Genomic DNA, 288,358 nt, shown 5'->3' on the forward strand with positions numbered 1-288,358 from the left:
AGATTACCAGTTCTCAGTACAGTAGACCGAATAGGACTCAGGATCAATCAGAGACCCAGAGTTCCGCACATAGCAAGGGGTACTATGTTCATCTTAATTGAGTAGAGCTGATAAGCTGAACGCCCCTGTCCCCCCCCCTCCCCCACGCTATCCCCCCCCCCCCTCCCCCCCCCCTCACCCCATTACGCCCGGAGGGCTTCAAGATACGGAGCATGGCTCCACGACCTCATGGCAGCATTAGAGGCCTCAGGTAGAGGCACAGTGGACTGGAGACATCCCACCCCCCCCTGCGCAGGAGAAAATTTGGACCTGCGAAGGTGGGGGGCACCCCCAACCAACACTGGCAAGTTATAAGACCAGTGCGCACAGATTGTTATGTTACTATGTACCAAAGGTTAACAGTTATTTTATGTTTATGTTTTTTTTTTTTAAATTCTTTATTTTATTTGTGCTTGAGATGACAGTAGACGTGCAAGGCCACAACAGCCGTTGCGAGCTTAACATTAGCAGTACAATTTGTGGCAGAATAGCCAGCACATTTTTATACGTATAATGTGAGACTATTAAACTTTATAACATCCATAACGGGTGGTAAAATGCTGGAACATACGGTTAACAAACAAAGATACTTCAGAAGCTTATAAGTAGTAATACATGAGCCAATATATGTAATGAGCGAGTTATGATACCTTAATGGGCTATTGTTAATAATGGTTATACCATGCTGGAAATGCATATATTCTAATATAGTACGCTCGTGGTTGCGCACCTAAAAGTAAGCGTATAAGTGTAAGGTCGACAGGCCCTCGAGCTAGTTGCCATGGAGGTGGCCAGTAGCTAGCTGTCTATAAGCACAGCATGGTAAAAGGTTAGGACATCTCGCCATCTCACTGATAAGGGGGCTAAGTACTAGTTTTGAGTTCTCTTGCTTTAGCACTATGGCGGTATCGTGTTAATGTGAAACCCTACACTCTATAGTGATGGCACGGATATGCACAGGTTTAGCGTACAATATTCCAACAGTTCTAACGTAACCATAGAGGCTGCTCAATTAAAATGATATCACAAACTTTAACAACAGAGAATAAAGGAATGATTGCATGAGATCGTTAGGTTATCTATACTAGCAGAGGCGCGGTGTGTGAGCTCTTCATGTCAATTAACAGAAGGTGCCTGTATAGCGGGGCAGCTGTACCCTATCGTTGGGGTAGGGTAGTGTGTAGTCATCGGAGCATTAGTATGATAAACAGTCTCATAAGGAAGAATCCCTAGAAGTAGTGGTCGGAATGAGCTGACCTGGTATTACTCGTTCAGGTGTGTATATAAGCTGAGCTGAGGCGGTTGTCAATTATAGGAGGCTGTCGTCCCATATACATGTAAACAAATCATTCAGCCATGTTGTTTGGTATTCTAGGCACAACCTGGGCCTACTTATAAGAATAGAGTGAAAGGTTGCTGTGTAAGGAAAGGGTGCATTCAGATAGCTTAACCGATCTCTTCTCGGTACGTTGGGCCGTAGTATCTCTACTAGTTATGGTTGTGCCATAGTGAAGGCTGCCCTATCACTTACGAGACTCCTGTATGGCCTGTGGTGATAGGTAAAATGAGAGGCTATCCGTGGGGGAAAGACGAAGACAAACATTGTTAGGTGAGGCCTAGATTAATGTTCTAAGGTAAAACATACCTCTATAGGTATGGCTGGGCATGCGGTTGAGCCTGTTGGTGGGGTGCGTGTAGGTTGGCGCTGTCAGAATTTCGCAGGGTGCCGGGTTCCCAGTTACTTCAATGTAAGCTTGTCTTATGTTTGATAGGGGGGAGGGAGTCGTGTGTGTGTGGACGTCTGGTTTATGAAGCGGGCCGGTGCATTCCGTGTGGTGCCTCTAAGTAATAAAGTGTATGTATGTTTGCCCGCCGTGGGCGTGTTGTGTTCCTGACGGCTATTGATTTTTCCCTGATGTCTTGCCCTGCTCCTGTACCTAATGTGGACTCTGTGTGAGCTAGCAGTTATATGAGGTTATAACATAGCAATAAACAAATAACATTAAAACTTGAAAATAAAAATAAAATTATAACACAGGCATCTGGACACCTTTTAGCCCGTTGTTGGGCAGCACAAGTTCTTTGGTAAGTCTGTGGGTGTCGTGCTCGGAGGTGAGTGGCTCTGACCGTCAATGCTCCGTCTAGGCATGTCCGTAAGGTAACCGGGAATCTCTCGCCTGATGGTGTGGGGTTCTGGTACGTGGGCAGTCCTTACCCCGCCTAAGCCAGATAGCCGCCAGCGAGGCCTAGGTTGTGTCGTCGTGTAAATTCAGCGTTGAGGCCGGCTTCCGGGCCGATCAGGTCTTTACTGCAGGTATAGTAGGCCGCCGTGTAGTTCACCCCGTATTTTATGTTTATGTTCATGTTTTTATTTATGATTTCGGGTATGACCAACACAACGGGAGGAAGGAACCAGCTCTTGTTAGAGGGCCAAGAAATGCAGCTTGTCGAAGAGTGGGTGACCCATAGACAACGGACAGGTAGGGGAGTACCACACCCAGCAAACACACGCCACACGAGAGTAATAGACACATGACGCTGAAAATTCTATCCATTAACGCCAAAGGCCTAAACATACCTACCAAACGCAGACTGCTCCTACGTGATCTAAAGGCAAAAAAAGCAGACATAGCGATAGTACAGGAGACCCACATACCGAGGACCTCGCCAACCAAACTAGGGGATAACATTTACAATATTATTCACGAGGCCAGGGCATCACGTAAACACGCAGGAGTGGCTGTACTCATACACAAGCGCTGCCCTTTTACGGTCACACACACACAGAAGGACCCTGAAGGCAAATTCTTGGCCGTCTCAGGCAACTATTACAATACCAAAATGCATATAGTAAACTTGTGCGCACCCAACAAACCAGATAGTGATTACTGGAACACCATAACATCCCTACTCGCCACCTTACAAGGAGGCATATTGGTGGTGGGGGGGGACCTGAATGCCGTACCCAGCCCGGCGACCGACCGTAGCTCTAAAACAGGGACTCAGCGTTCACAGGGGAGAGGGGGTCAGGACAAACTCCTTCATACTTTTCTACAACGCACTGGACTAATGGACGCGTGGAGACTCCAACACCCAGACACCTTAGACTATACATACTATTCGGCACCCCACACTACATACTCCAGAATAGACAATCTTCTTCTCAATGGAGCTGGCATGGCTAAACTAATACACTCAGAAATAAACAATATCACATGGTCGGACCATGCAGATGTGACTATAACATTAGGCATAGGCCAACACCGCAACGCCTGGACATGGAGACTCAACACGGACCTACTCACTGACAAAGACATATCCGCCACGACCCGACAGAAAATCTTAGACTATTTTACCACTAACGACATGGAAGATATCAACCCGACCTCACTGTGGGCAGCACACAAAGCAGTGCTACGGGGACATCTCATACAGGCAGCCACACATAAAAAACAAACCAAAACGAAACAGCTCCTAGAATTGCAAACTACAATGCGGAAACTAGAACAACAACACAAGCAGACCCCCACCACCACCATATACACAAAACTACAAGCCGTACGTCACGCTATAAAAGAACACACCATAGCAGACATAGCACACTCCTTAGTCTGGTCAAAGCGCTTTTTCTTCGAAAAAGCCAACAAGATGGACACATTACTAGCACGAACCCTCCGACCCAGACCAGGACGTAAACCCATAACCACACTACGAACCGCAGCCAATGACTTGGTACACACCCCTAAAGACATCAATAGCACGTTCACTGAATACTTTCAGAAGCTATACAACCACACCCCAAGAGAAGGGGAAGCGCAGACACAATATACCACACGCATAACGGAATTCCTATCCCAATTAAACCTCCCCCAGGTGTCCACAGTGGAGGCCAATACCCTGGAGAGCCCCATCACACAGGAGGAGGTAGAATCGGTGATATCAGCCCTTAAAGGTCGCAAAGCACCGGGCCCAGACGGGTACGATATGGGCTATTACAAAAGATATAAAGTGGAATTAGCCCCCTACCTCACCAAATTATACAACCACTTCCTCCAAGGCGGTACTCCGGACCGCGACATGGCCACTGCCAACATAATATTAATCCCCAAACCCGACAAAGACGGTACACTAGCTACCAATTACAGACCAATATCACTTATAAACGCGGACTTAAAAATATACGCAAAGATATTAGCGGGGAGACTAACCTCGTTACTTCCAACATTAATACACCCAGACCAAGTAGGCTTCATGCCGGGGCGCCAATTATACGAGAATACACGCAGAGGTGCCGATTTGATGTGGCTCATGTCTAACTCTAAGTCACCAGCCCTGGCGCTCTCCCTTGACGCGGAGAAGGCCTTTGACAGGGTCCAATGGTCTTTTCTGTTCCACTTATTACAAAAACAAGGCTTCCCAGACACATACATCACTGCCATAAAAGCCCTATACACTGACCTGCAGGCACAAACCATAATAACAGGCGCCCCGAGGACACCATTTCGGGTGAGCAATGGAACGAGGCAGGGGTGCCCCTTGTCGCCGCTGTTGTTCGCGATAGTTCTAGAGCCACTCTTGCATCTAATCAGAACGGATCCAAATATTAAAGGGGTGCAAATTGGGGGGGAGCAATTTAAAACAGCAGCATATGCGGACGATATCCTCCTCACACTGACAGATCCGATTCCCTCAATGGCGAATCTGGAAAAACTACTTCAAATTTACGGGGAGTTATCCGGGTACAAAGTCAATCTCACCAAATCAACGGCACTGCCATTTCACATTCCTGATCACGAGATACAATACATCAGACGAACGTACCACATTAAAACAAATACAACCACGCTCACATATCTAGGCGTCAGACTAACCGCGGACCACAAATCACTTTACCAACACAACTACACACCACTGCTCAACAGACTTAAGACAGACCTAGACAACTGGACAGACAAGCCGATTACATGGCTTGGACGGCTACACTCTGTAAAAACGAATGTACTACCAAGACTACTATTCCTCTTCCAAGCACTCCCAGTTCGGGTCACCAAGAATGACCTAGCAGACATACAAAAGGCAATAGATGCCTTTATATGGCAAAGAAGGAGACCCAGGATAGCCAAGGCAACATTGTATAACCCTAAATGGAGGGGAGGATTGGGTATGCCCCATCTGCACCATTACTACACTGCCGCACAATTAGCACAAATAGCTCACTGGCACTGCCCGACTAACCAACGTAGATGGGTGGACATAGAATCCCTCATGACTGGGGCAGACCTACCGCAATTCCTTATCTGGGTGCCCAGAGAACACAGAGTACTCTTACGGACAGAATGCCCGGCAATCCTTAACTCCCTTAGCTTATGGGACAGAGTAGCAAAGAAACTTAAACTAACAGATTTACCGTCCTTAATGACTCCGGTCTTGCGCAACAGGGCATTCCCACCCGGACTGAGGGCACAAAAGTTTCACGGCATGGAAGCCACAGGTCTACAACGTTACACACATCTGTTTACAAACAACCAATTAGTTTCCTACCAACATCTACAAACTCTGGCCCCACTAAAAACAAGTGACTTCTTCAGATATCTCCAGATACGGGACTTCGCACAGACCAGAGGAGTCAGAACAGCAATAGCCAAACCGCTCACTTTCTTTGAGAAAATATGCTTGCAAGAGCATATGCCAACCAAATTAATCTCACTACTATACAATCATATATGCCTAGAATCAGGGACTTGGGGCACTCAGACATACACTGAAAAATGGGAGGCGGACTTGGGGGAGTCATTAGAGGGGACAGATTGGCAGGATATCTGGGAGGCTAATGCAAAAGTATCCATATGCACGGCCCTCCAGGAACAATCATACAAAATACTACTTCGGTGGTACACGACCCCTGTCAAACAGTGCCACATGCAATTAAGTCCCACAGACACCTGCTGGAGGCTCTGCGGGGAAAAGGGCACATACATTCATATGTGGTGGCACTGTGCCAAGGTTAAAGTGTACTGGGGGCATATTGCAGACCTAACCTCGAATATCCTACAACGCAGGATAACACTAGACCCATGGGCGTGCCTACTATCACGGCCAACAGAGGGACTAAATAAACACGACCAAAAATTGCTAAACATGCTTAACTTGGCAGCCCGTAGAGCATTAGCACAATATTGGATTAAACACGAAGTACCCAGGGCCGGATTAAGAGCCCAGTGGGCCTGGTGCTGATAATTATGATGGGCCTAATTACAAAATCTTATTGACCAAAAACACTAAAACAGTCCTACCTCCTAAGCGTCATGTATCTGATGGAGATGGTGCTGGAGGAAAACTCATAGGATGCAACTATGAGAAAACACAAACCCTTTGCTAATCTCACGCTTTCATCTTTCAAGTAAACCCATACCCCCTAACAGCAGTGTCCAGTAAAGCAGGAAGTCTATGGATGCGGTAAAAGGGTGGGCCACTGACACAAATCACATAACCAGAACGGCCGAAAGGGCAAACATACACAAAAAGGGCGCATGTCTGTGTCCCCGTGTCTCCCAGTCCCTTAGTGTCTGTGTCCCCATGTCTCCCAGTGTCCCCTTGTCACTAGGACACTAGGGGACATTGAGAGACATTGGGACACTGGGAGACATGGGGACACTGATACTAGGGAACACTGGGAGACCCGGGGACACTGAGACTCTTGGGGACACAGGGTGACAGACACGAGGGGACACTGGGAGACATGGGGCACTGAGACACTGTGATATATGTAGGGGGCACTGGAGAATTGATAAAGACCTGGGTACAGGTCAAAATGTTGCAGTGTCCAATAAACCTGCCTAAAGCTATCACAGTGAGTGCCTGAGATTTTTTTATTTTATACTAGGGGACACTGAGACACTAGGAGACATGGGGACATTGGGAGACATGGGGACATTGGGAGACATGGGGACTTTGGGAGACTAGGAAACACTAGGGACACTGGCACACTACAGACACTGAGAGACACCAGGGACACATGGGGATACTGAGATACTAGGGACACTGGCTGGGAGACGTGGGGACACTGGGAGTGCCCCATGTCTCCTAGGTCTCAAAGTCGCCCAGTGTCCCCATGTCTCCCTGTGACCCCCAGTGTTTCCATGTCTCTCATTGTCCCCTAGTGTCTCAGTGTCCCCATGTCACCCAGTGTCCCCTAATGTTTGTATCCCCATGTCTTCCAGTGTCCCTTAGAGTCTGTGTCCCCATGTCTCCCAATGTCCCAATGTCACTAGGACACTAGGGGACACTTAGAGACATGGGGACACATGGGAACACTGGGAGACATGGGGCCACTGAGACACTAGGGACAGTGGCTGGGAGACATGGGGACACAGACTAGTGGCCACTGCGAGACATGGGGCCACTGTGTCCCTAGTGTCTCAGGGTCCCCATGTTGCCCAGTGTCCCAATGTCTCAGCATCCCCATGTCTCGGAGCTGCTGTCTGGACTCTCTGTGCAGAGCTGTTCCCCCGCGGATCAGAGAGTAGAGAGAGGCAGGGAGGGAGATGCCGTAACTTCTTATCACTGCCTCTATCCACACAAACAGCGACCCCTACTGTCCGGCGCTGGTACTGCAGAATAATCTCTGTTTATACTGAGACAGACATTTGTATTGCCGGTATTACTGTAATACCGGCACCGGCTAGGCAGCCTCAAATACCTGAGAAATACTTCTTAGAAATACCTGGCAACCCTAAGAAATACATGAGAAATACCTGGCAACCCTAAGCGTAGTGTGTAAAAAAAAAAAATGTAAAAAAAAAAAAAATTTTTTTTTTTTTTTTTTTAAATCAATGGGCCTATTCCATGGGCCTGGGCCTGGAGCTGCAGCTCCATCAGCCCCTATGTTAATCCGGCCCTGGAAGTACCCCCGATCTCCCTAGTTCTCTCCAAAATCAGGGATAATTACCTTATGGACAAGTTAACTGCACAGGTTCGCGATTCTAGTGCCACCTTCCAAAAAACTTGGGCACTCTGGGAACAATATGACGTATAACATACTAAGCATAATCCCAACTCCGACAGTTTTGAAGTCAAAATTAACAGCATGACATACCCAATGTTACAGGTTTTAATGATTATGTTTTATACTGTACATATATTATATTTTATTTTATTTTACTATATTCTGTATGTTATTTCTACTGGTCTATGTCTCAATGCACAATAGTCACTGATGCATGCACGGACCAGCGTATTGTGACAAAACTTAAATACACGTGGACTTGGCACAACACAAAGGTATACTTGAAAGGCTTCTGCGCAAGCCATATGCAATGTATTATTATATGCACTAACATACCCTTCCTTTCTGTAATACAACTATTAAGATGCTTCTTGTGATTGGGCCTCTGCGCAGGCCAAAAGTACTGTGATGCAATGTGCCGGTCGACGTTTAAATAAAGAATTGAAAAAAAAAAAAAAAAAAACGTGTTAAAAATAAATATAAAAAAAATGTGTTAAAAATAAATTTAAAAAAAAAATGTGTTAAAAATAAATTTAAAAAAAACGTGTTAAAAATAAATAAAAAAAAAAGTGTTAAAAATAAATTTAAAAAAAATGTGTTAATGTGGGTGGGTGAGTGTGTGTCTGTGTCTGTTAGTGTGTGTGTCTGTGTCTGTTAGTGTGTGTGTCTGTTAGTGTGTGTGTGTGTGTCTGACTGTGTGTGTATGTTAGTGAGTGTGTGTGTCTGTTAGTGTGTGTGTCTGTTAGTGTTTCTGTGTGTGTCTGTTAGTGTGTGTGTCTGTTAGTGTTTGTGTCTGTTAGTGTTTGTGTCTGTTAGTGTGTGTGTCTGTGTCTGACTGTGTGTGTATGTTAGTGAGTGTGTATGTTAGTGAGTGTGTGTGTCTGCTAGTGAGTGAGTGTGTGTCTGTTAGTGTGTGTCTGTTAGTGAGTGTGTTTGTCTGTTACTGAGTGTGAGTGTGTCTGTTAGTGTGTGTGTGTGTTTCTGTTAGCTAGTGTATGCGTATCTGTCAGTGAATGTGTGTGTGTGTATTTAGTATGCGGGGCGGGGGGAAAGGTTGGGTGGGGGTGGCGCGGGAGGAGGGGGGCCGCGGGGGGAGGGGGGGCGCCTGAGTTTTGACCTGCCTAGGGCAGCACAAAACCAGGATACACCACTGGCCATACGGTCTCAAAGGCAGCCTGGACACTGCAAACTAATCTGACAAATTTCAAGGTGAAAAAGCATAAATGGATAAGCCGTATATATGACCCTGAAACTTTCCAAAACCCCATAAAACCTATACATGGGGGGTACCATGGCGCTCGTGAGACCTCACTGAGCAGAACTAGGAGTGTTTCAGGGCAGTAAACTATATACTAACAATAATATTATCAGTGAAAGTACAGATTTTATGTGAAAAATGCAAAAAAAAAAAACAAACACTAAATTTGGCTAGGGTTTGTGCCCAAGTGGCTACTAGAAAAGACTGGGCATACCCCATTTTGAATACCCTGGGATGTCTACTTTTTCAAATGGTATGCCATGATGGGGGTAATTTTCATTTCTTGGCTGCCATACGGTCTCAAAGGCAGCCTGGACACTGCAAACTAATCTGACAAATTTCAAGGTGAAAAAGCATAAATGGATAAGCAGTATATATGACCCTGAAACTTTCCAAAACCCCATAAAACCTATACATGGGGGGTACCATGGCGCTCGTGAGACATCACTGAGCAGAACTAGGAGTGTTTCAGGGCAGTAAACTATATACTAACAATAATATTATCAGTGAAAGTACAGATTTTATGTAAAAAAAAGAAAACACAAAAAAAAACGCTAACTTTGGCTAGGGTTTGTGCCCAAGTGGCTACTACAAAAGACTGGCCATACCCCATTTTGAATACCCTGGGATGTCTACTTTTTCAAATGGTATGCCATGATGGGGGTAATTTTCATTTCTGGGCTGCCATACGGTCTTAAAGGCAACCTAGGTCACTCAAACCAATCTGTCAAATTTCTATGCAGAAAATAAAATAATGAACAAGTCGTATATTTGACCCTGTAACTTTCCAAAACCCCATAAAACCTATACATGGGGGGGTACTGTTTTACTCGTGAGACATTTCTGAATACAAATATGTATGTTTTATTGCAGGAAAACCGAATAGTATTCTGACATTAACAGTTAAATTGCCATGCTGAAATTGAAAAATAACAAGATTTCATATTTTTTTCACGTTTTTTCGATTTTATTCATATAAAATGGAGTTCCATACATGAATGTTTGATATTAAATGAAAGCCCTGTTTCCCCTGAACAAAATGATATATAATAAGTGTGGGTGCACTTAGTAGGAAAGAGGTAAATTATTGTTGAACAGACATATAGTAAAATTCTGTGGTTTGTTTACATTTTTTTTGGATCACAACTTGTACATTTGGCTGCGGTCTTAAGGGGTTAAAATGGAATGAGGCAAAAAAGTGATTCTTTGTTAACCTAATTGGCATATGCCCACCCAGAATCCTTTGCGGTAGTAACATCACTGCAGATTTGGGATTTCTGTGGGAAAAGCAAGTCTTATGGCTTGACAGGTGTGCAGATTTTCATTTAACATTGTATTAACTACCCACAGACTTCAGATGGAAGGGGTTTTCAATCAAAATTTTCCCCACCATAACCTATTTATATATATACTTATTACACTTAGTGTGCTGGCGTCTGACAGATACAGAGTGCGCTTTCCTACCACAGATACGGGATTAAACATCACAGCTTTATAAAAAATAAGCAATTGCAACATGTTTAATTTGTACACAGACTGACATCTAGTGGGCAGTTCTTATAATAGATAGTTTCTTTGTATCCATCTAGTACTGTTAATTTTCAGAATTCTTGATTGATTTAGTGTCAGTTTGGAGCACTTTTTTTTTTATTTTAGCCTTATTTGCAACAACAGTGAAAAATAGCACAGTGGGACCAGGTCCTGTGGATTTATTCTAAAGATGGGAGCTTTTGGTGGGTTAGGTGCGTCTTTAGCCCCTCTTTGTCACCAATGTTTGCCCATAGTGGCTCATCTTGCAGGAGTCTGGCAAAGGGCATGTGATGTGAGCCATCCCTGCACAGAAGAAGTGCACACTAAATCCCCCTGAACATTATTCATACTAATAAAGTTTTATTAAATGGACCTGGTCCCATCTCTGCCTATGTACACTTGAACTCATTGCATGATTGTTATCATAGTAATAAAGTTTTGTTATTTGAAGAAGAAAAAAAAAGGCGTGATTTCTTGTCCACCCAGTCCACGTGTTCCTTCCAAGAAGCTGTTCCAGTGGGAGCATGGCGGGGGCGCTGCGGGCTGAGCTGGACACTTACCTGCAGGAGCTGGGAATCCAGCCAGTGTGTGTGGAGCACCCTGAGGTGGGTGAGAGAGAGCTCCATGCATGGGGGTCTGGACCATATTGGTATTCATTGGCAGATATACTATATATATATATATTACATTATTATTATTTTACTCACTGGCAGATATACTATATATATATATATATCAAATTATTATTACTTTACTCATTGGCAGATATGCTATATATATATATTAAATTATTATTATTTTACTCACTGGCAGATATACTATATATATATATATATATATATAAAATTATTATTATTTTACTCACTGGCAGATATACTATATATATATATATTAAATTATTATTTTACTCATTGGCAGATATGCTATATATACATTAAATTATTATTTTACATTACAGTATATTCCAGCATCCAGAGCTAATGGGTTAGTAATTACAGGAGTTCTGGGGGCTTTGTCTATGACTGCCACGTGTCATTCTGGTAGAGGAGGCTCTTGCATTGCAACTCAGGTTCTGCTCAGCCAGACAGAGGCAGTATTGGCTGCACAGCACTGATTCTCCTGTATTACAAGCTCAGTGTGCACAGGCAGAAAGATGCAAGTCATGTCAATGTAGGTGAATTGGGCTTTCAGCTCTCATCATGCTGAACCAGCCAGAGGTTGGTCAACCAAATAAAACATTTTAGAATTAGAGGTATATTTACCTTCTTTTAATTGGCATAATTTTTTATATATATATATATATATATATATATATATATATATGAATGACATCACAGGACAACTTCAACTAATGTTACATTACTTCTGAAAGAGTGACTTAAAATAAAACTGAAATGGAAAAATTCCATAAATTACTAATAAACTTCTTCCAATTTGTGTACTATGAAAGCGCACTGTATGCTGTGGTAGTGCCCCTGTATGCTGTGGTAGTGACACACATCTTAGAGATGCCCTCCCTTCTTATGCCTCTTTGACAGCCAGAAGGGGCAATAATTTGAAAGATATTTTGGTGCATAGCCACTTTCAAATGAATAAACCTCCCACTCACTGGCTGTCGCCAAAAATTAAAGGCACCTACAAATGCGGTAGGTGTAAAGCCTGCAGGTACATCAATACCAACTCAAAAAATTTCAGCAATAGCTCTAACACCGAAAACTTCACCTCACCCTCCTTCTTTAATTGCAATTCGAAGGGTGTGATATATCTCATCACATGCCAATGCCATGTGATGTACGTGGGAAAAACTTTCAGACCATTTAAGAAACGCATTTTGGAACACATAAACTCAGTCAAAACAACCAGAAATATAGAAACATCTGTCTCCAGGCATGTGAAAACAGTCCATAACGGAGACATCAATACCCTCAAATTTCAAGGCATCGAATTAATTAAACAGGACCAGAGGAAAGGCAACTGGGACCAGCGTCTAAGAAGACGCGAATGCTATTGGATCTATCGCCTGAAAACTCTGTCTCCTAAAGGTCTTAATGAGGGCTTTTCATACTCTCCTTTCATCTAGAAGTCTCTTCCGACAATACATACATCTATTTTGTATATTTGTAAATAGCCTACTTCATCTATCTTTAATTATAATATTTTTTATTCATTCTTTGATCAATTCACGGGATTTTTTGTTCAATATTATTATTATTATTTTCTTCACATATTACTGTGTTATGATTTGAACTATAGGACATTATTTTGTCCTATAATTACCGCCCATTTCCCCCCCCCCCCTTTCGCCTCTCTCCCTATCTTATCAAAACCATTCTACATTATGGTTCCCTTTTGTGGGTAATGGACTCTTCACTGACGAACTAGGGGAGATTTCCCCCCATAAATAAATATAAATTTATATTTTTATGCTCCAGTGATTTCTCCATATATACCAGATATAAGATTATGAGAGGACCCTCCGTTATTTATGATATACATAATTAATCGTATCCTATGCCATGTTTCCACCTTCCATAGAACACTCTTAGGAAGTAGTGACTGTATTACATGATATAAAATATATACATATACAAAATTTCAGGAGGGTATTTGCTGACCGCCATATGTTTGGAAGGCTTACCAGCATTAAACTTACACAGGATCAATCATTTAACCGGTAATGCACTGGTACACCGGGATTACGAAATTACTTTCACTGAGCGAGGTACATGTGTCAATCATTTGACGTGGAAGCTATTAGTCTCCACCCACATGACGCTCACGTGAAGACACCACGTCACTGATGACGATCAAGTCACCTCCTTCATGATTGGCCACTCAGCATTTAAATGCCGGGGGGTTCTGGCGGTAACTTTCACCCCTGACGAAGGAGTTTTCAGACTCCGAAACGCGCGTCGGGTTAGGACGAGGGGTATTCCCACTCACGGCAATTTGACACTGCACTTAGCACCACTGAATATGCACCAAGGGATACCCCTCTCTGCACTTTTCTCATTATGTTTAATTTTTTCTAACCACTCTTATTGATCATTTATATCTTGGTCTGGAGTCCGATATCATGGATAGGATCAGTATCTAGTTTAACCTTTTAGCGTTAGAACACCCACGAAGGTGTTTATTAGCAGAAGTAAAGGGACTTTAAGCAGTTTAACGAATAATTGGTGTTACTTGGGACTGATTTTCTCATGTTTCACTTTACTATTATCGCTGCCTGTGTCTGACAGCAGACATCCTCCCTTTCTACTGTATTTCTATACATCAGTACTGGTTATATGTTTTTCTCTGTCTTCTTTTCCCTATTGAATACTGTGCCCCTCATTCGTTATATGTGTAGACGGCACGATTAACAGATTTAAGGGACTACATTGGAAGTTAAGAGAACCACAGCAGTCTAGCGATCGAATTGTGTTATCAAAGAGATTTTCCTCTTATCATTAAGTACTATTATCGCTAACTGTATTTGTCATCAGACATCCTTTCCTCTACTGTACCACTGTGCATTTGCATTGGTTAAACGTTGTCTCTTTTCCTTTCCCCATGGAAGTCTGTGCCTCTCACTGTTATACTTATAGACGGCACGACCTATATTTTTAAGAGACCACACGGCCTAGGGGTTGATTGTCGTTTACTTCCCTGGTAATAGCACTCTGAACAAAGTATTCATTTTGCATACCAGGGACAGACTTTCCATTCATTTATAGGTTACAGAAGTATGTATGGACACACAGTGGCAAGTGTATCTCTCCCTATAAGCAGTCAATAAAGTTTCATTGTAACACTGTTGATGAAGAGATACTTTCTCTTACACTGTATCCATTACTTCCAGCACCATCTATTGCTGCTTTCTCCTATATATATTTTTATTCCCCTAGCTTACCCCTATCCACTGGACTCCTAATCTAAAGATAGATTAGGCTCATACCAATAATTATCTGTCATTTTACCAGCTTGCTGGGTAGTCTCCCTCTTTCTTAAGGGGCACTACCACAGCATACAGTGCGCTTTCATTATATCTACAATTAAGGGTTCATGCCCATTAGGTGGAGCTGGTACCACCCACTCTGACCCATTTCCCTAACCACAGATTGAACCTTGTCGATCTAGGGCTAAGGGGAATTTTTTCGTTTTCTAAATTTGTGTACTATGTCTCATTGCATGTGCAGCAGTGTCATTGTCTGTGTGTGTGCATACCGTGACTGTGTCTGCTATGAATGTGCATGTCACTGTGTCTGGGTATGTGTCATTGTGTGTGTGTGTATAACAATGTGAGTGCTTGCTTTGTAGAATTGAGGTGTATATTCTGGCTCCATTTCTCTCACCAAACTCTGAATCTAGTCAGAGAAAAACACCGGCCATTTTTGGTAGTGTGGTGATTTTGTATCGTCCGTCCTGGTAAAATTTCCTGGTGGCAGATTTCCTAGAAGGTTTTACTTTAGAGCATCTGTCACGTTTTGTCACCTTAGATTGAGGGCTGTTTCTTCCTGCTTGAAGTGACAGGCGTGCTCTACTTGAGTGCGCCTGCCTCCCCGCGCATACCTCAGACCAGCATCTATACCTCATAGCACAAGGCTGCACGCGCGTGCAGAGGGAGCCCTTCAGAAGCCTCTGATTGGCTATTTCCCCATGAAGAGACTGAAAGAGATGCTGTAGTGTTAGGAATGCAAATCTGTGTTCCACACACTATAGATGCCTCCTCCCTTCCGGCAGCTAAAGGGTTAAAAAAAACAAACAACCCCTTTAGATTCTTACCTGATTCCAGTGCCGATGTCCCTCTGCGCTGGGTCGGGCCTTTTCCGACTTGGGGGGCTGATGCGTGGTGAGCCCTGCGAGCGCATTGGGCCCTCCCCATAGGAAAGCATTACTTCAATGCTGGATGTGCTCATGCTGCATAGTGTGAGGACATCCAGTGTCAGTTGCGGTCTGATTGACAACCACTAGAGGTAGTTTTAGTCCTGCAATGTAATTATTACCGTTTTTTAATAACTGCTGTGATTTAGATTGCAGGGCTGAGTGAATCTTAGACACTGCACCCAGACCACTTCAATGAGATGAAGTGATCTGGGTGACTATAGTGTCCCTTGAAATCATCTAATTATTTGTTTACACCAGGGGTACCCAAAACGTAGATCCCCAGATGTTATAAAACTACAGCTTCTATGATGCTTTGTCATTCTTAAGGCATACAGAGTATCATGGAAGTTGTAGTTGTACAATATCTGGGGATCTACCTTTCGGGTACCCCTGGTTTACATAATCATTTTAAAACTATACTCCAAAATTATTATTATAACATGTTTAGATGAAAATAATTAGATTTTTTGTGTGTAAATTGAAGTAGTGATATTTGAATGGTATCACACTTTTAAAACCATCTGCAACAGTTTCCGATGGGAATAAAAATAACAAAACCAGCAATGATGCCAGTAGCCATTTGGAACTTGGGATTAATACACTGCATTAATAAAATATCACAATGCAGGGACCGGGGTTAACAAAATGCATTGTTTGAACGGATTAATGATTTAGATTACCAAAGATTCTCAAGTCAGTTACAAACCCCATAGACCCACCTTTCTACAAACTTACAGGTTTTTCTGTTTTGCTCTAGAACAGGCATAGGCAACCTTCGGCACTTCAGATGTTTTGGACTACACCTTCCGTGATGCTTTGCCAGCATTATGAGGGATGTAGTCCACAACATCTGGAGTGCCGAAGGTTGCCTATCCCTGCTCTAGAAGTTCAACTACATCTAATGGTCCACGTTCTCCATTCAAGTGGAGAATAAACATACTCACAAAAAAGGTGCTTATGTATAGGCACTTTAGAAAAAGCATGTAGCGAGCCATGCTGACAGTACAACTGTTTAAAGTATCAACACCTCTAGCTGTATGTGTATCACTGACTGATGCTTGTGTAATTTCCACCAAGGACATCAGGACATTTACCATCTTATTCTACAGCTTTCTTATGGTGAACTCTTCACTATATCAAATGCAATGATTTAGGTTTCTGGGAGGTGTACTCCAGTAATTTTGAACTGCCACATATAGCACCCATTGCTGTGCCCATAAAGCAGTGTTTCTCAACCCAGGACCTCAAAGCATACCAGCAGTTCAGGATAGTTGCAACAAGTCATTTCCTGCTTTGGTGAAAACGTATTGCGAATTCTTTACAGTCTGGAATTTTGCAGGATATTCAAATGTAGGTTTCATTTATTTTACATACATATTTTTTTGAACCATTTGTATCATGCATTAAAAAAAAAACATGGACTAAATGTAGGCTGGAGTGTTTGAATTGTCCATGTTACATTTGTGTTTTGCAGGTGTTTACAGTGGAAGAGATGATGCCTCATGTAGAGCACTTGCAAGGGGCACACAGTAAAAATCTCTTTCTCAAAGACAAGAAAAAGAAAGGGTTCTGGTTGGTGACAGTTTTACATGACCGACAAGTAAATCTCAACGACCTTGCCAAGAAGTTGAATGTTGGCAGTGGAAATCTTCGCTTTGCCGATGAAACAGCTATGCTGGAGAAGCTTAAAGTAGGCCAGGGATGTGCCACACCGCTAGCCCTGTTTTGTGACAAAGGAGATGTGAAGTTCGTACTAGATGCTTCATTTCTTGAAGGTGGTCATGAGAGGCTTTACTTCCACCCAATGACCAATTCTGCCACCATGGGTCTGACTCCGGAGGAATTCATGAGTTTTCTGAAAAAAACTGGACATGAACCTATACTGATACAGTTTGATACATAAAAAAATTAACACTAGGAAAAGAAAATACATTTATTCTGTTCCAACTGTTGTGTGAAACATGACTTTTTTATAGTAATATTTACATTTTATAACATATTCCAGCGATGGTATTGGATGATAAAACTCTTCTGTGCCTCCCTCCAATGTACTCTGGTTCATATTGTTTCTCCTCAAATACTCTACGTGTTATGACTTGGGTTACTGTGAGCTCTAGTCAAACTGTTATTTTCTTACACAAGTAAGCTGACAGAAACCCTGATTTCTTACACAGTTAAACGGCTGACAGAAACCCTGATTGTGCCCATAAAGTATTTGCTGATGTAAAAAGCTCAGTAGTGTTATAGAAAGTTAATTAAATCTAGATTTCCTTTAAGTTGAAAGCAGTTTTTCATGAAGGTTTTATCTTTATGAAATGCTCAAAGACTGTAATGGAATTTTAATAAAATACCAAGTCAGGCTAAATAAGTCTTATGATAAATTCCCAAAAAAGAGAAGACCACAGGCACTCCAAATTAAAGCCGTATGCAGATTTATTGGAAAAAATGCAATGCCAAGCAACGTTTTGACCAACAGAGGTCTTTTTCAAGCTTGAAAAAGACCTCTGTTGGTCGAAACGTTGCTTGGCGTTGCATTTTTTCCAATAAATCTGCATACGTCTTTAATTTGGAGTGCCTGTGGTCTTCTCTTTTTTTGTACATTATCCTGGGATTGCTGGTCCTGATCCGGAGCACCCTTAGCCGTTGGGATTGAGTGTGGTTCCCACTAGCCCCTCTGCGTTATGATAAATTCCCGACCAAATTTTACAGTACCATCGCTGTTAGCGATAGTTTTGTTGGGGAAAAAAAGGCATTGTCTCACTCGTGTGGTAATATCTATGGAGGGTCTTGCTGGATCCTCCATATACATAAGTGTTGTGCTCTTGCGCAAGTGTGAGAATATGGCACTGATGTGGGTTCATGAAGCATGTTACAAACGTCTTCCATTTATTTAAAGGAACTCTTCACTGCCAAAATGCAAAATAAAAACACTGTTTAGTAGATATGTCTCCAATGAAACAATGTTTACATTTTATAATGCATTGTTTTTCAGTGAGATATCTAAAAACAGCTTGCAAAATCTGAAGCTCTGTCTGCAGCCTTTGCAAGCCCTCCCCTTCTAACCCCGCCCAGACTCTCTGTGGCTGTCCAATCACAGACTTCACAATGCAGCTCAATGAGAAGTATTTGAAAGACAGGTGCTCTGGGCAATTGCTGCCTCGAGTTTACCTTCACTGAGCGAACCAAACCAGGAAGAAACAGGTTATTTTGTCTGACAGCCAGGGAGGAGGAGGAGGTGGTTGTAACAAGGTTAATTTTAAAAAAGTATCAATTTCTATTAAAATCTTTTTTTAAAAATGAAACAAAGGGGTTTTCTATTCACACTTTAAGCACTCACCAAGTGCTTTATGGTTCTGGATTGTCCTTTTACCTCTATATCCTTGATGTCCTTTCCTCAAAATGGTGGTCATGTGATGGTGCTTATAGATTGTCAGGAGAATACTCAAATCATAATCGCAAATATGACTGAATGCTACATATGTATGTGTTTCTGATGCTCCCATATAATATCCATCTAGAGACTTTAAGTTCACCTACTGTATTCTTGTATTCGTTAATCACAGCATAGTCTACGTCCACTCTGTTAAAGGACCACTCTAGTGCCAGGAAAACACTCTCGTTTTCCTGGCACTAGAGTGCCCTGAGGGTGCCCCCACCCTCAGGGACCCACTCCCGCCGGGCTCTGAGGGGAGGAAGGGGTTAAACTTACCTCTTTCTCAAGCGCCGGGCGGGGAGCTTTCCTCCTCCTCCTCTTCTTCTTCCTCGCGACGTCATCGGCTGAATGCGCATGCGCGGCAGGAGCCGCACTCGCATTCAGCCGATCACATAGGAAAGCATTCATAATGCTTTCCTATGGACGCTTGCATGCTCTCACTGTGATTTTTACTAGAGGCTCTGGAGGCTGGCTTAACCCTCAGTATAAACATAGCAGTTTCTCTGAAACTGCTATGTTTATAAAAAAAAAAAAGGGTAAAAGCTAGCTGGACCTGGCACCCAGACCACTTCATTAAGCTGAAGTGGTCTGGGTGCCTAGAGTGGTCCTTTAATGTATCTAGAACTCTGGCACAGCTCCTAAGAAATACATTTAATTCTAATACTATAATATACATTGTTACAGTTAGTACATGTTATCTACCACCATTGAAATGTTTCTGATAATTTAGTTGAAAAACTAGGTTTACAATGTTTTTAACTTGTAGGTTCATCAAGAAGAAAACGTGTATGTAAGGACCATGAACAGCAGTAGTGTGGACATTATAACAAAACGTGTACAATGTTAGAAACTACTATAACAAACTATTATAATGACATACCGTATAAGCCGCCCCGAATATAAGCCGAGGCCCCTAATTTTGTGATGTCCTCGACCAGAGTCTGTGATTTGTAACTTCTCCTCACATCCAGTCTGTCTCCAAATCCTGTAACGTCCACCTTAAAAATATTCTGCCCGTTCGTCCTTTTATTTAAGGCACTTGTTTATGCACTCATCATTTCCCAACATAACTATTGTAACTCACTGCTCAGCATTCTTCCAGATACCCGCATTGCCGCTCTTTAGTTTGTTAAGAATGCTGCCACCAGGCTCATCCTCCTGACAAACTGCAACTCCCACAACTCACCCCTTTGCCCTTTTATTTTGTTTTTCATCATTCTGTATTTGGACTGATCATAGTATGGGCCTTATTGTGTAATTTTAATAGGAGATAGAAGTAGATACCATAATTTAAATATTGAGTCTCTGATTATCGAGAGACCTAATTGAACTAAGCAATATAAATCTCTCTCTCGTGGTCTGGGTGCCTATAGTGTCCCTTTAATCACATTAAATCGTTGTTATAAATACATGTGTATCTAGGAGTCTTCTTACCTTTAGGGTTTAAAGCAACCCCAAGCTGTGGTTCTGGGTCAGCTGATTCCCTTGGCCCTTTACCAGCTGCTCAGCTAACCCTTCCTCATACTGCAGTGAGAGGAATGGAAGGTGGGAGGCAGAAGTACCTTAGCCCCAACTTTGGGATTAAACCATTGCCAAACAGTTCAACCCCTGAATGTTATAAGGCACCCAGACAATCCCACCACCTTAACAACTAAAGTGATATTAACGTTATGTTACGAATTTCACAGTTTTCTATTGAAGTCACAGTGCTTACAGTTTTTGTATTAGTTTAATTGATTAACAAGAAATTGTTAATTAATACTGCTTGTACTTGTCATTAATTCAGGGGAGGAATTAGTGACGGTCATTTTGCTATTGTGCAAACACAATAGTTGAGGTATTGGTTAAATTTTGCAAAAGTGTTTTTCAATTTCTTAGAGGTTTTAATTTAATACGCAAACCGATGGTTCAGTTCCAGTGTTAATAACTATTCACTGGAAGAATTGATTGCTGAAACTTGTGTCCAACGTAATTTATTGGACCATATTTTTAATGAACCAATAATGTTAAAATTGTTGTCGAAATGTGTGAAAACTGTGAGATTTCAATCTCTTCAACATTGGCAGCCGTTAACGTATCAATAAAGATCAAACAGATTGCAATTTACCCCAATATATGCCTATATATATTGCAATAGATAATCTGAAATCACTTATTATACAAATAATTTAGCTATTGACATGTATACCATAAGATATTGCATTTGCTGCAATAGAATTGCTCAGGTTTATTAACATTTTAAAGTGGAAATTAGGATCTCACAGTAAGACTGACGGGGGGTGGGAGGGGGAAGTACTTTTATCCTTACATATATTTTTCATAAAATATATACATTTGCTAGGAATTCTGTTACAATATGCAGAGTATTGATAGAATTATCTCCTCAGGTTTAATATAATATGTGTACAATAACAGCAACACAACGAAACAGAAACGAACTTCTGAACTGTGTTACCATATTGCAGACTCTTTGCAGTTGATCAAAGTGAACGGTACGTAATGTAATGGATACGAATGATCGTGTGTTTTTTTTCATGGAGGATCTAAAACATAAACAATTAAATAGAACTCGTGGCTATAATATCAATGTATATTGTAAATGAAGAAGAAGAAATAGTTTTTGTTGTTTTTTTTAATAACAAACATAATAGTGAAACGTCTTTTGTTGTCTTAAATGCAGTTATGTACATTGTCCTGCAAGAACCAATAAGCAAACACATGGGAAATAATTAAAAGACATAACGGTTTAAATTAAGATCCATTTTTGCCACTGAAACAATATCGTACAGTAAAGTTCAACACACCCAAATTATGAAAACACACTCACCTTTTAACCAAAACTGGTTAACCAATTTAAAACATGGATTCCCATTAGATAAAAACACACTGACATCCGTCGTTGTGACAAGATAAAGACTGCTTATTACGTGCCCAGGAGGAGGACACGTACGCCATACATCGATTCTCTGTTTCTTTCCCCCATTCACTAACATTTTCAGTGCAGGAACATCATTGTCATTTGTAAAGTTCTGTAAAATGTTCTTGGATTAAAAGTCTAATGGAATAAACACGGTAAGATCTTGTTATACGGTATATATGAAGAGCCTAATATTAATGCTAGAGGCAAAATGTGCCAAAACAACAGTGGCACTTGGCATGGTGCCTCTCAGGAGGAGTGGAACCCAAAATCCATAATACTGTTACCTACTTACACGTAGGTACAAAACGTTAAAAGGTGCCAAATATCACAAAGCATGAGTGTGTCTGTGGCTGGAACCAAGCACGTAGACTTGTGATTTCAACGTTCGTAAGCGCAGCATACGTTTTTATTTTAATGCATCTACATGCAATATATATGTGAATCACATGAGGCAGTGATTATGCCAGGAAGCTTTGATTTTGCAAAAAAAAATAAAAAAAATTTAAAAAAGCAAGACATTTTTTTTTTCTTCTTGTTCTTAGAATAAAAAAAGAAATTGGTGCAACTACTTTAAGCCAATGATCAGAAGCCAGAAAGGATTAGTTCATAAGGGAATGCAGGTCCTCAAACACACAGTCCGTCCTGAGCAGGACTGCCGAACATTTTCCCAGTGCAAAATGCAGGAAACACTTTAAGACGTCTCTGGTTTATGTATTTATTTTGATTTTCACTCCAGCAGAACTCCTTGATTCAAGGAAAGAAAGTTTGAAAGACTTCCAAGCTCTACTGTGGAGCTCTGCAATTAAGTTCTCTGATTGGCATTCAGAGGCTTGGACGCGTTGCTACTTCAGAAACAAAAACTTCTCAATGACAAATTGAAGGACACTTTTCTCTCTGTGTCGAGTTGAGAGCAGGAAAGGAAGAGAAGAAAAAAAATATATAAGAAAGATGTACAGTGACACAGAGAATAGTTACAAAGAGAAGAGGTTAATGCATGCAGAAAGGAGAAAGTTAAAAGGTGCCAATCTATAGTGTCTGCTAAGCATACTTTAACCCCTTAAGGACCAAACTTCTGGAATAAAAAGGAATTATGACATGTCAGACATGTCATGTGTCCTTAAGGGGTTAAAAGACTCCCTTCTATTTATTCCTTTAGATATTGGTTAAGTAAAGCATTCCTTTCAAACTGTTGGTTTAAGGTTTAACACGAATGTTCAGAGCTATGTGAAGTCCAGCATTCCACCTTCCGTTTCCTAATCAGATCAGAATCTCCATAAATGGATTAAGGACACCAAGCACCAAAGCTCTGGGTTGGCTAAATGTGGCAATCTATGAGAAGCAATGGATTGGACCACAGATCATCCGGTTGGCTAATGTATACATTTTAAAAAGAGGTTGGGCATTTGGGTTAGCAGTTCTAATATGGGTTAGCATTAGAGATTATATTGAGGTATTTAGTCTAAAGGTGCATGTTTTTTTCCAATAGGTAGGGCAGGAGTAGGCAACCTTCAGTACTCTAGATGTTGTAGACTACATTTCCCATAATGCTGTTACAGCCATAGGGCTGACAAAGTATCAAGGGAGATATAGTCCACATCCTGAGTGCCGAAGGTTGCCTACCCCTGAGTTAGGCTTTAAGGTAAGGAAAATGCTCCCACGGATTCATACCTGTCCTTTGTACTTCACCTCAAACTAGAATTATTAGTAGAGACAGACGTGTATATTATGATATTTGTATTCAGACTGTAATGCAATATCACGGTTAGCTACTTTGAGTAGAATGGTGTGGTTTCTGTAAAGGTTACCGTAGATAATTTACCTACGAGAAAGTGTGGGACCTAAAATCAATGACACATCCTGTCGCCCAGATAAATGGGGGAGTACAGAGAATGTTCTCTAAAGTTACATGACTAGTTAAATATTCCATAATCTCATCTTCATTTCTATGGTAGTCATACCATTGAATAAAACATTGAAAATCAATATAATTAATATATATAAAGCCAGGGAAGCCTAAGGGTGACAGAGAAAGTGGGCTTTTCTGACAGAGCACTGCACATACCCAAAATCTTCTTTAAAGTGCTCAGCCCCTCTACAGCGGAGACCTGAGACACTCATGCTGTGGCTTAGTTGAAACAGTCTGGCGCCCCACCATTTAAAACTTTACCAGCCGCCACTGGAGGGGAGTACATTTCATTTTATATTTTAGACCTTACAAACACATCTCTGTATGAATAAATGAAAAATCCCGGGGAGTTACAGCTCAATTTTAATGAAAATCTATGACACTTCGCTCTTACTTGTAGAAACAACTTGATTATTTGTTTCTTCGTTGATTTTTTGAAATTTAAAATATTTAATAATATTGTAAACCCAAGGTAGGAATTAATTTCCTATGAGCATCACCTCTTGTACGGCTCCAGTTTGAAGAAGATTTAATTAGAAATAATTACTCCTAGTAAATAGTCTATTCCATGCATTTAAGGAAATGATCTTGTGCAGTTGCATTACATCCAAATTCATGCATTTTCTTCATTGCAGCAACATGCCCAGGATTTAACAGCAGATAACAAATCAAACGCAAGCAAGGTACAGAGCAAAGGACGCAGTGTTAATGCTTTAGCCATGAATCATGGAAAGTTATTAGCCTCTTGTAAATGAGAACTGGCTCAACTCATTAACAACACGGGCAAGAAACTCACCACTTGGTATATCACTTGAACTGGCTGACTAAATTAAGGGGTTTGCTGTTCTCTAGACCTGCTTTTTGATAGCCTGATTTCTTGTGTTGCCTCCACATCTGCAGGAGAAAAGCAGGTTTAGTCATTGATAAGGTTGAAATTGTACATATGCTTTCAGGTAACGTATAGCCCAGCAAATTCCAAGAAGCTTAATACACTGGCCTCATCTGCTTGCACTCAACAACTACACAGGTGACCAGGCCCAAAATAGACCGGTCTTCGTTATAAGTGTCTTTCTGTTTGACACAAGTGGATCATAGAGGTTATAACAGGAACATTCCATTTGGGATTCCCAAAAAGAATATACTCTGCTACGAAATAATTTTACATGGGTCACACATTAACTCAAGCTATGGAGGTTGGGTTGGGTTATGTGCATATAAGTGAAGGTAAGTAATTGGATTGGCACTCTCTGCAGCCACATAAGAAACATCCAGTTTTTCTCATTTAGTCATTGATTGGCTGCACAATGAGTTCTATTTTAGATTGTTGGCCTACTGTGGAGATTGATGCAATTCTTAGCTCAGTATCAAATATTTCACAGCCAGGAACAACAGATAGCTTCGCTATAGTGGCCTTGCACTTTTTCATCAACTAAGGAGATCATTTTCTGACCCAATTAAAACAAAAGTTATACGAAATAAATCAGAAGCAGGGATGTAAGATCATTATTAAAAAAAAATTAACATTGTGAGTAATTATAACCAGTAACCATACTGATACATACAAATACATCCTTGTTTCATAGCTTACAACAAACTATTCCTGGCGTTTTAGAACGTGGTGAATTTCATGCGTAGCACTGTTTAGCAGGTTTAGCTGAGTGGATTCCCATGCGTGAAGAAAACAAATTATTTATATGTACAAACACATTCTAAATATACAGAAAGCCAGACTAATTTTATATGGAGCATAGCATGCATATAGGTAGACTATATGGCAAAAGGTATGTGGACACGTGCTGGTCAATCACCACATGCCATGTCATAGATGTTAGAATGCAGTTGGTTACTTTGCTGTTGTAAACAATTCCTCTATTTCTCTATTTTCCGAAGTGCTTGCGCTAGATGTTGAAACATTTTCAAATTCACTGCCATTCACCCATTACAGCATTAGTACGGACAGTCATGTTGGGTGATTTCCTGAGTTTGCGGCCCATTCCTCCCAAACGTGTTCAGTGTGGTTGTGATCAGGGGTCTAGGTAGGCAGTTAACTTCTACCACATTTTCAATGGATTTACTCATTCTCCATAAAGCTTTGTAGTTGTGACTTTCCAGTCAGGCAGGTAGTTTTCTAAATTCAAAAGATTTAGGTAGGCTACCAAATGGCTAACTGTGATTCCAGAAAAACCCAACTGCGCCAAGCTATACATAATCTAAGATCTTTCTTGGCATTACAGGCAATGATTTTTATTTTAAATGTAGATGTGCAAGATCAGAAACAAAATTCAGGCAGTTCTCAATAAACATTTCACATGCAGAGACTTCTAAAGAGACAAACGATTTAGAGCAACTACACTCTTCAACCAAAAACAGCCTATCCGTCTCCTTTCGTGAGCCTATGTGTCCTACTAATTTGTGGTTCAGTCGTTGTTGCTCCCAGAAGTTTCCCCTTTATAATTAGACCACTTCAAGTTGAATGAAGCATGGTAAAAATCTGATAATGTAAGTGAAAGGAAAGGTGACATTTGACTATTGTACCACTCCTATTGTATCCATCCTTGAATGGGCTAAAATGCAATCCTACTGCCGGTGTTTGTATATTGCACATATGCGTGTCTCGATTTTATACACCTATTAGCAATGATTGTGGCTAAAGAAATTAGTTAAATCAACTAATTAAAGGTGTCCAGATACTTTCAGCCATGAAGTGTAGTTATCAAGACATTAACAGATACAGATTAAAGGAGAAAAACATAATACAAGCAATTAACTTGACTGTATTGTATCACAGAATAAAACTTCATTTAAAAGAATTGAGAAAATCTCATTAGTTGGGCTCTACAGTCTTTTTCTGCTTCTGTGCAGGGAGGGAAGCAGGAAACATCATAGAGACTAATTGATGGCTTTTAAACACTGTCTGACCAATCGTGTATGTATATGGCTGAAGGATCCAGTCATATACTAAGGGCAAAATACTATAATCAAATATGTTTTTGACATATTTTACCATCTCCTTATCTTGAATTTGTACAGCACATAAACCCAAGCTTCGCAAGGGTAGTTTCATGCGAATATAACAAATTAATGAATGCTTGTAAAACCGGCAGAGTACTCGGTTTTAAAAAATGCAAAAAAATATAAACTCTTCAGTTTCCTTATTTAGACCTACAAAGGAAAATAACATAATATTCTACCGAATTACAGAAAGGCTTCAAAGCAGAATGATTCCATTTAAAACCCAATAATTATTAGTTAAGATTTATTTTTGGAAAACTTCCTACCCTAGACTGATATTAATATCAGAATGCAATACGCAAACTTCCTGTTTAAAGTATGGATTAACACTTTTCACCTTTAATCAAGATTTGCAAAACTTAAAATACAGACCAACATATAATAAGTGAGAGATCCGATGTCATGCTCGCACCCCAACATGCACTTAAAAACAAAGGAGAAGACATTTGCTGTTGGGAGACCTGTGATACTCAACATTGTACAATCATCAAACCATTCCAGGCATACTGTAAGTAATTAAACTTGCCGTGGTCAAATAAGATACCCTTATTCATTAACTTTACGACTATTTTAATTTTTTTAAATTATGACTACAAATAGTAACCCATTAAGCGGCAATATTCTGTCACTGCGGCTTGCGACTAGATCACATTTTTCATTAAGGAAGCCACAATGTTATTGCAGCTAGGATAATTTTAGGTAGTAGACAGTTAATACATGTTTGTTTAGAATAATTATATTACTGCAGGGACGTGAGTCTTTATAGTTGCTATATTTTTAGATACATTTAAATAAGTATAAAAATTCTATAATACATTATTTAGTTTACTTTTTTAAACAATTATGAAAGTAATTCAGTATATGCTTTATAAAAAAAAAAAAAAAAAAAAAGAGCATTAGAAGATATGATTCAAAATAGTGCTAGGTCTCTGAAAATTGTGCTCTGAATGGACCAGAAGGTCAATACACATTTGACGACTCAACAAAATTGTTCAGGATGATAAAATAGGCCTCAGGTCAAAGAGTCATGTTGAGTATTACTAAGTCTGTCACATACACAAGCATGTGGAGGGTCAGCGAGGCTTTCAACATGCGTAACAAACAACATGAATTGATGCTTCATGCAGCGACCCCTATATTCTTTTCAGGCTAATTTATCAACCATGACAGTTTCCAAGTTTGGTTGTATTGCAACAGTGTCGTCGATCATACTATTTTCACACACAACCATATTCATACCAAATGCCTTGATGATCTTCAGATACTATTATCGAAGAATCTACTTCATCAGTGGGCAGACAAGGAGGAGTCGGACAATTAAGACCACTCATGTCACAATTCGCAATGTTGCTCTTTGACATGAGATACTCGGAGGTTGGCTGTTGAGAAGAAACCACAGAGAAGACACACTGTCTATCTCCAGGTGGCCCACTGATGCTACTCACCAAATCCGTGTTCAGTGAAAGATATGGGTAGGACATGCATGGTGAAGTGTAGGATACTATATTAGTCCCTTCTGATACGTTAACAGGGTGTGTAAGTGTTGATGCAACACCAGAATGAGTCTGGCCAGCAGTACCTTCACAGAACGCAACTGATACACACCCTGGACAGTCCTGCGGGTCTCTGATATGTTTACAATTAAGAGAAATGCATTTGCTGGCAAAGGGAATGGTAATCTGAAAATTAGGAGACTGTTCAACAACACAGTACTCACTCAATAAGGATGGGGCATCCTCTGTTGTTGGTGATGGGTCAACTGATATTGGTGACCTATTGTCTTTGGATAAAAAATCATGAATGCTTGTTCTCCGAGTTGTCCCTTCAGCTGTAGAGATAACACTGCTTGCACGGGGTAAGGTTGCATAGGGATTGGAATCTTTTGTTTGCTTTTGAGTCGATCCAGCCCCATGTGTGAGTGCATAATGTTCATCCGAGGATTGTGTATTGACTGTGGGTGGGAATGTGAATCGAGTGTCCTCTGCCTTGCGAGGGTTAGGTCGCACGCATTGCTCTGGTTTACCAGTCTTTCTTTCACCTAGCGAAATGCCAGGAGACAGCTGTGTGGGAGATTGGAATCCTGCCGATTCCGCAGAGCCAGACAGACTCCTCATAACTTCATCCAGAAGGTTTTCCTGGCTCCCAGACCGGATCTAGAGTGTAACAAAATCAGCAGAATGGAACAGGTGTTTAACAAACACATTTTGGAAACTGGCTGAGACAATAAAATTGCAGTGTAGATCTGAGAACACTATTAAAAATATTCAGTACTAATCTCCAAAATATTATTTGCCACAAAATTGAAGCTATTTGAATAAAAACAAAAACAAACAGCAAAGATAAAAACAACATTTTTTCATATTTATTTGTTTTGTGCTATTACTGTATTCACCTTCAGCAGCCCATGCATTTTTGGGAGTTGACCACAGCATTTAACATTTCAGGCTAAAATAGCAAAACGTAATTTCCATCGCAGTTACTTTTGCCTACAGTTTGCAATTACCTAGAGACATTCTAGCTTCAAGTGGGATTTGTTTGCACGGTTTATGGTAAAATCTAGGACATGAAAGCGGAGTTGGATAAATTATCTCAGTTTTCTGATTTGATAATTCTGCTATTCTGAAGATAACACATTAAAATTATATTAAATCACGAGTCTGGACTTAGATTCTAATTCACAGCAATATTCCACCTGTAACAGATATTCACATTGGTCTAATCAGAATCTGTGGTCTGGAAATGGATTCAGGTGGTATCAACATCCTCGCATCGTATTGTCCTTCAGTTAATATTTCTGTATAAGCTTTTCAAATGATTTACCTATAGAAGTCACAATTAATATCTATGTGAATTTTTTTTATATAAATCATTTGAATAAACCCCAAAATTTAAATACTTAATGGAGGCACAGTAATTTAAATGGATAGTAATTTCATAATTGGCAGCTCTGTTGCATATAAACTGACCTTCTCCTAATTTTTGGACCCCCAACTTTATATATAACAATAAATATATTGTTTTACTCCCAAATCACCTCCCCTTACCTATAACTTTGCTCTTGGGTGGATACTATGTGGAAGCTAGTCCCCTCCCCATTTAGTTTAAAAGCCCCCACTCATGGGCTACTATGTCTCCCCCAGTTATTTTATTAGGTGCCCTGCCACTTCTATTTTAAAATATTACATGGAGGGAGTCATTAGCCAGTAACTCCCCCCTCCTTGTAACTAAAATTAATTACCAAAAGAACAAATTCCACGGATTAAATTTGATCAAACAAGCAATTTGTTTTTCATTTTATTTATTGTAATTTGTATTCGTTCATTCGTCTTTTGGACGAATGGCCAAAATTTGTCCGAAAACGAATGTGCAAGTCTACATCAGTAGAAATGACGTATGAAGATTGTGGCAAAAGTAACCTAGCCACTGGGTTTTGGAGAGGCCTGCTTGCCAGCCTCTTGCCCTGTGACTATGGCCCCTGGGGTGTATTGCCTTTTAAAAACACTATTTGTGCATATTGGACTTAGCGCAATGCCCCTTATTGTGGCGGCGGCCATCTTAAATTGTCCAGCAGTGTTTTGTCGTCGAGTGTATGGAACTGTTTTGGGCATGGGACATTGTGCACGGTGGGGCAAAAATAAGACTTCTAGGAAATTCCTGAACCCCTGAACCGATCTGGGTGATTTTTGGATATGTTGTTCACCCAGATCGGGGCTATCGGGGGATGTGACTGTTGTATTTTGGGATACTTTTTGGGGTTTGTAAAAATGTATTTTTTTTTCTGCTTAGAGTTAATTGAGTTAGTCCATTGTCTTCGTTAATTCTATCACAGGCAGAGGGGAGGGATTGTGTACACTGTATGGGAGTGACTCAATGTAAAACTGTTTTTATTGGCTTGTTGTTCCTGTGTCCTGTGCTCCACAAGGTCCACCTGGGTGGTTACCTTGTGGGGAAAACTGTTTAAAAGACAATAAACCCTCAAATCTGCTGAGTTCCTGTTTTACCTTCAACATAGAGCCTCGTCTCATGTGTGGGGGAAAAGGCTGCATCTACACTGGGGGATTGCTATACTCTGTATACTCCCCTGGCTATAATCACTAAGCTCTTTTAAGAGCCTGTTCCTGCTACTCTCTCTTGGAGGAGAGGTTCACCCACTGGAACCTGGAGCCTTGTCGTAGGTCCAGGGTGGGTAGAGGACGGCGAGTTTCCAGCCAACCTGCAGCGCTTCGTGGGATCTGCAGTGCTTATGGTGTCTGGTGCGGTGCTGATGGTCCTTGGTAAGCACTAGGAACATCGATTGACGGAGGTTCCGTCACAAAGATCTCGCAAGGCAATGCAGGTAGGACAGGCAGAGAGGTAAGCATTATGGGAGAGGTTTTTGTGACAAAGGAAGTGACGTTTACTTAAGCTCCACCCTTTTTGTCACATTTGTCAAGCGTAGGAGCGTCAGAGCCACTTTGGTATAACTGTATGTGCATCCAGGTATGTATACATTCCTATATCAGGGATCAACAATCAACTTATTTTCTACAAGCCTGCCTTTAAAGTTAATTTCTATGGCAAACATCAGCGCATACATCCTACCTCCACAAATTACGAACACAGTATTAGACAATCGCTACGTGTGATGATATGGTGCAAATTGCAGGATGCTTGCTACCTGCACACTCCATATTTGTAGAGTTTACTTCAATGACAAAGACACAGCATCACAAGCAGTTGGGGTTTTAAGGAACACATACTAGGGCTAAAGTTCCACTTGCCAACGGCAAGTGGGTAAGTGGAAAAATCTGTGCCTGGTCTATATTCTTGACCACTGTCGTTTGAAGGCTGATCATCTGAACCATTAATCTCTTAAGTTAACATTGTCTGCAGACAGATTTAAACATCTATTCTTCTGCTTCGTAACAGTTAATAGATTTTTGTTTTAAATCTGTTAGTACACTACGCGTTCCACCATGTTTAGTTTTCTATAGAAACTGCATTGTTGTTACTGACCCCATCTCTGCTCTAGCCTAGCGGGCTTATAGTTGAATATTCATACAGCTCCAACATACTGCACTGGCTAAATGTAAATGTTTTTTCAGAATGCTAACATCTGTTAAGCCTGTTTAATCACACTATTTGCAATTTTATGTTTAGAACGGAAGAAAACCGTGCACAATGCTGACACATACACTTTTCTAACAGTGACGTTCAGCATTCTTACCTGACTTACAGTGAGTTTGTTGCTTTCCTCTAAAAACTGCTTAAGAGAGACCATCTCACTTCCTGGAGAACTGAGCCTGTGTTTGGACAGGGTGAGGCTCTCGGGGTTGTCATAGGACTTTAGTTTCAGCATAGGACTAGACACGGCACTCTTTTTTAAGCGATGGCCAAAGTACTGGACTGGACTGTTGCTGTTGGAAAAGACTTCTTGATCGTGATGCAGGTTGAAGTCTCCGCTGTTATGGCTTTGAGACCTAGTCTGGTTTAGTATTGCGCCTGCTGTGAAGAAAATTGCATTATTTTAACATTAAACCGCACACGGAAAACATGCATTTCAAATAATACACAGACAATGTATGTTCAAAGAACATTCTGACACTTTGTTCTAGAATATATTGATGCTCATTCTTCTGGTTATGTAAAACCGTTCACTGATAATTTCTACAACAAAGTAATGTACCCATTATAACACAAACACTTGTTTGGTGGTCAGCCGGTTCCATGATTGTATTGTTGGATAATACGTTATATTAGCACCCTTGTGTTTTATATATTACAGAAAGGATAGCTGCTCACTGACAAACTACCCTTATATCTTTACATTCCCCTTAATCAGTGACATTTTCACCATCATTTAATATTAAGAATCAGTGTGTAAAGGGCACACAACAACAGCATGGGAAGTTATATTCAAAATTCTGAATTTATTTTGTGTAAGAATCATGGATTGAGCCTGGAATTGCGAGTGTACCATTTTAATTTCTTTAAAAAAAAATACATTATTATTATATTATTTATAGAGCGCCGTCAAATTCTGCAGCGCTTTACAATGGGTGGACGAACAGACATGTAGTTGTAACCAGACAAGTTGGACACACAGGAACAGAGGGGTTGAGGGCCCTGCTCAATGAGCTTACATGCTAGAGGGAGTGGGGTAAAATGACACAAAAGGTAAGGATAGTATTAGACTAGTGACAGTTGCAGAAGAGGAATCAGTTGGGAGCTATTAACAGTTTAATTGATACGCTTTTATGAAGAAGTGGGTTTTTAATGATTTTTTGAAGGAGTGGAGACTGGGTGAGTATCTAACGGAGGAGGGAAGCGAGTACATCAAAGTTGTGTTGGGAATTAACAGAATGAAGAATTAACAGTGCAGTCTACCATTTCCCAACACAGCCCTGGAATGTGTATATAAGTATATATGCATTAAAGCAGACATCTGTCAGATCTGGTCTTAAAGAAAAGGTACAGACAGGAGATCCCATAAACGAGGGTTTTTCCTCTATTTGGTAAATCATACCTTCACAAATAAAGAAAAGATCGCAAAATAATAAATGATCAAGAATGATAAACACTGCAATGTGGTTCTGTCTTTAGATTGCTCGGACATTTGTTATCTGCTGCATGATTGGCTGTATTATAAACACATGAGTTTATCTATATATTTATCTTTATATTTAGAATTAGTCTATTTGTTTTGCTTTCTCAGTGGACGTTTATAAAACATATACTAATTTTACTAGTTTTTAATCTATGAAATGTGATAAAAAAGAAACATTAAATTCTGAGCCAGGTATCGGTCTTATTGATCTATATAGATAAAGGTAAACTTGTATTTTGAACAAAACCGTCTAGAAACAAAAGGGAACAGACTGTGTAAGGCTGATTTGCAATGCTTTAAAAGCAAAAAAAAAAAAGCACAAAAAAATACACATTCTTTCTATAAACACATATCTTCTTATTGCTGCAAGTAATTCTATAGGTTGTAGGTTTTAAAGAGACAGCCAGTAAACATCCACCCTTTGTTTGCACTGCAGGTTTGCACAGGGGAGCTAGTCAGAGGTTACCCAGTAGCAGATCATTTTTAGATCCAGATTTATAAATAACGTGTATGTATGTAACCTCAGACGCATTTTACGCCACCTGCTTTTTCCAATCTGTTTACTCTGATCCCAAAAGGATTCGGACAGACATTCAATTTGCACTTGCACTTTTTCCCCATATTTGTGGGGGTGGGGGGTGTGACGAAGTGCCCTTCGCCACTTTGTCCTGGAGAGGCCTGCTTGCCTGCCTCCTCCCCTGCGACTATGGTCCTGGACTATATTGCACTGTAAACCCTGTATTCGGGCATATGGATTTGTATTAGACTGTCTTTTACCCTTTATCTATGCTGTAGGTTTGGACTGCTAATATAACCTAACAGCCAGGGGATTTAGGCGAATATATTGCATGAGAATACCATTACTGGAGAATACAGCCGTTCGTATGATTTCATGCGAATTCTTTGTGCTCTGAATAGGTGGCCGCCATTTCGGGACTTTTACACGTGTTCGCGGCCATCTTGCGTGCGACCAGCGGTGTTTGCCTGTGAACGCATGGAACTGAAATCGGAAGCGCAAACAGGCGAATACCGCTAAGACCTCCAGACATCCAGAACTACGTACGGAAACTACCTAGTTATACTTAACTTAGTATGGGGATTCTAGCGACCACAAAGATGCGAATGGATGGCAAGAATTTCGTCTATTTTACCGTGCGAACGGAGACCGGCCGCAAGGCCAAAACTCATGGAACTATTTTCGGCTAGTTGGTCTGTGCGGTCGGTCAAAACTTTGGAGCTCTGTATCTCCCGAACCATTCATCCGAATGGGCTGATTTTTGGACAGACTGTTCCCCTGAACAAGGGCTATTTGGGGATACCAGATTTAAAGCTGTACCCCCTGTTTTTGGGGTACATCCAGAACTTGAGTAAAATAATGTACGTTTTAATTGGGTTATGTGTTTATCTGAGGGGAGGAGACGTGGGGGTGTTACCATGCATGTGATTGGTCAATTCCATCCTCCCCCTGGGAGTGTCCTGTATGTACCTGATCCTAATAAAAAGCAGGCTGGGTGTTCCAGTCCTGAGACCTCTTCTGACCCTCAATACGTAGCCGTGTCTCGTTATTGGAGGGAACTGCTATATCACACTGGGGATTGCTATGCGATGCATATTCCCCTGAGCTCTTAATCACTTAGCTCTTTTAAGAGCTTGTTCCAGATACGCTCTCCTGGAGGAGAGGTCTTCCCCACACGGTCCTGGAGGACAGAAGCCGATCCAGGGTGGAAGGAAGACGGCGCGGCTCCAGTTAAGCTACGGCGGTTGTGGAGTCTGCGGTGGTTGTGGTGTCGTCTGCAGTGCTTGGAGTCCTCTGAGAGCGCTAGGAGCATCCATCAACGGAGGGTACTCGGTCGGGGTACACGGAGCTCCGTTACATTGGTGGCAGCGGTGGGATGGCGTCCTAGTGCGAGGAGAAGCAGCTCAGAGACACTGGTAACGTTTGGAGTTACAATTGAGGGCAACGCTAGCCATTGGGCAGCGCCCCTGGCTACAACAGGATGGCTTCCCTAGGGCGAGGAACAGCATCCTGGGAACACCCAGCAAAACTGGACTATTGGTATAGTCACGTACAGTTTGACGCTATGCTGAAGCGGCGGTTGGCTGTCTACGGGCCCCTCCTAACAGAGGAAATTGTACCAAGAGTGAGGAGAGAACTGGCGGAGTATCTGCAGATGGAAGCAGAATATCGGGCAGTGAGGGCAAAGTATTCCGTCCCTGCGCCCCAACAACAGCGTGAGTTACAGGGGGCCGAAGGTGCCGTCCTCCCCCCCCAGCAGCAGTGTGTCCTACAGAGAGCAGAGACAGTTGGTCCCTCTCTACAGCAACAGGACCATGGTAAGGGAGTGGAGACAGGCGGTCTCCCTCTCCAGCGGCAGTGTGTACCCCAGGGGGCCGAAGGTGCCATCCTTTCCCCCCAGCAGCAGTGTGTCCTACAGAGAGCAGAGACAGTTGGTCCCTCTCTACAGCAACAGGACAATGGTAAGGGAGTGGAGACAGGCGGTCTCCCTCTCCAGCGGCAGTGTGTACCCCAGGGGGCCGAAGGTGCCGTCCTTCCCCCCCAGCAGCAGTGTGTCCTACAGAGAGCAGAGACAGTTGGTCCCTCTCTACAGCAACAGGACAATGGTAAGGGAATGGAGACAGGCGGTCTCCCTCTCCAGCGGCAGCCTGTGTTTCCGGGAAAGGAGCACAGCACCCCCTCTCCCCAGCGGCAGCTTCCCCTAACAAGGGGAGACACCAATCCCCCAGACGGCACAGATGGGACCGTGGTCTCTGTGCCTGACCTACAGGGATGCTGGACAGCCTTTCCAGATCCCCAACTACCCTCACCGGGACACCCAGAGGAGGGGGTAAGTACAAATTCCCCTCCCCAGCTAACTCCTAGCGTGGCACCAGGGTTAACGGAGGCGATGCTAACCCCTACTGACGTCCATGTTCCCTTGACTACTGAGCCGGACTATGGTCTCAGTACCCCAGCAGAAGAGCTGGCAGCTGGGCAGAGTGCAGTCGGCCTCTGCCCTACCTTTGTCCCTGGTCCAGAGCCTGATGTCTTACAGGCTACCCCAGCAGAAGAGCTGGCATCTGGGCAGAGTGCAGTTGGCCTCTGCCCTTCAAGTACCCTCGGCATGTGGCCTCATTACCACAGCCAAATACCCAGGTGCAGTAACTGTGTGTTGTGGGTGGGCTGTTCCTGTACTTTGATGTTGTGGGGGGGCTACTCGGACATCTGTTTATTGTGGGTTGGTGGATCGACTAACGGAGGCACTGACCGACAGAAGGTCAGGTGCCTGGTTAGTCTTCCCCCCAAAGGGGAGATGTGTGACGAAGTGCCCTTCGCCACTTTGTCCTGGAGAGGCCTGCTTGCCTGCCTCCTCCCCTGCGACTATGGTCCTGGACTATATTGCACTGTAAACCCTGTATTCGGGCATATGGATTTGTATTAGACTGTCTTTTACCCTTTATCTATGCTGTAGGTTTGGACTGCTAATATAACCTAACAGCCAGGGGATTTAGGCGAATATATTGCATGAGAATACCATTACTGGAGAATACAGCCGTTCGTATGATTTCATGCGAATTCTTTGTGCTCTGAATAGGTGGCCGCCATTTCGGGACTTTTACACGTGTTCGCGGCCATCTTGCGTGCGACCAGCGGTGTTTGCCTGTGAACGCATGGAACTGAAATCGGAAGCGCAAACAGGCGAATACCGCTAAGACCTCCAGACATCCAGAACTACGTACGGAAACTACCGAACGACCGGCCGTTCGGTAGTTATACTTAACTTAGTATGGGGATTCTAGCAACCACAAAGATGCGAATGGATGGCAAGAATTTCGTCTATTTTACCGTGCGAACGGAGACCGACCGCAAGGCCAAAACTCATGGAACTATTTTCGGCTAGTTGGTCTGTGCGGTCGGTCAAAACTTTGGAGCTCTGTATCTCCCGAACCATTCATCCGAATGGGCTGATTTTTGGACAGACTGTTCCCCTGAACAAGGGCTATTTGGGGATACCAGATTTAAAGCTGTACCCCCTGTTTTTGGGGTACATCCAGAACTTGAGTAAAATAATGTACGTTTTAATTGGGTTATGTGTTTATCTGAGGGGAGGAGACGTGGGGGTGTTACCATGCATGTGATTGGTCAATTCCATCCTCCCCCTGGGAGTGTCCTGTATGTACCTGATCCTAATAAAAAGCAGGCTGGGTGTTCCAGTCCTGAGACCTCTTCTGACCCTCAATACGTAGCCGTGTCTCGTTATTGGAGGGAACTGCTATATCACACTGGGGATTGCTATGCGATGCATATTCCCCTGAGCTCTTAATCACTTAGCTCTTTTAAGAGCTTGTTCCAGATACGCTCTCCTGGAGGAGAGGTCTTCCCCACACGGTCCTGGAGGACAGAAGCCGATCCAGGGTGGAAGGAAGACGGCGCGGCTCCAGTTAAGCTACGGCGGTTGTGGAGTCTGCGGTGGTTGTGGTGTCGTCTGCAGTGCTTGGAGTCCTCTGAGAGCGCTAGGAGCATCCATCAACGGAGGGTACTCGGTCGGGGTACACGGAGCTCCGTTACAGGGGGCTACGTCGGATCAGTATGTGTGCAAGTTGAAGCATGTATGTTGCTACATTTGATGGTAAGATTTAAGAAACACAAAACAGTTAAAGCAAGAGAGGACAGACATACAAACATATACACCGATCATTCCTGTGCTAAACAAGTTAGCATGTGTCTAATAGTGTGTGACACTTTGTGTATTGTTACAATGCATTTTGGAAGTGTGCGTGTGAATGTTGAAGTCTGCATATCAACGTACAAACTGTTACTGTAAGTATTAAGGAATTTGAAGGGGATGGGGTGAGGGGGGGGGAATACATTTTTAATGTTAGTGTAGTATAGAGATTAGAACTATGTTTAGTGTGTTAGGGTAATGTAGCGGTTTATGTATTTCTGAATTTGTCCCAGTGCTGTCTGAGAGTAGTGGGAGATACAGTCACAGGCAGCAGTTATTGCAGCTGCCATCAGTAAAATGTCAGCAGGTATGTTTGTCCCCCGAGATTAGGGCACCCCCAGCCTATAGAGGGAAAAAGCCAGATATACATAAACCTCTGCTTCTTCAAACAGGCTGTGCAATTAGAAAGAAGATTTTAAAAAAATAATAATAATAATGTTAATTCAATCATTGTACATAGAAGAAAAAAAAAAATGAATGCATTGTCGCATGAAATCAGTTCAAATTTTTTTTTCTTTCTTTGTTAGGTGTTACAGATTAGGATCTATGAAAAGCGCCACCCTGTGGTCAAAGTGGTTACTGTTCTGGAGCGAGCTGCAAAATGTTATCTATTAGGAAGGGATGATTACTTTACGACAAGCTGTAAATGTGCACATAATACTAAACTCATTGTGGTGAACTGGGGGAGACTTTTAATTGTGTTATTAAAAGAAGTTGCTGCAAAGTTTGAAACAAAAGCACTTTCCATGTAAACCACTGAATGGTTATATTTGGTTTCCGTGGCGTTCTTACGACACTTAGAACCTTGTCCAACTTTTCTGTTTGTGGCCTTTTTATGAACCCCCCCCCCCATACTGCAAGCTACTTTAATTTTTGTTTAAACTGCAGCTTCCGTGGACAATCCAGCCTTGGCATTCCACGTGTCAGTGTCCGTGTTGTAAATGATGTCAGAAATCTAGGGTGGTCTGCTTGGTTTAGGCTACAATTAGTTTAATGACAAATTGTTTAACCAGATCCATCATGGGTATAAGTCACGCATCTATCAAAATCTAACAAAGTCAATATAAGATGAAGGGAACAAGAAGGATCTGATAGGGAAAGACCAACATCATTGATATAGGCTGAAATTTTATGTTTCTGTAGCCACTGAAAAATCTATTATATTCAGGAAATCACAAATGGTCTGCAGCAGTGCATCCAATGAAAGGACAAACAAAAGGGAGGCATAATGGACAACCTTGCCTAATTCCACAAAAAAAATATATTATTAGTTATTGGGTATCATACTTGTAGTCACAACTCGTTCAAAGCCAACTTTATAAAGCTTATCCAGCCAATAAAAAAGTGGTATAAACACCTAAAATACCAAGAGAAGGTAGAGGCACAACTACTCCAGAATGCCAATCACCTTCTCTTTGAAAAAATGTACTGCTTCTCATTATGTAAACAAACAAACAATCTGCTGCCAAGGGCATCCTATAACTCCGAGAAAGCCATTTCAAATCAGTATTATGTCTTGCATTCTCAAATGCCTGTCTAGTTAGAATTAAACCGATCTGATCCGGATGGGCTAAAACACAGAGATCTATTAAAAATCTTCAAGTCGGGGGCGGGGCCGGCCCGCCATGCTGACCGGTCGCATGCAGGACAGGCTCCGGAGGAATCCGGCCTGTTAAGCCAAAATTTGCAACCCTGACACTCAACATGAGCCCACAGAAAACTCACACGGTGGTGGAAGAGGCGGTGGACCCCGAGATCGGGATCTTTGAGTCCCCTGAGGGAAGCACGAAGCTTCGAGAGCTGCGGCCTACTCGGGGGGAGAGCAGGGTGGACGGCCGCCGCCCTGCCTCCCTCCCTAACTGACACACACCGGCTTTTTGAGGAGCTTGCCGGTCCCCCCACGTGGGCCGGGGGAGATCATCCCGGCCCCCACCACGGAAAGCTCCAGATGAGTGGAGAATAGGTGGCTCTAGACCCCCAAGGCCTACCTTACAAGATGGCGGCAACGGCAAGCTACGCACCATCATGCCATCCACCGCGAATAACGACCGCAAAGCAAGCTAGGCGGGACATGTCGGATACAGAATGTGAACGCCGCTTGCAGTCCTCGCAGCGACATCGCGGCCCATGCTCACAACAAGCGTGGAGGGCTGGTCCGGGCAGATGTAGAGGGGCTTCAGCTGCAATACCCATGGAACCCAGGTATCCTGCCAGCCTAACAAAGAGTCCACCAACCAGGGAACCTTACTCTGCCCATGCATGGCGTCAAAGGAAAGGAAAATGGGACCTTGCCTCTGGCACGGTGCCTGCCTAACACGTCCAACTCCAACACCTGCCGAGTACCTATTTTGACACATGTGACTTTCATCTAACGTCTAGAACAACTTACTACTAAATACATCAGCAGAGGGGACTATGCCACGTAAATATCAAACTGCCCTGTATTACCTAGTTAGCCTGTTACTTAAGGACGATCACACTGTTTAAATAACGCTCACTATGATATAACTGACCTAGCCTGTTAATAAAAAAAGAAAAAAAAAATGTGCATGTTTCTTATATGCCCCGCATGTTAAGCAGGAAGAAATGCCTGAGGATTGCTATTGGGGCACCTCAAGCCTGCTTGTACTATTATTATGCACCGCAAAAAAAAAAAAAAAAAAAAATCTTCAAGTCAGAATTGAATATAGAGATTGGTTTATAACTTTGCCAAATAAAGGATCTTTTGCCTCTTTAGGAAGAAAAACAATATCAACACTAATTCTGCTTCCAACGTGTCTCCTTCTATTACACAATTAGAAAAGGTATTAATTTGTAGATTTAAGATAAACCTTGAAAAGTTTTAAAATGTATAAATGGGTAAACTTCCTTGGTCACTGGGGCTGCCAAAAAGCTCAGTCTGAGCAGAATCTAACTTTGGGAGGTTCAAACGGTTAAAACACTTTTTATAATTGAATCCACATGAACTGCAGAGGGTACAACACACAAGAGCGAATAATCCGACTGTAAAGAAACCTAAACCCATCATTAATCACGTTAGAATCCGCAGAAAAGAAGCCATCCGGCGCCTAACTTACAACATTTGGCAAGCTTAAGATCTAGACAATAATTTAAAAGGGTATCTCCCAGGCGTATCGGACCCCTTTACTTGTTCCCAGTTTTTTCGCCTTTGTAAAATGGGAAGAGTCAGATAAAAGTAAATCTCTTTACTGTCAAACTTTAAGATCGAGCTTCTGTCTTTCTGTATAGTTTTTCTTTTTTTTTTTTAGAATTGTTGTACTGCAACTAGATAATACACTTCCCTCAAAGTTGTAAAGATCTGTGCAACGGATTAATGAACGGTTGATTCTCATAAAGCCCTGGTACTAAAGATTTGGACAGGCTCATAACAGTGTCACCTAATGTGCCAGGACCAACCTTTTCAAACAGAATTTTAATCCTCACATTGTTAGAACGTGTTCGATTAGACTCACTGTTAACTCTAAAGCCACAACTCGTTGCAGCATTAAATCAGAGCAGTAAAGTCCGCCTTAAATGCCTTAGCTACTTTAGAATAACTATTTAGATATCTTCCTTAGGTGCCAGATTATCAACAAAGGACTGATGATCTGGAGATCAGGAAGGTCTAGGGCAGGCATAGACAACCTTCGGCACTCCAGTTGTTTTGGACTACACCTCCCATTATCCTTTGCAAGCATTATGAGTGTAAGAGCATTATGGGGGATGTAGTCCACAACACCTCAGAGGTTGCCTATCCCTGGTCTAGGGAATATTTCCACAATCACCATTTTAATCCGCGTTTAGATCCTTCCGACCGTGTGGAAGAGCGAAGCCACAGACGAGTCATTATATTTGTTTTTCTTTGTAGATTTTATCGTGCACAGCTGGTAGGGTAGATCCAAGGTAAGTACCCATTCATATTGAGAAATATAGAACAGAGCAAGTTACATCCATCCCAATTGGCATCAAAACGCTCTTCCGCAAATACATATTCAACTATGAGAACCAAAAAGTAAAATAAAAAAAAAGGGAAAAAACTCAAAAAACCTACACCAAAGATGAAAAGGGTATATATACCCTTCAATATAAACATGTACCAGCTGCTGCAAATCTAGCATTATAGGACATTACATTATTTATATAAAAAACAAGGAATATATAAAGGTTGAAGGTCTATTGTGGAAATGACTTTACTAGACAGATCAATCATGGTTAATTTCAACAAATATTCTTTTCAACTAACTTTGGCTTCTTCCTTTTATTTTGTTTGATTGGATTGAGAATCTTCTACGTATATATCAGTGCTAACTGAGAATTCGAACGCCAACTAATAATTTCAAAACATTTTATGTCCATGAATATCCTCAGCATATTTTAAGGTTGTAGCCCAAAAAATATCAATCAATTTATTGATTTTTGCCCTTTTTTCTTAATGATTGGACACAGAGAAGTACAGTTAAAACATTACTGTAAACAAAATGATAAACACATAAAAAAAAAAAACAACAAAAAAAACAACAACATGTAAACATTTAACACCACCATGGACCTAAATACATTGGTAACATCAAAAACCAAACAAAAATAGTGAAATGAAGAAAATGTAAAAATAAATAATAATATGTCTACAGCGTACCTGTAACTTCATGGATTGAGGCATTATTATTGCTATTACTATATGATGTCCTGCCACTATCAAGGCTGGATGGCCTGGGAGCTGGATGGGAGACAATATAATGAGAGAATGTATGAAGTAAATTGTATCTCTGGTAACAGAATGTTGAGTGAGAAGAGCCATGCAAGATTACACAGGCCCAGCATGCTCTCAGCCAAGATCGGGTGATTCTAGAAATTCTAGGAGGGCAATATGGAAATCAAGCAATAAAGGAGGTGTAGTATAAAAGGAAAGAAAAATCTATAATTGCCATTCTAGTAAATATATTAACGTTTAATGTAAATGTTAATAAAAAAAGTCCAGGGTTTGACAAACAAAACTTTACCACATGCAGAAACAGACTAGGTTAGTGACATATCTGAATTTCACATAGACAGTAAAAAGTTAAACACGCTAAAGCAGTCGTTTAGTTTTTCTTCTTATGGTTTGCAGTTCCTTCTAACCCCCCTCCCCCCCTTGCCACTATTTAGATTTATATTTATTTTGTTCATTGTGCAGTATCTCAATACTTGGGGGCAGACATTTTGCTCTCCTCTGAATATGACATATGCAGTTTCCTGCTTGGTGGGATGCATACGAAGGATTATGCTATTAACTCTGCCAATTGTGATGTTTTATCAACTTGACTGCTATACGTGAGGAGATGTATTCCTATTTTTCATTATGTATTTTATAAAAACGTGAGTTCTTGGGAAAAAAAATAAAGAGAGATTCAGACATCGAAAGCTGTACAGAAGCAAATTAGATAAAGTTTATTTTTGGTAGTAGATCCGGTTTAAGATCCCTCACTCAGAGCCTATAAACCTGTCACTAGATCTGTACAAGGAGATTGGCACCTTTTTTGGTTATGTAGTTAAAGAGTTCAGTACTAATAGACCTATTAAAGGCTATATGCATAACTTTCTTAACAGATCATTTCCATAGATCATCACCTTTATATCGGTGTTGTCCTAATACATCATAAATATCCCATTCATATCTCTGTGGGCTTTTTTTTTATACTACCTATTTATATTTGTCCACAGGCAGACAAATTACTGTGTAACAAGTTATTATTATTAACTGACCGTCATACTGCTCGATGTTAATCGGAATTTACAAAATTCAATGCACATTTCGTTATTATTGTCTTTTAGCAACTGTTTATAGTAACAAAATGTAACCAAGTACGTTAGACAATTTATTTTTAAAGGTAGTATTCGGTTCCCCGAACGGACAATGATGACTATCTTGGCATGTTATAAATCTGATTACAGATCCACAGTATGTGGGCAGCTAGGAGTAAACTGAATCATGTACCGGAATACTTTTCTTGCAGAAAATAATGACATGAAATAAATGAAAATGTAATTAAATATTCCAGAAAACAGTATTCCACATTTTTTTTTCGCGTTATAGTCGCCATTTACTGTTGATGATCCGTATGAGATCACCGTTACCAAAATACAATTTACTCCAACAAGAATTTGAGGATGTCAGTTTGTATGCTGGATTGTAGTAGGAATTTAATCCTTGAAAACTTTATACAAATGTAAGAAAATTAGCATTTATATGCAGCCGGTAATTCAGCAGGGAATAGCAACAAAGTAAAAGATAAATGAAAATATTAAATCATACATCCAATAAAGTTTCATTCCGCATGTCCCACTCCCGATATCTCAAAATCGGGAGAAAAATCAAGCACAAAGCAAAGCATAGCCGTTTATTACGGGGCAATGTGGGTCGTTTTTATTGGCACTTATCCTTCAGAGCGCAGAGCTGATCACATGCAAACAGCACATTCACAGTGTTTTGCAGAACAATTCTTTTATTGGATCATACAAGGTTAAAAAATAAATTCATAAAAAGACAAGCATGCTTATTTTCAAATACTCAGGACTCCTTTTATATGGATTTGAATGGAAGCACTGCACATTTAGACAATTTAATATAGGAGTGTTCAAAACATAGATTCCCTAGTCGTTCTAGAACTTTCATGGTGCATTAAAAGAACATTCTAAACTCCTAAAGCACTTTCTGGAGTGCTTTAGAAGGCGTGTCCCCTCTGTCTTATTTGATAAATGTGCGGATTTCAAGAGAAATTTAAACTTTTTATTATTTATATAGGGCCATCAAATTCTGTAGCGCTGTACAATGGGTATTTATAAATGACTTAAGTTGCACCCTGGTAACGGTCAGGCAGCCAAGAAAGTTTTCATTCCTCACTTGCTTTAAAGGCTTGCTCAGAGCAGAAGTGATGGTTGCTCAGAGACAAACATAGGTTCCAGTGCTTCTCTAGGAGAAACATGTCCAGTGTGTTCTTTAAGAGAAGATCCAGATTGGTTGGGAGATCATGAACAGTAATGGTCTTCCAGAGTGGAGCGTTGATGCAGTGAGAAGACTGCCCTACACAAAGGCAACTAGAACCTATTTTAATGCAGGTTATCAGCATTCCATTAGTTATCATTCAGGGGTGTGCTCTGTACACAGGGGATCTTACCTGGCAGTGTAGTAACAGTATAGGAATCATCGTTCACGCCATGGACACTGACATCTTCGTAGGAAGTCCCATCTATGAAACATTAACCGAACAGATAAATTATTTAACATGACGCATTGCTAAGAGTTATCTGACATAGGGTCTTAATACACCAAGCTACTGTCTGCACCGGGGAATTACAACACTCAGAAATGTTTCTAGCTAATAACACAGAAAGTGGTGTGTGGAGGTTTATGGAAGTTGTAGTACAATAAGCTGGGGGGAGTCCTTATTTTTTTTCCACCTAAACTTATGTAGATGGATCCACTGGGATCTTACATAATCCATAAATGTGCAGTAATATTAAGTTCCTTGACAACTACAGATAATCGCTCGTAGCCTACAACTGCCCTGTGAAACTTTCAATATAAAAAAAGCACTGTACTCTCAAAACCGCAAAAGTAACAAATCTAAACAAAAGTCCTTAAATGCCTTACACGGGACTTACTTTAAAGACATTTCATACAAGCACGTTAACAATCAAACTTGACCTGACATAATAAAAAAAAAAATATATATATATATATATATATATACACTTCTACTAATTGTGTTTTATTTATTGAGATTCTATTTTTTCCTTATGTCCCATTTCCCATTTCATTATTGTTCAATATATTAGAGACTTTAAATTTACTGTATGGTCTTTTCTTCCTCTAATGCAATATTAGAATCATATAAATTAATGTAGAGTACTGAAGTCCTCTTGCTTTTTTTCCATACAATTTATCATTGCTTTGCCATCAATCAAGTTACACATTAGGGAAAGCCAATTAGCTTTTTTTTCTAATCACGACCAGGTTGAGAAGCACTTAAGGTAAAATAGCCCATGTAGTTACACAAAATCATGAAAACTAAAACACAAGTATAGAGAGAATATGACAAACTAAGAAATGAATCCTCTTTAATACACATTCCCTCTGATTTTACGGAATATCCTTTAAATCTGACCCGTGTGTGAACAAATCCCCATAAACAGACATTCTTCAATTAGTATATGACTATATCCTGTTAATTCAATGAAAAATAAAGTTTCTCGTCTAATCTGATGACACTTTTATTAAACAGTCATGCAATGTAATACCCCAAAGTACAGACCCTGTACTAGTTCGCATTCTAAAACCTGATCAGTTCTTATCGCAAGAAACCAGCGTTTGGGATTTACGTAAAATCTGAATCTAATCCTCAGGTAATTCATTTTTTGTTCTATGTCGCATATTCCTTGGATTTACTATATACACTCACAGATCGGCAGACATGCTGATAGGTACAGTTTGTAAGTAATGGTGATTAGATTTTTTTAAAGGGTTTATTTACTAAACAGTGCATTATAGAAAATGTGATTGCAAAGTGCAGGGCAAATTGTTTTGGGGAAAAAAAATCAGTGTATCGGTTATCACATTTTGGCTAATTAAGCAATAATTCTGTCTTTCAGTTTTTATTTTGCTATAATGTGAAAAGTACATTAAGACTCTATGCATTTTATGATTTCTCTGGCTCTGCCCAACTAGCATTCCTTTTCTATACATTTCTACATGTCAACTTCATTTCTAAAGGTGTGACTTTATTATGTTAAGACATTGATGACCTGCACACTTTATAAATGATGTATTGCTTACTGTTACATATATTTGATGTCATCTAAACTTGTTATCCTCTGTTTACAATTCAAACATCTGTCAGAAAAGCAACATTTTCACCTTCCAAAGTTATAGTTTATATATCAAATTACTGTAGCTACAGATATCTTAATGTATGATGCCAAAGATCATACATTTCGTGAGGGTAAGTAAACCCAAATTATGTTTTGTATCATCGCTAGGTTTAATAAGGACAGTTGGCTCCAATGTTGAGATGTGACATTGAACCCAAGTTAGAGGATGGTCTGTTGACTGCAACACATTTTAGTTTCCATAAAAATCAATATAGGATTTAATTCCAATACTGCAATATTGATTCCTCCTAACAGAGGTTTGGCTCTTGGGTTTAAAAGACTATGCATGATGATGAGATATTTGTTCTTTTTAAACATTATACTATTGAGATAACCAAGTCTTAGATACAGAACGATATTTCATCTGGCCCTACACAAAACAACAAAAAACCAAACACAACAACAAAAACAAACACATAAAAAAAAAACACCACCACCACCACCACCACACTGAGTTGTTAAAACTAATCATCCACACAGATGATCTGAGAAGAAAATAAATTCAATTACACATAAAATAATTTTACATTAGATGGTTATTAACATGAAAGATGCTAAATTTTAAAATGCGGTTAATAAGATAAAATAAAAAAATAAAAATATGCAAATCAATAACAAAAAATAATTAAACATCCTGTCCTCCCCAAAAACAAAAAAAAAAAAAACCTAAACAAAAAATTAAAAAAAAGGTGATTATGTACATACGGATCATATCTGAGTTGAAATGAAAGGCACGGCCTATACCTTTACTTTTAGGTATCAGCTTGGGTCTGAATCCCATGGACGGGTTGAGAGTTGAAAAGTTGATAGCGGTTGTGGAGAAGGCCATAGATCCCAAATCATTTCTCCTTTTCCCGGTAGCAACATCATCAGGACCCTCCAGATTCTCAGCACTACCTGTCCACTGTCCACCTGCCAGGACCATGGACTGCACCAGGTCATTCATGGCTGGGATGCAAATGAAAGCAAATGAATCAGCATGACATTCAGCGTCTCTTGTGGCCAGCTTTAGTATTACAGCCATTCAAGCATTAGAAGCCAATTGCAGCACAAATAGCTAGCAGTCACACAAATCCACTTAATTATACAACATGCATTCTTTTGAGAATGATAAGCATGGGTGATCTAGGCCACGCATAAAGTTGCACAGAACATGTGGCTTTTTGCACTCTCTTTTTAAGCTTGCTGTGGAGGAAGGCCATGTTATTCCAGCAGTGATGAGCAGCATAGCTTGCAAACAAGTTATGTTGCTTAAAGATGATGAAATGGTAGGGCATGGTAAAGCTAGCAGACGCATGTTAAACCGTCTGCTACCAAAGAGGAAAGTAACACACTGCTCAGCTATGGGACACAGTCGTCTTTGGTAGCAGGCCAGTTATCTTTTAATTAGCAATGAGAAAGGGGGTCCATGGCCAGTGCAGGTTACTGCAAGAATACAGTGTATTGCACAACACTGAATAAAAAGCTTACACAAAGTCGTAGTGTTAGAAACGGTGCTTCATATATATTATAGCTTCACCATAACAATTCAAAAGCAAAAAAACAAACAAAAAAAAATATTACCCCAACATGAATTAGGCATTGCTGTTTGAAAAAAAAAATCATAAAATTGAAAATAATAAATAACTAAAAAAAATTTAAATAAAAAATTCATAGAAAGCATTAAAGTGAACAAAATAAGTAATTCAAATTTATAAAATCAAAGGTGGGTTTAAAAAAAAAAAAATTAATAAAAAAAAAAATCAAAAACAAATCTGTGTTAATATGTTAATTTACCACATACTGTTGCTTATATTATACCGTTAACAATCATTTTAAATAATGAAAGCAGGACCTAATAACCTCAGGATTTTTCAGCAATAACGGAACTGCAACCACCGCCAATTTCTGGCTCGTCTGGCTGACGTTTATGATAGTTGCAGGTAGGTACAGAAAACCTGCAGCACGACATGGCTGTTCTAGATTACATTTCCCATCAGTCTCAGCCAACCACTGCTTGGGAGTTGTAATCTCATACAGCCTGTCCCTGGTTATTGGCAATTTAATGGCTTACATGTGGTACTTTAGTCTGACTAAGCATCACAGGAAACTTTGTTTGCAGCAGGTGGTCCACGGAGGCCAACCAATCCCCCCACCCTTGCCATGAAGCAGACAAGAGATTCAGAGTCCTTGGAGCAGAGTTTGCACAGAAGGATAAAGAGCGCAGTCAGGGAAAGCTTGTGAAATATTAGTAATGGAAGCTGGTGCGGCTAGTTGAGAAGAACTGAACTGTTTTAAATTCTTACACACGGAGCGGCGGTAGAGAGCCTTCATTTTGTCTTTTTCCTTCGGTCTGTTCCTCATAAAAGGCAGCTTTTTCAGAGCAACCACTTATGTCACAGCATGGGAAGAAAGAAAAAAAATCAAAAACGAGAAGAAACAGGAAAAAAAACAAAAAAACAGGGGAATGGGAAAGAGAAGGGAGAAAAAACACATGGAAGAAGTTAAATGCTGAAACAAAAGACAGAAATGATCATGTCTGATTTTCAGCTAAGCATGCAATCCTAAACAAAGACAGACTGGTACCAGGGTGGATGGACATGGCATGAGATGGACGTCTCACAATGAACAGAGAACACTCGGAATTAAGAGGAGCATCATCAAAAATAAATTAAAAACATGGAAAAAAAATGGAAGATTAAAAAAAATCAAATGACTCTAAATTAGGTGAAATTATTGTTAGAATTGTACAGTTTTAGTGGCACTTGTGATAAAGTGCGTAGTAAAATTAAAGGATTACTAGTAAAACTCCCACAATGAAGCCACTAGTTTGAATGAATATTTCTCTCTATTTATTTTACATTTATTTTTATCTCCAATGGATTTATTTATTTACGCTACATCCCACACTTTTTTTAATTAATTTTTTTAATTTGCAAAATACAAAATTATGGAGAAAAACATTATTTATTCAAGCAGATATACCAAGGTTTACTCACTAGCCCAGAAGACATTGAGAAATGACCAGTACTTGGAAACTTTAACCCAAAAATGCTGAGTTGGAGAATATTTTTTTTATTACAGGTCTTTTGTCTCAGAGCTTGCAAAGTCATTGTTAATTTTCCACAGTCCCTTGTTTGGTGAATAAACATAAATGAACGTTCTATGCATTAAATAACGTTACCATTAGCTCAGATCCTAATTAAGCCCTCTAGTTCCCTATATACATTTCTTAAGAGTTCTTCATCATCTACATTTTTACATCTGCATTTACCTTTTTGGGTAAAAGGTAAAAAATAACTACTTTGTGTCGTACCAACCTTTATGGCCTCCCAGAGTAACTTCTAGTTCACAAACCGGACTCTTGCCCTCTCTTCTGCTACTTTTACAACATGTTGCTTTGTTGGTGTCCCCCCACTCGGCCCTTCCTAAGGTGTTTTTATACCCTACCACCTCTAGACTGTAAGCTCACTTAAACAGGGTCCTCATCGACCTATTGTTCTTGGAACATTTTGTAATTATCTCATTTATTGTTAAATTCCCCCTTTTAAAATATTGTAAAGCGCTACGGAGATGGCGCTGTATAAATGCCAATAATAATAATAACAACAATAATTATCTCCATATTTGCTTGTAGCTCTGAAAATGAAATCAATTCACTGAAAATCATTGCCCCAGCTGCTTCGAGAACTAAATTAAAAGAATAGGCTTTATTTAGTGAACTGTAAACTATCGAAAAGGGATTGGAAAAATGTGCCGTAATGCTTCAACTAATATTGTTGCATAAGCTTTCCAAATAATTTATTATTTTTGGATATACTTTTAAAATTGTTTAACATTATAAAAAATATTTTAACATTGTAATATTTTTATATAGATTATTTGATATTTTAATATGTTGAAAAAAAACAAGTACAGCATTGGTGAAAAATTGTATTTTACTAGGCAGATAAATAAAACACCAGTTATTTGGTAAGCAATGCCTAAAAAATAATGTTGATGGACCCTTATCTAAAACCCCAAAATTCTAATATCTCTATCCTAAACCATATCATAACCTCCTCTCTAACTTTAAATGATAATTGCTCTTTTTGTACCCAGCACCATAATCACTAAAGTATAGTTAAAGCACCCTTCAGATACCCGTACAAGGTATGTGCAACCAGTGGTGTGAAAATAATTAAAATAAATTAATGTAAGCACTGTTTGTGTGTGTGTTTTAAAAAAACCCAAAACAAAACACACATAAAAAAAATGATGCTTACATTAACAGGCTCAGCCTAAAAGCACTGGAACAGTCCAGTTTAGTCAGTTTTTCCACTGGAACAGGTTTGAAAAATGCCTAAATCCTGGACCATTGATGTGTCTAGAGGTCTAATTCCTGATGGATAGGGCAAGTACGATAAGGGTTTATTAAACTTGACACTGCCGTGTAAGCAGACTTTTATTTCAGAGAAAATATCTATCGGTATATGCCCTCTTTAGTGGAATCGGTTTAAATCCAGCTGCATTATTTTGGTTATATATAAAGTCAAAATGTGCCCTTTGACTGTTTTCCTTTTATTTCGGTCTTTATGTACAGGGTCAGCGAAGTCATGTACACCTGTGAGCACACTACGTAACCCAGGAAGCAAACCCTCCCCCAAATGTATGTTGTATCCAGTTTCTCTACATCCTGCAACAGGATATCCACTTTTGGAAACTCCAGACCCTCCAGGTGAAGGCAGAGATTTCATTTCCTATCTACAGGAATAAAGGAATCCATTTCCTACCTATATTTGTGTGTAATTGTGTTTATAAAAGCACTGGATATTTTGGGGGCATTTGTTATACAAAGAAATGTATATGTAAATTCACATGTATGTGTGTATGCAGAGTTCTCCTAGATTAACTTGACAGATATGCTATCCATCTCCCACTCTGGTAAACAACTGTAGCTGTCACCCCTATGAGCAGGCCTCTTAACAGTCACAATTTTTAAAGTCTAGTTCTGGAGCCCTGGTTTTGTCCCTGGTGTCCCACATCCATGGCGGGTGGGGTGAGCCACCAGTGACGCCATTAAAGGCATCACCTGTGACGCCACCTGTCCCAGTTTCATATCAAAGTTGGAAGGTATGCCTATGAGAACTCACCCCTAGCCTGCAATAATGTGTCCTCTTTTGGATAAAAAAAAAGTTATATAGGACAAAACAAAAAGTAAAGTATCACCTTACTGTATGGCTTTGAACTGAATTTTGCCAATTTTGGAGGGTAATGCCAGCCAACTAATTTCCTGGTGAGTGGTACCGTGCTGCCTGAGATTGGTGGGAGTTACAATTCTGGGTAGCAGCTACTTAGGATGCCATCATTAAAACGGCAGCAGGTATCACTTGGGAGTGTAACTCCCACTAATCTAAGGCAGACTAGAACATTATGCCCTGGCGTGCCTGATATTAGGGTCCCCAAACTGTTTAGATGTGGGCAGTGCTTTATGAACTATTCTTAAGGGACAGACCACATAAAATATAAATATATATATGTTCTGTATGAAACTGAGTCTACGGTGAATATTAAAACCATCTGCAAGGTTCTGCTAGGCAGCACATTTCCGGTGATGTAATTTTTGCATGAATCATAACCAGAAATGTAATGATCTGTTTAGTGGAAACTACAGCTGGCTATATTGTATAATGTGAGAACAAGACATTAGAAATAAAGGTATACAACGTTTTGTGTAGTATAGATATACTAAACAGGGGGGTGTAGGTGTACACTGGGTGGCAGGCTGCAAGGGGGTGCACAGAGCACCCTGCTTTGAGGCTGGGAGCGGGGATGTGATGCCACCCCAGTGCCTAGTCTCAGTACAGAGTGCTGGGAGCTGTGCAATCAGAGACCACAGTTATCATGTTCCACTCCAGCTCTCCACCCAGCAAAGGTAGGAAAAGGGTGGCTGGGTGGACCTTATTATAATACAAAATAATTCAAATTTAAATTAATTATGTGTGAATGATTGTGTATAATATGTGTGTGTGCAATGATATCCAAATTGGAATGGAACAAGGAGACTTAACTGGAGCTATTTTCCTTGATTTTGCCAAGGCCTTTGACGCAGTAGACCACGACATTCTTTTGCAAAACCTTAAAAACTCAGGCATTGGTGATCGTCCGCTAACCTGGTTTCGATCACATGTTTCAGACCGATTGCAATGTGAGGCCATTTCTGATAGCTCCTCCCTCTCCCAGTCCCGTGTGGTGCTCCCCAAGGCTCCATATTCGGCCCCCTGCTATTCACATTATTTATAAATGATCTGTCTAACGTCTCCAAATCCTCAACTGTACACATGTACGCAGACGACACTGTAATCTACGCTAGTAAACCCAATCTACAGCAGCATTAGGCTGTGCTCCAAAATCAACTCACATAGGTAGAAAAGTGGATAGCGGTTAACAAACTCTTCCTAAACACTGACAAAACTGTTACAATGATCTTTGGAACTGTACCTACATTATGTAAACTACAAAATCAACAACTGTGTATCAGAACAAATTCAAATAGCACACTGACAGCAGTCTGTTCTTTCAAATATCTAAGTATGTTGCTACACTCCAATTTATCATTAGGCCTTCATATTAAAAAAAAAAATCTCTTTAAAGCTTTACCCAAAACTAGGTGCCCTGTACAGAAACAAATCCTGCCTAAGCCCTACAGTAAGGAAACAGATGCTAATGCCGGTCATTGATTATGGGGATGTAGTGTATGCACCCGCACCGCAAACCCACCTTAATAAACTTAATACGTTATATAATTCGTTCTGCCACTTTGTACTAGAATGTAATTACTTTACCCACCACTGTGACATGTTAAAAGAGCTAAACTGGCTGTCGCTGGAATCCCAATGCACTCTTCAACTTTTCAGCCTTGTGCATAAGAGCATTTCTGGGAAGCTCTCACCAGCTGTTCCCACCACCTATATCCTCTGATCCAGTACTAGCACGATATTTAGCATACCACAATACAAAAATAAAGTGGCTCGATCCTCATTTTCCTACAGAGCAGCGCAATTATGGAATAACCTCAGGGACACAGTCAAATCTTCATTCAATCTAAAATCTTTTAAGAGATCTATGGCACAGAATGCACCTGTCATGGTTAAATATATTTTTTACCGGTTATGTATTAAATTTATATATGTGTGTGTATATATATATATATATATATATATATATATGTATATGTATATAGTTTGTATATTGTATTTTTGTAATATTGTATCCTATTGTAACAATGCAATGTTTTGTGGACCCAGGACATACTTGAAAATGAGAGAAATCTCAATGTATCCATCCTGGAAAAATATTCTATAAATAAATAAATTGCAACTTGCAGAGGATTCTGGTGAGTAGATTCACATTTGCCAATTACCCGCCAGGAACAACGCAACAACTTCATGTTTGAAAAGTTTGCCAATATATACACATTTCCATAATTATTTGGACAGCAGAATGTAGAGACAAAATACGCCATTAAAACAGGACTCTCCTGTTATGTATAACAGAATCCCTTTAGCTGTGAGTGTAGAAGGCAGGATCTATCAAGGAGATCTGTCACACACATCTGTGAGAAGGTTACAGCAAGCAACAAAATCACTGACATGCACACTCTTTGCCTCTCCCAATTGTGCCCAGATTTCACACCTCCGTGTTCTGGAGATGCATATGTGCATTTGGATTTCGCTCCCTGAACAAACACAAGTTTGAGAAATCACAGCAAAGGTATGTAATTGAACTGGGTGTGTGCTACAATGTTAAATAGTTTTCATTTTACTGCTCAATATGCAGTCTGCAGAGGTAATTTAAATGGACACTATAGTCATCAAAACAACTTTAGCTTAACAAAGCAGTTTTGGTGTATATGATGCCCCTGCAGTCTCACTGCTCAATATTCTGTCATTAAGGAGCTAAATCACTTTGTTTATGCAGCCCTAGTCACACTGTCCTCCATGTGACTTGCACAGCCTCATTAAACCCTTCCTGTAAAGAGTCATCTCATGCTTACACTTTCTTTATTGCAAACTCTGTTTAATTTAGAATTGCTTATCTCTTGCTCTGCTAATAGCTTGCTAGAAACTGCAGGAGCCTCCTGTATGTGATCCAAGTTCCATTTAGAGAGCAGGAGATAAAAACTTTTAAAGTAAGCTACCATCTGATTAAAGATGAAATCATGTTGTTTTCATGCAGGTTGTGTCAGTCACAGCCAGGGGAGGTGTGACCAGGGCTGCATAAACAGAAACAAAAGCCCAAATGGCAGATACTTGAGCAGTGAGATTTCAGATGCATGATTTATACACCAAAACTGCTTCATTAAGCAAAAGTTGCTTTAGTTGCTATAGTGTCCCTTTAATTTTATAAATACATCTGTTTACGGTCTCCTAACACTAGAAGTCTAACTTTTTACTAACAAACACGCTATCAAATATTAGAACCTAAATTGTGATAATTCCACTTTAGATACTTTGCTTTAAATTGAAAGCAGGTGATTCAAGCAGCCTGCTTTGTGCTAGTATCAAACAATGCTGGTTGATTAACATTCTCCGGACTTTGTCTATACGTGACCTTTTTCTTCCTTAACAAAATATATCTGATGCAAACATAACGCACAAAGACTTAAAAAGAATTCCCTCAAAAAGCAGAAAAAATAAATCTGAAGTAGATTACACATGAGGAACAAGTTAACATACTGATTACACAGCAAAACCACATTATAAAACATGTGTATGACATACATTGCTCTGGAACAATTAATCTGTATGCCAAAGACAGAAAATGAGTACTTATGAGGACATTAACAATATGTAAAAATAGACAAAATCCAATACCTCACTAACACAAGCAATAAATATAGACAGTATATCAGTAGCCTTGTGTCCAATAAAATATAAAGGAAAACACAAACATCATTGTTAAAAAATACATACATACATTTATAAAAGAGTATAATAACATTTGTTGCTAGTTTCAATCAGCGTATAATTGTTCTTACCCAACTAAATGTTACTTATTTGATCAGGTTTGGAGGGATGAAGGGCTAGATGGGAACGGAACCTTTGAACCTCGCATAATACAGATAGAGCACTACACACAGAGATGTGTCACCGTTTTAATTTATAAGTAGAGTTAAAAGAACCAACCAAATAACGGACACCATTATCTATATGCTCACAATAACCGCAGAAATGTTGGTTTGATCCCATAATTGCATCATTTAATTAACCAAATGGATGTACCTATGATCTATGTTAAATACCCCTCTGTCACTTGAGTTATGAATTCTGTGTATGACTTAGCGTCCCATGAGGACTTTTTAGTCAGGGTCTCACAAATCATCATGGGAATAGAAGTTCAAGTAAGTGCCTTACAGATGTCCAATGGCTGTGATGGGGAACTGTTAGTTGTCTGGGTTTTAAGAACTATGTTTCCCATGCTGATATAACAGCTGGACGCCCAATGGTTCATTCATCTATAGCTTGGAGCAATCAATGCAGGGAAACTGATGTATGATCGATAATAGGACAAAACCATAATACTCACTGCTGCTCTTCTTGGCACCGAGTGGATGTCCATCCTCGAGAGAATTTGAACCAATAGATGAACTATCTTGGCTGTCTTGCAGAGGAAGCTGTAGGAACCCTTCGCTGGACTCCGAACGAGAAGGTGCATGTGTGAGCGACCTCAGACGTTCTCGATTGCCATCTTTCTTAGACTTGATTAGCTTTCTCATTTTTAGCGTTATCCAGTTTCCTCTTCTTAAAAAGACATTTTCATTAAAAATAAAACGTAAACATTTCTAAACATAAGTGAGCTGCTCACTGTCCCCGAATCCCATATAAGCAAGCAACTGCAACATCTTCAACTCCATTTAAACACGGACCCTTGTAATAACTTAGTGTACTTAAAGAAACCCACCAAATGCAGTGTGATGATGGATGTTAGAGAGGTGAAATTAATTGATTAATGTTGGTAAATTTACATTAAAACATTTAAAAGGGTATGCGAAAAAATACCAGGCAGTAAAAAATTCGCACATATGTAAACGTATTGTCAAATTAGATAATTTAAAGACAAGTTTATAATTTATTTTTTTAATGCACTATTGATTTACAATAAAACTAAAAAGTACCTGATGAATACAAACTAGTTTAAAAACAGGTTTACTATTGGGAGCTGTGTGATACATTCAAACATCCACCCAGCACATTCCAGAGAGCATTTTTGCCGGGGAGCTCTGGGATACATTCACGCACACTGCACGTTGAGTCTAATTGCTGGGGAGCTCTGAGATGCATGCATGCACATCACACTTTATTGCTAGGGAGTTCGGTGATCAGATCACACACATCAGACATGTGGAGCTCTGTGACTTTATACATTTATAGAGTTTTCAATAACAGGAGCTATTGTCAAAGAGCTATGTAAGATTGTAACCATTTTGGGGCTTTGCACCTTATTAAACAGACCGTTAGCTTTGTAAATAGTGCTTAATAAATGGTTAATTTCTAATGAACTGATCCTGAAACATTGTGATAGATCGTGCAAAATTAGGAATTTATTAACCATTTAGGCTTTGTTTATTCAGGTCACTTCTCACATCTAGTTTTTATTAAGTTACCTTCTTGGAGGAGATGGCTCATAGAATTTGTACTGGTCCATGATCTTCTCTTCTAGTTTTTCTTTCTGACGGCGAAGCTCGTTCAATTTATCTCTACAAAAATAATAACTTACAATGTTTTTACCCCAGCATTCATCTCCATCTAACAGCTATCAGAGCTGGTCCATCTGAAAATAGTTTTTGCTCCACAAATGATAAACCTCACACTCCCTTGTATCCTGAAGCACATTTAAGACAATATATGCAACATGACTGAGGATTAGGCAGGGAAAAGGCTCTGAGAAGAGATATATCCAATTACAATTACAGCGCCAACATACTCCCCCACCGCTATACTATAGGTAAACAAAACCAACTATAAATTTCAACAAAACATGTTTGCTATACAGGAACAGTAGGTGAAGAGTGCCCAGCCCAAACAAACTTAAAATATAAAGTGATAAACTATATAAAAGTGGGCTCTATATAAAAGTGGACACCGGAGACATTTATGCATCTTGTCAACCAAATTTGTACTGGCTAACCTAAGGCTAACGAAAAGACTTCCATCATGTCCCAACTATGACGTACCATTTCCTAATGTTCTCTGAAGAAGAAGCCTAGTCTAAGTTTGGAGAACAGGTGCACTAGATCTGAATCAGTACATTTCTACAGGTCACAATTGTCCAAACACAATGGTAATGCCCATTGTCGGTACTTACATGTACTGTCTTTGCTCAACATGGAAAAGATCTTTGCTCTCCATGTTTTGCTCCAGCAAGGTCCTATTCTGCAACATTAATGTCTGTATCTGATCTAAGAGATGCCGGTTTTCTTCTTCCAAATTTCCCTTCAGCTGGCTCAAAAGCTATGCAAAAATAGAAGTAGTAAATATATATTATGAATTAACAGTTGCATTCCAAATTCAGATTCCACTGGAAGTTAATCCACATAACTAAATAATACATCACTTTATAGAACTATATTATATACTTACACACACAACAAAAATAAAACCAAAGTCCAATCAAACGTGGGACATGTGGGGACACTCTTTGTGCAGGTTTTCAGATTCAACATATTAAGCAAATAGAATGGGGATATTTGAAAACGGGTAATTGAAAAACAGAATATAGCAGAGACAAGAGATGATACATGAATTTGGAGAATAGCTTGTTTATGGATGTTTGACAACCCTTACTCTAGTCTAGAACATCAAAAGACCTGGGAGTGTCCCTTTTATCGAAAATAGAGATTTTCCCATTTGATTCCTTAGAATATGACGTGTTACATATTCACTTTAACTCATGAGTATGCCTTGTCATATGGAGAAGACCAAGCACCTTCAGAGATGTAATATCCGCCAAATCTCACCTCACATTGGTTATTGAGTTTAGTGGACGTTATATCCAGTTGTTGATATTGTTCCTTTAGTTTGGAAAATTCAGCCTCCAACCTGGTCTGTTCCAGTTTACCGTTGTTTAGCAAACTTTTCATGTTTTTATGGTCACTTTGGAGACTTTCATTCTCTCGCAAGAGCTGTCTGTAGGTATGGTTTAGCCTGGACGTATTTGGAAACAGAAAAATAAAAAGATGTTGGATCACATATGACGCATTTAGGAGAGAACCAAACAAGACTGATAATGATACAAAACATCAATATGAGGGATGCCAAACTTTTTATTCATCTAAACTCCTCTCACCTTTTGTCTTCTAGACCAGAGTTGCTAATTTTATATAGGGTGGGCCTTAAAACCCACCATAATAATCTCGACCTGGACTTTCTGTTACCCTGCCGTGTTTTACATTAACGTAGCAATCATATAAAGTTGGTCAGAAGTCTGGTTTAAAGATACTGGTTAAGGAGTTGCTTCAATGGAAACACTAGTATTTTACACACACTCTAGATAGATCCTTATCACCAGACTGTGAATTCTCTATGGCACTGGTTCTAAAACCAGTCCTTATGGCCCACCAACAGTCCAGGATTTATGTATTTCCCGGTTTTATTCCAGTGGCGATACTAACAAAACCTGGACCCTTGGTGGGTCTTGAGGACTGGTTTGAGAACCACTGCTCTATGGACTATCCACTCCACAGAGAGTGTAAATGTAAAATATACAGTAACTTTAGTAAACTTGACTTTCAGCATCTACTACAGCTATGAATTAGAAAAAAAATAAAATCATGTAATTGGTTAATAAGGAATTTAAAATCAAATTGTGCAACCCTGGGAAATATACCGACTGTTAAAAAATAATGTACGAACAGTGTTTTTCTTCTTTTTAAATGTTCAGAGAATGCACATTATAACTTAGAACTAGAACTGCATTATTTTCTTTACACTTGGAATGTAATGCCTCTTGAACAAGGATCATGCATTCCAGCTCAATTGGGAATTACTAATCTCACACCCATGCTGAGAAAGATAAAAGACCTCAGATCTTTTGCACAAGGCTAAATTAGGAGGCACACATTTCCCTTTATAAGGTTCAGCCTGTTCTACAAATGTGGCATGAAATCTCAGCAAGCCAAACACACAGTTTAATTAAAATGATCTGTAGCTCTGCTTACTGGTGGTACAGCCATGAATTTAAAGGCACAGACTCCCCAAGGAGAACTCATTTATCACACAGAGGTTTAAAATAAAACATAGAATTAGTACATTTATCGATTCAGTATGTATTCGGGAAAAGAAACAACAACAAATAAAAAATAAATGGAGAGTTGATTACAAATATACAGAGGTGGGGATGTTAGGGCGAGATCAACAGAGATGAAGGAAGGTCAAGAGGGTTCTGATTGTACTTATAGTAATGCGCTCAGAAGAAATGAGAGTGGCACCAAACAAAATTTGTTCGGTCATTTGTTAATTTATTGACAGATATTCGTCTACATTCATTTTTCGATTTGTCCGAAAATGATGCACGTCTAAATTATAAACTATCCTTCAGTTTTATGAATTATACAAAACAAGCATTTTGATAGAAATATTTTTAATACCCAAAGATCATATCGGAAAACATTAAAAGAAAGTGTAAGTGGGTTTAAAGAGCGTAAATCATTTTTTTTTTCTTTTTTTTGCTAGCTTAAGTATAATTTTACTTCATTAGCCTAATCGCACGAAATTGTTTACATTTAATCAAACTGATTTTGTTTAACAACTAAAAGTGGTTTCTTGGTAGTTTTGATTAAACAATTCCCTTTTTGGCGTTCTGATAATCACCGTTCAAGCTGCTTGCTTCTTTAAGTCTAGAGACTGGCTACTGTTTATCTCCTCTCCACCTGTCCCAGGTAAAGTCAGTTACAGCAGCTACATCATGTAAATACAACCTAATTCTCGGCAGGACCCATTCATTGTGGGACAGAAAGTTCACCAAATTCTGTAAGTCACAAGTTGTCTAGCCCGCTAATGTGGAATATAAGGCAATGCCAGTCATGTAAAACATGCAAGCAAAGATGTAACAAAAATACTAGGGTCTACTGACAGTCTATGCCAGAGGCACATTTGGCATTCCAGGTGCTGTGGACTACATCTTCATTGATGCTTTAACAGCCATAAGGCTGTCAAGGCATCGGGGGAGATGTAGTTCACAACTTCTGGAGTACCATAGGTTGCCCATCCCTGGTTCTATGCCATCAGAACAACCTGTTCTCCCAGGATGGTTTTCAAAAATTGAAAAATCCACTTAATTAACAGTGGTTAATTAACTGCTAAATCGAGGACCTTTGGTCCTTCAAGGGTTAAAGAAGACATGATTCGGAGAAAACAAAACATGGCAAAAAAAAATAAAAAATTAATAAAATAAAAAAAAACACACAAAAAAACCCAGACACCAAAAGCGATATATTATTTTAAATCAGAAATGAAACCAAAACAATGACAGTGTTTTTACAAAGCAAGCCATGAAACATTAGAAGAGACACAGACAGAACATTTAATTCTCTCTTCCTGTAAATAAATGTGGCCTGTCGTTCCTCCTCTCCCTTTATGTGAAATATTCAATATGACTCAGGCCGTGGTTTAAAAGCCAAAGGAAACAGCAGCTGTATGATATAAGCTCCTAAATAAATCACACGCGTGTAAGACACTGCGTCCCGCTGGCCTTCTTGCTCTCCGCTGGAGATGCTACATTTATTTATTGTGATAAGCAAGAAAACAACCAGCATGAGATGCGTTATTAGCAAAGTGTTACACTACGAGTACCAAGTCCTGGTGGAAACAGCACCTATGGCAGCAAACGGCTCATTACCGTGATAGGTTCGGGAAATAGGAGGATTTTGCAGTGTATAGATTCATTTATTTCGACATTCTCACATGCATTGCATCTTTTATGATTGGCACCACATCCACTTGCACACCTATCTTTACATCTCTGTATATCTCACTCCATCAAGATTTACATCGAGCTGATTATTCAGTCTTAATGTCGTCTCATTGGCTGGCCCCTCACAATATATCACTGCAGCTCTACCCCTCACTCAAATGCATCACAGAGACACTCCATATGTTATGGACTACATCTCCCATAATGCTTTTTCAACCATTATATGCTGGCAAAGCATCATGAAAGTTGTAGTCCACCACATCTGGAGTGCTGAAGGTTGTCTATCGCTGCTCTAGATACAAATGCATACCTCCCAAGTGTTTATATTTAGGATGGACAGTCCCTATTTTGGGCCTGAATCCATCTGTCCCTCTTTTCTAGGAGCTCCATATTGTTGGTGTCTGAGTGTATAACAGAGCTCCACAGCAATAATACTCTGTCTTTAAAGTACAATAAATGTGCTTAAAGGAGCACTATAGGGCCAGGAAAACAAGCTTCTATAGGGCACTATAGGGTTATTAGGTCCCCGCCTCCCGCTGGGCTGAAGGGGTTAAAACCTTCAGCCACTTACCTTAATCCAGTGCCGGGCTCCCTCGGCGCTGGTGACCTCTCCTCCCGCTGCCCCCGCCAGAGCCACGTGCACATTCAAACCGCCCATAGGAAAGCATTACTCAATGTACTTCCAGCATGTCTAGAATTGCGGAGCGGCCTCTAATGGGTGTCAGGGAGACAGCTTCTAGAGGCTGGATTAACCATCAATGTTTACAGCTGCAGGGTTAAAACTAGGGGGACCTGGCACCCAGACCACTTCATTGAGCTGAAGTGGTCTGGGTGCCTATAGTGGTCCTTTAAAGACCAGTCTGTGTAAAGAACGATGCACTGTTCGTTGTTCTAAATTACATTTTAGCTGCATAAACGGTTAGTAAGTCACCAAGAAATTCTCAGGACAACCCTGACCCTGACTACACCCCTCCACTTACATCCCCAAAATTAAACTGTCCTTCTTTGTCCATTGGAAAAGTTGGGAAGTACGGAAACACTTGTATGGCACATGTCCAAACAGAAGTAGAAACACAATAAAAAAAACAAGTTGTATTTAGATAGGACACAAGTAGATTCACTGAGAAGCATGTATTTCATATTTTATCACATTTTAATTTATGATAACATAAAAACTATTTGTACTAGTTGAATTTGCTGTCTAGGTACCAATACATACTGGGTCATTAACAACTCTTTAGTATATATAAAAACAAAACAAAAAAACACAGCAATAACAAAATATTTTTTTCCATAAGAATAAATAAATATTTTTTTTAAAATACAGACGCTCCTCAGTTACCGACCGGGTTCTGTTCTTACAAATCGGTCGTAAAACAAATTGGTCAGTACGTGAGAATGCGATATAGAGCATGCACACCAGTGCAGCTCTATGTTCGGGGACATTTCACCGAACATAGTCAAGTGCACCAGAGCAGGAAATCCCTCAAATCTTTGTTCGGGGACATTTCCCTGAACATAGACAAATGCACCAGAGTAGGGAATCCCTCTACTCATGTTCGAGGAATGTTCCCTGAAAATAGATTTGAGGGATTTCCTGCTCTGGTGCACTTGTCTATGTTCTTTTCTATGTATAGATCAGCTCTCTAATATGGGGAATCCTTCGAATCCCTGCACTAGAGGACTGGTCGTAAGTCCGAGTAGTCGTTAAAGAGGTCAGTCGTAGAGTGAGGACCACCTCTACTCTAAGCAAAACTACTTACCTCTCATGTTCCTCTGTAAGTCTCTGGTAGTCCGAGGATAACATTTCGTGTTGTTTATTTTCCTGTAGCATCTTTCCCTGCTCCAGTTTAAGGGCTTTTTCCAGCTCCTCTAATTGGCCTTTTTGTTTGAGCAACTGGTTGTACCTGATAAAAAAAAATTGTGAGAAAGTTATCAGGAGACAAAGAGAGACTGTAACAGCGGCAGAGAGAAAGAGACGTAGCCAGATAGAGCAATGTAATGAGAGCGAGAGAGATAAAAACAGGAAAAACGACAAATAAATAGGCAGAGACCCGATTAATTACAGTTCGCCATGTACCCTTGTCCTTTAATGAAATTTTAGATGTTTCGCGAACATAAGGCTGGATTTAGTAATAACCCAAGTTGTAAATAAATAAATAAATGTCCAGACAAGTTTGACTTCATTACATTTAGATCGCTGCAACCTTTATAGAGAAAATGGAATAATAGGGTTTTTGTTCTAAACACTGTTCCCACTTCCAACAAACTTGTAATAATGCTGTTTTTGGCTCAAATACAGTGTTCAATCCAAGAAATGAAATTACACCAACTCAAAGCATTCATTTTCTTTCGTTACTGTGATTTATAAGAGAGTCTTTAAACTGATTACAAGTGCTGAGGTAATGCACTCTGAAAGACGGCAGACGCGGAGGGGATGAACGCCAATAACCAGCCTAGTCTGTGCTTCTGTTACTCTGTCTATAATTCAGCAAGATAATGGAAAAATTAAATGCGGGTTAGGACCTACAGAGGAGCACGACATTAAAGGGACATTATAGTCACCAGAACAACTACAGCTTAATGTAGTTGTTCTGGTGAGTATAATAGCTCCCTTCAGAGATTTTCATGTAAACATGGCCATTTCGATAAGGTCACAAAGGGGGCGGAGCCAACGCTGGTGGACCTGCGGGGCGCTGGAAATAAGGCAAGCCACCTAAATGTACATGCTTGTGTTCCTGACCCTATAGTGATCCTTTAAAAATATAGGTTACATGTTATTTATATAGGGAAAAACGACACAAACTCAAACTGGAAAACAAACAACAAAACATACATCATAACAGTCACAACTCCATTCACTGCGCGCATTTACATTAAAACAGCCCCAACAGCACCTAGACAAGGGGCAGGCAACCTTCGCCACTCCAGATGTTGTGGACTAGAGCATTATGGTAAATGTATTTCACAGCATCTGGGGTGCCGAATGTTGCCTACCCATGACCTAGATGGGGGAAAATAGGTTCTACCCTACTTATTGTAGCACTGGACAATATGTTAGTAGGATGTAATGTTTTTCTTTTTTACCATATAAAGTAATGATAATTAATGCTGTGTGATGATTGGTTGCGCTATACAGCAGACTTGCAATAGAATTGTTTGGAACACAGATTCACATGTACCTGTCCTCGAGGTCTTTGTGTTCCACTTCCAGATTTTTATGTGCAGATTTAAGGCTGCCGTGCTTGGAGATAAGAGATTCGTACTCTGACGCTTGACTTTCGTGCACGTGTGCCAGTTTCTCGTGGTCTTTAACCAACAGATCGTACATTGACTTCAGCTCCTCTCGTTCTTTCACAAGAGATTCATATTCATTTTCTAAGCTAGACTGCTGGATAAGGAGCTGGGAATTTTGGTTCATAAGTGATGTGCTCTGCGAATTAAGAGTTGAGTTTTCAACCTGCAAATACAAGATACGCACACATTATGCCAGATATACATATATTATTTTGCTTAAGGCGAAGAGCTTTTCATGATCTTTTTCTCAAACTCTGCTGTACAAAGTGACAACAGCAACTCAAACCAAGGAAAAGGAAATGAGAAAAATGTAAAATAACATTTGCTTTTTTTTGTAGCCTCAAAGCCCCATGCAAACCATCCTGATAAATCTAGGCTATTTAAAAAAGTTTAAACATTTGGGCAAACTTAAACTAACCATATTTAGATAATATCTTTTATGGAAATTTAGGATATCTAATTTTTTCCCATTCTATACACTGATGAGATGTGTGGAGGGTCAGTGGTAGGGTACTCCCCACCATGTACACAATCTCATTGATGTGGTCTGGGTGCACGGTCTCTGTCCCCTTAGTCCTGTAATATAACACATTGCAGGTTTTTTTTAATATATTTTTTTATTTGCAATTTTCAATACCGGTGTACAGTAATACATGAATATGACATAGTCTGAAACAGCATTAGGCATCATAAGGTACTCAAGGTAACATAACATATGGTTCTCTATAGCCCATGCTGTACGAACAATAAACCAGCGTTTTCTATATGCAGATAAGTGGTATCATAACAATAGCAACATGAACAGGGGTTGGGGTGAGGGATAGGTGTAAACATGGGGTAGGTGGGGGGGAGATGGAAAGATAAGTCACTCCTTGCAGACTATTGTAATATAACTCGCTCATAAGGTGTATGTAACATGGTCAGTGCCATGATCACAGTAGTCGGAGTTGTGTGATCATCTCAGGAGAATGCATCAATTTACTACCATGGTGAGTACTATATTTACCCCGATAGGAAGCTGAAAGGTATGGGTGGTGCATCTCCGTTACAGACATTCGAGAGAAATTTTTATTTTTGTGTACATATGCTAGTGGTGTTGTTGCTTTGTGGATTTTAGAGAGGTAGGACTCCCACAACGCCCAAGCTGGCAATAGAAATGTCTTCGGGGGTAGGTGTTTCCATGCGATCATCTCATATTGTCTAGTTAATTCTATGGTTTAGACACATTGGGTGGCCGTTGGTATGTCTGGGTTTCGCCATAGTCTGCTAATAGCTGTAAAGGCGGCAACGTGTATATGGTAAATAAGATATTTGCGGTCTTTGGCAAGACCCTTTGGAAAGAGGTGTAGTAGGTATATCTCAGGGAGTCTTGGTAAATGCATTCCTGAGCACTCATGGATGATCTCTTCTATGTCTGACCAGAATTTGGTTATTTTTGAGCATGACCACCAGATATGGGTCATCGTCCCTGGTTCTGATAGGCAGCACCAGCATGTATCACACAGGCCCGGGTTGCTGTGTTTTAATTGTGTGGGTACCAGGTACCATCGGTAAGGAATCTTTCTTGCGAGCTCCGTATGGGAGGTGCACATTGATAAGCTTTTGAGTGCCATAAATATTTTTTGCCAATGACTCTCTGGAAGGGAAATGTCTAGTTCCCGTTCCCATGCTCTAACAAAGGTAAATGTCCGGGGTCCTGTTGTGGAGCAGTTTTTGGCATATAAGAGAGATCAATTTTTTTTCCATGTCCGTCAGCTGTAGACCATTTACAGTGTTGTAGGATAGCACACGTTGTGTTTTTGATTGAGACCGGCAGGGGAGATCGCAGGATCCCCCCGTCGGCTCTGCTCTAAGCCTCCATGGGCCGGTGGGGAGATCAAAGATCTACCTCACCGGCTCACAGCAGCATGGAGGGAGGCAGGAGAGGACGTGAAACGTGGCTTTGTGCTGTAAATACTGCCATGTATCCTCTTTAGCTGCCTCTGTGCAATCTTTTTGAATGGCCTTGGTAATACACACATTCTTCAATAACAGCGTAATTAATGAGAAACTGCCAGGAGCATCATGATAGTCTGAGACAGCTCTGCTAAATTATAATATAATAATCGTACTACATCCCCACAAATATTACCTGCAGTTTAGCATTCTGTGTCTGAAGAGTTGTATTCTGCTCCTGTAAGGAAATTGCTTGCTTCTGAAGGGTCAAAATTTGTGCTTGTAAATTGTCATTTTGGTTTTCCAGTTGTTTCAGCTGTGTTTTCAGTGCTTGCTTCTCTGCCTGCAAAGTAGCATTCTTTAGGAGGTGGAGAGGGAAGAAACGGAGAGAAATTAGAAGTTAGAATTTCTAGGAAATGTCAGACTAGGCATCAGTTATAGTCACATGGCAGGAGATGGTTGTATGTTGATGTGAGAAGTAACATCAATGGGTTAAAAAAAGAAGAAGAAGATACCATGACAGGCAGTGATCGCATGGACAAAATTGTCTGTATACACACCTGGAAGGTACATGAAAGCCCATCTTTTTATTACCGTTAATTAGCTTTCACTATATATTAGCGTTCTATATATCATCATTTAGCATCTACAGCTACCAAAGCACTAATCCCCTTGAAGACATGTCTCTTCTGTGTTTAACCATGTACCTTCCCCATCACATTGATAAAGTAGCTGGTTGGAGAAAATCTATATAAACTCTACGTACAAAGGTTGAACTTAACAGACTTACGTTTATTCACCCTAAATTACTATGTTACCATTGTCTTTTTCATGGTTTTAATTCAAAGCTTTACTGAAATTCATAACTATTAAAAATGACAAAATCAATTCAATTTGTCAAGGCCAATAATTAAAAATAAAGTCTGACACTCATTGATAATGTGAATAAAGTTCTAGACTGGCTTGTGCTTGATACATACAGGCGTATTTTGTTCAGGTTTCAGTTATATTTTGATTATTCCATGTTCCGATGTTAAGATTAAGTTAAACAGAATGTTTAGTTGTGAACTAAACATAACCTCTAAGGAGTCAGTAGATTAATAACCATGTGTCACTTATAGCAAGATTTAACAAAAACATCTGTAGAAGGCAACCTAAAATCTGCTTACATTTCTCTCAATTTCTATTAAGCGATCCTTGATTTTCAGAAGCTCCCTCGTGGTCTCCTGACTCTCCCTCTCCCATTTCGTCACAGGCATATGCTCGTCTTCAGGCCTGTGAGAACTCTGAACTAGTCGTTCCTCCTCTTGTCTTTGCTTAAGTGCTTCGTAGTTCTTTTTCACCTATGAGAAAATTTAAGATGAGATAATAATAAAATACTGAGGACTGTTGTTAAAGGATCACTATAGTGTCAGGAAAACAAACTCGTTTTCCTGACACTATGTCATCCTTGGGGGACCCTCACCCTCTAGGTCCCCCTCCCGCTGGGCTGAAGGTGTTAAAACCCCTTCAGCCACTTACCTTTATCCAACGCCGGGCTCCCTCGGCGCTGGTGACCTCTCTTCCCCTGCAAACGTCAGCTCCCGAGTGGAGCGGAATGCGCATGCGCGGCAAGAGCCGTGTGCACATTCTAACAGTCCATAGGAAAGTATTCCTTAATGCTTTCCTATGGACGTTCTGCACGCTGGATGCAAATTTTGGATTCACCCGGCTATGTAAACATAGCCTGAAACGGATATGTTTACATCTGAAGGGTTAAAACCTGAGGGACCTTGCACCCAGACCACTTCATTGAGCTGAAGTGGTCTGGGTGACTATAGTGTCCCTTTTATTATAAAGCTCAGCAACCAAACCTCACACATTATGAGCCTCTGTTTGTAAAGTGGATAACAATTTATTTCTAAAAGGATTTAGCACTTCGATTTTGCTCTACTACAATTAATGACAACTTTAGAAATTAACAGTTTTACCATTTAAAAAGCATTTGTATATTCTGTACCTCATCATTGACTTATATAGTGTATTTATCTTATTTTAGCTGTTCAATGGTTTTTAAAAAGCTCGATAAAGATTTGTCATTAAGCTTTCCAGTGGATTGTTGAGACATTCTAATTGGCTGCTGACATCACATGTCCTTTATCTACTAGAAACTGCTATCGACTTAAATCGTAAAAAGTGATTCAAGATGGCTCCCTCCTCTATAACACACAGTCAAACCTTCAACTGGGAGTTAGAGGAAAATTAACTTAAGTTTTATTAGTTAAATAATATTAATCTGCTTAAATAACTGCTTTAACTGATTAATGTAATTTGAGTAAATGAGTAGAGCGTAATAAATTATGAAAATACCCATCACTTACAGTTTTAAGTTCTTGACGAAGTTGCTGGTTGAAATTTGTCGACTCTTCCAATCTAGCTTCAAGAGATGCAATTTTTTCCTCTTTGATTTCAAGAGTTTTCTTCAAGGTTGATTCTAATTTTGACTCCAAAAGCTTATATCTGCTGTTTAACAAGATGGAAGGCATATGTGTTTTTAATAGCCGCAAGCATGCATGCAGAACATCAAAATTACTCCTTCAAATAATTATAGATTGGCATCATTTTTTTTTTTAATAAGATTGAATAAATCTAAATGACTTATCCAATGTGTGTTACAAACCGCCGTGAGGAGTCTAAGACTATCTATATCTAACCTTGCTTTAAAGCCACTAAACTATTTACACCTTCTAATAGGTCGCGCTAGGTACAAATAGATGAGTGGTAACAATGTAAAATAAATAAATAAAAATATAAAAATATAAAATAGAACAGGATCAGAAAGAATCGGAATAAAATTGTTAATATTGATATATATATCCACTTACATACACTTTAACAGTAAGTCATGGAACAGTTATAATGAATAGTCCCAATATTTAATAGTCTGCTTGTATATTCCAATGAATAAGTCGAAGGCTTGATATACAAGAATTTCCAATGAAGAGAATGGATCTTCTAATTCATCGGGTGTCTTGACTCCGTGGTGTACATGGAAAGATAAAGCAAAGAAACTCCAATAGTGCAAACTGAGGGCCAATAAGAGCAGGATGAATATAGGAGAGGTATATTACTCACCTATTATTGAGCATAAACCAGCTCAAGTATAATAAGCATTCAGTGGCGTCTGCCCCCCACTGGCGGGATAAGGTGAAGATAATTCCTCGGTATAAAAAAAGGGGAAGAAAAACAACCAAATATAGTGCTCACTGTGGATATGATAAAAATAAATATAAACAGTAGAAATGCAGGTACTCACATTTGGATGAGCAGGATATACTGCTCAATCTATTCGTTTGGGTGGTATAGTCCCCACCTAGGATTCTTTAGCAGGTATCAGCTTCACAGTAGTATATGACCAGATAAAATAAATAAATAAATAAATAAAGGATATATGGCAAAAATAATTCTAGGTAAAACCAATATTCCTTTAATAAGATAATAAATATATAAAATTAGCCAATATATTTATTATCTTATTAAAGGAATATTGGTTTTACCTAGAATTATTTTTGCCATATATCCTTTATTTATTTATTTATTTATTTATTTTATCTGGTCATATACTACTGTGAAGCTGATACCTGCTAAAGAATCCTAGGTGGGGACTATACCACCCAAACGAATAGATTGAGCAGTATATCCTGCTCATCCAAATGTGAGTACCTGCATTTCTACTGTTTATATTTATTTTTATCATATCCACAGTGAGCACTATATTTGGTTGTTTTTCTTCCCCTTTTTTTATACCGAGGAATTATCTTCACCTTATCCCGCCAGTGGGGGGCAGACGCCACTGAATGCTTATTATACTTGAGCTGGTTTATGCTCAATAATAGGTGAGTAATATACCTCTCCTATATTCATCCTGCTCTTATTGGTCCTCAGTTTGCACTATTGGAGTTTCTTTGCTTTATCTTTCCATGTACACCACGGAGTCAAGACACCCGATGAATTAGAAGATCCATTCTCTTCATTGGAAATTCTTGTATATCAAGCCTTCGACTTATTCATTGGAATATACAAGCAGACTATTAAATATTGGGACTATTCATTATAACTGTTCCATGACTTACTGTTAAAGTGTATGTAAGTGGATATATATATCAATATTAACAATTTTATTCCGATTCTTTCTGATCCTGTTCTATTTTATATTTTTATATTTTTATTTATTTATTTTACATTGTTACCACTCATCTATTTGTACCTAGCGCGACCTATTATTTTGTTTTTGCCATTTTTCCTTTGAGGTTATTAGAGGGAACCTCATACCCATAGGTTGCAGCTTTCCATTTGTTCACCTTCCTATCAGATCACTCAGCGCTGATCCAATTCCTATTTTCTATTTACACCTTCTAGCTAGCTCAATAAAAGCATTGTTTAAAGTTATTGATTTAAAAAAAAAAAAAAGTGTTCCCTTTGGCCTTTATTTAGGCTGTTGGCAGTTAGTCACACTCCAGTGAGAATGTAGGGAATTATCAAACATATATTAAAACAATATAAATTAATTTATTGTTCATTTCCGCTATGTTTTTGACTAAGATATATGAACATACAAGGTATAACTGGGTTCTAGTTCTTAAGGGATGGAAATGTGCTTATGTCATCAAAATGCACTAATCACAGGGTATACACTCGCGATAGTTCCACAATATTGACCAGCACACGCAACCATAAATGACCAATAAAATCCTGTACGACGAGTATTATTCATGCAGGTCTCTGCTAAAGTGAATCTTTAAGTGGTCACTCTAATCAATCTATTCTAGATTTTTAATTATGCTCCTGCTCAGTACTGTGACTCTAGTCTTACTTCCATTATGTAGTGATTCAGGTTTCCAGAACAAAAGGTCCCCACTGTCTGCCATTCATCAAACATGCATATAAAAACCAGGAAGTTAGTCACGTTATTGCTTCCTTTTATGGAGTCCATTACAGCTATCTTACTACTTCAGGAGAACATGCAGATGGACCCTTTTGGCTCTTTGTCAAGGACTCTGCTGTCTAATAGCTGTGCCCAGATTACCCTTTACCTGTCATCAGTAGACTGTTCGTCATGAAGGAGGCGCTCTTTGTTTAACCCAATCTTCTCCAGTTCGTGTGCTAGTTTTTCAAGGTCGTTATTTGTCTGTTGTGTTTTCAGCTTTTCATTCACCAGATCCTGTAGGTTTAAAGACAGCAGATGTTCACAGTACTGAAATATTAGAGTACAACAAAAATAAAAAAATAAATAAAAAAAGTATTGAAAACTAACATCTTTGACAGCAGTTGAGCTGCTGGAATAGTAGTACAGAGCAGGTATGTGTAGATGGTATGTGGACATAGAAATTTGAGATACGTTGGAGGTTGAAATTTATTAGTTATGCTTTATTTGTCATTGTGTTGTTTAACTCTAAAGTCACAAGCCAGGTTTAAAAGCCCACCAACTAATTCCACATATCAATGAGTGAATTTTAGTGTCCACAACAAAAGCACCTTGGCAGGGATTAAATTATTTATTGTTTATATGTACATTATGGAACTTTATGCAGAAGAATATTTTTATCTGTGATTTGTTCTATTTAGGCATTTGGTTTTCTTTCGTTGCAGTGTGCCAAATATTTTATATTGGAGAACTGCACCAATGTCAACCCACGGTAAGCTTACTAGAATGACAACTCAAAGCCGGACAGCTGCTTCAAACAGTTGTGATGAATTAAAATGGCCAACAGTTGTGCTCTTAGCTTCCTTCCTTAAACATAATATTTTTCTTTTAAGCGGATACATTTTCCTTGTTACTACTACAAACCATCATTTCCTTTTTTTTTTACATTCAGGATTTCCCTTAAATTCAGGGATTTTAGGGGGGGAAAAAAAAAGAAGAAAATAATGAAAACGAAGGAGAAAGCTGCAATTCTTTCTTCAGTCCAGAGGGGAGATTTTTTTTTTTTCACGTAGTTCGTTTGTTTATATGGAATTTCACTGAATGATTGTTACATATAACTGTAACGTGAATGAGAAATCTAAGCATTAAAGGGACACTGTAGTCACCAGAACAACTACAGCTCATTATATTTGTTCTGGTGAGTATAATTATTCCCTTCAGACTATTCGCAGTAAACACTGTGTTTCTTAGAGAAAAGGCAGTGTTTACATTACAGCCTAGGGATACCTCCACTGGTAACTCCCCAGATAACTACTAGAGGAGCTTCCTGGGGCAGTGCTGCACAGTGTGAATGACATTCAGTGTCTCCACCCTCTGCATGGAGGCACTGAATTTTCCTCATAGAGATGCGTTGATTCAATGCAGGAGTTGCGGATTGGCCATGATAGCATTTGCCTCCACCCTCCAGCCAGTCTCCTTGGCTGAGATAATCAGAATTGATCATTTCAGCCAATCAAGTGCTTTCCTATGGTAAAGTATTGTGATTGACAGAGATCATCACTTCTGACGAGGTCAGCCAACGTGGCAAATCGGGTGCAGAGCCAGCAGCAGATTTTACTATTTTTAAGGAGGCAAGGAGGGCTAGAAAGTGTTTTTAACACTATAGGGTTTAGGAATACATGTTTGTATTTCTTACCCCATAGTGTTTTCTTAAATCAGTTCATCAGGAATCTGTGTTTCAACATGAATACTGGATGCACACACTGATCTCTTTTTAAGGAACAATATTACACTAAAATATATCATGTATGGATAGAAGTAAAAAATTGCATTAATCTGTGTGATACATTAAATTATATTACATTAGGCTGCTGTTAATGCTCATGAATATTTGCAAGATGTATAGGGAGATCAAGCAGATTTCTGTATGTGACCTGATCGGTACAACCCCATGCTGAGCCAGTTATCTTCTGCAGACATATTACCGGTCACAATCGTAAACAATGTCCACATAGATTAGTGGTTTCTAAACCAGAATTAAGACAGACTGAAATCTCCAGAGGACTCCAGAGAAACCAAGGAAAGGTCATTATTTTTAGCAATCACTGGATTAGTCCTTCACTGAAAGCCAAGCCTAACCATACTTTTACCATTACCGTTAATGTTAAAAATAATGCAATAAAATTAATGCCATATAAAATATTCATAATCCTGAAGGCATGCATTTGGGGACAAAATGCCATCTCTAAGATCTGGAGACTTTTATAAACCAAATAATCGTCAATATAATTGGTTATGAAGATATCTCCAATATCCATCAATGACTTGGCGTTTTAAGTCATTTATATTAAAAATCATTATTTATTTATTAATTTATTAATTGAGGGGGAAGGCTGCCCAGAATTGGTGGGAATTTGGCTATAGCGGCTCTCTAACTAAGCTATCCTTAATTCAAACTCTCTTACTAATATGACTAGGCAGCAGGTGGAAAGAGATATAACATTATACTAGCACTCACAGAGTGTGTGGGTTCTAAATAAATTCAAACTGTAGAATATCATAAAAAACACCCAACTTTGAAATGTGTTACACTAATAGTTTGCAAGAATTATAAATGTTACCAGTTATGAATTGTAAGTCAAAACTGTTAGAAAACAGTAGGATTCCTGGCACAATAACAACTACAGCAATTGCGCCTTTGCACCTCATTTTACACATTTGAAGCTCTAAATTAGGGATTTTTTTTTTGATTTTGGCACAAAAAAGGACAAATTAAAGCAAACAATAAGAGAGAACTGGGAATACGTATGTAGTGTCCCCCAGATTTAGGACATTTATTTTGAGAAAGTCTTTATGTCTTTATATTTCCTCTCAGAAAATATAATGTCACAGCTTTAAGGAAGACTTTACTTTAACCTCTTAAGGAGGAAATCTATGAAAACACAAAAATGTGTTACTTAAAAAAGCCCACCCAGCAAGGAATGTCAGGCTCTTAACAGAAAATAACTTATGTTAATGGAACACTCAAAAGTACCATAACCACTACGGTGCCTTGACTACCCAGGTCGGCGACCCCCTCCCTCCCCCCAATTGAATGGTTTGACTTCTTACAAGCGGTTAGTGAGAGCTCAGCATCAGCTAAGCCCTGTACAGCCAAGCTTAGTTCAATGAGCAGAGCTTACGACTTTCACTGAGCTGAGCTGAGGTGGAGACAGGAAGCAGTGCCCGGTGGACCCCAGAGAAGAAGTTAAGCCCTTCTAAAATGATTTGACGTGGTGTAGTGGTTATGGTGCTGCTGTGATCCCATACTGCAGTAGAACATTACAAGTCACAGAAAGATCTTTGGAGACCAGATTGTAATAATGGGAAGACATCTTGAGTAGATGTTAAACAAGGCTTGTATGAAGGAAACCATTTACCACACATTTTGACTGTATATAAAAAAAATAAAAAATAGAAAGCATCAAACCTCCATTTTATTTTAGCTTACCTCTCTTAAGGTGACTAGGGTTTTCTTATCGATCGTAGCTCTTTTTACAAGTTCCTTGTTTTCCTTCTCTAGCTCCTTCAGCCTTGCACACGAATCTTTGAAGGTGACCGCTTCCTTAGAAAGCAACTTGTTTTCTCTCTCCAAGTTCGATATTTGGGCATTGTTGTCTTCCAGGGTTGTGTCTTTAACTTCTGCTTGTTGACGCAGTCTCTTGTTCTCTTTTTCCAACTGCTTTTTATCGCGTTCTAATTGGCAAGTCTCCTGCTCCAGAAGTTTGGTCTCTTTCTCCAGCTGCTCCAGCCGCTTACTCGAGATCTTTAACTGCTCCAGATTCTTTTGCAAGGTCTGATTTTCCGATTCTAGTTCTTGCAGTTCATTTTCCAGCTGTTGAATCTTTTTATTGCTGTTTTCCAGTGCCTTCTGCAGCCTTTGGTTTTCGGTGTCCAGCCCTTGGTAACTAACTTCTAAACGCTCGGTTTTCTTGCAAGATGCTTTCATGAGGTCCATCGATTTCCTTAACTGCTCCTTCTCATTTTCCAGCTCTTTGTTTTCCAGTTGTAATTGAGCTACTTTGATATTTGTGCTCTTCAGAGATTCTACAGCTCTCCGTAAATCTAAATTTTCTTCTTCAAGTTGACCGTTTTCTTTCTCCAGTGACTCCATCTGATACTTAAGATTCTTTAAACTATCCAAAGTCTTTTTTAGCTTTCGGTTTTCAACTTCTAAGGTTACGTTTTCGTGCTCCAAAGACTCTGTCTTTTCACAGATTATATTTAAGCTGGTTATCTTTTTTTGCAAATGTTCGTTTTCTTTTTGTACTCTGTGCAAGTCCTTTTCCAGTTCCTCCGCTTTCTCACCTCTCTCTTTGAAATGTTCCAGATCCTTCTTGATTTGCTTCTTTTCAAATTCTATCTTGTTTAATTTGCCACTTGTCTCTTTAATGGTTTCGTGCAGAATTTTATTTTCCTTTTCAATATCCTTGACCCTCGCCTCTGCCCCAATTTGGGAACGCTGTCTCAAGGAAGCGATGGTTTGATTCAAATGCTCGTTCTCTTGCTCTAGGCCTTTGATCTGCATGGCAGTACCAGAAAATAGATTAACATTTTTGTATATGAAATTGCTTCAAATTTAAGGACATACACATACCGATCAGCCCAAGATTAGTGGGAATTATGCTTCTAGAGGTGAAATATTGATTAAAAAAAATCCAAACATTAATTAAATCTATAAAAACAAACAAAAACCCATGTAGTAAAAATGATACAGAATTGTGAAGCTTGTATTAGGAAAAAAATAATGCTGTCAGGGTTCTAAAGACATTTAAAAAGCAAAGTAGAAATGATCCTAAAGCACACACGTTCGTCGCATCCAAATTATGTAGGATTGAGACAATTTACCATTCCGGAGGTCTCAAATTCCATGTAGCAGTGTACGAACTACAGAAACCAACAGAAGTAGGCACAAAATACGGAATCATAGGGGAGCACAAAAACTTTACAACACATTGTATTATGTGTCTACTTCATAAATACTAATAAAGCTTGAATTTTTATCATGTGAATCGTGGCGTTCTCTTGGTTCCCGTATGTTCATACATGACACTTAGAAAGCAGTCAATCTAGAGTCTTGAATAACTGCTAAATGGCATTATATTCCCAATTCACGGTTCACCTTTATGTAACACACACACGTTAATAAATGTAACTTATTGCTTGAATCAAGCCCAAGGTGGAGTTCTTTTTCTGCTTCACTGTGAATGATCGTCTAGTTTATTCACACTAGTAATAGTCCTAGACCAGTGGTTCCAAAATCAGTCCTCGTACCACCTCCCCCCTCACCAGTCCAGGATTTAGAGATTGCCCAGTTGTGTCTAAGGTGTTTTTAGAAGAAGAAGTTAAAAAAAAAAAAAAAAAAAGAACCTTAGAAACAAGTGGTCCCGGACTGGTGGGAGTGAGCACTGGATTGGCAACCACTACTCGTCTAGACAATTAGAACTTTTGGGCACAATAAAGGTACAAACATTGTGTGGAATAGGGACACTTGTCACCCTTATACCTAGAGGTTAATGGGATGCATATAGCCTACAGTTTAATGGGGCTTCAGCACTCATGTGAAGTTTATCATCCCTATAAAATCATACCCAAACCTAGGGAATAGGGATTAGAATTTTAATAGCAAGATAAAAACTTTGTAGAAGCTCTGCTGCCCATCCAGATTTACTTCATCACTGGTTTTGGAGGACATTAAATCTCATTAAATACTCCTCCATTGATGTGAATCTACATCTAATTACATGAATTAGCAGAGGTTGACTGACAGGGAGGGAAGAGAGTGAATTACTGCCAGTTTGATGCACGCCATTTTCCATCAAGAAAATGCGAACAGTATGCATCTGCTCTCATCTACATATGGCATATCAGAGGAACAGCTCTGTGAAATGTAAGAAAGCGACCGAAAAAGGATGAAAGATAGAGGACGTGCATAAACCACCGAGGTGAACGGACCATGAAATATCAGATCATCAGAGACCAGCAATTAAACTCTTAACCATTTACGTACATGAGATTAGAAAAGTAATGCTTTATGACATTAAGGACCCTAAAAAAAATAAAAAATAAAGCAATAAATAAAAAGCACAAACAGCTTTCAAATTATTGTGCGTTCTCTAGCATTATATAGTCAGAAACGTGTCTAACACTTGGTAAAATGTGCATGCGGTGGGGGTGATGGGGTCATACCTTTTATTAATAGGATTTTTATTTTTTTATTAGCATTATTAAAACAGCATTACATTCTGCAGAGCTTTACAATGATAAAAAGGGGACATTTGAGAGGTGAAGAAAGCCCTGCTTAGAAAACACAAGAGAATTTGAGGTAGGTGGATATGTATTGTTAGGGGTTTTGCCCAGGGACACTTACTGGTGAGCTGGTGTGATGGGGATTTGTGTTTCCCAGTTCTAAGGCCGTGACCATCTCTGCTTGCTTTTTTTTTTTTTTTATAAACTAGTTTGCCAATTCATGGCAATAAATTTGGTGTACGGTAAGTGTTTACGCTTAGGGAGCAAAAATCCCACAAAGAGGCATACTGCCAAACCTAGAGACCCTTTAAATATATATATATATATATATATATGAGACCCTTTAACTATATATATATATATATATATATATATATATATATATACACACATTTTTTTTTTTTAACTTAGACAGTTTTGGGTTGCAATTGGCAAATCATTACATAACATGAAGGCACTTGGTCACCTGTCTCTCAGAGTTCTCACGAAGCATCTCTATGGTTTTTTCTAGCTGTGATTTTTCTTTCATGAGGTCATCACTCAGATTGTGGCTGCTCTGAATGCTTTGCCTCTCGTGACATAATTCAGCCTCTAGTTTTTCAAGCTAAAAACAGAAAATCAAGAGCAAAACACACAACAAAAACCATCAGAAGTCTAAACAGTACCAGAACAGTTTGTCCTTGCAGAAAGTTAAGATATGTTACTTTCCTGGACCTTGCGACAGAAATGGAATCCAACGCATTTATTATATTTCAGAAAAAGTTTGCTATTCGTGATGTGTCGCCTTCCAATTCCCTATCACAACATGTGCTTGACTTCAATGTAAAGGAGAGGAAGGGGTGCAAATTGACAAGACAGCTAACAAAGTACTGATGGGGTTACGTTGTAACAAAACAATAAAAACATCCACGGAAACTTTGCCCTTTAAGAATAAACACTTGATTGGAATAATAATAATAATAATAATAATAATAATAAATTCTCCATCTCACCTATAGCTTGGCTGCTGGCTGTTTTAGCCAATATTATTTCTATTTGGATCTCAGTTCACTACTGTTAAGATTTTAGTGAAAAAACACCCCAGTACGCAATAAAACTAAACTGAGATTTATTTTCTTTGATTAGAGCACCAAAGATGCTGAAAAAGCTACGTAGACAGTGCTATATGATCATCATACATCATCAGTATTTGGTGTTGTGATGTAATTCCAGTAAAATACAAGTTTAGCAGGCTAAGATTGCCACAAGGCATATGTATGTATATGTGTTTGTAGTATCAGTTAGTTAATAACACGTAGCTAAGATACTGTCATCACTGTACTGACCAGGTGCAGGAATGTAAGAACTGGAATTACGCGTCCCTCTCCTTTGTATCAGATGAGCCACGTGGTTAGACCGGATGGATGAGTTTAGACTCTATTCATTAAATAGGTTAAGGGTATGTGTGGGTGTAGTTAATTGTGGGAGGAGCTACAGTGCTATATAAGGAATGTACTCTATGTATTCAGGACTCAGACTTTGCTGTATTTTGGTGACGCTAGTCCCTCTGAGTCCCGATCGGTGATCCAATAAAGAATCTCTTCCTTCCTGAAGAAACCTGTGTCCATCTCTCTGTGCTTGGCTTCCGTCAGTTTCTCCGGTATCATTTGGTGCATTGGCCGGGAAGCTCATCGTTCAACGGTAGCTGAGAGGCAGAGGCGTGAGACGGTCTATCTTTGCCCACGTTCTCTACGGCTGCACCCCTGAACTTCTGCGTGGACCTCCCTTCGTCTCGGCGCCACTGGTCTGTTGTCCAGGAGATCATCGGCCTCTACGTGAGAAGTGCTGGGGTGTCCCCGTCGATGAGTGTGAACTCAGGTTCAGGAACGAGGAGGTAAGATAACTGCTGTTTTAGACGGCAGGACCCGCTAGGGGTATACCGATTGTGCGGTAGGCCCAAAGGGGTTTTTGAATCTGTATCTGCCCCCTCTGTCGGAGGGAAGGAGCGAAGGCGCACCGCTCGATCGAACGCTCTTTAGTCAGACCGTTTGATTTGGTTAGTCAGGCGGGGTCCTGGTGTAAGATAGCCCTAGCCGGACACCGGTGTCTTGTCTAGACTAGCGTTCTAGGGTGTATATTACGTTCGCTAGGTCGGAGGGACCGGGAGACTAAGCGGCGCCTGTGTAAATTCGGTTCGCTAGTTCTCATCCTATCTGGGCTAAGTGGGAAGGCGTGTAAATTTGGAACCCACTAGACTTTTGATAGTACGACTAAGAGGCGCCTGTGTAAATTCGGATCTCTAGCTCGTTGTATAGTGCGACTAAGAGGCGCCTGTGTAAATTCGGTTCTCTAGCTCGCTATGTATATGTGGTGATTGGGCAGTGTGGCTAACCAAAACGGGTGTATATAGTTTTAGGTAGTCCATTCAAGGTACTGGCCAATAGTTTAGTTGGGAATTGTAAATGTGTTAACGATTGTTTTAGTAAAGTGTATATCTTGTTAGATAGCGCGAGCTCAGCCGTCTAGCGAGAGTGTTAATAGTGTGTTGCTGTATTATAGTGCACGGTACCATAACCCTGTATATTTACTGACATTATATAATAAGTACTAATCATTGTCGTCCATTGCATGTTTAACACCATAACCACTAATAATTGTATTGTGACCTTAACTTGTGCTTTGACCTATGCTAACCGTACTGTAACCGCTATTTGTAAAAGACGATGTTACTGGGGTGTGTTATAGACGGGTAATTCGTATATAGAGAATTATAGCGTGGGTGACTGTGTAGTTACGCCAAAGGGCATAATATTGATTATATAGTGACTGGTGTAGCAGCTGTGTGTGTACGGGAATTCCCTGAGTGTTTATTGTTATTGTGTACGTTTCACTTGGTAACCGTACCACGTGGTGCTGTTGCCAGAGGAAACGGGTGTGACTGTTGAATAGTACGCGTGTATAGTAATCGTTGTCGACGACGTTCCACTGTTAAATATGGGTGCGTCGCAGTCAACGATTCCGGATCCCTTAGGATGTATGGTTAAGAATTTTAAAAAGGGATTCAAAGTTTGTGATTTTGGGGTTAAGATGTCCCCTGTACGTTTGGTCACTTTGTGCACTAGGGAGTGGCCTACTTTGGTTGCGGCATGGCCGCCACGTGGCAGTTTGGATCCAACTCTGGTACAGCGCTTACACGTGGCTGTATCGGGTAGGCCTGAACTTTACGGCCAGTTTCCTTATATTGACTGTTGGAGACAGGCCGTAAATGACTCGCCAAAATGGCTCCAGACATGCCACGAGGAGCAGTGTCGCCTCATGGTAGCTAGGACTTGTTCGTCCACTAGGGCTGGTGTTAGGCCCATTTTGGACACGCCCCCTGAGTCCGAGATCCCTTTGCCGCCCCCTTACTTTCCGGTAAGAGGAAGTGACGCAAATACAGGAAGTCCTGTAACCCTTCCCTCATTACCCTCATCCACTTCCGCTTCCTCCTCCAGTACAGGATCCACCCCCCCTCGTACTAAATCTCCCCTTCCGGAACCAGAACCCACCTCCATTAGAAACGAATATCCTGATTTGGCGCCACTTCAGACTTCCGGTCAAGCTTCATCTAGCTCGGCCCGAAGTGTTCTATTTACCACCTTTTCCCAAAACCAACCTCCCACATCCCCATACCCTATCTCTCCCCGACCGGAACCCATGACTGACGCCCCTCCACGTAGCCCCATACAGACCCGACAGTTGACCGGTGCCCAACAATTGAGACACTATCAGATGCCTCTTCGTCTGAATCCCGGGTCAGCCTATATTAATGCCGCAGGTCAAATGGCACAAGCTGACCCTGTCTTCGTATATGTTCCCTTCACTACAACCGATCTTTTAAACTGGAAGACCCACAATTCCTCGTATACTGAGAAACCACAAGCCATGACTGATCTGTTCACCTCAATAGTACAGACGCATAATCCGACATGGGCTGATTGCCAGCAGTTACTAATGACTTTATTTAACAATGAGGAAAGGACAAGAATAAATCAAGCAGCCATTAAAGCATTAGAAGATAGAGCCCGTGCTTTGAACCAAGCTAATCCAGCAGCATGGGCCGCAACACATTATCCCAACACTGATCCCGATTGGAACGTAAATGGTGCTGATATGGTTCAACTCAGAGCCTATAGAGACGCTATAATTGCTGGCATGAAAGCCGGAGGAAAGAAAGCCATTAACATGTCGAAGACAGTTGAGGTGATCCAGAAAAGCGATGAAGCGCCCAGTGTCTTTTATGACCGATTATTGGAGGCGTACCGCTTGTACACCCCCTTTAATCCGGAAGACGCAGACAATTCCCGAATGGTGAACTCCGCCTTTGTCAGCCAAGCTTACGGAGATATTAAGCGCAAGCTACAAAAGTTAGAAGGGTTTGCAGGTATGTCAATCACCCAACTAATGGAGGTAGCTAATAAGGTGTATATGAATAGGGAAACAGAAAGCAAGAAAGAGGAAGAGCGCAAGATGCGTAAAAAGGCTGATATGCTAGCGGTAGCAATCGCAGGCGTAGATAAACGGGGCCCAGATAGAGGCAATAATAGATGGAGTAGGGAGCCTTTGAGTAGGGATCAGTGCGCGTATTGCAAGGAAGAAGGGCATTGGAGGAACGAATGTCCGCAAAGAGAGCAGTACGAGAGGGTCCTACCCAGGGCAGGCTACGGAAACTTTAGAGGCAGAGCGAGAGGTAGAGGAGGCCCCGGAGGGAGTAATGGTTATAGAGGGAGTAATGGGAACAGAGGAAGTGTTAGGGAAGATAGGTATATTCCAGCAGCGCAAAGGTCCCGCGATAGAGAAGGTAGGGACTTTGTAGGATTGGCTGACACTGTCATGGAGGACTATTGATACCGACCGGGCTCCATCCCCCTTGGTCGAGCGGAGCCTATGGTCGATGTATCAATAGGGGGGAAAAGGAGTGCGTTCATGATCGACACTGGTGCTGAACATTCAGTGGTGACTAATCTAGTTGCTCCTCCATCTGGAAGGACTATTACTGTGATAGGAGCAACTGGAAGAAGTGCTGAAAGACCGGTTCTTAAAAGTCGACTCTGTACATTGGGAGGCCACGTAGTAAAACACCAATTCCTTTATATGCCTGAATGTCCAGTCCAATTGCTGGGACGTGATATGCTATCCAAATTACAAGCGCAGATTACGTTCCTACCAGATGGAACAACATCTTTAAAGTTTAATGGACCTTCAGGTATTATGACTTTATCCGTACCAAAGGAAGAAGAGTGGCGACTTTATACAGTGTTGACTAGCCAAAACCCTAGGAGTGATGAGACATTGTTTAACATACCAGGAGTTTGGGCAGAGAACAACCCACCAGGACTGGCCCGCAATATTCCACCTATAAAAATTGAACTGAAACATGGGGTTTATCCAGTGAGCCTAAGACAATATCACATTCCACAGAAGGCTAAGAAGAACATCCAATCCTATCTGGATAAGTTCATACGGTATGGTATCCTAAAATTCTGTACTTCCCCCTGGAACACCCCATTGCTGCCTGTTCAAAAGCCCGGCACAGATGAGTATCGACCTGTGCAGGACTTAAGAGCAGTCAATGATGCGGTTGTTAGTATACATCCAGTTGTACCCAATCCATATAACCTGCTTGCTTTAATTCCGGGCGGGGCTACTTACTTCACAGTTTTAGACCTCAAAGATGCCTTCTTTTGCCTCCGAATTGCCGCAGAAAGTCAATGTATTTTTGCTTTCCAATGGGAGAACGCTGTAACGGGCTCAAAACGCCAAATGACTTGGACAAGACTGCCCCAAGGGTTTAAAAATTCACCTACCCTATTTGGTTCAGCCCTAAGTCAAGATCTATTGGATTTCGAGTCCATCCCAGGAGAGTGTGTATTGTTACAATATGTAGATGACTTGTTGATAGCAGCAGTTACAAAAGAAATCTGTCAGCAAGCAACGCACGATCTACTACATATTCTCTGGAAGGCAGGATACAAGGTGTCCAGGAAGAAGGCTCAGTTGTGTTTGCCAACTGTCAAGTATCTGGGATTCCATATCTCTGAAGGTCAAAGGATTATGGGGCCAGAGAGAAAAGAAGCTGTCTGCCAAATACCAATACCCAAGAATAGAAGACAAGTGCGAGAATTCTTGGGGGCAGCAGGCTTCTGTAGGATATGGATTCCCAGCTATGCGATACTAGCAAAACCTCTGTACGCAGCTATCAAAGGTACAGAGCACGACCCCTTCTTATGGACCCAAGAACAGCAAACGGCATTTGAAGATGTGAAGAAGGCTTTGATGAGTGCCCCAGCATTAGGTCTACCTGATCACACACGACCATTCTACTTATATGTACACGAGCAAAGAAGAATGGCTGTGGGAGTATTGACACAGTACTTGGGATCATGGCAAAGACCTGTTGCCTACATGTCTAAGCAACTGGATGCAGTGGCCAGCGGACTTCCACCTTGTCTAAGAGCCGTAGCTGCAGCCGCCCTGCTAGTAGCTGAAGCCGATAAACTCACTCTGGGTCAAGAACTTTATGTACGAGTCCCACATGCAGTACAGACGTTGTTGGATTACAAAGGAAATCATTGGTTTAGTAACAGCCGTATGACCAAGTATCAAGCAATGTTGTGTGAAAACCCAAGAGTGCATTTAGAGACTGTAAACACCTTAAATCCAGCTACCCTTTTGCCACAACCTACTGAAAGTCAACATGATTGTTTGGAAGTAATGGATGAAGTATTTTCAAGTAGACCAGATCTTCGTGATTTTCCCATCCAGAACCCCGATGTTCAATATTACACCGACGGCAGTAGTTATGTGAAAGAAGGGATCCGCTATGCAGGATATGCAGTGACAACAATAGACAAGGTGATAGAAGCTCGGCCACTGGCGAAAGGAACATCAGCACAAAAGGCAGAATTAATAGCACTAACACGAGCGTTACAATTGGCTGAAGGTTTAAGAGTAAATATCTATACGGACTCTAAGTATGCGTTTTTAACCACTCATGCCCACGGAGCTTTGTATAAAGAAAGAGGACTACTGAATTCAGAAGGCAAAGAAATCAAGTACGCAGCTGAAATCCTACAACTATTGGAAGCAGTGTGGGAGCCGAAAGAAGTCGGTATCATACATTGTCGAGCGCATCTGAGAGGAGATGGTGATGTAACCAAGGGAAATCGGATGGCAGATAGTGCAGCTAAGCGTGCTGCTGAATCAGGAAGACAGGAGTATGTGGGGCATATAGCTGCTCTTATACCAACTCCACTGTCCCAATGGACTCCAGTTTATACAGCTCAAGAAGAGGAGTGGTTAAAGACTGAACCGGGAAAGTATTTGGAGAACAAGTGGTATCAGCTAGAAGATGGAAGAATAGTCATACCAGCATCACTAGCGGTAGAAATTGTCCAAAATTATCACAACGGGACACATTCTGGGAGAGACAGTACTGAAGAATCTCTCAGGAAACATTTCTACATACCAAGATTGTCCAACTTGACTCAGGCCATTGTACGCAGATGTGTAACGTGTGCTAAGAATAATGCAAGACAAGGACCAGTAAAGCCACCAGGAGTTCAGTTTATGGGGGGACTCCCCATGTCCGATCTACAAATAGACTTTACAGTGATGCCTAAATCGGGTGGACATCGTTACCTGCTGGTAATTGTGTGCACCTATTCAGGCTGGGTAGAAGCATGTCCTACTCGTACAGAGAAAGCAGGAGAAGTTGTGAGATTCCTGCTACGAGAAATAATACCCCGATATGGACTACCCTGTTCTATAGGATCGGACAATGGTCCAGCTTTTGTTCATCAGTGCCTACAACAACTGACTCATATGCTTGGTATAAAGTGGAGGCTTCATACTGCATATAGACCCCAGAGTTCTGGTAAGGTAGAGAGAATGAATAGAACTATAAAGAACCAGTTGGCTAAAATGTGTCAGGAAACCCAACTTAAGTGGAACGTTCTCTTACCTATAGCCTTATTGCGAATCCGCAGTACCCCTACCAGAAGGATGGGCCTCTCTCCTTTTGAAATCATGTATGGGCGACCACCTCCCGTACTTGGTAACTTAAGGGGGGACTTGAGTCAGTTGGGAGAAGGAATTACTCGGCAGCAGGTTGTAGAGTTGGGTAAGACTATGGAGGAGGTACAGAAATGGGTACAAGATAGATTACCTGTGAATATTTATCCCCCTGTTCATAGTTATCATCCAGGAGATCAAGTGTGGATTAAAGAGTGGAATAATGTACCGTTAGGGCCCAAGTGGAGAGGTCCTTATGTTGTTCTTTTGTCTACCCCTACAGCGATAAAAGTAGCAGAAGTGACTCCGTGGATACATCACTCCAGGGTTAAACCAGCAGCAGTCGATTCTTGGCAAGTTACAGCAGATCCAGAGAATCCCTGCAAGATCCGGTTGAAACGCACTACTCAGTCGGAGTAACGAGGAATTATTGTGGATTACAAATTTTATTGTTACAGGTGTGAGTGAGAAGGCCATAATAAAGCCTGTCCGCTTACCATCACATAGTGTATAAGCCAGGAAAGTCTCGAAGGGACACCTGTGAAGACGAGCAGAACTCCATTCCCTGCAGCCCTCACATCCTGGAAGCTGAGGTTCCATCGCACGGACGAAGACTGAGGATGACGGCGAAAGATGTGCTTTTGATTGTGTTTATTTATATGTGTTTTTATATTCAGGAAGGTAGAGGTACCGACACTCCTAGCTGTGAGGTATGCATTAAGACTACGAGAACAGGTAACCATATTTCCCAAACCCTAATTTGGCATTCACAATACGAATGTAAAGGAGATGTATCGAGATGTAAATACTTAAATATAGATTATAGTGTGTGCCATTTAAGAGTAGGAGAACCTAAGTGCTTCAGTCCGGAGTATCAGCCTCGTACAATTTGGTTGACTCTCAGGAATGGAGATCCTCAGGGGACCCTAATTAATAAGACGGTGTTAGAATCCGTACATTCTTCGGGTGTTCTGCTATTTGATGCGTGTAAAGCGATATCGAGTGGTAGAAAGCCGTGGAATGTATGTGGGGATCTTAGATGGGAGAGGACGTATGGGTCTAACGATAAATATATTTGTCTCAGTAGCAAAAATAAATATGTAAGTCCTAGATGCCCAAATAGAGATTATAACTTTTGCCCATATTGGTCTTGTGTGGGGTGGGCAACTTGGGGACAGACAGTAGACAAAGACATGATAGTGACTAAGTTGCCTACCAATCCATACTGTAAGTCTATGGAATGCAACCCAGTCCATATACTTATTAATAACCCCGACAAGTTCCTAGATAAGTATGGAAATTTATTTGGGTTTCAAATATACGGGACGGGTTTAGACCCTGGGACAATATTATTTATAGGGATAGAGACTGATACGGTATCCTCCCAGACTCATCAAGTATACCATTCCTTTTACGAAGAGATGAGTATAGATAATAAGATCCCCCATAATGCTAAAAACCTGTTCATCGATTTAGCTGAAAGTATTGCCGGTAGTCTTAATGTTACCAACTGCTATGTGTGTGGAGGTACTAACATGGGAGACCAATGGCCTTAGGAAGCAAAGGAGGTAATGTCCGGTTCTGAGGCAGTTCAACAATTAATATCTTCACAAGCCGATTATCAGATGAGTGTTAGAGGTAAATCTGAGTGGAGATTAAAGACCTCCATCATAGGTTATGTTTGCATAGCAAGGAAAGGAATAATGTATAATACTTCTGTAGGAGAATTAACTTGTCTAGGGCAAAAAGCTTATGATGATGATACTAAAAATACAACTTGGTGGTCGGCTTCAAATGTCTCAGAACCATCTAACCCGTTTGCTAGATATGCCAATTTAAAGGATGTGTGGTTTGATCTATCCATCACATCTACTTGGAGAGCCCCAGCAAATTTGTACTGGATCTGTGGTAAGAAAGCCTATTCGGAGCTGCCACAGGACTGGGAAGGGGCATGTGTGTTGGGTATGCTCAAACCATCCTTCTTCTTGTTACCGATTGAAACAGGTGAGACTTTAGGTGTTAAAGTGTATGATGTGAATCATAGGAAGAAAAGGGGACCCATAGAGATAGGCACCTGGGAAGATAATGAATGGCCTCCCCAGCGTATCATAGATTACTATGGGCCAGCCACGTGGGCTGAGGATGGTACCTTTGGTTATAGAACCCCTATTTATATGCTCAACCGTATTATAAGGTTACAGGCGGTGGTTGAGATTATCACTAATGAAACATCACAAGCGCTCAATCTTCTAGCGAAGCATAACACCAGGATGAGGACAGCAGTGTACCAAAATAGATTAGCCTTGGATTACCTTTTGGCAGTAGAGGGAGGTGTATGTGGGAAGTTTAACCTAAGTAATTGCTGTCTTCAAATAGATGACGAAGGGCAAGCAATAGCTGAGCTTACTAGCCATATGGTTAAACTAGCGCATGTGCCTACTCAGGTATGGAAAGGGTACAATCCAAGTAGTTGGTTTGGTAGCTGGTATGAGTGGTTTGGAGGGCTTAAGGCAGTGGTAGGTGGAGTCCTACTGATTTTACTGTTGTGTCTACTCCTACCGTGTCTTATACCCTTAGTAGTTAGGTCTGTGCAAAGCCTGATAGGAAGTATAGCAGAGAGGAAGGCTGCTGCACAGATAATGGCGATATATAAGTATAAGGCTCTAGATCAGGGAGAACCAATGCAAGAAGATGAATGTTGAAGATTCACATCATAAGATAAGTCTGGTCTGGTTCATGGTAACCTGAGGTATATGCAAACCAAGGTTAAGTGATGCCTCAAGTAATTGTGAAATATCAGAGGCATCAAAGGGGGGAATGTGATGTAATTCCAGTAAAATACAAGTTTAGCAGGCTAAGATTGCCACAAGGCATATGTATGTATATGTGTTTGTAGTATCAGTTAGTTAATAACACGTAGCTAAGATACTGTCATCACTGTACTGACCAGGTGCAGGAATGTAAGAACTGGAATTACGCGTCCCTCTCCTTTGTATCAGATGAGCCACGTGGTTAGACCGGATGGATGAGTTTAGACTCTATTCATTAAATAGGTTAAGGGTATGTGTGGGTGTAGTTAATTGTGGGAGGAGCTACAGTGCTATATAAGGAATGTACTCTATGTATTCAGGACTCAGACTTTGCTGTATTTTGGTGACGCTAGTCCCTCTGAGTCCCGATCGGTGATCCAATAAAGAATCTCTTCCTTCCTGAAGAAACCTGTGTCCATCTCTCTGTGCTTGGCTTCCGTCAGTTTCTCCGGTATCAGTGTGACGCAAAATGTCAGAAAAATTGACTTGTTCCAATGCATTATATAAGCATTACACACAAATATCACAACTAGGCTTGTGATACTTGGTTTATAAAACAGCGTTAAAAAGCCCCATAAAAAAAACAAACAAACATACAAAAGACAACCAGTTAACAGCTTTACAGCAGGATTCACCACTTAAAACAAAAATTTTAATACTGTCCAAGAACTTGGCAAACGGGTATCTCTGCCACATCCAGCACGAGGAAGTATTACATAGGTCAAAACATACGTGGATAAATGGCTGATTTTGTGTCCCCCTGAGAGCTCTATGCAGTCTTCATCTGGCCGAGAAACGTTTTAAATAAGCCTGTTAATTTCGTACATTCTGCACCAATTACCTTTTTGTTCAGTCTTTGGTTTTCTTTCTCCATTTTCAGGATCTTTGCATTCGTGCCTTCTGTGGAACCCACTGTGCTTCTGAGTTCTTCCAGAGTACTCAGCAGAGTTTGGTTCTCCATCTCCAGCTTCAGAAGTCTGCTTGACGTGAGCTCATTCACCTCGTGTCCAAGGGATTTCTGTGGAGCTGCAGAACATAGAACATTCACAATCAACATTTCTACCATGTGTCAACAGCAAAACAGAAATGTAAAACATCCTAAAAACAACAACACACAACCCAAAATAAAACAGTTGACAGACCAATAATAAATGTTTTAATACCATACCAACCATTAAGACTAGAACAGGGTGTAGGCAAGGTCTTAAACCCCTTCTATCATACATCAGAAACGTTCGATGCCAGATTGAAGAGTAGAGAATGCTTTAAGTTGCTAAACAGACTTTCTAACTATAAATTGGGAGACATCTGGAATCTTTTTACATTCCTCCAGGGTTATTAGGTAAAGCGAGAATTCAAAGAGAATTTCAAATTTGAGGCCACAGTTGCTGAACTGATAGCATAGTTGGCTTAGAGAATTAGAAAAAGAATTAAAATGTACTTTGAATTTTCTTTTTAGTGAATAAGCCTGCTAGCGTAAGGAAGTTCTGGTACTTTTTTTTACACTCAATAAAATGACAGTACTGGAATCGTTTTTCCCTTATCTAGGTGCATACAGAAAATGTTTTAAGATCGTGTATGGAGGGAGTGACCGGGTGTGTGAGGGGGCTGTGACAGCGTATGTGAGGGGGCTGTGACAGGCCTTGTGGGGGGGGGAGGCTGTGACAGGGCTTGTGGGGGGGGGGGCTGTGACAGGGTTTGTGGGAGGAGGCTGTGACAGGGTTTGTGTTGTTTTTTAGGGAGACAGGGTGGGGATGGTTGTTGCAAGGTGTGGGTAGGAAGGCTGTGAGGTGGGTAGGGGGTCTGTGAGTGGGTAGGGGGTCTGAATGGTGGGTAGGGTTTCTGTAAGATGGATAGAGGGGCTGTATGGTGGGTAGGGGGGCTCCCTGACTCACTGACAGACACACACACACATTCATTGACAGACACACACAGATAGATATACACACACACAGACATTTTAAAAACTGGGCAGACTAGATGGGCCGAATGGTTCTTATCTGCCGCCACATTCTATGTTTCTATGTAAAATCCACCCAGCCTCCCTACCTTTGGGAGAGCTGGGTGGATTTTGGGGCTGCTGGCCGGGCTGTTTGGGCAGAAAGGCAGGCTGGCGGTCAGTTGTGGTCCAAGCGGGCGCTCAGCTGAGTTCCAGCTGGCACATTCTGACTACCGGCATCACTCTGCGGCGTGTGAGGGAGCTGAGCAGGGAGAGCTCACAAATCAACGCTCCCTCGCCACCCGCCTGGACTTCAACCGCCGCCTGCCCTGAGGCTAACAAGGCAAATGCCTCGCGGGCAAACTAATGGTAACAGTGTTCCTGCACTGTACACAGTAATGGAACCCTTTAACTCTAGATTAGGAATTTAGCAGAACCTTTTAATTAATAGATTAAAAGAGAGTGTTGGAACCTTTTATTCCTCTCCTTTTTATTTAGAAGAAAACATTAACCATACCTCTGTTTTACTTCGTGTACGTGAATACAAGAACCCTGAAAACAATACAAGTGACTGGACCAAGAGGTACATTACAATAAAATATATTTCATCCTTTGATAGAAAATTGTGATATTAAACTACTTAGTTGACAAAATCCATTACAAATGGATCTCTGAACACATCTGCACGTACTTTCCCCATTCGTTCGAATTTAAGTACGCAAGAAATATTACAATCTGAACCTATGTTTAACTAAAGCCAGTCTAGGATTTGCAAGCCTCTTACTTTCAGGGAGATCACTGGTTTTAGATAGCTGTTCCAGCTCCCAGCCAAGATGTAAAGACTCATCCATACTTTGTTTTTGGGCCATTTCCAGAGACATGTTTTCCTCCATAAGTTCTTCAATTTTTTTTCTGTCCATGTCCCGCTCCTAAAATGATAAATTCACTGCTAGTAGGATAACAAAACCAAACAAAACCCAAGTATACACACTAACATGACCGACTGTACTTTCCCAACCATGAAAGAGTTACAATAACTTTTTTGGGATGGAAGTTATTTTAGTCATTTTTAGATCAAGCTGAATTGCTATTGTCATTGTGCACTTATCCCAATGACTCAGACACCATCATTTTTTTCAGGCAGTCTGAGTCACGAAGCGAAGATTCTAAATTCAGCTTTGAATGTACTGTTAACGCTCCACATAAGAACAGATATTATACATTCTTCTAAGTTACTGCGGCGTAATATTATCAAGATAACAATGGACTTTGATCTGTTCTTACCATCTCCATGTCATGAAATTTAGCTTTAAACTGTAAGTTTTCCTTCTCTAACTCATGTAGTTTATCCGATCGGGCTCGTGCACCTTCCAGTTGGTCTTCTAACATTGACTTGGTTTCCAAAAGCACTTGATTGTCTTCTTTCAATTCCTTAGAAAAAACGAACATGGTTATTATATCTAAAATTATGCATGGTTTTCCATATCCATTTCCATAGCAATAACAAAAAATACAGAAGAGATCTAGACAAAGTAATAATTAAACATTAGTAGAAGTCTAAAAAGAGCAAACAATCCAGCAGCGGAACTACGCCGGTGCAGACACAGCCACATAAGCCTGCATGCTCTGGGGGCCCATACGCAGAGTGCCACGTGATGGCAAAAGTGTTAACAGCTCAAACGGCCCCTGTGATATCGACAGCAATGGGAGGAAGTGGCAGACATTCACTTCCTCCCAGCTAACACCGAGCACAGCACTGGAGGATGGCAGAGAGGAGGGGCGTAGAGTGGGAAATCCTCTGGCTCCCAACACCAATAGCCTATATATATCGGAGGCCTGGGAGTCTGAGGGTTTTGCACAGTATCTTAGCTTTTCCAAGAACTGCACTCTTCTGGACTTTGATCTCAGATTTCCCACCAGGAATCCGTTGAAGCCACTCCCCCAACTGGGAGTCAGAGCCCTGAGTGCTCCTATCACAACTGGGACTACTACTGATTTTGCTTTCCAAATCCTTTCTATTGATCTGATGCTGAGTACCTGTTCCTGTGCTGCGAGGATTAGTGCCTCAGTGCGGTCTTTCAGTCTTGCCTTTTCCAACCACTGGTAGGATTTTGTCATGTGAGCCATCTGCTGGTGGTACACCCCATGTAGAGGTTTGTCTTGCTATGGAATCTCCTCCTTTCTGTATATTCTATCTGTTGAAGTGTCATGCTTTCCCTTAACAGTTCATCTTTGGGAGACATCTTCATGATGTACTTGCATGCTCTGTGTGTCATCGAGGACTGTGGCCTTGTGGCCAGTGTACATTCTCTGGGTGCTGGATTTCAGGTGGAATCCTCCATTCATAGTGTGTAGTTTCCGGGACTTGACATCCATGATGACTAGTTCTCCTCTTGGCCTGGTTATTATTCCAACTGGGTACATGATGACTAGTAGGGCATACGTGTTGATGGCTTGGAACTTGTTTTTGCCGTGGAGTTGGGACTTCCAGATCTGTCTGACTATCTGGAGGTACTTGGATGTTCCTATCCTTCTTGTCTCTTCCTCATGATTGTCATGTGTTTGTTGTACCCCCAGGTACTTGTAGCTGTCATATGTGGTGAGATCACCTGCCTCCTCACATATACACACACACTCATAATTTAAAAAGTTACACACATAATTGTATATAAAAATGTATTTCAATGTTAACTTACCTCAACTCTAGCCTTGTAAAATTCAATGTCATGCATTCTCTCTTTATAGCGATTCACTTCACTTTCAAGCTTTTCCACTCGGATAGCCTTTTCCCTGAGTGCATCTAATTCATCTCGGTAAACTCTTGCAGACCGAGCATCTCCAAGTAAATTCATATTCTGGGGATATCAAAGGAGAAATGAAACATAGTTTGACCCATATTGCGTCTAAGCAGTGTGGGGCTAGTAGAGTCAAGCAACTGGCCTTCAAAAGACTGAAAAAAGTCATAATATGTTTCTGAACCAAAATCCCTACAAGCCATTATAGAAGCTACAAATGTCATATTAATAAAATGTAACTGTAAAGATTTTGCAGATATATTTGGAAAAATATAAAATAAAATGTAACTCTAAATACCAATGAGAGGCTTTCTATTGTCTATTAATTTCCCAAATTTGTTTGTGTTAGGTTTGTACAGTTTACAATTGGATAATTTTGTACGGTTTATTTAACAACATTATCATTCACTTTAACATTCCATTGCTCAATAACATAAAATAATTAACCAACATTTCTACATTTAACTTTAACTAGTTTTCAACTACGTCCTGGTGTACCGACATTACAATAAGGTTACAAATATCCAAACTAAAACCATTACAATACAAAATCCCTTGTTCGGTGCTTTAGTATGTGAAAATATTTCACAATGGCTTAGTCATATAGGATTATTGTAAAATATAATAAGGCTAACCTCCTGTTGAAGTCGTTTTAGCTCTGCCTCCAGTTGTGCGGCTTCCTGCTTACTGTCCAAAACTTGCTCTGTTTTTTCTTCTCTAGAAAAGATTTCAAAATCATATACGTCAATGTGTTCCTCAAATATTCCCTTTTATTTGCTCCTTTTTCGATCAGTGACTGACACAGGATTGTGTTGTGTTTTAGATTATTTTACAAAGCTCTCGTGTTTGGAAGGCATTTTTGGTATCTTCTTGTGTAAATGGCTTATTGAATGTGCCAACAACAGACTCTTCATCCTCATCACAACGGGTCAATCAATAAAAATAGAATACTAAAATCTTATGCTACCGCTTTCTCTGGTAATATGTCTCCTACCATATCACTCAGTAAAAGAGCTTAAAATAAGCAGACATTTAAAAGGCCTAGAGAAAATGTCTCAGCAAAACGTATGGAAATATTTACCAGCTGAAGATGTGCCCAGTTTATGGCCACGCACATATCTACAATAGGTCATAGAGGAATAAAAGTTGTGGGATTGTTCGAGCTATGTTGAGAAAAAAGTCTCCATTTCCTCACAGAGCAAGAAATAAACTACATTATCATTATGAAGATTTTCCAAAGTGCAGTAAATAAAGTAAAGATTAATCTGCACATAAAACAGAGGGCAGAGACATGCTGGATAAAATAAATAGTGGGCATAGAACACAGAAGAAAGGAAAGTATAATGGAGACAGATATAAGCTGGGAGAAGAAAGGAAGGTGCAGTTTGCTTGGAGAGATATATAGGCTGGGAGAAATCTGTATACTTTAACAGAGAAGGCCAGGCTGGCTAAACAACTAAAAGAATGAGGATAGGATGGAGGCACACGCATCACAGGCAACAGCAGGGAGACAGTGGTAGGATAGAGAAATACAAGAGTAGGACGAAGGTTTGTAAAATTATAGCAGGATGAAGATCTAACCCCAGATAGAGGCAGGATAGATAGGTTTAGGGTGAAGGTCCGTAGAATGGACACAAACAGGGGCAGGGTAAATGTCTGTAGAATGTACACCGGGGCAGGGTGAGGGTGCGTAGAATGGATACAAATAAGAGCTATGTAAAGGTCTGTTGTATTAAAAAAGGGGAACAATGAAGGTCCATAGAATGGACACAAATAGAGGCCGGGTGAAGCTGCGAAAAAGGGACACAGATAAAGGCATGGTGAAGGTGTGAAGAATGAATGCAGATAGAGGCAGAGTGAAGGTCCATAAAAGGGAAACAAGTATAGGCAAGATGAAGGTGTGTAGAATGGACACAGATAGAGGCAGAGTGAAGGTCCATAAAAGGGAAACAAGTATAGGCAAGATGAAGGTGTGTAGAATGGACACAGATAGGGGTAAGATGAAGGTGTGTAGAATGAACACTGATAGGGGTAAGAGGAAGGTGTGTAGAATGGACACAGATAGAGGCAGAGTGAAGGTCCATAAAAGGGAAACAAGTATAGGCAAGATGAAGGTGTGTAGAATGGACACAGATAAGGGTAAGATGAAGGTGTGTAGAATGAACACTGATAGGGGTAAGATGAAGGTGTGTAGAATGAACACTGATAGGGGTAAGATGAAGGTGTGTAGAATGGACACAGATAGGGGTAAGATGAAGGTGTGTAGAATGAACACTGATAGGGGTAAGATGAAGGTCCGTAGAATGGACACAAACAGGGGCAGGGTAAATGTCTGTAGAATGTACACCGGGGCAGGGTGAGGGTGCGTAGAATGGATACAAATAAGAGCTATGTAAAGGTCTGTTGTATTAAAAAAGGGGAACAATGAAGGTCCATAGAATGGACACAAATAGAGGCCGGGTGAAGCTGTGAAAAAGGGACACAGATAAAGGCATGGTGAAGGTGTGAAGGACTGCAGATCGGAGCAAGGTGAAGGTGTGTAGAATGAACACAGATAGAGGCAGAGTGAAGGTCCATAGAAGGGAAACAAATATAGGCAAGATGAGGGTCTGTAGAATGGACACAGATAGGGGCAAGATGAAGGTGTGTAGAATGGACACTGATAGGGGTAAGAGGAAGGTGTGTAGAATGGACACAGATGGGGACAAGATGAAGGCCTGTAGAATGGACACAGATAGGAGCAAGATGAAATCCTGTAGAATGGACAGAGATAGGGGGCAAGATGAAGGTCTGTAGAATGGACAGATAGGGGCAAGATAAAAGTCCGTAGAATGGACACAAACAGGGGCAGGATAAATATCTGTAGAATGTAAACCGGGGCAGGGTGAGGGTGTGCAGAATGGACACAAATAAGAGCTATGTAAAGGTCTGTTGTATTAACAAAGGGGAATGGTGAAGGTCCATAGAATGTACACAAATAGAGGCCGGGTGAAGCTGCGAAGAAGGGACACAGATAAAGGCATGGTGAAGGTGTGTAGAATGAATGCAGATAGGGGCAATATGAAGGTCTGTAGAATGGACACAGATAGGGGTAAGATGAAATCCTGTAGATTGGACACAGATAGGGGGCAAGATGAAATCCTGTATATTGGACACATATAGGGGCAAGATTAAATCCTGTAGAATGGACACAGATAGGGGCAAGATTAAATCCTGTAGATTGGACACAGATAGGGGTAAGATGAAATCCTGTAGATTGGACACAGATAGTGGCAAGATTAAATCATGTAGAATGGACACAGATAGGGGCAAGATTAGATCCTGTATATTGGACACAGATAGGGGCAAGATGAAATCCTGTAGATTGGACACAGATAGGGGGCAAGATGAAATCCTGTAGATTGGACACAGATAGGGGGCAAGATGAAATCCTGTAGATTGGACACAGATAGGGGCAAGATTAAATCCTGTAGAATGGAAACAGATAGGGGCAAGATTAAATCCTGTATATTGGACACAGATAGGGGCAAGATGAAATCCTGTAGATTGGACACAGATAGGGGGCAAGATGAAATCCTGTAGATTGGACACAGATAGGGGCAAGATTAAATCCTGTAGAATGGAAACAGATAGGGGCAAGATTAAATCCTGTATATTGGACACAGATAGGGGCAAGATGAAATCCTGTAGATTGGACACAGATAGGGGGCAAGATGAAATCCTGTAGATTGGACACAGATAGGGGCAAGATTAAATCCTGTAGAATGGACACAGATAGGGGCAAGATTAAATCCTGTAGATTGGACACAGATAGGGGCAAGATTAAATCCTGTAGATTGGACACAGATAGGGGCAAGATTAAATCCTGTAGATTGGACACAGATAGGGGGCAAGATGAAGGTCTGTAGAATGGACAGATAGGGGCAAGATTAAATCCTGTAGATTGGACACAGATAGGGGCAAGATTAAATCCTGTAGATTGGACACAGATAGGGGCAAGATTAAATCCTGTAGATTGGACACAGATAGGGGGCAAGATGAAGGTCTGTAGAATGGACAGATAGGGGCAAGATGAAAGTCCGTAGAATGGACACAAACAGGGGCAGGATAAATATCTGTAGAATGTAAACCGGGGCAGGGTGAGGGTGTGTAGAATGGACACAAATAAGAGCTATGTAAAGGTCTTTTGTATTAACAAAGGGGAATGGTGAAGGTCCATAGAATGTACACAAATAGAGGCCGGGTGAAGCTGCGAAGAAGGGACACAGATAAAGGCATGGTGAAGGTGTGTAGAATGAATGCAGATAGGGGCAATATGAAGGTGTGTAGAATGGACACAGATAGGGGCAAGATGAAGGTCTGTAGAATGGACACAGATAGGGGCAAGATGAAGGTCTGTAGAATGGACACAGATAGGGGCAAGATGAAGGTCTGTAGAATGGACACAGATAGGGGCAAGATGAAGGTCTGTAGAATGGACACAGATAGGGGCAAGATGAAGGTCTGTAGAATGGACACAGATAGGGGCAAGATGAAGGTCTGTAGAATGGACACAGGTAGGGGCAAGATGAAGGTCTGTAGGATGGACACAGATAGGGGCAAGATGAAGGTCTGTAGGATGGACAGATAGGGGCAAGATGAAGGTCTGTAGGATGGACACAGATAGGGGCAAGATGAAGGTCTGTAGGATGGACACAGATAGGGGCAAGATGAAGGTCTGTAGGATGGACACAGATAGGGGCAAGATGAAGGTCTGTAGGATGGACACAGATAGGGGCAAGATGAAGGTCTGTAGAATGGACATATATAGGGCAAGGTAAAGGTATGTGTATGCATACAGAGGCAGAGTGAAGGTGTGTAGAATGGACACCGATAGGTGCAGGGTGAAGATCCGTAGAATAAACACATTTAGGGCAAGGTGAAGGTATGTGTAAGGCATACAGGGGCAGAGTGAAGATCCACAGAATGGACACAAATAGGGCAAGGTGAAGGTATGTGTAATGTACACATGGGCAGAGTGAAGGTGTGTAGAATGGACACCGATAGGGGCAGGGTGAAGATCCGCAGAATGGACACAAATAGGGGCAAGGTGAAGATATGTGGAGTGTACACAGGGGTAGAGTGAAGAACCTTAAAAGGCAGGGGCAATTTGAGGGTCTGTAGAATGGAAGCATACAATCTAATAAAAAGTGAATTTGAAAATCATATATTTATAAAAAAAAAAACTAAAACAGGCAGACACACAAATAAAACAAAACAAATCTAGATACATTCTACAAGGGAACTAAAGTTACTGAGCAGTAGACAGACTTCATTAAAGTGCATCAGGAAACAAGTAGTGTAAATTAATCAATTTGTGACTCCAACTGAACAAACAATGCTCTCATCTAATATTCATTTTTACAGTCGCGTCGGGGGGCTGATTACAAAACTGTAACCCCTTCAGACTCTACTAAAACAATAAAAGCACCAACGACGCTACACCGGAAATCATTAAGGGTCTGCTAGCACAGAAAGGGTGAGATTATAATAGAATTCAAACTCCAGCAGTCGTAAGATTTCTAATTAGAGGTTTTTATCTCCAGACTGAGAAGGACTGAACCAAATTATGTGGAGCACATTGGCGTTTCATGTTTAGACTATCTATTAAGTGCCAATCATAGTAATAACTGCAATCTTTAGGCCAATTTCCTTAGTGCAGCTGTGAGTGTGGAATATGAGAGGAGGCTCCCACGAGAACAGACATTAAAAAAGTGAAGTCTGATGAAAAATACGACAGTTCCCCGCTTCCAGCACCGGCGTCGATGCCAGAGAAAGGAGGGGGAAAAAAAAACAACAACCCACAAACACCACGGTTATAATTTTTTGCTTAGATACTTTTAAAACTAGTTTATTGCTTAATGTATTAACTGAACAATCAACGCATTTAGGCAACTTTTCTGCATATTACAGCTGGTTACTATTGGGTTTTTCATTAATATAGAATGTTTAGAAAAAAATAAAAAATATTATTTTATGCTAGGTCTTTGAATTTGTTCATTTTTTTGAATATTTCACTAAATGTTGTTTTATTTTATCATGAACTGCATCTGCTTTCTACATGATTTTGGGTATAGCCGGCGTACCCCTTGTTATTCTGCTGAATTAGTTCATGCTGGGATTGACTACGTTCTTTGGATGCTGTAGTCCACTGTCCACTAACTTCTGAGAATTTATATTAATTTCAAATATGTTGTGTGCATCGTGATACATTTACATTGTGGCTATGTGGAGCGAATCTGGCTGGATACTGGGATTATTTCTGGATTCCTTTTTTTTGTGTTTATAAATTCTTATTTTTGCTTAAATATAGCAAGACGGTATTGTTTCAGTTCATCACAAGTCAATATTTTTTATTTTGTACAAAATATCTTAAATGTAACAAAATGGAACAGATTATTTCATATAACTTATAAACAACAAAACAAAAACAAGCAAATAATAGAAATAATATAAACAGAAAACAGAATCCAATACAAAGAAAAAAATCTCCAAATAAATCCAAACATTTTAAAGGGACACGACAGTCACCAAGAAGAACTTTAGCTTAATTAAGCAGTTTTGGTGCATAAATCAATCATTCGTTGGCAGTCTCACAGCTCATTTCTTTGCTATTTAGGAGTTAAATCACTTTGTGTAAGCAGTCCTAGCCACACCTACCTGCATGTGACTTGCACAGCCTTCCTACACATTTTCTGTAAAGAGAGATCTAATATTTAAACATCGTTTACTGCACAGTCTGTTTAATTTAATTTATTATCTCCTGCTCTGTTAATAGCCTTCTAGACCCTGCAGAAGCGTTCTGCGTGTGATTAAAGTTCAGTCTACAGAGCAGGAGAGAGCTGCGTCAGTCACAGCCAGGGGAGATGTGGGGCTAGGGCTGCATAAGTGGCAGAGAATTGACCTATGAGACTGCAGAGACAAAACCTATACCCACGTAACGGCTTCATTAAGCTAAAGCTGTTTTGATGTCTATAGTATCCCTTTAAACAAACCCAATGCTACAATATATATCTATAGGTTTCCCAACTAATTATAAAATCATCATGACTAACAATCTTTAGTTTCTCATTGACCCTAGGATTCCATAACCGAAAAATATTTTATTAAAACAGAATTGCGAAATCTTATTTTAATTGCAAATCTATTTGAAAACAAATAAATACATTTTAACACCAAAATAAGAATGTAGGCCAGAAGGTTAGAGTTATTTGTGTCCATAAATGACTTTCTCCAAGGATATCCTTGGAAACATCTCATTGTATCATTTCTGATAAAGTACTTTGTTTTTATTATTGTGGCTGCATTATATCTAACAGACAGGCTATGAAAAACAGTTCAAGGAAAACGTTTCAACAGGCTCTTAAAGCGACACTGTCACCTCCCCACTCTCTGCACAGTTAGTAATTCATAAAGATAAAATCATTAGGAAATATTCATAATGACTATTTTGGAGTTTCACTGAAATAGGTTCAGGTAAGTAAATCTCACCTTTCCCTGTCCTACACCCCAGCCTCCGATCCACTAGAATTATGCAAAATCCCCAGTGCCGCCCTTTAAACAAACACTCTACTGCCTAAAAAATCCATAACACTATTTAGTTCATAAAAATGCATGCATTTAATTATGCATTTTTTTTTCATTGGGGGTATTTCTAGAAACATCTTGCAAAAGCTGCTGAACTCTAGTCTACAGCCTTTGCAAGCCCTCCCCTTCTAACCCCGCCCAGACATTCTGTGGCTGTCCAATCACAGACTTTCCAATTCAGCTCAATGAGAAGTCTTTGTAAGGTAGGTGCTCTGGGCAATTGCTGCCTCTTGAGTTTAGATCCACTGAGCTAACCAAACCAGGAAGTAACAGAACCAGTGGTCTGACTGACTGGGATGTGACAAGGTTAATTTATAAACATGCCAAGTTCTATTCAATTCTGCACTTTGTAAAATAAAAATGAGAACACAACCTTTCATGCATTAAGCACTCCAGTAAGCGAACATGCTTGGAGTGTTGTTTTAAGTACTGATTGGCACAGGGTGGCCAAAATGGGGTAGCAATGAGATTTCCGCATCCTGATGTGTAAACAGATACAAAGTATTTCTTGTTTTTCTGGCTAAGGTAATGCTTAGAGTTGGCTGGGATAATATACAATTATAAAGTATTTGTAAAATTGAGGGGGGAAATTCTATTTTTTTATTGTTATAATACTTCTATTTATAAATCGTATTACAGTAATTATACTTTATTCTTAACCAAATACCAGGAATATTACATTTAGATATTACTCATATCTGGGGGGAAAATATGACTCCATAGTTTAGCACTCAAGTCCTATATATAACATTTTTTACCAGGAAGGATACATTGAGCTTTCTCTCCTTCTCAAGTATGTCTGGTATAATCTCAAGAATTATTGTCAAATGTAGAGTCCAACGCCCATTTGAATATTTAGCATCTATGCAAGATATTGTTGGTTTATTACAGAATAAAAGAAGTACATGGCTGTGCCATTAACCACATTCCCTGGGCCACTAACCACAATGTTTCTTAATAGGCACACAGAAGCAGAGAGTGAGAGTTTATGGAGCAAAACTAATTATTACGAAGGAACTAAAGCAGATTAATAATAAAAATATCCACACAGCATACTGTGATCTAACCTAAACATTGCATCCACCGTGTGCAAGAGCCACTTTATAAAAAAAAACCTCAAAGCTTTGACATTTTCCAAGAGGCCGTGTGCATTCTTGACTTTACCATTGGTTTTGAAATCACACCACCAGTTATATTTAATTAGAAGGATTGTCCATCATAGAGGACCGCTCTTCAGCACACAGAGAATACATTTTGATGTATACCATTAACCAAGTGGCCCTAGAAATGTAGAATTAAATATAGTTTTTAATAAAACTGTTGTTTTTCCCCCTGTGTAAACTGCACTCATAATCTGCAGATTATGAAAATGAAAACCTAGTTTTAATAAGAATTCCAAAAGTAAATTATTATGGTATGAATTTTTTTTTCTTCTTTCTAATGAAAAATGTAACTTTTTTTTTTTTTTTAGCAATTTTGTGTTATTGGGAATGCTTTTGGTAGTAGAGTAAAGTGAAAAATTTTATGCTAATGAACACACTTCTCACAGTTCCGTAAAAGTTTGTTTTTCAATTATTTTCAAGAGTTATGGTGGGGATATTTTTTGTCCTAAGCAAAATTTCCAATTGACAATCAATTATGATAATAATTATAAAAACAGATATGAAATGACAATGCACATATTAAAAAAAAGAAATGCATCCCCCCCCTCCACAAGTACATAAAAATAAGCCTGCAGATTTTTCATTTAAAATTGTGAGCTAGTGTCAGATGTACGTGTCACTCTTTTAGGGAATACTCACAGCTCCTGCCTCAGGCGTCTTATTTTAGCTTTGGCGTCCGCCAGTTCTACTGACAGGTGCTGTCTGCTCTCTGTGCGTCTCATTCCTGGGGATCCTGACGGAGACTGTGCTGATGTAGACAGAGGTGCGAAGTGGAGAGAGTCCCTCTCCTCTGCGAGCTCGATAATGGTCTGTGAAAATTCACAGCAATTAGAACCACACAGAGTTTGTGATTGCAGAGGACAAAATCCAAAACTAATAATAACTAATAAAAAAAACAAAAAAACTAAATCTAATCAACTGACCAACAAGCCTCCCTCTTATTTCATATACTTGTTTTTGGGATAGCTTAATGTACTTAAGAACTCTTGACTTTCATTACTGTAAGCATTTTCTCAGGATTACCCTATTTCAAGACTTGCGATTGCGAGCGCTAGAGCTAGTTAAGAGTTCTCAAACACACTCTTGTAAGGTCATCCATCCGGGAGGGGGGGCACTCCAGGAGCCTATAGTGCCAGGAAAACGGGTTTGTTTTCCTGGCACTATAGGATCCCTTTAAGGATTCCCATAACATTTCAACATATTGGCAGGGATTGCATGAGGTTAATTTCAACTAAAACAATGATGGCTAAAAGTAATAATAATTGAGCTAGTTTGTTATGGTTACACAGCCCACATTTTAGAACGTGGAACGTTGTGGACTTTTCTTTTTAAGCCAATCTTTATTGCAATTTTTTAAGAAAAGAATGGAACAAAGTAAATGAAAATGAAAAAAAGTGGATAATGCAATGTTTGGGGTGTTTGTGTATAAAATGCATTTTTGCAAATGAATAAAGGAATAAGGGGATACAAATAATAATTGTATTACCAGTACAAATGGTAATACAAATAATTATTAAACATTTTTTTCTGTTTTCCTTTGGTATTTAACTCCTGTACTAATACTATTATGTACTAATGTACGGGAGAACCGATTGTTTGGTAATTGCCATATTTTTTTTTTTGTTCACAGTAGAACAAAGAAGAGAGGTAAGGCAATTACAAGTAATTAATTAAAAAACTAATTGGAATCTGGTAGCTGCAGTGATTGAATCGCACGCTCTTGCTAATTAAGCAGTAATAACTAACAATTTTAATACTTGGAATAACACGAGGGGACACACAATGGGTCAGGGGTCCAAATAACTAGAGAGATCCTTGGAATTATCTTCAGCCCAAGAGAATACCATGACAGCCAATGTTGAATAAAACTTGCCCATTTTTGTGGTGAGCCATTTGCTTTGTTTTAGTGTGTTTTTATTTACATATATATAATCCTGTAAGTTGCAACACTGAAAAGCTTACAATGGGACTGGCACCTCCTTAGTGAGGGTTAAGGCATGTTTAAAAATTGTTTAAGTTATTTGCTCCCATTAAGATATTTAGCTCAACTCCCATTGCACAGATGTAAGGTAAAACATCTAAGATCAGGAAGTATTACTTTACTGAGAGGGCAGTGGCGTACACATGACCTATGGGGCCCCGGTGCGAAAATTGATCCGTGGGCCCCCCCAACCCCCCGCGCTTACTCTGGCGGGCCGGGGACGCAACACATTGCGGCGGGCACCTGGTCGCAGGGGTTGCAGGGCTGCGAATCCTGCGACCGCGGTATGTACGCCAGTGCATGCAGATGCACACACACTTAAAGGACCACTACAGACACCCAGATCACATCAACTCAATGAAGTGGTCTGGGTGTCAGGTCCCTCTAGTTTTAACCCTGCAGTTGAAAACATAGCAGTTTCAGAGAAACTGCTATGTTTCACTGAGGGTTAATCCAGCCTCTATTGGCTGTCTCACTGACAGCCGCTAGAGGCGCTTCCGCGATTCTAAGACACTGAACGTCCATAGAAAAGCATTGAGTAATGCTTTCCTATGGGCGGTTTGAATGCGTGCGCGGCTCTTGACGCGCATGCGCATTCGGAGCTGAGAGGCGGAGGGATCCCCTGCGCCAAGGGAGTCCGGCGCTGGAGAAAGGTAAGTGCTGAAGACACACACACACTCACGAACAGACGCATACACACTAGCTAACAGACACACACATTTACTGACAGTGACACACTCAGCGACAGACATACATACACACTCACTTACAAAACATACACTCTCACTGACAAACACACTCACTAACAGACATCAAACAGACTCACTAACACACACAAACACACTCAGTAACATACACACACAGTAACACACTCACTGACACTCACTAGCAGTCACACACTCAACAGACACACTCACTCACTGACACTAGCAGACACACACACACTCACACTAGCACTCACACTAACACACACAAACACACTCAGTAACAGACACACACAGTAACACACTCACTGACACTCACTAGCAGTCATACACTCAACAGACACACTCACTCCCTGACACTAGCAGACACACACACACACACTCACACTAGCACTCACACTAACACTCACTAGCAGTCACAAACACTCTAACACACACTCACACACACACTCACACTAACACTTACACACACACTCACACTAACACTTACACACACTCACACTAACACACACACACACGTTTTTTTTTTTTTTATTTAATCCCCCCAGCCTCCTTACCTTTTGGAGTGCTGAGGGGTTCCCTGGGGTCCAGTGGTGCTGCTGGGCTCCTGGGGGGGCCGGTCACCCGGCGGGCAGTCAGGCTGGCGGGCGCGCGAGGGAGCACTCTCCCCTGAGTGCTTCCTCTTCAGCTCCCTCGCGCCGCGTACTGATACCGGCGCCGGAAGATGACGTCATCTTCCGGCTCCGGTATCAGTGCGGTGCGCGAGGGAGCTGAAAAGGAAGCACTTAGGGGAGAATGCTCCCTCGCGCGCCCGCAGGACCGGCCGTGGGGTGACAGCAGGGCCAGCCTCGGGGGGCCCGGAGGTGGCCGGCTCTAGGGCCCCCCAGGAGAAGAGGCTGGCCAAGTGGCTACATACCGGGTCGCAGGGGCGGCCGGGCGACCCTGGTATGTACGCCACTGTGAGAGGGTAGTGGATGCATAGAATAGCCATCCGGCTGAAGTGGTAGAGGTTAACACAGTGAGGGAGTTTAAGCATGCGTGGGATAGGCAAAAGGCCATCCTAGATATAAGATAAGGCCAGGGACTAATGAAAGTATTTAGAAAATTGGGCCGACTAGATAGGCCAAATGGTTCTTATCTGCCGTCACATTCTATATTTCTATGTATCGTTTTTCCATTAAAGGACCACTATAGTGCCAGGAAAACAAACTCGTTTTCCTGGCACTATAGGGTCTTTAGGTCCCCCCCATCCTCAGGGTCCCACTCTCGCCGGGCTGAAGGGGTTAATCACTTACCTTTACCTCTCCTCCCTCTTCCGGCGTCAGCGCCAGCTGCGCGCGCATTCAATCAGTCCATAGGAGAGCATTCCTTAATGCTTTCCTATGGATGTCAGTGTCTTCTCACTGTGATATTCACAGTGAGAAGCGCGGAAGCACCTCTACCGGCTGTCAATGAGACAGCCACTAGAGGGTGGATTAACCCTAATGTTTCTCTGAAACGGCTAGGTTTACTGCTTCAGTAAACATAACCCTAGACCCTAGTTAACCCTAGAGGGACCTGGCACTCAGACCACTTTATTGAGCTGAAGTGGTCTGGGTGCCGATAGTGGTTCTTTAATTTGTGCTTTACCAGGATTACCAATGGAAGCCACCAATGGACTCAGGAAGGCTCATTAATTTGCTCTACTCGGTTTGTGAGATACAAAAATAACAGAATGTGTAACACCCACCATGTGGTGCCTTAGAATCAGGAGAGGATTCATGCCAAGATGTGGAGTTAACCCACCCTCCATTGGTCCTGGAATTTTACTGACATAACAGTTAGTACTCTAAATTGTCATATCTATATATATATATATATATATATATACACACACATTCCACAAATAAATATAAAACCACGCTATGAAATTGGAAATGCTGTCACCATGTATAATATATCCAGCTAGTTATCAAATTCTGCCTCTCCCAGGACAAGCACTTCATAGGTTTAAAGAATGATTCATCAAGTACTTTAACAAGAATTCATAGTGCTCGTCAGAGTGGTGAATTAACAGCCGCTAGGTAATAACACATTAGTTATCACAAGCCATGAAAGGGAGTCTGATTAAGACATTGCAACATGTATCCCACCACATTACTAGCATTAAAGAGCCTCACAGAGTAGACACACGCACCACTTAACTTCTTACAATAAATTCCCTTTAAATAGATCCAATGCTGTTTTGCACAATAAAATTATCCACCCAATTCTATATATATATATAGCTTTTTTATTATGTGCTATTTTCAAGATATTTTGTGCATAAGAAGGGATTAATTAAAATTATGAGCTTATTTTCCTGGTTGAAACAGACATTTTTTTATACAGCCCCTTCATCACAGATCTCTCTTAATGTACATTGGCTATGCCATGTATCTCATGATAAGAATGATTTGCTAACTCCTTGAAGGAGTTATTCAAGCGGTTTATGAGGAATAACCACTTTGCAAAATCAGAACCCAAACACAGGATATATGAACACATGCATTATTGATTGTACATGGTTGAGCTGGGACTGCAGCATGCATTAGTTGAGATACTTAGACATGGTCTACTGGACAGCAAACAATGGACCAAGGAAAGATCTCCAGGAAGTACCTCTGACTGGTCATCCCGCTCATCGACTAGCCTTTTTAAATGGAATGCAGTGCTTTTAAGAAGAGAATCTACATCTTCTGGAGACAAATCTGCTGCATCCATTAGTTGCAGGTCAAACACGTTTTCCTGATTGTGCGTCACCTTACAGAAAGTAGACATAAGCAAATCATTATCTGCACAAGTAACTTGCAGTCATTATTGATAAATAAAACACACACACACACAGAACCCAAAACATTGTACTGTGAACTAAAAGCAGATATATTATCAGTCCAAATGCATACGGAGAGAAACATATTGCCAAATTGCTCCCAAAAGAAGTCTTGGTGCAGCTCAACACGCCATACCTCTCTTTAGAGGTTTCATATGCCTTTACCAACAAGCTGTGACTTTAGCTGGAGAAGATAAAAAAAAAAACAACAACTCCCAAACAAAATAACCCTCCTGACACCCACACCCACACCCACACATTTCTTATGGTACTTGACCTTAAACAAGTAATTTGACGAATATGGATTGTTTCAGTGCTACTCGTCGTCGTTGTATTGTGTCTATATGATCCTGCGGGTAGATTGGTCAAATTTTACAGCAGACCTACGTAATTATTAGTGTTATCACACACGTCTCCCAAAGCTGCCAACAATAATTAATGGTTAGGGAAGGGGCACAATGTAATTATTTAACATTGTATATCTCAATACGCAAGTATATATTTGCTTCTTAAATGGTCTCCCACTAAAAAATGTATAACTGATCAATCTCATTTGGATCTTACACCTACCATGGAAGAGCAGTCTTGACTCCATCAAGACCAATGGCATTCTTTATAGAAATTGCAATCTGATTCCTAATGTTCTAACGCTATCCTGCTTATTTCACATTGTAGCCCTATACAGCCCAGCTGTCACTAAAGGAATATGACATTTTACGTTGGAATCGAATATGTATGGACTACATGGTAATGTTGGCATAGATATCCTTGATCAATAAGGGGTTAAAATTATAGCTCTAACTTACAATGCTAAATATCACTGCAGTCTATTGCAGTCTTAATCAGCAATAAGCCGAAACGTTCATTAATGACTGTCTTTCTTAACCTTTTATAGTATCCAAGTTCCAACTACAACACTGTACCCACACTGTAAAAATGACTACCTTGTTCTCTTAATTTCTTATCCTCTACAAATAACAAACCTCTCTGCCTTCCTCCAATAAAGCAATACTCTTCTCTTCTCATTCTAACCCACTGTACAAAACAAAAAAACAAAAAAAAAGCTGTATTCTGTATCTACCAAAAACAACTCCTCACTAGAGTGTAAGCTCTAATGAGCAAGTCTATGAATTCCTGCAGTTTTTTTTGTAACAGTGCTGCTGATATGGAATCACTTGACAAATAAAATCAGAAGCATGTGACGTTTGAGCGCATCTATAATCAGGCACAAACAAAAGGAAACATCCAATATGATTTTAATGGCCGTCTTACTACAGACACATACGTAGTAAAAGGAAATGAGCTCAGGGAAATGAATGAAGATTACAATTTTTTTTTTTAAATGTAAAAAATATAGCTGTGCAGCTGCACAAAATAGCTGGCGTTTAACCAAAAAGAAATGTAGTGTACGAGAAACTACAGCTACATCTGTCCTTTCTAACATTCAGTTCCCATGATCCCTACTTGTGGGATTACTTTGTTACAAACACAAAGGCATGGATTGATAACTATGTTATGATCTGCGATTAGTATTGCACAGATTGTCTGAATTGGGCGTCCGAATTAGAACTTCCAGCTGTTGTAAGATTCTATTTCCCAGAATCCTCTCTGCCGGTCACTTTGGAAATTGTAGCCTTACAACAGCTTGAGAGGAAAAAAAAACAAAAAACATGTTTACAGCGATACTAACTTATTTTGTTTTCACAGTAAGCGCACTTGAACGAATCATAAAAGGTACCTCTTGAATATGAGCGGCAACTGCGGCCTTTGTGTCAAAATCCAAGTTCTGTATTTTTTCAATAAATTCTTCTTTTCTTTCACACTAAGACAAATAAGACAACAATATTTATTATTGTTCAATATATTAAAGAAGAAAATGAAATAAAGAGTAAAGTAATTATGATGCAATCTGGATTCGAAATAATGAGGTCGGTGTTTATGTAGCCATGTGACATGTACCATACTGAAACAACAGGAGCACATTAACAAATACACCAATTCCCGAAATTTCGATCTCCACCTTCCTCTTCAATTTTGCAGCGTGTTTAATTGAGCAGGTTATTACTTCGCCAGATCTCATTATTTCCTCCTACAATCTTTACGAAGCCTTGTGATTTTTTTCACATTAGCATTTGCGTCCTTTTGCTGAAGCATTTTTGGGGATACAGTTTTATTGGATTCTTCTCCTGGGGATGTGATTTACAATACTCTAGCTCGAAACACTCAGACAATTTTCACAGCTCTCTACCCAGATGTTCCTCAATATGAGCTCAGACACTTACACTTCATCTAAAGTCCCCAGCATGGAAAAGGCATTGAACAGTTTAACCACAAAATGTACAGTATGGTTAAATCAATAACAGCCTATCTGTGTTTTATTTCTCTATTACTTTGTGTCTTTCAACTTGGACTCTCGGTCACTTCTTTATCATTGACCACTTCTTCCTCTTTAATCTCTTGGTTTACCCTTTATCTGCTGTCTTAGTTTTAGTCCCCTCCAAACTCTTCATCTGTCTCCAAGCGGCATTCCCTGATCCTCCAGTTACATCTGTCCCTTGCAGCCTGACCTCATGTCTGTTTCCTTCTGTCTCTCAGATGCTGTAATAAGAACAGGATGGCTGATCTCCTCGCCGCCCGAGGCATCGCCCAACCATCGGCCAACCACGGGATACAGTGATAAAGAGCTCTCCTAACTTTGTACCCAAACAATAAAAGGGTTATTCACTAAGGTGAGAATTGAAAGTGAATTTCAAATTAAAGGCCAGAGTAGCTGAGCTGAAGCATAGCAGACTTAGAGAATTTAAACAGTTTGGCTATTTTGACTTTGAACGCTCACTTTTGTAAATAACCCTGCAGGTGATACTGAATGCAGGGACAAACTAACATGTTTAATGAACAATTGGCAGGAGATTTGTACAGTATAAGGTGCAAATAAAATGTGGCAAATAAATAAAACTGTGAGGGGACTTGATGGGAGCCTGCAGGGCTATAATGAGAATTACAACCGTGGATGTGTGGGCTATGTTTGGCAAATAGCTGATGGGGATGGTTTAACCTAATAAAGGTAACTGAAGGTAACCTCTTATGGCTCATTCCCTCTGGTAACCACTGTAGGAAGGGCCAGAATTCTGATGGGGGATTGCATTTTCTCTCATGGTTTACCTCTTATCTCTCCCAACGCTCATTCAGTGTCTCCTTTTCTAATGATACCTCCTCCCCCCGCCCTGTCTCAGTTGGAGTCCCCCAAGGCTCCGTCCTTGGTCCCCTTCTATTTTCTCTTTATACTGCCTCTCTTGGCAAACTTATTACCTCTTTTGGATTCCACTACCACCTGTACGCTGATAACACGCAGCTATATATCTCCTCCCCGGACCTCTCCCCTGCCGTCCTGCAACGTGTCACTGCTTGCCTTTCTTCCATCTCTGACTGGATGTCCTCCCGCTTTCTGAAACTCAATCTCTCAAAAACTGAGCTCCTTGTCTTTCCTCCTCCTAATACTGCTCCTCCTCTTTCGCTCTCCCTTCAAGTTAGTGGTACCAACATCAGTCCATCCTTGCAAGCGCGCTGTCTTGGCGTCATACTTGACTCTGGTCTCACCTTTGAGCCTCACATCCAGCATGTTGCCAAATCTTGTAGATTCCATCTTAAAAACATAGCCCGCATCCGCCCCTTTCTTGCACCAGATACTACCAAGGAGCTTGTCCATGCTCTAGTAATTTCCCGCATGGATTATTGTAACCCTCTCCTGATTGGTCTCCCCAATAGCCGTACTGCACCCCTACAGTCCGTAATGAACGCCGCTGCTAGACTGATTTTCCTCTCTAGTCGTTTCTCTCACACCTCACCCCTCTGCCAGTCCTTACATTGGCTTCCTGTATGCTATAGGAGTCAATTCAAGGTACTAACTCACACCTATAAAGCACTGAACAACTCTAGCCCCTCTTATATCTCCTCACAGATCCATAGGTATGTCCCTTCTCGGTCTCTCTGTTCTGCCCGTGACCGCCTCCTGTCCGTTGTCCGCACTCGTACGGCCAACTCGCGCTTGCAGGACTTCTCGCGGGCGGCTCCCTTCCTATGGAATAGCCTGCCTACCGCCATCAGACTCTCCCCTAGTCTTGCATCTTTTAAGAAGTGCCTTAAAACCCATCTCTTTAGGAAAGCTTATGGCCTCCAAGACTAACCCCTACCTCACATACCTGTCTCTTGCCCTCTCCTAAAGGGCAGCCCACCCTATTTGACTGCAAATTCCTGTCCTAATGTGTTTTACACCCCACCTCCTATAGAATGTAAGCTCGATCGAGCAGGGTCCTCTTCAACCTATTGTTCCAGTAAGTTTATTTGTAATGGTCCTATTTATAGCTACATCCCCTCTCATGATATTGTAAAGCGCTACGGAATCTGTTGGCGCAATATAAATGGCAATAATAACCGTAAATGAGAAAAAAAACTATTTAATTTCCACCACCTTCAATACAATAAAACACCACTCAATGTTAACTGTTTGTGGTTCACAACATTCCCAGTGTCCAGTTTTTGTTTTGCGGTTTCCATGTTGATTAACCCTTTATGCAGACATGCACAGATTGTTGTCCTGGATGTTCTAGATGGTTAACCCTTTGTACTGGGAAAACAACGGGGTGTGTCCTAGCTATGATCACAGGCTCAAATGTCTCTCTCTCATAGTTTAATTATGTGCAATTAGCTTATTAAAAACAAATGATCGCGTCTAGATCATTTGTAAATTAATTGAAGATTGAAAAGTTAATAAACTTACCTGTACTGCACAACCCAGCATCAGGAGGAGAAGTTTCTTCACTTCTTCCGTAGCTTGTTCTGCCAAATATAAAGAAATCTATATTTTAGAAGTAACTTTTTGAATACGTTTTTGAAAAATAGTATCTCCAATGATTTATTCTCTCTGTTAAAAAAATCTTGTTCATTGTCCTGACACTCATATAGTAGTGATTGGATTCCAGACTAAGCCCACTAGTCAGAGGAATTGAATTTGGAGCACATTGTTTCATTAACACTCTTTAAAACCATAATTTGATACAATCAGTGAACATATGATACCAGAGGACGCAGCATCATCACAGTTGCCAAGGACAACGACAGAATAAAACTGTGATTGACATTTCAAATTTCATCAAGGAGAGCGATACTAAATACGGTATTTCATCTTGCATGTTGTTATCAGCAACATCTGTACGCATAAAGAATCACATTTTACCGAGCATCTTTAGGAGGCTATGCTATGGACACAATAATAAAGAGAAAGACCTCAATGAGGCACCGGGTGGTAACGTACAAAGTGGGGGAAGAAGAGGTTTGGGGTTATAATGGGGCCATGAGAGGGGAGACTGTGAAAGTGGCAAACAGGAAAGGAGTTAAAAAGAGACATAGAATAGGGGTCACACACAGGACAGGGGAGTACAAGAAGGACCGGGGAAAAGGGTCGCAGACTCAGTGGGGGATGCAAGAAGAATCAGATGAGGGACAGAAGACAGGAAGAAAGAAGTAACACAACCTGAACAATGTCAACAAAAGGGACTAAAGATAGACTAAAGATAAAAATTTAAATAAAAAAAAAAAGGGAACGGACTGGGGGCTGCAAAAAATATAAAATGAACAAAAGGCAGAAGGAAACCAAAAAAAATAATAGAACGGTGTGAGATGAGAAATGGGAATGCCAGAGAATATAAATGGACAAATTGATGAGGAAAGGAATAGAAGAAAACAAAAATGTGTTTAGGTCTATAAAGATAGGCATATGATTTCCCCAATATTACTTCCTCAGGATATCCTATGTGGCAGCCACAAATCGTAGGATATGACTGGTTGTATGGCCTGGATTATGAAATGGTCATATTAGGATTTACCTTGCTGCAATCTAAGGGGCTAGATATGGTCTACTTACTATTTTAAGGTATCTGCATTATTTAAAAGGCAGTTTTTCTAAAAGCTGGAAGAGTATTATTAATGAAATGTATATTTAAAAATGTAAAACAAGGGGGCGGGGCCAAGCAAACTGAGCAGACGTATGTAAACTGGGCCCCTGCCTTACTTATCGATACCACACAGATACTTGCTAAAAAGCGAGAAACTAAGCAAACCTTAGTACACTCCCTACAACAGGGGTGACCCGGGGATCAGCCCGATATCTGTAACAAGCGATTTGGTGACCGGGAACCCAAGGTGGAGAGCTGCGGCCTACTGATGGCGGGACCGGGGAGAGACAGACGCTTTCCTCGCCCAAGCGGTAGAAACACAGACCCACCAATGCCCTGCTTCCAGCCCTGAGGGGCAACCTCTCTGCCCGGACTCCAGGGGTGGAACCCAGCGAGCAGCAAGAAACGGGGCAAGATGGCCGACGCCACGTATGATCGAAGCACAGAGAAAACTGACCTCGAGGCCAAAATGGATGAGCTGTTCGCCAGGTTTTGGAGGAAGATAACAATCCGGGAGCAACAGGCTAAAACACACAATATCACAACCATGACACCGGTGTACGCCAAGCGAGAACACACGCCTCCTCAGGTAAACAAAGCCTGCATACGGCGCCGGGGTCAGCGAACTAGAAGAGCCCGAAAGCCCAAACGACCTGTAATGAGGGTGGAAGCAACCCACAAATCCAAGTGCCTGGCGAACCTGAACCTACCCGAGAGGCAGCAGCGGCACATGGTGCCAATTAAGGACCTGACACGGCCGTGGGCTCCCTGGCAGACTACACCACAACTCCCCAGCCGACGCCATCACACATCTGACCCTCATCCGGGCAAACCCCGGAGGCGATACCCCCACCAGCGGTACGGTTTCGCTCCACCGGAATGGGACTTAGACCACACCGCTGCAGATACCTCCAACATCATTCAGAGCAGCTGGCCACACAATCGCAGCAAGCAGACCCTGTCGACTAGACCGAGCTTCCTGAGATCTGGAATTGGCTAGAGGACTACCCAACACCGGCTACCGGAGCCAAACACCTGCCCCAGACTACACAGGGACACTTTCATACCTTACCCACACTGTGGACATATTTAATCACAGATAGCAGCGGACTGCTAGGTGTTCCTTGAGTTATACTTGCTGCATTTATTGCTTCTCTTTTCTTTGCTCCACATCTGCCTCCTAGCCGTAAGTACACACTGGGTGCAAAGTCAGCCCCACTGCCGCTTACCAACCTATGATTTCCTTCTTTTTTTTTTTTTTTGCTTTCATCTCCTTGTCTCAAGCCTGCTGCCAGGAAGCAAAGTGTACATATTGTCACTCAGTAGATTCCCTATAGACAGATATTATGTCTTGTTGTAGACTACCACTAGTCTGTACAGCCACCTACATGCATACCTTACTGTAGGTCGATTAAATATCTAGCCTTGAACAGGGATTATCATAACCTGTCACTGACAGTAAAGATTGCACAGCATCAGATTCAGTATCAGCACCCTGACATGAGCGAGACTAGCCTGCGAAAGCCTGTATGTTATCCACTGTTTATACTGTGCTCAATAACTCAGCTAATATAACTAAACTAAATGAACATGCTATGTTTATGCCTCAATAATCTTAATTTCGCCCATTAATCTTGTTTCCGTACTAACACATACCAAGCGAGGTCTTCATCGTTACTTGATTTATGCCTGCACCTAATTTTACGTATGTGACTTCTACTCAGACAAACACAACTAGCCTGTGTATTAATATACTTAAAAATTGTGCCACTTTCTCATGCCATGTATATGCTCTACATTGTTATCACTGTTTGCTTATGCTGTCGTGGCATCGTGAACCTCTATTATCTTGTGCACAGAAAAAAAAAAGAATAAAAAAAAAAAAGGTAAAACAAAACAAATTGGAACTTTGTTTATATTAAAGGGATAGCCTTGGCACTAAAACAACTTTAGCTTAAAGGGACACTATAGTCACCAGAACAACTTAAAGGGAAACTCCAGTGCCAGGAAAACTATCAGTTTTCCTGGCACTGGAGTGTCCCTCTCCCTCCCACCCCCCAATCCCCAGTTGCTGAAGGGGTGAAAACCCCTTCAGTGACTTACCAAAGGCAGCGACATGTCCCACGTCGCTGCTTCCTCCTCCCCCTGCTTACGTCGGCTGGTGGGCGAGACTGATCTCGCCCGCCGGCCGAGGAGACCTAATGCGCATGCGCGGCAATGCCGCGCATGCGCATTAGCGCACCCCATAGGAAAGCATTGAAAATGAATTTCAATGCTTCCCTATGGGGAATAGAGCGACGCTGGAGGTCCTCACACAGCGTGAGGACGTCCAGCGACGCTCTAGCACAGAAAACCTGTGCTAGAAACCAGGAAGTTCCCTCTAGTGGCTGTTTAATAGACAGCCACTAGGGGAGGACTTAACCCTGCAAGGTAATTATTGCAGTTTAAAAAAAAACTGCAATAATTACACTTGCAGGGTTAAGGATAGTGGGAGTTGGCACCCAGACCACTCCAATGAGCAGAAGTGGTCTGGGTGCCTGCAGTGTCCCTTTAATGTAGTTGTTCTGGTGAGTACAGTCAGTCCCTGCAGGCCTTTTGCTGTAAACACTGCTGGTCAGAGAAAAGACAGTGTTTACATTGCTCCTTAGGGACACCTCCAGGTGCTGTCACTCAGACAGCCACTAGATGTGCTTCCTGGGTCAGTCAAAGTCTCCATGATCTGCATGGATATGCCAAACTTTCTTCATAGGGATGCATTAATTTCCCATGGGAAAGCATTGGATTGGCTGAGATCGTCAATTCTGATGATCTCTGCCAAGGGGGTAGATCGAGGGTGGGGTCAGCGCCAGCAGATCCATACGGCACGGGAATAAAGGTAAGCAAACTACTTATTTAAGAAGGGTAAAGGGGGGGGGGAGAGAAATTCTAAATTAAACAGACTGTGCAATAAATTAAGTTTAAACATTAGCTCTCTATTTACATTAAATCTGTTAAGGAGACTGTGTAGGTCACATGCATTGTAGATGTGACTATGGCTGTGTAAAAAAGTGGTTTAACTTCTAAATAGCAGAGAATTGAACAGTGAGACTGCAGTGGCATGATCTATACACTAAAACCGCTCCAATGTTTGGGTGCTTATGGTATCCCTTTTAAAGAAAATCTACAAAAAAGTTGTACTTTGGCGAAGTATAATGAATTTATCAGACTTCTTACATATTGTCTGAAAAGGGTAATTATACCATGTGCAGAATTTATAAGAACACATTAATATTTCTCAAGTGACCTCCAAATGTAGCAAACTAAGCTGGTTTGTAAATTACTGAAATACAGGAAATATATTAAGTTACTCACCAGAAAATGGATTTTTTCCAATAACTAAAACGTTTGGCAGAGTCATCATAACCAACTGTTGTAAAGATTCCTGTGTGACAAAAAGGAGCGTTAAATACTTGCTAAAATATACACATGGTTAATACAAATTATCGACAATAACCCAGGGCTCAACAAAATTTGTTTGGAATCTAGGAGCCAGCTAAAAAAGTTAGAAGACAGTTTTATTAAAACTAGCGATGTTTAATTTATGAGAAATATGCAATTCTTAAAGGACACTATAGTCACCAGAACCACTACAGATTAATGTAGTTGTTCTGGTGCCTATAGCCTGTCCCTGTAGCCTTTTTAATGTAGCCTATAGCCTGTCCCTGTAGCCTTTTACATTGCTGCCTAGTAACACAGTGTGCAGCACCTTTATTCAGCGTCTCCACGCTTTGCATGCAGGTGCTAAATGTTACCCATAGAAAACATGCTTAATATACTCCCAAAAGCAGAGGCGGCTCTCTAATTAGGCGGTTTAGGTGGCCGTCTAAGGCTCTTGTGCTGGCTGGGGCCTCGCGGCTGCCTAAACCGCCTGTGGGCAGACTGTGTCAGGTCCTCGGTCACTGACCGAAGACCTGACACCAGGAGGGGGCCCGGCGGCTTGCCCGGTATGCCACAGGGTGCGAGGCCCCTCCTGGCTGCCCGGCCAGCCACTGCAGACACCGGTCTGCAGCTCCGCAGTGAGCAGAGCTGCAGACCATGTGTCTCCCGAAAACCGGACAATCAGAGCGTTGCCGCGGGTTACCATGGCAACGCTCTGATGGTCTCGCGAGATTACATGGTCTGCAGCTCTGCGGAGCTGCAGACCGGAAGCAATGGCCACCGGACCACCAGGGAGTAAAGGTAGGTTCTCTCTCACCCCCCACACCACCCCCAGCCTCACTACCCCCCCACCACCCTCACCATCCCCAGCCTTCCCCCCACCCTCAGCCTCACCATCAACATCATCCCCTCTCCTTCTCACATCACCCCCCATCCCTCTCACCATCACCCCCCCATACACACAACACACTTCAAGCAGCTACCCCATACACATACAGTCTCAGACAAAAACGCAAACATGCTCACAGAGACATACATTCACACACACACACAAGGATACTCTCTGTCAGACACACCCTCAGGCACCTTCACAGGTAGACAGTGCCTCAATGTCTATATGTGACACTTTTTTTGTTAGTGGGGCCTCATATTTGAGTTTCGCCTAAGGCCTCATAAAGTCTAGAGCCGCCTCTGCCCAAAAGCATTGGTTTAGCTCAGATTTTAAAGATCAATTATCTCAGCCATAAAGGCAGGACAAGCCACAGCGAAACCAGCACGGCGTGGGAAAGAAAGTGAATAAAAACACCTCTCTCATGATCGGAAGGGTGCAGGTACCTAAGCAGGCACAGACAGACACACTCTGACACAGACATACACAATCACTCTGACACACAGACAAATTGACATTTTCCATTTTAATTTTAATCCACCCAGCCTTCCTACCTTTGGGAGAGCTGAGTAGATATTTCCTTGTGGTCCAGTTTGCTCATCCTGCGTGCGAGGGAGCAGTAATCTACCTGCAGCTCCTCTCTGCTCCCTGTAGTGATGCCGGGGCCGGAACGACGCCATATTATGGCTACCAGCATCACTATACAGCGCGAGGGAGCAGAGAGGAGTTGCAGGAAGATTACTGCTCCTTCGCACGCTGCCTCATGCACGATACCCAGGGCGGCCGGCCAGCTCCATTGTTCCCCCACCCTGCCGCTTTAGCTAAAGGGCTTCAAATCCCAGGCGCCAGGGCAAAATTTCTAGTCACCATGGTGACCTGGCGCCTGGGATTTGTCAAGCCCTGTTATAACCAATACTTATAATAACACAAAAAATTATTGAAACATTTTAAATTTTTTAAGCAGCCCTTATGGATTTGGATTAGACACCTAATTTTCAAACAATAAAATATAAGTCATCTTTTTTCCCCCTACAGCTAAATAAACCAAACTGTAGTGTGAAGGAAAACTACTTGACAGAAAGGACTGTAGATACAAAGAACTTTGTTCACATGATATGTACTGTGTTTCATTTACATTTTAAGGAAAAATAAAAAAGACTGCTCTAAAAGCAAGTTTATAATTTTGTTTTACAAATGACATGGTCCAATTGGAACTCTTAGAATATCAAAATCTGTTACAATGCTGAAAAGAAAACTAAATGTGTAGTCCATTTCAGAAAATCTCTGAACAAAACACACACACACACACATCAAAAAAGGCTTACATAATTAATTTAGATTTGTAAAAGGATTATGGAGAAATTTATACATGTTACATGAAAGTACCATACAGTCACCAGTTGTTAAAGGTCTTGTTTAGAACTGGAAAGTCATAAAATATCATTTGTTACGTTTGCACACATGATGACAGTGTTTTGATTGAATTTAACACCTGAGTTCCTCCTTCCTTCCATGAATCATTACATTTTACAGCGACTCGTCTTATTTGATAAGTGGAAGAGGAGACACATTGTTGGCACACCATCTGAAATGCCACCCTGTTCGATTAGAAGGGCGATTAGAAGGGCGAATCACACGTTGCCAAATATAATTCTAATAAGAAGCACAGATTACAAAATATTTAACTCCTACAGAAAGGGAAAAAAGTATACGGTCACAGAGTGACAATTCAGACTGTAATAACTCTATTAACACAATGGGACGGTTGACTTTTGATATATTTAAATAAATAAAAAAGCTAAATTGCAGCTTCTATTGTCTGAAGTGTGGTTTAAAGGACCACTATAGTGCCAGGAAAACATACTCGTTTTCCTGGCACTATAGTGCCCTGAGGGTGCCCCCACCCTCAGGGTCCCCCTCCCGCCAGCTCTGGGGAGAGGAAAGGGGTTAAAACTTACCTTTCTCCAGCGCCGGGCGGGGAGCTCTCCTCCTCCGATCCTCCTCCTCTCCTCCCATTCGGCTGAATGCGCACGCGCGGCAAGAGCTGCGCGCGCATTCAGCCGGTCTCATAGGAAAGCATTATCAATGCTTTCCTATGGACGCTTGCGTGCTCTCACTGTGATTTTCACAGTGAGAATCACGCAAGCGCCTCTAGCGGCTGTCAGTGAGACAGCCACTAGAGGATTTGAGGGCTGGATTAACCCATTTATAAACATAGCAGTTTCTCTGAAACTGCTATGTTTATAAAAAAAAAAAAAATGGGTTAACCCTAGCTGGACCTGGCACCCAGACCACTTCATTAAGCTGAAGTGGTCTGGGTGCATATAGTGGTATTATATGAATAATATAATTGTGTCGGAGCATACATGTGGTGGCTTTATGGGTATTGAAAAATGCAATACAGCAACTCAGGACAGTACGTATATATGTGATGCTGTACCAGCACACATCACTTCAATAGCCTGGAACTCCTTTACCTTTTGTGTCACTATACCCCACTCCCTCTAGCATGTAAGTTCATTGAGCAGGGCCCTCAACCTCTCTGGTGTCCAACTCGTCTGGTTACAATTACATGCTTGCTAGTCCACCCATTGTACAGAGCCGCAAAATGTGTTGGCGTTATATAAATAATAATGATAACTGTCCCAGACTGCCTAATGGTAACTCTGTGCAAAAAGTACATCTGTTGTCAGCACGCACTGCCCGCTGGGGACAGTTGTAATTGGCTTCTGCAAAGAAAAAAGAAAAAAAATAGCATGTTACCTCCCTATCTCCTGTGAGCGTTCTGAGCCCTGGCTCCCTACGGTTTCCATAGTAGGCTCTTTAGAATCTTTTTTGTTTTAAAGCCCACTTCTTGTCCACTCCACACTCCCTTCCCCATCTCGTCTCAGAGAGAGTGCATGCGCAGAGACTTGAGATCAGTCCAATCAAAGGATTATGTAAGAGAAAGGGAAGAAGTGATGTGACATAACGACCGATGGAGGATAGAGTGAGGAGAACCTTGCTTAACACTAGACTCAAGGTAGCTGTATTCTTATTTTACAGGTTTTGTTATTGAAAAAAAGAGGCTGGACAAAGTTAATAGTGTTCAATAGGGCATTATAAATAAAACGTAGAAATAAATTGTGAGTAACTTTATCTTTTATTACTTTGGACTGACTGTTCTTACACTTTTTATTTTTGTATTTTTTTTATTTTTTTTAAGTGCATTATCTAGGCAATGCTTAAAGAAAAGGAAAGTATCAATTCACACCAGGAGTGACCTTTTAATGATTCAGGCTAATTTCTAGTGTAAGATAATTCTTTAGCGGTAATCTTAACAATTTGAAGTCTAGCTCTTTAATACACAGGAGTCAAACGATTGCCTGCAAGGCAAAATATGAAGGCAGATTAAAATTCCCCAGAGGGATTATTGAAATTGCTGAACAAGTGTTTTCATTTTTAATACGTTTTGCTTCCATTGCAACTTTATAACATATTAGCTAAAGTTTGTATCAAAGGCCACATATGTAAGGTTTTATACAGAATATAAAAAAAAATGATGCTATCCCTTTTCTTACAAGATGCTTGTCTTTTCATAAGAACAGGTGACGTGACACACACACACACACACACACACACACACACACACAAAGACACATACAGCAATTCCCTTGTCTGCAGCTTTTATAAGGTTTCTGATATTTTTCAGCAATTTCTGTCCCTCCCATGGACTTCTGGGATACACAATACAGTAGCCCCCACTTTAACATCTGAAAATAAATAACTCTGAAAGCTAACATAAGTTACAGAGTGGGCAGTGGAGGGTTAATATTCTACCTACTGCGTGCTAGGCATTCTGGGATACCATATATAGCTTTTACTATTTTGGCAGGGAGCAGGCACTCATAATATATATTTTTAAATCACCTTTTGAAAAAAAAGATTTTAGGACGTGCACGAGTGATGTATTATATGTAGATGGATACAAATGTACATAATGGATAAGATGGCGCATGTCTTTCTCAGCCTCTGAACCTCAGTGTGTGCTTACAAATGTCTCAGACTGTGAGTGTGTCTTGTATCATGCTGCATTAATTCAGCATTTCCCAATTGGTGTTCCTCGGCATTTAGTGTTCCTCGGCCAGCCCGTCCAGCAGTCAGCCAGCCCGTCCAGCAGTCAGCCATTTCCAATCACTCCTGGTAGAGGAGTGATAGAGAGTGGAGCTGATAGTTAAAGCTCTGTTATTGTCATATAACGCTTTTTAAGGTAGGGACATAGAAAGCTCTGTTAGGTAGGGACATAGAAAGCTCTGTTAGTGGAGGGACATAGAAAGCTCTGTTAGTGGAGGGACATAGAAAGCTCTGTTAGTGGAGGGACATAGAAAGCTCTGTTAGTGGAGGGACATAGAAAGCTCTGTTAGTGGAGGGACATAGAAAGCTCTGTTAGTGGAGGGACATAGAAAGCTCTGTTAGTGGAGGGACATAGAAAGCTCTGTTAGGGAGGGACATAGAAAGCTCTGTTAGGGATGGGCATTGAAAGCTCTGTTAGGTAGGGACACAGAAAGCTCTGTTAGGGAGGGACATAGAAAGCTCTGTTAGGGAGGGGCATTGAAAGCTCTGTTAGGGAGGGGCATTGAAAGCTCTGTTAGGGAGGGGCATTGAAAGCTCTGTTAGTGGAGGGACATAGACAGCTCTGTTAGGTAGGGACATTGAAAGCTCTGTTAGGGAGGGACATAGAAAGCTCTGTTAGTGGAGGGACATAGACAGCTCTGTTAGGTGGGGACATTGAAAGCTCTGTTAGGGAGGGACATAGAAAGCTCTGTTAGTGGAGGGACATAGAAAGCTCTGTTAGTGGAGGGACATAGAAAGCTCTGTTAGGGAGGGGCATTGAAAGCTCTGTTAGGGAGGGGCATTGAAAGCTCTGTTAGGGAGGGACATAGAAAGCTCTGTTAGTGGAGGGACATAGAAAGCTCTGTTAGTGAAGGGCATTGAAAGCTCTGTTAGGGAGGGACATAGAAAGCTCTGTTAGGGAGGGGCATTGAAAGCTCTGTTAGGGAGGGACATAGAAAGCTCTGTTAGGGAAGGATATTTAAAGCTCTGTTAGGTAGGGACATAGAAAGCTCTGTTAGGGAGGGGCATTGAAAGACTGTCAGGGGCACTGAAAGACTCTGTCAGGGGCAAACAACTGTTAACTGTATTTTGCAAAGTGTTCAAATCTTTTTGCTCCAAGTCTTACTCAAAATTCCTGCTTAAGTTCAGTTCTTTCTAAGAGCGATATCAAAATCAGCATAATTTTCAGTCAGGTTGTGAGATCTGTATTTTTTCAAAGTGTTTTTTTTTTTTTTTAACCAATAAACAATTATGAATTTGGAAAGCTGGTTAAAGCAGGGAACTCTTCAGAGACAAACTACTACTTCTACCTGTTCGGCAAAGAAGATACAACTAAAAATCCAGAAAACATGTCCGAAATAGTTGTACTTACTGTTCTTCAAATAGCAGAGACAAATGACAAGTAAAAAATAAGAAAAAGAAAAAAAGAAAAGCACACAATGCTAGTCAAACATCTTCTCAAACGAAGAAAAGAAAATATGACGATAGCTGCTTAAAGTTTGGATTCACAAGTGCCAGAAATGAAGATTGTCCTGAAGCACAATACTTTGCAATAAAATATTGCCAAACAGTTCATTAGCACCTGCTAAATTACGTCGTCATTTTGAGCGAAACCACGCAGAGTACAAATATAAAGACGTTGGCTTTTTTTTTTAAACGGAAGCTATAGGAGTATCAGAAGAGTAAACAATTTATGAGCAAAAAATGTCAAAATGCTAATGCAAAAGCCACAGAGGCTTCTTACATAGTGAGTTACCGCATAGCACTTGCAGGAGAAGCACACACAATTGGGGAACCACAAAAAATAAATAAAAATAAAATATAGTGTCATGTATTTTAAGTGAGAACTTAAAAAATGTAAGCTGTGCCACTTTCCAGCTACGCAGCTTTGCGCCGTATTCATGATCTTGCTGATGACATCCTGTAACGAGTATATACCCCTACACGCAGGATCCAGCCTAACAGAAGACAGTACAGAGGAGAGATACGTCTACCGGACCTTAGAGTGGCCGGACTCGACGTAATAGGATAAGACAGAGTCAGGAACGATCCGAGGTCAAGGGCACAAAGTGACAGCGTAAACTAAAACTAGCCGGGGACTGGTACACAGGAATCAGCAAGCCGGCAAACAGTACAGAATAGGATAAAGCGAAAACGAAGTCAGAATACAAAGCCAAGGTCAAATACGGAGAAACACAACAGAACACAACAAGCACTAAAGGGAACTGTAGCAGAAACCACGATAGGGCAAGGAACTAAGGGAAAGGGGTAAGTATAAGTAGCCTTCAAACTAATGTGATTGGCTCCTGTCACTTCCACTCCCCCAACAGGTAAGTGTATGGGGTGATTGGCATGACAGGAGCCAATGGGAGCCTTTTTGCAATTTAGGCTCCCACTGTCTCTTTAAGAGCGCGCCCGAGATTCGCGGCGCGCTCTTAGCTGCAGGCGGGACACGTGACCGCTTCTCGCGGTCACTGCCCGCCTTCCTGTCTGAACAGTCGGACGAGCCGCGCGCGGCTCGTGCAGCCGCAGGACCGCGCGCGGCTTGAAGAGAGGACCGCGCCCGGCCCCCGGATAAGGTAAGTACCGCTACAGTACCCCCCCTGAGGACACGCCCTCCGGGCGGGCAGGACCAGGCCTGGCAGGAAAACGCGAATGGAAAGAACGTACAAGGCGGGGAGCATGAACAGCATCCGCAGAAATCCAACTGCGCTCCTCAGGCCCATAACCCTTCCAATGTACCAAGTACTGAAGCCGACCCCTAAGAAAACGAGAGTCAATAACAGCAGATACTTCGAACTCCTCATGACCCTCCACAGAGACAGGAGGGGGAGGGGGAGTATGCCGGGTATAGCGGTTGCGTACGTAAGGCTTCAACAAAGAGGTGTGAAATACATTGGGTATACGCAGATTCTTAGGCAGACCCAAGGCATAAGAAACGGGATTAACCTTATGTATAATGCGATAAGGACCAATGAAGCGGGGAGCCAATTTCATAGAAGGCACCCGGAGGCGAATATTCCGTGTGGAAAGCAAAACCCTGTCCCCCACAACATAGGAAGGAGCCGCTCTGCGATGCTTGTCAGCCTGAGCCTTCTGGCGGGCAGCAGAGTCCACCAAAGAACGCTGAACCTGCTCCCAAGTATTACGCAAACCAGCCAAATGCTCATCCAGAACTGGCATGCCCTGAGAGGAGAATGCAGCCGGAAGAACAACGGGATGCTGGCCATAGACAACGTAAAAAGGGCTTTTGCCGGAAGAATCATGAGTGGCATTATTCCGAGCAAATTCAGCCCAAGGAAGCAGGTCAGACCAATTGTCCTGATGGTGAGACACAAAACAACGGAGGTACTGCTCTAGAGACTGGTTGGCACGTTCAGCAGCTCCATTAGACTGGGGATGGTAAGCGGAAGAAAATGAGAGGGAAATACCCATCTCCGAACAAAAGGCTTTCCAGAACCTGGAAATAAATTGGCTACCCCTATCGGATACAATAGATAAGGGAATACCATGTAATCGAAACACTTCTCTAGCGAAGATAAGAGCCAATTCCTTGGAAGTGGGCAACTTGCAAAGAGACACAAAGTGAGCCATTTTGGAAAACCGATCTACTATCATTAGGATGACTGTGTTACCATTCGAAGGGGGTAATTCAACAATAAAATCCATTGATAGATTAGACCAAGGTCTCTCGGGAACGGGTAACGGATGCAACAGCCCACAAGGAACTCTACGAGAGGTTTTCATACATGCACAAGTAGTACAAGCACTTATATAGTCAGTAACATCCTTACGTAAGGTATCCCACCAGAAATACCGAGAAACGGCTGACACTGTTTTGGAAATACCAGGATGTCCAGCAGTCTTAGTATCGTGATAAAGTGACAGAATATCCCGTCTCTCGGGAATGTCAACGAACAATTTATCATTAGGCCTCTCGCTGGGTGCCATGCTTTGTTTCGCTTGTATGGCCTGCAAGAGGGACGAGGAAATAGACAATATAGTAGTTGCTATTATCCTGTCTGGGGGAATGACAGGAGTGACATCAATCTCCTGTTTGTCAATAGTCTCGAATTGTCTGGACAGAGCGTCCGCTTTAGTGTTCCGGTCACCTGGCCTATAGGTGATTATATAATTAAAATGAGACAAGAACAGTGACCACCTAGCCTGCCTTGAAGACAATCTTTTAGCTTCGCTAAGGTAGGATAGGTTCTTATGATCTGTAAATATGAGAATAGGATCCTTAGTTCCTTCTAGCAAATGTCTCCATTCTTTGAGTGCTAAAATGATAGCAAGGAGCTCGCGATTACCCACATCATAATTCCTCTCTGCCTTGGACATTTGTTTAGAAAAGAAGCCACAAGGATGCAATGGCTTGTCAGGAGACTCTCTTTGGGATAAGACAGCACCTACCCCTATATCGGAAGCATCAACCTCAAGTATATATGGCAATGAGGGGACAGGATGCTGTAAAATAGGGGCAGAGGCGAACGTAGTTTTAAGAAAGTCAAAAGCCTGAAGTGCCTCAGTAGACCAGACACGTGTATTGCCATCCTTTTTAGTCATACGAGTAATAGGCGCTACTATAGACGAAAAACCTTTGATAAAACGTCTATAATAATTAGAGAAACCCAGAAAACGCTGGATGGCTTTCAGACCTTGCGGCAGAGGCCATTCTATGACTGCAGCGAGCTTCTGGGGATCCATCCGAAAACCCTCAGCGGAAATCAAATACCCTAAAAACTGGACCTCGGACTGGTCGAATAGACATTTTTCTAATTTGCAATAAAGACCATTAGCAAGAAGGGTCTTCAGAACTGTCGTAACATGTCTGTGATGAGTGTGAATGTCTGTAGAATATATTAAAATGTCATCCAAGTACACAATAACAAATGAGTGAATAAAGTCCCTTAAGACATCATTAATAAATTCTTGGAACACTGCTGGGGCATTGCAAAGCCCAAATGGCATGACGGTATACTCATAATGACCTGACCGAGTGTTAAAGGCTGTCTTCCATTCGTGGTCCTTTTTAATACGTATCAAATTGTATGCTCCTCTAAGATCTAATTTGGTGAATATCGTAGCATGTTTGAGCCTGTCAAACAATTCTGTTATTAAAGGTATAGGGTAAGCATTTTTGATGGTGATCTTGTTAAGACCTCTATAATCAATGCAAGGTCTTAAATCACCTTCTTTCTTTGATACAAAGAAGAACCCCGCTCCAGCCGGAGAAGAGGATCTTCTAATAAATCCCTTGTCTAATGACTCTTTAATGTACTCCTCCATGACACGGTTTTCTTGAACCGATAGGGGGTACACCCTGCCCTTAGGAGGTATAGTACCAGGCAACAAATCAATAGCACAATCGTAGGGTCTGTGAGGCGGTAATTTGTCAGCCTCTCTTTTATCAAAGACAGTCTTTAAAGTTAAATACTGAGAGGGTATAGCCGTAGATAAAGGAGGAACAGTAGGAACGTTAATAGAATTCACAGGCGTGACTTCAATAGTACATGACTCATGGCAGGCTTCACTCCATGATTTTATCTGCCCTGTCTCCCAGTCAAAAATGGGATTGTGGGCACGTAACCATGGATACCCTAACACCAACTGTGAAGAGGGAGAGGTGATGACCTGGAACCGAATGGTTTCATAGTGTAGAACCCCTGTGTACATGTGTAGCGGTGCAGTCTCGTGAGTAACAACAGGAGATATCAATGGTCTACCATCTATGGCCTCAACGGCCAAGGGTATCTCCTTCTCTCTGATGGGAATATTGTTTCTCTTTACAAAACCAGAGTCTATAAAATTCTCGGCTGCCCCAGAATCAACCAGGGCGTCTATGTTTTCAACTATACAACTCTCTCCCATATGTAAAGAAACAGGGAGAAGCAGTCGGTTAGGAGGCAATGTAGGAGACTTAGAAATCACACCCAAGGCCAGTCCCCTATAAGGTCTTAGGTGCGAGAGTTTTCCGGGAGCAGAGGACACTCCTTTACCATATGGTCTCTCTTACCACAATATAGGCCGAGTCCCTCCCTTCTCCTATGTAATTTCTCAGTATCTGAGAGTTTGGCAACCCCTAATTGCATAGGTTCCTCTTCAGATACTTTAACACTCTCCGGTATATTAACTCTGGGTTGAATAGGTGTAACAAAACGTCTATTCCTGTTCTTAGTATAGAGCCTGTCACGGATCCTATTATCTATATCGATGAGGTAGTCAATAAGGTCCTCTAAGGCAATAGGAAGCTCCTTAGCTGCTACCTCATCCAATATAGAGTCTGATAAACCTTCCATGAAGGCCGTAGTTAACCCGTTATTGGTCCAATCGACCTGTGAGGCAAGGGTACGAAACTGTATAGCGTAATCAGCCACAGACCTAGAACCCGGTTTAACCCTCATTAATGCTCTAGCGGCATTCTTAGACCTTTTCATAGTATCAAAAGTTCTGCGAAAAGCTGTTAGGAAACTGTGAAAGTTATGCACCATAGGTCCATTAGCCTCCCAAATAGGGTTTGCCCATTCAAGTGCTTTGTCGGTAAGTTGGTGCATAAAGAACCCAACTTTAGACCTCTCTGTGGGAAATGAACGTGGATACATTTCAAAATGAAACTCTATTTGGTTAATGAACCCTCTGCATGTCTTAGAATCCCCTCCATACCTAGGAGGAGGCGTTAAATGTGCTGTAGCGTTAGGCATAGTCGATACTTCAGGAAGCAGGGGTGTAGGAGGGTTAGGTGCGGTTGCTGGAATGGTTCTAGCTAAGAGCGTCTGGAGAGCCTGAGCTATTTGATCCATACGGTGATCCTGCTCTACAAATCTAGCCTCATGGGTCGCCATCTGTTGAGCTAAATCTGCGGGGTCCATGGCCCTATCGTAATGTAACGAGTATATACCCCTACACGCAGGATCCAGCCTAACAGAAGACAGTACAGAGGAGAGATACGTCTACCGGACCTTAGAGTGGCCGGACTCGACGTAATAGGATAAGACAGAGTCAGGAACGATCCGAGGTCAAGGGCACAAAGAGACAGCGTAAACTAAAACTAGCCGGGGACTGGTACACAGGAATCAGCAAGCCGGCAAACAGTACAGAATAGGATAAAGCGAAAACGAAGTCAGAATACAAAGCCAAGGTCAAATACGGAGAAACACAACAGAACACAACAAGCACTAAAGGGAACTGTAGCAGAAACCACGATAGGGCAAGGAACTAAGGGAAAGGGGTAAGTATAAGTAGCCTTCAAACTAATGTGATTGGCTCCTGTCACTTCCACTCCCCCAACAGGTAAGTGTATGGGGTGATTGGCATGACAGGAGCCAATGGGAGCCTTTTTGCAATTTAGGCTCCCACTGTCTCTTTAAGAGCGCGCCCGAGATTCGCGGCGCGCTCTTAGCTGCAGGCGGGACACGTGACCGCTTCTCGCGGTCACTGCCTGCCTTCCTGTCTGAACAGTCGGACGAGCCGCGCGCGGCTCGTGCAGCCGCAGGACCGCGCGCGGCTTGAAGAGAGGACCGCGCCCGGCCCCCGGATAAGGTAAGTACCGCTACAGTACCCCCCCCTGAGGACACGCCCTCCGGGCGGGCAGGACCAGGCCTGGCAGGAAAACGCGAATGGAAAGAACGTACAAGGCGGGGAGCATGAACAGCATCCGCAGAAATCCAACTGCGCTCCTCAGGCCCATAACCCTTCCAATGTACCAAGTACTGAAGCCGACCCCTAAGAAAACGAGAGTCAATAACAGCAGATACTTCGAACTCCGCGCGCGGCTTGAAGAGAGGACCGCGCCCGGCCCCCGGATAAGGTAAGTACCGCTACACATCCATACTGAACTAATTTCTCGACTGCATCAATGTGAAGGGTACTCACTGCAATTAGATGAGTCCACAGATGTTGCAGGACTTTACATTTTGTTGGTTTTTGTTGGATATAATTTTGACAAACAGATTGAAGAAGACTTGCTTCTGTGTGAAAATTTGAAAACTCATACCACTAGTGAGAACATCTTTAACTGTATCCAGAAGTTCATGAGCACACAAAGTATAAATTGGGACAATTGTGTAGATGTGTGCAGGGATGGTGACAAAGCAATGGTTGGGAAAGTGGCAGGCGCTGTGACACGAAGAAGAAATAGAGCAAAATACAACCCGGTGTTCTTCACAGACATGCACGTGTAGCTAAAAATATTTCAATCTCACTTAATATTTGAAGATATGGGTAGTCACCACTCTGCTCTGCTTTTGCAATCAGAAGTCTGTTGGCTATCATAAGATAAAGTTTAGAAATACCCAATGTTAACATGTTCTTAGCTTTTTTTTTGCAAGTTATAGGGCAAGTAGGACAATGCTCTTTCAAAATATAGATTTTCAAAATGTATCAATAGTGACATTGTAACAAATCTCTGAATCACACCTCACATGTACATAATTTATTTTTATTTTTTTTGTAAAAGTAGACAACCCAGGGAATTCAATATGGGGTATGTCCAGTCAATTTTTGGAGCCACTTAGTCACAAACACTGGCCAAAGTTGGCATTTATATTTGTTTGTGTGTTTAAAATGCAAAAAACAATTATGGACGCTAACTTTGGCCAGTATTTTTGACCAAGTGGCTACTAAAAAAAGACTGAACATACCCCATCAACAATACATTGGGTTGTCTTCTTTTGCAAATCATATGCCATCATTGGGGTAATTCTCATTCCTGGGCTACCATATGCTTTCAAAGGCAACATAACCAACCTGGCCAATTTCAATCTGAAAAAACTGTAAAATCAATCATTATATTTGACCCTGTACCTTTCAAAACCACTATAAAACCTGTATATGGGGGGTGCTGTTATACTCCCAGCACGCACCTAACCTCCATCGTACAACTTACACAAAACATAGAATTTATGAGTTGGTATTGTGGAGTTTAAAAATGTACAAAAGGAGGCGGGGCCAGACCGCCGAGCTGGATGGTCGCAAGCAACTTCAGCTCCTGCAATTTTCCACTCTATAAGCCCCTAAAGCATGATTTATTCTGAGATGGCAGACCGACAGCACCGATCCTCCGTGTGCTGGGACCACGGGACCAAGGGAGAGGCTGACTCCCCGAGTTACAGTCCCCTGGGGGAGAGATTGTCACTCCAGATGGGGCCTTCTTCGGCGGTGAGCGGGGCAGATAGCCGCTGCCCTGCTATCCTGCCTGACAGTGCCTGGCCGGAGGCCCAGACCGGTGAGAACCACCTGGCCCTGTTCCCCTCTCCTCTGGACCGGCTGGGGTGATCCCGGTCCCCACCCTGTGACCCTGAGAGCGGCAAGGCAACTGTTGCCCAGCAGCACTACCAGCTTGATCTGCAGCCTGGGCACCCCACCTAAGATGGCGGACGCCACGTGCGTCGAAACCAGCAAGAGAAACTGCAGTCCCCAGACACCCACAATACACAACAAAGTAATCGGGCGCGAGCAAACCAAAGTCCCACAACGACCACCGGTAAATACCCGTCAAGGCACCCCAGCACAATGCTTACCTCAAGGGGCACAGCACTGGACTCTGGCCTCCGACACAGGAGCAGGCCTGTAACAGGCGGGAAAAGCGGGGACGCGGCAAACCAGCAACCGCATCACAGAAGAACCCACGGCAGAACAGGGCATGGAAGCATGTGCCTCTGACATATCGGGGAACCAATCTCCCACACAAAGTGCTGCGACACACCGCACCCCGACCAGCAACAAAGACGTCACACCGCACCCAGACCAGCAATGGGGCCCCTCTCGACACATGGAAGACTCCACCACAGCGGAGAAGCGAGAGTCCATCCTGCACCACCACTCTGTCGCCTCCTTTCCAGCTGTCTCCCCTACAGCGACAGACTCTACAACTCAGCCTCGGAATGGAGTGGGCTGACGGCTGGCACGGAGCGCACAGAAGTGAGATGCTGCAGGCAACTACCAAACCCTGCCTGCACTGATACATTAACGGAGGCACCCAACAGGACTTGGACACTGCCGATGCCTGGCTTGCCGGAGTAACCTACTATATAACTGGTATTAACTAGACATGTTTCCCTAGCCCGCCAGGGCAGCCTAATACACAATTGTTTTGCCTTTTTCTTTTATTTATTATTATTATTTTGCAAGATGCGTTGGCTTGGATCGCCAGAATAGCCTACTATATAAAAGTTTTCTCTACTCTTAGCATGATCTGTTTTCCTGTTTTGCCAGAGTAGCCCAATATGTACCTATTCTTAGCATAATAAGTTAGCTTAACTTGACAGAGCAACCTACTATATATATATATATATATATATATATATATATATATATATATATATATATATATATATATATATATATATATATATATACCCAACATGGTGGGAATGCCTAGCCTGTCAGAGAACAAAGACTAGACTACACATATGCCTATTCAAAAAGTGTAAACCTCCCTTCCTTACAAACACTAGGCAATAGCCGTGAACTTTATGTTAACCCTTTAAACATGAGTACAAACACTACTCCTTCAGAACGCACTCAGGCAATTCATAAGCTAGCAAGCTACACACTATGGGCTCACTCTCAACACCTCCACCACTCCACTCTCTATGGCGCAGGGTTGGGAAAGCATATCAGACACAGCAACTACTGTCACCTCAACACAATATATACATACAAAAGCTTAATGATTTCGGTTGCACGTTATACAAAAAAAATTGTGCTCTATCTATCTTTACCCCACTTGTGTATTCTGTAACGAAGCTCGAGGAATGCTGTTGGGGTACCTCGAGCCTGTCTGTACCAAATTACAGCCCTGCAAAAATAAAAAATTTAAAGGGAATACGATATAGATATATATATATCATATCTTTTTTTTTTTTTTAATTAGAAGATCTTTCACCCCAAAAAAATAAAAATTTACAAAAGTACCAAAATATACAAATGCAAAGTCCTGCAGACTGTGTTTGATTTTTAAAGTTATTTTTTTTTTTTTTTTTTTTACTTTTAAGGGAGAGTATTTAGCAATTCTGAATAAAGCTCCATTGTTCCTTTTTACTGACCAACACCCATAACTCCCAAAACACAGATGGATATCTTTACCCCTCATGATAAAGGATATGAATCTACATAAATCAAAGGACTCAGCCCAATCTAATGCCGTGGCCTGAGGAAGTGAGTTTAGTCAGTCAACGGTATCTGAGTCAACTATCTATCACTAAAATACATGCTGCTTTATCCTAGAAGCACAGGAAGTTCTGTGTCAGGGAAACCATGTGGATAAGAGATTGCACAAGTAAAAATCGCAATGAAAGAATAGGACAGCAGTAAAAATAATGGTCCCACAGTTAATATGAAGTAGTGTATTGTGAAATGACAAGTGTAGTCACCATAATCATTTCATCTCATTGAATTGGTTATAGTGCATGGAGTCCCCCACCATTTTTGAGCAGTTCAACACTAAATTATGTCCCAAAGCCTGTTCCCTGGTGGAGATATGGTTAAGACAAAGGTTTTACACTTCCGTATAGCAATACCAATTCATACCTGCAACGGGCACAGTGATAAGCTAAAAGTGGTCAGCTGACATTTTCAGCCAATCACAGCACCTATTGCAGCTCAGGCTAACGCTTCCTTATATGCGCGAGCACCACAGAGGGGATGGGCTTATGATGACTTTTCTTCACAGGCAGACAATGCTGCAGTTTCCTCTATGTGGACATGAAGTATGGTCCTTGCTGCCTCCCATACTTGTGGTCTGGCAAACACGAGGAGTTCACTCGGGGTTAGACGCAACGTCATAGAGCCTCGCCCACTCTCCTCTGATTGGTGCTGTGGCTCAGAGCTTTTTTTGGGCTCTGCCACTGTGCTTCTAACAGCACGGGAAGGAGAACAGACAAGCGAGTATTCTCCTTGTGAGGGTGTTCCACCACCATGGCTGCGAGCTACGTCAGCAGCCTTGGCCCTGGATATCATTTGCATTGTGAAGAGTTTGCATTCAGCAAAACACCATGTGCAGTGCTTTCCATCTGCAGAGTCAAGCAAATGGGTCTCAAAGGAAAGATGGGTAGAGTCCTATGTAAAGTATCTCTAGAGGAAAAACTGGTTTCATTCTGCAAGACACTGGAGATTGGTGTGAAGGTTAATCTTTCAGCAAGATAATGACCCTAAACACACAGCCAAATAACCTGAAAATCATATCTAATATTATTTGAGACTATGGAATATTTATGTTAAAGGAACACTCAAAGGACCATAATCACTGCAGCTTGACATAATGGCAATGGTGCCAAGAGTGCATCTCCCCCATTATAGGTAGTCAAACGGTTTTTAAATGGTTTAACTTCTTACCTGGGGGCCACTCCTTGTCTCCACTACTAATGCAGGAGATCAAGAAGTTTCTAAGCAGGAACTTCCATTAGCTCTCCTGAACAAAGCCCTGCAGTGCAGGCTAGCTCATTGTTTGGGAGCAGAAGCCGAATGCTGTTGCATTTTTCTGTCATTAAACATGGTAAGTTAAAGAGGAAGAACAGAAAAAGTGTACGTTCTCATTCTCATTTGCATTGTGTGCCATGACTGTGCCTTTCCTGGATGGTGACGTCACTTCTTCCAAATCTTAATTACACATTTAAAATAAACCAGAGCACCAAATGAAAACATGTTAACACAAGCTAGAGGTGATTTTTAATATTTTATTGATGTTATTTCTAGAGAAGTGACTGTAACACGTTATTTATGCCAATAACTATTTTTTTTTCAAATTCCACAAATACAAAATGCTTTGCACTAGTATAAGGCATCATTTTAATACACAAATCGCAGATGTTTTAGAATTTTTATGCCTTTTATTACAGGAAATGCTCGATCTCAAATTGCAGAACTATAATGATCCCCCTTGCTTTAGATTATTCGAGGAACAAAGACTTAACTCATATATCACTGTCCATTTTGCTTCCACAACACGTGTTTCGTCTGAGTCATGCTAATTACCAGAAGCTGCTTCAAATTAAACGCTTTTGAGTCAGTTAGCATCGAATGGCCTGCCTTTTCATTGTCCCCAGCCATATCATCCCAGAACATTGCAAACAAAATAACATGATTGAATACTTATTAATTACATTTGCTTAGAAATGAAAGAATACACATTTGCCAAAAAAATTTTAAACAGTAAAGAAGAGACATGTCGGTATAGGAGGCGGTATGGTTAGGGGGAGCAGCATTAAACAGAGACTATAGCTCCCGTTTTGGCCTTTTAACCAACATTTATGTATTTGATTAATCATACACAAGAACAAAATATTTTATTTACACAAAACTATCCTATAAAACTATGTAATACTTAATTACTTTGATGACTGTAAACGGACACTCTAAGCACCATAACAACTACAGCAGGCTGCAGTGGTTATGGTGTCAGGAGTACCCTCTGCCACCCCACCCCCTATTGTAAAGAGTCAAACTGTTTTTCAAAGGTCTCCTTTCTTACCTAGCGCCGTCAGGCAGCGCTCTCAGTTTCCACTAGAATATCCTTAGACCCAGAACATTTTCAACAGGATCTCCCATTTGCTCTGCTGAGCGAAGCCCAGCAATTTGCCGGGGGGACTCCTAGTCTATGACCACTGCAGTGAGCTCTAGTGGTTTATGGTGCCTGGAGTGTTTGTGTGTGAAGTATTCATTTAAATAAAGTAGGGATCGACCGATTATCGGTTTTACCGATATAATCGGACGATATTCGGTATTTTCGGCAATATCGGTATCGGCCAAGTCAGATACCTCCCAGGACCGCCAGGCTCATTACAAGGTCCTGGGGGGGGGGGCAGCTGCTCAGCCCCCCCCCCCACTGCTCAGCCCATACCACTGGACCACCAGGGAATGCCATAGCCCCGCTCCCCGACCAGGCAACAAGCAGGGAGGGGGGACAACAACAACAAAAAAAGAATAATTAAATATAAAACAAAAACAAATAATTTAATAAAAAATGCCCCCTCACACACACACACACACACACTCCATTATATACAAACACACTCTGTGTATATAATGCAATGCGTTTGTATAGTGTGTGTATATAATGTACACTATACAAACACACTGCATTATATACACACACACACTGCATTATATACACACACACACACACACTGCATTATATACACACACTACACAAACACATTGTATAATGCAGTGTGTGTAGTGTGTGTATATAATGCAATGTGTTTGTGTAGTGTGTGTATATAATGCAGTGTGTTTGTGTAGTGTGTGTATATAATGCAGTGTGTGTGTGTAGTGTGTTTATATAATGCAGTGTGTGTATATAATGTAGTGTGTGTGTAGTGGGTGTATATAATGCAGTGTGTGTGTAGTGGGTGTATATAATGCAGTGTGTGTATAATGCAGTGTGTGTGTAGTGGGTGTATATAATGCAGTGTGTGCAGGGTCGTATTAGCCGTGAGGCAAACAAGGCATTTGCCTTGGGCGGCATTTTTTTGCGGCTAACAAGACATGCTGGGCTGCTGCTGGGCGGTCGGGCGGCGCTGGCGGGCGGCATTGGCGAGGGAGCACTTCCTCTAAGCTGTCTGCTCAGCTCCCTCGCGTGCCGCAGAGTGAGTCTGGGAGCCGGAATATGACGTCATATTCCGGCTCCGCCTCCCAGCCTCACTCTGTGGTGCACGAGGGAGCTGAGCAGACAGCTCAGAGGAAGTGCTCCCTCGCCAATGCCGCCCGCCAGCGCCGCCCCCTGGAAAATGACGCCCAAGGCAAATGCCTTGTTTGCCTCGCGGCTAATACGCCCCTGGCTGGTGGGGGGGGGGGGGGTGTTTAAATAAATGTAAAAAAAGTGTTAATGTGTCTGTTGGTGGGTGTGTCTGTTGGTGGGTGTGTCTGTTGGTGGGTGAGTGTGTGTGTGTGTGGGTGGGTGAGTGAGTGAGTGAGTGAGTGAGTGGGTGGGTGAGTGAGTGAGTGAGTGAGTGAGTGGGTGGGTGAGTGAGTGAGTGAGTGGGTGGGTGAGTGAGTGGGTGGGTGAGTGAGTGTGTGGGTGGGTGAGTGAGTGAGTGGGTGGGTGGGTGAGTGTGTGGGTGGGTGAGTGAGTGTGTGGGTGGGTGAGTGGGTGGGTGGGTGAGTGAGTGTGTTTGTCTGTTAGTGTGTTTGTCTGTTAGTGTGTTTGTCTGTTAGTGTGTTTGTCTGTTAGTGTGTTTGTCTGTTAGTGTGTTTGTCTGTTAGTGTGTTTGTCTGTTAGTGTGTTTGTCTGTTAGTGTGTTTGTCTGTTAGTGTGTTTGTCTGTTAGTGTGTTTGTCTGTTAGTGTGTTTGTCTGTTAGTGTGTTTGTCTGTTAGTGTGTTTGTCTGTTAGTGTGTTTGTCTGTTAGTGTGTTTGTCTGTTAGTGTGTTTGTCTGTTAGTGTGTTTGTCTGTTAGTGTGTTTGTCTGTTAGTGTGTGTGTCTGACTGTGTGTGTGTCTGACTGTGTGTGTGTCTGACTGTGTGTGTGTCTGACTGTGTGTGTGTGTGTGTCTGACTGTGTGTGTCTGACTGTGAGTGTGTGTGTCTGCTAGTTTGTGTCTGTTAGTGAGTGTGTTTGTCTGTTACTGAGTGTGTGTGTTTCTGTTAGCGAGTGTGTGTTTCTGTTAGCGAGTGTGTGTTTCTGTTAGCGAGTGTGTGTTTCTGTTAGCGAGTGTGTGTTTCTGTTAGCGAGTGTGTGTTTCTGTTAGCGAGTGTGTGTTTCTGTTAGCGAGTGTGTGTTTCTGTTAGCGAGTGTGTGTTTCTGTTAGCGAGTGTGTGTTTCTGTTAGCGAGTGTGTGTTTCTGTTAGCGAGTGTGTGTTTCTGTTAGCGAGTGTGTGTTTCTGTTAGCGAGTGTGTGTTTCTGTTAGCGAGTGTGTGTTTCTGTTAGCGAGTGTGTGCGTATCTGTCAGTGAATGTGTGTGTGTGTGTATTTAGAATGCGGGGTGGGGGGGGCGCTTGAGTTTTGTCCTGCCTAGGGCAGCACAAAACCAGGATACACCACTGAGTGTGTGTAGTGTGTGTATATAATGCAGTGTGTGTGTAGTGTGTGTATATAATGCAGTGTGTGTATATAATGCAGTGTGTGTAGTGTGTGTATATAATGCAGTGTGTTTATATAATGCACACTACACAAACACACTGCATTATATACACACACTATACAAACACACACACTCTGCATTATATAAACACACTACATTCACTATACACACTCTGCATTCATTATATACACACAGTACACAAAAACACACTTTGCATTTAGTATATCCAGCATTAACTTTACACACACTGCATTCACTTTACGCACACTACCCACACACTACACAAACACTCTGCTTTTATTATATACACACTACACTAATACACACTGCATCCACTACACAAACACACACAGCTCCCCTGTCTAAACACACTGCATCCACTACACGTGGCATGTATATTTTGAGCATTTACCTTTAGAAATTGTTTCTATTTTCCAAAATGGTAAATGTACAGAATATCGGCAAATTATATCGGCTATCGGCCTGAAAGTTCACAGAATATCGGTATCGGCTCTAAAAAATCAATATCGGTTTATCCCTAAAATAAAGTACTTATAGGGATACTATAGTATTCCTAACACTGTAGTTCCCTCTGCCTCACCTCTCCCTTGCCTCCCCGCCTGGCCAATAAAAGGGTTAAAGACCCTTCAATCACTTATCCCCGATTCCAACGCCGATGTCCTTCGGTGCTGGGTCACATCTGAAGGGGGGGCTAATGTGCATCCATGGCGAGCGCCTCAAGCGCGTTAATCCCTCCCCGTAGGAAAGCATTGTTTCAATGTTTTTTGGGGGGGTATTTTAGCAATGCTGGATGTCGTCATGCAGAGCGTGAGGACGTCCAGTATCAGTTAGGCGACCCCCCTAAAAAAGTCTGTAAAATCCCAGAGGCGCATTTAACCCCTTAAGGACCAAACTTCTGGAATAAAAGGGAAAAATGACATGTCACACATGTCATGTGTCCTTAAGGGGTTAATGGCCGTCTGGTTAGTGCTGCAATGTAAACAGGACTAAGAGCAATAGGGACACAGCACCCAGACCACTTCAATGAGCTGAAGTGGTCTTGGTGCCCATAGTGTCCCTTTAAGCGTGCTCAAGTGCTTTATGTGTCTGGAGCCGGTCACATTTATGACCGTTTATAAAATTCCCTTTTTCAATAGAAGTTGGTATTTAAAGTTGAGTGCAGAAACATTTCCCTGGCTGTCAGTCAGAAAACGGTATTCCAGCTCATTGACAAGCATTGGGCATTGGAAAGACGCAATCACATTCACAGCTCCACAGCAAAGATATCTCAGTGAGAAATCTCTGATTGGAGAATTCCCCAGCGCAGGTTGAAAGTCTGAGATGGGAGAAGGGTAATGGGGGCTTGTAAAGACAAGAAACGCAAACGTTTTTTAGATACCGGCCAATAAAAATAATGCATAATTAAATGCGTGCATGTTGTCATTGAGGGGGATTTCTACTTAACTGTGATTTTTAAACATTTTGTTTTGAGCAGTCGAGTGTTCCTTTAATGCATTTACAGTACATTACAGTGAGTTTTATGGTAGTGGAGCTCTGTGATTTACTCATTCGCCCCACTTGTTACAGAGTGCATTATTGCTGTGTGAGCTGCAATCTCTGAATCTCTGGGATTCCCTCGTGTACAACCAACATATTGAGCCTCTGCAAATGAGGGACACGTTCTCAAAGAGGGACACTCGGGATGGAACTAAAATATCCCTAGACAACTTGTGTAAATAACAAAGCTTCTCACATAAAGACACTGCCATTCCAAAGCTCTCCGCTGGGAGATTTTATGGGAATTTTATTTTTTTTTTTTAGGTTGCAAGCTCCTGCCATGTACAACAGTGACAGCTTGCAATTATCACAAAATTCGGAAAACATTCCCCGAGGTCTGAATGTAAAGTGATCACACAAGCCACATGACCGGACGGTTTGCATCTCCCATAGACAGACATGGTCAAGTCATACTAGATTGCAAGCTCACTTTGTATGAAAGAGCTTAAATGGCTAGATCTCAGGGCCCTCTTTACCTTTTGTATTTGTCTGTGTATACTGTATGTTCTCCACTAATGGTACAGCGCTGCGGAATCTGTTGGTGCTTTATAAATACCAGTAATAAATAAATAATTAAATGCCCCCATATCATCTCTAGTGCTATCAGCAGCTAATCATAACTGAATAAATTTTATTTTGTAATACAGTGCAAGCAATGTAGATATAAAAGATCATAAGTAACCCCTATTTATTTTCTTCCCATTATGTGAAGGTCAATAGAAACTGTAAAACACAGATATACAATGTATCAAGGAGGGCTGCATCAGCAATAGGTAACAGCTGGATTAGGACGCTAGCTGCTATTGGATGCGCCATCATTCTGTGAGAGTTTCCGATAGCTTGTCATGGGCAACATTAAATCCAGCGGCAGCACTTTTCATGTCTAGCCGCAGATTTTAATTGACTGCCTTCCACTGATTACGACCACCTGTTAAGACAGTCTGTTAAGTCTAACACTATACACAGTGGCAGCACTTTTACCTACCTACCCGTACTGTCATTAGATTCTTTATTCCTAGATCTGTCTGACTTTTGCCGCTTTCTATGGAGATGTGCTCACCCTCCAACTCTCTAAAGAAAAAAATATCTCAAGATATTTGTAAGTACAGGTTGTAACTCCATATAGGTCTCTGTGGTTACACTAAGAGGTAATACTAGGATCTGGGCGAAGGCTCCCTGTACTCTAGGTTTACACAGTTGTTACATTTTAAGTTTAAACCCTATTGATACAGTTATAATATGTACAATGTTAATTTCTACTGTGATACACATTGTTTATGTGTTTTCAGATCCATCCCTAAATAGAAGGGTACTCTAAAGTCTTTAACTATTATGCACACCTACTTTCCCCTCCCCTTTGATGATTCAGAACACTCAGCTGTCAGAATTAAAAAAGAAGGAGGGCGTTTACCCATGGAGGCGTTCCTTAGACTTCCCATTGGCTAATTTATTAAAGGAGGAGGGCCGAACCCTCCTATATAAAACAGGATCTAACGCTGGACATAATTGCTCTTGACAAAGCCAGGATTTACTGCCGAAACGCGCGTCGAGCTACTTTAGTGTGCCGATGCACTTATTCTTTTATTTCATATTTCTATTGAGGGGTGAATAGTTTGTCTATCCGTTTGTGTTAGCTGCAGTTGTTTATGTTAAACACGCAGGGCAAGCTACATAGAATCTTTTAGCTGCCATGAAGCAGCAGATAGTCTAGGTGATTAGGTTGGATAGCTTTAGCCATTTCTCTGGATAGTTATGGAGGGTTATTAGCATGGCTGGTTTTGAAGTGGGGTTTGGCTGCCATTGGTTTTAATGTGGGGTTATGCCTCCATTCAACTAGATGCCCGTCTACTCCCACTACTCTATCTGATGGGTCTTATTCATAGAACCCCACTGGCTATTACCTATCTCTGACTATCTTTTCACCTACAATCCTACACAGGCTACATGTTCTGTATGCTGCCTGCTGTGTAACGGATATCCTGAGCACCTCGGATGTTTTGCTCTTCTTAGGATATACTATACATATTGTTTTGTGCATTCAGCACACTTAGCTTTTTATATAGGGATTTTTCAATACCCTTTATACTTGTTGATTATTACAACGAGACACTTTCTCCTGCTCTCCCTTTTTTCCACTTTACTCTATCGTATTTTAACTTTAGGATCTTGTTTAAATAAAGATTATTATTTTTTGTTGCCTTGCCATTACCTTTGAATGATTCTACTTAAGAGGTAATTTTAGTAAGGCGGGTTTCTACCTTTGTTAGGCAGATTCCTATACCTTATTTGTATCTTTATTCCGAGAGAGTATCTAATGCCAAACAACAAAGTCTTTGGTCATTGTGGGTTTGCCACTTTGTGGATTTAATCTGTGATGTGTAAAAAAAAAAAAAAAGGATCCAAGGCTTTACAGCAGAAAATGTGTAAATGTGACAACCAGAGTCTATTCTGTTAAAAACAGCCTTGAAAACATACAGCGCAAGCGAACAGCTCAGTAAACAAATCCAATGTCAACAAACAGCACACAGAAAATATCTCATGTGCCTATTTAAATGTTTGCAACAAAAAGGTTATTTTATTTACATAAATTAACCCACAGCAGCTTTTAGTGCACTATTATGGTGTGAATTGATGCTGTGGAACTCTGAGATACAATAATGTATACATCTATAGTGAGCTCCTGAGAAAGAGGCAAAGGACGAGTTCATTGTGCATGCCCAAAGGGACATCTAAAGATGCTGGTTTTACTATGGAGGGCACAAGTCCCCAAAAGATTACTGCAGATCAAAATCAGTGGTAGAACTATCAATAGAGGACTATTTAAGGCAGTTACTGGACTCTGTAATGCCCTAAACATATTGGACGTATGCATGCATACTATAGGCACCCGCATCTGTAAGAGCAACATCACTGATCCAGATGTTTGAGGTTTGTATTAACCACAGCCCCCTGTCCACCATCACATAATGATCTATGACTTTATAAATGATAGCCTTAAACAAGTGTTACTGGCTCTGTTGTAGACACGAAATACGGCAGCATAACAGATTTATACAGGAAAGTACAAAAAGAACATTAAAACTCCAAATGGCAAGTCTTGGTTTTTGGCCAAAGCATTGAAGGTATGAAGCTTTTATTCCGTCAGAAATCTGGTCGGCAGATTAATCCTGAATGCCATCGTCATGCCTATACCATGCAGTAATACTCACACATTGATTTGTTTACACGGAACATGTGGTCACTGATGGTTTACGATTACATTTGAAGAGGAGATCTCCTTGGGCTCAGCATTTATAATGGACTACTGTATGAACTCGATCACATGATGAAAGAGGGTCAGAGGCCGAGTGATTGAGAGGGGGGGCAGTAGCATGGATTAAAGAGGCTGTGGATTTGTAAAAAAAGGTAACAAAGAGAGGTATGTGTCACATGATTTTAGGGTATAATGTTTTAAGCACATTATTCCTTTAAGGAGGCACTTTATGCAATTACTTTTTGGTCTGACCAGCAAAAAGAAAAAAGAAGAAAGAACTGTGCTATTGATGATTGCTACATCAATATCTTTAATTCATTGAGAAAATCGCTTGCTTTTGGCTTTTGTTACACACACACACACACACACAGCGCATCAAAATCCAATAAAATTAACATAATTATAGTTAACATGATCAAGGAAATAAATAACTATCACAAAAAGTGTTTTGTTTTTTGATTAACTTGCTCTCTCCAGATTTTTTTTTCTTAGAACTATTGTTAGGAATGCAATACAATAAAATAAAATAAAAGAGTCTTTTTTATTGTAAGGGGTTTGTGGTGGCTGTTCATTTAAAAGGAGATAAAGTCCCTGAAGGTTGTTTGTGTTAAGTGTGGAATTATTCCGGAGACCAGTGTGCAAGTTCAGGGTTGTGAAGTGGAGATTAAACAAGGACCCAGAGGAACACGGTGAAGCAGTGATTGATATATGAAGTGCGTAAAGTACTCAAGGTCTTTTATTATGAACACGTATTCAAGTATGTATCAATCTGAACTGCAAACATATCAGATTTTTGTATTTGTATCTCTGCACCCTCAAAAGGGGAAGTGTTCACTTTAATTATGTTAGACTGTATGGTTTCATAATTTCATAGCATTTTGTTCAATGTAGTCTACTACACTCAAAGGAAGTAACTGGAGTGGCACGCTAGGGTGGATTAACTAAATTCACAATCCTCTTTTTATACAAGAAAATACTGTATTTGACCATCCATTTTTTACATTTCTGCTGGTATGTAAAATTACTCAGATCGCTCAGCCAATTTCTTATTTCTCGTTCATTTTTATGGTGGAATTATGAAGAACGCGAGTGCGTGTAGGACATCACCTACTAACCTGTTTCACGTTTAGTAGTTTTCCAAAGGACTGAGTGAACTTATAATGATTACAGTAATTCGCAGCCAATTGAGAAAAACAAATAAAACTGGAAGTTGGAGGCTTGTTCAGGCCACAACTTCAGATGAATAAGAAATTATCATTGTGGTATAAAGTTGGGAATTGGGAGGAAAGTAAGAGCAGGGATTTTATAGGTTTGAATACTGCATTACAGAACGCTTTCAGAAAAGAACTCACAGAATGTGACTTCAGATGATGGGAGCGCCAGTTATCACATTTCATAAAACACTCCCAAGCACTAACCAACAGCACGGCCGTCATTAGCAACTCATTCTCATCAAGGCTTATTCCAAGGACTTTTATAGTGCATTTAGTACAATACTATAATACACCCATACATTACTGTATATTAACAAACACGTTCTCAGTGGCCAGATTATCAGGTACACCAGCAAGTAATGGGGCACAAGCTCAATACATAAAGTTGCTCAGCCAAACATTAGACCAGGGGTGCCCAAAAGGTAGATCCCCAGATGTTTTTAAACTACAGCTTCCATGGTGCCAAAGGCATGCAAAGCTTCATGGGAGTTTTAGTTCTACAACATATGGGGATCTACCTTTTTGGACTCCACTACATTTGACAACGTGTCAACTCATGATACAAATGGGCTACATCAACCATGCTTCAGGAAGATGAGGGGACAGTGTGCGTAATACTCATAAGATCACCAAAATCTCACTACGGACACTTGGAAATTTATTGACTGGTCAGGTGACGGCTGATTTCTGCAGATGGTAAGCTCAGAACGTTGTGTAAACTTGACGAAATCGGCCTGCCTCACATCACCTTTACAAGTGGTTGGTGGTGTGATGGAGTGAAGATGACTTTCTTGACATACATTATACTATTTGAGATACAGTATACAGAAAAATTGTTGCTGACCATAGACATTGCTTTACAGCCACAGCCTATCCATTTTCAATCAGATACTTTCAGTAGTAAAATACCGCTTTACTACAAACAACTCATTTCAAGCCATTTCCAAGAATGTGACAATGACATCACTTTAATCCTATAACCTTTACAATGTCCTGATTGAAATCCAATTAAAGGATCTAAGATGAAATAGAAAGAGGTTCCCTGCGTGATTCTTCAGCTGAAAAAAAAAATCTACAAAAACGGTGTAAAATATAGTCCTTGCACAATAACAAAGCCAACATATGTATACTCTACAACAATTTTTATTTTACACACGGACACAGTGCATCTTACCTGATAATATGATTTGATTTGTTTCACCAGCACAGATAAATTTTGTATCCTGAGGGAAGCATCGTTGTTGATCTTTTTATAAATTCTCTGATTGTCTGCTTTAGGATTTCTGAAAAAAATTAAATAAAATAAAAATATATACATTATGTTTGAGTGAGAAACTGCAATTTACAGCATGACGTTATTACTGGGAGGACACTAAAATAGAAAAAGAACCATCACTTGTGACATATATTTGCAGTTCAGGGGGAACTACAACTCTGAAGCTTCAGTAGTCTTAGGTTGGCAAAGCATCATGGCAGTTTTACATTTTTCACAGCTGGGCCATCCATGCTGTGCAGCCATTTTGTCTCCTAGAATTTAAGAAGTGTTGCAAACTATTTTCCAATTCACCGTAAGAGGGGTGATTGCCCAAAACATCTAGGATAATAATTATAGATCATAATGCCGCCTTCTGCTATTAACTGGTTTGTTAGCGCTATGTTTACATGTCCAATCCCTTATACTACAACGGTGGTCACAACTTTTTAAATTTAAATCTATTTATACCTTAGCCCAAGTTAATTTCTTGCTGAAATTCTGATGGCTTGAAATAACTGCCCTACTACATGGGATGGAATAATCTATAAATACATTGTATTCTTCTGTCCTTATCAGATTTAGAAAATATATGTTGCTGAAAGACAATGGCCACATTTAAAAACAGAATAAGGTAAAGTTCAGGGGTGACTTTAATCTATCATAACGTTGACAGGTAGCGCAAAATATGTATATGAAAAACAAAATACAATAAAACTCGAGATCTATAAATTTCAGCATAAAAAAAAAATATATATGTGTTTAAATGAAAAAACAAGTTCAAAGGGACACTATATACACCAGAACAACTACAGCTCACTGCACACGCTCTGCATGGAGGCGCTGAACTTTCCCCACAAAGAGGCATTGGGTCAATGCATCTCTATGAGGAGATTCTCACCGGCACAACGGCGAAAGCATTGGATTGGCAAACTCGCACGGCACTGGAAAAAGGGGAGTAAAATCACCTTTTTGACTTAATGTTTCTAACTTTAGCTCAATTAAGTGATCTGAGTGCACGGTCCCTGTCCCACTTAGTCCTGCAATGTAAAGCTCTGCAGTTTTTAAGAAACGGCAATATTTACATGGCAGTACTAAGATAGCATATAGTGGCTGTATACCAGAGCCACTAGGGAAGCTTCCTGGCATTTACCGGACTCTGAATCACTTAAATGACGCTGGACATCCTCACTCTGCATGAACACATCCAGTGTCAGTGAAAACCCCATAGGAAAGCACTGAATCAATGCCAATGCTCTCGCCACGCATGAGCATTATGTCCCCCCCCATCGGATGACGTCGGAGGAGGCAGAGCTTCCACCCGAGCACCGAGAGACATTGGCGCTGGAGTCAGGTGAATAAACAAAGGGGTTTTAACTCTTTCTGTGCTGGGGCTGAGGGGCAGAGGGCTCAGTTAGGAATACAACTTTGTATTGCTAACATCATAGAATCCCTTTAAAAATCCACTTGGTTTCCAATTGTAATAATCTTTGTATTCTATTTGCCCTAGAGCCCAGTTCCCAATTCCATCAATAATCATAACCTGTAAGCTATCCGGATTAGCATTATGGATTTGTCTAACGTGTTAACATTAAGGGGCTTAGAAATCTCTTCTAAATACTTCTTTAATATACCAATCATCTTCTCGTCTTCTGAATTAAAACATGTAATAAAAACTGATTCAGGGGTGAAGCTCAGCTAATGCTGAAGGGTGAATGAGTCATAGGTCACAGAAATCACAGCTTTATTGAAAGGGTGACCAGTGTAGTCAGGAGTTTGCTTAAAGGGACACTCCAGGCACCCAGACCACTTCTGTCCATTGGAGTGGTCTGGGTGCCAACTCCCATCGATAATTACCTTGCAGGGTTAAGTCCCCCTCTAGTGTTGGTCTATCAGACAGCCACTAGAGGGACTTCCGTGTTCTTAAAACACAAAAAGTGTTTTAAACGACGCTGGATGTCCTCACGCTATGCATGCGCATTAGGTCTCCCCCGCCGGCTGACGTCGGCAGGGGAGGAGCGTGGGCAGAGCCTGGCCCTGCACCGAGGGACATCGGCGCTGGGTTCAGGTAAGTCACCGAAGGGGTTTTAACCCCTTCAGCAACATGGAATGAGGGTGGGAGGGAGGGGGCACTGCAGTGCCAGGAGAACTTATTTTTTTTTCCTGGCACTGGAGAGTCCCTTTAAAGAGAAGTAATTATGAAAAATTAGAATCTGTAGTCACACGCAGTTACATCAGTTGCGTAAGGTTCTGATCATAGAACAATGCCCTCCTATCTCTCAATACATTCACATTATCACATTAACACTTCTATGGTAGTTCTTTTATGTATTCTAAATTTATGCTTTGAAACTGAAGTCCAAATAAGTAATTTAGCTTCTTACCAAGGACACTTAATTGTTTAAAAGGGGAACCATAGCTTTTCAGGAAATTATACCATTAAATAAAATATTTGTGTTAAGTGTTCTTTATAGTCAGGGTTGGCTAGAGGATCCTCAGCAAGGTGAGAGGCAGCGACCTAACAAAAGCAAAGACAGAGGGATAGGAAGAGGTTTATTACGGGACCTTTGGCTGCCCAGGTTAACATAAAACAGGACCTAGGAAGTAACAAAACTAAACTAAGGAAAAGACTACAGGCCAGGAGAGGGGAAAAAATAAACACACGATACCAGACACTGACAAGGGTCAGGAGCACCGAGATATACAATGTCAGGAGGAAGCCAGGGACTGGTACACAGGACAGGAAGTCAGACAGGCCAGGAACTGGTACACAAAAACAGGCAGAAGGCAAACAGGACAGGAGAGCAGAACATAGTTGGGTAATCCAAGGAAAAAGATAAACGAAACAGGTTCAGAGCAAAATATCACTAAGGATACTGGAGACATGAAAGGGCCCAGAGCAGCCACATAGTGTCAGGGTACCTGTAGTCTCTACCCCTGAGACAGGTAGAGACTTAGACGTTTTTCCATCCAGACGGCATGATTCTCCCGTTCCTCGCGGTCCCCTCGCGCATGTAAACGCCGGCCGCAAGAGAACTATGCCTTTTTGTAACGTGACGCTCAATAGTCGACGTCATGACGCTATTCTAGCCCGACCTGTCAGTCAAATCCCGGACATGAATCAGGTCTCGGCGGAGGCGTGATTAGTCTCTAGAACCAGGGTATTTAAGGGAGCTCTCAGCATTTGCTCATTGCCCTGTCGTGGTTCTAGCCAGCCTAGTCACACAGTGCTCTGTTATTCTCTTGTCTTTTGGTTCTGACCCGGCTTTGTTATTACTTACCTGTCTTCTCTGTTATCCTTGACCCGGCTTGTCTCTCGCTTACCTGTCTTCTCGTTCCCTCGACCTCGGCTTGTCCCTGACCATTCTATACGTAGTATTACGTTAAGTCCGGCCATTCTAAGGTCCGGTATACGTATCTGCTACTCTTTGTACTCTGCGTGTTGGATCCCTGTCCCATCCTGACACATAGCCCTGCTTAAATAGATATGCCCTGTACCTGACTGGCTCCTGCTTGCTGGTAGCAATCAAGGCAGAAAGGAAGCACCGGATTACTACGCTACAAAAACTAGCAATCAGAAAAATCAGGTGGGTCAAAAACCTGACAATGGTCTTGAATCGCATGAGGATATCAGGTTCCATAGTGCCCCAGCAAGCAGTGCAAAGCAATAGAATGTTGGAGGCAGGAGTTCTAGTCCCACCAGAGGTAGGCTTCCTGACATTTATGTAATGCTTCATATTCTTATATAAAATTATATCAGAGATTTAGAAAATGACATCACAATCCATTTCAGTCTTGGCACGGCGAGGACACTCTCTGCATTGGAAAATCTTTGTTTCTGTTCTTTCCCTGTCTGTACGGACTGCCAGGTGCACCGTTTATACAAACTGACCAGAAGAAAGCCAAGATGGAGACACTAGAACAGAGCAGCAACGTGGATTTTACGCCTCACAAATATGTGTGTTAAACTTAGGGGATACGTGAACATAATATTGAAAATCGTGGGAAGTGACCCACTTTGATATGGTTTGTCTGTAACCTAAACTAACTGGACTATTCCTCTCTCTGTATTTTCAATATTGCAACTTGTAACACATGGGTGTGATATTAAAGGGACACTGTAGGCACCCAGACCACTTCAGCTCATTGAAGTTGTCTGGGTACTGTGTCCCTATTGCACTTTGTGCTGTAATGTAAAACACTGCAGTTCCAGAGAGAAACTGGAATGTTCACATTGCAGGACTAAGTCGGCCCTCAGTAGAGGTCTACCAGACAGCCACTAGAGGGTTTCCAGAATCGAGGGGGGTGCGAGGGAGGGGGGCACCTTTTAAACCTATAGTGCCAGGAAAATGGTGCTGGCACTATAGGATCCCTTTAAGTATCCCTTATTTTTTTCCATGGGAATCTAAGGGTTCTGCTCAGTATTTTAGCTGTTCCTAGAACTGCACTTTTCTGGACCGCAGAATCAGGAATCTGTTGGCTCCACACAGCCCTGAGTTGAACTGTTGGACTTGGAACCTGAAAAGTCACCAGGTGTGAATCCTGGTCAGTCCATGCCACGAGTATGTGTCCCTAGACCAGTGTTTCCCAACCCAGTCCTCAAGGCACACCTACCAGTCCAGGATTTAAGGATTACCCAGTTTTGTCTAAGGTGTTTTTAGAAAAAAAAAGAAAACACACCTTAGACAAAACTGGGTAATCCTTAAATCCTGGACTGGTAGGTGTGCCGTGAGGACTGGGTTGGGAAACACTGCCCTAGACACCCAACAAAATATATGATCGCCTACCTCAGATATACGGGAGTAACAAGAACCAAGAGCACACTGCCTGGTATGACAAGGTCTTCAACTGCTAGGAAACTGGGACAGGCTGCTTACAAGTGGGCTACTGGAGAAAAGCATTCACAAAAACACACACTATACAATATAGTATACAAGAGAAACACATCCCCTTGGCATCATGTGCAGTTAAAATGTATTTGTTAGAAAGAGGATATACAAACATCATATAGAGCAGCCTCATCATGATAATTATTAACCATAAAATAGGAAATAATGGCCAGTATTATTCCAGGTTCAGCCAAGGTTCACTGGCACTGTTCCAGCATTTAGATAGGTTTCATGAATATCTATGACAAAAATACAACCCTAACATGGGCTTTAATGAGGTTAGGGTGTAATAACACGTCCTGATGTCGATGAAGTCCCCCACGAATTATACTTACCTCGCTGGATCTGGGGGGACAGCCTCACTCATTCAATATATGATAATTTACTGTAACTAAACCCCCACTATTTTTGCGTAGGTTAGGTGTTTAAACAACTAAAAAAAATAATAATTTTGAGAGCTTTGAAATTGCTGTTTGGTGAATTACTGAGTGTGCTGGGTGTTGTGTGAATTGGGCCCAGCACCACCCTTATAATGTATTCATGTTCAGGTGAATGCAGTCCTCTTGGTTATATAGATTAAATATAAATATTTGATTTGAAATTAAAGCTGGAACAAAATGATCTATAATAAGTGTGGGTGTACTTCATATGAAAGATGTCAATTATAGCTCAAATTCTAGGTTTTGTTTTGGTTCAGAACTTGGGCTATTGCCTCTGTCCTTAAGGGGATAAATGTCAGGATCTGCTAAATCCTAAGGTTTTCTCTCGAGCTATTATAATTATTAATAGTATTTTTAGTGGTTTATAACGTGCCAACATATCCCGTACTGCTGTGCGATAGGTGAACTAATGAAGAAATGCAACAAGCGGATTTTAACGAACACTGAGATAAGCAGAGTTATAGGTGCAGTTAATTACAAACTGGAAACTTTGCCAAACTAGTTATGTAAAAAGCTAGTGATCGGGAAATGTGATGAATTAAGGATAGAAGAATTCAGGTTTCCTTGACCCATAGTCATTGTAAATGCAGCTGTGGATTGAAATCAGTAGGTATAACTCATTTCAAAGGGATTCTATAGTGCCAGGAAAACAAACCCCCCTCCCTTGCGGACCCCTCTCTCGGTGCTAAAGGGGTTAAAACCCCTTCAGCCACTTACCTGAATCCAGTGGCGATGTTCCTCGGCGCTGGGTCAGGCTCAGCGCACGCTCCTCCCCCACCGACGTCAGCTGAAATCCAATGCGCATGTGCAGAAATGGCCGCGTGCGCATTAGAACTCCCCATAGGAAAGCATTATTCAATGCTTTCCTATGGGGAAAAATCTGACGCTGGAGGTCCGTGAGGATGTCCAGCGTCTAATAACAGACCAAAAAGTCAGTTTAGATTCCGGAAGCCTGGGAGACAGCCACAGAGGGCAGACTTAGAGCTGCAATGGAAACATTTCAGTTTCTCTGTAACTGCAATGTTTTACATTACAGCACTAAGTGCAAAAGGGTCACAGCACCCAGACTACTTCAATTAGCTGAAGTAGTCTGGGTGCCTACAGTGTCCCTTTAAGTTCATTTTTAGTATGATTTTGCTGCATAAATTACTTTTTTTTTTAACCCTTTCCCGACTCATCACATCATCAGTATCTATGGTAAATACTTATATCTCCAAAAAAAACGTCTCTGAGAGCTCAGGTCTGGAATCCTAAACCGTAAAGAACAACGCCTGAATTTAAAAACAGCAACTGCATCTCGATGGGAAGAGAAATACACAGGGAGTCCAAATTATGGTCCAGTTTAAATTTTTACTGAGCAATTCAAGTCATCGGTTACCATCCAGGTACGTAAGAGGAACACATGCCAATACACACATTTCAATTCTAGGAAAGACTAAGCTCATCTCGAATAAATGTGTAGAGTGTGCTATTTTCATAGTGAAAGGGTAAACAGATGGTTTGACGGATTTATTCGGAAAAGTTTAAAAAAATTAAATTAAATTTAAAAAAATTACCAAATATTTAAGATATGGTGGTGCAGCTGGTGAATATACTAGTGCAGTTAAATGAATGTCAATGTTTTGTGGTGTAAATATTTTATTCCGTTTAAGATGCTTAAAGTACAAAACTCTTTTTCCACTGGTCTTAAAGTCAACCTCACCATGTTCTAAGTTTGTAATTCTCAGCCTTTCAGTCGATCTTTTTTTTTTAAAACTTTCTGGGGTGTGTTGGGGTGTGGAAATCATACCAGTAAATGTTGAAATGCCTTATTGTAGACTGTGTAAAGAAAGCTGAATTGGAAACACATCTGACAAACACAGCCCATGGCAGTTCCCAGCAATAAAGCATAAGGTCATCAATAGTCTGTATTATGACAAACATATTAAATTGAGAAGAATGGTGGGATCAGCAAAATAATCTTATCTTATTCTGTCCTTTTTTATCTTTCGTCTTAACCCCAATCTATGCAGTGTTCTTCGGGTATGTGGAGACAACCAGCAGGTCTTCGGCTGGTAAATATAATCCCAACGGTTTATTATAAAGTTCAGCAAAATGAACATTCATAACACCGGATGCTACATTCTGAAATCTTGCAATCGGTCTGCCACAGAAGTATATGATTTATGAGCGTCTAGGTAAAAAGGGAATTGGGGTGCACACCCAGAACATGTAGTCGTTTGGCTGTATATACAAAACAGATTCATTGTATTTTATTGTGTGTGCACGGTTTCTTATTTTTTTTAGGTGCCAGTTTGGACATGACCAAAGGAAAGCCGTAGCACATATTTGAAATACGTCTCTGGAAGCAGTTTAAGCAATAATTATTGCAGCTAGCATGTTTGTGTCCCATATTAAATTAGCATAGAACCTACCGATATTGTGGTCCTGCGATCTAGTAGTGGACTTAAAGGGACAATGTAGGCACCCAGACCACTTCAGCTCATTGAAGAGGTCTGGGTGCAGTGTTCCATATCCTTTAACCCACAGTGGTAATTATTGTAGCTTCTGAGAAACTGCAATTACCTGCTAGGGTTAACTCCTAGTCTAGTAGCGGTCTACCAGACAGCCACTAGAGGGACTTCCGGGTGTTTAGACGACTTTTGGTTGCTCACCGGAATCCCCTTAGGAAAGCATTGATTCCTTATGTGGAAATCATAATGCTAGCGCGGCCATTGCATGTACATTAGGTGGATGGAGCCTGACCCAGCGCCGTGGGACATCGGTGCTGGATACAGGTAAGTGACTGACGGGGGTTTCAACCCCTTTAGCGATGCAGGAGGGGGCGCAAGTGAGGGGGGCACTATAGCAACCTATAGTGCCAGGAAACCGGCTTTGTTTTCCTGGCACTATAGAATCCCTTTAATGCGACATGGCCATATGTTGTAACCAAATTCCCAGATTTGTTAGCTAAAGAAGCCAATTTTAACAGTGTAAAATTTTAAATTCTTTGTTTTTTTTGTGTGTGCGCGCTCTTCCTTAATCTGATGGACATAAAATTGTAATGGTAATGAACTTAAAATGGCAAAAGCCTTACTACATGTACGGTAATTTTGGGAGAAAACTTCCCAGACTGTTTATATATTGTTTTAACATAAACCTAACATTTCAATGGTATGTTTGAGAGTAAAATAAAAATGCACAGATAGCGTAGCTGACAAAAAAAATAAATCACTTTCTTAAAACAATGATAACATGGCGCCTCCATCGATTCACCATGGCAACCAAAAGAATGAACTTGAATGTGCGGAATAACCGTTTCACACAGTTTGTCTTCATCATTCTGTGTGTAGCTTTTGGAGCAATCACAATGTTATGAAGATTTGGATCCATTTCATGACAAAACACACAAAAGCAAAGCAAAGGCATTGTGCTATGCTGTGGGTCTTTTCTGGCTGTTTTTTTTGTTTAGCCCACTTGGTTACCCAAGTACCATTTTGGAAGGGAAGGAATTTGCGAAGCTATTATTCTGAGAGGGAAAACAAAAAAAAATATCTCAACCTCTTCTTAATGTCAATGCAGTTACACAGTGTCATTAACGACTAAAAAAATAAAATACCAAAAAACACCTATAAAACAAGGGCAGCACAATGAAAAATGTAAGACTTGCAATCTGCGTAGCACAGACAACTAATAAAAAGAGGTGCATTTAACTAAACTCTAGATACCAAGAATGTCTTGGTTACAGCAAATGGCAGTAATAACAGAGTCATTATTTGGTGGGGGGGGGGGGGGGGGGTGGGAGAGGGAGTGTGAAGCCATTCGTACTGTGTTAGATTTTAGAATACTTTGATGCTGAAGAATATCCCACATGTACCGACCGCTGGTGTGAATACAAGCAGTACTTCCAGAAAACAATGTACTGAAGGATTTTTCTTTTTCTTTTTAATTTAATTCTATACCCCAGTCACACGACTCCCAGTTGCCAAATAAGGTTTTGACAGCTGGAGGAGCTTACAGCGCAGACATAAATGGAATTTTCAGACAATACTGTGAGGATATCATTTTCTTGGGGTGATGATTCCATTATAACACTTAAACTTTTACACTCCGTATTGGACATTCTCAACGGGTATCACAGATTTTTTTTTTTTTTTTACTTTTTATTACGGACGTGTTTTTATCCATTTGAGAATACCATATTTAAAAAAATATATATATATATCTGTACACAAATAAAGTGGAAGAAAAACATAGAAACAGACCAATCTAATGCAGTTACTTTAGAATCACATAAATATTTCCTTTAAACACTTGATACATTAAACAGGAACTGTCAATTCCCTGGACTTTTAATACTATATTTAACATATGTATTTGTGAGGTGTCAAATGTAAAATTAAAGGGACACTATAGTCACCAGAGCAACCAACGCTTATTAACCCCTTAAGGACACAACTTCTGGAATAAAAGGGAATCATGACGGAATATATCCGTCATCTGTCCTTAAGGGGTTAAATTTGTTCTGGTGAATAGAATCATTCCCTTCAGGCATTTTGCTGCAAACGCTGTCTTTTCAGAGACATGCAGTGTTTACATTCCAGCCTAGGGATACGTCCACTGGCCACTCCTCAGATGGCTGCTAGAGGTGCTTCCTGGGGCAGTGCTGCACAATGTGACTGACCTTCAGTGTCTCCACCCTCTGCATGGAGACACTGAGCTTTCGTCATAGACATGCATTGATCCATGAGGAGATGTTGATTGGCCAGAGCTGTGTTTGACTTGTGCTGGCTCTGCCCCTGATCTGCCTCCTTGACAGTCTCAGCCAATTCTATGCTTTCATATGGGAAAGTATTATGATTGGCTCAGACCTCTGTTTCTGATTATGTCAGCCAAGCAAGCAGACCAGGAGCAGAGCTAGCAGCAGTAGTCTGGAAATAAGGTAAGGTTTTGCAATACTTAGGGGGGCAAGTAGGGTCTGGATGGTGGTCTTAACTCTATATGTTTCTGTCCCTGACCCTAAAGTGTCCCTTTAAATCTAGAAATCTAAACCTCTTTATCCTGCAATCGGGCCCCTCCATCTTGGCTCCCTGTTAACCATAAGCTCTGTCCTTTGCACCTGGCAGTCAACATAGAGAAAGTAAACAGAGACACAATGTTCCTCCTCCTTATTTATATTATGTGCACTGATTGACCTGGAGCTAACTGTATTGTGAAGTAATTTGCAAAATATTTAAAGGGACACTATAGTCACCAAAACAACTACAGCTTAATGTAGTTGTTCTGGTGAGTATCATCATTGCCTTTAGGCATTTTCATGCAAACACTGCCTTTTTTTTTTTGTGTAAATCTTTATTTTTGCGTGTGGTGGAAAAAACAAACATGTTGGTAATACCGCATATGTGTGAACATGGCTCATAAACATTTTCAACATGGTATAAACTGATGAGGTACACTTCGCACATTTTTAAAAATTCAGTGGGCTGAAATGTTGCATCGAGGGCCTTAACTGGTGAGAGTGTAGGGGAATATACACCCGTCTATGTGTGCCAGCGCGAGTACTTTGGAGACATCTAGCGTGTGGGGCGTGTAGCGTCCGGTATGCCTTTCCCTGTGTAGGTCAAATCCCACCCGATCCCTGATATCTGTGTAAGGATGATGCTCCATGTGGGGTCCAGGACTAGAGACGCTTTTGGTGTGTGGGGCGCTGTGACGTTCCCCTTAGTGGCTCCCTATGTGGTTTTGGTCTATTTCTGTTATACCTTCTTTTAGGAGCTGCATGGTTATCGCCTGGACCGGAGGTGCGCTGTGTGGCATGGCTATTTACAGTGATGAAGGTGGCTATGTGTAAGCGCGAAGTAACGAGTGTTCGAGCCTAGTAGGTGTCTAGGTGGGTGGGTGGTGAGTAAAAGCCTCTGGCGAGGTCATTAGAGTATGTATTATGTAGAGCTCCCTTGCTTGAAATGCCCTGTTACCCTAGGGCGGGGGGGGGGGAGGGGGGGGGGAGAGGGTCACCAGGGCCAGTTGGTGAAGCCTCCAACGGGTCATTATCTCATTGCAACTAAAAAGGAGGTGAACCAGAAATATAGAGGTCTGCAAACATTGCTAACTTTGTTATTGAAAGAGTTCAATAATAGTCCAAGGGTCTCAGACCCGGCGCGGTATTTCAGGTCTTGGTGTCTCCACGGGGTCTTGTTGCTGCCGCTGTTGGCACCTCCACACTCCCGGGTCGGTGGCCTGGTTGCAGCGGTGAGGTTGTCGTCTGAGTTAGGAGTCCCAGTGTTGCCATTAGAGCAGGTCCTTCGGAGGGGTCCATGACCTTATAATGCTTGTTGTCTTTGGTAACCCACAGGGTTCCCGGAGTGGACCACTTGTAGGTGATGCCTGCTGCGTGGAGTGGTTTAGTAAGTGGTTGCATTTGCTTACGCCATAGTAGTGTGGCTCTGCTCAAGTCCTGGAAGAATGATAGTCGGCAACCCTCAAATTCCAGAGGTGTCTTTCCCTGTAGCGCTGCTAAGAGTCCTAGTTTGTCTGACATGGACTGGCACCGTAGTATGATGTCTCGTGGGGCTGCAGTAGGTGCTTGCGGGGATTTTGCAATTCTATATATTCCATCGAATAGGAAGGTTTTGGCTTGTCTGACCGGGAGTAGTGCGGCTACGAGGCGTCTGATGAAATGTGGTAGTTCCTCCAGCAGTACGGATTCCTGCACCCCCCTGATTTTGAAGTTTTTGCGTCTCCCCCTGTCGTCCAGCAGGTTGACTTGTCTAGATAGGGTAGTCTGAGTGGTGTGCATTTTTTGTACTTTCTCCTCCAGCTCTTGTAGGCCCTGTTGTAAGGTCCCCACTACAGTTTCCGTGGCTTGTGTACGTGCTGTCACTGCAAGCACATCACCTTTCAGCGCTGCCAGGTCAGCCTCCCACATTTGCTTGAGGTTCTGCTGTAGGCCTGTCAGCATAGCCTGGATATCGCTCCTGGATGCTGGGGCATTTTCCTCTGTTACCCGTGAGTGAGCTGGGTGACAGGGAGTGAGTGGTGGGCTATCTGTTGGGTCTTCCTCCTCTGAGGGTGGTGGTGAAGCGTCTCGCTGAGACGTGGGCCGCGTTGCGCTTGGGGCCTGTAACATCTGGCTTATGTCGCGCTGTGGCTTAGGGGTATGTGTGGGTAGCTTCTGAGATTTGCGCCCCATCTCACCTGTGTGTGGCAGGTTATGGTACCAGTCGTCTAGGTCTAGTGCTCCCCAGGGCCAAACTCCTTCCCCTGAGTCTCTCTGCCGTCCGCCTGCGTGGTAGGCCTTGCCGCCTCGGCGTCGTGTTTTTGAGCCGGGCGTGTGGAAGAACGGCATCGGCAGTGTCGGCTGTCTGTCCCGGACTCAGACCCAGATTCTGCGACCCAGGTTGGTGTCGGATGCCCTCAAACCGGCCGGATTGTAGAAATTCAAGCGGGAGCTGCAGCAATGTGCGACCGCTCGGTTCCGTTGTCAGGCCCCGCCCCCCGCAAACACTGCCTTTTGAGAGAAAAAGCAGTGTTTACATTGCCACTAGGGACACCTTCATGTGGCCACGCCTGCTTTCTGGCTCAGTGCTGCATAGTAGGCAGCTCCGACGTTCAGCGGCCCCTGAATTTTCCTCATAGAGATGAATTGATTCAATGCATCTCTATGAGGAGGTGCTGATTGGCCAAAATGGTGTTGGGCCCCACCCCTTTGCCAACCCAAGGCTTTTTCCGATGATGTCACCAAGGGGGCAGGGCCAGTGCCGGCAGACCAGCACAGCGCTGGGTAGAAGGTGAGTTTTTCATGCTTAAAGGGGGGCAAGCCACCTTAATGGTGGGTTTTGCACTATAGGGCCAAGAATACATGTTTGTGTTCCTGACCCTACAGTGTTCCTTTAATATAAATTTTAAAGAAAACAAGAGCATCACATAATAAAAAGGTTAACCTAGGTTACAGGTGGCTTTCTATTTCTTATTCAGAAATGTAATTGACAATCCATTGATCTCACTCTAAGAACCAGAACAATTTTGTATGATGGCAAAGGTCCAGATGCCAAGAGTACCGAGATTCCTATATTTCACTCATGATGGCGTACATCTGTAGAGATTTTAAATAATTACACATCTAAATACCTGCCCCGTGGAACAGCAATCTTATAATGAGGATGGTTTGCTTCTCCCTTCCAAGGACCAGATCTGGTCCTTGTTTAACGCTTGTCTGTTCAAGGGCAAAAACCCTGGGAACTTTAAAAATGGCAATTCATTTATTTTTATTTAGTTTGCATATTTTTTTTTGCAGAAAATATGGGGAATGACCCTTTTTAAATGTGTCTTTATAAATCGGCGCTGTGGACCACATCACAAGCCGTATCATTTCAAAATGTTATACATAAAATCAAATGGTATTGGGTTTAAATCTGGTGACAATGATGAACGTTCTATCACAATACGTTTTGTTAGCATAATGTTTTGTGTCTTCGTATGTTCTTATAACAATATAAGGATTTAACTGCTTAGCAATACCCTGCTCTCAAGAGCCTGACACTATATTATCCTTGGCTAAGCTTAGACACAGAGCTCTTGTTTTTCTGCCTCCTGTCCCTTCTTCTTTGTTTGATTGTTACATCAGAGGTTGAAGGACTGGATCGTGCTTGAACGAGACGTCTAAGTAAAACCAACTGCTGGGTCTGGAAGAATCAGGACCGGACAGTGATCTGATGGTGTAACTGGATCATTGCTCTAGGAGTGACTGCCAAATGTCTGTTGGAGTTGACATATAGCTTTAAGGACGGGTTCCATTCAGGTTTATTTATACTATATTGCATTCAGAACATGCTGCGATCATTTCTCTACCCAATAAGTTAAAATCTTCAGAGGGCCAAGATTCTGGATTGTATGCTTGGAATGGGAATTAGGACTTGCGACCAACAATTCAATTTAAAATACATTTTTAATCTTGAATCAATAATAACTTTATTTTCCTACTAGTGTGACCAGGATAACATCAGCTTGTTGAGGATATAAAATCCTAACTTTTCGCTTTTCCAACTTTTAACTTTCTCTTCACAGGACAGATTGGAGTATTTTTTATTTTTTTTTTTAAATCAGCAACTGCACTGTGCATTTTTTTTGTTCAGCATCTCAATAGCTTCTTCCTTTATTAAAGTATATTCGCCCCCAACTATAGAAAAGTCCATATAGTCATCCATCTATTTCAAGTGTGCAAACTCAATCTACTGATAACTTAATAACCTGGATTAAAAAATAACAATCTTTAACCCATTGGCCAAATTGTTTCAGCCAAACAAACATTCACTCTAAATTCCGACACTTCTAGAATATAAAATAACACCAGTAATATAAAAACTCCATACATTATAAAGTCTGGAAATAGATATATAGACCAGGAAAAAAAAAACCAAAACTCTATAAAAAAAAAATAAAAAAAAATCCTGTTTGATTAGACACCTAATAACCCTCTAATTCAGGCTTCCCCACACTCCGGCCCTCCAGATGTTGCTGAACTACAGCTCCCATGATTCTATGAATGATATAGATAGGCTGAGAATCATGGGAGCTGTAGTTCAGCAACATCTGGAGGGCCGGAGTTTGGGGAAGCCTGCTCTAATAGGTAGACATTCAGCCACATTACATACACCTGTTTCAGAACAAGGGTTAATAAACAAGTTTGGAAAGACTTATGCCTGCTGATAAATCCCATGGTGCAGCCTTAAGGGAGGTTATATGGAAGGGTTTGTGAGCCAGGAATGGTCAGATAAAAGTATTTTTTTGCTACAAATACTAGGTACCCCAGCATGTTGCACTAGTCACACGCGGCTATGAACAGTCTCTTTTGTGAGATGGAAAAAATTAAAATGCCTCACTGGCAGATAGCCTACTAAAATAGGCCAAAGCCATCTCGAAGTCAATAGGCAGGACAGCAGTAAAACATAGCCTTGAGCCATTTCACATTTAAAAGCAACCTACTTATGGCAAGATGCATCAATTTCAAATGAGACTAAACAGACAAAATATCCACTATAGAGGAAACGCACACAAAAGCCAAACGTGAAATATAAATTGCTACTGAAATACTAACCACTAATTTTAGATACTTAAGCCGAGGACCCCATGTGGTCAGGAATAATGTACATTTAGTAACCTATTGACCAAAATCCCTCAAATAGAAATTTGATAACTTAATGGCTTCATCCTTGAGCCTGAACAGACTGTATACCAGGTTGTGTCTTATTTCTTGCCATCTGCCTACAGATAATACGTCACAATTAGAGAGGCATCACTTTTGTCTAAGACCATATTAACCTAATACAATAATGCACTCTTGTGTTTATGGAATACATGCTGCAATCAGGGTTATTCCGTATGGTGTGAAATCTCAGGAATTGCAAATAGAATTAAAAGGGAATTCAAATTTTTGTTTTTGTCCAAACAGTCAAAAGGGAAATTTATAAGTATAGCATATCAACCATGCAAACACAGTTCTAAATAAATTTAACATTAGAAATATCGGCGAGATTTATCAAAGTGTTCTGAAATATGTTTTTTGTAAGTCAACTAATTTATTTGTATTTTTTATATTGTTCTTTAGATTGGTTAAAAAAAGGGTCACCTTTTTAAAATAAAAAAAGTGAATAAGAACATTTTCTGGTGGTAAAAGTGATGGGGAAAAAGGATAAATCTGTTGTATTGCTGAAAAAAAAAAAAAAAAGGTGTACATTAAAAAAAAAAAAAAAAAACAGATGAGAAAAACCTACAGATTTAATCAATTGAGCAAAAAAAAAAAAAAAAAAAAACACAAAAAAACCCCAAACAACCACCAAAAAACAATATTGCCAAACACACAAATAACATCTGCAACACTGATAAATATCCCTGTTTGTTTGAACGTGTATGACTTGTTTTCGTTTAAATCCCCAAATCCATACCCAATGCCAGATTGTTTCCAGTTCAATAATTTTATCATGCCAGATTAATTCTCGTCTGGAGTCAGGTGACCAAAGATTAGTGCAGTGATAGGCTGAGTGTTCGTCGTCTGAGCAACAGAGAAAGCTGAAAATGTTTGTGTTTATTTTATGTGTTTACAACCACTGATGTCAGAATAAATTAATCGATGTGCTTAATGCTCTGCTCTGTCTGCAGATTAGGTCTAGTCTAGGAAGTAGATGCCATTAAAAGCACAGGAAAGATTGTTTTTTTATTTCATGGAAGAAATCACAGTAAATAATGTTGACATTTAAATCTATGCTGATGTCACAATCGTATTATTATGGCCTTTATAATGTATCCTGTGTAAAGACGCAGGGCAGAATAGATGGCAAGTAGGCAAAAACCAATATATTATTTTTTAATTACATAAAAAAAAAAACAGTTTCTGGGAAATATCCCATGGAGCCAAACCAGGCCACTGAGTAAGCAGAAGGCCAACCCAATCACAAACCCACACAGTGCTGGGCTACCAAACTCCCTCAAAGAATCCCTGCCTGTTGCCTTGCTACAGTAGTGTTCTGCCAGCAGATATCCCAAGACACCCCTACAGTGTCTAATCAGAAGCTGCAGCCAATGCATAACCACCAACTGTCCTGAATCTGGCAGGAAAGTCCTGATGTATCCCTGTCATCTGCTGTCCTGTGCTTTTCCAATTGTGTCCAACTTCTGGGAAAAGCAAACAAAAGGTCCTCCAAAAAGTACAGCCCAGGCATTGCGTTGAATACACTCATTCTATGTCCTGTGCATGGCGGTCCTACATGGCATACTTGCTGAGCTGCCCAATGACTTGGAAAGCATGACTGTTGAGTTGACATGTCCCAGTTCGAGTCATATCATTTCACTGGGTTATTTACAAAAAAGAGAGAATTCAAGGGGAATTCAATTTTAAAGCCAAAAAAAGCCGATCTGGAAAAAATGCTTTAAGTCTGATATGCTCTTAGTTTGACTACTCTGGCCTTAAATTTGAAATAGATTTTGAATTCTCAGTTTAGTAAATAACCCCGTTAAGCTTGAAAGCTACATTTAATTGGCATTGGAAATGGGAATTTAACATTTTAAGTTAGTTCCCCTAATAATTCTAGCTAAACAAATAGTAAGACAATGCACAAAACTATTTACATAATTGTTTATTGACAAAACCTTTCTGCCCAAAACCCTGATGTAGAAATGTAGAAGACTTTTACAGAGATCAATCCTTCGTCCTGTGATGGTACAAAAAGGAGTTAAAAGGTACATGATTAAAGAGTGCAGCGCAAGAGGTGGGATTCTGTATATGGATTAACGAAGCTCAGCAAATTAGTCTTTTCTCAATACAAGGTAGTCTCAACATCACTCCAATCAAATCGATAAAAATAGGACAGCATCGAGTAACGGAGTAAAACAGAAGAAATAAGCCTTTAAACTTTTCTGATTTAACCCTTTAAGTGCCCGTATTCTGCTCAACATGAGTTCAAAGAGTTAAAGTCTGGTATCTGGCAGTAGAACAGTCGATTAATGCCACTGGTGCTCACAAGGACTGAGGTGACTGTGATGTAGGATTATTAAAAATCTTTATTGAACTTGTATTGAATTATTGCACTAACTCCATTTTAACTGCATACTGTGTGACAGATCCTCCATTTTGTCCTCATAACCTGACTTCTTCATTTTAAACCTACATTACATGACAGAATTTCCCAGCACATCTAACACAATGGACAAAGACTGTATTTTCTATAAAGACATGACTAACTCAGGAACTGCTGAATCTCCCCTAACTCGCAACATAGTATAAATTGAAGGCCATGAGAACACAGTAGTAATGAAATGTTCTATTCATAAGAGACCTTGCACCTGACCTGACATCACTGACCGTGTAAAATGACGCTCAAGCCCCCCTTTCCACCGAGTAAGCCTTATGCTAGGAAAGATGGCGCTTGAGCCCCCTGTCCCCACCCGTGTCCAGAACAATACCACCTATTGGTGGGTGGACACCTAGCTAACCACTTAGTTTCTGAGCCAATTAATTACATTTATAGGTGGACACTAATCCAGACACTTAACAATTAATCCAATTAATTATGTTTATTTGTTATTATCTGATATTCAATGATGACGTAAAATGCCTCTTAAAAGGGCCTGCGAGCCCGCTCTTGACTCACTTGCCAATAAATTTCCTCGAAGTTATTTTAACCTGAACTCTGTGTGTCAGACTGAATTACTTCAGCGTATATACGCAATCTAATTTTCTTAATTTGGACAGGAACAGATAGACATTTAAACATTTTGGTTTACTGCTAAAAAGTACCATAACAACTTGGCGCCCAACGTGGGGCTCCGGGCTATGTCTGGCCGGTGAGCCATCCTAAGGAAGACGCTGTTGGACGGAGGAATCGGGGGGGAAGGAAAGGAGACTGATCACCTCCAGGTACACGGTAGAGACTTCTGCAGAGCCACCGGTATGTTCCGGCCCCTTTGATTGACCCGTCCACGTGTCTGTGACTGCTTCCCGGGAGGACATCAAAGACAGGTAATATCTTGCCCGGAGTCTCGTTACTCACTTGTTTACCTGCATTTAGTCTATCTGTTGCCTGGGTGTGTTTGAACTGTTTGCCTGTTTCCCCTTTTTGAGATAAAGGGGGGTGGACCTGCGGGGGTTTTGCCTGGGGTTCTCTGTTTCGCCTGTTTTCCCCTTTTTGAGATAAAGGGGGGTGGACCTGCGGGGGTCTTGCCTGGGGTTCTCTGTTTTGCCTGTTTTCCCCTTTTTGGGATAAAGGGGGGTGGACCTGCGGCGGTCTTGCCTGGGGTCCTCTGTTTGTCTGTTTGCTCACTTACCCCTTTTGCGTTAAAGGGGGGTGGACCCGGGGGATTTGCCTGGAGTCCTGTTGCCTGTTTTACTCCTTTTAGGGGCCACGGGTCTGTGGCTGTAGGGAAAAAGGGGGGTTGACCTGTGGAAGTTTTCCTGGGGGTCTTCTTTGCCTGTTTACCTCTTTTAGGAGCCTCGTGGCTGTGGCTGTATGGAAAAAGAGGCGAGTTGGATCTGTGGAGATTGTGTAGACTCATAGTTTCCTGGGGATCCTTCTGGTGTTACTTTGATAGCCTAGCTAGCTTCATTGTGCACATAACTCTGCTTGCAGAGAGGTGGTACCCTCCAGCTTTGAGCGCTGAGCTGGAGTCATTCCAATTTTTTTTATTTGTGGTGTGTGGATTCGGGCAGGCATTGCTGTCTTCATCACCACGGGGTAGTGGGACTTATGAGTGGGTTTCATAGGGGCACTACGAGAGTGAGGATAGAGGTGGCCACTTTTAGTGGGCTGCTGTAACGAGGGAGGCTAACGGATCTCGGACCGGTGTCAGTTGTTTTCCGTGGCCTTTGGTAGTGAGACTTAAGGAAGTCGTTCTCCGAGCGGGGACACTACGGGGTTGAGGGAGGTGACTTTGGAGTAAGCACACGAGTAAAGGAAAGGTTTACTGTTGATTTTATTTGAACTGTGATGCATGCACTGTATTTCAATTGTACTGTTGTCTTGTTTGTGTAATTAGGAGTTATTTAAACTCCTGTGTCTGTCTCTAAGGATTTTCCCTTGCCTTTTCCCTTTTCTATACTTCCTATATTATTATTCTATCCACTCCTATTTCTCTTGATAGAGAAGTGATTGGTCACACACTTCTCACCTCGCTCCAATCCGTGTCTACCACCTCGGGTAGGCGGATTCAGTGACTAGTCTACGTTTTGGGAAGACGCACTTGAGGAGGGACCCACCCTTCTCCTTGAGTGGCAGTCGAGCATTGTAGACGCTCTTGTTCCTTTTTCCTTTTCTATCCCTATATCTAGGACGCTGGTATAGGGGGGAGGGGGAATATGGGGCAGGAATTGAGTAAGCCCAGTAAGGGCTGGCTCGCATGTGATTTAGTTGAAGACAGAGAGGGAGAGGAAATGGTTAAAGATGTTGAAAGAATTGCTAAAGTGTGTAAAATTGCTGTGCCTTCATGTGGTAGATTACAACCAGAAAGCTGGCGTAGATTACTGACAGAGAAGAAAGGCAAGCTTACAGATAATGATTTATTAAAGACTGCTGAAGCATGGTACAGAGTAGCGAAGGCTATTCAACAGGAAGGTTGGGTTGAGGAAGAAATAAATCACAAAGGTGTGAAATTGTTTGTGTATCATAATAACTGTGTTGCTGGGGCATTCCCTCAGCCAGCGCCCCAAAATGGCGCCCAGGGGATGTCTATCCCCAAGGTTCAGTCAGCAATAGGTGATAGCCAGCTGACTATGTTCCCCACTCCCAATCCTCCCGATGCCCATCCCATCACCTCCCCTGTCTGCCCGGTCCTGAATTCTGATGGATCTTTCTTTTCCCCTTTCCCGTCTCTAACATTCCCATCATCCTCATCCATCCCTACACTACCTTCTGCACCTAATCCTAACATTTCATCTACCATTTCTTCTCTACATTCCCTCTCCGTTAACAACTCTACCCTCCCCTCTGCATCCGCCCAATTAACTACCTCCACCTCCCTTGCTCCGGCTCCTCCTTCTACACCCACCCCTACCAATCTTCCTTCGTCCCCTCCCGTACCCGCCTCCGCCCCGGTCCAAAATCCCACCTCCTTCCCAAATCCCCACCCAACTCTCTTACCCTCCCCAGCCTGGCCATACCCCTTCCCATATCCCATGGCCCTGCCCTATCCAAACTACCCATACCCCCTTCCCCAAGCCACTTCCCAGGTTCCGGTCATGCCCAGTACAGCACAGTCTATTCCGGATGTGCCCACACCCAACATGGCCGCCACTTCCTCCCTTAACCCCAATGCTGTTTCCTTTCACGCCTCCAATATGGCGGCCCCCAGTCATCCAGCACCCCTGATGCCGGTACTTCCCGATGACTTCTCATCCCGAGATTATGACCCACAAGCCACCCCTGCATCTGGGACTCCCTCTCATCCCCCGGTTCTGTCACCTCAAGCGGGCCCCTCACGTAGAAGGGCCCAGATCGTAGAATTAGAGGAGGAAGAGGATGACAGGGTATCCCAGGATTCATTGGAGGCCGCGGGAGCCTCAGCTCATCGTTCTATCGATGATCCCTTTGGACACAAGGGTCGGGGAGAACGGGCTCCTCCTAAATATGTTGCCTTTAACCCCACTCAAGCTAGTGCTTTAATGAAATCACTCCCTGACCCAGAAAAGCAGCCTATGCCCTTTTACCGAGGGATAGTTCAAATTCAAAAGACTTATTCCGCCGCATTGCGTGATTTACTGAGCATTTGTGCTATCAAAGCAGGGGATGCGTATTGGCCCAGCATGGCCCGCCACCTCAGTACAGATCTGCTCTCCAGTGATGTTGATTACCCCTCCGGAGTGACTTTTTGCAACCAATTGAGAGAATGGGCCAAGGACAAGCTTGCAGATCAGGCTGCTGGCCTTACTGATGTTGTACAAGATAAAGGTGAATCAGTGGAAAGGTTTCATGCAAGACTGTATCAAATGTTTACAGATTTGGGGTTTGATCTTACTGATAAGATCCATTCACAAATGCGGTCCGGTGCATTTGTCCAAGGTGTCAAAGATTCCATACGCAAAGGAATCATTGCTGCACGCCCTGAATATAAGGTTGTTCCTCTGGATACTTTACTCTTGGTTGCTAGAGGTCTAGAATCTGCCCAAACCCCCAGAAGGCCCAGTTCTGCTCCGCTTATGGTGTCCCGCACCACCCCTATTCCCAAAGGCACCAAACCAGAGGATGGTTATTGTTTCAATTGCAGAGCAAAAGGACATTTTAAAAGTGATTGCCCAGAACCTAAAAGAGAGCCAAGAAAGCCGTCCAGGCCAGCACCGGCCCCTAAGGCCGAGACAACGGTTCCACTAGTTGAGGAACCTGATGATTAGGACATTGGCAAGCCTGTGTCATTAACCCCTGTCATGGCAGTGTCTACAGGGGACAAGGGGGGGGCACTTGCTACAGTGACTTTACCCATTGAGGGCCAACCAACCACTTTTCTTGTTGACACAGGTGCAGCCCGAAGTGTTCTGCGAGAACAAGACCTGCCAGACCCATCCTTTCTGTCCAATATTGATGTCTCTTGTGTTGGAGTGGATGGCCAGCCAAGACACAGCCCTTTAACAACTCCACTACGAGTTGGCACTAGCCTGCTTGCTCGGTTTGTGGTATCCTCCACTTGCCCAATTAACCTGTTAGGTGCTGATGTTCTCTCACGCCTGCAGGCATCTATCACCTTCACTCCAGATGGACAAGTAGAAATGTCTACACCTCTATCTGAATCAGATACCTCAGCCTTGTGCTCCATACCTCTGATGCTGCAGCTAGAAGAACCCCATAGGGAAGCAGCTGAACAGAGGCCCAATTTCCCAGAAATGTTAAAAACCCAGGTTCCTGCTCACTTATGGTCCTCAGGCCCAGAGGACATAGGTCACCTAAATGTCCCACCTGTGGTGGTAAAGCTCATTCCAGGAGTTAAGTTACCAAGAAAACCACAATATCCTTTAAAACCAGCACAGGCTGCAGCTATTTCTATCCAAATCAAAGCACTCCGTGCCGTCAATGAAGCAACTGTCCTGGACACCCCTCTTGTACCAAACCCTCACACTCTACTCTCTGGAGTCCCACCATCTGCAAAGTATTTCACAGTCATTGATTTGGCTAATGCCTTTTTCAGTGTTCCACTGGACCCATCCTGTCAATACCTGTTTGCTTTCACCCATGAAATGCAACAGTATACCTGGACTGTCATGCCCCAAGGGGCCCAAAATTCTCCAAGCCAGTTTGCAAAAGCCATGTGCACCATCCTTGACCCATGGCAAGCTGAACACCCAGAAGTTATTTTACTCCAGTATGTGGATGATTTACTGCTCTGTGGAGATGATATTCCCACTACTGAAAAGTGTTCACTCAGTCTCCTTTGCTATTTGGCAGAACAAGGATGCAAAGCTTCACTTCTCAAACTGCAGTTCTGCCAACCTTCAGTAATTTTCCTTGGACATTGTCTATCTCAAGGCACCAGGCATCTCACTCGGGACCGAGTGAGAGCAGTACTGGATATCCCACCTCCAAGGACTTCAAAATCTCTTCATGCCTTCTTAGGCCTCATTTCTTACTGCAGAGCATGGATCCCAGAGGCCTCTCTGCTTATGCAACCTCTTTATGATGCACTCAAGTCAGATCCATTTGGCCTGACCAATGAAGCTCTGGACAATTTCCGTACCCTAAAACGTGCTATTGCATCTGCTCCTGCATTGGGCCTACCAGACTATTCCAAACCTTTCAAATTATTTGTCTCTGAAAGACAAGGCCATGCTACAGGAGTCCTTACCCAAACTAATGATTTAAGAGGCCGCCAGAGGCCTATTGGATATTTCTCATGTCAACTGGACATTGTGGCCAGAGGGACCCCTTCCTGCCTTAGGGCCGTTTTTGCTGCAAGAGAGCTCATTGAAAGAACTGCAGACCTAGTCCTTGGCCACCCTCTGGTTGTTTTGGCCCCTCATGACATCTCGGCCATTATCAACCAAGTCCAGCTCAAGCACGTGTCTCCTGCCAGACACCTGCGCCTCCAATGCCATCTTCTTCTGCCTGACAACATTTCCATACAAAGATGTCAAGTTCTTAATCCATCCACTCTTCTTCCACTCCCTGAGGGGGGCGTCTACTATGGATTTATCATGGATGAAACCTACATCTACCTTCTCTGCGGGTGCATCAAGAAAATGCATCCACATTTAACATTTCATGAAGAAGATACACCTCTTTGTGAAGGCCCGGATTACGCCTTCTGTACCATGTGGTACAAGCCAAACATTACCCCTGAACCTTGCTATGAAGATGAGCTTTATCACTGGATAAAGGTGAAGCTCACCGCTCAAGATTTCTATTGTGACTCTGAAGGCAATAGCATGGTCCTGATCCAACTACCTCCAGAACTCAATTACCTATACCGTCATTGGGATACTGCTATCCCACATGTCCCCGTTACCAAGTTAAAAACAAGGTCATGGAATGATCTTGGGCCCATGGCAAAATTATGGGCCACCATGGATGAATCACAGCTACAGGAAAATGGTATTGTCAAATACCCAACAACTGATCTTCTTGAAGCATGGCCACGCCATTTCCTGGAAGAGGAATTTCAAGATCTGGTCATAGTGAATGATTATGACCCAGAAACACCTCATGACTGTTTTGAACAGATGAAGATGGAGACAGTGCACTTACCAACTGTGCATGAGAATCCATTGCCAGACCCAGATTTTACCCTGTTTGTGGACGGATCAAGGTATGCTGATGAAGAAGGAAGATACCATACAGGGTATGCCGTAACCACAACAGATGAAGTTATCAAATCATCACCTTTGCCACCAGCAATGTCTGCGCAAGAAGCTGAATTACAAGCCCTGACTTCAGCATGCAAAATTGCCGAAGGAAAACGTGCCAACATTTATACAGATTCAAGATATGCTCTGGGTGTGGCACATGACTTCGGCCTCATTTGGAAGACAAGAGGATTTCTTACCACTGCCGGTACACCAGTCAAACACAGCTCTGCAATCAAGGAACTAATGGATGCCCTCCTACTCCCTGAAGAGGTGGCCGTTCTGAAAGTGAAGGCACATGGGAAGTTGGATACAGATGAAGCAAAGGGCAACCATTTGGCTGATCAGGCTGCTAAGCAAGCAGCCAGAGATTTGCAGGAAGTGGATGAAGAAGTGTCCGGACAAGAAGAAGAAGTTCCTATTTTTGCTCTGCAAACTCTTCCTACTGATTTAAGAATTCTGCGAGAACAGCAAGCTGCAATTACCCCTGAAGAAATCCAGAAATGGAAGAATAAAGGAGCTATCCTAAAGGATGGGATATACTACAACAACTTCAAATTCTGCCTTCCAAAAAATTTATATCCAGCAGTTGTCCAATGGGCACATGGACCTGCACATTTGTCAAAAGACCTAATGGCCGCCCTCATACAAAAGTATTATGAAGCACCTGGAATCACAACATTGATCAACAGCTTCTGTAGGGCCTGTGTCATTTGTGCAAAATGCAATCCAGGAAAACCAATCAAGGTGCCTTCAAAACACCTGGCAAAACCCATGTACCCATTCCAGAGAATTCAAATTGACCATATACAAATGCCCAAGAGTGGGCCTCATGAATATGCACTAGTAATAGTGGACATGTTCTCAGGCTGGCCAGAAGCCTATCCAGTGGCCAATATCAATGCAAAAACAACCGCAAGACGCCTACTTACAGACATTGTATGTAGATTTGGACTTCCAGAAGTCATTGAAAGTGATCAGGGCCCAGCTTTTACAGCAACAGTGACTAAAGAAATTTGGACTGCTCTGGGGGTGACCCTAGCCTTTCACACCCCTTACCACCCACAAAGTAGTGGTAAAGTAGAGCGCATGAACGGCACTCTAAAAGCCAGAATGTTAAAAATGTCACAAGAAACAAAGATGCCCTGGCCAGAAAGCCTGTCAATAGCTTTGTTTAGCGTTAGGCACACACCTAGAGGGAAGCACTCATTATCCCCATATGAGATTCTATTTGGGACAGCACCCAGACTAGGTTGTTATTATCCGCAACAGTTACAGCTCCAATCAGATGTTTTAGTAGACTATGTAACTGAACTTGCAAGTGCCTTAAACAAAATACATGCCCAAGTTTTCTCTTCAATTCCAGATCCCGATTTGGATACAGGTACCCACAGCCTGCTTCCCGGAGATTGGGTTCTGGTTAAGAAATTTGTGCGGAAAAATACCCTGGAACCAAGATTTGACGGTCCATTCCAAGTTCTCCTGATCACCGCAACCTCCGTCAAAGTGGCCGGCAGGCCAAATTGGATCCACGCTTCCCACTGCAAGAAGTCTCCTGCCCCAGAGGAAGCAGATACCGCACAAGCATGTACCTCTGGTACATAATCTCCTTAATTAGTTCAATTAAGGCACAACAGGTAGCCATTACTAAGGATGTTAGTGGGTACACCTTTTGGTATAATTCATCATGTACCCATGTGGCTACCTATACCTTTGATTATTGTGATATTGTAGAATGCCCGTTCCCTACATCACAAATTCAGAATATCTATAGAGATATCCCTCATACAAAAGACCCATATGTTTGTGTAGTGGACAAACAATGGGGGCACAATTGTGACCATTGGGGGGCGGCGGGATGGAATGCCGGGCCTGCCTGGGGTTACAAACCAAAAAGTGCCTTATCTAAAGTAGATGATCATGGTAGATCCCTTCTCCAAAGAATGACTTTGAGAAAGCCTGGGGGGGTACACCAATGAAATTAATCCTCAATATTGAGCATCCAAGTCCAACAGATGCAGACCAATATGTAATGGGAATGTATTGGAAAAAGGGTTCCTATAACAAATTAGGGCATTTCTACCTCAAAGATATGTGTAACTCTTCTGAGTGGCAAGGGGCCACCCATATGGTCCCCAATCCATTAAAACCTCACATCCAGACCTTCCAAGACATGATGGCCATTGCTAACCCCACCTTTGAAGATACCATGGCAGCCGAAACAGGTTTTAATGATGTAAATCTATGGTTAGAATGGATGAAATATAATGCTAATAAGCATAATAAAACCGCATGCTATGTGTGTGGCGGTGCCCGGCCTCATCTGGGCACTGTGCCTTTAACCCTGCCAGTAGATATAGAAGAATGTGTTTTGAGCCTTTTTGCCTATCACTACGATTTCAACAGGTCCATATGTAAATCATGGACAAAGGAGTATCCTCTCCTAACCAAGGATGTCAAACCCCCAGATGGTATTACAGTATATAAAGGTAATTACACTTGTTATGCTAACTATGATGGAATTGGTAAATTCTTGGGTAACTTCTCTAAAGGGTATTGCGCTACCTACAGAAATGTCTCCATGAACTTGTTGCAGTTTCATACTAGATCATTAGGGGATATTTACTGGTTGTGTGGGGATTTACAGCTAAGATCCAGAATGGACAAAGAATGGTGGGGGGAGTGTACTTTGGCTAAAGCCATCATGCCCATACACATTATCTCTGACACACACCTCAACACCCATGAGTCCAGTCACACTAAGGTTAAGCGCGAAGCCCCAGTGAAAGGAAGTTTTGATCCTCATGTTTATATTGATGCCATTGGGGTACCTAGGGGGGTGCCCAATGAATTTAAAGCAAGAGATGAAGTTGCTGCGGGATTTGAATCACTTTTTGCCATAGTTACCACAAACAAGAATTTAAATTGGATAAATTATATATATTATAACCAACAGCGTTTTGTCAATTATACCAGAGATGCCCTCCAGGGATTGGCCGAACAGTTGCAAGCCACATCCCAAATGGCCTTCCAGAATAGAATGGCCTTAGATATGATTCTAGCTGAAAAAGGAGGAGTATGTAAAATTTTGCCCGACACCATGACATGTTGTACCTACATCCCAGAAAACACAGGCCCTAATGGTAAAGTTACATTAGCCATAGAAAAATTAAATGACCTGTCTGAAGAGTTAAAAAGGAATTCTGGGATAAAAGATCCCTGGGAAAGATGGTTTGGTTGGATGACAGGATGGCAAAAGGCTTTAATGCATATTGGTATGGCAATACTAATTTTTCTTTTTATCTTTGCTCTTCTCTTTTGTTGTGTCCTCCCTTGTCTGAGAAAATCCCTCATGAAGACTGTTGACCAAGCGGCACCCACTTTCACACATCTCGCAGTTGATGACCAAGATTTCCAAGATCTCAACTCACCCTGTTTACCGCTGCAAACTATCCCTTTTGTTGATAAAGTGCGAGAATTCTAGGAAGGGATCAGCTTAAGGACAGCATCTGTCAGTGAATGGTAAAGACCCCGTGTGGAGAAGTGGTGGGCAAGCCACCATGGGCCACCCATGGGAGTGAAGTGTTCGAGAGCCATACTGACGATGAGTTAGCCTATTAGGGTCAGATCTAGGGACAGACTTGCACTTTGCATTAACACCTAGCTAGCGGCCACGGGGTTTCTGTGCCTTTGGGTTAACACGTCTTCTGGTACTAACAAATAAAGTTTTATCTCTTAGAATCTAACATTTCATAGGGGGGACTGATGTAGGATTATTAAAAATCTTTATTGAACTTGTATTGAATTATTGCACTAACTCCATTTTAACTGCATACTGTGTGACAGATCCTCCATTTTGTCCTCATAACCTGACTTCTTCATTTTAAACCTACATTACATGACAGAATTTCCCAGCACATCTAACACAATGGACAAAGACTGTATTTTCTATAAAGACATGACTAACTCAGGAACTGCTGAATCTCCCCTAACTCGCAACATAGTATAAATTGAAGGCCATGAGAACACAGTAGTAATGAAATGTTCTATTCATAAGAGACCTTGCACCTGACCTGACATCACTGACCGTGTAAAATGACGCTCAAGCCCCCCTTTCCACCGAGTAAGCCTTATGCTAGGAAAGATGGCGCTTGAGCCCCCTGTCCCCACCCGTGTCCAGAACAATACCACCTATTGGTGGGTGGACACCTAGCTAACCACTTAGTTTCTGAGCCAATTAATTACATTTATAGGTGGACACTAATCCAGACACTTAACAATTAATCCAATTAATTATGTTTATTTGTTATTATCTGATATTCAATGATGACGTAAAATGCCTCTTAAAAGGGCCTGCGAGCCCGCTCTTGACTCACTTGCCAATAAATTTCCTCGAAGTTATTTTAACCTGAACTCTGTGTGTCAGACTGAATTACTTCAGCGTATATACGCAATCTAATTTTCTTAATTTGGACAGGAACAGATAGACATTTAAACATTTTGGTTTACTGCTAAAAAGTACCATAACAACTGTATCATAACATGATGATTCTTTAGTTAATTCAAGTGCTAGAACGCTAGTCAGGATCCCGAAGAAAATGAATGGTGCAATGTAACACCACATGCTGGAAGTAAACCGGTTTAATGTAATTTTATTTAGTACTGAAGTTAAGATGACAATAGTGTGGCTGAGAGAGAATGTATGTTATGTGGTAAGTTCAAGAATGCTGCTTATGGAAATTCCAAAAAGCCAAAATACGGTAACCATAAAGATTCCTTTTTAACCACGGATGAAGAATATCAGTTCTAGGAGTGATTGAATGAGCTAGGAAGCCATTGTTCTCATCACAGACTAATGCAGATATAATGAAGCTTTTATACACAAATCTATTCCCACAAAGATCCAATGCCTGGTGGTAGGCAAACATTGTCACAATATGTGACTGAAGTAGAGAAAGGAGCAAACACTTAAAATATTTGTGTGGCCAATTGATTACTGTACATAAAAGATACCATGGACTATCACACCTATCCCAATTATTAACACAGAATTGCACGCTTTCCAACGGCCTGAAATTCATCTACTCTTGACTTTGTCAAGCCGTCCCAGGCCGCTATATAGTGTCCAGGTTTAGAAAGCGACGACCATAATTTACCACTGCCGCAATGGCCTGCCCAGTCTTGTCACAATTATATATCTCACAATCGTAAGGTATCGTGTTCAGGGCAGGTCTCTTGGAGAACCACTGATCAAGTAAGTGATATATTTATATATCTATCAGGCAGCTTTCATGAATGCAGGGCAAAAAAAAAAAATAATTGTCAGCAGCGTCCATTGTAAAGGGGTACATCCTTTAGACCCCTTCACAATTATTTCAATGCACATTTTATCCAACATATTGGATGATGGAACCGAAGACACCATTGGCATAGCTTAAACTGGTAATATGGGGTCCAAGAATTGTATTTATTAATAAGATCTAGCGGTAGAGGTTGGATACCAAGAAGAATATTGACAATCCTTTTATATTCTCTAGCTGAGTATTCTATTATGAACTCAGGACAGGATACAGCCGTTAAATATTTAACATACCAGATGCTTTTATAGCAGAACTGCATGTATCAGCCCATCAATGGTTTCTGCTCTGACTGCAAAGTAATCAAACAATATTGGCTACCGGGAAATGTGTTTACCGGTAATTTTACTGGCACATTGTTCTGGCCACAAGAATGAACTTTGAGATCTGATAATGCTCAAGGATACTTTCTTCTTGAACACTGCCTCCTAACACCTAAATTGTTTCACATTTACTTTAAGCAGATTCAAATATCCTGGATTATCAGAGCAATCTTCTGAAATGTCAGCTGTTCTATGTGTTCAGTTGCATAAAGTGGTCTTAAATTCCGCTTAGACAATAAAAAGTGTGCAGCTATGCTAGGCACTTAACTTTAGCTACAGAACTTTCCTGGAGTTACAAAGCTTAAAAGCCACGCAATTCTTAATGGACTCAATGGACAACGATATAATATACAATGACAGGAAGGTTTTATTAAAGGTTTTTGGGAATATCACAAACACAGGGTTGTAGTCTTCTTCTCAATGCAACACTTATAACCTGCGGACGATGCTACACTCACTGGCGAAGAATAAAAATATAGATTTGCATTTTTTTTTAAATTATATATTTCATTGGTTTAATTTTATTTTAAGTTAAAGGGACACTCTAGACACCAGGTGTAACTCTAAATACAGGATTTTTACCTAAATACCCAAGGCCAAAGTATTTTATTTCTATTTAAAAGCTCACTTAAGTCACCAGAACCACTGCAGTTTAATGTAGTGATTCTGGTGTCAATAGCATAGCAAGTCAGAGAAAAGGCAGTGTTTACATTGCCGGCTAGTAACACCTCTAGTGGCAGTCACTAAGATGGCCACAAGAGGTGCTTCCTAGTCCAGTGCTGAACGGAGTGCAGCACTGGCATTCAGCATCAACACATTGGTTCAATGCATCTCTATGGAGGAGATGCTGATTGCACAATAGCCTTCCAATGCTTTCCTACGGGAAAGCATTGGATTGGCTGAGATCATCAAGTTTGATAATCTTAGCCATAAAGTCAGCCACAGCAAGACCAGTGTGGCGTGGGAAAAAAGGTGAGTTTAAGCACCTTTTCACTACACAGAGAAGGGTGCCGCGGCCTAAACTGCCACACCAGCACTATAGAGTCAGGAATTCAGGTTTGTATTCCAGACACTATAGTCTTCAAATAGTATATAATGGAGGCTCTATGACCAGATTGACCTTTCCTTAGTTTGAGCCTTTTTTTGTGGATTATATCTACACTATAATATTTCCTTCTCTTGTTTTTATATATGTACTGCTTTGGACACCTTCCTATCACACTGTGTGTCAATACTTTTTGTGTGATTACAAATATTTGCGTGTAATTTTAAAGGCACAGCACATCTTAACTTTGTATTTATTTATAAGGGAGTGCTTTTTGGTACTTTGCACTTAGTAAGGATGCCGCTATTTTCATGTATAATACCGGTACTTAAAAAAAAAACAAAAAAAAAAACATCGATTGACTTTTGCAGTTTATCACCAGAGTGCCAGTCTGTCTGTCTGTATGGGTACAGGACAGAGAGGATGCATGTCTTTGCCTAAAATGTGTGTATTAGGGGGAGACAGAGTGCATATCTGTGTCTCTATCTATGTAATAGGAGAAGATAGAGTGCTTACCCCTGAGCCAACCATTTAGAAGGCAGAAAACTTATCAGAATTATTCACTAAAGTGTTAAATGTCAGGAACTCAAAGTGAATTTCAAATTTCACATCCAACATGGAGAATTTTTCCTGTTTGCCTATTTTGGCTTTGAATTTCAAATTCATACTGCAATGAATAAGCTTGCTTATCCTATAAAAATCCAGCTGTTATTTATGTCCACGTATGACAAAGTTAATCACAGACAGTGACGATACCAATAGGGAAAAGCAGATGGTCTCTTAATCAAAAAAAATCAAGCCGATTTCATGCACTCAAAATGTGCTGACTTGCTACACACAGGAAGAGGCTTCTTGTGCACATGTCATACTTTAAATCTGCATTTAAGATTCCACATTCTAATTGTAAGTAATGTATAAATGCAGCAGGCCATTATCATGCTACCTTATTTAGGGTTTTCACTGCAGCAAACAAACATTCAGCATCTGCCTGATTCAGATTCTGTTATTTTACTGAGCGAGATTGCCGCGGGCAACTACACAACCATGGGCATCCAGATGTTTGGAGGAATCTCGCGGCATTCTGTAGCTGCCATGTAATCCTCTGAGAGCAAGAGGGGTGCACAACATATTGAATTCTAGTTTCATCTTTAGAATGTTAAAATGTGCACTGCACTGCGAAATAAAACACAATTAAAGGCAAACTTTCCATCATTTCATACGGTCAAAGGAGGACATGTGGGACAATCTCTGTTTAAGGGCAGTAATGACTTGCGTTAATACTCCAAATGTTTCTAAACTGCATTTTGCACAATTCAAGGCCAGCTTTAAGACTGGCAATGCAACATGGGAAATTTAGTTTGGAGCATCTATAATTGTCAAAGTTGACCATCTAAATTTCAGCACATGTGGCCAAGGTGTGGTGTTACTCCAGAACGTGTTACTTTGTTCATTTCCATAAATAGCTTTTAGGACAAAAATATTTTAAGGACCACTATAGGCACCCAGACCACTTCAGCTTAATGAAGTGGTCTGGGTGCCAGGTCCATCTAGGGTTAACCCTTTTTTCTATAAACATAGCAGTTTCAGAGAAACTGCTATGTTTATATTAGGGTTGAGCCAGCCTCTAGTGGCTGTCTCATTGACAGCCGCTAGATGGCTTGCGTGTTTCTCACTGTGAAAATCACAGTGAAAAGACGCCAGCGTCCATACGAAAGCATTATGAATGCTTTCCTATGAGACTGGCTGAATGCGCGCGCGGCTGTTGCCGCGCATGCGCATTCAGTCGAAGAGGAGGAGAGGAGGAGGAGGAGAACTCCTCGCCCGGCGCTGGAAAAAGAGGTAAGTTTAACCCCTTCCTCTCCATCCAGCCCGGGGGAAGGGGGACCCTGAGGGTGGGGGCACCCTCAGGGCACTATAGTGCCAGGAAAATGAGTATGTTTTCCTGGCACTATAGTGGTCCTTTAAAAGATTTATTAAGGTGTTCTGGTGTAAAACGTGTTAGAATAAATAATAATAAAAAAAATGTTTAAAGCCAGGAAGCACCAGTGGAATGTGCCTGTTCACTCCACTTGTTTCCATGGTAATAGCCTGACTTTTAATACTTTGGTCACAAAATTTACATTCCACCCAAAAAAATTCACCATCAGTTTATTATCTGAGAAATGCCTAGATTGTAAACATGAAGTATTTTTTTTCAAAACAAACCTTTGGAGTGCCAAGGTTAGCCATTCACTCAACAAGGTGTGAGATTTACATCCATGGAGAGATTTACATCCATGGAGAGATTTACATCCATGGAGAGATTTACATCCATGGAGAGATTTACATCCATGGAGAGATTTACATCCATGGAGAGATTTACATCCATGGAGAGATTTACATCCATGGAGAGATTTACATCCATGGAGAGATTTACATCCATGGAGAGATTTACATCCATGGAGAGATTTACATCCATGGAGAGATATACATACATACATACATACATACATAAATACGTAAGAGAATAAACAAAAAAAGATGTCCAGTGAAAAGATGATATCCATTTATTGGCAAAACAGCAATGTTACGACTTTCTTTATCAAGCAAAACACATAATTTCACTTCCGGACTAGTATTTTCGTCATCGTTCACCTGTTTAACTGTCCTGATGAAAGTTTCATTCTGGAACTGAAACATTAATGTATTTTTTTTTTTTACAAAAATGAAATAAAGGTTTATTTGGGAAGACGAGAGTGCCGGTATACCTTCATTACATGTATATAAAATATTGTCTGTTGACTGACAGATAATTAGTTATTTAGTCCAGCAACACATAGAGAACCAAGGACTGACACTCTTGGGTCATATTTTTCAACTGTGGGAGATATATGCTCAGAAGACAAGGGGTGGTGCCACCTCAGAAGGATTAAGATCCCAGAGTGCCCAGAAGACAAGTATGCCGCCTCTTCAGTCTTTACATAGGAATGATTATTGGGACCAAGCAAATTCATGGTTTCAGGATCTCTGTCTATACTCTGGGTGGCCTCCTATGGTAGCTTTATGGCTAATCCTGCTCTGGTTGCCATAATGGGGATGCCCATCTTGTAGGCATTTCCATGAGGCTAAAGGTCTGCCCGGCTCAACAGTACTCCCAAGGATGCCCTTACGCAGAGCTGCTGAATCACGCTGATAAGGACAGAAACGCCCTAGGTTATTTTAGTAATTCTAGCAATTATTTAATTTTCAGCATGTACTGAATCTGGCTAATTCTCTTAATTTAATTTAATTTAAAAATTAAAATTCAACAACTCGTGAAATTTCAGTTTATTACCCAATTAAGCAGATTGATGGACAGCGAAGAAGAACATTGATTTTTTTTAAAGGTAGATTTTTCTATATAGTTTGCAGACTCAATGCTATTTATTGCTAATCTTATTTACTATCGAATGTCACCAACTAATATAGTTGGTCCCCTGAGTATTTACATCAGTTGTCCGTTACTATGTGAGATTCAAGAACCAAACTAGACATTCTTATTCATTCAATAGAAATCACTTGGCAGTCCATCAGGAAACAAATTTAATTTGTCAAATCTACTACGTAGCAGTTATAAGAACTTTAAAAAAAAAAAAAAAAAGGTTTAGCCCACAGTTTGAGGGGGAAATGTAAAATTTATGATAAATGGAACTTGGTTCTCATCAATGTATCTTTAAGTAATCCTTGCTGACCATCTTCTTCCATACATTAACAATAGTCTAATTCATGAATTTTATAGCTGCTCATATGGGCTTTGAATGTATATACTCCTGAAATGATCTTAAAATACAATAACTGTACATTAAATGTGTTAAAAAACAAAAACAAAAAAAAAACTCAAGCATTCTCATTCTTTCAAATTTGCTTATGTTTCATGGTCGTCTTTTGTTCAGTAATATAGGTATTAGGCTGGACGGAAAACCGTCCCAACCAAGGCCACTGCACCCATTGTGACAATATCTTCACCTGGGGGGCGGAGTCTGACCGCCAAGCCGCACAGACGTGGGGGAAAGGAGCTCCTGCCGGGCAGGCAATAAACCGGGCATAAATGGCGGCTAAACAGCCCATAGCCCACCTAGGGGGCACCACACACGTCGGGGGAACACCCCGCTATCAAAGGATACCTTTTTCGAGCCCGGCGGAGCTACGCGACCGAAAAGCAGGCTGCGGCCTAATAGAGGAGTCGGAAAGAAGCGGCTGCTCTTACCGGCACCAAACCCCACAAGACACTCTGATGGTCTCCTACCCCCCCCCCTCAGGACCGGCGGGGTTATCCCGGTCCCCACAAGACGGGTGAGCCGGGACGGAGGAAGAGTCAGGTCGGCCACAAAGCACGCCGAGACACAGGACTGTCGAGGCACACCCAAAATGGCCGCCCGGCGAGACCCAGGGAGAGGGAGCACGAGGGTACCCTCCCACCCCCTGGAAACCCTGGACCGACTATGGTGGCACTTCTGTGCGATATTGTGCAGCAGGGGAGTGCCTTATCGCCAAGCTGCCAAAACAGTGGCCTCATGGATCTGGCCTCTCACCCGCAGGCGACAATATGACATCCCAACAAAGGTCTTCCAGGCGACCTCCCGGCCGTGTGGGCGCCAAAAGCAACCATGGAGGGAAACAAAGCCTGGCCACTGGGGCGCAGGCACCGGCTTCCAAGCACAACCGAGAGAAATCGGAAACTTAGGCAGCTCAAGCGCAAACGTCTGCCCCCACACACACGAGAGCAGTACTGCTAAGCCAGCCGCACCGAACCAACGCACCCGCGCCCATCACGGATCAACCCAACGCTCTCCACCCGTGGATGCGAGCCTCGGCACTAAACGAGTGAACACACCACGGATTACAGCCAAGGCTGAGCCTCCGACCGGAGAAGCTTCAGCAAGAGAACCAAAGGCCCGATCAGAAGCTCCAGAGGAAGCGGTCAAGGGTTACACACCTCCCCGCAAGCCGAGGGCTGGAGGAATCCCTCGCCCTGCTGCGCCACAGAGGATCCAAATGGGACACTCATTACAGAAGGGACTCTGATAGCCACAACGGGCATTGGGTGAATAGCAGACAGTCGAGGGGAGGGGGGGATATGCAGAAGCATTAGCCTAGCTAACTCTAATTGCTTACATCACAATGTCACCCATCGCCCGAGTCCGACCATAGAGGTCCCACACACCCAGCAGAACCTGTCCCAAGTTAACCCCAGCATTTAAGCTAAACATGTATCCCCACACCACCAGTTACCATCTCACTCACGTCAGGGCATCCTATAAAATGCCAGGGGTCAGTCTACTAATTGTTATTGCCAACGATGTTCCTTTGACTTATACCAGATAATAGTTACTAATTGCCTGTATATGCAACCAAAATCATTTATGTTTACTTGTTAGACACTGTTTTGATTCGTCTAGCATATTATAGGTAAAGCTGCGGTTAAAACCATGTATATTAATGTGCTTCTTAATCTGTGCTTCTGAATCTGACCCACAGACTAGCTAGCCAGACTTACTCAGGGACACATTATAATGCTCAAGCTAGACATACACTTGAAATATTTTAACGTCTGCTAATGTGCAGCCCAGTACACAACGCTAGGCTATCATTATGAGCAAGCTCTCTTATAATCAGTTCATCTTGGCATACATTATAGAGGAAGCAATGTTCTCATATCATATACTATACCTGTTCTTGCTATTGGTTAAAACGCTATGCTGTTCACTATACACTATATAACTCAGCTGCCGAATATTACTACACAGTGACAGTGACTTGATCTACCAGCTACTTTATTCATTTGTACACCATGTCTCAAACTTGACACAGTCGTGTTCCTCTCTTTTATTTTCAATAGTTTTTCTAGATATGCACTGCTTAGCCTGTTCCTTTCATTTCATTCTATTTCAAAAATTGTGCAACATAATCTAATGCCTTGTAAACTGCATGTTTTGTCTGACTAACTGTCATACCAATGCTACCGAGGCATGGTTCGACTGTCTGTTACCCACTTGCACGCAAAAATAAAGAATTACAAAAAAAATAAAAAATATCTTCACCTGTGGTCTACTTGAATAGGAGTGGAGATCTAGCAAATACTACCACGTTATTTAAAAGCAAGTTAAATGTCCAGTAATACAGAGTGAATTCAAAATGAATTTTCCATTTTGGACAACATTCTCTCTCAGCCACTTTCAATCAGAAATTATCCAACACATATGAAAACTGACTATTTGTTTCACAGTTTTCTGATAAGCTGAACAGGTTTAAATGGAGCATAGAGTTATGCTGCCCTATCCATTCTCCTGGAAAACTGGAAAAAAAATCTCAAAGTCAGTTATGCCTTCAGTTTGGCTTCCCTGGTCTTAAAATTTGTATTTTATTTTGAATTCACTCACAATTCCTGACAATTTTCACTTTAGTAAATATCCCTGTACATGACATCTCTGCACTTTAAAAACCCTATCATAATGTATTCACAAGAAGGAGCAGGGAAAATATATCTACATAATTATCTTTTCATATCTATATTCTCATTCTATTAACAGACTGTCTTAGCTCACACCGGTCAGGTGCCCTCTGTTCTTCTTCCTACCCCGAGATCCTCATTTCTAGGAGTTCATAATGTTTAGTGTGTAAGTTCATCACTGACCTTCACAACAAGAGAACTTCTCACTAATGTGCCTGTAACGAACCTCCTGTACCCAGAGTGGTATGTTCATCTGGACTCTCCCGAATTCTGCAAGGTTTGTTTGGGTATGCGCTTGTTTTAACGCATACCCAAACATCAGTCGAGACTAGATGAACGGTACAACTGGAATGCTTTATTATGGCCAAGTGGCCTGCTCATATACACAGAGCCCCAGCATGGGGTCTCCGGTAAAAACATAGGTAAGCTTGCCCCCGGCATCTCTGTGTCTGGGAGATAAGCGAGTTTGCTTTGTTTAAACTAATTATCTTCCAGGCACTAGAGGTACAGTGAATGCAACATAAAACACCCCAAAACACATACAATAATAATAGGAACCCCCACAAGTCTTATATCCCTGTAAAATCTGGATCTGAGCGCCCAAGTTGTCCAAATAGTGCTCTGATCCCTGTAGTTTTGACCGACCACACATGTGGCTGCTGCCCAAAATAGTTCCATAAGAAAATGGGTAGCGGATGGTCACTCTTCGGGAGCTCCTATACGAAGTCACATGAAAGGTCTTTCTGGCTCGTGGGGAGCGAATGTTCCCCTTGTTTGGGAGCATCTTTTCCCTGAAGAGTGCTCTTCTGGCTAGTCTGTGGGAGAAGCAGGCGACAGTACAAAACGACTGGGGTTAAGTTCAGGTACGAGTCATACAGTTCCACGTATTCGACGACCAAGTACCGCTGCCTGCATTCGGTAGACAAAATGGTCGCCATTCACTGTAGCACGTGTGTTCGATTATACGAATTGCGGTCACCCAATGAGAGCTTATAAGATTGCTGTTTTCTTTGAGCCAGGGGATGGTTGGTAGTTAAAATTACCGAACCAAGGGAAATAAAATTGGGGTTGGTGAATTTGAAAATAGTTTCAGGGCAGTTTGTCACAGTGCCATTAAAATAGCCCTGGCAATAAATAAATAAAAATGCTTTTTACAGTTTTACAGGCAAAACATTTCCATAGCTGCCAAAGATTGTGATTCTGTGCCACCATCACACCAGGTAAAGTCCTTCAAATATGGCAGAGTGAGGTCAATGCCAGGCCAAGACAGCAAGAGAGGGCTTTTTCATATATTGGCCTGATTGGCTAGTTGTGAACACACAAACACTAGGCTGACATGTAACAAACATACATCTGAGGCGTTAAGGTTAGACTTCAGTTATGGTACACAATAGATGTATTCAGTTTCGAAGATCAGAAGACTCTTGCAAATATGACCGATGACTTGAAAATGAATACATAAAGGGCCATAATGCAAAGCAGCAACTCATATTTCTCTCTTTCAGAGGACTAGAGGCAAACGCCAGACGTGAAGATCTGATTCAATAAATCTTGAAGCCTCTTCTAACAGAATAAGTGCTTTCATTGCATATTCCAGAAACCGCTGTCTATCTTCTGGCACATGATCCAAATACACGCTCGCTATTGTTTATGCAAACATTGGCCATGCTTTACCCGTTACAAAATAATGCGTCTTGTCTTCTGGAAGTATATTAATAACATGAGCTTTCAAGCGTGCTAAATAATCCATGACAACTGGGGTTTTTTTTTTGGTTTTTTTTAAGAGGATTCATTTTGCATTTTTTTTTTACCCCTTCCAAGTAAATCTCAGCAGTTTCAATCTTGAATTGAATTTACTCTGCACCGAACGTGCTAAGGAAAGAAAAGAACATACAGCTTCAGCATTTTCTAGTTCGGAAATGTGAAACCAGCACAAATATGCCAACGGTTTGTCGTAGAACATCTTATGTGATCTCAGTCTGCTGTGTGTGTCCAGCTTCAAGACACCCTGTGGAATAGCTGGTCACAGTCTGATAAGAATTCTGAGGCTCTTGTGGATTTGTAGTGCAGATGTTGTTAAGAATAATAAAATAATATATGAAATATGCAAGGAGGACATTCTAAGATGACAAAATATTTTCCCTTGGTCAGACAAAACAAATCGTAAAAGGAAAGGCATCATACTTATATTAACTAAATCTGACAAGAAATATACACAGACACAGACAGACACACACACACACACACACACACACACACACACACAATTAAACAGTGCTACAACGTCATCCTTCTTAAACATAATTTTTTTATCTTTTTAATTAAAAAAACAACCAACCAACCAAACCCCCAACCAAGGGATGCCCTGATGCTCTGTTTTCATTTGCGCCGCTAGACACTTGATATACTCCAATCGATTTACAGCTAAATCGCAGGAGAAAACCGCATGATCAAAATGTTGGGCAGCATATGGAGAAAACGAATACTTACTACTTAATAATGAAATCCAAACTTTAAACCTAGGAAACTAACACTGAAGCTCATACGGAAACCAGGCAATCAATAGGCTCTTCCAAATGTTTAAAATTTGTATTTATTAAAATACTTTAAGAACAATCAATAGCTGCATCTATACTACGCTTCTTCTTAATTAGGATAATATAGTACAATGCAATTACCGTATATAGGGTTGAACACATATATCCAATACATTTGAAAATGACTCCCTGATTAATGTGTTTTTATTTTGTATTTGTGGCTTCAAATAGGGAAGGTCATCCAAGTGGCTGTTTAGGCTACGAGAGCATGATTCCTTCAGTTTATGCAGCCTAGCACAACATGACAGGGGGATGTTAACCCTAAACTTCCATTGTAAAAGGAATAATCACATACGGAAATGATCCCAGTTTTATTAAGGTCTAACAATTACTTTTTTAAAGGGTCACAAAGTTCCATTATACAGAGCTACAGAAATTGTTGGCACATTATTATAAAACGTATTATTAGCACTACACCATCAGTACCCTGAACCCACTCTCCGCTCTTACAATCGCTGCATCTAAAAGACAGCTTGCCCTGACCTTAGTCCAAGTTACAATCCTGATGAGAGCTGTGAGCCACAGTAGCAAGCATGTATGTCAAACCAAACAGTCACTATTTGTGACTTCGATTTACCTACAGTCCTCGTGATCACCCAGCAGACCTGATCGGTCACTCAGTATCGGCAGGAATGAGGGAAAGTGCAGAGCAAGCAATGATTTTCTCTTGTGCTGCAATTTCAATTGATTATTGAAACCCCCCACACAATAGCTTGTCATTTGGGCTGATTGACAACTTACCGCACAACAGAGGAAGCAATGTCGCTAGTTGTGCCTCCAGGACAAACCTACGTGAGCTGTGTTTGTCTCAATACATTTTGTCAGCAGTCACTACGACTTCTACAACAAGAGAACATATCACAAAACATGTGAAAAACAAAAAAGTCTTACAGGTAAGAAATTATGATATTTATATAGCGGTAATTGAGCCCTGGATATGTACACTTCTACTTCCACTTCTGAACCCTCAGACTACCAGGCCTCTGTTAGAGGACCCAAGGATGAGAAAAAAACAAAACAAAAAAAACACACCACACACACACACACCACTACCCAGAGAAGTGAGAAATCATATATACACACACACACTATACTCAGCAGAATCACTACATCTTAATGTAGTAGGTTTGATGTCTATAGCCTGTCTTTGCAGTTTCTAAATGCTGCCTTTTCAGAGAATATATATATATATAAAAAATTAAAACACATTTGATCTACTATGCTACTAGCTCGGCACTCAAAGTTACTCTCCATCGAAAGCCATAGTATGCTCAGTATGTCGAACCACACACTAATAAATATACACACACACATACACACATACATACACACATACATACATATACACACACCACACAGTTGCAAGAAAAAGTAGGTGAACCCTTTGGAATGATATGGATTTCTGCACAAATTGGTCATAAAATGTGATCTGATAACACACAAAGAATGAAATGTTGCCATGTTTTTATTGAACACACCATGTAAACATTCACAGTGCAGGTGGAAAAAGTATGTGAACCCCTAGACTAATGACATCTCCAAGAGCTAATTGGAGTGAGATGTCAGCCAACTGGAGTCCACACACCAGTTCTGGGTTTGCTTTTCACAAGAAGCATTGCCTGATGTGAATGATGCCTCGCACAAAAGAGCTCTCAGAAGACCTACGATTAAGAATTGTTGACTTGCATAAAGCTGGAAAGGGTTATAAAAGTATCTCCAAAAGCTTGCTGTTCATCAGTCCACGGTAAGACAAATTGTCTATAAATGGAGAAAGTTCCGCACTGCTGCTACTCTCCCTAGGACTGGCCGTCCTGTAAAGATGACTGCAAGAGCACAGCGCAGACTGCTCAATGAGGTGAAGAAGAATCCTAGAGTGTCAGATAAAGACTTACAAAAGTCACTGGCAAATGCCAACATCCCTGTTAGCGAATCTACAATACGTAAAACACTAAACAAGAATGGTTTTCATGGGAGGATACCACAGAGGAAGCCACTGCTGTCCAAACAAAACATTGCTGCACGTTTACAGTTTGCACAAGAGCACCTGGATGTTCCACAGCAGTACTGGCAAAATATTCTGTGGACAGATGAAACCAAAGTTGAGTTGTTTGGAAGAAACACACAACACTATGTGTGGCGAAAAAGAGGCACAGCACACCAAGATCAAAACCTCATCCCAACTGTGAAGTATGGTGGTGGGGGCATCATGGTTTGGGGCTGCTTTGCTGCGTCAGGGCCTGGACGGATTGCTATAATCGAAGGAAAAATGAATTCCCAAGTTTATCAAGACATTTTGCAGGAGAACTTAAGGCCATCTCTCTACCAGCTGAAGCTCAACAGAAGATGGGTGTTGCAACAGGACAATGACCCAAAGCATAGAAGTAAATTAACAACAGAATGTTGTGATCGGATCATCAACTAAGTCACAACAATAGACAATCACAGTCTGTTTAAACTAACAACACACAAAGAATGAAATGTTGCCATGTTTTTATAGAACACACCATGTAAACATTCACAGTGCAGGCGGAAAAAGTATGTAAACCCTTAGATCTAATAACTGGTTGAACCTCCTTTGGCAGCAATAACTTCAACTCTAGGATTCTTCTTCACCTCATTGAGCAGTCTGCGCTGTGCTCTTGCAGTCATCTTTACAGGACGGCCAGTCCTAGGGAGAGTAGCAGCAGTGCTGAACTTTCTCCATTTATAGAAAATTTGTCTTACCGTGGACTGATGAACAGCAAGCTTTTGGAGATACTTTTATAACCCTTTCCAGCTTTATGCAAGTCAACAATTCTTAATCGTAGGTCTTCTGAGAGCTCTTTTGTGCGAGGCATCATTCACATCAGGCAATGCTTCTTGTGAAAAGCAAACCCAGAACTGGTGTGTGTTTTTTATAGGGCAGGGCAACTGTAACCAACACCTCCAATCTCATATCGTTGATTGGACTCCAGTTGGCTGACATCTCACTCCAATTAGCTCTGGGAGATGTCATTAGTCTAGGGGTTCACATACTTTTTCCACCTGCACTGTGAATGTTTACATGGTGTGTTCAATAAAAACATGGCAACATTTCATTCTTTGTGTGTTATCAGATCACATTTTATGACCAATTTGTGCAGAAATCCATATCATTCCAAAGGGTTCACATACTTTTTCTTGCAACTGTGTATATATATATATATATATATATATATATATATATATATATATATATATATATATATATATATATATATATATAAAGATATACACACACACACCCAATACCTACACATAGAAGGACGTTTTTGCCCCTGAGGAAGTCCAAGGACGTTTGGACGAAACGCGTAGGGCTGATTGATAGTGTTAGAGTTTTTTATTGTTTATATTAGGCTGTTTTATTATTTGTATCTTTATTATTCTGACCGGGTTAAGTTGATCCTGCAAGTCATCATGAGATCCTGAGACCGGTTGATTTTATATGCCTGTTTGCCACTACAACACTGTAAGTGTGCCTTATTATTAAAGTGTAAGTTTTTACCAAGATACTCTGCACTATTTTGCTTTCTTATTCCCTTCTATGTATCCTATGATGGTCCACCAACCCTGAGATTTACATCGCTTTATAAGATATGCCTACAATCAATTTTGGTTTGTGAGTGTGAATTACCATTTATACTTCCACTCTTTCTTATAAGTCAACAGTATTATGCTATGTCTGTTATTATTGTATTGTAGATCCATTTTTTCCCATATCTATTGAGGACCTGGAGGAGTCCTTATCTACTATACATTTAGTGCAAGGGTAATTGTTTTCACTGTCCACTATTACCCACTAAGAGTGTGTTCTATCCACTAGGAGGTGAATCTACACTTTCTATATTTGGGTTACACACACACCCAAGCCTCCAGCAAACTAACAGATTAAACAACTTGCTTACCTAAAGACTGTGTCTGTAAACTCCAAGATTATTAGCCAGAGATAAAGAAATCTTTACTGTTGAGATATACGGTACATTTATAAGTTTGTGTACCTGCATAGATGTAGATTTGTCAATCAATTGAATAAATGTAATATATTATAATTTACAGATCACTCACATGGTACTCCGCATAAATTTAAATAAAAAAAATAACAAAATTTAAGTGGGTTTTTGAACCGTGCCATGCTTCATTAATACATCTTATAGTTATAGTACGTTTTGAATTTGAATGTTTCCTTATTTAAAAAAAAAAAAAAAAAAAAAAAAAGTTATCTCCAGAGAAAACAAATTCATGTGTTTCTAACCGCACAAACGTTAAAGGAAACAAACTATAAAAAGACTGGAAGGAGCATTTTAGAGACAACTGGTTGTCGGTATCTAGTAACAGCGGAATATTACTCATTGTAACACAGGAGTTACTGAAATCACGGTTTTAAAGGGTTACTCTAACCCTTTTCCTATGTTTGTTTGTTTAATTAATTTACATTGCCTTACTGGACATTAGTTAATAGGTAACCCCCCCCTTATTACTTTATAAAATTGCTATTAAATAAAGTAAACATTTCCCTTTGACCGTATCACTGCCTTACTCTGCATGGTCCAATCAAATGCTTCTCCCAGAGAAGCATTTGACTAGACCAGTAGTAGGCAACCTTTTAGCAGCACTGTACCAAAATAAGATTGTGATATCCCGTTGCGTCCTATTCTTTGATCTGAGATCACTTCCTCCATGTGCTGCAATGCATAAATTGAGGATAGTCCCTAACCACCTTTTCGTATTAGCAGATATCTGAAGTTTCACTGGTACTCCTAAAAGGCCAGAACCTGTCTGGCTCTAGCAGCCTTTAGTGCCGTGCATAAAAGAGAAGACCACAGGCACTCCAAATTAAAGCCGTATGCAGATTTATTGGGAAAAAAATGCAACGCCAAGCAACGTTTCGACCAACAGAGGTCTTTTTCAAGCCATAGGTTGCCTATCACTGGACTAGACCCGTGTGCAGGTTCAGAATGCACGCGCACACTCTGAGCCGGGTAAACGAGTTAAGGAGGAGATTTTAGTTATTTTTGTTGTTGTTTTTTTTAAACCAAATTATCAGAATGTAGGGAGCACACAGTCCCTCCAGATTATGGGGTGTCAAAATATTTGGTCATTTGATTCTGTGTGTGGTATTTGCATTTTGAGTCTGTTGCCGTTGTCTCTCGTTACGAAGTGTAAGATGTGCTTAAACCAATAAAGCAGAGTGAAGCTGAAAAAGTGTAATAAAAATCAGAGACAATGCCAGAACATTAGGTGTGTCAAATTTAACGGTTTGTTACATTGTTAAAGAGACAGGAATTTGCTGGTGATCTAAGTAATAGCATACGATCTCTGACACCATGAAAAATTGCTGTATTGAAAGACCTTGCAATGCTCGGAAGTTTTAAGTAAAACCTTACTGCACTTACTACAGGATATAGATATTGTTATAGGTTTATTTATTTATTTTAAAGAGTAGCCAAAGCAAATACTACACCACGGAAACCTTAGTGGTCAACCACAAGAGACAAACCACTGATAAGACCCAAGGACACAAAATCCAGCTTGCAGTTTACTAAACAGTACTTTAAACATTTAGCATTCAAAAAAAAATAAAAAAATTAAAAAAAATAACAGACGTAATAACAGAAAAGAAGCAGGACTAACCTGGTCCAGACTCATGGAAGTAGAATTCAATAAAATTCACATTTCTATGAATACCACTTCCATGTCATATGTAAAACTTGTTGGATGTGATGTTATGGCTTCAACATATGGGCTGGCAGTGAATTTGACTCATTTGTCTTTACGGATGATTAGCGTAGCAGCAGAATTAATGCTGAAGCGTACAGAATCACCTAACCAAGTGCTTCAAAACGTATTGAAAGACATCACCTTGCCATCTCTGCTCAAAGCAATCTGTAACCTAGGACTTTCTCAATGTGTAAAACCCTGACTCGACTACCCAAGTCAATCACCCAACTTGAGTCTTACTAAACAAGCATTTCTATTGCAGAGGCCAAGACCCAAAGGGAAATTATCCTAAATAAAATACAATTAAGGTGGCTGCAATAAAGAGCATAAAAAAGGAAAATGCACAGCCTCTGGATCTCATACTTCACGCATCAACCACAAAAGGTTTGGAAACCAAGCACCACTTCTAACCGTGATTTTGTGTCAGTTTGTCAAGCTATAAAAATTGAGCTACCTTGTAGCGGATTATGGACACCAGGCCCGGACTGGCCATCGGGCAAATGCCCGGTGGTCCGCGATGGCCACGGGCCGAGGTGCTGTCATGCAGGGCAGCACCGGCCCTAAGAAGGAACAAGGTCTCTTCATGGGGCTGAGGAGAGATTCCAGGGCTGGAGTGGAAAAACTCATCCAGACACCCGTGTCTCGCGAGCACCGATATTAACAGAGCGATGCCATGGTAACCCGCGGCATAGCTCTGGAATACTGGCGCTCGCGAGAGTCATAGACATGGTCTGTACCCTGCGGAGGTACAGACCAAATAACTGTATCACGGGACCACCAGGGATCATCTCGCTGTGTGTCACCTTGCCCCTGCTCTTAATCGACCCCCAGGGATATATTTATACATTAATTTATATTGTCTTGTTAAATTAGTAAAATAAGCCACTATCCTATCACTATCCTATCACCTGCACACTACAACTCCTTATATACACACACAAACTACACACTCTATACCCCAAACTACACACTCTATACTCTATACCCCCTTATAAACATACAGTACACAACTATATACCCCCTAAACATACACTACACTCACACACACACACCACACCCCCTATCCACACACAGTACTCTACTTTCCTATAAATACACATTCTTTAGCCCTATGCACACTCTACACCCCCTATACATACATTGCCGCAACTATACACACATCTGCACTACAACCCGTATAAGCATACACACACTAAAGCTCCAAGATTCACACACAATGCAACCCCCTGCATCCCCTAGCCACACATAGTACAGTCCTCACATGTGCATACACAACACCCTCTAGCCCTACACACTCTACAAGCCCTATAAAAGCACATACTTTACAACCTAGGAACACACACACTACAGCCCCTAGCCACACATAGTATGCCACAAACAGACCCCTTTACACACAAACAGTCTCCTATACACACATGCAATCGTACAATCTCCAAACACATACAACACCACAGGGAGTATCCATGCATACACACAGCACACTTTAACAGTCCTATTCCACAGTTGTTCTCTGGTATCCCATTATGGAGGACACCAGAGACAAATCACTAGCAAACGCAAGTTTACGTTGAACAAAAAAAAAATCCAGGACATTTACTCCACCCCACAGCACTGGATGCTCTGGAGGGGCATCACACCAATGTAAACACGCCTCCTTTCCCTCATAGTGGGCTGCTCCGGGGCTGAATTTCACATTATATATACTGTGTTAGGGTATAATGCAAAAATACTGTATTTCACAGCATAATGGTCGGCACCACATAATGGTCGTACCCTGTTTTTTCAGTCCAACAATTGGTTCAAATCCAAGTCATCACGTAATGGTTGCATAACTGACCATTGTGGTTCTTCTTATTCTTGAAAATGTATGGCTAACTTCCTGCTGATCTTATACTTTAGAGAGGATTTATTACCTATCAATTTATTGTATTTTTATCTATGTCACGCATTAGGAAATGTACATATTCTCAGCAGCTATGTTAGGTTCTCAGCAGCTATAGTGTTATCAGCAACTGCTAAACAAATCAACAATAAAGCTTCACATAATGGTCGCATATAACATTGCAAAAAATAAAGCTTCACATAATGGTCGCATATAACATTGCAAAAAATAAAGCTTCACATAATGGTCACATATAACATTGCAAAAAATAAAGCTTCACATAATGGTCGCACCCCCATTTTTAGGGAAAGGAATTCGACATAAGATCTGCGACTATAATGTGGTGATACACGGTAAACACAGATGTAGTTTAATTGACCTAATTTTCATGGACTGTAGAGTATCACAATGTACAGATGTTCAAAGAGTTATTGTATCACATAGCAATCTACTGTACGCTGAAAGTTATCCAGGAGTATATCAGGTAATGTAAATTTCAGTACACCCTTGAGCTGAATTGAATTATCTATTCAATGGCAGAATATTCGCAGATCCCATTATATGAAGGTGACAGAGTCTCTCTTTATAGATGTTACGAATTGAGCAATGGATTTACTAAGAGTATTGTGTCTTTCAAAAAAAAAAAAAAACACATCTGCATGACCCAAGGATCCTAAATATCTCATCAGTGTCCAAATGAATTGCTCATAGTGCTTAAATGACAAAACAAAAAAGAAAAAAAGTCAATTAACCCTATTGCATATGCAAAGAGTTAATAAAATGTCAGCTAAGGTACAGACCCTTGGCACATGCCTATCTACATCTGCTAAAATCAGACTGGCCACTTGTAATTCAAGACAAGCTTACATGGCATTTTTAAATTATAATGTTTTTTATTGTGGGAATTCAAAGTCTAAAAATCTCTGTACACAACAGATGCCGAATTTGAACAGAAACGGGTATCGGAAGCAAAGTTTGTTGGATTGTGTGGCACGGGATCCCGGCTCGATCTATACTCAGTCTTTTAAGGGAGTATTGTCCCTTCCCATGGTTTTTAATATTACTTTAACTTGTTATGGATGTTTAATAAAAAAAAGTGTTTAAAATTTCAGAAACATTAGAATATCGTAATCCAAGAATGGAGTGCTGCTGACACACACTCTGCACTATCCTAGTGTCCCAACACAACAGAACCTGACTAATGATGGACTCATTCTGTGCTGGCTGGGGGCAGTTACCTTTTGTCATCGGATATGTTACACCAAGAAAGAAAATCCAGATTGCAAAATGTAAGCCAAAATAGCCAACCTTTAACTTTAGTTCAATCTCTGCAAAACTGCTATTCTGTTTTTGTCTCCTTAATAGGTGTCAGAGTGATTTCCATGTTTGCAAGTATACCTACAGATTGTGCCTTGTTTTACCACAACCACTGTTTGGTTTTCAATTATTTATAATATTTGCACTCTGTAAACACCTCATTTCATGTACACAGGGTTACTTTCACTCTCTATAAGAGGTCCATAGTGAATACGATTTTTGTTGTTGCACACCATCACTACTGTAAGATATTTTATGTTCAAATCGTTTTACCAGGATTTGTTTTTGTTGGTTGCTGCATGCACCAAGATCCTCTTTGCGCCATCCTATTTATAATCGTTTTTTCTAGAGAATTTTTCCAATTTGGCTATTTTTACCGTGAACTTTAAATTCTCTTTAAATTCACTTGAATTCTTTATTTTAGTGTACAAACCCTGTAAGTATCAAAACACTCGGCAGCTTGCGACAGTCAGTCACTTTGACTAAACCCGTTGATGAAACAGTTGAGCCATTCTGCCTAAAAATTGGGATACACAAAAGACACAACTGTTTATTTGTATGTGGGATTTGGATTTGTCGTTGCCAAATTTGTCCACATTAAGGCAAACATATGAATTGTATTTTTTTTTTTTTTTTATTTTTAAATAAAAGACATCAACAGAACATAAATTAAGACAGCAACTGCAACAAAATTTCAGCTCTTAAGCTTAGCAGAATTGATTTTTTTATGAATAATTCAATCACTAAAGGAAATACCCTACAACGCCTCATCTCAATCGACCTTGAAATCACGGACTCGGCCTTTATGCTTAACATGACTCATTGAGATTTACAGACAGTTCTAGAAAGCTTGGTGCCATAAGAAAGAATATTAAACACAATGCACACACACACACACAGATATACAATCAAAAGTTGCATTTCCTTAAGAATCCTCATTGAAATCCAGGATAATTATATCACCATGGCAACTAGATATATTAACCCGATCCCAAGGGAATGTGCTTCCACACCTAAAACAAGCAATCTGCAATGAGAATTCGGAGGAAAGCCAGCATGACAATTTACTAACGAGAAGGGTGTAGGTGGGGGTGGGGGGGAAGGGACAGGGTGTATTCCAGAAATATACATACATATATATATATACACATACTGCTATGCATACTGCTAGCAGACTGAAGAACAGTTTTCCAAACTAAATAAGGTGAGATTAGAAGCATTTATCACCCACATGAGCTTTTGACAAAGTACAGGAATACTGACACAAATCCATTAGCCACAGTGCTCTACAGAAGGAAGTCTTTTGTCTTCATTTATAGGACTCCCAGGTTCCAGAGAATTAGGAAACCATATAGAAGAGAATGACCAAGGTTGTAGCCTCTTCTCTGTAGATGGGTCATCCATCCACAAATCAGACGGTGACAGATAGCATAGCCCAGGGGAGATGGGTTGTTACCGCTATACTTTCTGTAACTAGCTTTTCAGAATAATTAACACAGGCATCTGACGACTAAAAACTCTTCCCTAATTTGGAGAGTAAGAAAATAAAACAAAGAATACATTGGCTTCTTTAATTTGCCACTTTAATCTATATTTTCCAAGTCATGTCAATAGTCTGACAATTTACAGAGATAAGATGGTATGCACGTTCTCTCTCGGATCAGGGGCACTGCTTAGTGAGACTTCCAACCAAAGACTGGGGGCATGTGGGTTTAGTCTGATGCTGGGTAATGGGCAACAAATGGGGAAGGAAATAATCTGTCCCAAAAACATCTGTGTGCAATTAACCCGTTAAAGCTTTAGCATGGCATCTAGAAAGTGGTTTAGTAGGTTAGTTCAACTTTATTAAACTCCCCTAAAATAGAAAGTGGCCTGCTGTTACAGGGTTAGAAATTAACTCTACGTAATAATGTTGCAGGGTTTATTGATACAAAAGACGATGAAGAATATATAAACAGTTATGATCTTCACAAGAAACCAGACAATGGTCGTGTATGCGTGAAGGTACACTGATAGAAACACAGAGAAGGTCAATGTGGTTGCATTGATTTTCCCTGTTGTAAGCTCCTAGGAATAAGGCCAGTCCAGAAATCAAAGCACGTTCTGCAGAACAAACAAACAAACATTCTCGAGTTTTGTCCTGAGGGGCTACAAAGACCCTCTTGCTTCTTTAACAATGTCTTTTCAGAATGTAATGTCATAGTAGGCACACTTTCGGATAGCCAGTGCCAGGCTAAGCAGAAAACACATCAATCAAAGATATATTAATAAGGTACTTGTGTCCGCCATGATTACTAGAAAAAGTATGTTCCAGAGCATCTACAAAACCATTGTTTCCTCAGCTCCAGTTAGATAAGCATTAATAGAAAACAAGTTAGCAAATGGTTGTGTGATTAGATAGATCCTAATCCCTCAATCGGCTTACATATTAAAAACCAGTCATTCAAACCTTATCCAAAAAATAGCACCCCATCTAGAAACAAATCACGTTTAGATCCTCTAACAGGAAAAGTGACCGCACAACAAATGTTCCGGCCTGAAAGGGTTTGACAAGATTTCAGGGTTTGCACCCAAAGACTGCTGACACAAGAACCACCAAAACGAGCTACAGTATTAATGTGACTTATTGGGTCCCTTTAAATGTACCCAATAAGTAGGAACTCACCCCAAGCTGCCTTCTATAAAATGGTCTTGCCAAATAATGCTGGATTACCACCCAACTGATCTACCAAACAAAACGGACACAATTTTCTCCAATGCGCTTTTATCCATAGATGTAGCGTCCCTACACATTTTCTTTACAAAATGCGGAGATGCATCCTGCCTGAGGGGCTACACCCAGGGGTCCACAAATTAACTCTAATTGACACTTCACTGCTGGAATTACTGTCTTTTATGTAGATTTTCCTCCCCTCCTCTTTTTTTTCTTCCTCATTACTTTCTCTCTACTTTCAATTTGCACTCCCTCTATGCATTGTTAAATATGCAGTTTATTCTGAAAAAAAAAGTAAATACAATTATATTTAAAGGAACACTAAAGAGTTAGCAATACAAATATGTATTCCTAACGCTACAGAGCCGAAACTGTGAATAGGGCCCTGTTCAGTGGCAAATAAATGGTTAATTAACCATTTGTTTGCTTACCTTAATCTAGTGCCGGGCTTCCTCGGCACTGGTGACCTCTCCTCCTCCATCAGCGTCAGCTCCCGAGTGGAGCCGAATGCGCATGCGCAGCCAAAGGCGCATTCAAACCCGCCCATAGGAAATATTACTCAATATTACTATGGGGATCTTTTTTGATGCTGGACTCCGTGAGGACGTCCAGCGTCAAATAAGTGAGATGTACTCTGTGTAAATCGCGGAAGCGCCTCTAGTGGCTGTCAATGAGACAGCCACTAGAGGTTGAATTAACCCTGCAGTGTAAACATAGCAGTTTTCAAGTGCAGGGTTAAACATAGAGGGACCTGGCACCCAGACCACTTAATTGAGCTGTACTGGTCTGGGTGCCTATAGTGGTCCTTTAAGAAAAGAAAAAAATTAAGTCGTAAAGCTGCCACACTTGCATAGCTGGTGTCAGCAATCTGAAAACTCCTTCCACATGAGGAATAAGCTCCACCAATCAGAAGCCTCTAATTTTGGTCTATGGAGTCTGCTCTTATCCCATACGTCTCTATCCAGCAGGACTGTGTAGTAAGACAATTATCCCACACATTACATAATTACATAGGATGAGTGAACCTGTTCTGTAAACTTACTGCGACGATACTGCGGCTGATATTACTTTATACAAAGCACAGTTCGCGGTTTTGATCGTCTGATCCAGGGAGGAAAAATGTATTCCTTACTTGTTTGTGCAGCTTGTGTTGACGCAGTAAAAGATGAAATCTGCTCTTACAGCTGGTTTATGGATGCAGACATTTTTTTTACAAATCACTGCAGTTATAAGCCATCCTCAGCAAGCTATACAAACAGAACCTTTGCAATCATTGAAAGTTGTTATGGTGTCTAGAGGAGCCCTTTAACTCCAAAAGAATTGCATACAATGAGATTCCTGCAGTTATATCATAGCGCAGTCACAATTTCATTTCTTTGTAGTTCTTTGCTGAATTAGTCTACTATGCGATCTTCGTTCAGAACACTGGAATAATACAAACTTTCCAATCTCTGCCATGAAACTGTATCACACTACACTGTACCTAATCAATATCACATGGGTTTAATTAGATCTACTTCGAAGCAGCTAATCAAGATTATGATCAACCTTCTGCAAAGGAAAAAAAAAAAAAACCTGATGAAATGATCTTTATACCCAGATTTATAAATAGAGCTCTGTCCTTATTCAGTAGTGAATACATATTCATTCCAGCTCCTCTTTATTAAACAGAAAGACATTTAGGAAAAAGAACGGTGGTTACTTACAGAACAGAACAGGAGGCAGCAACAAGATGAAAATGTTGGCTTGCAGCCACCTTACACCCTTCTCAAATAAATACAAAATTCCAATTTTAGAACTTGTTCTAAGGAAACGGGGGAGACATTGGGGAATCCGTATAGAGCGGTGTTTTGGCAATGGGGATGTGTGCGCCACTGGCCGAGCTTTCTGTTAGATGTCCTCTAGATTGTAAGCTTATTTGACCATGGTCCTCATTGATCCTGTAACGTTTTGTAATGGTCTCATTTATTGTTCCATTTCCCCTTTTTATAATAATGTAAAAGGGATGTGGAATAAGTTGGCGCTATATAAATACAATAATTAATAAATAATAATAAATGGATTTCACAAATCTCTGCAGTGCCAAGGATGTCCATTTCCGTTTTCCAAATTCCATCCAGGGATTTGGGAGACATTTCATTCTGTTACCTTTAGGGGAAATACCACACATAGCTGGCATAGCTCCTGTCTGGGTTCAAAGGTCAGACTGATAAGAACTTTATTAAGCAGGATGTACAACACTGGCACACAGTGCTCAGAATGGGTACCTAAAGTAGAATTGAGACTAGAGCTATACAAATCTCATATACTATCTTTATAAAGCTACATAAGAATGTATACAGCTCTGACAAATTCAAACAAAAAGGGCTATTACAACAATTATGTAGACTCTGTATGTCTAATTATTGTACAGTGCTGCAGAATCAGTTGGCGCTTTATAACTCATAAAATAATAAGAATATGTTTTTGTGATAGCCAAATGGTTAGCCAACTATTTTGAAACATTTTTCAATTAATTTTCCAGCCCAGATGTTCTGTTTGTGTCTGATCTAGCATACTTTACAATCTCCTCAGATTGCTATGATTACTGGGACAAAACACAAAACAACTGAATACAACACAAAACTTGTCCCTGCTTCTTACCTGTCAATGTTGACAGGTAAGTGATACAGGAATCTACCCACTTTAACATTTTTTGTGTCAGCTTTCTAAGGACTTTAAAATATAATTGAGAAACTGCTGTCTTTTTTTTGGTTTTGTTTAAAAGTGGGTCATAAATCTCTATTTTCTCCACATATAAGTGATGTAAATGCATGATTTAAATGACAGGTAGATGAACAAACATAGGGTAATTTTTGGACATTCCAAACTAAATCATATATCTAACAGGAAAAAAAAGGAGGAAAAGAAGAAACAAAAGACAAGCTATGTCCAGAAATGAAGAGATGAAAGAGAAAAAAATAAATGGGAGGGGGTTCCATGACCAAGGGGGAAGGGCACAGAGCAGAGAGATGTACTGATCTACCTTCCGGGTCAAGGTGGGACCCCTGATAGCCATAGCCAAAGCCCCGGGCTCCTGTTTGAATTGGGGTCCCAGGCCACCCGCCTATGCCATCGAATATGTAATCCGGCTTGGAAGGCCACCTTCATTTATTTTAGTCCTACCTTGGTTGCTCCAGTCAGTTAGGTTTAAAAGGAAGACCCAGGTGGAGACTTCGGTTACATTTTAGGTTTTCCGCTTTGATCACTTCTTTCACATAGTACATGGAGAATTGAACTGTTGAGAATTTTTGCACAATTAAGTGATGTGACGCACAGAGCAATGTTGCACCTACTTTATACAATTTTTAAACAACAATCACATCACTTCTATTTCACCAGTTGCTACAATGTTTTTTTTTTTGTCGTTGTTTTGGACGTCATTACTTAATGCATAGGTATGGCGATAGCATTTCTTTTCCCATCGAAATCTTTTGATACAAAACGACTCACTATGGAATCTTGCAGATTCATGTTATTCCAGTTGCCAAAACAATATACGTACCTGCACAATGCAGCGCGGCAAAGGATATGGGAGCGTCAAGGTCAATACTATCTGCAAGCTGCAAGCATCAGACACAATCCCTCCCCCACCTTTTAGGCTCCTCTCTGAATAATAACTCGTCCTGACCCTTATTCTCACTCGGTATCAGGAATGCACTAAACACAATCACTAACTTTTCTCTCACTAGGATCTGGTATTTGACAAACATTGTCCTAGTTTACTATACACTCATACAACACATATCATTCCAGGACACAATTGAGCAAATGGAAACCCCTATAAGTCACAACCAGGGGAGGTGTGGCTAGAGCTGCATAAAACAGAAACAAAAGTGATTTAACTCCCAAATGGCAGTGAATTGGGCAGTGAAACTTCAGATGCATAATCTATACACTAAAACTTCTTCATTAAGCTAAAGATGTTTTGGTGACTATAGTGTCCCTTTAAAGGGACACTATAGTCACCAGAACAACTACAGCTTAATGTAGTTGTTCTGGTGAGTAGAATTGCTCCCTTCAGGCATTTTCATGTAGACACTGCAAGTGGCCACTCCTTAGATGGCCACTGGGGGTGCTTCCTGGCTCAGTGCTGCACAGTAGGCAGCACTGCCGTTGGGGACGCTGAATTTTCCTCATAGAGATGCATTGATTCAATGCATCTCTATGAGGAGGTCCTGATTGGCCAAAACGGCATTTGGCCCCATCATGGGGCAGATTTTAGCCAATCCAATGCTTTCCCTATGGGAAAGCATTGGATTGGCTAAAAATCGGGCATTTTGATGTCACAAAGAGGGCGGAGCCAGCATCTGCAGACCCGTGGGGCAATGGAAATACGGTGAGTTTAAAACTTTTTTTTTTTTTTTTAATTCTTTATTTTTGTTCGTGTATGAGAAAAAGAACATTTAGGTCTACTATGCCACAACAGCTGCAGAAGACCATTTAACAACAATTAGTAACATGACATATAGAGTACAGTACACAATTTTTTAAGTATAATACAGGATTAGACCATGCTTGTCCTAAAATGAGAACACATATGTAGGGCTGATATCCTGCTCGAAAATTGGTCTATTGTATCGTGATAAGTTACATGCAGTGAGTATGCGAGTAGTGATCTGTTTGAAAAACAACGTATAAAAAATATAAAAATGTAGATATTATGCCTATTAAGTTATGTGTTATGCTTGGCTCTAGAGATTCAGGCAGAGGCACCGTATAAGTTGAGGGACCAATGTATTGTGCACGGGTTTGAACTAGGCTATACATGGATATGTGTAGCTAATGGGCGTGTGATCTCGAGTGATGCTATGCTATAGGGGGGCTGTGAGCTCCTATAGGAGCCGGCAGAAGGGGCTTGTAAGGTCACTTGCATGCATACAGTTGGTGGGTTAAACGAAGTATGTGAAAATAACATGAAATAAGGGAAAGAACAGAAATACAGTTAACACCAAAAGCAATGTAGTACCACTAGAGGGGCAGTGGTTACTTCGTGTCTTAACGTCAGGCAGGGTGGCGTCGGAGCGTGGGTGGTATGTTCCGATAGTCTTGCCTCAGAATGCCTGTCAGTGGGGTCTGCACTGCACACAACATTATATCTCATCATATAACAAGTTTAGTGTTTCAAAATAAAATAAAGTATAACCATAACATAGGGTATGTAGTGTCCGTGGCAATTGGCACTAGGAGCGATGAGGTTTAGACGGATCGCCGTCTCTTTAAGGGTATTATCTGGTAGGTATAGATCAGTCAGTATATCTGTGGTTGTGCAGTAACTGTCCTGAGCGTGTCTTCATGAAAGATGGGTTGCGTTCTGTTTTGAGCAGCCGGTAACTGGTGTCTCTCCGTCCTTATGTTGTGACCTGGTTTCTCCGGGGTACAAAGGCTGTGACATTCACCGGGTCCCAGTTGTGCTGTGTGTTCGTCGGTTGCTGCACGGCTTTGAGGATGGAGTCAGGTGGGAGGCCCAGGTTCCCTAGGATTGCTGCCGCGTCCTCCAGTGTGTGAACCGGGTAAGAGTTCCCCTCGTGGGTGATCACCAAGGTTTGAGCTGCTCGCCACCGGTAGCTGATGGTGCGTGAGCGAAGCAGCGTTGTAAGGGGCTGCAAAGACCTGCGCCACTTCAGCGTTTCCCCGGTTAGGTCAGCATAGAAAGTGAGGGAAGAGGTTTCAAATATGTAAGGTGAGTGTCCTCGTAAGGCAGTCATTACCGCCGCTTTGTCTTGTTTGGTCTGGAAGCAGACTATCAGATCCCTGGGAGCTTCGTTAGGAGCTTTCTGGGGTTTGGGTATTCTGAACATGCTTTCCAAGGTTATTAGTTTTGCCTGTTTCGGGGGCAATATTGAGCACAGGAGGCGTCTCACGAAGTGCGGTAATTCCGCGTCCGGCACCGTCTCTACCACTCCTCTGATCTTGAGGTTCATGGATCGCCTTGCGTCCTCCATGGACGTGACTTTCCGTTCCAGGGCGGTATGTTGTTCTCGCATGGACCTCAACTCAGACTGTAAGTGAGTTGTCTGTTGTTTGATGTTGTGGGAGTCTGTTTCCAGAACTCCCATGCGGCCTGTCAGGCCTTGAAGGTCGGCGCGGAGTGCGGCCACGTCCGCCTGTATGTCTCGCCGAAGGCCCGCCAGCAGCTCTTGCATGTCGGCCTTGGTTACCAGCGATGAGTCGTTTGTTATCGGGGGTGGCGCTGGGGTCACCTTTGGTCGTGGAGGGGCTTGTAGGAGGTGGACTCCAGACTCCAGAGTGTGATCATCCGAGAAGTCGGAGCTGTCATCGGGGTAAGACGCCATCTTGGCTTGTGCGTCTCCATGTGCCTGCCGCCATAAGTCCCCAATGTTCATGCCGAAGTTAGGTTTGTCAGCTTTTTGCTTTTTAGTTTTGCGCCCCATGATGTCGTGTGTGTGATCGGGGGTCCCGTAGGGTTGCTATCGCAAGTTTCTGCCGGGTTTATTGCTTATTTCTGGCCGAGTTTGTCGGAGCTCCGAGGAGATGCGACCGTTCAGGTTGGATGCTAGGCTCCGCCCCCGAGTTTAAAACTTTTAAGGGGGGGGGGGGCATGTTTGTGTTCCTGACCCTATAGTGATCCTTTAATTTCAGTGTCAACAGCTTATAGATGGTGGTGAAATCCATAACACAATGTGATATTTAAAACATAAGGTTAATAATGAAAAATGATTACGGTTCAGCCATTTAAAATTTGCATTAAACAGAACATGATGGACAGAGTCTCAGGTATGAACAGGTAATCCAATGTATTAGCAGCCACTGGAATAAAAGGTGACTGGGTGCCTTGAAGACTATTGTTATTCTGTTTGTGATTTCATGAAAGCTGAAGCTCGGGTCTCTAACATCTCAGACAATGAAGGCCACGCACGTGCTTCCATGCTGCATAGCAACATTCTAGTCAATGCAGCACATTACCAGAACTCTTTGATTCGCAAAATCGTCTGCATGAATATTTTAGCATCACATAACATAGCACAGTGTCTGATGTTATTTTCCACTGCCTGGGACAGTCTTAGCACACCGCACCTTCTCCTCCAATATGAATATAGCACTTGGCATATCTTAAAAAGCCAAAGAGTACAGTGTGAACTACAAACAGCCCTCCAGGGCTTCTACCAAACATCAGTTTTAGCTGAAAAACCTTACTCCCTCTCGCCCATTTACTGCTTTGTTTAACGCAGATCAAACACGGACTGGTATGCCTTTAAATGCTCAGACAGACAGAGTTCCAAATCTAGAGTCAGTCACATTCTTCTGTGTCATAAATTACAGGAAAACACAATTAAAACAAGGACAGGCAAGGTAGAGAGCAAAATCTGTTACTGCAGACATCATTCCTTTATAAAGCTATGGCTGAGTCTTATCTCTGTTGTGTGAGCAATAATGTTGGGTTCTAGCTCCAATCTATGATAATACTAAACTATTATTTAGATGCGCACACAGCTGAAGCAAAGGATATGATCACAAAGTATAGTTTGCTACACATTAAAGAATAGTTTGCTAAACATAGCTTGCTACACGTAGAGTCCACTAATCTATGGCAAATGGTGATATATATATAGCACAGTCCCAGTGCTGGAACACACACAACTTTACAGACTTACTTTTGACCAGACATTTTCAACTTGGTAAAAACAGGAATAGATAGAGATGGGGGAATACCTTCAGTAAGCCAAGATGGACTTCTGAAAACAGACCTTTTAAAACCTGTGCTAGGGCTAACTTAGCATCCCAGATGGTGTACCACTGTCAGCCTTCATTGATCTAGGACCCATCTATAAATACAGAGCATCGAAGACCTCTACATGAAAGCAGACTGTCTGGGATCTCTATATAACTAAATACATTTTAAAAAAAAGGTCAACTTGTATTGGTCGACCTACTGGCTAAAGAAGACATGTTGATCATCAATAATGTTGGCAAGGTTGAGGGTGGAGACATTGCTTGGGTTGTGGTTAGGTGAGCCTTGATACAGCATTTCCAAAAGAGTGGCTATACAGAACAATAATGGAAGTAGCAATTTGCTTTACATTTTCCTTTGTTAGAAACAATTTGGTTCACTATCACACTAAGTCATCAATACGTATTTTACATAGCAACATAGACTGGGGAAAATGGACTTTCTTACATCGGTTTCTGCTGTTGATCCAAAAGAAGGCAATTTTTTTTATTTATTTTTTTTAAACCCAGTTTGAAGCACTTTCCAATTTTTAACAAACTAGGAAAAATAATCATTCTTGACCCCAGAATGGCAGTCAGATTTCTCATTAGACTAAATATTATATCCATGAATAGTATGCTTTTGCAAGAAAAGGCTCTGTCTATGGAGGATCCCGCAGGATTCTTCACAGACCTCCATGTTGTACTCTCATGCATGCGCAAGAGTACAGCACTGACGACTGCTCCTGGAAGCTGAAGCACCAGGAGCGTGACGTGAAAGGGTGGAAGAGTAGAACACCATCCCCTGCACCACCGGACACCCAATAGCGATGTCACCACAAGGGGTCTTAAAATACGCAATGACCCAAATGGTGACAGAGCTGCTTTAAAGACCCCCATGATGATATTGCTGCTTTGGGTGCATTAGAGGTGAGTTACACTAACCTGATGTTGCCCCAACGGGCGCCATCTTTGACCTTCAGTTCCTGGTGCTTCATTCTCCAGGAGCTCACGTCAGTGCTGCGTACGTGATAGTACAACACTGATGTCTATGGAAAATTCTCCAAGTCTCCTTAGATGTTGTCTAGCGACGAATGGGGGAAAATGTAACTTTACTGCGGTAGCTCCACCTTTTGCCAAATTAGAGATTTACCATAAGTCCCTATTCATATCTTCTGACCGTGTTGGAATATTAATGAAATTCCAACAAAGCCTTTACAAGCATTTTACATAGAATGTATAAAATGCAAATTAAAAAAAAACAACAACAAAAAAACACAAATATTAGGGAGGATGAGGGGGAGTTAAAGAGTCACTTTAACACTGAAAAAAATAACTACCGGTAGTGTTTGGAAAAACTAAAACAAACAAAATACCTGCAAACAAAACAAAGCTTCAATAATATTCAATATAGTGCGGGTCCTATATGGAAAAAATAAAATAAAAATCACATTGAATAATTATGAGAGGTAGCAACTTAATTACACCCTGTCTCTCTGGTGAAGCCATGTTTATATCATGCTAATTTCAATAATAATAGTATGGCAATAGAAATACAGGAAAAGAAGCAACTGCAAAGAATATAATAAAAGTACATTTAAAAATCAGAAAATCAGTTTAAGATTTCAAATGCTTTGTAATGCAATGTTATACTTTCTAGCAATAACAGATCATATAATGTCATGTTATGTTTTTTATTCACCCATAAACACAATGTATACAGCCAATACAGACACATTTGTGTCTTGAGGTTCCCCATCACCATGGAAACCTACATAATGAACAAACACCCTTGTTGTCCAAAATTTTCCTCTTAAAAAAAAATACAAAAATGAAAATGCAGTGGGAAACCTCTAGATCATGGGGTTCCACATGACAATCTTCAGGAACATTTACAGTTTTAAAAGAACTGATCAAATTTATGTATAATCCTTTATATCATATATATATATATATACACATATATATATATATATATATATATATATACACATACACACACACACAAAAATAATTTTTTATATAAAAGAAAAAAAAAAGGGTTGGTTAGTAAAAATGATATGGACACTGATCTTGATGTTTTTGAGTTACCATTGCTTTTAGACAAAAAAAATGCATCATTTTATTTTTAGAGTCCTGTTTATGCTATACAATAATAATAATAATAATAATAATAATAATGGCCTACTCGAACAAGGTGAACAACTGGCAAATTTAACAAACATGAAGTCAGCTTTTATTCTCAGTTATCCTTCAGATTTCGTCATTGATATGAAAATAAACAAACATAACACAATAGTGTAGTAGTATATCTTGATTGCACCAAGTAGAAACACAATGATAAGAAATGGACGCACTCTGTAGGAAGACTGCGCTAAAACAATAAAATACATATTAAGGAGAGAAATTCCACCTCGCTACAATATATAATGACAGTTCTCTTTTAAATCCACTTGGAAGAAAACAGAAAGCAGACCATAGGTTAACTGGAAACATGCACTCTATTACACGTTGAAATGTAACGGCTCACTTTTAAAATCCGTGAGAAAGCCACTTCAATTCTCACAAACACGCTATTCCAAACATATGCTGAATTCCATTGGTCCTTTGGATTCCTCTCGCTTTCTGTTCTCTCTCCCTCAGGCTTTCTACCTAGTGAATTTAAAGGAGAACTGCCAGTTTTTATTGCAGTTAGGTGGAACCACTTTACTTAATATAGGTTTTATTGGTGAGCCGAGGAAGAGGCTTCCTACAGAGTTAGAGTCCATTTGCTATCAATGTGTTTCCGACTGCTATAATCAAGGTACAATAATAACAACAACAACAACAACAACAACATAGCATTTAACCAGGAAAGGTACATTCGGATTACTTGAAGTTTCAAGTACGTCCCGGGGATGTTACTTTTGCCCAACATCCAGTGGAGGTTACTACACTATATTATGCTTATTTATTTTCACAAATATGAGGAAAATGGAATGATAATTGAGAAATAAATTGAATAGTTTTTTTTTATTTTTAAAGCAGAACTCACTTTTTGTGATGTGTTTTTTTGTTGGAGTTTATTTTTATTCTAGAAACTTTATTGCGCTTATTATTTGGTTTTCAACATAGGAAACATATTGCACCCTGATACTTGGGAGTTTGATTCGAACACACGAAACAAATTAATCCAACGGAGGTTCTGCGTAACAATTTGGTTAAAGAGATAGTAAAGTCATTTTGTTAAATGTAGAAAAGGAAAAAAATATATATTTATTACCCCTGCTCTGTGTTACAAAGTGCAATGCACAAGCTAAGCTAATTGACCTTGAATTCTCACTTTAGCTACTAACCCTGCAAAGTTCACATTCTCAGGAATTAGTACATTGCAAATTTGAAGCCAAAATAGTTCAGCTACATTACCCTAAAACTTGAATCTCACTTTGAATTCCCAACATTTGACACTTTAGTGATTACATAACTTTGTCAGTGTTAGTAACAAGCTTTCAGCACATTTTTGGCGTAATGCATTAGCCTAGAGCAGGGAACCTTTTAGTAGTACTGTGCCAAAACAAGGTCCCTTGGCAAGTTGGTCCTATTGTGTGTTGCCGTATTCTGCTTGTGTTATTTATGCGTGATGCAGTTGCTGTGTGTTTTTTTTTTGTATTTGTGTGTATGTGGGCTGTTATATTGTATATGTTCATTAGTAGATTGTGGTATTGTGTATGATACTTATGAATGTGGCCTGTGTTTGGGGGCTGCTTGTGGAATTGTGTGTGTGGATGATATGTCACATTTTGTGTTTGGTTGTGTGTGTATGTGTGTGTTGGGGGGCTGTTTGTGGAATTGTGTGTATGGATGATGTCACATTGTGTGTATGTTTGGGGCTGCTTGAGGTAGTGCATGTGAGAGGCTGCGTGTAGTGTATGCGGGGGAGGAGTCTCCTGCTGCTCTGTGTATGTCAAGCAATGTGGGTGACTTCCTCAGGGTCCAGTGGGAACCGGGCTAACCAGGTACAGGTCAAGGGCAGGATCCGAGATACCTGCTGTGGGCTGCTCTACTCCACTGCAGATTCCCGTTCACAAATGCTGGGAAGTAGTAATATGAATTCACTTCCTCTAAGTGCTACAATGTGTAAATTGAGGATTATTCCTTACCACCTGGAATCTCTACTCGAATTGGACTTGCAGATATCTGAAGTCACATTGGGACTCCTGATAAGCCAGAGCCTGTTTGTCTCTGGCAGTCTTGAGTGCTATGCAAAGGCACCACAAGCATTGGCGGATTCAGGGAGGGGGCAACGGGGCAATTGCCCCACTCCCCTCCTCCCCCCCCCCCCAGAAAATAGTGAGTCGGAGGCTCTCCTCTGCCAGCCCATGCAGGGCTGGTGCTATCCAAGCACCAGCCCTGCTGTTTGCCATCACGGACCAGAGGGGAGCCCTTACCTTAGCTCTGCCGGGTTCTCCTCTTGCGAGCACGGAGCGTTACCGTTCTCGCGAGAGTGAATTCTAGCCTGAGCTGCAGGTTAGAGTTCACTCTCACCACTAGAACCACCAGGGATGGAAAGAAAGTAATGTCTCCCCCTCCCTCGGCAAAAGGTAAGAAGGGAGGGGGGACATTAGCTATATTTATTTAGTTATGATTTAATAATTTAAAAAATATATATCTTTAATCTGCCCCCCATCCCCTCACACAAACTTTAACCCCCTACACACTGCACCACACACAAATATACAGCCCCTCCTTACACACACATCGCTACAGCAACTCCTGACACCAAAACTGTAGAGTTGTATGGTTATTGTGCCTGGACTGTTTCTCAAAATGCTCTGCCAGTGCCCCTCAGGAGATTAGCTTCTGGATCCGCCACTGACCACGAGTGCCATAGGCTCCGGACCCCTGGTCTAGAGACTAGCTTCTATAGTATACTCATCTATGATTTGCTTTATACAAGATACCCCACATTTAACACTGTGACCTGAAAACTGATTTGCACAATTTGAGCTAAAATAGTGAATTCTGAAAAGGTTCCAACTCTGCCTTTGTTACATTTGTACTATTTACAGTTAACCACAATTTGTTGTCTAGTGACCAATTGTTTCCTAAAATACAGTCAGATACACTTGGGCTGTTACATTCAGAGACAGGGAACCCATGGCTCTCCAACTGCTAAATTATAACTTCCATTATATTCTGTCACTTAGAAGATCATGGGCATTGCAGTTTAACAATAGCAAGGCTGTCACATCTTCACTGACCTTGACAATGGTAACACATTAAATAATTACTCCAAGTACCATAACCACTACAATCTGGAAACACCACAGGGACCTGGCTGGATCCAAGTAAATGGTGTTTAACAGATTACTTTGGGATGGTGCCAGGGCACTTCCTTCACCACCACTACAGCAGGCAGCACCAAGCCTAAAAGTCCTGGGGCAACTTTGTGATTACAGACTAATTAAAAATGACTTTCCTGTTTTAGATTAGATTATATCTAGAATGTAAGCTCCTGTACGTCCAGTTGTCTGGTTACAATTACATGTCTGTTAGTCCACCCTTTTGTGCAGCGCTACGGAATCTGATGGCGCTATATAAATAAAATAATAATAATAATATTTGACTCTTCAACAGTATGTAGTTTTCCTTATAGGGAGTAAAAAAAAAAACCACAAACCTGAACAGTAGCAGGCCAGCTTTACAAAGAACTAAAGAAAAAACTATTAGACTTAATATTTAAGGTACATTCCACAACCTTTCAAAAACACAGTGTATTAATCAGGTTTCAACTCCAGTCATTTGGTCAATGATAGCAAGTAACAGTGTGCCCAGGGTATGATACAACCAGGAGTTAAAATGTATGTCTTGCACATTTGCTCCGGGACGGGTAAGGTGAAATGGAGTTTGTTGTCTCTTTTTATCCTCTTTCCTGAGTGTGGACCATACCCCAGACGGAAGAAACCCACAAATCCAATAAGCGGGGATTATACCGCTGTACGCCCTTCACACTAGAGCTAGCTATAGCTCTACTAAATGTGAGTTTATTCCCGTTTATTTCATACACACACACACACACACACACACTGGACCGTTCATATTGCACTATTTGGTTCTTGTTATCTGGATTTTGTCTTTCATATGAGTGGATTCATCCGGAAAAAGTCACTGAGGATATTACTCCTGTTTAAGCACTTTATTCTATATTTGATCTGAGTAAGATCCTTTTTATTGGACTTTTTTTTTTACTGATATTTGGATTTTTTGTACTTATTTTATGTGTTGTGGTTTTTACTTATGTTACGTTGTAATTTTCACTGCTCATTATATTTTGTTATAAGAATTGGCGCAGCCCTTACTTATATTTTTCTCACTATCTTTGTTTCCGAAGGGTTTGGAGGGATCTCCCGTCTAGGGTTGCTGCCCATATGTTAATTAGCGCCTACTCTCTTTTTTTCTGTTGTTCAAGGTGAAATGGACATCACATCCTAGTGTTTTTAATTATTATTACATATTTTCTCAGGTATATATATATTTTACGGTTTGCTTTACATACATCAGATGGAGTCTGCCAGGGGGAGCCTATACCGGAAGTAACACGTTTTTAGAATGATTTATTAAAAATTAATCGACGAGAGCATCGGCACTACGAACTTCTGAAAAGAACCAGACTATTTATCACTGCAAACACATGGGGGTATTACCTCTGAACGAATACAGAGGAAGATATAATGAAGTAGGGGGTGTAAGTCTAAGGGGCTTATACGCTAAATTAAATAATAGTTTAAAAAAAACACTGGTTTTGATTAGAACAGCTCTTTCTGAAGGTGTTCGGCCTTCACCTAAAAATAAAATAAAAATAAACTACACACAGCACATACAGACTCAGGTACCATGACCACTTCAAATCAATGTAAGCGGAGGGCTACATTCATTGTATATCACTGTGTATAATACAATTCCTTATTCTTATCCTTTATCATTCAGATCCAGTTCATCCATGGCAGAAAGCAGTATACTGTTCAAGATACAGTAGAATGTTTTTAGGACATTGTATACATTTGGGTATCATCCAACATTTGGAAATCTGATGTTACATTTTTAGGAGATCAAATAAGGACTCAGTAAGCTCATCTGTGTTATTCGACGGCTGTTCTATATACACAAGTGATATACTGACAATTAGCAAAAAAACTTCTAAAAGGCAGCGCTAACAGGCCCCATATCTTCCTGACACATTTCCTTTCTTACTGGACATCAGAAGATACATTGAGACCTAAAGGTGAAACAGCCCAGGGCATTGGAAACCTTATTCTATTGAAGTCAATATGCAGACGTCACGGCGAATTGAAGTGAACTGAAAACGACGAAATTTAGGTTAAAATAGGCAAGCTGTGACTATATCGGAGTTGGAGAACCTTTTCTAAATTTCAATATTTAGCTTAAAATGTTTCAGTTTAGAAGTCACCACCATGTGTTGTTAAAGAAATACGCGTGTTAGGGCTATACACTAAAATGCGAATTGCGTGTTCGAGTCTAACAGAAGCTGAATATAAAAAATAAAAATAAAAAAAATCACTAAACATCAGAAGGTTTGCAATTCAGCTGAAAATAAGTCATTATTTATAACTGTCAATGATTCCCGTTATAGTGAATAAATCAATTGTTACAATAGGTCATAATAACATATAAAAAGCCTAATTGATAGCAATCAATAGGCTGCTGAAAATACATTACAACTAAAAAAAAACATAAAAAAAAAAAAAAAAACATAAAAAAAAAAAAGATAAAAGTACAATATAAATGCCAAGCAATATTAAACAACCAAAATATGGCAGAAGAAGTCAAGACAACAAAATGCCTTAAAACGTGTGGAAAATTAAAATTTAAAGGAGTGGCCATGAAAACATAATTCCTCTTTTTGAAATATGGTCATTTTTAAACATAAACATCAGGGTAATCCGAGCTAGGAATTGGCCATCTTACAGTCATTGCATAAAGTCTCAGGCCTTCTAATCAATCACCCATTCATTCATCTGCAGAGCTATAGCCAATCTCTATCCACATCTAACATTTAATCAATTGTATCCCAGAGCACACTGCATGGGGGGGAAGGAAGTCGTTATTAACCCTTTAAATATCAGAGCCGTAAACAATGCATTCTTTTACGATACATGATTCACATGTTGACTAAATTATTAACAGGCAATATGAATCACATTAAACACATGAGAATTACAAAAATGGGTTAGTTGTAACAGAAATAACAGAATCCAAAGTTCTAAACAGGAAGAAGGAGTCAATTAACCTTCTAAAAGGACACAGGGGTAAGAAGAATAAATACCACTGCTTTCCTGCTTCTCCTCTGGCAACAAATGGTCACATTTACAAGTCTCTAAACCAGAGAGAGATAGCATTCTGCATCTGAAATGTATTAACTCACAAACAGGGCACGCACAGGGTTAATTTGGGGAAGAGTTTAACTGTACGAGTGCCACATGGGCAGCACACTCATTGCTTTGTAGTCTGTTTTGTTAGTTGTTTCTCATTTCCTTGGCATTTAGTGGATGTTTACCAAGACTAAAATGTAGATTAATCAAATAAAATGAAATGAACTTGGACACAAGTTCTAATTTTCTACCTAAATTACTATGTTACTGTTGCTATGTAACATTGCGGTGAATATATGCATATGTGGGTTACTCCTAGCGTAGCCAAAATGAACTGTTTCCTGGACAGTCAACTTGTTCTGCATGCTAATGGTGTTGCATGAAAAGTGCTTTCCAGTATTATGTAGACTGAATATGCAGAAGGAGGGAGGAATTGCCTGAATTCAGTGGTTTCCCTTGCCACATAGGAAGAGAACCGAATAAAGGGCAGCACCTTTCATGTGCTGGCCATCAGCAAGAGGAACGATAATAGGAAACCATGGAGGATCTGGCTACCCTAAGTAATCAGTAGGTAGATTAGCTGTGATAGAACTACAAGTCCCATACTGCCCTACAATCCTAATAAAAGAAACAGATTATGCTTGTGGCTGGCTGAGCACTATAGGGTTTGTAGACTATTGAAGTGATATGGGTGCCATCTCCCTATATAGTTTTAACCCTGCAAGTGACAATATTGCAGGGTTTAATATCTCTAGTGGCTGTCACTAGCACTATTTTATTTCAATCTGATGGTTTCATAGAGGCCATCTGATTGGCACAGCGCTCTGGTTTCCCGCGCATGCGCTCTGGCCTTTCATGGCTTTACTATGGGAAAGCATTGGACTGGCTGAGATCATTGATCTCGATCTAAGCCAAAGAGACAGAATGTATTCATAAAAAGGAAAATGTATTAAAGGGACACTATAGTCACCCAGACCACTTCAGCTCAATGAAGTGGCCTGGGTGCAATGTCCCTCAGGTTTTAACCCTTCACATGTAAACATAGCAGTTTCAGAGAAACTGCTATGTTTAAATTTGGAGTTAATCCAGCCTCTAGTGGCTGTCTTCCGGACAGCCACTAGAGGTGCATCTCCGACGCTGGAGGCACATTTTGCCTCCATCACGCAGAGCGTCCATAGGAAAGCATTGAGAAATGCTTTCCTATGGACACTTTGAATGCGCGCGCGGCACTTGCCGCTCATGTGCATTCGGCTCCGCTGACGTCGGACGGGGGAGCTGACGTCAGCGGGGGAGGAGAGGTCACCAGCGCTGAGGGAGCCCAGCGCTGGAATAAGGTAAGCTGCTGAAGGGGCACTCAGGGCACTATAGTGTCAGGAAAACCGCTTTGTTTTCCTGCCACTATAGTGATCCTTTAATAAACAGAAAAATATCATTCTGCTTTTAAATTTATATTTCTCACAATCCAGGGATGTTTAATTTTACAAGAAATCTTTATTTAATCCATCACAATGGCAATAAACTTACTATTTTTTATTGTGTAATTGACTAAAATAGTAACTGGCAAGAACTGACAAGGAGATTATATATTGTACAGCGCTACGGTATCTGATGGGGCTGTATAAATAATAAAATAATTACATATTTTAGGCCAAACTGAGCTGTAAGTGTGGACTACAGATGAAGTTTGTTTTTCCCCAAATGGACTAAAAATTTTTTATTGTTTTTAAATTACTTTCCATTGCCCACTTCACCCAAGTGTTAAAACAGATGCAGAATGTTTTTTTTTTTACAGTTAATCGTATAAATAGATTTTATTGTTAAAATTAAAGTGGTTGTGCAACACAGGAAGTCCATTGCTTCCTTTGTGTCAGTGATAACTTGGATGTAAAACAATCTTATCTTTCACTGTTGGCTATATCTGCTGGCACATGGTCTGAGCACAGAGTCTGATCTACAGTCTCCCAGCCCATTTGTTACTGTGACCAACGGAAAATTCACAAAACTGCACTATGACTTATTTAGAGGGGGGCAAGTAAGGCACATTTAATTTATGGGGTAAAAAAAAAAGTTAAGTTCAAATAAAAGAAATGGACAAATAAATCCCATAGAAAGTAATGGTGCCCCAGAACGCAAAATGTGTTCATTGTGCAGTGCATGAAAAGTGCTGGCAGGTTGTATGCAGCATTCATACACTTCAGAAACCCAATGACCTAATCAAGGATGTTCCTTTGGGTAGACTTCCTTCCTGAAGTATGTGAATCCTACAAAGTGGAGGACAGCACTTTCTTACAATGCAGCATGGCAATAGCTGAATAGTGCCCTGTGTGCTACAGAAAAGGGTGGTTTATAGACAATGCCAGCATAGATTTTTTTTAACTAGTCCATCACTGGCACAACACAACATGAGACTGCTGCAGAACATCTTGAAATGGAATAGGCAATCAACATTTGGCTTAAACCCCTTCAGTGCCAGAGAGAGGTAAACCCCTTGTCATTCTGACAGCCCCCACTCAGCCTGAAAAGGTTAATAAAAAAACTATAGTGTAAATAATGACAGTCCTCATTGACCCTGAAAAGGTTAATAAAAAACTAATTATAGTGTAAATAATTACAGCCCTGCTTCAAAAGGTGATTGCAGTGAGATGGCTCCCACTTTGACAGCTGGCAATAGCCCATTGGTGTCCTAGCTGGCCCTCAGCTCATGATGGACTACAATTTCCATAATTTCCTGAAAAGCATTAACAAGCAGAGAATTATGGGAAATGTATGCCAGCAACAGCTGGGGGGGATATTGGATTCCCCTACTCTGGTCTACTCAACAGCAATACTACTGACATATCTCCAGGCCAGGTTTTGTCAGTATTTTATTGGAGTAGAATTGGGAAATGCCTTAAATATTGGGATACCTATAGCAATCTAATCCTCCATAAATAATCCACAAACTGCTGTGTACATTCTATGTTTGGAATATGGGGGCATGCAGCATAGACAATGTATCTGGCTTTTCACTTACATCTGATACATGACCTCATTGAGGAACACACCGTCCACCAGAGCCACATATTCATCTAGCAGGGTCCCATTGCCTTTTACCAGGGCTCCAAAGGTCTTAATCTGGGGAGAGAGAGAAGAGGGTCAGGGATAGGACTCCGGCATGGAATCAGCCAAGGAAGCATTAATCAAGGCAGACATTACTCACCCAGATCACCAGAGGACTGGACAGAAAATTTTCCAGGACTGGAGCAAATATTTCGTTCTCCATTTTCTCTAAAATCCTTTATTTTTTTTTGTTTCCCCTGGATTTAAATCATGAAGGGAAGTGAAAACCGCTAGAATTCCTTATCCAATAGACGTATCCAGGCTCCAGGATGTGGTAATGCCATTTGGAACAATAAAAATGCAAAAATCAAGAAAAATAGAAAATATACCCCAGAATTGCAAACACTTGTGGAAATCAGCCAAGGTTGAAGCGAGAGAGCCCTTAATAAATAAGATACATTGTGATTCTGATTGTGGCTCTGGTCCCCTCCCTCCTGTCTCTGCAGAGGTGCTGCTAGGCAGGGGTCTGCATGCAGTACAAGGGGGGAGGCATCATCTGGAGGCTGGGAAAGGGGGAGGCTTCAGCAGAACACTGGGAAAAGGGGAGGATGTGAAGAAACAGGGGGAGTGGAGAAAAGTGGGAGAAAAAGGAGAGGAACTCCAATCTTCCCTGGCTCAGAAAGGAGAGGAGAAAAAAAAATAAAAAGCAGCAACATTGAGGCAAGCGCAGTGTGGACTTAACCAGGGGCTAGTGCTAGCCCAGTCAATGATAGCATTCAATCCTGGCTCCTCCTATTCTACACTATAGCTGCCTGAGCCCTGGCATGGGAGTGCCAGCATGAAGGCATAGGGGCACAGACCTGGATAAAACAAAGGCAATAGAGCTACAGTATCTTATTACAGGAGCTGCATCCATCCCGCACCCTTTCCTGTCACTGCTATTAAGTCTGTTATAGTCTGTTATATTATACAGTGGAGTAGATTTTATTTTATTTATTCTTTACAATTTCTTCTCAGTATAGCACAAGGTGTCAGATTTTACAATATGTTCTATACTGGGATGAGGGAGCTATTTAGCCAGCAATCCCCCCACATTCTGCCGTGTCTGCCAAGGGAGGCTATGGAAGGGTTAAGTCCAGTCTTAGAACGGGTTAATGCAGTTTGCAGACCCACCCCTTCCCCTCTGGTGGGTCCACAGACAGACATTCCTATATAGGCAGCTTCTGGACTGAAATACAGATTGTGGATTCATTTACACTAGACTTCCCCCCACTCTCAAAGGAGCATGTGTAAGAAAGGGGGGGGATAATGTGTGAGACTGCTCATCATGGGCTTGAACAGCTATACAGTGTTAGCCAATATCACAGGGAACAGGAAAGGCTGCCATGTACCCCTCCCCCCAAAACTGAATCGACCTTAGCCGTCACTGGCAGGGGAGCATCTACTGCTTAGCCAGGAGTAATGTTATTAACCCATTAGACCATCACTGCTTAGCCAGGAGCAATGTTATTAACCCATTAGACCATCATTGCTTAGCCAGGAGTAATGTTATTAACCCATTAGACCATCACTGCTTAGCCAGGAGTAATGTTATTAACCCATTAGACCATCCACTGCTTAACCAGGAGCAATGTTATTAACCCATTAGGTCATTCACTGCTTAGCCAGGAGTAATGTTATTAACCCATTAGACCATCACTGCTTAGCCAGGAGCAATGTTATTAACCCATTAGACCATCATTGCTTAGCCAGGAGTAATGTTATTAACCCATTAGACCATCACTGCTTAGCCAGGAGTAATGTTATTAACCCATTAGACCATCCACTGCTTAACCAGGAGCAATGTTATTAACCCATTAGGTCATTCACTGCTTAGCCAGGAGTAATGTTATTAACCCATTAGACCATCACTGCTTAGCCAGGAGCAATGTTATTAACCCATTAGACCATCACTGCTTAGCCAGGAGCAATGTTATTAACCCATTAGACCATCATTGCTTAGCCAGGAGTAATGTTATTAACCCATTAGACCATCACTGCTTAGCCAGGAGTAATGTTATTAACCCATTAGACCATCCACTGCTTAACCAGGAGCAATGTTATTAACCCATTAGGTCATTCACTGCTTAGCCAGGAGTAATGTTATTAACCCATTAGACCATCCACTGCTTAGCCAGGAGCAATGTTATTAACCCATTAGGTCATTCACTGCTTAGCCAGGAGTAATGTTATTAACCCATTAGGATATTCACTGCTTAGCCAGAAATAATGATATTAACCCATTAGGTTATTCACTGCTTAGCCAGGAGCAATGTTATTAACCCATTAGGTCATTCACTGCTTAGCCAGGAGTAATGTTATTAACCCATTAGACCATCACTGCTTAGCCAGGAGTAATGTTATTAACCCATTAGACCATCACTGCTTAGCCAGGAGTAATGTTATTAACCCATTAGACCATCCACTGCTTAACCAGGAGCAATGTTATTAACCCATTAGGTCATTCACTGCTTAGCCAGGAGTAATGTTATTAACCCATTAGACCATCACTGCTTAGCCAGGAGCAATGTTATTAACCCATTAGACCATCACTGCTTAGCCAGGAGCAATGTTATTAACCCATTAGACCATCACTGCTTAGCCAGGAGCAATGTTATTAACCCATTAGACCATCACTGCTTAGCCAGGAATAATGTTATTAACCCATTAGACCATCCACTGCTTAGCCAGGAGCAATGTTATTAACCCATTAGGTCATTCACTGCTTAGCCAGAAGTAATGTTATTAACCCATTAGACCATCCACTGCTTAGCCAGGAGCAATGTTATTAACCCATTAGGTCATTCACTGCTTAGCCAGGAGTAATGTTATTAACCCATTAGACCATCCACTGCTTAGCCAGGAGCAATGTTATTAACCCATTAGGTCATTCACTGCTTAGCCAGGAGTAATGTTATTAACCCATTAGGATATTCACTGCTTAGCCAGAAATAATGATATTAACCCATTAGGTTATTCACTGCTTAGCCAGGAGCAATGTTATTAACCCATTAGGTCATTCACTGCTTAGCCAGGAGTAATGTTATTAACCCATTAGACCATCACTGCTTAGCCAGGAGCAATGTTATTAACCCATTAGACCATCACTGCTTAGCCAGAAGTAATGTTATTAACCCATTAGACCATCACTGCTTAGCCAGAAGTAATGTTATTAACCCATTAGACCATCCACTGCTTAGCCAGGAGCAATGTTATTAACCCATTAGGTCATTCACTGCTTAGCCAGGAGTAATGTTATTAACCCATTAGGTCATTCACTGCTTAGCCAGGAGTAATGTTATTAACCCATTAGACCATCACTGCTTAGCCAGAAGTAATGTTATTAACCCACTAGACCATCCACTGCTTAGCCAGGAGCAATGTTATTAACCCATTAGGTCATTCACTGCTTAGCCAGGAGTAATGTTATTAACCCATTAGGTCATTCACTGCTTAGCCAGGAGTAATGTTATTAACCCATTAGACCATCACTGCTTAGCCAGGAGTAATATGATAAACCCATTAGACCATCACTGCTTAGCCAGGAGTAATGTTATTAACCCATTAGGTCATTAACTGCTTAGCCTGGAGCAGATCTAATGATATTAACCCATTAGACCATTCACTGCTAAACCAAGAGCAATTCCAACGTTATTAACTAATTAGACCACCCATTGCTTAGCCAGGAACAGGAGCAACGTTATTAACCCATTAGGTCTTTCACTGCTTAACCAGGAGCAGATCCAATGTTGTTAACCCATTATGCCATTTACTGATTAGTCAATGCCATGATAAACATATTCTCTGATCGTTACAGTATTTAATTAAGCAATTTCCAAGTCATAGTCATATGTCTGCATCCCTTTTTTTGTACTGTACAGTAAAGATACAGCTATTCTGTGTATACATTCAATAAAGTATATAGTTGAGCCAGTTATTCAGGTGAAAATAATTCAGCCTATTCTATATAGACCATAAATAATGCACAGATATTCACAAACTGTAGCCTTATACTGTACATTATACATAATATATAGGTGAAATATGGAGCTATGCAGCACCACCAAGTGGTTATATGAAGTAGTGCGCAGCTTTCAAATGTCAATTACTCACTACAGCGGGACATTTGGGGAAATCAAAGTAATTTGCAGGTTTTAAGCCAAAATAGTCAAACAGAACACAAAGCTGACCTTTTCCGCTCCAATTCCGCTATTATTGCCTAAAATTTTTGATTTACTTTGAATTTGCTAAATTCATACTTCAGCGAATCACCCTGGGGTTCATTCGCTTAACCCCAAACTGTAGCAAATGAAAATGCAAATGGTAAAATTTTGCGTCTTGTTTTTAAGTGCTGGGAGAGCTGTTATTTTTTTTTTTTCATGCCACATAGAAAGGGTTGATTTCAGCCTCTAGTTATCCATCCAAAAAGAAACTCCTTTCAGAGCTATTTACTAAACCACAAACTGTAATGAACTGAGATGAGATCTCCATCTCACCTAAAATTTGCAACTCCCTTGTAAATTCTTTAGAAGTTCCTGTTTGCCTCTGTTAGAATTAGGGTTGACTTACCCAAAATTTGATCAGTAGGACTGGATTAAGATCATAGGAGTTACAGTCCACAGCCTCTTAAAGGCCGATGCCCGCCAACCTTAAATATCTCAATGCTACACACCGGCTCTAACATAGTCCCAAGCAAGCATAACCTTCCCGCTAACATGTTTGGTTGATGTAACACTGCTGGATACATATTGATGCATCAATATAAGCAATATCAATATTTAAAACTACCGAGAGACTACACTTTTTTTTTCTGGATTGACAAAATTTGAAAAAAATAACTACATTTCAGACGGATTAGCGATCTTCAAATTTACTAAACGCAAACCCTGGTGACATTTGGTCACTGGCAGGGTAAGTAACTAGTGAAAGAATTGCTGGAAATTTAAGGCCAAAACAGAGAAAGTGAAAACAGAATTGGCTTGGAGAATTTTTCTATTTTGGGTAATTTTGCCCTTTTTTTAAAACTGAATTTCTGGCAATTCTCACTTCAGTGAATAACCCTGTTAGAATGAAAATGCATATCTAATTCAGCGTCTGCTTTAAATTGACTAGTTCGCAAATACTCTGGGAATTAACTAATGTCCGAATTCAAATTGAATTTCAAGATTACGGACGAAGTGGCTGAGCTGGGAGTACACTTAGAGAATAAATTCAGTTCGGCCATGTTTACCTTCAATTTGAAATTAGCTTTGAATTCTCCCTTTAGTGAATAACTCTTGTTCTCTTGTGTGTTTCCCATCATTATTTTATGTGACCAGAAAAGCATTGTGGATACGGCATCCCTATAGACACATACTTATTGGGCACGTGAATTGTGCTGCTCTGTAGTATATAGCATTCACACAACGCAGACTTTCTAAAACATGTGAATGATAGATACACTTGGGCATAACTTTTCATGTGCTCCCCATTAATATGTGTCTAGGTGTAACTGGTAAGGTAAGTCCCAAAACAACTGCTATGAGTAATTCTCTTAATTTACACCTGGGAGCATATGAATTCTATATACTGCTGACAAGTCTCACATTATGCAATGCAGGATTTACATGTCCGAAAGTCAAAAGTGAATTTTATAACTACCGGTATCTCTCTAGCTCTTTCGCTCTTTCTCACAAGCCTGGAAGCTAGGAGGGGTTAGGAGCATCTCTCTTTAAATGTACGTAATTATTCTCAATTAATACTTTTTCACTTGTGTATTCAGTAATACATTAATTTTTACTAATTGACTTAGTTAGGAAACAGAAGGCCCAGTTAAACGAATCATGTAGAAGTCTGTATAGCTTCCTAGATATTTTCCAGACTGAACTTCTGAATAGCTTTCAGATAATATATTTAGAAGTAATTGCATTAGACCATAGACCTAATTGCTTCTATTCTATATGTCCAGATTTTCACTAACACTTGGATTAATAGTGTATGTTTTTAAACGCATAGAAAAAAAAAATCAGGGAAAAGGCACCATAAGACATGGATGTACCCAAGATAAAGCAGGAGAATGTAACAAAAATAAGAGAACCTATTTCATGGTATAGAATTCCAAATCTTGGTTCACTTAAAAAAGAATACATAATACCATCACATGTCATTGGGTGAGCCATATAACCAGTCCCAAGGATCAGCTCTACACCAAACTAGCAGAATTATAAGCTACAATTAATGACTACTGGACCATCTCCTGATTGTAGAATCATTGCCATTTCTGACCTTCTATAAACGTAGGACAACACTGACACACAGGGTATTGGATGGATATATATATATTGACCTAATGAAGGTTTTCCCTTTACTATCCTGTGTGTTATGTATGGCTAAACCTGCACTCTTGATAAATTAAATAAAAATAAACCGGATATCGAGGACTAATGTAGATACTGCATTTTCATATTCCCGGAAGTGACGCCGTCCGCACGATCGTACGTACGTGCGTGACGACGTCATTATTAAGGGATAAAGCAATACAGCTGCAGCACTTCCCCCTCCCTCGCAGGAACGTCTGTGATTGGTTGGTTTTCGATCTCTGGCCACCAATCATGACGGGAGGCGGGGTTTATAAGTAGGAAGAGAATCAGATGGAAATTACCAATTGAGAAAGCCGAACGGAATCGGCGAAACGCGTTTAGGACACACCAACTATTGTATGTATCAAGATTTTAATGTATGTAATAAATAATCTTTTATTCTACTGAAGTATATTTGGTGCAATTTCCATCTAACTAAAGAGGGAAGGAGTCATCCCAAAAGGACTCATATGCTCTTTTACTCAGAGCCAGGTTACAGGCTCTTGTTTAGGTGAGAAGCAACCTTCACCTGCATATATATATTTGAATATTGATGGTTTAAAGGATTTCAACACTAGGGCGATTTTTTCCCCGCTTTTCCCTTTTTTTTCTTGAGGGATAATCTCCATTTGGAGTTGAAGGTGTGTGTCACCTAAAGGACACAAGGCGAGAGTGATTAAGAGCCAATCCCTAATAGGCTCTGAACCACGTGAGTGTTTCCTATTATACGCTGTACAATCACGTCCAGAGTGCACTCTATATTTTTCTATTTTCCACAGCAGATATATCTACCATACCCTCCAAGATTCTGGAGGATATATATATATATTCTACACCCCTGAAGTTTTGTATGCTGTAAGTTAAGATGATATAGCGCTACACACTTCCACTTGTACATACTGGTTATGTAATTAGTGTTTTATTTCACATACAATCACGATAGGATTGAAGAGTACCTATACTGTGTGAGAGCTGCTGCACTATAAGAGCACCTATTAGTATTGAATTTAAGCGCCAGATAACACAGAATATTTTGCTTTATTGTTGACTCTTGATAAATTGCTTTAGGTAAAAGGATATGATCAGACACTGATTTGTGATATGCCACCTATCTATGTTTTTTTCTGTATAATGCATTGATTGTAAATCCAATTCTTCCTGGAGCAACACTGTTCCCTTAGTGAACTCCTTTTTGGATGAGAGAGCGAGCCAGAGATCTTCTGGATGGGGAGACATAATGTGTACAGTTGTTATCGCTTCTTGTTATAATTTTTGGGGTGTGTAGTTTACATGCCTAAACAAACATGCCTACACACTAAACAAACACAGGGCATGTTCCCCATGAGGACACTTCAGCAGGACTCTGCGGATGAGTTGCCTTAAAGGTGCAATTAACAAATTGTTTCACAACATTATAACGCTCTCTGAAGTGGCGTAAACAGAACAATAGTTTGTGCCCCCTTCATAACCTCCCAGCCCCCATACACCCTGTCCCTCTGGCTGCAAGGCTTGTTTAACACATGTAAAGACTGTAGTATATGTTGATAAAGTGCATTACAATTTTTATGAGTAAACACATCTTAATGCAAAAGAAAAAAAAACAAAGTGACAAATTTTGTTTTGTGTGTTTGACAGACACTCTGACAGACTCTCTTTGACAGACACACAATCTCACTGATTTGAAACACAATCACTGACACACACTGGCAGACACACAATTACACATTCTTGCACACATACTCACATATTAATTTTACTTCTTGGAATTTTATTTTTTAGACCCTTCCAGCTTCCCTACCTTTGGGAGGGCTGGTGTGGGTCCTTTCCCTGGGGTCCAGTGGGAATCTTCTCCCTGGGGTCCAGTGGCTCTTGTAATCTTTCAGTTCCTTACTGCTCCACGCTATTCCGCAGGGTGCAAAGGAGCAGTGAGGAACATCAGCGCTCCCTTGCCGCCTGCCTCTTCTCTTGCACCCAGTTCATTTTTGCAGAGGAGGCACCTGCCATCCAGGCAAGCAGGTGCCTACTGTGCCTTAGTGAATAAGCACACGCTTTGTGGGTGCCCTAAGGTGGCCAACTGGCCACCTCTTGGGTCCCCTGTAACAGGAAATTGATCTGCTCCACTGGCACCCCCCACCCTTCTGGTGTCTGGGCATGTGAAACTACACTCCCCGGTAGTTACGCCACTGCCTCTCTGGCCCCTACACCCCCTCTTGAGCTGCTCTGCACCTAAAAATCTAGGCTGATCTATACATAAGTGAACAATTGAAAACCATGTTTTTCTTGAATTAGGCTTTGCCTGCAAGCATTCGATGTGCAGGCTTTCTCATAGAAAGTTATGAGAGAACCTGTGCAGGTTATTTAGAAAATGTTTGGTATGCTAACATTGTACAAGAACACATATGGCCATGATGAAAGATTGTTATCTCCCTTGAAAAGTCATACAACATCTAATTAAAAGGCCCATATTTGGGTTATCTAAAAACCAGGCAATTGTAGGTGTTATGCTTTTCAATATTCAAAGAAAGACTGGAACTCAACTGCAGATTTAACTCTTTATTAAGTCACTATTTGAATAATGAGTAACTGTATGTTTAAGATTTCTTCTTAACATATAATGTCACTTTAAGAATTAAAAAAAAGTTACAATTTCACTTTACATCTTTTCTGAGGTTTTGAAGATAAGGAAGAACTTGAATTTAAACAGTTTGAAATGGAATGAAGAAAGTTGTACCAATTTGATAATATGAAATGTGACTTTACATTCTTCATAAGATTGAAACTTGATTTTATCGCGTTCACAGTTATAGAGGGATTCCTCAGATAGTTTGAAAGAAAGGAAAATGACTCATTAGATGAGTGAATTTAGAGCTTCAGCTGTGTAATAAGTTCAATTAAATTGAAATTAATATATACAACAAAATAAAGTCCTTAGTTTTCAGAAAAAAGGGATCTCCACAATTTTAAAATAATATTTGTCAAAAGTCTCTTGTAGCATTAGAAACAAAAATTATCAACAGGAAATTCAGATATCAGCACTTAAAGTCTGTTTTTGGAGTAGAAAAGTATTTTCTATTTCTATTTCTTTTACCTTGTAGAGAAATTATAATCTTTTGGCATTAGAAGAGTCTTGAAGTCCAAGGTTTTGAGTGGAGAGGATCAGGAGAAACGAGGTCACAAGCCGGTTCGGTACACAGGAATTTCAAATAAGTATCAGCTCAAACGGCAGTATTGAATCACTAGTGATTCAATAGTGCCGCGAGTCGGGCTAAATAGGCAGGCGTCTGACATCTGATCAGCGAAACACGGAAGTGCGGTAAGGGGATCATCGATCGGAATATGGCAATAGGTATGATCACATTCCACTACTGCTATTATTATTATTGCCATTTATATAGCGCCAACAGATTCCGTAGCGCTTTACAATATTATAAGAGGGGGCATTTAACTATAAATAGGACAATTACAAGAAAACATACAGGAACGATAAGTTGAAGAGGACCCTGCTCCAACGAGCCTGCTATCTAATCAATAACATTAGAAATTTGACTGGTAAGCCATAATTGTTTTCGATGTGATCACAAAATGATCATAATGTGATCATAATCCAAAATTAATTAATGGCTTTTCTGGTAGTAATGTCCAAATTAGAAAACATTAATGATTCTAAACCAAGCTTAAAGGGACACTATAGTCACCAAAACAACTTTAGCTTAATAAAACTGTTTTGGTGTATATATCATGCCTCTGACGTCTCACTGCTCAACTCACCATTTAGGAGTTAAATCACTTTTGTTTCTGTTTATGCAGCCCTTACTTCTCTGCCCACTGGCACAGCTTGCATTATTTTTTTTTTGATCAGATGTTAACTTATTTTAGATATTTGTATCTTCTGCTCTGTAAACTAAACTTTAATCACACACATCACACACAGGTGGCTCCTGCACAGTTAGCAAGCTAGTAACATAGCAGGAGATAACACAGTTTAAATTAAACAGACTGTGCAATAAAGGCAGTGTAAACATTAGATTACTCTTTACAGGAAGTGTTTAGGACGTCTGTGTACGTAACATGCAGGGAGGTGTGACTAGAGCTGTATAAACAAAGTGATTTATCTTCGAAATGGCAGAAAATTGAGCAGTGAGACTGCAGGAGCCTGATATATACACCAAATCTGCGTCACTAAAGTTGTTTTGGTACAGAAAAACTAGTTACGGCGCACTCAGACATGTAAAAATTCACAACTAAGAAGGCTACTCTAAAACGCCTATCTAAGAGAATAAATATGGGGATTTAGTTCCACCATATGGCCATATGATGTTAAGCCCACTACTGCTTCAAAGTACCCCAATATCAGTGGGTCCTACGCTAATAACAAAAATGTGGGAGATAAATTAAATAGTACTAGTGCTAAACATAAGCAACAGTGTATTAAATTAATTTCTTTGTAAGAGCAAAGTGAGTATACAATAAAGAGTGATAAAAGCAATTAAAAACAGTGTAACAACTAAACAATTAAAGTGTTGGTGCTTGAATGAGTATACTCACATTTGCAGATAATCTCTGTGCTGCATGAAGAAAATAATAAAAGTGACAAGACTATAAAACTCCTCCTATTTATACACACCTGTGGCCACCTCTAAAGAGGTCTCAGAAGCCCATATTTATTCTCTTAGATAGGCGTTTTAGAGTAGCCTTCTTAGTTGTGAATTTTTACATGTCTGAGTGCGCCGTAACTAGTTTTTCTGTATGAATTTTGGTCACTGCGGCAGCACCTTTCATGCATAATGCATCTTTCGGGTGTGCCCCCAAACTCTCCTTTGTGTAAAGTTGTTTTGGTGACCATAGTGTCGCTTTAACTAGTGAATTTGTTGCTAATCACAAGATTTCACATTTGGTATCCCAACATTGAGTGGTTAAAGGCAAAAATGGTTTCTTTGTAGATGATCAATTATATCAATGTATCTCTATGAGGAAAGTTCAGTGTCTCCATGCAGAGGGTGGAGATTACTGACCCAGGAAACACCTCCAGCGGCTTTCTGAGGAGTGGACACTAGAAGTGTCTGTAGGGAGGCAGTGTTTACAACAAAACGCCTGCAGGGACTGACTATACTCTCCAGAATAACTACATTAAGCTAAGTTGTTCTGTTGATTATAGTGTCCCTTTAAGATAGATCCTAAACACATTACATAAGACATATTATTGCGAGTATAATTTCTGTTATTCAGTCGGAGACATTAGGATAGGAAAGGGACTTGGGAGGTATGCTCCCTCTTCCCTTCCCACTCTTCTACAATGGTGTTTCCATCCTTCCCCCTAGCTTCTGAGCTATGGCTTCCTTGTTTAGCTAAACTTGGTGTTGAATACATGTTTTTTCTTTTGTTTACATACATGTTTTGTTGCAATTTTCTTTTCTTTTCATTAGACTTAAAGTGTTACTGTAACCCTTCTTCAACAAATACATTTTTTAAGTTAAAATGCCCTTCTAGGCATTACCCTTAGGTCCCCCTGGTAAAATACTGCCAAAAAGGTTTTAAAACTTACCTGACTGGTCCAGGTGATTTCATAACCACTAATTCGACTTACCTGATCCTGGAGTCGGTTGAGGTGCCTCTGAACAATCAACTTTCTTGTTTTAAAACTCTTTGAAGGAGGTTTTAGTAGGGCCTGCTCCAGAAGACACAGTTCCCACACAGGCTTCCATGCGGTTCCGTTCCCTCTCCTTTGGACCGGTGGGGGTTATCCCAGTCCCAACTGGATTATACAAAGCACCAAATGAACTCTTGTTGTGGAACCTGCGTATACTCAGCACACAGCGTAGTTACACAAGGTGGCGGCAGAGCTTTTTCGTAAGGGTTCAGAACATTTGCTACCCGAGTCGGAATGTCCTGACCCGATTGCTAATTCCCTTAAGCAGATAGAGGAAAATTTTGCCTATTTTTGGGCATTTTGGAGGCGCAGCGAATAGCCATGCTGCACTAAAATCAGGAGTGAGGTCAGATTGTAAATGGGCTCCTTTCAGGCACTCACGTCACGCAAGCACATGCACCATACGACACTAGCCCACATGTGCCGAAAGCCATCATCACCGCATTATCCACACTAATAGAAGACCAACCGCCATCGGTGGTAGCGAACTGCCCAGGCTTTCTGTCTCACCCATAAGAGAAAGAACTTGGACTCTGTAAAGTCCAAAGTACATGGCTTGAAGATGCAGACCTGCGGATTGACCAGGGGCGAGAGGGAAGCCCTATACTGCACCTCTGGATTTGCTACCTTCCTAACCCTGCAATGCTGAACCCAAAAGACTTGTGTATCCCAGATTCAGGAATAGGCTGAAAATCAGCTCATCACTCAGGGCAATCTGACAGGTCGCACAATGAGAATTACCTATGTGCAGACGGAGCCACCTTGACTCATGTAACCTTCCAAGCTCTATAGGCTTGGTCTTGCTGTGTTCTTTTATTTTACATTTATGCTCATGTTCACCTTGTTTGCTTATTAGTTTTGTTTTACGCATTTTACAAGATGGTGCGTTATTGCTAGATTGCATAAATACCCAGTGGTTTATTAATACTATATGATAATCTCATAGCTATATACATATCCAGAAGATTAGTTTTTGTCTCTATCATGTATAGTGATGAGACATATTGCTTGGCCTCTCTATTATTCTCACAAAAATGTGTTTTCATATGTCATGGCACTGTATCAACATGTATGCAAATGAAAGGCTTGTCAATGCCGTCATGGCATCACAGGCCTGTTTGTTCTTCTTTGCACACTCAAAATAAGGGGAAAAAAAAAACAACAACAAAAAACCCAACTTACCTGATATGCGTGCCACGCAAAACTTCCGGAGCTGACCTCCCTCCTCCATCAACGGGGTCTCCATGGTCCAATCACAGGCTTCTCATTGAGAAGAGAAGCTACTTCAAATCACCGAAGTAGTCACAATGGTTTGAGAAACCCTTTAACTTGAAAACGTTGTATATAAAATATTAAAATAAAACTTACAAAAAAAAAAAACAACTGTATATTGCAAGGCCTGTGGTTTATCTTAAAGTAAAGTATAGCTATTTATATGGCCAGATTTCAGCGTTAACTTTCAAGAGGTCACCTACAAGACTTAGCCCACGGAACATTATTATAATAGCAAAACATAACAGGATACCTGAGAGTGAGAACAGACTAACTAGTGTTACAAGAACATGGAGCAAATTCCAAGATGTTTAAATAAACCTGTTCATGGAAATGTTTCAACACAGTGGAGAAATAAAATAGTTCTGTGCCAAAATGTTAGAGGACGCAGATCTTCAAACTGAAATTAAGAAAAAGAGGTAAATGGAGCAATAAGGGTGTTTTATTTGTGTTTTTAAACCTCAAGTAACACTAGATAGGAATATATTTAAAAAAATAAATAAAATAAATATGGTACCAGGGTTTATTCCATATACTGATATTCCAAGTTCTTAAAGCATAGGTGTTACAAAGATAACTAGTGCCCTCTAGTGCACAAACAGGTTTACAGCACATGCACAAGTAGGGAATATTCATGGTAATATTATTATTATTATTATTATTATTACTGGCATTTATAAAGCGCCAACAAATTCCGCAGCGCTGTACAATTGGGAAAAAGACAAACACAATAAGAACAGACCGATACAACAGGTAGAGGGCCCTGCCCGTGAGCTTACAATCTAAAGGTTGAAATGGGGATATTAGACAAGAGGTAGCAGAGGAATTTGTATGTGATGGCAGAGAGAGTTAATGGTATAACTGCAGCAGCTGATAACATGTGAAGGTAATAGGGAGATGATTGGTGTGGTTCCAAACAGCTGGAGGTGCAATATCACTCGTTAATATAACTATTTTTTTCTGTTTCGGTTCATATTCAAGGTCGTTGTCACCTGAGCTGCAGCATTTAGTGGGCTTTTGCATCAAGGTCCTCTAGGTATAGACCAAACGGTCTGTCTTCTGCACCCCGACTATCACCAGATTGAGTACCGAACCCTAAGGAGCAGTTCTGTGTGTATATGTGAGACCTCATGGTCACCAAGGTGTACTATGGGCTCATATTATTCAGGTGTACATCTTTGGCATGCTTATTTTAATTTCACCTTGCAAATGGGACACGACTAGTATACAATTAATCAAGTAGCAAATGTACATTCTTAACATTTGTCTGAGTTTTTCTTTAATGCCAGGACAGTATGTCAATAAGAATCCAACATTTCCAACGATCCAAGTGATATCCTATATCAGTGTGATAACCAGATACAATTATATAAATGCAGAAATATTATTGTGTAGGTATGGCCAGAACAGCACATCTCATTTGACTGCATTTTTTCTAACTAAACATGTAATAAATCATCCATTATAAAAAGCAATGTGACTTTATATTAAATTATTATTTGTAATTTTTGTCTAAGCATTACTCTGAAAATGAGAAACATAAACCAGAATGCATGGATAGAGGACTATACATTACAAAAAGAAATACACTCTCCTTATTTCTCTGTGAGTGATAAGGTTTGGAAATGCTATTTAACAGCTTAGACTGTAGGTGGCACTACGTACTTAAAGATAGACATAATGATAGCGTCTATGATTCTGCAAGAAAAAGGTAATAAAGGTTTGACATTATTTGCACTCCAAAAGGTATCAGAAAATCTGTAATTTTACAGTGAACTTTGTGTCACCTTGAGACTGGGGTAGGACTTGGAGGCTCATCTGTAAATGTGGTGTGGGGAGTAGTGACTGGTATGTGAATGTGTTGTAGGGTGGCTGGCGTGAATGTGTTCTAGGGAACCATGAGTAGCTTGTGAATGTGTTTGGAGAGCTGTGAGTAGTTTGTGAAAGTGTTGCGGGGTGGCTGGTGTGTGAATGTGTTGTAGAGTAGCTGGTGTGTAAATGTTTTCTGGGCAACTGTGAGTAGTTTGTGAATGTTTTGCAGGGTAGCTGGTGTGTGACTGTCTTGCGGGTGACTGGTGTGTGAATGTTTTGTAGGGTGGCTGGTGTGTTAATGTATTCTGGGGAACCAAAAGTAGTTTGTGAATGTGTTGCAGGGTAGCTGGTATGTGAATGTGTTGTAGGGTGGCTGGTGTGTGAATGTTTTGTAGGGTGGCTGGTGTGTGAATGTGTTCTAGGGAACCATAAGTAGTTTGTGAATGTGTTGTAGGGTAGCTGGTGTGGGTAGCTGGTGTGTGAATGTGTTCTGGGGGAACCGTGAGTAATGTGTGAATTGTGTTCTGGGGAACCTTGAGAAGTTTGTGAATGTGTTGCGGGGTGGCTGGTGTGTGAATGTGTTTTGGGGAACCATAAGTAGGATGTGAATGTGTTGCAGGGTAGCTGGTGTGTGAATGTGTTGCGGGTGGCTGGTGTGTGAATGTGTTGTAGGTGGCTGGTGTGTGAATGTGTTGTAGGGTTGCTGGTGTGTGAATGTGTTCTAGGGAACCATGAGTAATGTGTGAATTGTGTTCTGGGGAACCTTGAGAAGTTTGTGAATGTGTTGCGGGGTGGCTGGTGTGTGAATGTTTTTTGTAAAAAAGTGGACTCTCTTTTGTAAAAAAGAAACACACACTGTATATCAGTAGATGCAGGGCCGTCTTTAATAATGATTGGATCCTGGGCAAGCGTTTGCTTGGGCCTCCTGGACCCTGCCCCCCTCTCCATCCCCCACTCCCTGCATGCAATCACGGCATCCACCCCAACGCAGTGGCGGTACTAAAGTAGAAAGAATTTTATTGGGACCCCCAATTGCAAGGTTTGATTAAAGGTAGAACCCCATCTGTCGTGCAACTCCAACAATGCTTTGACAGCAGAGGTTCTACTAATTTCCCATGTTTGCAGAGTTGTATTTAGGGTTGAATGTAAACATGTGTTTGTATGGAGTATGTTTGTGTGAATGTGTTTGTATGTGGTATTGGAGTTTGAATGCAAGTGTGCATGTATGTGTAGTATTTGTTTTTGAATGCAGGGGTGTGTTTATATATAATTCTGGTGTTTAACACAGAGGTATGTTTGTATATAGTGTTGATGTTTCAATGCAGGAGTGTGTTTGTGAGTAGTGTTGATGTTTCAATGCAGGAGTGTGTTTGTATGTAGTGTTGAAGTTCGAATGGAGGGGTGTATTTGTATTTAAAGTTGGTGCTCAGACACACAGGTACACACGCTGACAAACATACTGACACAAAAAGGCACATACACTGACAGATACACTGACACACACACAGGCACATATACAGACATGCTGACACAAACCAACAGACACATACACTGATCGACATACTGACACACATACACAGGCACATACACTGACAGACATACTGACACACAACACAGGCACATACACTGACAGAAATACTGCCACACACACAGGCACATACACTGACACACACAGATACAAACACTGACAGACATATGGACACACACAGATAGACATACTGACACACACAGGCACATACACTGACACACAGACATACTGACACACACACATACAGATATACTGACACACACAGATAGACCTACTGACACACACGCACATACACTGACATACATACTGACACACATGTAAAATTTACATTTTTCAACCCACCCTCCAGTTTCCTACCTTGGCTTGCTTCCCTGTGGTCCAGTGTAGTGTCTGAGGCTGATGGGAGTGAGGAGCCTCCATCCTGACTTCAGCCTCGTCCTCCCTCCCTCGCGACTCCTCCTGCCAACTTCCGCGCAGCTCCTCTCTTTATGGGAGGAAGTGACTCACAGCTGTCACCTTCTCCCAGCCGTCTGCCAGAAAGTAAGGGGCCCAGTCGCGGTGTTAACGGGTGACAGAGCCCGTCCGGCCCTTGCTGATACAAGCCCACAGGGTGGTCCTAAGTGCATGGGCTACCTAGTGAGACCCAGAAGACTAAAGAAAAAAAGAAACTGATGTGGGCAGCGGGGCACTGCCTTGGGCCCCCCAGGAGAAACTAGCAGTGGCGTCTCTAGGATTCATTTTTAGGGGGGCACATGGTGGGCCAGGGACAAAAGTAGGGGGGCACATTTAACCCCGCTCTCACCGCAGTTTGACCCCGCCCCTGCTGCATGTTAAGCCCCGCCCCCGACACAATGTGTTGTTTTTTTTGTTTTGTTTTTATAATCCCTGGTGGAGAATTCATTATTTTGAGTCCATACACACACACACACACACACACACAAACACACACACAGACTGCTGAGTCCACACACACATACAGAGTCCATACACACACACACACACTGCTGAATCCATACACACACACAAGCTTTCTCACTAGCAGACAGACAGACACACACAAGCACATTAAGCCTACCTGTTACTGGAGGCTGTTGCTGGTGGTCAGACAGCCATTTCCATCCTTTCCAGCAGCAGCATGGGCTGCTGCTTAACGGCGGGGGCGGGGCTTATGTGCGGGAGGCTGGGCTTCGTTTGGGGGCGGGGACTGTGCCGGGGAAGCTGCTGGGTGCTGAAAACACCCAGCACTGTTCCAGCTGCTCTGCCCTGCATTCCCTCGGGCTGTCACACACTGTTACAGTCCGAGGGAATAGAATGTAAGGACATGGCCAGCAAGCTTCTGGCATTTGGGGGGGTCCAAGGGGGACACAGCATGATGTAGGGGGGGCCATGGCCCCCTCTGGCCCCCCCTAGCGACGCCACTGGAAACTAGGTCTGGGGCAGTTGCCTCGCGTTAAAGAGTGCCCTGAATGTGCCGTGTTATTAAAGATTAAGTTAAGCTTATTTTTCATTGCTCTAAAATATGTTTTTGTCCCTTATAATTTCAAAGTGCAACAGTACTAATACAAACATGTATAGCTTGGGGAAAAAAGACGAAACGGGGAATATGATAGAAACATTTAAATACATAAAGGGAATCAACACAGTAAAGGAAGAGACTATATTTAAAAGAAGAAAAACTACCACAAGAGGACATTGTCTTAAATTAGAGGGGCAAAGGTTTAAAAATAATATCAGAAAGTGTTACTTTACTGAGAGGGTAGTGGATGCATGGAATAGCCTTCCAGCTGAAGTGGTAGAGGTTAACACAGTAAAGGAGTTTAAGCATGCGTGGGATAGGCATAAGGCTATCCTAACTATAAGATAAGGCCAGGGACTAATGAAAGTATTCATATTTATTTTGGCAGGAATTGGGCAAACTAGATGGGCTGAATGGTTCTTATCTGCTACCACATTCTATATTTATAGTGCTATACACTTGTTTTCACCATATATGCCCCAGCTTTTCATTCTCTCAGGGCCGGATTAACATAGGGGCTGATGGAGCTGCAGATCCAGGCATAGGCCCATGGAATAGGCCCATTGATTTTTTATTACACACACTACTCTTAGAGTTGGCAGGTATTTCTCATGTATTTCTTATGGTTGCCAGCTATTTCTCAGAAGTATTTCTCAGGTATTTGAGGCTGCCTAGCAGGTATTGCAGTAATACTGGCAATACAAATGTCTGTCTCAGTATAAACAGAGATTATTCTGCAATACCAGCGCCGACCAGTAGGGTGTCGCTGTTTGTGTGGAGAGAGGCAAGGATAAGAAGTTACAGCATCTCCCTTCCTGCCTCTCTCTACTCACTGATCCCCGGGGGAGCAGCTCTGCACAGAGAGTCCAGACAGCAGCTCTGAGCCTGCAAGACTTGGGGACGCTGAGACATTGGGACACTGGGAGACATAGGGACACTGGGGAACATGGGGACCCTGAGACACTAGGGAGACAGTGGTCCCATGTCTCCCAGCCAGTGTCCCTAGTGTCTTAGTGTCCCCATGTCTCCCAGCCAGTGTCCCTAGTGTCTGTGTCCCCATGTCTCCCAGTGCCCCCTAATCTTTCAGTGTCCCCATGTCTCCCAGCCAGTGTCTCAGTATCCCCATGTCTCCCAGTGTCCCTGGTGTCTCTTAATGTCCGTAGTGTGCCAGTGTCCCTAGTGTCTCAGTATTTCCTCGTCTCCCAAAGTCCCTTAGTCTCCCAGTGTCTCAGTGTCCCAATGTCTCCCAGTGTCCCCATGTCTCCTAGTGTCTCAGTGTCCCCTAGTATAAAAGAAAAAATCTCAGGCACGCACTGTGATAGATTTAAGCAGGTTTATTGGACACCGCAACATTTCGACCTGTACCTTTATCAAGTCTCCAGTGTTCCCTATGTATCACATTGTCCCCTATGTATCACAGTGTCTCAATGCACCATGTCTCTCAGTGTCCCTGGTGTCTCTCAGTGTCCATAGTGTCTCAGTGTCCTTAGTGTCTCAGTGTCCCCTAGTCTCCCCATGTCTCACAGTGCCCCCAAGTGTCTGTGTCCCCTAGTATTAAAGAAAAAAATCTCAGGCACTCACTGTGATAGATTTAAGCAGGTTTATTGAACACTGCAACGTTTTGACTTGTACCTAGGTCTTTTTTCAAGTCTCCAGTGTCCCCTTTATATCACAGTGTCCCCTATGCATCACAGTGTCTCAGTGCCCCATGTCTCCCAGTGTCCCCTCATGTCTCAAAGTCACCCAGTGTCCCCATTTCTCCATGTCTCCCAGTGTTACCAAGAATCTCAGTGTCCCCAGGTCTCCCAGTGTTCCCTAGTATCTCAGTGTCCCCATGTTTCCAAGTGTCCCAATGTCTCTCAATGTCCCCTAGTGTCCTTGTGACATGGGGAAAACTGGGAGACATGGGGTTCCAGACACTAAGGGACTGGGAGACTGAGATACTAGGGAACACTGGGAGACCTGGGGACACTGAGACTCTTGGGGACACTGGGAGACATGGAAAAATATGGACACTGGGTGCCCCCTTTTTGTGTATGTTCGCCCTTTTTGGCAGTTCTGGTTATGTGATTTGTGTCAGTGGCCCACCCTTTTGCCCCATCCTTAGACTTCCTGCTTTACTGGACACTGCTTTTAGGGGGTATGGGTTTACTTGAAAGATGAAAGCATGAGATTAGCATAGGGTATGTGTTTTCTCATAGCTGCATCCTATGTGTTTCCCTCCAGCACCATCTCCATCAGATGCATGACGCTTAGCAGGTAGGACTGTTTTAGTGTTTTTGGTCAATAAGATTTTGTAATTAGGCCCATCATAATTGTCAGCACCAGGCCCACTGGGCTCTTAATCTGGCCCTGCATTCTATACTATCATTAAACTATTTCTGTCCCACAACACTTTCCACAGTGCAATGTCTGCCCCTAGTCATTTTTTAGCACTGCAGCAAGTGTAGTGAGGCATTGCTGGATAGAGATAGTCTGCACAGAGAATTCAATCAAATGCATAAGAGAAAAATGTATTTAAAACATTTCTGTGGTGACTCTTGTTTATGACATCACAAAAATGTTTAGTTACTTGAGTCATTGGCTAATTAGCCAATATTAACATTGTAGTATCAGAGTCACTCACAGGTCAGGTCTTTGTATAAACTTTATCAATTGAAGCGAATCCATGGTGGAAATATAAGTCAGGTATCCCACTAACCAACCCTAGAACCAAAATATATTTTGATATTTTGCAGAAAACACCAATATGAGGTGAAATCGACCAAGCGGGTCTCAACAACAATGTTCCTTCAACATCTACCATAGTAGGAGAAAGCGCTGAAGACATTCAGTCTGGTGAATCCAGAGGTGAAATGCCTGAAGTATCTTCTCAAAAAGCTTCATATGTGAAAGCGCAAGAATTGGAGAAATCGCTGAAGACATTCAGTCTGGTGAATCCAGAGGTGAAATGCCTGAAGTATCTTCTCAAAAAGCTTCATATGTGAAAGCGCAAGAATTGGAGAAATCGCTGAAGACATTCAGTCTGGTGAATCCAGAGGTGAAATGCCTGAAGTATCTTCTCAAAAAGCTTCATATGTGAAAGCGCAAGAATTGGAGAAGATCATTTTATCTTCAAGCAGTGAAAGTGATGTAGATGAAGGAGATGCCAGCAGAAGCCTGCATCAGCAAGACTCTGATAATGATGAAGAAGAAGAGGAGACTGTTCGACTGTCAGTTTATTCTACTGTTGCTGCTTGGCCAGTTCCAGTTCCAGATGTTTTAAGAGTGGACCTTATTAAGAGGGGAAGTGAACCTTTCCAAAATAGAGATGGGCCATTCAGTCCTGTTGAAAGGCAAGGAGAGAAATCAAAAGGGAAGAGTCTAGCTGACCACTGCATGGTTCTATAAGGCTCTGCCTAATGGCGAAAAAATTCTTAGAACATGGATGGTGTACTCTCCATCAAAACAAAGTTTGTTTTGTTTTTGCTGCAGACTTTTTGCTGTTGATGACAAAGTAACAGGAGCATCCAGTTTTGTTACTGGGTTTCAATTGTGGTGGAAGCTGAACCCAAAGGTGTCTGATCATGAGGCTTCTGAGCAGCATCTTACATGCTTGGAGAAATGGAAGACCTTGAGAGCAGGATTAAAGCTACAAAAATGCCTTGATCATGTCTATCATACAACAGTGGACAGTTAGAAAAGGAAATGGAGGGATATTTTGCATCACCTCTTGGATGTAACTTTGTTTCTGGCTCACCAGAATCTTCCTTTTCATGGTCATAGAGAGACCATGTCATCCGTAAACAAAGGCAACTTCCCGGAATTGGTAGAATTGCTCTCAAACTATGATCCCATTTTAAAGGAACATTTCATGAACCTGAAACATGCTGTTGCATCTGGGAAGAGAATGTATTCCTATTTCTCTCCAAAAATTCAGAACAAATTAATTTGTCTTCTGGGGAATCACATGAAGGAGAAAATGGTGGCTGATATCAAGAAAGCAAAGTACTTTGGGATTCTTTTTGACAGCACCCCTGATGTGTCCCCCACTGATGAGATGTGTGAAGTGAAGGTGACAATGTTGAAGTAAAGGAATCATTCTTGGGCTTCTTTCCTATTGCTGAAAAGACTGCTGCTGAGCTCACAGAAAATATCCTGCAACATCTGGAGGAAGAGGGACTAGACATAAGCCTTTGCCGTGGTCCAGGATATGATAATGCTGCAACTATGGCAGGGATTCATGGTGGTGTTCAGGCAAAAATAAAAGAGATTAATCCCAAGGCTTTGTTTATGCCATGTGCAAACCATTCTCTGAACCTCTGTGGGGTGCACTCATTTAGAAGTGTTGCTTCCTGTGTGACCTTTTTTGGAACATTGGAGAGAGTGTATTCCTTTTTCAGTTTCTACACATTGTTTGGAATTGCTGATGGAGAATTTAGGTGTGACAGTGAAAAGACTTTCCCAAACAAGATGGAGTATTCATTATGATGCTGTGAAGCCAGTGAGGGAAAATTTTGAAAAACTGACTTCAGTCCTTGAAAAACTGTGTAATCCCAAAGAAAATGTGGACACAAGAGGATCAGCTCAGATGTTGCTGCCTGCCGTATGTGATTTTCTTTTTTGGGTTACCTTTCTTTCTGGTGTGAAGTTCTAGAAGAAGTAAATATCACACAGAAGTATTTGTCTCTCTGTGTGTCTATTGCTTCATGTGAAAGAAGTTTTTCCAAATTAAAATTGATAAAAAAAATTATTTTTCTCAACCATGAGTGAGACAAGGTTAACAAATCTGGTTATACTTTCATTTGAACATGAATCTGCAAGGAAGATTAGCTTTGATGTAGTCATCGATCAGTTTGCAGAAATGAAGGCTCGAAGACAGAGGATGTGAGTCCTTTCAAATTACCTCTGTCGAATAGACTGAGTGGTTACTTTGGATCTGTATTTTTTGTTCAGTAAATGTTATTTACTTAAACTTAATTTATTTTTAAGTTAATATATATATTTTTTTCTGGCCTTAGTTTATGCCTCTCTGTCTCAAGAATGGCTTCGTCAAGTACCAAATCATCATTTGTTTCTTTTTCTCTTTTATTAATTCAATCCTAATGCAAAATTAAAAAGATTAGAAAGAAAAGGAAGAAAATAGAAAGGAAAAAAGAACAAAATCCAAGAAAGGATGTGTAGGTGGGGGGAGAGAGGGGGGGGGTATATCTGCCTATTTGTTTTCTCTTCGGCTAATTATTGATCTCCATTATCAAACGCCTTCTGATAACTATCTATTCATGGTCCTTCCACTGAGCTAACCAGGGCTCCCATATCTTAAAACAGTAATTTATTTTCCCCCGAGCTGCCCAATGGATTTCCTCCATTTCCCTAATTTTTCCACTCTCTGTATCCATTGTTCCTTAGTCGGTGCTATGGCATTACCCCAAAGGAGCGGAATCATAGCATTAGCTTCATTCAGTAAATCGTTCAGCAATATCTGTTTATATTTCTCTTTAAAGGAGGCTGGCCAACCCAGCAATATCTTAGAAGGGGTTAATAGTTTAAGTGTTGGTAGGATCTTATATATGTCCCCAATATGCTCTAGTTACATTCCCACCAAATACGTTCCATATCCCCCCCCATTTATCTTTGCACCTCCAGCAGCGTTCGCCACCATTGGACAATATTTATGTAATTGTGCTGGAGTCCTATACTATCTTGTAACTCTTTTAAAAAAGAATATTTTTTTCTAGAGTTGCTTAACTTGTGAGCTCATCCCCATTTTAAATACATATGACCAATCCTCCTTATTCATTTGAATGTTCAGACCTTGCATTCACTTCTGTTGGAAAGAAGGTACTAGCCCATCTGTAGCGCCTCTCTGTATTATGCTATAGATGCTCGATAGATACCGTTTTGTCAATATTCCTGGACCACATAAATTTTATAGTTAATTTATTTTTCATAGTTCCAGTTTTTTCAAGTTGATATACAGTTTACTAATAAGCAATAAAATAAGAGGCAGGGTCCACCCCGGGTGCCAAATGCTCTAGGTACTATGCCCCTGCACACAGATACACAACTTGACACACATGCAGACACAGACACACAGATACACAAACTGACACACATGCAGATACACACACTGACACACACACACTTACCACGTAGATACACAGATACACACAATGACAACATACAGATACACACACTGACAGACATATAGACACACAGATACACAACCTGACGCACATGCAGATACACAGATAGAAACACTGACACACATGCAGATACATAAACTGACTACATACAGATTCAGAGATATACACACTAACACCTACACATACAGATACACACACTAACTATATACAGAGTCACAGATATACACACTAACACCTACACATACAGATACACACACTGACAACATACAGATACACTGATACGCACAGTGACAACATACAGATACACAGACACATACTGACACATACAGACACATATACTAACAGACATACTGACGCACAGACACATATACTGACATACACACAGACACACACACAGACACTGACAGACATACTGATATATACACTCAGACACACTGACACACACACAAACACTGACAGACATACTGACACTCAGACAAACAGACATACTAACGCGCGCGCACACACACACACACACATACACACACACACACAGATACTGACAGATATACTGAAACACATGCAGATACACAGTTATATACACTGACACACATGTCAATACAGACACACAGATACAAACACAACCTGACACGTATGCAGATATGCAGAGACACAGATACAGACACTGACACACATGCAGATACAAAGATATACACAATGACTACATACAGATACACAGATATACACACTGATACATACAGCCACAGATACACACACTGACAACATAAAGAAACACAGATATACACACTAACAACATATAGAAGCACACACTGACAACATACAGATACACATAATGACACATTCAGACACACAGATACACAACCTGAAACACATTCAGATATACATACACACACTGACACACATGCAGACACACAGATGCACACACTGACTACATAGAGATACACAGATATACACACTGACTACATACAGATACCCACCAATCAGGGTAAATTCAGAGGAATTACAGTTCAAACAAAACAAGTCTACTGTACAATACTGATATTTTCATATCCTCACAAACCAGATATTGCTGAAAAGCTTGCCCCCTGACCCACCATTTGTTCAAAAAGTGCCTGGATCAGAGGTTTACAGCCTAAGCGACAATACTATAACATTTCACAGCTATCCTCTGATGCAGTGCAGAGTTACACACAGTTTTGTGGTTGCACACAATCTTGTTTTGATGGGGTTCCCAAAGTCCTTAGGAAGGTAGTGTCCCCAACTTCTGGGTATCCCCAGATACCTCCTCACCTCCCCAACATCCTCTTCAAAGAGCGCTGTGATTGGTGGTCAGGGAACCAGGTTACACCTGATCAAAGATTCACCAGATTGTGGCAGAATTCCGATCCAGTGCATAGTGCCATAACGTAAATTCATAAATTCAAGATATGTTGACTAATATACCTAGAATGAGAAACAACTACTAAAAGAGAAAAAATAGGAAACAATTTAATTACAATGGGGCTCATCGCATTAAATATAATATATCATGTTATCATTTAACCCACCAGTTGCCTAGTGGAGTAAAGCTTGAAATATTACACACTGTTTTAAGATAAATATGTAATACAAGTAAACATAACCTATTCAAAATCGATATAACCTCCCCTTAAGATAAGCTCTCCCTATAATAAAATCAAATCCAATTCAAACAATTTATTATTTAATGAGGTTTTGACTGGAACACAGGGGAGAAGTCTCACATCACTCACATACTGATGGAAAAAGTAGATGATAAAAAAATATATATACAGTATACACAAAAAGGCAAAATACTCTGTAAAACTGAAAACCAGATGTCTGAAAAAATGACACCAAATGTCTTATAAAAAAAACATGAGGCAAATATTAAAAAGAAAGCAAGTTTGATATTACTGTAAAGGCCTACTGCACGCAAGCATCTAAACTTGTAAATCTAAAATGCCTCCATCTCCTCATCCATGTCATCTGAACTTAAAGGATGCAGCATTTCTTTAAAGTGGCTCTGTCACCTTCAGGGGTCTTTATATATTTTTCAAAGACCCCAGATGGTGACTGCTCCATTTGACTTCCAGTGGTCGCAGGGTGCAGGAGAAGGATGTTTTTACTTTCACGAACCTGTCCTTGCGGGCGCTGCCATCTTCTTTCCCGATGTACTCTTCAGCATGTGCGAGAATGAACACTGATGTCTACTGCGAGACTGCTGTATCCTCCATAGAAAGAGCCTTTTGCCACTCAGCCGTTACTAGTCCCTACGGTTATGATATCTAATGACTGCACTGGAATTCCAGTGAACTTTTAGAACAGTCGTTATGAGCATTTCATAAAGATTTAACTCTATGAAATGTTCATTATTTTGGCTGGGGGTGGGGTGGCAGAGATTCATATAGTCTAATATCGTGCAGGCCAACTCATAAGAGATATGAAAAGTACAACCAAGTAGTTATTAAGGCATTATAGCGCCACTTCTAACTACAACCAAACAAGTATAACAGCTGCACAAATTTGTATCATGTAAAGAGTAAACCCACAAAAATAATATTTAAAAGTGAAGCACTTTAACCACTTAAGGACCAATCTTCTGGACTAAAAGGGAATCATGACATGTCACACATGTCATGTGTCCTTAAGGGGTTAATACAGTGTGCTTATATCTACCAATATGGCAAAATGAATCTATTCTCAAGCCGCGCCTTTCTTCATCAGTTAGACGTGTAATATAATATAATAAAAAAAGAGCAAAAATTACTAGTGCAATATACAGAGCATTCAGCTTGAACTACTTTAATTATTGGACGTATTTGGATAATACTTCCAGACAGCTTTCTATTCAACATTATTGTTTGCAAAGCAGCTAGATACTATAACGTATTATTATTATTATTATATTATTTATAGAGCGCCGTCAAATTCCGCAGCGCTTTACAATGGGTGGACGAACAGACATGTAGTTGTAACCAGACAAGTTGGACACACAGGAACAGAGGGGTTGAGGGCCCTGCTCAATGAGCTTACATGCTAGAGGGAGTGGGGTAAAATTCCACAAAACGGTAAGGATAGTATTAGACTAGTGACAGTTGCAGAATAGGAATGAGTTGGGAGCTATTAAGAGTTTAATTGATATGCTTTTATGAAGAAGTGGGTTTTTAATGATTTTTTGAAGGAGTGGAGACTGGGTGAGCATCTAACGGAGGAGGGAAGCGAGTTCCACAGGAACGGTGCAGCCCTCGAGAAGTCTTGAAGGCGAGCATCAGAGGTGGGAGTACGGACAGAAGATAGACGTAAGTCTTCAGCAGATCGTAAGGGCCTAGACGGGACATACTTGTGTATTAGGGAGGATAGATAGGTGGGAGCAGCATTATGTAGACATTTGAAAGCAAGAACCAGAATTTTAAATTGAGCTCTATATTTTATAGGAAGCCAATGTAGGGACTGACAGAAGGGTGAGGCATGTGAGGTGTGGGCGGACAGGAAGATGAGCCTCGCCGCCGCATTCATTATGGACTGTAACGTAGCTCTATATAAGTATCTAAAGCCAAAAGAAAAAATAACCAGTTGGAACGGAGAGATGCTGAGCTAGATAACGGTCACAGAGAGGCAATGTTAAGTGTAACGCTATAATAACATTTATGATAAGGATTTTTTTAGCAATGATAATCTCTCAGTTTCTGTAGCAGATATTGAAGCATGGTAATTTGCGTTCCAGACAGCAGATGGCAGCAAATGACAATAGATGAAATATCAGGTCACTAACAGCATCACTGTTAAATTTACAGTATGTATGTATTCCTTCTACGGTAACGGTAACTTTAGAAAGGAGACAAAAGTATAGTGCAATATATCTTGCTTTATTATGTCATTATCTAACAATTACACTCAAACCTAAAGGTGGGCTTTAGTTATACATATATATATATATATATATGTATATATATATATATATATATTCATTTATTTTGCCTTTTTAATTTTAAATTGTGCCAATTCTGATATTTTGATCCTTATTAATCAGCTTTTTCTTTACTGAGCTTCTGATAAAATATGTACATTTTCTACAGTGTATTTATGCCACAAAAAGTGGATTTTTAAGGCATTTTACCAACTACACTTAGCTATTTGTTTGCATGTTCGTTACAATCATTTACATACAAGTTGTTAATTGTTAAAAAGGCTGTCACTATTTTTGAAGTTTAGCAGCAGTTTCAGCCCCGTAACAATTAATGTTTAGTGACTGCTAGTCTGCAGCTACCAAAACTTAGCATCTCCCATTGGAGTCAGTAGGAGTTGTCAGATGCTAAATATCATGCGGTTTACATGTTAAATATTAAACTTTATCACCTTATTTATCGATAATGTTGTCTCGGCCTCAGCTAGTTCTGCTAGGTGCGAAGTGGAAAAGTCAATCTAGCGGCAAGGCCAGAGACATGTCATTCCAAATCGAAATAAATCTTTATAAAAATTAAAATAAATGTTATGTATCTGAACAATCATTTTATCAGTTGTCTGGAGTTGATCACAGGTTATATGCGCTGGCCTTAGCTGCAGATGTAATATTTGCATGCTAAAGTTGCTATGGTAACTAATTCATAAACTAGACATTTCTTGCCTTATGTTCAACTTGCAATACGGTAAACACTAATTGGTGGGCCAGAATTCTTGTAAACATGAATACGTGCAAACATTGAATCAAGATGATTGGAACTGCGTGATAAGCTGATAGCAATTATACCATAGGTGCTGTCAGTTTTACACAACCCAGTACAATGTTTAGTGAACTAGGCTGGGTTTGGCTGTTACAGAAGCCACAAACTACATATGAGAGTCTCACCTATTGTGTGTATGCAAGCATGGACAGAACCGACACTGACATCCCCATACCCTCTAACATTGGGATTTAGGATGCGGGTGGGTGATCTGCCAGTGCGCTCTCTGCATGGTTGTTATGGTGCATGCGAGTCAAATGATGCGCACATGCTGTGTTGCCCAAGAGAGAGTTCCGTAGTAGGGCGCCAGGGAACTAACCTGGGATGGCAGGACAGAACCTGAAAATAGGTACTGCTCCACTGAAATTGGGGCATTTGTGAGGCTTGCATCCAGGAACTTCTGGGGTGTCTAATTCTGGCAGTGATTTATCAAATTGCTCCAGCTATGGACCCCTTTCAGCAATATAAATAGGCACAAGGTTGTGTAAGCATCAGGCAGTTTACAATAAAGCAAAGTGCTGTGATCGTTGAGCTAGAGCAAAGAGCACGTAGAACTTATACGTATATTGTCCGTCTTGTTTTAATTATTCTCCAATTCATCAAGAAGTTTCAGTTTTTGGACCCGTGGGCCTGGTCTGACTCCGTGCCCTGAAGGTGGAGAAACTAGGACAGTGCTTATGGTGTTTAGACAAACCCTTCGAGAAAAATATCAGATGCCGAATGACAAGTCAATTAGCATACTGAAAACATACACAGATTCTGTAATACATGTTAGAATTTATCTGAAAAAACAAACAAATCAAAACCAGCTTTTCCTTAACAAACAGCCATTATTTCTACAATAACACAATAATCATAGACAGTTTAGATGCTGCTTGGTAACAGTGCTCACAGAGGATAAATTGCTTCAACATGTTCCCATCTCCAGCTTTAATTCTTACCTGCACATCACTCCTATTTAAACATCTTATTAGCGATTGCGTCTCGGTGAATCACGCCGTTTAATCAATAGAGGTAGCAAGGCTTAATTCTGCTTCTCTACACATCTCTTAATATGTCAATTTAGGAATGAATCAGGCAGGAGATGCTCGGGAAATAGGATGGAATGCATCAGAGACAACACGAATTGCTACAGACATTCCAGATAAAGAATAGCAATCGATAAGAATTTTTTATATAAATTCTACAGTAGAATGCTCGTGTTTCCATCTGTTAGCTGACACTTAACAGAATGTAGAACAAGACGTATGGCAGCAAGTTTGATGTTATCAAACCCAACAGTTTCATTCATATATTTTTTATGAATGAAACTGCTGGCAGCTGCTCAATTACTCGTCATAAACTGTGCTGAGCCGTTCCCCTATTTTTAGATTGTAAGCTCTTTGGGCAGGGCTGTCTTCACTGTTCCTTTATGTCAAACATGTTTTGTCAGAACAAATTGTTTCTCTTGTTTTATCTATTGTACAGCACTGCAGAATAAGCCGGTGCTATATAAAGAATTGTAATTGTAATTGCAGGCGCTGCAGATTTACAGCAAACAAGAGAATGGCAAAAGTTTGTTTATTTAAAAAAATATATTTATTTTGCAGGTTATTTCGTTTTTAATGCATTTTGATGATAATGATAATGACACAGAGTCCAATCTTCAATGCTCCTTTAATTGATAATAAATTAAGATGGTAAATGTGGCAATGCCTCTCTCGCATTAAAGATGGTGGAGAGAACTGGTTTTAAGAGGCAGCAATGATGTATTTCAGGATTTTCTTTATTCTCTGTTGGTTGCTTGGGTTCTGCGTGTTGGATAACAGTCAATCCTGACAACTTTATCTTCCTACTATCATTTTCTGTAGGAGGTTCTGCCTTTTGCGAATAAGGTCTCCTTTAAGACATTACATACTGGCAATAGAATCTCCATATCTGCATATTCCAGACAGTAACAATACATTCTCTATTCAGGATAGTACTTTGGGAAAGAGTGTGCCATGGGCACCGGGTAATTTGTTCTTGGCAGTTAAACATTGTGGAACAATACTGACGATTCGTTCATTTCATTTAGGCTATTCTGGAGGGAGAGAGAATGATCTAATAAGCAGTACAGGTGTCTGATTGACATATTTGAAAATATAAAGTCCAAATATGCATAGCTTTTCCAAGTCTTCAGATATGTACCTAAATAATACCACTTATAAGTGAACACTGATTTTGCTTTGTTTCCTGATAATTGCTGAAAATTGTTCGGTGGGTCTGTTGAAATTCTTTAGTTTGCTTTGAAATAGTCTCAGTATCACTGTGCCCAACACACCTAGATAAGGCGTCAATTTGCCAAACGAGTCAACACTGTTATAAAAACGTTCCAAATTATTTATATACAAAGATTCCGATAAATGTTAATGGCCTCTTCTGCAGATAAAAGTTTTTTTTAACAGTATTGAATAATTATGGAAGCTCCGAATGAGGCTTATTAAAATGAGGCCTCAGATGGAAATAGAAATTGTTAGAGGTATATTACCAGTCCTTTGAGTTGACTGGGCTTACAGAAAAGTAACAGGTGTCAGGGTGGTCGGTAACTTGATGAGGATGCAGGAAACCGATGGTAACAATATTTAAGCGACAAGCCTAGGGTGAAGGATTATAGAATGGAGAGTAGTTAGGAATAAAGCCAAAGTCAAAATACCAGGAATCTATACTCTAATCAAACGGACCACAAGGGAAACCACAACAGTCACTTAGAATGCAGGGAGGGCTTCTATAGGGCTACGAACCCTGTGATTGGTCTGCGTGATGGTGAAAAGACACAAGTATGGAAGGAGGTGGTTATTGGCATCAGAACTAATGCAGACATGATGTGCAGCATCAATATGGGTGCCAGAAAGACTCCGGGATTTAGCAGGTACTGTGACGGAAATATGGAACCCTTGTATGACCTTGTGAAGCTTTCACTTTATTGTACCGGTACTATGTGATCCAGTTCATGTATATGCTTACCCAGTGACTAAATAAAGAATCACCCCCCCCCCCCAAAAAAAAAACAAGTGAACCTCGCAGTAAGAACATTTGTAACACAAAAAAACCAACAGGTCATTATGAAATCAGTGGTGGAGGAATAAACAGGACACGAACAATAAGAATGATTAAAAAGTCACCGATCCAACGGGATGCATTGAGATGATTTATATAAAGACACCAGGGAAACCGAGGATCTAAATCAATCTTAAGTATTTATATAAATCACTGTCTATTTAATGCCAGCTATAGGTGATATTTTGCCAAGTTCATAGTGACAAAGATAGTGTTTGGCAAATCCAAACTAGATAGAGAAAGCAGAATCTTTTCAATATTCGTGACTCTAGAAAGCACAGAAATAGTTTCTAATGGCAGGAGATTATTATATGCCACCATCAATAGCAGGGGATAATGGCTTTTGGATATGAAATCAAGAATCACACGGAATTCTAAAACTGTGTCAAAATAATCACAATGAGAGATTTTAGCAAAGGTCCTGAAGAGACTAGGATTTTACAATAAATAACAGATGTGTAGGGAGTATGATGATGTGTTAATACAATAAAATGTCTGAATAAACGAAGCATTCTGGAACGCAATACAATTTCAGATACATATGTTGATTACTCTAGAAACGAGGTAGACTACCTTGAAGATTGCAAATGTCACCTTAACACTAAAGTCAATCATTACGACATCAGAATGCAGCATCTCTACAACAAGCAATGCTAACTATGTGGTGGAGAACTAGTGAAGGACGTTCTGTAAATTAGAAAGGTATTTATAGAATTAAATAAACGATTTCCTAGTAAAAGCACTTCCAATAATAAAAACAAACTGATTCATGGAGTGACTTGTCACATAACACAAAAACAACCTGATCCCGCTAAGATGAAAAGTTAGGGCTCGTGAGCTCTTTTATAAAGAGAAAAAAATAATTATTTACAGGAAAAATGTTATGCCAAGGTCCGAAGGACAACTGATTACAGAAACTCGATCTTTCCTTAACATTAACAATTGATGAAAAGAAATGAATAACTGAAAAAATTCCTTCCTTGATAATGAAGGGTGTTTTTACGAATTGGTTTAAATATATTTGCCGGTATGTTTAGTGTGTATTTGGTATGGTGTATATTTTAAGACCTTAACCCCTTAAGGACTGAGCTAAATGTACAAGTTGTGAACAGAACAAAACACAAACAAAATCTGGCATTTGCGCTATATGTCTGTCCAACCGTAATTCACCTCTTTCATATTAAATGCACCCCCCCTTATTATATATCATTTTATTCAGGGGAAACGGGGCTTTCATTTAACATCAAATATTTAGCTATGAAACATAATTTAATATGAAAAAAATGGGAGAAAATAAGAAATGTTGTTATTTTCTTAGGTTTACATGACATTTTAACTGTCAATGTCATAATACTGTTTGCTTTTACTGCAATAAAATACACATATTTGTATTCAGCAAAGTCTCACGTGTAAAACAGTACCCCCTATGTACAGGTTTTATGGTGTTTTGGGAAGTTACAGGGTCAAATATAGCACGTTACATTTGAAATTGAAATTCGCCAGATTGGTTACGTTGCCTTTGAGACTGTATAGTAGCCCAGGAATTACATTTACACCCATAATGGCATACCATTTGCAATAGTAGGCAACCCAAGGTATTGCAAATGGGGTATTTCCAGTCTTTTTTAGTAGCCATTTGGTCACAAACACTGGCCAAAGTTAGCGTTAGTATTTGTGTGTGAAAAATGCAAAAAACGCCAATTTTGGCCAGTGTTTGTGACTAAGTGGCTACTAAAAAAGACTGGACATACCCCATTTGCAATACCTTGGGTTGTCTACTATTGCAAATGGTATGCCATCATAGGGGTAATTTTCAGTCTTGGGCTACCATAGGGTCTCAAAGGCAACGTAACCAATCTGGCGAATTTTAATGTGAAAAAAATGAAACACAAGCCTTATATTTGACGCTGTAACTTTTGAAAACACCATAAAACCTGTACATGAGGGGTACTGTTGTACTCGGGAGACTTCGCTGAACACAAATATTTGTGTTTCAAAACAGTAAAAAGTATCACAGCAATAATATCGTCCGTGTAAGTGCTGTTTGTGCGTGAAAAATTCAAAAAATGTCACTTTTACTGGCGATATCATCGTTGTAATACATTTTACTGTTTTGAAACACTAATATTTGTGTTCAGCGAAGTCTCGTTCAACCTTTAGCTAGATATTCATTTATTAGCCGAAAATATTATCCTAAAATTAAAAGTATATCCTGTTCTTCTTATAACAAAAAGTGCCTTTTTGGCACATGACAATTTCCTCATCTACAACGAAGCTTTATTTAAGTCAAGAATATTTTTTTCAGTATTCCGGTCCTATATTCAGAGGACTGGGCTACCCACGCAATATTTCCCAGTGCATTAATGCAGGCATTTAATAAATAAAAAAATTAAAAATATCTAAATTTGTCCATTTTTTCAAATTAACTGTACAAGATCAGTAAATAAATTACCTCTGTGCTTTTAATATCTAAGTGGCATATGTCTATTGGAAATCATATCCGCTTGCAAAAGCAAGCACATTCATGAATAAACACGGAGTATTTTATAGCAGGATTTACATAAACTGCTAAGGACATGTCAGGGGGCACATATTACAGTGTTTGCTCTATTTTATGCAACTGGAATTAAAAAGGCAGTTATTTATAACTACAATTCATTGTCATATTAAAAGACCGGGAAGAAATAAAATGGTTTGAATGGAATGTTTTTTATTTAGCATTGGCCCCGAAATAGGCTTTTATTCCCACAAACATACGGATAATGATGGCCAGGGCTGCCATCAGAAATTTAGGGGCCCCTGACAAAGCACAAGGTCTGGGCCCCCCTCCCCCGCTCCCTCCCTCCCGGGCCCGCCCACGCCCTACCTAGTCCGCTGACAATGATGCAGGACTGAATGTGGTGTGTATAGTGGAAGTGAATTAGAATGTGTGTAATGGATGTAGTGTTTGTGTGTATTAGATACTGTTTGTGCAGTGAATACAGAGTGTGTGTTTGTGTAGCGGATGCAGTGTGTATAGTGAACGCAGAGTGTGTTTGAGCAGTGGATGTAGTGTGTGTACAGTAATGTAGTGTGTGTTTGTGTAGTGGATGTAGTGTTTGTATGTACTAGATGAAATGTGTTTAGTGGATGCAGTGTCTGTAGTGGATGTAGTGTGTGTATTAGACGCAGTGTCTGTGTATATTGAATGCATAGTGTTTCAATTTGTGGTGTATGTAGTGTGTGTACTGTGAATACAGGATGTTTGTGTAGTGGATGCTGTGTGTACAGTTAATGCAGAGTGTGTGTCAGTATAGTGAATCCAGAGTGTGTGCATAGTTTAGTGAATGCAGAGTGTGTGTTAGTGTGTAATGAATGCAGAGTGTGTGTTAGTGTGTAATGAATGCAGAGTGTGTGTTAGTGTGTAGTGAATGCAGAGTGTGTCAGTGTAATGAATGTAGTGTGTGTGTTAGTGCTGTGAATGCAGAGTGTGTGTAAATGTGTAGTGAATGCAGAGAGTGTGTTAGTGTGTAGCGGATGCAGAGTGTGTTTGTTAGTGTAGTGAATGCAGAGTGTGTTAGTGTAGTGAATGCAGAGTGTGTTAGTGTAGTGAATGCAGAGTGTGTGTTAGCGTGTAGCGGATGCAGAGTGTGTGTTAGTGTAGTGAATGCAGAGAGTGTGTTAGTGTGTTGCGGATGCAGAGTGTGTGTGTTAGTGTAGTGAATGCAGAATGTGTTAGTGTAGTGAATGCAGAGTGTGTTAGTGTAGTGAATGCAGAGAATGTGTTAGTGTGTAGTGGATGCAGAGTGTGTGTTAGTGTAGTGAATGCAGAGTGTTAATGTGTAGTGAATGCAGAGAGTGTGTTAGTGTAGTGAATGCAGAGTGTGTTAATGTGTAGCGAATGCAGAGTGTGTGTCAGTATAGTGGATGCAGTGAGTGTGTTAGTGTGTAGTGTATGCAAAATGCATGTTGTATCAGTGAATGCAGTGTGTGTATTGTATTAGTGTATTAGTGTATGCAGTGTGTGTGTGTGTTAGTGTATGCAGTGTGTGTTGTGTTAGTGTATGCAGTGTGTATTAGTGTATGCAGTGTGTGTTGTATTAGTGTATGCAGTGTGTGTGTTGTATTAGTGTATGCAGTGTGTGTTGTATTAGTGTATGCAGAGTGTGTGTTGTGTCAGTGTATGCAGAGTGTGTGTTGTGTCAGTGTATGCAGAGTGTGTGTTGTGTTACTGTATGCAGTGTGTGTTGTCAGTGTATGCAGTGTGTGTTGTGTTACTGTATGCAGTGTGTGTTGTGTTAGTGCATTGCTGTGTGTGCAGTGTGTGTTGTGTTAGTGTATGCAGCGTGTGCAGTGTGTGTTGTGTTAGTGTATGCAGTGTGTGTTGTGTTAGTGTGTGCAGTGTGTGTTGTGTTAGTGTATGCAGTGTGAGTTGTGTTAGTGTATGCTGTGTGTGCAGTGTGTGTTGTGTTAGTGTATGCAGTGTGTGTTGTGTTAGTGTATGCTGTGTGTGCAGTGTGTTGTGTTAGTGTATGCTGTGTGTGCAGTGTGTGTAAGTGTATGCAGTGTGTGTTGTGTTAGTGTATGCAGTGTGTGTGTAGATGTGCAATCTGGGGGGGGGGGGGAGGGGAGGAAGGGGCATTTTCACATACTTTTTTTTTTAATTCAATTAAATGTTTCTCCCCCCTCCCTGCTTCTTACCTTTGTCCAGGGAGGGGGGAGATTTCATCCCTGGTGGTCCGGTGGCGCCCCCCGGCTCCCTGTTACCGCAGAGAGGGCCCAGCACACAGCTTCTTCTCTTCTCCGCTCTCTTCCAATAACTCTCGCGAGACCCGCGGAGCGTTGCCATGGCAACCAGGTCTCGCGAGAGTTATTAGAAGAGAGCAGAGAAGAGAAGAAGCTGTGTGCTGGGCCCCCTCTGCGGCAACAGGGAGCGGGGGGGGGGCGCGGCTGCACACATAGATCGCGATATTCGCTATCTATGTGTGCAGAGAGGGAAAGTGGGGCCCACGACTGCCAGAGCAGCCCGGGCTCCCCAGGGCCGCCGGGCCCATGACAACCATTATGGTTGTCACCCCCTGATGGCGGCCCTGATGATGGCATAAAGCAAAAAATATATAGGGTATATATAGTGTGGATAGCGCACTGAAGACCCAAGAAAGTATATTACTCATTACTCATTACTCATTACTCATTACTCATTTAGTCAGTGTTCTGCAGTCATAATACCGGAAGTATATTTCGGATTATGACTGCAGAACACTGACTAAATGAGTAATGTGAAGAGGAGACCTCTTTAAAGGACCACTCTAGTGCCAGGAAAGCATACTCGTTTTCCTGGCACTAGAGTGCCCTGAGGGTGCCCCCACCCTCAGGGACCCCCTCCCGCCCGGCTCTGGAAAGGGGAAAAGGGGTAAAACTTACCTTTTTCCAGCGCTGGGCGGAGAGCTCTCCTCCTCCTCTCTGCCTCCGTTCCTCCCCGTCGGCTGAATGCGCACGCGCGGCAAGAGCTGCGCGCGCATTCAGCTGGTCGCATAGGAAAGCATTCATAATGCTTTCCTATGGACGCTTGCGTGCTCTCACTGTGATTTTCACAGTGAGAATCACGCAAGCGCCTCTAGCGGCTGTCAGTGAGACAGCCACTAGAGGAAAAAGGGGAAGGCTTAACTAATTGATAAACATAGCAGTTTCTCTGAAACTGCTATGTTTATAAAAAATTTAGTTAACCCTAGCTGGACCTGGCACCCATACCACTTCATTAAGCTGAAGTGGTCTGGGTGCCTAGAGTGGTCCTTTAATCAAGTGGGACACTTCCTGGGACACTAAAAAGACAGAAGGAAAACAAAGACGGAACAGCCGAAAACGGAAGTTCGTATGACCGGAAGTGACGCGACGCAATGAATGTGGGCGGGGCTTAATGGATTTTTGCCGCGAAAGTGGGATTTAAAAGAAGGGGCAAGGGGGATATGTTTTATATGCACCTGATGAAGGCGTCTAGCCGAAACACGTTGTGTTGAACCTATACTTCTTCAATGTAAGATTTTATTATTCATTTTGTAATAAATGTTGAATACTTTTTTCCTCACATTTGTTCTCTGATTTCCCATATTCAATCATATTGGGGAGGAACATACCAACTGAAGGATTCAATCTGTATATCCTACTCATGCCTATATACTTGAGCCAGTTTGAATACAGGCTCATTTAAATGTGAGTAGGAAATTTTACTATTTGTACACATACATATGATATTGGGATACCTACCAGTACGATATTGCCCTATATAAGCTTTACTCTTTTCAGAGACATCAAGATAAAGATCAGCTTTATGGGTATATGTATTTTACATCTTTCATTTGTATAAAAATACCCTAATATACTTTCTTGGGTCTTCAGTGCGCTATCCACACTATTTATACCCTATATATTTTTTGCTTTATGCTTTCCTGTGAAACTGTGTAGTTGATTTCACTGTGGTTTTAGCAGCACATTATAGCGCCATATTACCACCACCCTCTTTTCTTTATACGGATAATGATGGCAAAGTTTAAAATGTCACAAGAATAGCATTTTACCCTATATATTGCTACGTTTTTTTCTAATACAATCTACAATAATAAATTCAAGATAGAGTGCAAGAAAATAAGTTAGTATCCCAACCACTACATGTTAGGAAGGTTTAATACCATTAACCCCTTAAGGACACATGACATTCCCTTTTATTCCAGAAGTTTGGTCCTTAAGGGGTTAAATTGGGTAATAGTAAAATCCCCTGGATGTTGGGCTAAGGTAACATCCCCAGGACGCACCTGGAAACCAGAGTAATCTGAATGTACCTTTCCTGGTTAAATACTTTGTTATGTTTATTATTAAACGACACTAGTAAATTAGTTAACTTGGTACTACTTCTAGTACTGTACAAAACTACAGGGTAGGAGGTTCTGTTGTAGCAGGACCAACTCAGCCTTTCGTTCTTCAGTGGTTGATTAAAAAAAATACTGTTGAGTTGGGTAATAATACTTATACTCAAGACAATATTGAAAATGTGATAAGTGTGAAGGTATCTTTTCTATACGGCATATTAATGAGGGCAAATCCTATCAAATGCATGTGTTTTATTGGTGTCAAAGTGTACCTGTAAAGGAATGCAGCATCAGGTCTCTGGTCACCATCTCACCATAGATTAAAGGTGAATGTACTCATCTTTTCACCCATGCTGCACTGGTATCGCCGTGGCTGCCCCCACCTGGTCCCGCCTCCATGGCTGAGATTATCAATCTTGATGATCTCAACCAATCCAATGCTTTCTCAAGTGAATACATTGGGGGTTATTGAACATGTGTGGCAAAACACAGTGCTGCGCCAATCAGCTTCTCTATGGAGAATCAATGCATCTCTATGGGGAACGTTCATTGTCTCCATGCAGAATGTGAAGACTCTGAACGCCGCTGCACTCTGTGAAGCACTGACAGAGGAAACACCTCTAGTAACCGTCTAAATGAGAAGCTGTCTCAGAGGAACTCACATTTATTTTCTTTCTCTTATTGGGTTCTGCAATATGTTATGTACAGTTCTCCAGGCAGCCCCTCCCCCCTTTTTCTGGGCAGGCCCTCCCACTTTGAACGGTGCTAATAACTCATTTTTCATCACTGGTCTTCCACCTTTTATCCCACCTACTGGGGTCCCACTTCACTGGATTCTGGCATTGGGGTGATGTATTTCTGCTTTGGATCTGCTCAGAATTGTATTACACTGGCTGCCATTGTTCAATTTTGGGATAACAGACAATATGTTAACAGCAGAACTGAAAAAAACATACAGCAACGTTTATGAAAAAACAAGAGAAGAGTACTGAATATTATAAAATTCCTGGTTGGAAAATGATTTTAATTTCACCCTTCGGGAGTTTATCTCATCAATTATTTTTGCTAATTCAATGTTTTTCCCCTTTCATTTTCTCTTGGTAACAGTGATAACCCATAAAGTCTTTGTTGACCCATTGTGCTGTGTAAATAATTCCCAGATTATCTCAAGTTTAAAAAATGAACAGTCAGCAGTTACACCAGTTACATAAATTGTAAAAAAAACAAACAAAAAAAACATTATTGTGATACATATTTCAGGAAACAGGTTGACAAAACACTACTGTCAGCGATCAACAACTTAGAGAAATATTTTGGACATATCTGATCACAGACAGTCTCTAAACCCGAACCATTGCCGTGGCAGAGAGATATAAAAGTAATTGGTTACATTGTTTTAACATTTTTTTACAGTGGCATTTAAACATTTTAAATGTGTATTTAGTTCAGCTAGACTTGGTCCAATCAACCATAAAATATTCACTTCACTTTAGATTTGTATTCATAATGCTACAGTGTTCCTTTAATCTATGACAATGTAGGACAATGTAGGACATTTAACCCCTTAAGGACCAAACTTCTGGAATAAAAGGGAATCATGACATGTCACACATGTCATGTGTCCTTAAGGGGTTAAACTCCTGCTGTAACAGAGGAGTAGGCTGAAACTTCCCAGTCAATCGACAATTATGGATCATGGGTAAAAATCATTAACCAATAGACTGTCTTTTTTTCATTATTATTAATAAAGTAGCACTCTTTTATTAAAAATTCATTTTTTGCTCATAGTTTATCCTTCAACTCCATTGTACAGGCATAGGCAACCTTTGGCACTCCAGATGTTTTGGACTACACCTCCCTTGATGCTTGCCAGCATTATGAGTGTAAGAGCATTATTGGGGATGTAGTTCACAACATCTGTAGTGCGGAAGGTTGCCTATCCCTAGTTTCTCCTCTGCCAGTCTTTCTTTTGATTTTACCAACCACTATCTTTTTTTCAATATCTTTTTAGCCAACTCCTCCTCCGCAGCACTGATCTATGTCCAGCGGTAATGCTCTTAGTCCATGAGACGACTTCATGGGAGCTAACGGAAGGTAGTGGAGATTCCAGGTTCCAAATAAATAGGTGATGAGAGCCTGGTGGTCCCCAGGTAATTTTTCTAACCATTTGCAAATGGTTTGACTACCTATACTGGATGGAGCCAGGACACTACTGGCACCATAACCACTACAGCAGGCTTGGTGTGTTCTTTTCAATTCCAGATGTAGGAGTCTACTGTACCCTTAAATCTGATATTTATCTCCCAACATAGTGCCCATAAAGTTTAACTTCAAGCCCATATGTTTAAAACAAATAAAATCATCTTAAAATTAAGGTTTTTGTGATGATTTTATGTGTACACCTTTTAATTTGTTTTTAATAAACCAAAGGTTTACCCTACGTTTTAACACTTGAGGTGATGCCAAATATTTCTCACATTCATTTTCCCATCTTGTCAATATTTAATTTATTGCATGGCTAAGCAAGGTTTCTCATATTCCAGCAAACATGCTATAGTCTCTTTGTTTGAATCGCATAACCTCTATAACAGTCATGTCCAAAGTCTGGCCCGCAGGCCCATTGCGGCCCGTGTTTTGGTTCAATATGGCCCCACAGGTAATTTGTTAAATCTATATGTTGTGGTCCCCAGTGAATCCCATAGTGCGACTGAGGGCGTGCAGTCCCGCGGCGTTCAAAGATACAGAGATTCTCTGGATCTTTGAATGCTGCGGGACTGCATGTCCTCTGTCTGCGTTCTCGCGCTCTCTTGGATGTTGCGGGATCTCGTCGACATTGCGGGATTTGGCACGTTCCTTCTCCCTGCTGGGACAGAAAGAGATCTCGGACAGATTAAAGAGATCTGGGACAGAATAAAGAGAGAAGATACAGAATAAAGAGAGGAGGGACAGAATAAAGAGAGAAGGGACAGAATAAAGAGGGACAGAATAAAGAGAGAAGGGACAGAATAAAGAGGGACAGAATAAAGAGAGAAGGGACAGAATAAAGAGAGAAGATACAGAATAAAGAGAGAAGGGACAGAATAAAGAGGGACAGAATAAAGAGAGAAGGGACAAAATAAAGAGAGAAGGGACAGAATAAAGAGAGAAGATACAGAATAAAGAGAGAAGGGACAGAATAAAGAGAGAAGATACAGAATAAAGAGAGAAGGGACAGAATAAAGAGGGACATAATAAAGAGAGAAGGGACAGAATAAAGAGAGAAGATACATAATAAAGAGAGAAGGGACAGAATAAAGAGATCTGAGACAGAATATGAAAAATAAGTGACGAAATTAAAAGTATGCCGTTTGCAATAAAATTTGCATAAAATAGAAAAATAGAAACTGCTATGTTTACACTGCAGGGTTAATCCAGCCTCTAGTGGCTGTCTCCCTCACCTCCAGCGACAAGAAAGATCCCCATAGGAAAGCATTGAGTAATGCTTTGCTATGGGTGGGTTTGAATGCGCGTACGCCTCTGGCCGCGCATGCGCACTCGGCTCCACTCAGGAGCTGACGTCGATGGAGGAGGAGAGGTCAACAGTTCCGAGGGAGCCCGGCGCTGGATTAAGGTAAGAAAATAAATGGTTAATTTACTATATTTAGAAAGGCAAGAGGGCGCCAGGGGGGCTAGATGGTGGTTTTTACACTATAGGGTCAAGAATACATGGTTTTGTTCCTGACCCTATAGTGCTCCTTTAAGTCCTTTTGTGTAAGTATCCCATTGGTCCAGATTCCCCATTCCTTTTTTCAATTCCCCATTGTCTTAACTTGCTAATCAGATATTTATGTCAGATTATCAATCTCGTTCTTGCCTTGAAGCGTTGTCAGGCGTGATACACACATATAAACACACTGATATATACAAAGACCCTGATATACACATACACACAAACTCAGATACATACACCTTGACATACAGATACATTTACTGACACACACACAGATGCACACACAGATACACAAACTGACACATTACACACATCTTAAAACAGATACACACACTGACACACAGATACACACACTGACACACATACACACACATAGACAAATAAACACATATATGTCAAACTTTTTATATTTGTAGTAACCCTCCAAATATTAAAATTTCCCCTTTAAAATGTGTTGCTGGGGACAAAATGCAACTGTGGCCATTGTAGTCAAATGTTACTGTAGCTTCTTAAGAGATATAATTTGTTCTGTAACACCTAGTAAGGTGCCCATCATGATAAGAAATTATGTTTGTTGCTCAGATGTTGCTGTACTCCTGCTAAAGAGAAACACTTTATGTTCTCTAAGAATATGCAGATCTGATTTCTTATAAAGCCACGGGACTAGTAAGTTCTTATTCCTTTAATTAATTGGGGCAGCAACAACATCTGCCTATTCTTTTCTACAAAGTTTGTTTTTCAGTCATTGTATACGGAGTTTTATTTTAACCCCTTAAGGACGCAGCTTCAATAACTGGACTTACCCTTAAAGGACCACTATAGTCACCCAGACCACTTCAGCTCAATGAAGTGGTCTAGGTGCCAGGCCCCTCTAGTTTTAACCCTGCAGCTGAAAACACTGCAGGGTTAATCCAGCATTTAGTGGCTGTCTCACTGTCACTCCCTCCTGTCACTCCCTCACTGTAGCGTGGCCGAGCGCTGTATGGTCCGCGGGTACAGGGAGCATCTGTCTCCTGTACCCGGCCGGACTAACAGGAAGTGCACACTGAGTGTGCACTTCCTGTTAGTCCGGCCGGGTACAGGAAACAAAAGCTCCCTGTATCCGCGGACCATACAGAAGCTACAATGCCATATAAGAGACAAGGCTATTTCAGTTTCCATAGTTAGAATTTTCATAGATGGATTTGACAAGCCTATCTCTCATTTTGGGGTATTTATATCAGTGTTAGTATTCAAAAAACCCCACAAAAGGCTTCCATTGCTGAGTATTTCTTACACTTGATATGTACCACTGTCATAAAATCCCCCAAATTATGCTCAGTTACATCTTCTGAGTAAAACAATTTGCCCAATGTATGACCTAGACACTATTTTGCGAAGTTACATTGCTGTAAAAGAGACGTGACAATTTCAGGTTTTTTTTTTTTTTTTTTTTGTAAATATATTTTTTATTGTCATTTTCATATATTCAATGTGAGACTCGCAGGTCTCAGGCGTTGTAAACAAAATATAAATCGAGACTCGCAGGTCTCTTTGAGATAAGCAAACAAAGCACAACGTGTGCTATAAGATATAGGTTGGAAGTGGAGCACGCAGGCCCCCGACAGTGGTGGACACGCAGGTCCTATCAAAAGTGAACCTTGGTTAAGTTTTTGGTAAAACATTCGTGCGTCCCTCTGGGTTTAACTGCATATTAGGTTAACCCTAGTAGTTGTCATAGTGTTTAAATACAAAACGAATGTGTCTGCGGTTCATAGGGTAAGGGGGTTAGGTAACCAAATGTTCATACCATCTCTCAGTCTCTGTGGGTGAGCTTTGTGTGTCTGCGTGGCTGCCTGAGCCGTCGTACAGTGATCATACGTGTCTCTGTGTTGTCGGGGCATTTGCCTACGGCCTTAATGGAGGATGTGGGAATTGTTAGAGGGGGGGGGGGAAGCAGGGGACAGGGGGGGATTCTGAGGGTGGGAGGGGTATGAGGCTCCGTGGTAGGTTGGGTGAGTGGGGTGGTAGAGTCAGTCCGTCCCGTCGTGTGAGTCTCCCGTCTCCAGATGAGTGGTGAAGTCTGTCTGTATAGTGGTTACTATCCAGTGCGTCCAGGTCTCCATATATTTCCCAGCGGTATTGGTGGCTCCTGAGTGGAGTTCTTCTATAGCCCTGAGGTCCTCCATTTGGTTGAACCAGGCTTTTAGGGGTGGGGGTCTGTCCTGTCTCCAGTATTGGGGGATGATCTGCTTTGCTACGTTGAGGATCCTAATTGTCAGGGATTTTTTATACCTAGATCTGGGTGTTGTCGTGTGGTGTAACAGCATCGCCGCTGGGTCCAGCGGAGGTGGTGCATCTGACAACCTTGACAAGATGTCGTGAATAGATTTCCAGAATGGTGTTATCTTACGGCAGTCCCACCATAGATGTAGTGTGGTGCCTGTAGCCTCTCCACATCTCCAACACAGGTCGGAGTGTGAGGGGTCTATGGCATGTAATCTGTGTGGTGTGCGGTACCAATGGCTCAATAGTTTAAATGCCGTCTCTTGCGTCTTCGAAAAGGTGGAGCAGTGGTGTGTTAGATAGCAAATTTTGTCCCATTCTGTCTCTGTAAATGTCCTCCCCAGGATCGTTTCCCATGTTCCCTTAAAGGCTGGAGTCTCTGTGGGGGTCTCCCTCTGTAGCAGTGAGTACAGGATTGATATGCTGTGGGGAAGGGGGTCAGGTTGGATACAGTAGTCCTCGAAGGTGGTCGGTTCCCTAGCGTGGTTCTGTCCTCCGGGCAGTGAGTTAATGTAGTTCGAAAGCTGTTTGTATTTGAAAGTTTGCATGAATGTGGGGTGTGTGCGTTCCGTCAGTTGTGTGAGTGTTTTCCGTCCGTTATGCGTGTGTATGTGGTGTAGTCTGGGGATTGGGTTATGTATGAGGTCTCTAAAGGCCTTTGGGTCCAGTCCGGGTGGGAAGTCTCGGTCATGGATAAGTGGGAGCAAGGGTGAGGGGTGTCGGGTGAGGCCATGTACCCGGGACGCCCTGTGCCATACCCGTAGGGTATGTTGCGCCAGAGAGGAGCATCCCCGTCCCAGGCCCCCTCCGGAGCACCATGGTAGGGTCGACACCGGCCCCGCTGTCTCAGTCTCTTCCACCGTTTTCCACTGTTTGTGGACGTTGGTCTTGGTCCAGTCTAGGACCCTCCGTAGGTGGCCAGCCGTGTAATATAGGTAGAAGTCGGGGATGGCCAGCCGACAATTTCAGGTTTTTAAGTGTGAATTTTCAGGGAGGATTTTGATGCGTTCGTGTCCCACTTTGGAGCACTTGAGCAGGCTACATATTCCAGCTACACCATAAAGGCATACAATTTCTTAAAGAAGACATCCCAGGGTATTTCAAAAGGCATATTTTGAACCTTAGCTTGGGATCATTTTTCCGCTTGCTTGTACCAAGTGTAGTGGTAATAAGTATATTTTGCAAACTTTATGTGTGCTATGACTGTATTATACTTCATGTTGCTCAGCTATGTCGTCTGAGTACAGCAATACCCCCGTATGTACCTTTGCCAGGTATATGTGGATATTGAAGGGGCACATTTGAGACACAGCCATTCCAGTTTTTTCAAACTTTTAATTGTTACGCTGTGTCCAGGTCCCATTTTGGAGTATTTTAGCAGGCTATATATTCCAACTATCCCATAAAGGCATACCATTTCTTAAAGAAGTGTCATACCTCCTTGCGCCGTCCTTCCTGCTCTGCCGGGCTGTGCTGTTCCCCGGCTGGCTTCACACCCTCAGGTGCGTGCACGTGTCCGAGGGGCGTGCGCGCGCGCGCCCTTTCTTAAAGGGGACAGCACTCAGGTAGTCAACTCTATTTATAATTTACCCTACTCAATCCCTAACCTATCAGAGATCACTCAGCCCTATTTATACCTCCTTCTTACATCACTTCCTTGCCCTGTCATGGTTTCTTATTGCCCGAGAGTACGTTCTGTTAACTTGTGTTTCCTTGGTATCTGACTTCGGCTTGTCTTCTGGTTATTCTTATCTCTAGCTTCCTTGACCTTTGGCTTTGTTTTCCATTTACGCTTCCTGCTCTAACCCTGACCTTGGCTCGTCTGATGTTCCTAATTCTCATTTCTTATCACGTTAAGCCCGGCCATTTTAAGGACCGGTAATACGTTTATCTGGGGTTGCCTCGTCCCTTAGTTTGCGTGTTGGGGAGCTCAACCTTGACAAGAAGACACCCTGGGGTAATTCAAAAGGCATATTTTGAACCTTAGCGTGGGATCATTTTTTTGCTGGTATGTTCCAGGTGTAGTGGTAATGAGCATTTTTAATGTATTTTTAAAAAAAAACTTTTTAAAGCTTTTTTACTTTTTAAAACTTGTTTTTAAACTTTTTGTTCACTTATTAATTTTTTTAAACTTTTTAAACTTTCTTTAAACTTTTGTTATACTTTTAAAATTTTTACTGTTAACCCCTAACTATCAGTAAGCAGCACTAACAGTAAATTTCCTACTAACTACCACCCACCCCAGCAAGCTAAATATATAATTTTTAAATATTTAAATTAATTAATAAAATAAATGTAACCCATGAGGGTTAAAAAACGTAAAAAAAACCCAGTGATCAATTGACAGGGAAGAGGTTAATTTTATTAAAGCAGAGGAAAGGGGAGGGTGGGATTTAACAATAATTTTTTTGTTACAGGGTGAAGAGGATCATCACTGGTCCGTGTCCCTGCACTTCACACTGGACACGGAAGAGCAGGGAGGCGGCTTAGAAGTCCCTGCAGCACATGTGCTCGCTCTGACAGCCTGTCAAGAGTGATCACAGCTGCATGGACAGCGCAATCGGGTGCTCACGTTTTGCCTTGAATACCGAGGCAGACCGGAGGAGCGGTAACACCATGGGGTTAATTTTAGCTCATGACGGACCCAGTCCATCATGCGTCGTTAAGTGCTTCCCCAACATGACGGACTGGGTCCGTCATGCGTCCTTAAGGGGTTAAAAGGAGTTTAGATAGTTCTCAGAACAAAAATTGGTAGATGCTGCCAGTCAAGTGAATTATTAAAAATGTATCTAAAGAGCAACTTTATTTGTTTAGTATGAACTCTCTGATTGATAGATAACATTGGGCTGCTGTATGTAGAGTAACAATCCAGACGTTTTCTAAAAGAGTAATAAAAGCTATAATAAAGTGCCTTCCAGCTATTATTTAAGTGGGACTGCGGAGGGAAACAGTTGTCTTGGCAACCTCCTTCTATGACCTTTAGAGTAATTTGCAGTATTTTAATGGAATGCAGAAGGACTATCTCACAGGACGATGTGGAAAAATATGAACATGTCTTGCTGAAGAAAATTACAAAAGAAAAGCAAAGTAAAAGCATGAACTGGGAACGGCCATATTCTGTTTGTCATTTTGCTTAATGCTGTTATTTTATGTTTACTGTTGTATTCAGACGTTTATAATTCACAATGTTTTATTGTCTGCCTATCTGTCTGCCTTTCTGTCTCTCTGTCTGCCTGCCTGTCTGTCTCTCTGCCTAGCTGACGCTGTCTCTCTGTCTGCCTAGCTGTCTGCCTGTCTGTCTCTCTGTCTGCCTGTCTAATTATCTATCTGAAGTGAATTAATGCAAACTGCAGCTGCCTTTCCAGGAGTATAACTCCCACTAAACTTGGGTAGACTGGGACATTTATGTCAATTCTGTCCTACACTTAAAATAATCCTAAAACTAATCCTTACAATAAACCAAGCACTGACTTTAATACTAACCCTAACACTAATCTCAAATCTACCACTAACCATAACACTAATCCTAACACTATCACTAACCCTAACACTAATCCTAACACTACCACTAACCCTAACACTAATCCCCAAACCACCACTAACCCTAACACTAATCCAAACAGTATCACTAACCCTAACACTAATCCTAACACTACCACTAACCCTTACACTAATCCCAAAACCACCACTAACCCTAACACTAATCCAAACAGTATCACTAACCCTAACACTAATCCTAACACTACCACTAACCCTAACACTAATCCTAACACTATCACTAACCCTAACACTAATTCTAACGCCATCACTAACCCTAACACTAATCCAAACACTATCACTAACCCTACCACTAATCATAACACTACCACTAACCCTAACACTAATCCCAAAACCACCACTAACCCTAACACTAATCCAAACAGTATCACTAACCCTAACAATAATCCATACACTACCACTAACCATAACACTAATTCAAACGCTACCACTACCAATAATCCAAACACCATCACTAACCCTAACACTAATCCAAACAGTATCACTAACCCTAACAATAATCCATACACTACCACTAACATAACACTAATTCAAACGCTACCACTAACACTAATCCAAACACCATCACTAACCCTAACACTAATCCAAACACTAACCCTAACACTAATCCAAACACCATCACTAACCCTAACACTAATCCCAACACTACCACTAAACTACCACTAACGCTTTTTTTTTTTGAAAATCTTTATTTAGCGTTTTTCGTTATAGGGTATGAACATAGTACAAAGGCATAGATATGTCAAACATTTTAACATTAGACATTTGCCTGTATCTTCATAAGGAAATACATGTTTAACATTTCACATACTTGTCTATTGACAGATAAGGTTGCATGGTATCGCCGTACACGGCGGTTGCACATTAAGGATTCAGCGTTTCTTCCATAATGATAAGTGTCTTATGTTCAAGAGAAGTGAGGAATCAGGAGGGGGGAAGGAGTGAGGGTAAGGGAAGGTGGGGGGGGGGGGGGGGTACCTGAAATAGGACAAGGTGCTTTCAAATATAGTAAACTAGAGTAGAGTGGAATAGAATAAAATGTAGAGGCTCCCTGACATCATCACCCTTCCTCTTGACTTAACGTAGGCCCATCATCATTCGCCTACATATGTTCGGAGGGCGGTTTTTGGTGGTGTTTGGGTGTATGTGCAGTAGGATCCAATAGAGTATCTAACCATCTAGATCATGTACCCATCATGCAATGTGTGTGATCGAGATGGTGTGGTGCTTGGGAATGTGCATTGGCCTCGCCACGGGAGTTCCGGCGCCCCCGCGCGCGGCGTTGTCCCCAACGCCCTTAACCCTGTGTGTTTTGTGCTATGAAGACAAACCATGGATACCACCGCTCTGCGTGTTTTCCTCCCCTATCTTGCAGGGATGCCTGCACCGCCTCAGCTGTCTGGATATCCTCAACTCTGCGAATCCATTCTTCCTCGCGGGGAATTTCCCTCCGCTTCCAGTATAATGGTATGAGTGATTTGGCCGCGTTTAAGAGATGTCGAAGGATGGATTTTTTTTCACAATAGCTGGAGTCTCAAGTAATATCATAGCTCTGGCCGTTTGTCAATCTCTCTGTCTTTATTTATGTATATCCATATCTATCTGTCTATAGTCTATGCATATTAGTGTCTGTCTATCTATCCTACACATTTTCTTTTTAGATCGTGTAATATGAAAATCACATAATGGGAAACTGTGCATAACAGGAAAAATCTGCCTTATTGGGATTCTGGAGACACCCATGAAAAGTATGACCTTTCCATATTATGACACTCCCTGTTATAATATACCTATTATGTATATAGACATCTCACTTTTGAGAAGTTAGAACTTCTTCTGTAAACCAATCTAACAGGAAAGATATCAGCGGAGTGAAGGTCAAATGTGGCAGTAACAGCAGGAAGCGTGTTTTCAGATAACGGTAAAACTGCTGTGTCTGGACCAGAGCAAAAGTGCAAGTAAAACACTCGGAAGGGTGTGAGCTCTTAGCTATCAGCTTATTTATTATGACAGTTTCTAAGACACAAAATTCCAATAGAGTCTAATGTACTGACATATACAATAAACTAGTCATTAATAACTTACTAATCAAGTAGCGATTTGTTAATAAACTTCGTAACTGAGGAAATATATTCACAAATCAGAATTGAAGATTATATTAGCTTTAGTGTACTAATAATCTTAATTTTAGTAATGACAGGAGGCGAATATTTGCATATCTTTCTTTACTCAAAACTCCAGCAGCATAGACACATAACAACCAATCAGAAAAAAGATATGGTGCCCATAAAAGGCCCTGTCTATGACATCACTTCCTCTTTCTTTGAAGCGAAAATTTTAAATAACAACAATAAACACAAACATATTACTTCAACATTTCAACAACATATTAGGGAAATCAACTCCAGTGGTCCAGCGGTATGGGAGGTGAGCCTTCGTCCCGATGAGAAGACGTTCATGCTGCAAGAAAAATAAAAAGGTGAAAGGTTTCTGGCTTGACAACTTGTCCGCATACCATAAACAATAAGAACCTGACATACCAATGAACAGTAGAATGTGTAACATATTAATATAAAAAACAGTTCTAAAGCAATGACAGTTAAGGATCTAAAACACAACTTAATTCAGGTACATGACTAATTACTCTATCTATACCAATCTTACAAGATACACGTTCAAGTAGCAAACATACAACCATAACGTACATGTCTTCCTGAACATAAACAACATATACTGTACCCATAAGAAAACAAGGGAGGGATCTTACAGGGTGGGAAATATTCGCCTCCTGTCATTACTAAAATTAAGATTATTAGTACACTAAAGCTAATATAATCTTCAATTTTACCACATGACAGGAGGCTTCATATTTGCATTTTTAAAGCTTAGAGTTGACCAGAGTGAGGGAAGCAAGAGAAGTTTGGCGGAAATAAAACGTCCTGAATGTACTCTCCCGTGTCCAGTCTACGCAACGCATAATGTCGGTAAGGGAGGCGCCCGCCATTAAGGCTTGCGATGCTGCCGCACCTCTGACCGAATGCGCTCTGAAGCTAGAGTCAACGCCCGCCAACGTTAGTAGCCAGCGAACCCATCTAGCTAGAGTTGTCGTAGACACCGGTCCATGAGGCTTTACGTAAGAAATCTTCCTAGGAGTCCATAGGAGTCTTCCTCGTCTGAGGATTGGAGTGGGAGGGGTGCGGGTTGTCATCGCTCTGCGTTCTTAATTCGTTTGACGGGCAGCCTGCCCTTAGTCTTAGTGAAAGGGGGGCTCGAACCCTTTCGTTGTCGTTTGGCTTTAGACACGTCGGAGCCCGAAGCATCCATTCGTTCTGGGGGGCTCGTGTCGCCTTGGCTGAGGGGTAGAGCCCTCAAGAGGACCTTTTCCACAGATGCCGCTATGGCGGCATTGATCATAGCCTGAAAGTCTTGGCTGCTTTGGGTGTCTACCATGACTCTCAGTGATTTTTTTGTCCTGTTGGGTTAAAATAAAAATCAGTGGGGGAGAGTCATGTACATATAGAGACAGACTCTTAGTACAACTGGGGTTTGTCCAGTTGGTATATTGTATATAGAAGGCGTTTGTATGCACGTAAATAAGAAAATCAGGGCTATATGTGTGTATATCGGACACTATGGTGTAGGCCCTTGTGCATATAATCGGGGTTCACCCCGGGTGGTGTGCCGTGGCAATCAGAGGACACCCACGTCAACTGAAATGGTCTGTCAGCGACCTTGCATGCATATCTGGGGGGTCACCCCAGGTGGCGTGCCATGAAAAAATACCCAGAGGACACCCACATAAATTTGCACCCTCAGGTACAGTAATATAATAAGACCCTGTGCAGGGTATACTCATATAATATGCCCTTTGGGAGGGTACAGTAACACAATCTGCCCTTGTAGGGTACAGTGGTATAGCAGATCCTATTGTAGGAATAGTATATGTTATGTACAACTGTGGTGTTGTATAGCCTGCATAATAGTAATAGAGTGCATGCTCAATACATGTAGTGCTCCAGTATAAGGCATCCTTTGTGAGAGAAAAACCGTTTGAATACAAAATTTAAAGGCAAGTATGCTAAAATGTGCCTGGAGGGGGGTGAAAACCCTGAAGGGGTTAATCCAGAAGTAGGGTGCCGAACCGCCGTGAGAGCAGGGAAGGCAGCCGTCGCGGGTCTCGCGAGTCGCGAGATCCAAGATGGCCGCCGACCGCGTGTGCAGTGAGAGGGAGAAACGCGGCGAAACAACACAAAACAGTCCCGGCCACCCTCCACCCGTCCCACACCGTCCCCAGTAGAGTCCGCAGGGCAGGTCCACGTGGCGAGCGCGGCACGGCAGCCTTGACGCCCGCGGACCGCCAGATACAGATAAATAGAGATAGTATATAATGATTGCAGGAGACACACTAAGAATGGGGGATAGGGAGACAGGATAGGTAGCCAGGGGTAATATTTAGTACAAGGTGATAATAAAAATACAAGTATACAAGTAATTCCTATAAGCATATAGAGAGGAAAAATTACTCTGACCTGTTGTAGGCTGGAGCAGCAAAGAAAGAGGAAGTGATGTCATAGACAGGGCCTTTTATGGGCACCATATCTTTTTTCTGATTGGTTGTTATGTTTCTATGCTGCTGGAGTTTTGAGTAAAGAAAGATATGCAAATATGACTCCTGTAAAAAATCACTCCTGTCAAGTGCTAAAATTATGTTTAAAACACACAGCAATATACCCCATGCTATTTTTTGTGCAATGATACAGTGATATTTATCGATGCATTTTTATTCGCTATTTGCTACTGTGCGATCGTGGTGATCTGGGGTAAACTTGAGTAAATGACGGAGATTTTCTGTCATGCGTCCTTAGCAGTAGGACATGCATGATGGAAAATTTCTGTCATGCGTCTCAGAGGGGTTAAAGGAGGAGATTTAAAACTGTAAACACAATGTAAGCAACAATGTAAACAGACAGCATGTACTAAGAATGGCCTCGATTTAACACGCTTTCCAAATGATTCCATACTGTTATAAAATATCCAAATGATCTATCTATTAAAATTCCCATAGACTTGGATGGTGACTTCGGTAGATAAACAGTATAGAATTGTTTGGAAAGCTAATTAACCCTTTCCCGGCGTTAGGGTGAGCTGTGCCATGCTACAAAAGGAGGAAGGGGCGATATTACGATATTCACAGCTAAAATTACAAAAAGAACTTGGAAAATAACCTTTTTTTCATATATAAATATTTGATGTGAAATAAAAGCCATATTTCTCCTGGGGGGGTTTATAACTAGGGACAGGGACACTAAGGCATTGGGATACTGGTTTGCATTACTAATGTGTTCCCTTAAATAGACTAGACTAGAGGCTCTGTTATTGTCTGTTCTTTAAAGGTCAGTAAGATAATTAGCGCTGTGATTATCTGTGTTTTATGTACTGAGTCCCTGTTTGATTGCAAGAACTGTTTATGGACTAGAAATCATTTCAGTCTGAGCTTACACACATCAATGAAGTTATAAAGATGAGAAGCAGAGTCCTTGCTTTCTGACAGGTAGTGGCAACATAAACCATTATCTGTCCAGATTGTCATTACCTGTCCTATTTTGTCTTATGTTTTGAAGAGAAATAGATCAGAAATTAAGAAAAAGAGAGAAAAGGAAACACTAGAAGAAAGGCACGTGACAGCGGTGGTGACAGAGGTGACAGCAAGGGCGTATTAGCCGCGAGGCAAACAAGGCATTTGCCTTGGGCGGCATTTTCCAGGGGGCGGCAAAAAAAGCCGCCCCCAAACGCCCAGGGCAAATGTCTTGTTAGCCTTGCGGCTAACAGACATGCCGGTCGGGCTGGCTGTTAGGCGCGGGCGGCACTGGCAAGGGAGCACTTTCCCCTGAGCTCTCTGCTCAGCTCCCTCGCGCGCCGCCCGCAGAGTGAGGCTGGGAGACGGAATATGACGTCATATTCTGGCTCCGCCTCCCAGCCTCACTCTGCAGGCGGTGCGCGAGGGAGCTGAGCAGAGAGCTCAGGGAAAGTGCTCCCTCGCCAGTGCCGCCCGCGCCTAACAGCCAGCCCAGCAGCCGACCGACAGCCCCAGGAAGAGGGAGAACCCCCCCCAGCATTCCTAAAGGTAAGGAGGCTGGGGGGGGGGGGGTGTTAAATAAATAAAATAAAAAAATTGAGTGTTAATGTGAGTGAGTGTGTGTGTCTGCTAGTGTGTGTCTCCTAGTGTGTGTGTGTCTCTTAGTGTGTGTCTCTTAGTGTGTCTGTCTGTCTGTTAGTCTGCCTCTTAGTGTGTGTGTCTGTCTGTTAGTCTGTCTCTTAGTGTGTGTCTCTTAGTGTGTGTGTCTGTCTGTTAGTCTGTCTCTTAGTGTGTGTGTCTGTCTGTTAGTCTGTCTCTTAGTGTGTGTCTGTTAGTGTGTGTGTCTGTATGTTAGTGTTAGTGTGCGTCTCTTAGTGTCTGTATGTTAGTGTTAGTGTGCGTCTCTTAGTGTCTGTATGTTAGTGTGCGTCTCTTAGTGTCTGTATGTTAGTGTTAGTGTGCGTCTCTTAGTGTCTGTATGTTAGTGTTAGTGTGCGTCTCTTAGTGTCTGTATGTTAGTGTTAGTGTGCGTCTCTTAGTGACTGTATGTTAGTGTTAGTGTGCGTCTCTTAGTGTGCGTCTCTTAGTGTCTGTATGTTAGTGTTAGTGTGCGTCTCTTAGTGTCTGTATGTTAGTGTGCGTCTCTTAGTGTCTGTATGTTAGTGTTAGTGTGCGTCTCTTAGTGTCTATATGTTAGTGTTAGTGTGCGTCTCTTAGTGTCTGTCTCTTAGTGTGTGTCTCTTAGTGTGCGACTGTTAGTGTCTGTCTCTTAGTGTCTGTCTGTTAGTGTGTGTCTCTTAGTGTGTGTGTCTGTCTGTAAGTGTGTGTGTCTGTCTGTCAGTGTGTGCCTGTCTGTTAGTGTGTGTCTGTTAGTGAGTGTGAGTGTGTTTGCCTGTTAGTGAATGAGTGTCTGTTAGTGAGTATGTGTTTCTGTCAGTGAATGTGTGTGTGTGTATTTAGAATGTGGGGCAGGGTGGAAGGGTTTGGTGGGGTTGGCGCGTGGAAGGGTTGGGTGGGGATGGGGGGCGCCTGAGTTTTGTCCTGCCTAGGGCAGCACAAAACCAGGATACACCACTGGGTGACAGAGCCATTTTAAGGATCAATGACATCCCAGAGCTGCTCCCAAAACAATGGCAGTGCTGAAAGGGACACTATAAGCATCCAGGTCGCTTCAGCTAATTGAAGTAGTCTGGGTGCTGTGACCCTTTTGCACTTAGTGCTGCAATGTAAAGCATTGCAGTTCCAGAGAAACTGCAATGTTTACATTGCAGCATTGAGTCGGCCCACAGTGGCTGTCTCCTAGTGCCTCTCTCTCTGGATCGAAACGGACCTTTGGTCCGATAACTGATGCTGGACGTCATCGCTCTTGAGAACATTCTGAGTCAGATTTGTCCCCATTGGAAAGCATTAGAGGAGGAGCAGCGACCCAGTGCCGAGGGACATCGGAACTGTGACAAGGCAAGTAAATAAAGGGTTTCTAACCCTTTATTTAACGCGGAGGGGAGGCCGCAAAAGGAAGAGGGAGGCAGGGGGAGCGATAATGCCACGAATACAGCTAAGTGTTCCTGGCACTATAGTACCCCTTTAACCTGAATTAATTAGTGCATTTAAATTCACCAGTTTATCGCCATTTACCAAAGTTAGTTGTAATATTTTTCTTTACGCTTTTTACTCTAAACTGTAGTTTTGCTTTCACGGCAGACAGATATCCTGAAATATATTCTATTATATCCATAGATTTTGGACAAACGCCACATTCATGGGTTTGTCAAGGTTAAGGCTGTAGTGTAGATAAGCACTCAATACAAATAGCAGTAGCTACGGGAACAGAACAACAGTTATAAGAGAAACTAGGATCAAATCTCAATTGCAAGTGTGTCCAGTGCTTTAACATCCATCAATTTATCAACTCAACAATATTTCAGTCCAGTACAGGACCTTTTTCAAACCTGGACTCAGTCTTTTTATATACAGATATTTTGCAGTAAATCAAGTCACATTATCTGAAGAGGCAATGCTCTTGCTACAAACACGCATAAAAACACATTAATTTTATTTCCAGTTTCTTTATTTGTAAATTACATCAAAATAGCATTTACAAAATTTTATTTCATTTATAAAATAAATCATATATAGCACCAATTTTAAAATTCAAAAGAGGCATCTACAACTCAAAATGTTTCCTTTGTAACCAAATGTGTGAATGGTTTCAAGTAAAAAAAATTTCTAGGGAAAAGTATACATACATGATATAAAACATACATTGCATCAAATGCATATATATATATATATATATATACTCTGCAGTGGTGGTACATGTGGCAATACCCAGTGACAATAGCATTAGCAAGAAGGAACATTAGTAGGGTGACATATTCCAAGGACCGAGAGTCAGGGGCGTACCTAGAGCATATGGCACCCGGGGCGGGTCCTAGTTTTGGCACCCCCCCCCCCCCCCCCCCCCCCGCACTTTAAAATGTACAAAACACCCACAATTTTTTTAAATGTATGTAGCATTGAGCAGTGCTTCCATGTTTCAATGTAAGCATGCTTTTGTATGGAGTAAGTGTGAGTGAATGAATGGGTGTGTTTGTATGTAGTGTTGGCATTTTAATGCAGGCATGCTTTTGTGTGTAGTGTTGGCGAGATGCAGTGGTGTGGTTATATATAATGGTGATGTTTTAATACAGAGTGTGTTTGTATGTAGTGTTTGCACTGGAATGCAGGGATGTGTTTGTGTGTAGTGTTGGCAAGATGCTGAGATGTGGGATTGCCATATTTAAGGACACCAAATAAGGGAGCTATCTGCTAAACAGCACCCTAATTTGGTATCTTTACATATGGAATCTCACATAAGGGCACCAATTTAGGGAATTCTCTACTAAATAGCTAAAAGATCTACATTTTAAAAGCCTTTTTCTTAATTTTAATATTTAGGTTGTTTAGTAGATAACTCACTTATTTGTTATCCTTATGTGGGATTGACATATTTAAGGACACCAAATTAGGGAGCTATCTACTAAACATATACACAAACACAGATATACACACGCATTTAGTTATTAAGAGGTCCAACCAACCTCCCTACCTTACTCTGGGAGTGACAAGCGGTTGCTGCTGGGATCTCTGTGCTCTTCCTTCACAGCTCACTTGCACGACCAGTAGTGATGCCGATGCCAGGATGACGTCATACCCCGGCTGCCGGCTTACTGCAGGGCGTACACAAGCTCCTATATGGTCCATAAAAATGTTTAATCTCACTGCCTTCCAGTATATATCTGTCCTATCTGTCTGGGGGAATGTGACAACGTGGATGTATATGTAAGTGGGTGAGTATTACGATCAGGAGAAAGGTATATGGCAGGGTGGGACAGTGTGGTGGATACTATGTCAGTGTGTGCCATTGCACACAGTGGATTGAAGGAGGTGACTGCAGGTGAGGTGGTGAGTATATGGTGTTTTATGTCACGGGTGGGAACAATGGGATTGGGTGTTATATGGAAGAGAGGATAGTATGTCAAGGCAGGGCCAGGGTGTATGGCAGGGTGTGTATTATGATACGGTGGAGGTATATAGCAAGGAGGGGATTATGGCAGTGTGGGTATTATATGACATGTTAAAGGGGTATATGCCAGGGAGGATATTATGACAAGGCAGGGGTGTATATGGCGGTGGTGTATATGGCAGAGAGGGCAGGGGTGTTGAAAGAGGGTGTGACAGAGTGACTGAGGGAGGGGGTGACAGAGTGACTGAGGGAGGGGGTGACAGGGAGACTGAGGGAGGGGGTGACAGGGAGACTGAGGGAGGGGGTGACAGGGAGACTGAGGGAGGGGGTGACAGGGAGACTGAGGGAGGGGGTGACAGGTGACTGAGGGAGGGGGTGACTGGTGACTGAGGGGGGGTGACTGGTGACTGAGGGGGGGTGACTGGTGACTGAGGGGGGTGACTGGTGACTGAGGGGGGGTGACTGGTGACTGAGGGGGGTGACTGGTGACTGAGGGAGGGGGTGACTGGTGACTGAGGGAGGGGGTGACTGGTGACTGAGGGAGGGGGTGACTGGTGGCAGAGTGAGGGGGTAACAGAGTGACTGAGGGAGGGGGTGACTGGGTGACAGGGTGACTGAGGGAGGGGGTGACAGAGTGACTGAGGAAGGGGGTGACAGGGTGACTGAGGGAGGGGTTGACAGGGTGACTGAGGGAGGGGTTGACAGGGTGACTGAGGGAGGGGTTGACAGGGTGACTGAGGGAGGGGTTGACAGGGTGACTGAGGGAGGGGTTGACAGGGTGACTGAGGGAGGGGGTGACAGGGTGACTGAGGAAGGGGGTGACAGGGTGACTGAGGGAGGGGGTGACAGGGTGACTGAGGGAGGGGGTGACTGGTGACAGAGTGACTGAGGGAGGGGGTGACTGGTGACAGGGTGACTGGGGAGGGGGTGACTGGTGACAGAGTGACAGGGTGACTGAGGGAGGGGGTGACTGGTGACAGGGTGACTGGGGAGGGGGTGACTGGTGACAGAGTGACTGAGGGGGGTGACAGGGTGACTGAGGGTGTGACAGGGTGACTGAGTGGCTATGGGGGGATGACAGGGTGACTGAGGGAGGGGGTGACAGGGTGACTGGTGACAGAGTGACTGAGGGGGGTGACAGGGAGACTGGTGACAGGGTGACTGGTGACAGGGTGACTGAGGGGGGTGACAGGGTGACTGGTGACAGGGTGACTGAGGGGGGTGACAGGGTGAGGGGGTGACAGAGTGACTGAGGGAGGGGGTGACAGGGTGAGGGGGGGGTGACAGGGTGACTGAGTGGGGGGGTGACTGGTGACTGAGGGAGGGGGTGACAGGGTGACTGAGGGAGGGGGTGACAGGGTGACTGAGGGGGTGATTGGTGACAGGGTGACTGAGGGGGGTGACAGGGTGACTGAGGGGGGTGACAGGGTGACTGGTGACAGGGTGACTGAGGGGGGTGACAGGGTGACTGGTGACAGGGTGACTGAGGGGGTGACTGGTGACTGAGGGAGGGGGTGACTGGTGACTGAGGGAGGGGGTGACAGGGTGATTGAGGGAGGGGGTGACAGGGTGACTGAGTGAGGGGGTGACAGGGTGACTGAGGGGGGTGACAGGGTGACTGAGGGGGGGTGACAGGGTGACTGAGGGAGGGGGTGACAGGGTGATTGAGGAGGGTGAGGGGGTGACAGGGTGATTGAGGAGGGTGAGGGGGTGACAGGGTGAGGGGGGTGACAGGGTGACTGAGGGGGTGATTGGTGACAGGGTGACTGATGACAGGGTAACTGGGGGGGGTGACTGATGACAGGGTGACTGAGGGGGGGTGACAGGGTGACTGAGGGGGGTGACAGGGTGACTGAGGGGGTGATTGGTGACAGGGTGGGTGACAGGGTGACTGAGGGAGGGGGTGAGAGGGGGACTGAGGGAGGGGGTGACAGGGTGATTGAGGGGGTGACAGGGTGACTGAGGGGGGGGTGACAGGGTGATTGAGGGGGGTGAGGGGGTGACAGGGTGAGGGGGGGTGACAGGGTGACTGAGGGGGGGGGGTGAGGGTGAATTTACAATAATAATATTTTCTTACCATGATTCAGGGGCTGTCTCTCTCCATCCCAGCCCAGGCAGTGCAGGAGGTGCAGGCAGAGTGGCCGCAGGGGAGAAACCTGTCAGAATACACGCTCTGCGCCCCCTGCTGGCACACTCCATAACAGCATCCCTGGTGCTCAGTGATGACTCAGAACACAGGCTGGGAATCCCCTCCCTGTGCTCTGACTCACTCACTGAGCGCCGGAGCCGCGAGGGAGAGGACGACCAGCAGGAGGGACAGAGTGTGGCACCCCCCTACTGGATGGCACCCGGGGCGGACCGCCCGCCCCGCCCCCCCCTTAGTACGCCACTGCCGAGAGTGGATCTATAAAGGATGTGGTAAGTGAAGTCAGTAATGATCTAAATTGTGATAGGAGCATTTGGGGCTGTAATCCCCAAGTTGTGAGAGTGGCTCCAGCAGATTCCAGGTGGGATCTCTGTTCAGAAGAGTGCATTCAGTGGCGGAACTAAAGGGGCGCTAAGGTTGCGATTGCTCATGAGCAGGCCGGCAAACCACCTGGCGGATACCCACTAAAGCAGAGTAGACACCAGCATACCTGGATGGCAGGTGTCTACTCTGCCGCACTATAGTTTGTCCGATGGGAGGGGGGAGAAATGGTGGTATGAGAGGAGTTATATGGTGAGGGAGCGCTGATCTTCATGTTCTTCTCACTGCTCCCTTGCACACTCTGCGGTGATGCCGGGAGTGGTCTCCTGGACCCCAGGGCTATGATTCCCACTGGACCCCAGGCACAGGACAACCAACAGATCTCCCAAGGTAGGGAGGCTGGATGGACCTAAAACCCTACCACTAGAAATAAAATTAATTTGTGTGTGTGAGAGAATGTGTATATTTGTGTGTCAGAATCAGTAAGTGTGTGTCTTTCAGTGTGTATTTGTTAGTCTGTGTATGTAACTGAGTGTGTGTTAGTGTGTGTCAAATCAGTGAGTGTCAAATCAGTTACAGTGCCTGTCAGTTAATGTATCTGTCGGCGAGTGTTTGTGTGTGTGTCTGTCAGTGAGTGTGTGTGTGTCTGTCAGTAAGTGTGTTTTTCAGTGTGTGTCAAATCAGTGAACGTGTGTCTGTCATTGAGTCTGTGTGCATCAGTCTATGTATATCTGAGAGTGTGTGTCTATCAGTGAGTAAAAGTATGTGTTGGTTAAACAGTGTATGTGCCAATGACTGTGTCGTGTCAGTGAGTATATGTTAATGTACAGTATTTGTATCAGTGAGAATGTGTTTTTGTGAAAGTGTTTGTTGGTTAAACAGTGTGTGTCAATAACTGTGTGTTGTGTCAGTGGGTGTATTTCAGTGTATGTGTATCAGTGAAAGCGTAATGAGGGTCCTTCTTTCATCCTTTAACTATGGCCCTGTGATTCCTAGTTACGCCCCTGAGTGCAGTTCTAGGAACAGCTAAGTTACTGCGCAGAACCCTCAGACTCCAAGGCCTCTGGTAGAGTATCCGAGAATGTGGAATACGCAATACCACCCAGAGGGTGAGAAATGTAATTGTATTCATCTAGTTTGAAAACAATTAAATTATTTAAAATATTACATATATAGAAAAAGCAGTCAATATAATCTGTCCAGCAAATTACTGATTAAGTAAAAAATCTCCTTTACTGAGTATGTTCTCTTCTCCAAAGTAGCAATTGTATTGTTTTATACACAATACGTTTTCTGTTTTAAAATCTGTTCCAGTATTATATACGCAATGCTATTCATCAGAACAATAATAGCTGAAACATTTAAGCTCATCTAGGAACAACTGCTGAATTGAAGCAAGATCCTTTAAATCTGTTAATTCTTAAAAGAATCCTGTGTTAGAAGAGGAAATGATCCGTGTAAATCCCAAAAAATTAAAGGACATTTGTACAGAAACATTAGAGCTACTTAGCTTAATACTCTTTAACCCCTTCAGGACGGAGTCAATAGTACACGTTCTGATCAAAACAAAACGTAAACAAAAACTGGAATTTGCGCTATATGTCTGTTCACCCGTAGTTCCCCTCTTTCATATTAAATGCACCCACACTTATTATATATCATTTTGTTCAGGAGAAACAGGGCTTTCATTTCATATAAAATATTTGTATTTGAAACAATTTATTATGAATAAAATTAAAAAAAACTGTGAGAAATTTGAATTTTTTTTTTAAATTTGTAGTTCCGCCTCACATTTTAGCTGTAAATGTCATAATACTGTTAGGTTTTACGGCAACAAAATGCACATATTTGTAATCAGCGATGTCTCACGAGTACAACAGTACCCCCCATTAACAGGTTTTATGGTGTTTTGGAAAGTTACAGGGTCAGATATAGAACGTTCCATTTTCAAATTGAAATTTGCCAGATTAGTAATGTTACCTTTGAGACGGTGTGGTAGCCCAGGAATGAGAATTACCCCCATAATGGCATACCATTTGAAAAAGTAGACAACCCAAGGTATTGAACGTGGGGTATGTTTAGTTTTTTTTAGTAGCCACTTAGTCACAAACACTGGCCAAAGTTAGCGTTCATATTTGTTTTTGTGTGAAAAAAGCAAAAAACTAATATTTGGCCAGTGTTTGTGACTAAGTGGCTACTAAAAATGACTGGACATACCCCATTTGCAATACCTTGGGTTGTCTACTTTTGCAAATGGTATGCCATCATGGGGGTAATTCTTATTCCTGGGCTACCATACGGTCTCAAAGGCAACATAACTAATCTGGCAAATTTCAATGTCAAAAAAATGAAATGCAAGCCTTATATGTGACTCTCTAACTTTCCAAAACACCATAAAACCTGTACATGTGGGGTACTGTTATTCTCGGGAGATTTCACTAAACACAAATATTAGTGTTTTAAAACAGTAAAACATATTACAACAATAATATAGTCCATAAAAGTGCCGTTTGTTTGTAAAAAATGCAAAAAACGTCACTTTTACTTAAAATATCATCGTTGTAATACAATTTACCAGTTTTAAACACTAATATTTGAGTTCAGCGAAGTCTCCCGAGTAAAACAGTACCCCCTATGTACAGGTTTTATGGTGTCTTGGAGAGTTACAGGGTCTAATATAGTGCATGCGAATTAAATTCTCTGCACTTTCTCCCTGTGTTGTCAGGCATGTCAATCAAATTTTAATTAATCAAATGACATAATTATGTTAAAAAATTACTTAAATATACACGTAGAATTTTAATATATATGCATTTATAGGTATATAAATTCTACGTGTATACTAATGTAATCTTTTATGTAATTATATGTATTTATCTCTCTATATATATTTGCGGTTATTTGTATTTTATATATAGATAGATATATATAGAATGTCATTCTAAGTGTATTCTGTTTCCAATATATATATATATTAATAACAAAATACAGTTAGAATGAAATTACATATGAATATATAATTTATTTTATATTTTGTTTCAATATTTTATTTATTTATTTAATTATTTTATTTATTTATTATTGTAATTATGCGTATATATATATAATATATATATGTAGATCTATTATATATATAATATATATACATATTATATATATGTAACGTCATTCTAAGTGTATTTTAATATTAATATATATACTAATATTAATATTAAAATACATTACGTATGACGTTACATATATATAATATGTATATATATTATATATATAATATATATACATATTATATATATATAAAAAGGCATTTAATTTATTTTATAACATTTTAATATTTATTTTTTTACACTACCTACCAGCAGGGGGACTGTCTAATATTTTAAACAGTCCCCCTGCTGGCAGATCCATAGCCAGCTATAGGGGGCCATGTGATCGCTCTTTGAGAGCGATCACATGGCCCCCGGGGGCCTCATTTGCCGGAGGGGGGCTGCCTGGGCTCTCAGACAGCCCCCCAGAAGAGGATCGCGGCGGAGGTGAGTACACCTCTGCTCCTGGGGCTGCAAGCCGTTACGGCGTTCTATGCCGCCGCAACGGCTTTAAAGCCCTTTAAAGCCGCGACGGCATAGAACGCCGTAACGGCGTTAAGGGGTTAATATTTGTTTTTTTTAAGGATTATTCTTATCAAAGGTTTATTCAATGGTTTAGTTTCCAGAGAAGTGACTGAGCCACTTTAATATATGCATCTACACTGCAAATACATCTCTCTAAACTCCACACTGTGGGCCTGTTTCCAATGCTGTTGTTAAAATAATCCATAAACTGTTATTACTACACCTGATAGTTATTTGCATACAATGATAACTGACTAGTTGCCATGCTCCAGGTGGCCCACCTTGTGTCCACCCCTACAGATACAGTCTGGATCTTACCATTCACGTACTAACAATCCAATAATAAAGCACTACAAATTATACTTCCCCGGGGGAGGAGCTAGCAGCCATGCTGGGCAGAAGTGTCTACCCCGAACTCGGAATAGATCCTACAAATTGCAAGCAATTTGGTACCAACCTGCAACAACTGCTGCCAATCAACTCCAACTATATAAACAAAAAGGAGGAATTCCGCACTCTTATCAAAATCTTGGTGCAACCAGACCTACCCCTACCGTTATAGTTGAACAAAATTGTGATCCAGGCACTCAAGGATCAGTTAAACAGCAGGTTTATTTGAAAAAGTGCAATGTTTCGATCTCCAAGAGGTTCGACCTTTTGCCCTACCTTTACACCTGCAAAAGTCGATATAGGTATTGATTTAGCACGATCGTTTCGTAATTTGAGGTTGAAGGTATTCTTTAATAAGACTCCATATGATAATCAAAATATTAAAGAAAAAGAAACAGAAGCAGTAATTACTTTACAAGATGTAACTCTGAAAAATAAGAGTACCTTCAATCCTTCCACAAACGATCATGCAGTAGAAACTCACATTCATTTGGGAAAAGGTGATGTTGATAGCTTGATCAGATCTGACCTGAACCACGGTCGCTCAAGTAACCCATCCAAACAAGAAAAGATAGCCCTGGTGAGGCTACAAAATGATTCTAGTCTAGTGATTAAGCCAGAGGATAAGGGGGGGGGGAGAAACTGTGATCCAGGATAGATCTGATTAGGTAAAAGACATCCTTAGACAACTTATATAAAATACAAAAATGAAATTGGGATATGAGGGAAATGTGTTGGCATTATTGATGGAAGTATTAAGACTAGTGATGGTTGAAAATTATCTCTTGTTTCAGGACAATTTCCTATAGCGCTATATCGAGGATGTGCTGGTGTTGAGGAGTGGCACATTGAAATCCCTGGAAAGTTTCTTTGGGTTCCTTAATACATCATCAGATTGTATTAAATTCACAATGTCCTATGATTTTGATTTCCTTATTGGATATCCTAATTAGGAACGTTGACAATAAGTTGGTCATGAATATGTATAGAAAACCCTTAGACAGAAATACAATTTTACAATACACAAGCTTCCATCCAGGGCCAGATTAAGAGCCCAGTGGGCCTGGTGCTGACAATTATGACGGGCCTAATTACAGAATCATATCGACCAAAAACACTAAAACAGTCCCAAGCGTCATGTATCTGATGGAGATGGTGCTGGAGAGAAAGAAACAAGCAGCTATAAGAAAACACATACCCTAGGCTAATCTCTCACTAATTTATGTTTTCATCTTTCAAGTAAATCCATAACCCCTAACAGCAGTGTCCAGTCAAGCAGGAAGTCAATGGGCACGGTAAAAGGGTGTGCCACTGACACAAATCATGTAACCTGCCAAAAGGGGCGAACATGCCCAAAAAGAGGACATGTCTGCCCAAAGAATTAGAAGGCCAGCCTGGCATGAATGCATGTCAGGCTGCCTGCCAATCATTCAGCTGGCCAATTAAGGGCATACTATGCAGACAGCACCCTGAAATGCATCTAATGATGCGCTCGCTCAACGCTTTCTAAGGAGTGTCCCCTAGCACTCGCTGGTCCACTTGTCTCCTTACCTTCTTACTAGCAGGCAGAAGCTCCTGGTATATAGTCTGGGACAGAGAAAAGCTGTATGTAGTGAGTGTAGAAGAAAGGGAACATGCCACAGTGTTAGAGAGACCAAAGTCAGCATTACCTTAAAGGATCACTATAGGGTCAGGAACAAAAACATGAACTCATGACCCTATAGTGTTAACACCACCATCTAGCCCCCCTGGGCCCCTCATGCCTCCATAAACATAGCAAAATCTTACTGTATTCAAGCCTGACGCTGTAACTCTGCATGCTGTTAGACTCAGAAAAACAAGCAGTCTGCTGACATCATTAGAAGTGGTGGCCTGATCCAATCACAGTGCTTCCCATAGGATTGGCTGAGACTGACAAAGAGGCAAGTCAGGGCAGAGCCAGCATGATTCAAACACAGCCCTGGCCAATCAGCATCTCCTCATAGAGATGAATTGAATCAATGAATCTCTTTGAGGAATGTTCAGTGTCTGCATCGCGAGGGAGGAGATACGGAATGTTTGGATGCATTTTAGGCAGCCATGGCCCAGGAAGGATCTCTAACAGCCATCTGAGGAGTGGCCAGTGAAGTTATCACTAGACTGTAATGTAAACACTGCATTTTCTCTGAAAAGACAGTGTTTACAGCAAAAAGCCTGAAGGTAATGATTCTACTCACCAGAACAAATTAAATAAGCTGTAGTTGTTCTGGTGACTCTAGTGTCCCTTTAACCATATTCATTGTCAGCCAGTTCACACAAGTTTCCATACTTAAGTAAGAGTATGTGAAAAGTAGTTAGGGTTGCAACCTTTCTTGGAAAAACATACCGGCCTTGCTAATTTGCATAATTAAATATGTATGGGTGACATCACATGATGATAATCACAAGGAGTGACATAAGAGAAAATGCTGTAAAATCACCAAAAAACTACTTAGTTTGATTCTGCTGTATAGATGGATTCCTGTGTCCCCATGTGTCCGTGTCATAATGTCTCCCAATGTCCCTTAGTGTCTCAGTGTCTGCCATAATGTCTCCCAGTGTCCCTTAGTGCCTCAGTGTATGTCTCCTTGCAGTCTTTCCCCCCATTCCTTACTTCGCTGAGCTGTAGGCTGTCTCTGCAGGGTGGGAGCTGCTGTCTGGACTCTCTGTAGCTGCACCCCTGCAGATCAGTGAGTATAGATAGGCAAGGAGGGATATGCTGGAACTTCCTATCCCTGCCTGTCTCCACATACAGCGACCCCTACTGGCCAGTGCTGGTATTGCAGAGTATTCTCTTGTTTATACTGAGAAAAATACCATTTGTATTGCCAGTATCACTGCAATATTGGCACCAGCCAGGCAGCCTCAAATACTGTCTGTGCCAATAAAATAAAAGCCAGGTGGAATCCCTAAGAGTAGTGTGTGGGGGAAAAAAAAAAATGTAAACAAAAAAATGTAAAAAAAAAAAATTTTTTTTTTTTTTTTTTAAATCAATGGGCCTATTCCATGGGCCTGGGCCTGGAGCTGCAGCTCCATCAGCCCCTATGTTAATCCGGCCCTGCTTCCATCCTCCCCCTACCTTCAAGGCAGTAACAAAAAGTCAACTCGTTAGAGTAAAGAGACTTGTGTCAAACACTGAGGAAATACAAAACCAGCTTGATATAATGGTAGAAAGATTTAGACAATGTGGATATCCTGTTGCCTTGTTGGGTACTAAAAAACGGGCAATAAAAGATATAGAACAAGAAACACTTTTTGCACCCTGAAAACAACAGGGGGTGGATCAAGGTAGAATTAAGTTTGTATCTAAATTTGGTATATTTAAAGAAAATGATATCCAAACACTGGCAAATACTCTCAGATAGTTATCCATACACAGGGCCGCCACCAGAAATTTTGGGGCCCCTAACTTAGCTCAGGGTCTGGGCCCCCTGGGGCCCGCCTCCAAATACCGCCCACTGGGTCCACACACAGACACAAACGCACACACTGATACAAAAGGACACAGATACATACTAACAGACACACATACTGAAACAGACATACATGCATACAGGCATACATACTGACACACACATACTGAGACATACACACAGGCATACATAGTGACAGACAGACAAACATACATACAGACACACATGCAAGAGGACATAAAGACACATACATACAGACACCAACATACATACACACACATTCATATATACAGACACTGACATCCATACACACATACATTCATAATGGCATACAGACATACACAGACATACATTCATAATGGCATACAGACATACATACATACAGACTGTCATACATGCATATATACAGACATACTGACAGACATACATGCATACAGACATCCATACACACATACACACAGACCTACGTTCATAATGATATGCAGACATACATTCATACTGACATACAGACATACATACATATATAATGACATACAGACACACATATATACATACATACATACAGACAGACAGACATGCATACAGACATACATGTATGCATACAGACATACACAAACATACATAGACAGACATACATACGTAGACATACATGCATGCAGTCAGACAGACATAGACATACACACAGACACACATACAGACATACACACAGAAATGCATCCAGACATACATACATAGACATACATGCATACAGACATACATGCATACATACATACAGACAGACATACATACATAGACATTCACACAGACATACATACAGACATGCATGCATACAGACATACATAGACATGCATGCATACATACATACATAGACATACGGACATACATACATGCATGCAGACAGACATACATACACATACAGACATACATACACAGACAGATATACATATACAGACAGACATACATACACATACATGCATCCAGACACACAGACATACATGCATCCAGACAGACATACACGCATACAGACAGACATAGACATACAGACAGACATGTATGCATCCAGACAGACATACATACATAGACATACATGCATACAGACACAGACAGACAGACAGACACACACATACATGCATACAGACATACATACATACAGACAGACATAGACATACACACAGACATACAGACAGACATGCATGCATGCATCCAGACAGACATACATACATACAGACATACACATACAGACAGACAGACAGACATACATACATACATACATACATACATACATACATACACATACAGACAGACAGACAGACATACATACATACATACACATACAGACAGACATACACATACAGACAGACAGACATGCATACAGACATACACATACAGACAGACATACATACATACATACAGACATACACATACAGACAGACAGACATACATAGACATACATGCATACAGACACACAGACATACAGACAGACATACATAGACATACACACAGACATACAGACAGACATGCATGCATCCAGACAGACATACATACACATACATGCATAGACATACACATACAGACAGACAGACAGACATACATACATAGACATCAACATACAGACAGACATACATACATACATACACATACAGACAGACACAGACAGACAGACATACATACACATACATGCAGACAGACATAGACATACAGACAGACATGCATGCATCCAGACAGACATACATACACATACATGCTTACATACATACACATACAGACAGACACAGACAGACAGGCATACATACACATACATGCAGACAGACATAGACATACAGACAGACATGCATGCATCCAGACAGACATACATACACATACATGCATACAGACATACACATGCAGACAGACATACATACACATACAGACAGACATACATGCATATAGACATACACATACAGACAGACATACATAGACATACAGACAGACAGACATACATACATAGACATACATGCATACAGACAGACATACACAGACAGACTGACATACATACATACATGCACACACACAGCTCATTTTCCAGCCACCCTCCTGTCTCTTACCTTTTCTTTGCAGGAGGGTGGCTGGGGATGATGAGAGTCGGCGCGCCTCCCTCTTCACTGCCTGGCTCTCCCTCTTCACGGCTGGGCGCGCGCTCCTCCCGCGCGGAGTGTGCTGGGAGGAAGTGACTACTTCCTCCCAGCAGCACTTGCGGCTGCTTTTTTTTTTAAAGGGGCCCGGTCGCGCTATACAACGGCCACAGCGCTGACCGGGTCCCTGAAGGAGGGGGCTCATCGGGTGGCCCTAAGTTTGTGGGCCACCCGATGGGCCCCACACGTGGGGCCCGGGCGGCCGGGCCCCCCAGGGCCGCCGGGCCCGTGACAACTGTTATGGTTGTCACCCCCTGATGGCGGCCCTGTCCATACATAAAATAGTTCTCTTCACGGCCGATGTTGGCTTAAAAGAATTGTCCCTCTCAACGGGACAAATTAGTCAGAGCCAAATTAGCTAGTTGTAAAAACATGGATGGGTCTGTGAGAAAGGGGAATTTTCATCTTACTCATTTACTGTATCCACACATATTATATGCTGTTTTCTCGACATTAAATGGTCTTTCTAAAGATACCATTATTTTCATCATATCATATCATTTGCTATACATTTTTTTAAATAAAATATTAGGATTTTTTTTTTTAAAAACACACCTTTTCTAACTTTGACCCCCAAAATCTGTTACGCATCTACAACCGCCAAAAAACAATAGTTTCAAACTTTTGTCCTGAGTTTAGAAATGCCCAATGTTAACATGTTCTTAGCTTTTTTGGGAAAGTTATAGGGCTATAAGTACAAGTAGCACTTTGCTATTTCCAAACCATGTTTTTTTTTTTTTTAAATTACATTTGTAACACTGATATCTGTCAGGAATCCCTGAATAGCCCTTCACATGTATATATTTTTTAAAAGAAGACAACCTAAGGTATTAAACGTGGGGTATTTTGACTCTTTTCATGCAACCATTTTACCACCAATCTATGCCAAATTAAAAAAAAACACACATAGCAATTTCAGAATACATGTACAGAGAACTTTAAGGGTTACTGCCAAAAAACACCCCGATATGTGTTCAGCAACATCTCCTGAGTACAGTG

The 288,358-nt window shown here is 41.3% G+C and overlaps 2 protein-coding genes, 1 long non-coding RNA gene and 1 pseudogene across 10 annotated transcripts; 3 read left to right on the forward strand and 1 right to left on the reverse strand.

The window, feature by feature from the left end:
• Positions 1 to 11,308: 11,308 nt before the first annotated feature.
• On the forward strand, positions 11,309 to 17,609 carry LOC134585993 (prolyl-tRNA synthetase associated domain-containing protein 1-like). Its single transcript, XM_063441491.1, has 2 exons — positions 11,309 to 11,437; positions 17,176 to 17,609. Exons 1-2 carry the CDS (start codon positions 11,357 to 11,359, stop codon positions 17,602 to 17,604), a joined length of 510 nt encoding a protein of 169 aa, XP_063297561.1. The 5' UTR covers positions 11,309 to 11,356; the 3' UTR covers positions 17,605 to 17,609.
• Positions 17,610 to 18,296: 687 nt separating this feature from the next.
• LOC134585994 (uncharacterized) lies at positions 18,297 to 18,641 on the forward strand. Its single transcript, XR_010086564.1, has 2 exons — positions 18,297 to 18,485; positions 18,539 to 18,641. It is a non-coding gene; the product is annotated as an uncharacterized LOC134585994 (long non-coding RNA).
• A 3,149-nt stretch (positions 18,642 to 21,790) lies between these two features.
• CCDC88A (coiled-coil domain containing 88A) lies at positions 21,791 to 217,925 on the reverse strand. Of its 8 annotated transcripts, none has more exons than XM_063443986.1 (33): positions 217,422 to 217,925; positions 217,236 to 217,336; positions 146,010 to 146,118; positions 117,746 to 117,815; positions 113,221 to 113,279; positions 110,182 to 110,265; positions 108,233 to 108,373; positions 103,547 to 103,716; positions 94,754 to 94,835; positions 94,020 to 94,178; positions 92,608 to 92,754; positions 92,108 to 92,252; positions 90,226 to 90,410; positions 79,010 to 79,147; positions 75,746 to 76,816; positions 72,425 to 72,552; positions 69,713 to 69,851; positions 68,522 to 68,695; positions 67,549 to 67,710; positions 65,303 to 65,580; positions 63,884 to 64,027; positions 59,167 to 59,353; positions 58,515 to 58,660; positions 57,814 to 57,906; positions 56,736 to 56,950; positions 49,475 to 49,558; positions 47,934 to 48,137; positions 45,437 to 45,508; positions 42,919 to 42,999; positions 32,179 to 32,456; positions 28,690 to 29,125; positions 24,757 to 24,854; positions 21,791 to 22,948 (listed from the first exon to the last, which is right to left on the reverse strand). In XM_063443986.1, the coding sequence occupies exons 1-32, from the start codon at positions 217,482 to 217,484 to the stop codon at positions 24,790 to 24,792; spliced, it is 5,610 nt and encodes a 1,869-aa protein (XP_063300056.1). In that variant the 5' UTR covers positions 217,485 to 217,925; the 3' UTR covers positions 21,791 to 22,948; positions 24,757 to 24,789. The 8 variants fall into 8 exon arrangements, with proteins under 8 accessions (XP_063300056.1, XP_063300058.1, XP_063300057.1 ...); XM_063443988.1 differs by having other exon boundaries at positions 56,736 to 56,947; positions 69,713 to 69,854; XM_063443987.1 differs by having other exon boundaries at positions 32,179 to 32,453; positions 69,713 to 69,854.
• Positions 217,926 to 238,458: 20,533 nt separating this feature from the next.
• Positions 238,459 to 239,883, forward strand: LOC134586426 (zinc finger MYM-type protein 1-like; annotated as a pseudogene).
• Positions 239,884 to 288,358: the final 48,475 nt, after the last annotated feature.

This window comes from Pelobates fuscus, chromosome 2, assembly GCF_036172605.1.
Source record: "Pelobates fuscus isolate aPelFus1 chromosome 2, aPelFus1.pri, whole genome shotgun sequence".
In the NCBI taxonomy this organism is placed as follows: Eukaryota; Metazoa; Chordata; class Amphibia; order Anura; family Pelobatidae; genus Pelobates; species Pelobates fuscus.

Bases quoted from the DNA above. Each gene is read 5' to 3' on its own strand.
- CCDC88A (XM_063443985.1), bottom strand. From the start codon at position 217,484: ATGGAGAACGAAATATTTGCTCCAGTCCTGGAAAATTTTCTGTCCAGT. The intron at 217,337-217,421 runs GTGAGTAATGTC...CTCTCTCCCCAG, and splicing joins CCAGTCCTCTGGTGATCTGG to ATTAAGACCTTTGGAGCCCT. The intron at 64,028-65,302 runs GTACATGTGAAT...TTTTTTTATCAG, and splicing joins CACAAAGACCTCGAGGACAG to GTACAACCAGTTGCTCAAAC.
- LOC134585993 (XM_063441491.1), top strand. From the start codon at position 11,357: ATGGCGGGGGCGCTGCGGGCTGAGCTGGACACTTACCTGCAGGAGCTG. The intron at 11,438-17,175 runs GTGGGTGAGAGA...TGTGTTTTGCAG, and splicing joins TGTGTGTGGAGCACCCTGAG to GTGTTTACAGTGGAAGAGAT.